Below are 287,421 nucleotides of genomic sequence, written 5' to 3' on the forward strand. Positions count from 1 at the left end.
GGAGGGGCCCCGAGTCTCTGTAGGGATTGGGAGCCCCAGGTCTCTGTGTATGTGGGGGGGATTTCCCTGGGGGGAGGGGCCCCGAGTCTCTGTAGGGATTGGGAGCCCCAGGTCTCTGTGTATGTGGGGGGGATTTCCCTAGGGGGAGGGGCCCCGAGTCTCTGTAGGGATTGGGAGCCCCAGGTCTCTGTGTATGTGGGGGGGATTTCCCTGGGGGGAGGGGCCCCGAGTCTCTGTAGGGATTGGGAGCCCCAGGTCTCTGTGTATGTGGGGGGGATTTCCCTGGGGGGAGGGGCCCCGAGTCTCTGTAGGGATTGGGGAGCCCCAGGTCGGGGGGGGAGGATTTCCTGGGGGGAGGGGCCCCGAGTCTCTGTAGGGATTGGGGAGCCCCAGGTCGGGGGGGGGAGGATTTCCTGGGGGGAGGGGCTCCCCAAGCGGGGGGAGGGGCCCCGAGTCTCTGTCGGAAGTGGGATGCCCCCATGGGGGTAGCCCGCAGGGGGGAGGGGTCCCGAGTAGGAATTGGGGCGCCCCCGCCGGGGGGAGGGGCTTTCCTCTCCCAGCCCCGCCCACTCAGGCTCCGGGCCGCCCAGCGCTTTGCCCGGAGTTCCCGCGGGGCGGGGCCCGGGGCCGGGGCCCGCGGATTGGCTCTGCGTCCGCCCGCGTGTTGGCCCCGCCCCTGCCACGTCCGTGCGGCGAGTGCGGCGCGGAGCCGGCGTTGAGGGGAGGCCGCTGGAGCCCCGCGCCCGTCGCTGCGTGAGCGCCCTGGGGGGTACGTTCTGGAGGGGGGGCACGTTCTGGAGGGGGGGGCAGGTTGGGGGGGTTGTTCGGTGGGGGGGCTGGGTTGGGGTACATTTGGTTTGGGGGCTGGGGTGGGGGGCACGTTCTGGGGGGGACCAGGTTGGGGGGTTGTTCGGTGGGGGGGCTGGGTTGGGGTACATTTGGTTTGGGGGCACGTTCTGGGGGGGACCAGGTTGGGGGGTTGTTCGGTGGGGGGGCTGGGTTGGGGTACATTTGGTTTGGGGGCTGGGGTGGGGGGCACGTTCTGGGGGGGACCAGGTTGGGGGGGTTGTTCGGTGGGGGGGCTGGGTTGGGGTACATTTGGTTTGGGGGCTGGGGTGGGGGGCACGTTCTGGGGGGGACCAGGTTGGGGGGTTGTTCGGTGGGGGGGCTGGGTTGGGGTACATTTGGTTTGGGGTGGGAGTGGGGGGCACGTTCTGTGGGGGACCAGGTTGGGGGGGTTGTTCGGTGGGGGGGCTGGGTTGGGGTACATTTGGTTTGGGGCGGGAGTGGGGGGCACGTTCTGCAGGGGACCAGGTTGGGGGGTTGTTTGGTGGGGGGGCTGGGTTGGGGTACATTTGGTTTGGGGGCGGGAGTGGGGGGCACGTTCTGCAGGGGACCAGGTTGGGGGGTAGTTTGGTGGGGGGGCTGGGTTGGGGTACATTTGGTGTGGGGGCTGGAGTGGGGGGCATGTTCGGTGGGGGACCAGGTTGGGGGAGTTGTTCGGTGGGGGGGCTGGGTTGGGGGGCACGTTCTGCAGGGGACCAGGTTGGGGGGTTGTTTGGTGTGGGGGGTATGTTCAGTGTAAGGTACGGGAGGGGAGGTCTGGGGAGATACAGTAGTTTAAGGGGGGGTGCTGGCTGGGGCGGGTACACAGTGGATGGGGGCTGGGCTGAGGGGGCACATGTTGGGAGAAGGGGGGCTGGACTGGGCATACCGGGTGGGTGGGGGGCTGGATTAGGGAATATCCAGGGGTTGGGGCTGGACTGGGCATACCGGGTGGGTGGGGGCTGGATTAGGGAATATCCAGGGGTTAGGGCTGACTGGGGGAATACATGGTTGGGAAGGAGGTTGGGGCTAGGGGGCTCCTGATGTGTGGGGACTGGGGTGAGACTGTGTGTGGGGCAGGTAGAGTGGGGGATATGGTGGCGGGGACAGGGGGATGAGAGTGTAGGGGTAAGAAGTCTCTTTCCTCCTAGCCCAAGGCTGACCCTGGGTGTACTTCATTGTAACTTTTCCATGCAGACTAAGCTAGCGTTCACCTGTGGCTGGGATCCCTGGACAGCTCTCCCTTAGGGGAGGTCTGCCTGGTCTCCTCTAAAGAGATGTTCACTCCCCTCCTAGCTTTGTTTAATTAACTATGGCGACTAATGGCTCTGTTTGTGAGAATACAAATTTTAAGTACGGTAGAACCTCAGAGTACGAACACCTCGGGAATGAAGGTTGTTCGTAACTCTGAAATGGTCATAACTGAACAAAATGTTACGGTTGTTCTTTCTAAAGTTTACAACTGAACACTGACTTCATACAACTTTGAAATGTTACTTTGCAGAAGAAAATGCTGCTTTCCCTTGATTTTTGTAGTAGTTTATGTTTAACACAGCACGGTACTATATTTACTTTTTTGTTTGTTTGTTTGTTTCTGGTGCTGCCTGATTGTATACTTCCAGTTCCAAATGAAGTGTGTGGTTAACAGGCCAGTTCGTAACCCTGGTGTGCGTAACTCTGAGATTCTACCATAGTTCTGTTGCCATCTGCCCTGGTGTGTCCTGGAGACTAGCACAGCACAGTGATGTCAGAAGGGAGTGGAAGGAGGCAGGCATCTCAGAGTTGCTACAGTGAGGACATGTTTCAGAGTAACAGCCGTGTTAGTCTGTATTTGCAAAAAGAAAAGGAGTACTTGTGGCACCTTAGCGACTAACCAATTTATTTGAGCATAAGCTTTCGTGAGCTACAGCTCACTTCATCACATGCTTTTTCCACACACCTTCAGTGTGGTTCAAACTCTTCCTGATGGTGTAGGCTCCCAGCTCACTTGACTTCCTTGGACATTGCTCACATGTACCCAACTGCAGAACGTGGTCTTAGAAGTGGAAGTTCCCTATAATTAGTTTGCAGTACACTGAAATAGTTTTTGACTGCCCCTTTCCTGCCAGGCCCCTCATCTTTGGCAAAGGAGGACAGGACTTTTTCAAAGCATATTCATGTCTGTTTAAACTGTCATGGGTGCTGATATTGAACAGGTCCTCTGCACTCCTTCCCAGTCTGAGCTGGGATTGATCCAAGCTCCTATTGGTTTCTAGAGGAAACCCAGAGACCAACCAGCCTTGTGTCTTGTAGCGTTGAATTATATAAGTCAGTTTATTACTTTATCAAAATAATACTAAATGAAAAGATGTTAATTTTCCTGGTGTTCTCTTCTCTAATATTTCTTTTCAGTGTGTGTTCTGAGCATTCTCTAACACAATACTGAAATTACTTCCAATTTTGTTCTGCATAGAATATTGTTTGAGTAGAGCTCTATTATTTTACGATCAGCCATGAGTTCTGGGTAAGCTTTTTAAAGAGAGAGGTTAATAGCAGCATAGGATGATCCAGCAACTAAAACTAGGCATGCTCGGGTTTATATAGTCCGACATAACATTAGCTATCATATGAGGTATCAGAGCTATGGCTTGAATTACAGTGGCTTAGTTCTTGTCAGCCTTAGAGTAATTCAAACACCTATTATAGCTTGAAAGTCCACTGCAGACTTTGGCATGGTCTAGTCACTAAAGCCCAGGACTGGGCATCAAAAAACCTGCATTCCCATTCCTGGCTTTCCTGAGACCTTGGGAATGTCACTTAACCTCTTGGTGCCTCAATTTCACCACCTTTTAAAATTAAGATAATACTTCGCTACCTCATAAGAGTACTAGGCTTAATTTGATTGTATAGTTCCGTGAGATCCTTCAGTAGAGGTTCAGTGTTACTTCCAATTTTTTTTTTTAAAGGTAGGTGGAGAGTTTCTGTTAGCGTTTACCCAGAAGGGATATACACTGCAGATGTTTTCATTTAAGTATATCAGTGTTTGTGAAAAGGGCGTATATGTAAAGGTCATCATATACCAGCAGGTAGAGAGAAAATATTTAGTGCTTCCTGTTGTACTCACAGTGCTGCCTTCTGATCTGACACTTCTGTGCTCTGGATTCCATTAAAATGCCTCATACGTAACACATTCTGCATTTTTCCCTAGACAGCATTACAGAGATGTTGCACTGTCTTATAATTCATGTAAAAGGCATTTTTTGAAATATAGGGATCCCAATAAAATACGTTTTACAACTTAGTTTACTTTGGCATGTCCAGTGGTATATATGAACACTGTATCTTGCATTGAAGAGCGGTGGCTTTTTGGTTCAACTGAAGATAGATAAAGAGGACTCTTTTTAAAAAAGAGAAAATCTAGCCTCAGAAGTCGCTCTTTTGCGTTCTAGTTCATTTTATATACCCCATCAGATAGTCTAGTTACAGAAGCCACACACACACAGAATGTACCTCTAAATTAAAGAAATCAGCAAAATTTCCCTTGTTTCCCATTTTTTATTCTCCTCCCCCGACCCACTGAATAACAAACATTTCCCTCATATTCTATTTTAATCATTTACAGTTGTCACACTGTAACCGTGGCAGTGCCAGCCAAGTGGTGAAACAGTCAGTGAAAACCTACGCCTTTCAGTAAAGACTGCATTCGATTTTGTAAATTTTAAACTACTACTGTGGCCTTGAATGGATAGTTGAAAAAAAAATTCTATCAGCAAAAAGTGTGTAATTTTGCTTATCCAAATTGCAGTCTCTATAGTTTTGAGGTACAGTAGCAAAGTTTGCATTTCTTCTTCTGTATTTGGAGTGCTAGATTTTTTGAACTGGGTGTAAATGCTAAGCATACTGTACAAAATCTGCTCTAGTTACCTTAATTCCATAAGAAGTTTGATTCATTAGCACAAAAATTAAATTAAATGGGCTTTACTTAACATGCATTAAGGAACTTCAAAGTATGTACTTTTATTGTTTGTTTTTAATCCCAAATCCTGGTAGGTTCTAGTTCAAACAGTACAACTGCTGATAAAGTAAATAGGAGATTAAATTTCATTAACTTCTCATTGCATCATAGAGAAAACACGTTACTGTGTAAATAGCTGGAATAAGGGTATAAACATACAATCATATTACTATGTAGCTACCAGGATTACTGGGTATAAACATTAACTCAATCTCAAATGTTTTTTATAGAATGCATCTATGTTTTGATTTCAGTACACCTCCTGCAACCCCTGCTGCCATGATGCCTGATGACATACCAATGTTTGACCCACGTCTCCTTCAGGAACTTGACTGGAGCCAGAACATAGCAACATTTTCTCCTGCCATCTCGCCTTTAGACCCAGGGGGTGGTTTAGTTCTGAGACCCCTTTGCACTGCTGATATAAATAGAGGTGAAGTCCAGTTCTATTTCCTATTGTGTAATGAATATTTTGGATCAGAATTGTACACAGTGCAACCTGCACTCAACCATTTCCAGTAGGTTGCCCTCACTTCATTATTAACCATTTTGAAATCATTCTGAGATTTACAATCCAATCCAATCTAATCTGTACTTTAGGTGAGAACCACCTCTTATATCTCATCTAGGTCCGTATAGGGCCCCATTGTGGTAGCTGAGTGCTTAGGCGTTTGATACTTGCTTGTGGTCACTTAAAACAGATTTTCCCGATATTTAGAATGCACTAAAAACAAATCTTAAAGCTCAAATCTTTCAAGTAATCCACATGTTCCTGTTCATCACAATCTCTTGTAGAGGTAACATACATTTCTTTTTAAAAACAGTATACTGATTCGTATTCATTTGAATGTTAGAAAATTCAACTAATTCTTTAGCTGTGGAACTTGGGAAAACTTGTTTTGAAAATACAGTTCAACATTCAAATTATTTCTCTGAGGATCCATGAAAATGTAAACCTGATAGGGTATGTCTACACTGCAATTAAACACCTGTGACTGGCCTTGTCAGCTGACTTTGGGCTCATAGGGCTCAGGCTATGGGGCTGTTTAATTGCAGGGTAGAGGTTCAGGCTTGGGCTGGATCCCAGGCTCTGAGAACCTGCAAGGCTTTAGGGTCGTACCCATAGTTTCTTAGCATTCTGCCTTTGCTTTGATTCACGTCTCTTGTCTGCTTTCAAAACACTTCATTGTTACAGCATTAGACAATCATTTAACATTGCTTATGGCGTGAGTTCAAAATTAATGTTGAATTCACTTTCAGGATATAGAATTCTGTCAGTATACGTATGGAGTATGTGGAGTTCTTTACATGTAACTAAACTAGACGGTAGGTGGTATATGGAGAAGTCGATTCCCTTCACATCATGAATCTCAACGTACTTAAAAACTTCACTTTACTTGGAACACGTCATTGTTGCTTTTGTGTGGTATGTGTTACATATCTTGAGGGAATACAAGGGGGCGTTCTGTTTCAGTAATCATTCAGGTGTCACATTGTCTCCTCTGCGTGGGTACAACTATATGGTGTAAAGTGCTGTTTTTGCTTGCACAATTATGTGCATAGACTTACAGATTAGAATTTGTACCTGAAATGCTGGAACCATATTCTTTGGGCTTCTAGTTAATTGCTGATCTTTATCTGGTATTAAACTTTTTTGTTGTTGTACTTTTCTGCAACAGGCTTTTTTAAGGTTCTGGGTCAGCTGACAGAAGCTGGAGTTGTCAGCCCTGAACAGTTTATCAGTGAGTACATTATTTGTTATTTTGGCATTTGAAAAGGGGAAGGGTGGGAACAGGAAGTTATTAATGTTGACAGCAAATCTGATCATGAATGAACCTCTTGACTTCTGTAGCTGGATGATGCCACAGGAGAGTTTGTTAGCCCAGGCCTCTCCAGGCAGATTTCAGCATTTTGAGGTGGTTTAGGATCTCATGGTCACTGTGACATTCATTCGCCTGTCCCAGGTGACTTCAGAGTTCACGCGCACAAATGGGGCAAATTCTAGTTCTTTGTGTCCAGGTAGAGTTTTAGAGAGAACGTGTCTTGTTATGGTCTGTCCATCACCACTTGCAGTTTGAAGTTGGGGCTTGTCTTCGCTCCTGTTGAGGCAGTGAGCTTGTTTCACAGATTCCAAGGCCAGAAGGAACCATTGTGATCTCCTAGTCTGACCTCCTGTGTGACTAGGGCCCTACCAAATTCATTGTCCATTTTAGTCAATTTCACAGTCATAGGATTTTTTAAATTGTCAATTTCATGGTTTCAGATATTTACATCTGAAATTTCACAGTGTTATAACCATGAGGGTCCTGGCCCAAAAGAGGGTTGTGGGGGGGTCATGGTATTGTCACCCTTACTCCTGTGCTGTTGCTGATGGAGGTGCTGCCTTCAGAGCTGGGCAGCTGGAAGCGCAAACATGAGGGTCTCATGGTATGGGGGGATGTCATCACTTTCTGAGCAGGGGTAGGGCCAGCCTTACAGTGAATGACCACCCAGGGCCCCATGGTCGGGGGGCACTGTGGTTCCACACACACCTGCCCCCCGCTTCCCCCCCAGCCCAAGGCCTCTTTAACCTCCAAACACTGGGCCTGGAGCCGGGGATGGGCAGGGGTGGGGCAAGGTGACAGAACCTTTGTAGAAGTGCGGGGGGGAGGAGGGGGCACTGGATTCAGGGGCATGGAGCCACACACCCTCACTTTTTAACATGGGCGTAGTTTGAGGGGCCAGGAGGCGGTACTGTTTCATGGTGTGGGAGCTGATAACCGTGATCAGGTCCCCCACCGTGAAGTGCAGCTCTTACCCAAGGCTTGCAGTCTGTGAGGGAAAGTCTACCTCCTAGCCCCCCAAACTATGCCCTTGTTAAAAAGTCAGAGGGACATGGCCTCCTGAGTCCCCTGGTTCCAATGCTGTCCTGGTGGGGCTGGGGAGGGACAGAACGGGATTTCCTCTTCTCCTACAGAGGCCGCTACCGGGGCTGGGTTAGATCCACCTCTGGGAACTTCCCCCTGGCTGCAAGAAGCACTGCAGCTGATCCCTGCGCAATGAGCCCTCCCCCCGTGGTTGGGAAGTGATGGGGGCAGGAAGCAGTGTGGGGATGCGGAGCTTTCTGCAGCTGGAGGAGGTTCCCGGAGGTGGGTCTCACCTGGCCAGCCTCCATCACGACCCTTGGTGAGTTGTTCCAATGGTTAATTACACTCACCATTATTTCCAGTCAGAATTTGTCTAACTTCAACTGCCAGCCATTGGACCGTGTTATACCTTTCTCTGCTAGACTGAGGAGTCCATTATTAAATATTTATTTCCCACATACTATAGATATTTTTAGACTAATCATTGTTAAGCTAATTCTCTAATTATTAGCTAATTATTAGCTAATCCTTCTCTTTGTTAAGCTAATTAGGTCAAGCTCTTTGAGTCTATCACCATAAGGCATGTTTTCTAATCCATTAATTATTCTTGTGGCTCTTTTCTAAACCCTCTCCAATTTATCAACATCCTTCTTGAATTTTGGGTACCAGAACACACTATTCCAGCAGCAGTCGCATCAGTTCCAAATACAGAGGTAAAATAACCTCTTTGCTTCTACTCGAGTTCCCATTTATGCATCCCGGGATTGGCTCTTTTGGCCACAGCATCACACTGGGAGCTCATGTTCCACTGATTATCCACCGTGACCCCCCAAAACTTTTTCAGAGTCACTGCTTCCTAGGATAGAGTCCCCCATCCTGGAAGTATGACCTACATTCTTTGGTATACATTTACATTTAGCTGTATTAGAATGTATATCATTTGCTTGAGTCCAGCCTACCGAGTGATCCAGATTGCTCTGAATCAGTGACCTGTCCTCTTCATTGTTTACCACTTCCAATTTTTGTGTCATCTTGAAACTTTATCAGGTCACTGATAAAAATGTTAACTAGTGTAGGGCCAAGAACCCAGCCCAAATCACATTCTGAGACTTATCAGTTAGCCTGTGTTTAATCCATTTAATATCTGAGTATATTATGTCAACACAATTACCTTTATCTACCGAACTTGTAATCTCATTAAAAGAGAGACCAAGAAAGGGTATGTCTACACTGGCAAGTTTCTGCGCAACAAGTTTATCCACTTTTATTAAAGCGCTGGAATTAAACTGCCGTTGCATGTCCACACTGTGCTCCTTGTGACGCTGGAGCGCATCCACGTTAGCCGCTCTTGCAGTGGCAAAGAGAGCAGTGCACTGTGGTAGCTATCCCACTGTGCAACTGGCCGCAGGGTGCCTCGGGAAGGGCTTGCAATGCCTCACGGGGAAGGCACAGCGTCCCATGATGCCGATTTCTCAATCCCATTGTTCCGTGGGCATCCTACTAGATTCCCAGCTGCTTTTCAACTGAAGCGGAGGGTGGGGCAGAGTGTATGACAGGGAATGTGTGTGTATGGAGAGAGAGAGAGTGTGTGTGTTTTGGGGAACAGAGTGTGTGTCACACACCCACCCTCAACAGCACAAGCATTCCACATTAATGGTTTGCTTTGTGTCCCGGAGCAGATCAGCACAGGACGCAAGGGCTGTCAGCTTTGAAAGGGGCAGGGCAGCCAGCCATGGTTCAAAACCATGAGCAGACCGGCCACTTGAGGGGTAATGGGACCCTTCCGGAGGCCAGCTGATTGCTTTCTGCGCTGTAATGTGTTTACACTGCCAATACGGCGCTGGAGCCTCTGCACTGTAAGGCTTCCGACTCTCGTCGAGGTGGGATTTTTTTGCAGCGCTGCAACTGAGGAGTTTCTGCACCCAAAGCGGCTTGGCAGGGTGTACACCTTGGGAGTTACACTGCAGAAAGCGGCTTTACTGCGCAGAAACTTGCCAGTCTAGACAAGGCCTGAATTAGGATCTGTTTTCCATAAACCTGTGTTGATTTGCATTAATTACATTACCCTCCTTTAATTCTTCACTGAGTCTCATACCAGCTGTTCCATTATCTTGCCTGTGATCAGTGTCAGGCTGACAGGCCTATAATTACCCAGGTCATCCTGTTACCCTTTTTTCATTGGTCTGCTTACAAAAACTAATAGGGCTTCAAGCTAAAGTCTGTCACTGTGAGGAAGAGTGATCTACCTTGATCTTAGCGGGTCTGTGATGCTAGCAGCAAGGGAAGGGTCTTCTCCCTGCATCTCAGAACACAAGAATTTGTATTTTCTACTCTTTTTTAGCCATTTGCATCCTAATTTGAAACAGATCCTTTTTGACTGTTGAGTTTTGTCCGTTTCTAATTTCTTGATCGCCTCTTGGGTTGTGGCGTTGAATTCTTCAGTGCTATGAATTAGAATTTATCCTTCGAAATAAGTTCATGTGGCTGTTAGTTCTAATCCATTAATAAAATGTGTCTATCTTACTATTCTCCTGTTCCCACAGAAACCTTCGAACACATGAAGAGATCCGGTGATTACTATGTGACTGTTGTGGAAGATACAAATCTGGGACAGATTGTTGCTACAGCAACACTGGTTATAGAACATAAATTTACTCATTCATGTGCAAAGGTGTGTTTGTGCATTCCAGACTGTAATTATAGAGAAAAAAATTACATTAAACTAATTGTTTTTCAAAAATAGTAAATACAGTTTACTGTCAAACTGAATAAGATTAGTATACTCTTAATGTAAGCTACAAAGACATTTTAAGATCTGTAAAAAGAAAAGGGGGACTTGTGGCACCTTAGAGACTTACAAATTTATTTGAGCATAAGCTTTCCTGAGCTACAGCTCCGATGAAGTGAGCTGTAGCTCACGAAAGCTCATGCTCAAATAAATTGGTTAGTCTCTAAGGTGCCACAAGTCCTCCTTTTCTTTTTGCAGATACAGACTAACACGGCTGCTACTCTGAAACCTGTTATTTTAAGATCTGTTTTCCTTGCCTGTCAAAATATGATGCAATGGTAGAGATTCACTTGTTAATTTAACTGAAAAATGACTTAAAGGTGCTATAGTAAACTGAACACACACGCATATATTTCCTCAGAGAGGAAGGGTAGAAGATGTTGTAGTAAGTGACGAATGCAGAGGAAAGCAGCTTGGCAAACTGTAAGTATTTCTTCACAGTCTTTACCTTGTAACACCATACAGGTCAGGAACCCCGTATATCCCATCCAGTTTCTAGCATCTGTTAACACACATGCTATAGTTGCTTCGATGAACATGTACGGATCAATAACTAGGCTCAAGCCGTAACAAATCACTCCTCTGCGTGTGCATGCGGACATGGGCACACCCCTCAAGTCACATTGTGCTCGAGGGCATGTTTGACTAATGAATTGCAAGTACCTACCTAACAGCTGAAATGAACTGCCCTTTAATAGATGCTTCTGCATTCTCCATGGGAAGTTAGCTAATCTGTTTTAATTCATGTGAATCATTTTACACAATGGCATTTCATGATCTACTGTAAGAAAGGGTGCTATGCTTCCTTCATGCCGCTGCAACAAACTCAAAATGAATTTTTTTCTCCAAGTAAAAGTTGAAGTAATATTTCAGGTAGAAAACTGAACGGCCTCTATCACTGCAGTTTAAGCTTCTACTGCACAGAGAGGTATCATCTAATAGTAGTAATGAAATGTTTGCATTCATGCTGAAGAATTGAACTTTAATTGATCCAATGCCATTTTATATAACCATTCATGTTCTCTGTCTCTTTCAGATTAATGTCTACGCTTACGTTGCTAAGTAAGAGACTGAACTGTTATAAAATTACTCTCGAGTGTCTGCCCAAAAATGTGGCTTTCTATAAAAAGTTTGGATATTCAGTATCTGAAGAAAACTACATGTGTCAAAAATTCTTTAATTAAGAACTTCCAGCTTTTATTTTGTAAAGACTATTGGTGGAGGACATTGTGATACAAACTCATTCTCTTCATGGAAAATTTAAATAGTTTGTTGCTGCAACTGTAATGAGCCCTGTAGATACCGGACAACAGATGTGTAAAAATTGCAATTTGAATGACATTTTCAAAGGTCTCGGGGGGTGATGAGTTGTTGGTACTAATTTTACTACTGTTCAGCCTAAGTGAAGCTTTTTTTTGTTTTGTTTTTTTGTTCTTAGCTGGGTTATAAAGGGTATGGTTTTTAACAAAAGGTATATATTTTTAATCACAAAATTTTTCTTGCCTTGTATTTTTCTAAAGTTCTGCGCTTCTTGGTAGCCAAAGGGCAGGTAATGTGGGGGTTGAGCTTCTCTCTGTACTTCATTGAAGGAAAATGTAATCTGTGTGGGGAACACACCCTATTACGCAGCAGTAGTAAGGCAGAAAAGGAACTTGTTTTATTTCTAACCTTAAAATGTAGACTTCAGTGCTATTGACATTAATGTACCTAAAAGTTTCATAGCCATTAGCTTCCAAAAATTAGATTGAACAGATTATAGTTGGAGGGTATAATGTGGCTATAGTAGACATTTATTGGCCATACTTCATTTATATTTTAAAATATCAACTGAATACAGACTACATATTCAGGACCTGCACTTTAGCTGATATATTGGAAAGATTCAAAGCAGTCACTTACAAACTTGTGGCTTGTGCACAGAGCAAGGAAATTCTAAACTTGTTTAAAGTGCAAAATATTTCTCTCATCTTGAGTAAGGCTTTCCGTATTTCTGTTCTATTTAGATTAATGTCATTTGAGAACAAGAGTTAACACCTTCTGTATCAGTGATGTGCTCCAAGTTAGTGAACACATTTGACTTATTACTTGCCACACTTGATTCTACTGGGCCAGATATACATTCTTCTTTGATGGTAACTGCTTACACAAATTGAATTGCTGATTAGCAAAGAAATCCCAAATCCTGGTACCAAAAGCTTGAAGCTGCTTTGGATTGTCCTGTCTGCTCTTAACATTGGGTAAATGATTTTAGCAATTCTTGCCACTGATGGCAATAAAACCCTTGTTTCAATGGTAACATATGGTAGGAGAGTGACAAAAACTACAGTTATGAATAGGGTATTGTGAGTAATGAAGGTTACTACAGAACAATCTCTTCTTGTTTTTGAACAATTAGGCCTTAGAAACTGTTCTCTTTTCAGCTGAGGACTACTTTAAGTTGTGGTGAGGGTTCTGTTTAATGTAATCGATAGTACTCTAATGTATTGTTTTCTTGGTGATGTCTAGGTTTTATTTATTTTTTTTAAAAAAGCATTGTTTAATCTAAAATAAACAGACTGCCATATTTTCCTTGTCCTTAATGTGTTTCACATTGAGGTTTATACCAGCTGTGTGTGTACTTCCTTAAAATTGTCTAGATCCAACCTGATCGTTTTTGCCTTCCCTCATCTGGAGATCACCTTTTTAAAATATCTGTTAAAGATCATGGTCTCTTTTCTCCGAGTGATTTAAATAAGGATATTGGATGCAGACCAAACTTTCTTCAGAACGACCATTCCTGAGCTCTGTAAGGAGAGACTACAAAATAAAGAAGCCCAGTAATACTAATAGTAGCTAATTGGAGACTATCAATCACTTGAACTTTACCAGTCCTGGAGCTGGAGAACTCCTGTTTATTCCACCTGGGGGTCCTAAACCTGAGCTAAACAGTCCAACCCTTTGCTGAATGTGACAGAAGCACACCTAACTGTTGGGAGATGGTACAGTATGTAAATGTATTTTTGCTACCAGCCAAGTTTAAAATGAATACGTTATTGCTGAGAAAGCTAGCAGCAGTGCAAAAACACACAGCCTCTCTCTTCCTTGCTTTAACCGTATGAAGTTCAGAAAGTGCTAGTGGACATTTAAATAATGAAGTGACTTTCAAGCCTTTGTGATTAAGACTCCAGCTTCCTATCAGAAGTGACAGCTGGTTTATGCGACACCAGGTTAATGTGGATTTTCCTGTTCTTCACAACTTTAATCAGATGTTGAACTTTATCTAGTTTAAAGTACATTACAGTATGCAGTGGTCTTCCAGGGGGTACATCATCTCATCTAGAGATGTGCCTAGTTGTATAACAGGCTACATAAAAAGCACTAGCGAAATCAGTACAAACTAAAATTTTGTACAATGACTTGTTCATACTGCTCTATAGACTATACACAGGAATGTAAGTACAGTATTTCTATTCCAATTGATCAGTTTTATAATTTTATATGGTAAAAATGTATGTCAGCCATTGTTCAGGAATAGTGCGCTGTGACACTTCTGTATTTTTATGTCTGATTTTTGTAAGCAAGTTGTTTTTAAGTGAATTGAAACTCGGGGCTACACAAGACAAATCAACCTTTCCAAATGACTGTACCCCTTCAAGAGTCTTGAGAGCCACTGATCTACGGGACCTAGTCCATTCAGGTCCTTATTAGAGTGAGATGGTTCCTGGCCTCATTGCTTCCCAATTAAAAATAACTGGTAAGTTCGTAAGAAAACTTGTACAACATGTAGAGAGCTGTTATAGGCCTACCTTATATCGATTTAAGACAGTTCAAGGCTTTGGTCTATTACATGTTGGATAATGCATTTACTGGGAGAAATCCAGCTCACGCATCTTGCGCTGACGGGTACGAGCTTTCCAAAGTACTGTTCGCTCTGTATCAGAGGCTACATTCTGAACCCTGGCAGACTGATGGTAGCAAAACCAGCAGTTGTTGAAGTTACCTCTTCCTATTAAGCAGGGTGGCTACTGCACCTTTAGCTGTGCCAGTCATCTATGACTTGATAACTTAAGGTTAAACACAGTTAAACTGTATGGAGTTAACTTAGACTACATCTACACTACTGTAGTAAGTCAACCTACGCTGTGCAACTCCAGCTACGTGAATAACAACTGGAGCCAACGTACCTTAGGTCTAGTTACTGCAGGGTCTACACAGCAGGGTGTCGACAGGAGAGAGTCTCCCATCGACTTACTTTGCTCGCCCTTTGACCCCTGTACTCTACCCCTGACAAGAAGAGTAATCTGCTGTTGATTTGGTGGGTCTTCTCTAGACTTGCTAAATCGACCGCCAGTGGGAAATATTACCTTCTGCCTGTAGCCTTGATCTACTGAACTGGGGAAGCATACCTTTAGCGTTTGAAGGTGTGGCCAAATTGGCTCACAGTCCAGCTGACTAAAGAGCCACTAGTAGTCAATCACACCGTTGAACTTGGATGACCATGAAAAGTTTAAGGAGCGGGGTGCTGCAGGACTCCATGTTTAACCGTAGCTGAACTGCTTTAAAACAAAGTGTCCTGTTTTTTCATCAAAATTGATAACATGTACATTGATTTTACTACCACTTCTTCCACAGAGCTGGGGATGGCTGAAGTTTGAGAGTATATAAAACTTTCAGGCAACACTAATTTAAGAAGAGCAGAGAAATGCAAAAGATTTACAGTGTTAAATGCTTTATCCATACAACCAACCAAGAGAAAAATACTTAGTGACATCAGAGGCAAATAGGGGATCGCAGTCACTTTATTTGGCAACTGAGTACCTCTAGAGCAGTGGTTCTCAACTGCGGGTCTGGTCCCCAGGTGGCCCCACAGCTGAAGCCCTGATCCTGGGCACGCTGCCCTCCCATCTGCAGGGCTGAAGCCCTGAGCACATGGGCAGAGTTAGGGACATGGAGGGCATTGCCCGCAACCTGCAGTACAAGAACACAGTGGTCCTGGGGACAGCTCCACCCCCCACATCTCCTCTCCCCACCCCAGCTCAGAGGCAGGAAGCTGAAACCAGGCAGTGCAGCTGGTGCCATGGAGCGGGCAGGGGCAGCATTCCTTCCTCTCCACAACCCATCCCAGCATTAAAATAGCCCAAAATGATCAGTTCATTACACGGGACCGACCTGCTACCTATCAAGGGTTTAATAGACATCATCCTTATCCTCTGCTGGATGGATCGCTGTCAGTGCATGTGTCCCAATGCCAGAAGTATAACATATGTTAGCTAGGTTAATGAGGAGCACAAGGCTGGTATTGGGTGGCACCTTAAAGCCTAACATTTATTTGGGCTTCTGGTGCAGTTGCAGAAGTGTTTTTTTTACCCATGAAAGCTTACGCCCAAATAAATCTGTTAGGCTTTAGAGGTGCCACTGGATTCCTGGTTGTTTTTGTGGATACAGACTAACACGGCTACCCCCCCATACTTGAAGTCTGGCATTAACGTACTTTGGCAGTGTCTCAAGTTTGCAAGCAAAGAGGAGAGCATCTGGGTTCATCCTCAGATTTGCCATTCCAGTAAAAAGCGTAACCAGCATTTTCTTCTTCTCGCTGCAATTTGCCAGAAAGTCTCATCTCACTGAGTACAGCAATATCCATACTGTACCATGCCAATGTACTGTGAGTATAGCGGCCCCTTGCTCAGGTCTCCCGCCTCTGTCCAGGAGGGCGTGAACAGTCTGAGTTGCAAAATTTATCTGGGTTTTCCCTGTATTTAAACAGCAGAAGAACTGGATAGGCACAGCACTCCAGCAGGTTTGAGTAGAGTAAGCATTTTTTCCAGGGATCTTCTTCCCTTCCCTCTACGAAGAAAGCAGTGCTGTCCCCTCGACAAGGCTGCTCTGACACCAAGGCAGAATACAAGCAGGACCCCTGCTTTAGTCTACAACAAATGGCCATCCCGCCCAGGCTGTCTGCATGCAGGATTGTGACTAAGGACTTCCAATCCCCATTGCCACAAGATGCTGATTTAACAGGCTGCAGTGGGTACTGTGTTGCTGACTCACCTGTATTGTGACTGGACTATATTGAGAAAAGTGTGTGCAGTTCCAGGCCCACTCTTTCATCCCCACAACCCACATGCAATAAACAGGGCAGCAAATGTGGAAGTAGGTTTAAGTGTAGGGTTCCTTCTCCTAGCAAAGGCCACTGACCCCTTGTGTTACTTATGGAAAGGCAATTGTATGCCCCTCTAGGTTGTAACTGGCTGCAGCTTATTTGATAGCAGCCTACATTTGCCATGTCCAGATCTGTCTTCGTTGGTATTTTCTAGGGGCAGCATCATCATTCTGCTTCTCCACCCCTCACTGTTGGTACTGCCTTCACATTGTGCGTAACTGCTTATTCGACAGGTTTCTCTGCTTATATTGCAGCTACCTCCCTTTTCTGGAAGACACTCCATGAGCTGAGAACATGCTGGGTGGCAGATGCCACTGCCCATAAGTTGCATAGTAACATTATGGGATGAGTAATAAAGCATGCAGAATACTGAGAATATGGCTCCCAGCATTTAAAAAAAAAGAAAAGAAAAGATGTATTATAAGCATTAGGAGAACTTCGTTACACTGGATTACAGCTGCTGGTAGCGCTCTTGTCAATTTTTGGAGTGACTGACAATGGATATAATGGAAACACTCACCTTGGAGGCTGAAAACTTCCTCCAGCTGATATTTACGTTCAAGATTTAAAAAAATTAAACAGTTCAGCCATTACCAAAACCAGCCACACAAATGTATCACCAGAATGGGTAGGAGTAGAAAGTGCAGGTGGCTGGAAAACAGTGACCCAGCGAAGTGCCTTTGAATTCTGTTGATTTGACCATGTTAGGAAGATACGAAGGTCTCACGGTGCATACTCAGGGGTATAGTTATGATTTAACAGCATTTAATCCATGTTCTAAGCAAAAGAATATTGCAGTGTGCAAGTCCAGCTATCTTAGCAGTATAGGGAACATGCACATCAAATGAGGCAATGCTCCGATGCAAAAACCCTGACTCTGACCTGATTATCTAGTGTGTGCAAGAGTCATGACTCACTCAATGCACATTGACTGGAACAATATACAGTCATTGAGTTTAAGGTAAAAAATGACCATTAGATCATGTAGTTTGACCTTTATAATTTCATCCCATTATTATATTAATCCTAGTAACTTGCTTGACTAAAGTAAAAGTTGAAATTTATGTGCATAGAATATATAGTTTATAAGGTTGTAGAAACTTGCAATAGGACAGGATGGCCATATAAAGGAAAACCAGGCGGAGGTTGGATTCTTAAATACCCAAGTCAGGAATGCCAGTATATTAAATCTTCACTCCACTCCACCTGTGGTTCTGAAGAAGGACACAGTCTAATTACCTGAACATCTAGTTATTTTTCTACCACCTTTATGGTGCTCAGTAAGGCAGGGCTCTAAAGGAACTATTTTTTCATTCACATCTTTTGTTTCATGGATCTGGCTGACATACAAGCAGATGGCACACAGAGTTGCAGAAAATGGAGAGGTGTCACTGATGAAATAAGCGGATAGGCGTTAAGATTGTGTGAAAAACCTTGGCAATTCTTGACTCGAATGCTTGAGAAAAATCAAGGTTGCACAGCTAAGTGTTTTTTAAACAGAATTTATTAATTTTAACCTTTTTGGAGGTGCATAGATCTTATCCTCAATGGCAGAGACACTCGCTGGTGTTTGAGTGAAACATCAGTGTTCCTCCATTCGGTCGACCAGGCTACAGTCTTGTAGTATGCTTTCACCACTACTTGTCCGAAGGTTCCCTTGTTTGATACAATACACGGGAAAGGCGTTGGAAATGAGTTGGAAGGCAATGGTTCTATTTTTAATTTTGTTACATCCACTATTGGCTGACTTAACTAAGTTTGCCAAAACCTTATACTGATTCCTGCTCGCTAACAGAAAGATTTCAGTCCTAGTATACATCAAGTTGAGATGGTGGTTTCCCCTTTGCTTAGTTTAATACATGACCCTTTTAATTTAATAATTTACTCTAACCAGATACCGTTATTAGATTAGCTTGCATTATACTAATGGAGGTTTTTAGATCAGTATTTCCCCTTCTCAAAGACTAACAAGAGGGCAGTCAGTGTATTCAAAGATAAATTGGTACCCAGTGGGGTTTTATCGTGAGGATAAAAAGTCAATGCTGTTCAGATAATTGAGGAGGTTTCAACTGCTAACAGCAGAAGGTATATAGAAGTTTGTAAAAACAGGATACATTTCCACTTTTTGTAGGTTTCTAAAAGTGGAGTAACTAAGCTGCAATATATACTTAGAACACAGTGAATTTTAGCAAACTTTTCTTTACTAAAGTCTCTTGTTATAAATTACACAAATAACTTTATAAACAAATCCCCCCAGCTTGCATTTTGTTTAAAGTAATAACTTTATATCATACAAATAAAGAAATTTCAAGTATGAAAAGTGCATTATTGCAATAATACCTCTTTGCAAGTCCAAAAATCTTGGTATAGAATAAAACTGTAAAGTGTAAAAAAGGAATAAAACAATCAGTGCCATCTATTCATTCAAGAAGTCCAACATATTAAAATGTTGCTGTGTGTGTGTTGCAGAGGCAGATTTACATCTGGAAGCAACATGTATTTGAAAAGAAGCTCTGGGTGTGTTCATTGTTTTGTGTTAATTTATCTTTTCTAGTTTTCTTCACTTCCACGTGCAGGGTTTCACAATCTCTAGGAATAGTGGTGCTCTACGTCACCCATTCTGTGCTGCTGCCACTTGCATATTTCCAAATTCTTCCTCATCCTCATGTGTTCGCTTCAAACTTCCTAAAAAAAAAATTCGAGAACATGCTTTAAGAAGTCAGTTATTATAAGCACCTATCATCATCAAGATCACAAGACAGTTTGCATTAGAAACTCAAATCTGCACACACTCAACCTTCCAAAACTTTCACCTTGTGGGGTGAAGCTTTCCTTTCTTGGTCTCTGACTAGTCTTCCTCCAACAAAGGCAACACTTTTCCCACCGTGAAACGTTCAAGTGCACTTTGTTACCGGACATGGCTACAGCAAACAGCTCAAATTCAGTTTTTGATAAAGTTAAAGAATTAAGCAACTGAAAAATCATATCTGAATACGTGCAGTGGGTGTGGGCTATTAAAGCCTCACTCTTCTGTCATCACGGCATGTGCTCCCTGCCTGGCCTGATCAGAGGCCACTGTTGGGACGTGAGGGAGGGAGACTAAAGGTAACATTTTAAAAGTGCCCAGTTCTCTCAATTGAAACACAGCAAAATCCTCCCTCCCAAGCAAAGCTGCCTTAGCTTTAGGCATGGAATATGCTCTGATTATTGGCTGCCCTCCCATCTGGATCTCCACGTAGCTCAGGGCTTTCAGCAGGTTCTGGGGATGCATGCCACAAAGCTACCCTTTCTCCAGTATATCGGGGAAGTGGAGCATTTTCAGTACTCCATCCTAAACATAAGATTGCAAGTAACTCCTATATACCAATTGAAGTCATTTTTCACCCAGAGAAACAGATGCACTGCACAGGTAAGCCTGACCATTGTTGCCAGTGGAAATCACTTCACAAAACCAAGCCACATAACTGTCCTTAGGAGACAAGAGAGTAGTTACAAAGAACAGAAGAGACTTCTTACCTGTAGTACCAGGTGGAACAGAGAGTGATCTCTCCAGCTGCAGTGGTGACATCGTCTGGATAGTTAATTTTGCTAGATAGATGGCTTCATATTCCTAAAAAAATAAGGACATATTGCTACTAGGTACACATGGACCTTTGCAAAGTAAGGAGACACTGGACTGTAAGTTAGAGAGAAAGCTGCTTAGGACAAAGGTTAGAGGAGGGTTTATGGGAATGAAAACGTTTAGTAAACGAGTTATGCTTATTGGAACACATCCATCTTGTTAGCCCCATTTTTCTTTCTTGTGGCAGTTAGTGTTCAAACTGAGACAGTCGGGGCAGGGTGGAGGAAAGAGATGGCATCCACCTAACAGTAGCTGCACGAAGTGGGTATTCACCCACGAAAGCTCATGCTCCAATACGCCTGTTAGTCTATAAGGTGCCACAGGACTCTTTGCCGCTTTTACAGATCCAGACTAACAAGGCTACCCCTCTGATGCTCGCACTCAAAGAGGAGAAAAAGATTGCATAAACACAGGTTCTCAAGGAAGGATGTTTCGGGAAAAGGAGGCAGTGTTGCTCCAGGGAGGGGACTGGACTATAAAGCAACTGAACTGTCAATATAGGACAACTGCAGTGATTTTAGACAGGGGCGCAATTGCATAGGGCTGTGAAGATGAAGACAAGGTATTATTTTACTGCAAACAAATGCCACAAATTTAGAAATAAGATGACTGCACAAGGAGAGGCTTCCTATAAATAAGATACTGTAAAAATAAAACTAAATAAATTGTCTCACCACCAGGCAGCCAAGTGGATGACTGACAACTATTACAAGCCCATTTCAGCAGATCACCCCAGGCTTCCCAGCCATTTACGCAAAAGACCTATTTAAAGCTGGTGGTAAATCTATTTAAAGCTGGTGGTATAGGGATGTCAAACCTTACTACTGAGCTATTTTCTGTTCTCCGATATGATGCCAATAAATGGAGTGATTGTGGACCACGGTATCTGCTTTGAAGTTCTCCCGTCTGCCGACTAACCAGTAGTTAAGAAGCCCTAAGATGATGTATGAAATAACAGATTTTCATTTCTTACTGATGTCTGAAGTTGCTTTTTTCAAAGTTTGATTCTGGTAACTGATTAAAGTGACAGCTCTCTTCTCCCCCACCCTCCATAATTCCAGATAAACAAGTGTCAGAGTATGCTAACAAACATTCTAATTAGATTAATTTTAAACCACTTGAGAAACACTGATTTTTAGTTGCATAAGAATATACATAACTGGCAGGAAAGGAAGCCATGTGATTTAAGTTATAACCAGGAAAAAATGTTACCTGAAGTTGATGGACAAATCCAGCATTAGGATTAATACAGAATCTTCTTTCTTGAACATAAGTAAATGCATCCCTTAACGAGAAAAAAGATCTCTGCACTCATCTCTTTGGACTGACAAAATAAATACAGCTAGACCAGTCTATTGCTACTGGCTCTAAATTCTTAGGGGGAAACACTTTTCTTTAAAAGACCATTAGAACTAGCCCTTCTGTACCTGGACTAGCTTGGGGGTGTAGGAGAAGGTGGCTTTAGGCTCCCCCTTGCCTAAGGCCACAAGGTTGGTCTCAAGGCACAGCGTTAGGACATCTCTAAACTGCACTGGGTGGCAGAGGCCCCAAGGGACTATTACAGCTGGTAAGAACATGGGCATTGCCACACTGGAACAGACTAGTGATCCATCTAGTCCAGTATCCTGTCTCCACCCGCTTCAGAGAAAGCTGAAAGCAACCCTGAAGCAGGCAATTGGGATAATCTGCCCAAAGGGAAAAGTCTCCTCTCAACCCCCAAGAGTTAAAGGTTGACTTCAGCCCTAAAGCCACAGAGTGTATGTCTCTTTGAAAATTCTTTATAATACTACTAAGTTAAATCATTACTTTACATTTACAATTAAGTACTTGGTTGGGAAGGCAGCAGTTATCTTAAACTGCAAATGGACCAATGTCCCATAAGTATATTTTAAATTAAACTTTTAATTTCTACGGATAACTTAAGACAACTAAATTCCAAATCAGTTTAAATGTACTTTTCTTACCTGTACTTCACCCCAAATGTTTCCATAATGTATGCAATAACTAAGGCAGCACTGAAAAGAAACAAACTATTTAGAAAAAAAAACATATTGCATATAAAAAACAAAAGAAAAAAGGGAAAGGTTCCTACCTTCTAGAAATCCCTGCATTTCCATGGACAAGAACTTTTCCTGAGAGGACAGAGAATACCTTGTATAGATGTTTGTGTGTGTGTGTGTATATATATATATATATATATATACACACACACACACACACACACACACACATATATATACACACACTTGTATAAAAATTATTCTCTCCCAAGTTTACCAGCTTTTCACCTTAAACACATCTATGCAACAGCAAGGTATTTGCTTAAGAATAATAGGTTAGTGTCTTACAAATGTTGTTTTACTTCACTCTAGATCACTAATTGGGATCCTGTTAGCACGGATCCTTGTAGAGGAGCAAGGCCCTATATTTAAAAACAAAAATCCAAGCACATGAATCTGTATTAATTTCCAGAACACAATCAAATCTGCAGTGGACACACTGCTCTAGGAATAGATTGGTTAACCAAGTTTGGGTGGAAGGGAGGGAGAATAGTTTGTATTGGGCCTATATTAAAATGCAGTGTTAAGACTAATTCCACTACCAGGTTCATGAGCACGCAAAATGACAAGCGCCAGTCAGCCAAAAAACCCAAACATTTGGGAAATCCCCACTTTGGTACTTGTCAGTTACAAGTATTTAAGCCCAGATACACACAACTAAACAAGTGGATTTTTAAAGCTTCGTAACAAACTATTAGGATATTAGGTAAATCAAAGAAAAAGTGAATCCAAGCTTACCTCCAGTTTGTAAACTTCCATCAATAAATTCTTTAGTCTATAGGGAAAAGAGTGAGCTGGTTATATGAAGACATGCAGTTCCAACTAGAGCTGTAAATACTAACACCGTTTTTACATTTAAAAACTGAAGAGTTTTCACACCAAACATCATTAGTCAATATGTAAAGATTCACGATTTTACATGCTAAATATGTCACTTAACTGTTCTACATACAAATTAGGGGTTTTTTTTTAATGAGAATTTTGAAATACAAAGAAAAGTTTTGGTGGACAGTTATTTGAGAGCTACCTGAAGAGATTTAATTAATTATCAGAAATTAAACACATTTTAGTTAAGCATTACCATGAACAAAGTTTGTTATTTATAATCCCACCATGATCCCAAGATACTTCATGACAATTCGATGCAAACAGCCTATGCTATCTGGAAGTGAACAGATGAAAAGCAAAATACCCAACAGAAATATAATCTGGGTCAAAATAAAGTACTTATGAAGAATTACATTGATGTCGGTATATCTACTGTAAAAAGCCACCTTTTAAAATCTCTTGTGTAGGTTTCTATTAATCAACCAACAACATGGGATTTGTGGTCTAAAGAGCTCTCTGGACCAACACCAATATGAGATGGTCAAATAGTGCTGGCTCTTCCTTGTTTCCAGCTGCTGCTCAAGCCCCCAGTCTCTTAACTGCATAGAAGAGCCCAGTAACCTTCAAAAGCAGCTGGAAATGAGACATCTCTTTTTTGGGTCATAGCTACATAGGAGAGCAAACAAGAGCCATCCTGAATGTCTACAGCCATATCCAGAGTAAAACAGTTACAAGGAACAGGGCAGAAAAGAGGACAAGGCAGCAGAGCAGCACGTGCAGGGGAATGGGGAGAAGGCAAGTAGCTGCAAAGTAGTACATTGGATTAATGATTAGGAAGGGGGTGGCTATTATGTGGTCCACACTATGAAAACACTAGGACTACTGTAAGATGCAAGACCAGATGTGATTTCGCTCCCTCACAATTTAATTTGGGGGGAATTCCCATACAATGCTTCAATTCTCTCAAAAACAAACAATCCAAAGTGTACAAATTGAGATTCAGCATTTCTGTAACCACATTTTTCTGTTTAATGTTCCAGAGTGTAACTAGATATTTAAATGATTGATTTTTTTATTATGAATATTGCATTTTAAGTCCTTTAAAGTAGTTTAAGATATGCTACCAGAAAATGAATTTAAATTTTGCACCATTCAGTTTCCTTTCATTTTTTAAGCTGACCTGTACTAACATTTGCTGTAAGGAAAAAAATATAGGGTTGATTCTTAGAAACCGAGCTTTTCCAAAATATCTAGTAATTCTGGGTACACATCTTAGGATACTTTAAATGGGCCTGCTTTTCCGAAAGAGATGAGCACCCACTGAAAATCAAGCGCTAATAATAAAATAATAATAATAATACCACCACCACCACCTCTCTCTTATATAGTACTATTCATCAGCAGATCTTAAAGGTCAGTATCATTGTCCCAGTTCCGCAGATGGGGAAACTGAGGCACAGAGAGGCAAACTGACCTGATCAAGGTCAATAAGGAGGACAGTGGCAGAGCCAGGAATAGAATCCATTATAAGATGTTTCAAGTTAAGCACTGAAAAACTGCAACACCCAAAATTACTAGTCACTTTGGAAAATCTGACTATGAACTGCTCCATCCACAATCCACTCAAACTGACAGACCAAGATACTTACCGTAGGGAAAAATCGTATTATATTTTCAACTGGATTATCTGCAATATCCAAGACTAAATACCTGAAATTAAAACAGTTACTGTAAGCATAAAACAGTCTTACATATTGCCTTTTCTTTAATGGGTACAGTAAATCTGGAAGGTAGCTTTGCTGCAATGTCATTCAGAAAACTGCATAAGATGTTGTACAATGCCATATAAAAGAGCTAGCCTCATTTTCCTGTCTCAATTCCAGGACTACAGAGAATGCAGCACCCTTGTAGGCCGTTAAAAGGTTCTGACTGAATCTGAAGGATCCTATCCAGTTCTCAGCTGGAAGGATGAGATCCAAAATGCAGTGCAAAACCGCTAAGGAATCAGAGATGCAGAGGACCACGCTGGGTATGAATTTATATATAATGGAACTGAACCACTATTCCATATTTCCAGTATTATCAAGATGTTAAATTGTACTGAACTCTCTTCTGGGGGCCTGTGTGCCACAAGTAGGCTGCATATATTGTCTTTGAATCTGTTATTGCAACAGTGTTTCAACTTACTAAAACAAACTATAACCAGAACTGACAGATCAGTAATTGGAAGACAGTTGGAGACTATTTGTGTATTTGTTTGGTATACCACAAAGTACTTTGTGGCATGGTGAGACAAATACACATTTTAGAGAATATCTGACACACCCTTGTTTATTTTAGTGTGACATTTTTCAAACAATTAATATGAACATAACACGATTACTTGAGAGGACCATGCTAGCAATAAGGAAAACACCTTTAAAAATCCCATTAAATATAATTAAAGCATAGCTTTTCAAAATAAGATCTTCAATATTGTTTTATTTTTCAGAATGCTGCTATGTTAATTGCTTACCTAAATAATTGTTGGAAGTTTGGTTTAATAAAATTTGCTTCAATATTTTGCCGTATGCATATCACATGGGTTATTCCATGTTTTTGAAGTATAGGTAGCTGCAAAAGATAAGAATTTAGGTAAACTTTTTAAAGAACACGTATGTTTTTTATTGTAGCATATTAAGAGTTATAATGAAAAATGACATGCTATCCTTAAAATATGATCTATGTGAAATGTTAGATTGGGGTTATCAGGCAAGTATATAAAAAGTTAATACATTTAAGACTAGACCTCCAATAGTCAGATAAAGAGAAGAACTGTTTTATCAAATGTAGGGTTATATGGAGAATGCTCCTGGCAGCAGGGATAAAAAAGCATCAAGCAGAGAGGGGGTTTAAAAAAATGGTTTCCCCACCCCCAACACACCCTTCAACTTCTTGAAATCTCTCTCAAGTTCATGTGCCATGTGGTAATATTATTGCTAACACTGAATCTTGATGGAACCAGTCCATAACAGGCGAGAAATTATATTTCTAAACTATATGATGTAATTTTGCAAACTTTTTTTCTGCCTCTGGGATATGTTAAAATTGAACCACTTAGTTCACACTACATAAATATTATATTGACTGATCTGATTTATGGTTTAACACTAACAGAGAAATAACTCTCAGTGGCACAATATCCATTGTCTGAACAAAGTACAGAGGAGCATTCACAGAAATATCTGCTTGCCACAATCTATGTAAAGTTCTTTTAAAAGAAGTCAATCTATAAATTCAGATTTTGTTAATTATGGTGAAATCACTAATAAATTCTCATCACCTTCAGGGGAAGTCACTGAAAAATTGTTTATACAATCTAGTATTACAGATTCTTTTATCTGGAGTGAGTAGCGTAGTTGTATACGGCAGAGGCAAGTGAATAAATCACTGTAGCTGAGTTCAGGGTCTGACTTCAGGAGTTAACATCGTAGGCATGTGATTTCATGAGACTCAGCTTTCATTTGTTTAAAAATAAGTTTTGTGCTCTCCTGATTGTCAAGAAAAGCTCAAAAATATGAACTGGGTGCAACAGATACAAAGATGTCTACCTGAGTCCGCAGACAGCTTGAAATAACAGCTGAGAGGTGTGAACTGAACTGCCCCACGTATCAGAATGGGGTGCCAATTCCAAGACTCACTGCTCTGGGAGGAGTGGGGCCACAGCACAGGGGCACAGGCCAAGGAACCTCATGTCATAATGTGCCTGTAACCCCAGATTACCTTCATCCTGCCCGAGTTAACACATTTTTTTGAGTTTGCAAATCTGACAAACCATAGCAGGTAATATAAGAAACTCCTTGCCTGAGGAGGTTGTGAAGGCTAGGACTATAACAGGGTTTAAAAAAAGAACTGGATAAATTCATGGAGGTTAAGTCCATTAATGGCTATTAGCCAGGACGGGCAAGGAATGGTGTCCCTAGCCGCTGTTTGTCAGAGGGTGGAGATGGATGGCAGGAGAGAGATCACTAGGTCACTACCTGTTAGGTTCACTCCTTCTGGGGCACCTGGCATTGGCCACTGTTGGTAGACAGGATACTGGGCTGGATGGACCTTTGGTCTGACCCAGTATGGCCTTTCTTATGACAATACGTTATTCATACTGAGTTGTTGTAGCTGTACTGGTCCCAGGGTATTAGAAAGACAAGCTGGGTGAGGTAATATCTTATTGGACCAACTTCTGTTGATGAGAGAGACAAGCTTTCAAACTACACAGGCTCTTCCTTGGGTCTAGGAAAGGTAGTCAGTGTCAGCTAAATACAAGGTGGAACAGACAGTTTATCATAAGTAGTTAGCACATATTCTAAAAGGGATGATTAACAGTCCACTCCACCTTGAACGGTCCCTTGGAATATATGCTAACTTCTTATGCTACACTATCTGTTCGACCATGTATTTAGCTGTGAGACAGGGTATACCTACACAGCAAAGAAACACCTGCAGCTGGGCCGTGAGGGGCTGTTTCATTGCTGTGTAGAGTTTTGGGCTCAGGCTGAATTGTGTGGTGGGAGGGTTCCAGAGCTCAAGCTTCAGCCTGAGCCAAGAAGTCTACACAGCAATGAAGCAGCCAGAGCCCCGCAAGCCTGAGTCAGATGGCATGGGCTAGCCACAGGGTTTTCTTTGCTGTGTAGGCGTATCCCCTGAGTACTTTCCCCAGACCTGAGGAAGAGCTCTGTGTAGCTCGAAAGTAGAAGATGGTCCAATAAAAGATAATTACCTCATTTATCTTGCCTCATTTATACTGAGCTCATATATGAAAGACTTCAGAGAGTTGTGTAAACATTAACTATATGCAATTTACTTTTTCACAATAACTACGTTAAAGTGACAGGTTTCAGAGTAACAGCCATGTTAGTCTGTATTCGCAAAAAGAAAAGGAGTACTTGTGGCACCTTAGAGACTAACCAAGCTCACGAAAGCTTATGCTCAAATAAATTGGTTAGTCTCTAAGGTGCCACAAGTACTCCTTTTTTCTTTATGTTAAAGTGCAAAAAGCAATTTTGCTAGAACTTTACTTAGAAGAGAATATTCTGAAAAACGTACCTTGCTTTTCATAGCTGAAGAATATGGGCCTAAAAATAAACCAGGTAAAATTTCCTACGGGGGAAAAAAAAACATTAAACATCAACTCAAAAAACTTAGTTAAAAATGCATTGGGCTCTCAACTCCAACTGTGGCCATGGAAACAAGTAATTTATCATGTTGTGAGGGACATGTTATCAAGTGTCATTTATAACAGGACTAGGAAAAAAAGTTTTGTAAAGTAAAAGAAATGTGATCCATAAAAAGAGACTCTTATTTTTGAAAGAGAAATCAAATCCTTTATATGGACAAAGTTCAAGTTAGATTGCCGCACCTTATCTAGCCCTCATTTAATTAGTGGGTTTCAGTGGAATTGTGAGCTGGCATGAAGGCAAGTCATCTTAGGTATTCCAAAAGCTCACTTATGTTCAGTTTACATAAATTATTTCACTTTATATGATAGTTAGGAACAAATGATTAATTTGTATCCAGTTATCCTCCCTCCATTCAATCTCACTTTCAGGCATGTCCAAAGAGCTTTATTTTATGCAAGGATTTGGCTGAAAGGTCATGGTACTAACACTTAAATTCCCCAAACGCTGCTATTTGAGAACACCTGCTTCTGAATGAATTTAAGTCAGAAGCAAAGTTCTAGTCTATTTGTAGTTCCCATGCTCTAAAACATACATGAAGACAGAAAACTGTATATTTCAGGCGTTGAGAGAGAGAGAACAAGATTCCCAATTAATAGTGTTTTTTAAATTTACATTTGCAATACTGATCCCAGACACCCTTCATTCTAGACTGTCCTCTCCTCATTCCTCTTCCCCCATTAAAAAAATCCCTAGCTTCATACTTAAACCTCCAATAGAACACAGCACATGTCCAGCAAAAGAGATTGCTAGCATCCTCCTGCTATATATTGTAACTACTCTATGCTAGCCACTAGGGGTGGGGAATTCAAGAACAATGTAGCATGCACCCTCCCCAGGAGGCATATCTGCTGCAAAACTGCCAGCCTGCTATCTAAGAGCCTGAGGTTAGTTTTGAACTCAAGTCTTTCATTTGGCAACTCCACGTACTTACTGAATGAGCCACTGGGCTTTGGCTCAAACGAACAAATTAGGGTGTCATACCTGCATCTCTCTTCTCATGGGATAGGTCCAATCCTTTAAAAAATAAAATAAAATATATATATACATACACACACACACACAATAGGGAATGTGCAAAAAAAGCTAGCAACCAAAACAAACAAGCACATTGTGAAATAGTCTGTTTGCTGGAAAATGGATTTTCTAAATTAAGCCAGCTGCCTGCCATTTCATAATCTTCTACTAAACGCATCTTGGGTCAAAATAAACTGCCAGAGCAAAGAAAGTTGGACTAATTAGCAGAATTCCAACCAAAGGGAAGAGTGAAATTAAAACTTTTCATGATGAGTGGATCAAGCCTAACCTGTGTCTAAACAGTTTTCTGCATTAGCCCTGGGGGATACAAAATTCTGGTAAAGGCGATGTTTCTATGGCTATAACATAGGCAAAGGTACACATCAACAGGAATCTTGCAGGTAACACCATATAATCCATCACTTGATATTAGCTTTGCCAATTCCAGAAACTTACTCCATATTAACACAGTTTGCCAATTCCACTGCAGAGTAAGCCACAAAAAAGTCATTTCCATTTTTCTTTATCCTAGACAATTGTACGGGTTTGTATGCACACCTCCTTGCATCAAGCCAGAAGGACCTGAATATTCCTTTTAGTTAGTGTGTATCAGATTCCTGCACCATCACAACCCCTTCCAAGTTGTTGTGGGGATGCATTTCTGCCAGTGCAAGGTCACTACAGCCTGCCTTGGCTCATTTTGTACCATCCCCTCAATCCACCTGCACATTCCAGATGCTGGAACCAGCATTCCAATCTCCCCCCACCCCGTTTTTTTTGTGCCTTACAGAACAACTGCCAGAGCTGAGTTTTAAAACCTATCAACACAGTCTGTCCAACTCCTATTCTTTTCCTCCCTGACAATCCAATATCCCTTCCTGCTGTTCACTCATTCATTCCCTATCCCATGTGAATTATCTCCTGCTCTCCAATACTTTAGGGGTTAATCAGGATCAGGCCCCGCCCCCCATGGTAGGTATTCTACCAACACAAAGAATTTACAATCTAAAAAGGCAATGGGGGGGGGGAGGGCAAATGAATAAAACATATATGCAAAGAGAACAGGGTGATAAGCACACCTGCTTAGTTTGCCACAGTGTGTGTATATTTACATAAGCTTTCCTCAATCCGCCTTCCATGGAGGCGCTAATAGTTCCTTTGTTAAAATTTATACAAACTCTTCCCATTTGCCCTTCCAGGGCTCTGCCAATATCCCTTTTCCCCTTCCCACCACCCCTTTGGAAAATTAATAGGTTATATAAAAAGACATACTTATTGGACAACTGCTGACCATGCCTTTAATGTGTCAGGGTTACAGTAGCAGTTTATATTGCAAGGAAAGAATTACGGAATGTAACCCCTAGATTTCAGAAGTGGGAGCAGTAGCTTCAGGTCCCAAAATCGCAGTATGGCCAATTCAAGGAATTTGGGGGAGCCATAAATACTGTTAACAACGTAATATATCGCTTCCCTCACTTAGATACATGTCTTAAAACAAAAATAGGTACTCAGTGAGGCTTTACAGACTAAATGATATTTAGTAGGGATTATATGGGATTTGGGTATCAGAGTAAAAAATTTTCCCTAAGCCCCTGGATTGCGGAATTGAATCTGAGACAGCATTTGAGGAAAGTTCAATTCAAATTAAAATATGGAACCACATTTTAAGAAAAATTCTCCCTATTACTGTGTGAAAAGACTACACAAACAAGGAAAATGGATTGCAGTGAAACTGATTACACAGAAAACACTGCCAAATGCACAAAGTAAATACATTAGTCAACTTTTAAAAAGTTATCTTCCATTTACACTAATCATGTGTTACTTGTAATAGAAGGTACATTCTATGAGATAAATGTGATTTTTAGTTGATTGTGTCCTTTGTTTTGAATGTCTGGTGATCATCTTAAGGATTTCTTCTTATTTACACAAAAAGGTGGGTTTTGTCCACGGAAAAAGAAAATCAGTCCTACTGCTTTGAAAGTCTGCCTGAATATAACTGATTGTACTAGTCTTATATTTGTTTGGAAATGAAATCTGAAGAGAGTTTATTATAGTACTTTGGATAGTTAGAAGCGTGTGACAAAGTGTGGACATATTGATAGCCAGTATCTTTCCTTTGATACCTAGGCAGATTGAAAAGAACCTCCCCTTTTAAAAATGTGTCTACACACACATTTGCACTAGTTTCATTAAACCAGTGAAAGCCCTGTGTGTATTCTTATCTCAGTTTAATTTAAACATGGTTGTAATCAATTTAAGCTAATCTGAAATAAACCTGATTGAAACCAAAATGAGAACATCCACAAAGGCTTTCATTTTGATCTAATTATCCATATAGACAAGGCCTATGATTTATGTATGCTTTTGGTGTCCTGTACCTGTTGTACAAACACACTTGTGTGTTTTGATAAACAGTGTTTAGTTGCTTTGTATTGTTAAATTTAGAAGACACAGTCTTAACCTAAAATATGGTGAAAATGCACACAGAGTGCATAATCTTGTTCGAAGTTTGGTCTGAAGGATTACAGCATTAAATATACAATCAATTATATTCAGGCAAGACTGAGTCCTACTGCTTTCTCATTTTCTTTTCCTAGGGACAACACACACCTTTTTGTGTAAATACTTAAACAGAGCATAAACAAGAAAGCTGGCACAAATCATAATAGGGGCCAAATGCTGCAGCAGAAAATGTAGTTGTGCAAGAAAAGCAGGCAGCAATTAGCAATACACAGTCCAGGGAAAGAAAAATAGGGATGACCTGAAGGTATTCCGAATGAAGAAAAATGTCACAGTGTGCTCTCCAGACATCAGTCTCCAATGTCTCTGGGAAGTCTTAAGGGTACAAAAGCCATTCTCTACTGGGATCTCTTTTGGACAGTAGGTATCAGAAAGATGCTCTCTCAGATTAAGTGCCTTCTTTACCCGAAAGCACACGATTAGTTACTAAAAGATTCTAACATAAAGTGCAAGAATTATTCTGGTGGTTTCATGATAGCTCTCCAGCGCTTTTGCACTCAACAACACAAGATTATTCCGTTACCGTACAGAAAGTATATGAAAAAATCCTTGTCTGTAGATTAAGCCCTGGCAGATGTCTCACACCAAAGAATTCATCCCACCATCACTATTTTCTCCAGAGTGACAATGCTCTGTGCATATTGCCTGAGATACACAGCAGACAAACAATAGTAAGCATCTCCTTACAGATCAGACAGAACGTGGGAATTTTGTTACGAAAACAAACTCTACTAAGACATGCCAACTGGATACAGTAATACGGCTAAGCTTTGTTAACCATTTTGTAGATTATATCCACGCAGTGAATGTAACTCAGCAGCAGATTAAATGGTTCCTATGGTCTGTAAATCACCAAGCTGAAGAGTGCCATGTAAAAGGTGATCAAGAAAAGCCTTACAAAGCGGTATTGTTCATCTATAACCAGCTATCCCAAACTGGATTGTGGCTCAGAGGCACAGCTGTTCAGAGAGAATGTAGGGGGACTGCAGGAGTTGTGAAAGAACTAAAAGGAATACACAGCATAAATCCTGCACTTGTGTGTCCCCAAGAACCCCAACTAATGGCTCAGTGTAGAGTGCAGAATGTGAGGGAGTTTTAAACAGTGTGTGGTGTTTGCCTGCATTTACCTTCTATGAAACAGCACATACTCCATTACAAAAATCACGTATGACAAAGTGCAAATACTCACATGCGCGCACACACCATGACAATGCGTCACTGAAATGGTACATGTTTGCTTTGATAGCTAAGGCCTATGAGTGCATACAACCACACTGCACGTGATTCAGTCTTTACTGGAGCTCAGCTCTGGCTGAGGAGCAAGCAATCCATGAAGATTAATCTTTTCTGGTCCTGTTGAGGTCAAAAAATTGTGCCTGCTCATGATTATGGTCAGTAGCATAGGTGGCCTGTGAAACACTTTGTATTCTGGATGAGAGGCACAAGCTCCAAAAAGTGGTGGAAAACCTGGTGTTTCATGTAATAAGCCAACCTTGTATTTAAGCATTAACTACGAGAGAGAATGTGTGTTCTGAAGCAAGGGATGGCTATTAACACACAAGCTGGGACACTGACTTCTATATTTAATATTAATAACCGGAGAACTGTTGGACAAACTCCCTTTGCCTGTGTGAGGAACAAGTTTGGCCAAGTTGTAGGCGAGGGGTCCGGGGACAGTCAGGGACAGGGAACGAGTGGATAGGGAAGGAGTCCCGGGGGGGCCGTCAGGGGCCGAGAAGCAGGGGTGATCGGATATGGGTCGGGCCACACCTGGCTGTTTGGGGAAGCACAGCCTCCCCTAACCAGCACTCCATACCATTTCAGAAACCCGATGTAGCCCTCAGGCCAAAAAGTTTGACTACCCCTGCTATACAGTAACCTCCTACTACTGGATCAATGGAGACTAAATAAGTGTCCTGAGGTCCATCTAGGACTATAACTACAACCAAGTCAGAAAATCTGGTTATATTACAGTTGTCCCCCTGATTAGGTTACAGTTTGCAGTGTGGATGGGTCTGTTACAACCAGATGGGAGCCTTGGGCATGTCAAAGGCTTTAGTCCAATTATAGGAGAGAGTTAAGTCTTATCCTGTCCACATTCTAAAATGTAACAAGTCTTATTTTGACTATATTTATGGTGGGTATGGGCCATTAGGGGAAAGTCCCCTGCTCCACAACAGTCTGACTTCATTGCTACTATCTCAATTTATCCTTGATATCATGGTCTAGGGATCCACAAAAGTACATAAGTCATTGCAATGCTCCCTATACAACACATGGGGGAAATAGATGCCTAAGAAAGGGATCCACACAAGCCAGGATGCTAGGCAGTTGCCTACCTAAGCTAGCCAATGGGAGATGCCAATGAGACAGGGATGTGTCCTAAGCCTCACTTCTCTCTCAGACTTAGGTGCTTAAGTCCATGCTGCAAGCGAGACACCTCTCTCTTCTTGCAATTCACAGCCACGAAACCTGTCCTGCAGTCTGGTGCCTACACCATTTCTTTCCAGAGCAGCTGCGGCACAAGCCTAACTCCACACAAAATGGTTGGGGAAAGGAGGTGGCAGACTCCCTTTTAACCTTTAGCTCACTGGTTAGGGTACTCACCCAATATGTGGGAGATGCCAGTTTACTTCCTCTCTCTACCTGACGAGTGGGGTTTGAACTTTCAGGGACATGCCCTACCTACTGGACTGTGGAGTCATTCTCACTCTCTCTCTTTGGCCCTATGAATAATTATTTAATACAAAATGGACAGCTTCAAGAAGAGAGATAGAGAGCCACATCAGAATATCCCACAATCCAGTGGTTAGGGAACAGTTCTCAATTTCCTATCTCCCTCCAAATTCAATGAATTTGAACAGCAGGAGGGAAACCTGATTTACTTTGCCCTAATTCCCTCATTTCATTTTCTACTATTAGTTTGTTCTGACAGTTTTAGCATCTTGTCCTCACACCACAACTCTCCATGGTTGTGGGTTTGTTCTTTCACTTACATCCTCTAATTCTTTCCCCCTGTACTTATCTTGAAATCTTTCTTCTCTCATTAGCTAATCACTTTTTCCATAAAACATTGTGATATCGTGCATTAAGGGCCATATATAAAACTTAAATTGGTTGTGCTGATGGCACTTCTAAATAGGAGTGCAAAATACAACTGCCAAAAGGCCATAAAACGCATTAATAAAGTGATGATTGAACATCCAATTATATGAATTTCATCTAGTCTGATTCTTAGTTTTGCCATTAATCAGATATACATAGTTAGGCTGCTGAAAATATATTCAAGAGAAAGGTCTGAATATTACTGACAACCACCTTTTCTGTCACTGTAAAATGTGCTACTTTAATCTCCATTTCCTACCAGGGATTGAAATTCTTAGTAGCCACAAAAAGGAGCTGCCCTAGGGTAGTACCAAGCAGGTACAAATAGGCTTTCTATAAGGAATGGAGCTGGGCAAGAGAAGGTGTCGAACACAACTTCCACACAGATCTTTCTAAGGATGGTTAAACAGGATTTGACTCTAGTGCATCCATGCGCTGCTCAGAGGCACATCCACAGAAGCAGCATTTGACAATAAGCTTCTAACAGTTTGTTTTCTGTAGATAAATCAACTATTTTTGCAGAGTACTTCTCCAGTGCAGCATATAAACTGCCATACAAATATTTTAACCTTTGAAAATACAGAGTGAATGCCAAAGCAGAGGTGGGAAGCAAGTTAATTGACTACGAAGACAATGGGGAATGGATAGGAAAATAAGGCTAAACAACAGGGAAATTCATGGGGCAGGAAGCAGACAGAACAGAAACAGGTAAAGATAACTGAAGAGAAAGAGGGAACACACAGAGGAAAGAGAAAGTGTGCTAGTGGGCTAGCACGTCCTTTCAAGAAACAGGAAAAGAGTAAACAAAGAAAATTAAGACAAGGGAAACTAGAAAGAAAATGGAAAAATGTCCATAAGGGAAGGAGAGATGGCAAGAACAAATACTTTGTTTTGTGTGCTATTTTCTCCACCTTGTTGCATTAGTCTGGAAGAAATCCCATAACAATTTACAAACACTAACTTGGAACCATTAGATTACATCAATGCAATATTCTATTAACAACAGATGATGGAGGGTGAAGGCAGAGCGCTGCCTCTCACTGTTAGGCACGATCAGAGTAGAATTTTTGTTTTTTTCAACAGGATGAAAATAGGGGTCTTGCCTACTCTATTGTCTGGATGACTTTGAGAACCCATGAACATCTAGTAGGATAACACCACAAATATTAAGGAAGTGAACACATTTGCAACTGGCACCGGGGAAGGGATTTTTTTACTAAGATTGTTTAAAACTGTTTTTATTTACATCTAATTAGGAAAAAGGTTGAGTTTTTACTGGACTGTAGTTAGAAAATGCACCTCTTGTAAACGGAGCACATTGATTTGGACAGTGATGAGACAATAAACATGGAGCCTCACAATGTCATTTTTACAATTACTTTTCAGATTAGGCCATGCTCCTGGAAGCTGCTGCATGCAAGTAAACCTCTGTGGCTGTTGGGATTCCCACTGACTTCAATAGAGCTCCACAGAGGTGCAGGGTCTAAACCAGTGGTCCCCAATCGGTCGATTGCAATCTCTGGTTTCGCAGCGTGGCTGCCACTAAGGCAGGCTCCCTGCCTACCCCAGCCCCACACCACTCCCGGAGGTGGCCAGCATGGCCCTCGGGGCAGGGATCTCCCTCTGCACTCTGCTCCTGCCTGCAAGCACCGCCCCCACAGCTCCCATTGGCTGGGGGAGCTGCGGGGGCGGTGCTTGCAGAGAGGGGCAGTGCACAGAGCCACATGCCCCCCCGGCCTTTCCCCCGGGGCAGCAGCAGCAGCAGCAAACTGGCCCCTTCCAAGACTCGTATGGGGCCGGTGTAGGCAGGGAGCCTGCCTCAGTCTTGCTGTGCCCGCTGCCGACTGGGAGCCGCTGGAGGTCAGTGCTACCCAGCAAGAGGCCGTACCCCAAACCGCACCCTGAGCCCCCTCCCAGAGCCAACACCCCAAACCCCACCTGTACCCCAACCCCCAGCCCTGAGCCCCGCCTGGAGCCAGCACCCCATACCCCCTCCTGCACCCCAGCTCTGACCTCCCCGAGCCACTCTGCCCCAGCCCTGACCCCCCCAGAGCCAGCACCCTGTACCCCAATACATTGCCCCAGCCCAGAGCCCCCTCCTGCACCCAAATTCCTTCCTAGAGCTTGCACCCGTCACCATCTCCTGCACCCCAAACCCCTGCCCCAGGCTCAGCCCAGAGCCCCCTCCCACACTGCAAACTGCTCGGCCCCAGCCCCAACCCCAGCCTGCTGAAAGTGAGTGAGGGTGGGGGAGAGCAAGTGACAGGGGGAGATGAGTAAGCAGGGTGAGCATAAAGTTTGTATTAAGAGGGGTTTTGCTGGGTTTCATTTTACAGTAATCTATAGCTCATGTAAAAGTGAAAGCTTAAGAAAATGTTCCCAGTTTTTCTTATATTTTTAAATGTTTATACAGAATAGTTGTAATCCATCTGGGCAAAACACACAGATTACAAAGTTTTAAACCACAGACAACTGACACAAAATTAGTGTTGCTATGAATGTTTACCACTGTCAAACACTTGTTTGCCAAACAAAATGAGTCCTCCCAATTATTTTTATATGGAATAATATAATAGACGAAAGCAATAACTAGTATGCAAAATACACCAAGACAGTGGTTCTCATCCAGGGTACATGGGGGTATGCACAGGTCTTCCAGGGGTACATCAATTCATCTAGATATTTGCCTACTTTTACAACAGCCTACATAAAAAGCACTAACGAAGTCAGTACAAACTAAAATTTCATACAATGACTTGTTTATATTGCTCTATATACTATACACTGAAATGTAAGCACAATATTTATATTCCAATTGATTTATTATATAGTTATATGGTAAAAATGAGAAAGTAAGCAATTTTTCAGTACTAGTGTGCTTTTGTACTTTGACGTCTGATTTTGTAAGCAAGTAGTTTTTAAGTCAGGTGAAACTTGGGGGTACACAAGACAAATCAGACTCCTGAAATGGATACAGTAGTCTGGAAAGGTTGAGAGCCACTGCACCAAGAGACTGAACTCCGCATTAAGAATGTTTACTTTAGGCACCTGCATCCAAATACTGAACTATAATCCAAACTCTAAAAATTACGACTACAAAATGGAAATTTTAAATCCTTAGCTCTTTTTTTCTTCAAACTAAAATATTTTAGCACTAATTACCACTGCAAGTATGTTTAAGGGTCTCCAATTACATAAATCCTGCTTTTTTCTACATTTCTGGCAAACACCGATTATCTTTGTCTCTCGAAATTACGATTTTTCTTTATTTATTCCTTCCTTTATTCACCATCAGTTATTACACCTGGGTTCTGGGGAACAGTGTATTAACTACTGCTGTAGAACCAGCAGAGGAAACATGTGTACAAAACATAGCTCCTAAATGAGTGTTTTTTATTTTAATTTCTCAGCATCTGAGCAGAGGGTTTTCTCCAAAAGGTTTTAAGAATTTAAAGCAGTAATAATCAAATTGTTAAAGCGGGATGAACTTTGGATCTAGGGTACTTGACAATGTGCCTTTAAGGTACAGGAATGTAGAAAAAGTTATACCAATTTTTCCCCTTGTGTAGCTTCTGCAGTTTTTCATGGAATTTGGCAAGCAATAATTAGAAGATGTAGGCTAATTATTTGAGGTTTTGGGGGGTGGGGTTTGAAAGAGAATGAGAAATTAAGGTTTAAAATGATTTTGGAGCATGTAAAATCATTATTCAGAAGGCTTTGACATGTTCAATATTACTGATCCATAATAAAACAAATGCTTATAATTGTTAATACACATTCACAGCATCTACCAGATGCGCTTTGCCAGAACTGTGATATATTTCTAGTATGTATCAAGATGCACAAAATATAGATAAAGACATTCTCCATAGGAATCTCGATGGCTCTGTGAGCTGGAAATATGGGTTCAATTTCTAATCAGATTACAAGTGGAAAACAGTAAAGAAGTGGTCTCATCCAAGACCTTATTGGCTCATGTCACAAAATTGCACAATTTAGCATTACTGCAGTCCGTGCATCAGCATGGAACAGTGGAGATAATGCAAGTCAGGACTGATGTGTGCTGGCAGAGATGTGTGGCAAAAGCTTGATGACAGCACCTGCCTGCCTTCATTATGTCTACCTGGAGACGTGACTGAGCTCCTCCTTTGCATGAGCACTAAATTCATTCAATTAAAGTAAATACAAAGAAAAATTAGAAAACGTGAGCCACCCCAGTAATGGCTCTGTGTGTTCATATGGGAGAGCCAATAATTATTTCCAGTCCCTGAGAAGGTAGCAGACTACAAATGCTGCTGAGGCATGATGAACTTAACCTCACCCCAGCAGGTAAGGGTAAATGCTGCCTTGGGTTTCTTAATGCAAGCCTTCAAGCTCAGTGGTTCTCAACCAAAGGAGCAGCGAGCAGATTTCAGGGAGTCCGCCAAGCAGGGCCAGCATTAGACTCACTAGGCCAGGGCAGAAAGCCGAAGCCCCACTACATGGGACTGAAATCCCTGGGGCTGCAGCTGAAGCCTGAGCAATGTACCTTTACGGGGCCCCCTGTTTCATGGGGACCCAGGCAATTGCCCTGCTTGCTACCCCTGAACGCTGGCCCTGGCTTTTATATGCAGAAAACCAGTTCTTGGGCACAATTGGGCTATGGAGTTTTTATTGCATGTTGGGGGCAGGCCTCAGAAAGAAAAAGATTGAGAACCCCTGTTCTAGCTAATTGAAGGGTGGCACTGATGAGCTCTGAAAGGCATCTTTATCCAAGGCTAGTAGCTGCAATATGCAGCCTGAAAAGGTCGTCCCAAATAAATCAACTGGCCTGTTGATTTTTACTCTTGGATATTATGCAGAGAGAAATGAACTCGAATAGGAAATTTTACATTACAGAAAGTAGTACCCACTGTGACTTAGGGTGAAGATACTGATGCTCCTATCAGATGACATTCCCAACATTCTTGATCATTTTTAAACTGTGATATTTTATGACAGGTTTCAGAGTAACAACCGTGTTAGTCTGTATTCGCAAAAAGAAAAGGAGTACTTGTGGCACCTTAGAGACTAACCAATTTATTTGAGCATGAGCTTTCGTGAGCTACAGCTCACTTCATCGGATGAAGTGAGCTGTAGCTCACGAAAGCTCATGCTCAAATAAATTGGTTAGTCTCTAAGGTGCCACAAGTACTCCTTTTCTTTTTGATATTTTATGGTTACTTAATCTACCACACTAGTCTTAGGTATTACAGGAGTCTCAACAGTTGTGTATTGTTATACTACTTGTACTAATCTACCTTCTTGTGGCAGTGTATAAGAGACGAAGTTTCAGCTTTCACTGATTTTATTTTATTTTTGTGGATTGGACAATTTTAATTTACTTCATTTGCTTCTCCAAAGCACATTTTAAGCACTGGACTTTATAGCATCATAAGTGATTTTAGGTTTCTCCTTGTCAGTTTGCTTTAGTTTTATAAAGATATTTTCTAACATCAGTGGTATTACAATCTTTACGCCTCCCTACAAATGGGGATTGAAGGGATGCAAGTTAGACACAATTTACATTTTGTAAAAACATTTACAAGACCTGTGATCAATAGAAGTGTTTTCACAGTTTAAAAAAATATTTCCAACTTTTTTCCTGTCACATTTACAGCCCTAATATTATGGTATTATGTTAATGTCTGAGAACTATGAGGGATTAGTCTGTTTTCATTATCTGCACTGAAAAATGCGAACAGTGAGAAGTAAAATAGATTTATAATTTCAGTTTTAAGGAACTAAAATCGCTGTAACATTAACAATGATATTTATTTTCAAAATAGGTTTACCCCAGTGTCCTTTTAAACTATGCTAGCTAAAACTGAAGTTTAAAATGTCATCAACCACAATTCTGGTTAACTACTTCTGGACACAGCTGTAGGTAGCATGCATGAGTGCTCCGAAGTGGGCAGATATTTTGTTTAAACAAACAGATATACTACTGACTACCCTGCAGGGGTTGTGAACACAACTTTTAACTTGAGTTCAGATACAAACCATATTATAACTGTGTTTGAGAACGTGTCTAAAATTTTAGAGAGTTACCAGACCTAGTAGGGAAAGTACATTAAAGAAATAGTACCAAAACAAGAAAACAGATATAGTAAATTAGGTATTGCAAATAGCTTACCATAATACAAAACAAGCAAGCAACAATAATTCCCATCAATATGGATGTAATAATTGAAAGCATCTGTGAAGTATGCAGCAATTTATAAAACTGTCAAGATTTTGGACACTGTCAACATCCAACCATAAATGCAGTGGCATTTTGTGTTCCCCATATGTCGGGCCCTAAAAATTTCATGGCGTGAAAAACGCATCGCGACAGTGAAATCTGGTCTTTTGTGTACTTTTACCCTGTACTATACAGATTTCACAGGTGAGACAAGTGTTTCTCAAACTGGGGGTCCTGATCCAAAAGAGGGTTGTGAGAGGAGGAGTCGCAAGGTTATTATAGGGGGGTTGTGATATTGCCACCCTTACTTCTGCTCTGTCTTCAGAGCTGGATGGCCAGAGAGGGGTAGCTGCTAACCCAGCGACCACGCAGCACCCTGACTTTCGTGCTGCGGCTGGTGGTGGTGCCTTCAGTGCTGGGCTCCTGGCCAGCAGGTGCCACTCTCCTGTCACCCAGATTTGAAAGCAACATCGTCACCAGCACAGAAGTAATAGTGACACTATCACAAACCCCCTACAATAATCATACAACACCCCCTGCCCCCAAACAACCCCCTTTTGGGTCAGGACTCCTACAGTTGCAACACCAGGAAATTTCAGATTTAAATATCTGAAGTCATGAAATTTATGATTTTTAAAATCCCATGACTGTAAAAATGGCCAAAATGGACTGTGAATTTGGTAGGGCCCTATCCATACGACACTATCAAAAGGGGCACACTTGTGCCTGTTTGAAACATATGAAAACACATTACCCCTAGCCAAGACTGGCACTATAGATTTAAGCGAAGTTCAGAAATCAAACACCAAACTGATCTCGCTCTTTTGACACCACACCAGGAGTAGTTTTGTCTTAGCCGATATTGCCACCTGTCTTAAACTGCAGGGCAGTCACAGCTCTTGAACACTAGAAGTATTTCCTCAACAAAGGATCACCCAGTGCTCCAAACTGTTTCTACTATATCTCAGTTAGTAACCACCACATATCTGGAGAGGGGGATTTCCAGGTGACCCAGCCCCCTTCAATTTCTAAGAAGTGAGGTAGCAGTCAACTGTCCTGCAGCCCACGCTATCAAATCAGGGGCAACCTTACAGGCAGGTGGAGACAGCAGCTGGTGGAAAGTCCCTCGTGAATCCCACAGAGGAGAGAAGGCGTTAGAGTCAGTGGCAGGCTGGGGTGCCAGGCGGGTGCCTGGGGGGGGGCGGGGGGCCAGGCGGGTGCCGGGGGGGGGGGGCCAGGCGGGTGCCGGGGGGGGGGGGCCAGGCGGGTGCCGGGGGGGGGGGGCCAGGCGGGTGCCGGGGGGGGGGGGCCAGGCGGGTGCCGGGGGGGGGGGGCCAGGCGGGTGCCGGGGGGGGGGGGCCAGGCGGGTGCCGGGGGGGGGGGGCCAGGCGGGTGCCGGGGGGGGGGGGCCAGGCGGGTGCCGGGGGGGGGGGGCCAGGCGGGTGCCGGGGGGGGGGGGCCAGGCGGGTGCCGGGGGGGGGGGGCCAGGCGGGTGCCGGGGGGGGGGGGCCAGGCGGGTGCCGGGGGGGGGGGGCCAGGCGGGTGCCGGGGGGGGGGCCGGGGGGCAGGTCGGACCTTGGGGGCAGGTCTATTCAGTAGCAAGCGGCAGAGGGCTCAGCAGCGACCCTCACAGAAGTTACTCATCAGGAGGCACGGGAGGGAGGGTCCCTAGGCACCCTGTGGGGACCTGGGGGCTGCCCCACCCGCTGGCTTGAAAGGGGTTCAATGGTCCAGCGCCCCCGTAGGGGGAAGGGGGGCCTGAGCGGAGACGCCAGGGGCAGGCAGAGGATGGGGGTGACGGGGCCCCCCGGGGGGGCAGGAGGCCCCCGTGAGGAAGCGGGGGAGGGGGGCTGTCCCGGAGGCGGTAGGGCCGCGTGGGACCGTGGCGGGGCAGGCCGGGGCACACAAGGCCTATGCCGGGGCCGGGAAGGGGGGCGCCGATCCGGCGGCGCTCGGGCCCCTCAGGCGGAGCGGGAGCGGGGCCGGGGCGGGGGGAGGGGACGCCCCAGGCCTGAGCGCGCGGCCGGGCCGCTCACCTCGGAGTCCTCCTTGGCCTGCGGCAGCGCCGGGAAGGCCGGCCGGGCGAGCTCCATGGCCGGGCGCACTGCGGGCGGCGCGGCGCGGCTACTCGGGCACCGGGCCCGCGGGCCCCGCCACGGCAGGAGGGGAAGGCGGCGGCGGCGGCGCGCTCAGCGGCTCGCACCCGGCCGCCATGCTGCTTCCCTCCCGCGGCCGCCGCTCCCCGCCAGCCCCCCGGGCGCCGCTCCAGCAGCGCCCTCGCCCCGCCCCCCGCCCCCCCGCGAGCCCGAGGGGCGGGGTCCGGGCGCGTCAGAGCCTGGGGGCGGGGCCCAGCCGCCTCAGAACCCGGGGGCGGGGTCTCGCTCGCTAAAAGCTAGGGGGCGGGGCCTCACTTAGTCAGAACTCGGGGGCGGGGCCTCTCTCGGCAAGAAGAGGTCGGGGGCGGGGCCTTGGCCGGAGCCCGGGGGCGGGGCCGCCCTTGGTCAGAACTCGGGGGCGGGGCCTCTCTCGGTAAGAAGAGGTGGGGGCGGGGCCTTGGCCGGAGCCCGGGGGCGGGCCCCGCGAGCTCCGGTTCCGCGCCGCGCCCTCTGCTGGCTCGGTCCAGCCCCTTGCGCTTCGCAGGTGCGCGGGGCTCAGGCGGGCACCGGCCGCGCCCCGGGAAGAGGCTGGGCTGGGCGGTCCCTGGTTGTGCCCAGCGCCCGGGGATGGGGGGGAAGCGCTTACGCCAGGCCCAGGAGGACCCGGCTTGGCTTGGCCTCTCCTCCCGCCCCTGGGCGCTGCAGCCTCCTGCTGCACCGGGACCGGGCTCTGTCCCTCCACCCTGCAGCCCCTGCGAGGACCCGCTCCGGTGCAGCCTGGCTTGCTGAGAGCTAGGGGTGCTGCACAGATGTCGCTGATCCTCCTTCCGCCCCGACACCCGGCCCCAGGTAACCTACACTGCCCTCTCGGGCCAGCTTTCACCTCCCCTCCTGTCCTGCTGCTCTAACCTGCCACTTGCTGCGGTGACTTTCTCTCTTGATCTCCCTCCTGCCCCCTCTCGTCCCCTCCCTCATCCCACGCTCTCGCAATACAAATGTGCGTTAGGTTCTCCCAGCTTAAAGAGCCCACTTGCCTCTCCAACTCCTGTCCCTCCTGCCTGTCATCTCTAACCTCATTGATCAAACTGTCTAGAGGGCTGGCTGCCTGGACTTTCTCCACTCCAAGCCGGCTTCCACCCCTGGCAGTCCATTGAAACTTTAATGACTTCTTTCCCCTGCTAAAGCTCAGAGCTGCCCTCTCTCATTATTTATGTTGCAGTAGCACCTAGGAGCCCTAGTCATGGGCCATAACACCATGGGGCCAGGCGCTGTAGAAGTGGAACAAAAAGTTAGATTGTAAACTTTTTGGAGCAGGGACTAAGTATAAGACAAAAGATGGATACAGGCAGGTGGGGGGGATTCAAGGCAGTATGTGCTACCATCCTTATCCTCCTTGACCTGCCAGCTGCCTTCGATGCTCTTGACCAGTGGTTCTCAACCTGTGCCACAGTGGGGGTCAGGGTCCAGAGTCAGGGCTGCCACCTGGCCCCACACAGCAGGGTATGGGTCAGGGCTGTTGCACAGCTGGATGTAGGGTTAAGGCTGCCACACGTCAGGGTCTAGGCTGATGGCCAGCCCCGCACAACAGGATCTGGGGTCAGGGCTGCCCCATGCTGGGGTCTGGGCTGCCTCATGGTCCCACACAGCAGGGTCCAGGGTCAGGGCTGCCCTGGCACTTGGCCCCACTCTGTGGAGCTGTCTCTGGCCAGGGGGTGCTAGGCATAAGGGTCTGCAGGGGTTGGGCACTATGGTTCTCAACCTGCGGCCTAGGTAACACATTAAGGACTGGGTATGCGATCCACAATGATAAATAGGTTGAGAACTACTGCACTTGACTATGCTCTTCTAGATATCTCATCCTATCTTGGTTTCAGTGACTGCTCTCACGCTGATCACTCCTTCAACAGATCTTCCTCATCCCCCTCCAACTTTCTGATGGTTCCCCAGGATTCCTGTCTCTTCTTCCTCTACACCGTGTCTCTGGATAATCTCACTTCAACTATCATATCTGGGGAGACAACTCACAGATTATCCACACCTCTACTCCAACCTGTTTCCTTCTGCCCACACTAAAATCTGACCTCTCTGATCTCTAGCCATCATCTTCAACTCAACATGCCAAAAACAGAACTCCTAACATTCCACTGCCAGCCTACTTCAATCACCGTGGAGAATACCATCATCCTATCCTTCAGGCCTGTAAACTGGATGTCATCTTTGACTTGGTCCTCTCTCTAGGTCCTCACATCCAGGCTGTCTCTAAATCTCACCAATTCCTTCCGCATAGTGTGTCCAAGACACAGCCTTCCTTACCTATCCATCCACACAGCTAAAACTCACATCCAGGCTCCCACTATCTCACTGTCCTCTGACCTTGATAAATGCAATCTTGCCTCACAAATCTGTTCAAAATGTTGCTGAAAAGACCTAGCTGATTTCTTTTTACCATTACCCCTCTCTGGGTACTACCACTGGCTTTCCTTTCTCCAGTGTATCATTCATACACCTACTTCTCTTCACTTTCACAGCCCATCGCTACCTACCTGTCATTTCATATGCTATAAAGATATCAACTCCTGCTCTGATCAGCCAATGATACCAGCCTGAATAACCCATTTGTTAAATTTTCCCCTTTGTACTTTCCCCAATGCTGCCTCATCTGAGAGAGGAGCTCCCTATAAATATCCACAAAGCTATCTCATTGTCCTCCTTCAAACTTCTACTAATATGCCTACAAATAAATAAATAGGCAAATGGTGGGCTGTGATCCCTGCCTATCATACTGACCAACATGGGCTCATCCCAGCTGTCTGTGTCCACCTATTTTCTCATCTTTTACTTAGATTGCAAGCTCTTTGGGGCAGGAATTGTCTCTTTGTTCACTGCATGTACAGCACCTAGCCCAGAAGTGTCCTGGTCCATGACTAGACTTCTTGGGGTATGTTTACATTGCAACTAACTTGACTCAGGCTGGTGGGGCTCAGACTGCAGGGCTGTAAAACTGCCATGTAGGCATTTGGGAATGAGTGGGGAGGGTCCCAGAGCCTGGGCTCCAGCCCCAGCTCGTTTGACAGCCCCGCAGTCTGACCCCACAAGCCAAAGTCAGCTGACACAGGCCAGCTGCAAGTGTTTAGTTGCAGCAAAGACATACCCTTTGGCACTACCCCTCAAAAGGAAATAACTACAGCAGAACCCATTTATCCAATCTAATTGGGACCAGGGCCAGATCAGAATCAAAAATCCAGATAAACTGGAGAATGGGAACGTGCGATGCTGCAGCGCCCTCTAGCAGCCACAGGAGAGATCACCCACTCTGGCTCTGGAGTCCTGGTTGTTTGGTTAGTGCGGAGAGCCAGAATATGGAGGGTCAGATAAATGGGGTTTTACTGTATTCTGCTCTTGCCACCTCATTTGAACAAATCTTGCCTATTTGCTTTCCTTCACAGCCAGGAACCAAATATGTCTACTGACCTCACTGCTGAAGAGCGGTTTGCTCTCAGTGAAGTGACCAAAACAACTTAGATATTAGCAAAACAGCAGTTAAACATTCAGTTGTATGCACCACAGATATATGGATCTTTGTAACATGCTATGTTTTAGCTTGAGCTTAATAAGATGGTTTTAGTTAGATTGTATGATATAGGAATCGGTTTCTCTACCTATTGTATTCATCCTTTCCAAACTCATTTATCAAATTTGTATATATTATAAGATGGCTGTAGAGCTATTCAATTTTTATTAAACTTTTGTCTAATTGGTTCTGAATACATTTAGACTTTCTGTAACAGCAGCATTTAACCATGCATATGGACATCTAGCCCAATTTGGAGTGGTTTCATGATGGAAATAAACTGACACCGATTTTATACCACTGACACTATAGACAAGGTAACGTTATACAAGCCTGTTTTACTATTACATTGAGATAAACATGCATGCTCTTTCATATGTAATGATCATCATTAGCTTGTTTTATCCACTTATCAAAATACTGTTGCCTGTGCATTGTAGTCGTTTCAGTTCTGTATTCTAAACTAGTTTATTAAAAGCTCTTTCGTGGTTTTAACAAGGATAGTACTACAGTTCATTCTGTACTCGCACATAAGGCAAACTGAAATGGCATGACTTTAGAAAATTTGTAGAACTAATCTAACAGTTGTTTCTGAGTTGGGTAGGCACAGAATAATCCAGTTGGGGTAGTCAGAAGTGGCCAAAAAATGGAGTCTTAATACATACAGAAGCATCACTCTTGGGATGTTTGTAAAATTTACCTAAAAGTTGAAGTAAAATACAAGCACTATGGAAAACATTTCCCTACACACATCAAAAGTAGAATGAAAAAATCCACACTGATGCAATGTGCTGGATTGTGTGAACAAAGCACTCCTTGGCTTCTGAGCTAAAGCCATTTTATCATGCTTGAATGATTACTCAAATTAGCAGCTGCAATAATCAGTTCCCAGTATATGTGGAGGTATTAGGCAGTAGGCCAAATTCTGGCCCATTACACCTGTACAATCCACAGCAGAACAATACTTAGCCCTCTCTGTATTCCATACATCTCCCTGCCCCTCCCAAAACAGTGTAGTTTAGATGCTACACTTTTACTAGTTTATGGAGGATAGTCTCAGTTGTTATGACAGCTAGGAAGGTGGAGTGGGGAGTGAGATGTATTTAAAAGAGTGACTAAGATCACCTAGTGGGAGGAGAGCTGTTTTTACAAAGCAAAATAAATTAAGCCTCACCTGCTTGACAGTTTGTCGTTCTAGAGTGAGGCCCTGATACGGTTACTCTTTAAACACTAAGTTAAGTGGTTTTTATAAAATCAAAATGCTATTTGGCTGTGTAGGTTACCTACAAACATTTAGGAGTGTGGCACTTTCAGAGAAGTATATATGACCCTTTTTGAAAAGAATTGTGCTAACCGAAATCAGGCTATAACAAATATTGTTTAGTTAATGCATTTTGAGCAATGATCATTTAAATTGTAGTTCCAATTGAATCCCTTCCCCAGGTTTCAACAGTGGAATCTTGAAACAAAAATAGTACCTTATCTTCTTCCACATGGACAGGCAACATGAAATTGTTACACACTATTAAGAGCTCATTAGATTACATTTCCTAATGTGTGTTTTAGGTACATTGTATCTGACACCAGTTTTACCAATAGAGAATTTTGTATAGATTGTTTATCAAAATACATGCCTAAATCAAACATGATCATTAATATAAGAGATTAGTAGCACTTTAAGTACCTAAAGAACTATAATGAATGCTCTTATCTAAAGAGGTAGAGAGGAGGTACATACGAAAGACTTAAACAGGTTTTATTCAACTGTTTAAAGGAAAATGATATAAAATGCCAGGAAATGCACTGACTGTCTTAAAATTTGCTAAATTCAACCATTTGGGTATGTTTATAAATTCACACAGTAATTGTTATGAGAACACACCTCACTCCTTAACTTGGGCTGCAATGAATGCCACATTTTCAGAACTGTACAGAACACACTTCTGTAGCTGACTTGTAACTAGCATCAATTACTTGCTTATGGTGTTATACATACACTTGTAATAAGATCATAGCCAAGAGGTACATTATTTCTGTTCTTCTATACATTAATCCAATATCTCCTGTGCAGTCGATCATTAACTATGTGGTTAATTTAAACAGGTTTGTAGTCCAGCTTAGACTCCAGCTTCTTAGAATCAGCTACTTTTCTAACAGCTTTCATGAAGTCTTCCTGAACTACGAAGTCATGATCAGCACGAATTGCAAACATACCTGTGAAGAACAATTTGAGAAACTGCTAGATATTTACAGAATTAGTGATACTAGCAGCAATAATATAGATCTGAGACATTCCATTAAGTCTATCACTTTGTAATTAAAACATTGAAAGGATCAAAGTTAAAAGTTACATACTCCACATGGTGACAGCTTTTAGAGTGGTAGCGGTGTTAGTCTAGATCAGCAAAAACAACGAGGAGTCCTTGTGGCACCTTAGCCACAAAACCCACTTCATTGGGTTTTAGCCCACGAAAGCTTATTCCCAAATAAATTTATTAGTCTCTAAGGTGCCACAAGGACTCCTTGTTGTTTATACTCCATAGGGAGATTCAGTGAGTAACTTTAATCAGTTTTCTATTCTTTTCATGCACCACAGACATGTTTGGAAGCAGAGTAATTATTCTGGAATAAAGTCACTTTTATTCAGGCAAGGAGCATCCACACAGGGCTGTTGTATCAGCTTAGCTATAGAGGTATAATTATTCCATTACAGCTATACCAGTTACCTTCCCAGTGTAGACAAGCCCTGACAATATTTTCTCAAGTAGAGTAAGGCAGGAATATATAAGACTCATTTTCTGTACTACTTAAATAATGGTATAAGCCATAAAGAAATATTTGTAAAAAGCAAATTTTTGTCCAAGTTGGGTAGACATGTTTCACCCAATTTCAGGGAACTTCATTTTACTATTTCTCCCCACACTTACGGTGTACGGGCATATATATAGATCCTTTCCAGTGTGCATTTGACCACAATGCCAGTGTTTCAAGAGATTCATTTTTATAGCGCTTTGAAACTTACCAGTGAAACTCACTATTATGTTAACCTAAGTTTCCAGCCACTGATGTAAAAAACGTAAATGCTAGCTGATCCTCAAGAATGGGTACCTCATTCTAGGGTATTTAAAACAATGAAATGTTTATGAACCTCATGTTCATCTATCATACTAAGAACAGATCAGAGAAACCAGTAGTGAGTATTTAATGTTTATAGCAAGATTCAGCACATCAAAATTAAGAACTGAGCAAACGAATACAAGTGAGTGAGGAGCCTCTTACCGGCTTCAGTACAGACATTTCTCAGATCCGCTCCATTAAAGCCATCTGAAAGCTTCACAATTGCTTCATAATCTAGTAACAAAACAAGAATGCCAGTTAACTAGAAGTACAAAGTAGTTTGTACCATTGCAGTGCAGCAGCAGCTATAAAAAGACCCATGAATATTCTACTTTCATTCTCAGTGGAAGTGAAAACGTTCGCTACCTTGATGATTGTATTTACCAGCTGTTATTCCCCCATTAACATATAAATCTAGATAAAATAAATCCAGATTATATTTAAAAATTACTAAATTTGAAAATACATACACCAGAATTAAATAAAAAAAGATGTTAAATCAATGTTATAGTTGAGATTTAGATGCATCTGAATAAAAACAATTTCAACATTTATTATTCCCACAATAACCATAACTTGGCCCCCTAGCACAATGGGCTTTAAAAAAAAAGTGTTAAAAGCTCTATCATTACACATCCACAAAGTGTGTAGCTGGGTTACAGTTTCTAGGGTATAAGTTCACAAGTTCTGTGCATTTCAGATTTCCAGCAAATTTTTGACCGCATATTTAATTTTGAGTTGGGGGTACAAAATACTGTGTGTCTGAATTAGCAAATCCATTTTTTCCATAACTTTTAAATTCAAATATATTAAACCACAAATCTGATTTTTACCAAAAACTTTTCAAAATAGTTTCCCTTTTCATTATGGCCACCACAAGACACACTAGCTGAAAGGTTATTTTTATTTTATGTTAAGAATCTGAAAACTTAGAACTAATATGGCCACCTGAGCCATAGCTATCATTACTGTAATTAAGTGGCATTCTAGTGTAACAAATCTACAGACATTTGTAAGATCACAAAAATGGAAACAGTTTGCAGATTACTTATCTTCAAGCCAAGGCTTACTTACAGCCAAGGCTTGAGAAGTCTGACACCCACTGACCAGACACAAACAAAAAACAGGTGTCCCTCACAGTGGGTCCAAGAACTAGACAGAACTGCTAAAGAGCTTAGTACTGCTCAGGCTCCTATCTGGTTTCTTGAAAAGGGTATGCTGTGGTTCCTTTCAGGGTGCTATCTGGATTTAACTTCACAGTTCTCTTTTGTATCAGCTTTAGGTAGTAGGTGTCAAACTGAGCTCCTCTCTCTTCTTCCTGTGAGGGAGGAGACTCTTCTTCTTCTTCCCATCTCACATCTCTTGGAAACAACAGGCAGGGAAAATGCCCTCCATCAGCAGTGAAGAGGTGTGCTATTCTCAGTCTCTCGTCTTTCCTGTTTTCATTTCCTCTTCTCTACCCCACCCCCAAGTTCCTGATAACTTCACAGTGTCTCAGCTGCTTCTCACAGATTTCCTCAAGGCAATCTCAGGGGGAAGCCAACAAGATTCTGGTAGGCCTGCAGTCATGTAACTGACCAGAATCTTGTCAGTTTCAGTGTACAGCTGCCTCTCCCACCAATGTCCCAGATGAAATTTGCCCTACTCCTTAATGGCAAGTGCATTCTTTTCCAAATTACAGTTACAGCACAACCTAACAGCAATATTACTGCAATTAAAAAGATTTCCATGTAAAACCAACTTTTCAGTTGCTCATAACTTTCAAAGTTTTCCTTTTGGACAGAAGTACCCTTGTTTGTTCTCAGACCCATATATGGTTCTAAGATTTAATTTTTTTTGACAAATGGGAATGTTTGCTTACAGCAAGGTGTTCCATTATACAATGGAAAGAGTCCAACCTGACGTAAATCAGACAGTTTCTCTGATTTGTAGCCAAATTTAGGAGGGTTACTATATCCCTAACCCTCAGATTTTTACAAAGTGCGGTTAAGCAATGGTTCAATATGGATCTATTTAAAAAATACTGAGGAACATTTTTGGGAAGGTGGGTGTTACGGTAACCAGTAACCAATTCACCTTCCCCTCACTTTTACACTTGGGAGAAATATTTAAGCAGTTCACGTACTTACCTATTTCACCATGTTTAGTGATAGGACCTGCATGAATCTTCAATATATCTAATCTGGCTTGTTCATTTGGTAAATCAATATCTAAAAAGAGAGGGTTGTTGTTTTTTTTAATTAAAATGGGTGAACAAGGGTAATGTACGGAATTATACACACGCTTAAGAATACAGATGTCAACTCACGGATTTTTCTATCCAGTCTTCCAGGACGCAGCAATGCAGGATCTAAAGTGTCTGGTCTATTTGTAGCCATGATCATTTTAACTCTGTGCAGAGTGTCAAATCCATCCATTTGATTCAATAACTAGAGGAAATGGATTTTTTTTTTAAAACAAGGAATTTTTTTTTAATTTGTTCATAAATCTAATAGCTCACACCATTTTCCACACACTTCATTTTCATTAGTGATCATTACAGAAAAAGGATTGGTGGAAACAATAGTCCTAAAGCAATGCTACCCGATTCTTAACTGTAATGATCCAAGAATACCACCGCTCCCCACATATTCCATAAAGGAAAGTTGAAAAAAAAAAAAAAAGATAAAAAGTCAGAACAAAACAGCTCAAAGATGGAAGATTGCAACATTCTAGTCACCTTGCATTCTCTCTTTTTCCCTCCAAATACTAAAAGCCAGTGATTGGCAGTTATACTTTCAATATATTGCATTAAGGATGATTCACACAAACTGTGTTTGCAGAACAGCCCCTAGAACATTCAATCACCCCTGAAGACATTTCATTAGATATATCCAGTTCTGCTATGGAAAACTCAAACCTCTATCCTTTGTGATTATTTTATACTACAAGTGAGGTAGATATATTTGCTTAATATGCATTCCTTTTAGGCTGGGAAAACTGATAAACCAGACCAGTGGGATCACACACACCAATCAGACCTAGAATTCTTACAGAGAATTGTGTTGCTGATTGAGGGTTTTTTTAAAAAATTCTCTTTAACATGACTGACTGTTCCATTTCCAATTACCTTAGTTCACCATTGTATTTAATATCCCAAATTGATGACAATGTGTTTTTAACTTTAGATGTTAGATATTTTTTGAACAGAAAGCCTCTATCCTGCAGAGAGGTTCTGCAGGGAGGTTTTTCCCTTGAAAGAGTTAATGCCCTCCAACATCTAAACAAGATGCGTTAAGTGTTGGTGTAGTCAGTTCTTGTGGACGAAGCACAGAAGCCTGAGCTCAAGACTTTGCAGATAAAGGCTCTCAAATCACTTTTGAAATTAATTACATACAAATACGTGGCTTATGCATTTTGGATCTCAAACTGTTTTAACTGCTTTTTTTTAAGTGAAGTATCTCAGTTCACTTTTAACAACACTAGTGCAGCAACAGTTCTAACAATCTGAATATATGGATTTGCACATCTATTTTTCGCTTTACTATAAAAGATTACGTATTAGCCATTTACCTCCATTAGGGTTCTCTGAATTTCTCTATCAGCTGAAGTTCCCTCAGAGAAACGACGGCCACCTATAATATATATTAAATTTGAAAGTTACCTGTACGTTTTTTTTAAGGATCAAAATGGTTTCTGAGCTAAATAAATGTTAAAGTACTAAAAATCAAATTATGTATTAGGTAAAGTTAAATGCATGCTTAGGAGTGTATCTTGATCCAGGCCAAATGCAATATCTGATTTTAAGTTAGCTGTAATGGGCTCCAGAAGCAAGTTGAAAGGAGAGGTATCCTCTACCCTGTTCATTCCGCACAAAAAGGTTCCCTGACAATCAACTTTGTATTAATTCTTTTTAAGAAAAGAGAGACTATTACTTCAGAGCTGGCTTAAATAATCACAAGAGACTTTAGCCATCGTACAGTCCATTAGCCTTACCAATAGCATCTATTTCATCCATGAAAATGATACATGGCTGATGATCTCTGGCATAGTTGAACATTTCTCTGATCAACCGAGCGCTTTCACCAATGTACTTGTCTACAATAGAACTAGACACGACCTGTTGAAAATGAACGGGTAACATGAGCAAACAGACTGAAGTACAACCAGAGGGACTGTCACTATTTGAAAAGAATGCTGTTATTTTTACCTTTAAGAAATTGCAGTCCAGTTGGCTTGCAACAGCTCTGGCTAGTAGTGTTTTCCCAGTACCTGGACAGACAGAGACTGAAGTTGTTCAAATTGTAGACCAATCGGTAAAGTTACCGACTGAAATATATTTCAAGGGTACAGAAGTATAACAGAATACAGCAACAGGTTTCCAAGGGGGCAGCTCAGCACTAATTACATTGTAAGGCAGAGGCCCCCAAACTGTGGGACGGACGAATGTTTGGGGGTGGGCAGCTGGAGCCCAGGCCAGCCCCCCAGGGAGGGAGCGCCACCCAGCTCTGTCCCTGTTCCCCAGCTGCTGGCCCCACCCCCAGCTGTTGCCGCCTTGTCCCTGTCTGCACCCCCCACTCTCAGAGCTGCATCCCCGCTCCCAGCTCCAGGGGGGGCACGGATATGGTAAGGGGGGGATGCAAGGTAAAAAGTTTTGAGACCACTGTTGTAAGGAGAACTGAAATTCAGATGCCTAGATGATAGGTTTTTGGACACGAAGTCTCATTCTGCCTTAATTATGGACAGAACTCAAAACTGGAAATGAAAGGCATCTACAGACGTGTACTCACCTGGTGGGCCATACAGCAAGCAGCCTTTTGGAGGTATAATTCCCACACGCTGAAATAATTCTGGATTTGTAAGTGGTAACTCTATTACCTGAGAAAAGAGGCAGGTAAGTAGTGTTTTGTTTTAAAGAGATCCTTGACTATATTACTCTATGCTTAGATGCTATGGTATATACATTTATGGTACAATATATAGGTATGGATTTCCCCATAACTTCTTCTTTCTTTTCACTACTAATCCCAGCAAGCACAATCTCTTTATACAGGATCAGAAAGAGTTAGCTATAGAAATGCTGTCAGGGAAATTTTCTTCACCTGTTTTATGGATTAAATCTGAGGATCTGCACAACTCTGCTCTTATTCCAATCTCTCCAACATCTTGTCTAAACCTTCTTGTAACTTGCTCCTTTGGACAAAGTTCCGCCCCCAGTCATACACATGAATATCCACAGTAACCCATTTCAATAGTTACTCCAGTCCAAAGACTAGAATTTGGCCCTTTGTCATTCTCTTCCACTGTGCTTTGCACTTTTACTTTGACACCCCCTCAACTTGGAAGCATCCTTCAAACCCATCTATTTTAGTATAGCCTCCCAATGTTAATCTCATTTGCATCTCCACACCCTCTTGTACCCGAACTGTTGATGTGCACATTATATTCCTCCGAGCCAGATTACCTGCAATCTGGTATAGGCCCCTGTTCTTTCAGAGCCTATGTTACGCACTATGTACATTTATGGAGATCAAAAAGTATTTTTAAATAGTGTCCCTAAAAGCTCTCCTTCCTACATGAAGTTAATAAGGTGCAAATAATGCTATTCTTTAATACCCGGTCTCATGATTGTTTAAGATAAAAAAACATGATATAACATGGTTATCTACATGCTTATGACACAGAAAGGAAAACCCTCCCCTATCAGTATAAAACCCTTTCCTGAACATCTTTAAATAGCATGTGTTAGACTTTTTAGACCTTTCAATCCACCCGGCACAACACAGAAATACATACTGAATAGAGGTAATTAAACATTCAGTACCTCTCTTAGCTCCCTGATTTGTTCCGATAACCCTCCAATCTCAGAATAAGAAACATTCCCAGGATCTTCATGAGACATATTGTAAACTAATGGATCCACTTCCCTTGGCAAGTATCTGTAGCATTTGAGTATTAATAAAACAGATGTTATCTTTTCATTCTGCACACACTGTATACTCATCAGTCATATAATAAATCTTAGTGCTGGTTGGCAAATGCTTGTTTCCCCTGTGAAAAATTGACAAAAAAAGTTTCCCTCAAAATTTTGTAATAAACATTTTTTCATCTTTGCAGTAAAACTTTTCAAAGATGAAACATTTTTTGGGGAGGGAGGGATTCACCAACATGCCCCCAACTGACAAAAAACAGACCTTTCCCACAGAGGGTTTGTTTTGATTAAAAAGTAATTTCAAACAAAAAACATTTTGATCCACTCTAATAAAGCTGTAAGACCACCCTGAAAGTATTTGCCCATATAATGTATATATATGTATTTAGAAGAATTTGTAAAGCACTACAAGATTTATTATTCATACCTAATATCTGCAACATATTTAGACCAACTCTATCCTTCACATAAAGGGAAAAAAAATTTTTTGGTGGCAAAAGCTTACCTCATAATAGTTAGTGTGGTCATGTCCAAAGCAACTCTTGTCCCAGGCTTCAGCTTACTTTTGTCAAGCTAGTTTCACAAGAGATTTTTCTATTAGAAATTGACTCAAAACAGCAAAGTGATGGAATTCTATATTTCTACAGTAATTGTTCTTGTTTGGTATGACAGAAAAAGCATTTAGTCTCAACAAGGATTCAGATGGTGACCTTCCCCTTCTTCAGACACAAGCGAAGAGAGCTGATCAAGGGGAATCTAGTGGTTTCCACTACCCCTGCAATTCGGGCAGGCAGTTTTGCTGACCATGTCTTCCTACAACAGGGGTGGGCAAACTTTTTGGCCCAAGGGCCACATCAGGGAATATAAAATTGTATGGCGGGCCATGAATGCTCACAAAATTGGGGTTGGGGTGTGGGAGGGGGTGAGGGCTCTGGGGTGGGGCTGGGAATGAGGAGTTTGGGGTGTAGGAGGGTGCTCTGGGCTGGGACCGAGGGGTTTGGAGGGGGCTCATGGCTGGTGCAGGGGGAAGAGGCTCAGGGATGCAGGCTCTGAGCAGCGCTTACCTCAAGCAGCTCCCAGAAGCAGTGGGCATGTCCCTTCTCCGGCTCCTACACGGAGGCGCAGATAGGCAGTTCTGCATGCTGCCCCATCCACAGGCAACGCCTCTGCAGCTCCCATTAGAGTGCAGAGGAGCTGGAGCAGGGCCATGCCGCAGCTTCTGGGAGCTACGTGGTGCGGCCCCTGACCCAGTGCCCTGGCCAAAGCAGGACTGAGCCGTGTGGTGCGGCCTGCGACCATGCGGCCTGCGACCCAGCACCCTGGCTGGAGCGCCGAAGTGGCCCCCGAACCAGCGCCCCGGTCAGAGTGCCGGTGAGGGGCCGAGCCGTGTGGTGCAGCCCCAACCCCATGCTCCAGAGGGAGCTTGTGGGCCATAATTTGCCCACCCCGTCCTTCACTCTGCTTCCTGTTGCTAGACCATTCCTGACCTATGATGGTACTTTACCTCTCACACAAGATCAACTTGCAACGTAATTACAAATTTTACAAAAAAGGACAAATTAAAGCATTATATCCTGCCTTAATCAGAACCCTGCCACTCTCCATACCAGGCAGACCCACTTGCACCAAGTGAATTAGCACTCATCGGCACCTGTACCTTACACAAGGAAATTATTTCCCTTAATATTTCATCGCTTTGGGAACAGTGATTGGTAAATATATGTTGATTGTTTGGCATCATGCTTCGCCTCTGGGCATTTTACAAGAAGTTTTTTTATTCAAGAGTTACAACTTTTATTATCCAGACAATAGCTAGCACATCAACCCCTCCATGCCCAAATAAGGTATATTTATTGTCATAGGCCCTTAGAAAATGAATTGTTCATCCTGCTGCACTATTTACAAGAAGCGGGCCTGTGCTGTATAGAACTGTGTAGGGAATGATAGTTAAAAACTATGCAGTTACTTTAGTGTTTTGATTTTTTTTTTTTTAAATTGCAGTGATCCAAACAGGCCATTCCCAGATGTATTTTTGTACAAATCTAGCCGCAGTGTTTGTCAAGATATATGAAAAACAATCACGAACACTTGTGTCTACCTACGCAGATGATAATAAATGTAGGTGATTGTAGTTTTGAAGTTTTCCAGAACTGAGAAGCCAAAGCATATCTATGCAGCAAAATTTACAGAGTTATGGGACTATGTCTATTGCACTGTTAACACTCTTGTGACACTTATACCACAACCCTGAGTTTTGCCAGGTAGATGGGCACATAGAGAAATTCCACAAGGATGATAGGCAGACTCTTTGATCTATTCTTTACTCTCTGTAATTAGGTGTTTTCCCAATAAGTGCTCCAATACCTCTTCGTTCCCCCAAACACCATTAGAAGCCCAGCACTTATATGCACCACATGACAAACAGCATGAGCACGTAGCAGAGATTAAAAAAAAAATTGGTAAAGCAGCATTTGAATGTCAAGGTCTAGGCAGTCTTTTTAAACAAGTCTGTAAGTTGTAAATCTGTCTAGGTAAAAAGAATTTACATCATCCAAATGGATACTTCAATTTACTTTACCATTTATAGATTTGTTAATGTTTTTATTAAACCATAGTCTACAAGACTGTTCAGCTTACACTTTGTACATGACAAGTTGAAGAACCCAGAGAATATATCGGTATTGTAGAACACTTGCAACTTTAATCAGTCTATCAAATAGTTTGTACTTAAAAAAAAAAAAAAGTTAATATCTATAATGAGGTTTGGTTTCTTTCCTTTCTAGTGGAGATCAACTCAGATACTAATATTAAGGTCACATTGTTTCCTTTACAGAAAAAGCGTCTTTCTTCTGGTTTAGATTTTTCTAAATATGGGAGAATATGTTCTGATGATATGTCAGAAGTCTCAATAATGGCTGCCTCCTTCCAAGAATATTAAAAACATTATATTAGACAGCATATTTTATATATTCAGAAGTTATTGGCAGACTTGATTAAAAAAGTCTAAAGTGTAATATTGTTTATACCTTCTTGAAAACCTGACTTTTCACCTCTACCAATTTTGTCATTCTCTATTTAGAAGATACATTTGAAACTAGAAATTTAAGGGTATTTCTCTTCACTTGCTGTTTTCTACATAAATAAAGTATGTACCAACATCACCAAGTAGGCGGGAGGAATAGCTCAGTGGTTTGAGCATTGGCCTGCTAAACCCAGGGTTGTGAGTTCAATCCTTGAGGGGGCCATTTAGGGATCTGGGGCAAAAATTGGGGATTGGCCCTGCTTTGAGCAGGGGGTTAGACTAGATGCCCTCCTGAGGTCCCTTCCAATCCTGATATTCTATGTACAGTTGTGCTAACTAGGGATTAATTTGTGCTCCTTCTGCTGATCCTACAGTTGCAGAACATTTTCAGTAAAAAATGGCTTAAAAGACATCTTGGAAAGTAGATTTAAAACAAAAAACCCAACATTGGATGGCTATTCCCTGCTAAACATAAAAAATGGACTACATTTTCAGTCCATGAGGCTGGGTAGTCACAGCAACAGCACTGCTGTAAAAAAAATCAACTCCCATGAGGGAAGTAGCTCCCATCATTGGTACACTGTCTACACACTGCCACTTTACAGCGCTGAAACTTGCAGCGCTTCGGGGGGGGGGGGGGTGTTTTCACACCCCTGAGCAAGAAAGTTGCAGAGCTGTAAAGTGTCAGTGTAAACAAGGCCTTATTGTTTTCTTTCCAATGCCAGCTGCCTAAAATGTCGTATCATTGGCTATGGCAATAGCACCATCCCTCATTCATTTTCATTTTGATAGAAGTAGATGAGGTAGCAGGAAAAAGGTGGAGAATGACACTAGAGAAAGACAACCATTTCCTGCAATAACCCTCTGAAATCAGCATCTCACACTTTTATACAAAAATCCCAAGAGTAACTTGAAGTTTATTCCTGCTGGCAAGGCTGGTAGAGGGATTATTTTGTGTGAAATATACTGAGATCTCATGAGCAATGAACCACCTTATAAAATCTAGGCAGACAGACACCAGACCCTTGGACAGAAAGCACAAAGGTTCTGCAAGGTCATTTAGAGAGAAAGCTAGTCATGTCCTGTAGTAGAGTTGTAGCTGCTTTTTGATGGTCACAAAAAGTAGTCAGTGGGGTGGATTGTGAGGATACCAAGGGGAAAAAGAGTTTCATGAAGTTAGGCCTAATGCACCAGACTATGAATTCAGTTTTCAACTAGGATGGAGATGGGAAAGTCACAAAGGAAGCCAAAGGGAGGTTATGCAGACCCTGTGGTCAACAATGGAGGTGAAACCTTTCTAAACACTCCAAGCTTCTAAGACCTTATCCGGAATACTGTGGACAATTCTGCTCATCCACATTCAAGAAAGATGAATTCAAACTGGAACAAGTACAGAGAAGTCCTACTAGGAGGATAAGGGGACTGGAGAGTCTGTCTTACGGGAGGAGACAAAAAGAGCTTGGCGAGTAGAGCTTGGCAAAACAAAGGCTGAGAGGAACAAGGATTGCTCTTTCTAAACACAGCAAATGGGTAAACACCAGGGAGGGAGAAGAGCTATTTAAGATAAAGGACAACTTTGGCAGAAAAACAAATGGGGATAAACTGGCCTTGAGTAGATTTAATATAGAAATTAGAAGGTTTCTAAACATTTAAGGAATGAGGTTCTGGAATAGACTTAATAGCTTATACTTAACTTTATAAGAAGGATCAAGCTGAAAAACTAAAAAAACCCAAAAAACACGTAACATCTTGGACTGTGGGCGCTTCGCTTTATTATTCCCAAGAATCCATTCCAGCATTCCTCGCATATCACTACCTATCACCAGGGTGCAGAGAGCACCATATCTATATGTTGTTAGCCAAGCGCAGCTTACAAAGTGAAGTACGAACTTGCTAACTTTAAAAGTGAAACAAGAAAAATGACTATAATACTTAATATTAGATAAGCTATTTAAAAATATCCAAGCAAAGCAGAGTTACCTGACGACGACAGCCAACCACATATCTTGGTCCATTTGTAGCTTTCACAATGACTAGAGAGAGAAAATGACAGAGAAAATAAGATCATACTCTTTTTAACCCCCCTAATTGCTAGTGCGAAATAAGTAGCAATTATACAGTATTTTCAGAGTGATGTCTACTTAGTAATGCTCTATTTCATTCTTTTAAGAAAATCATAATTTAATTGGCTTATTTTAAAAACCAGAGGTTTCAAAAAAGTAAAAAAAATCACCTAGGGAACTTACATTTCTCTTCTGTTAACTGTTTAAGAACCTCACCAACAATCTATGAAAAAAACGGAAACAAGTATTAGCTACATCTATGCATAAAAGTGGCAATTTCCACTTTTATGCATCAGATGAAGTGAGCTGTAGCTCACAAAAGCTTATGCTCAAATAAATTGGTTAGTCTCCAAGGTGCCACAAGTCCTCCTTTTCTTTTTGCCAATACAGACTAACATGGCTGCTACTCTGAAAGCTACATCTATGAAGTTGTATTAGTATATAGAATAGTTAACATAAATTCACAGCTCCATCCCTGCTCCTTTTCCTGCTCCATAGGAGAAGCTTACAATTCTATTTCTTTCTCATTGCCCCATACACCAGGAACTGTTAAAAAATACACCTACTCTGTGTACTTACCACCTGTAAAGACCACCCCATGGCACACATTTGCTCTGATGGTATCATATCCCATTTTAATTTTAAATCAATTTTAAATCCATCTGTGGTAATAACTTGCTAAGCACAGCTCATCTACCCCACGGGGCCACATACAGTTGTGACGTTATGTATATTGCATACCTGTCCAACACTTTGCAAAGCCTTGAGGTCATTTTCAGATTTTTCATACTGCTTGGTAAGCTCTTTCAGTTGTTCCCTTACTAAAAAAGAAAAGAAAGGGATTTGCTACGCCTTTAATCCACTAGAAACCAAGTGCAAGGGCTGGCCACTTTGCAGAGCAGATATAACCGCATTTAACAGTTTCTGGGTAAAGTCAATACAGGAGAATCGGCAATTAGCTATCCTTGCTAGTAGCAGTAACTATCCCAGAACAGATACCCAGACATTAACTCTGGCTTGCGGACCAGGTATCCTGGGTTAAGCCCGGCACAAAACCTAGGAGAATGCGAATGGGAGAAGCAAGGGTCTTTAATCGCTTGTCAATAGGCATATATCCCTGCCCCTGGGTGAACAGCGTTAGCTCCGCTGGTCCTACCCACTCCCTGCCTAATAACCAGTGGGGGGGGGGGGGCGGCTAGGACACTTGGACCCGGACATGTCCCCCCAGGATGGGCGGGGATTAACCCTCCCCTGACTGGATCAGGGCCAGAGCCCCCAGCCCAGCCTCTGCGGACACCCAGGGGCAGCAACCCAGGAGCCCCCGCACCGGGTAAAGAGCTTCCCCCTTGGGAACCGCTCCCCGCTCCCCCCTCCAGAGGGCCCGGGCCGCTTCCCTCCCACAGGGGGCCCGGGCCGCTCCCCGTCCCTGGCGGCCCCGGCCCCCGACCCAGCGCTGTGGCCGGGCGGCGGCTCCCGGCGGCGCTCACACTCCTTGAGGCGCCCGTCGATCTCCTTGTGCTCCAGCAGCTTCTTGCGGTAATCCTGCAGCGCCTTGTCTCTCGGGTCCGCCATGATGAGCAGGCGCCGCTCATAGGGAATGCCGGGAAGGGCCATGGCCGCCGGGGGCAGGGCCGCGCGCCGCCAGCTGCCCCCGCCCGCCGCCCGGGCGGGCAGCGCCCCCTGCCGCCGCGGAGGGCAACGGCGCCTCCAGCGCTGCGCCGCGAGGCCCGCCGCCAGCCGCGCACACACCCCCCCCCCCCTCCCTCCGGGTCCTAGCGCCGTCCGCGCCAAGGCAGGAAAGGGAGGCAAAGCGCAGGGCTTCTGCCGGGAGGAGTGCAGGGCATGGGGGCGGGTGTGTGGCCAGATGTCCCGATTTTATAGGGACAGTCCCGATATTTGGGGCTTTTTCTTCTATAGGCTCCTGTTACCCCCCAGCCTCTGTCCCGATTTTTCACACTTATTGTCTGCTCACGTGTGTGTGTGTTAGGGTGACCAGATGTCCCGATTTTATAAGGACAGTCCTGATATTTGGGGCTTTTTCTTATATAGGCTCCGATTATCCCCCCACCGCCACCCTCTGTCCCGATTTTTCACACTTGGTATCTGGTTGTGTGTGTGTGTGTGTGCAAAAAAGCATTACCTTGCAACATTGTAAAAATGATTCAAAGTAAAAGTTGTACAAATATATCTATTTTTAAAAGAGCCACGCATCAGCAGTACTCACCCCAGGAGCTCCGATCCCGCCACCATCTATGCAAACTGCTAAGCTTTGTGCACATGAGTTGCTCGCAAGCATAAAGTTAAGCCTCGATCCTGCAAAGGTTTACACATGTGCCTAATTGTAGGAGGAACACTCTGCAAAGATCCTTTCTCAGTGTTTATCCTTCCATAGTTTCTATAGCAGGCTGGATCTTCCCTACCACCTGTGATGGACATAACAATATCCTGGACAAACCTTACTGAATTGAGTTTAATACCTTTGAGGTCCATTGTGTTAAAAATGCAATTGTTTATGTGTTATTGTGAGTTTGTATGTAGCTTCTCTAGGAGGAGTGGATATGCTGATGTAATTCCTCTGGTTCTCAGCCCTTTGAAGCCACCCCCCAGAGAGGATCGCAAATACTAGTTCAGACAGAATTCTCCCGGGACCAGAAACAGAAAGGAGTTTTGGAGAAATAGCCTGGTTTTAAACTGCCTCTGGGTTTTTTGTTCTGATCCAGCAAACGGACGGGACCTCTGTTCCACAGAGGGCCCCAAATCCTTACGGAAGGGTTGGAAGGACTAACACAGACGAGGAGGAGACAATCTCTCCTTAGATTGTGTGTAGGTGCTTGTATGTTTTTAATATGTTTTTTCTGTAGTGCTTTTACCGTAAGTATAAAATAGGCTTGCTTATATAACCCAAGCGGCAGCGTGTTTCAGCAGTAGTAGTGGGAACTACAAGTTGTGAACTACAAACTGTGGCATGCTGGGAGAATGTCCTGGTTCCTGCCAGGACGCACCCTCTGCCCTCCAGGTAGGAAGCTGACTGACGCTGGGAGCACCAGGCAAGCAAGCAAAGAGGAGGCTGCTGGATTGTCATCCTGTTCTATGTTTCTTTAACGACTAAAACCTTGTTCCTGGTGGTTTGTCTGAGTGGGTCTGGTCTGAGGTGAACTCACACTGACACATAACGCAGAGCACACAGAGGAGCCGCTGGGCCAGTTTCCCAAAGTGATGTAAAAAGCCCCAAAGCCAACTTACCCTAGCTTGGACAACCTCATACTGGGCCAGTGAACCGGGGCAGGGTTAGACTTAGAAAGAGTTGTGTGGTAACTTTATAACTGTGGGCAGTTACATTATTAGTCTCTGAAGAGCAAGAAAGTCAGCCTGCTTCTGCAGATTATCTTTTGCCAGGAATAACACAATGAAGGCAGGGAACTGTTCAGTCTGGAAATACCCCAGGCAGGAAGGAGAGAGACATGGTGTCCTTCCAAGAAAGGTGATGACTGAGGGCTGGAAGCCTGAGCGTGGGTGCCTTTGCCAGACCAGTAAGGGTTAAATATAGGTGCAGCTACCCTGAACTGTGACAACACCACCAAACCCTGTGGGTCCCCTAGGATCTACAGACACGGGCCATCTGGTTGGAGGCTCCTCTCCTGGCCAGTGGCTACAACCCTTTCCCTGCTTCCTGGCACTGAAGGCCATGATTCCCACTGGCCACAGCTGCTTCAGAAGCCATTAAAATGGCAGATGGAGCGCTGTGGACATGGTCTTAAAGTCACAAGTAACTTCCACTGCATTTGGTGGTAGGGCCATCCAGTTGTCATGCCATCCCACTGTGTTGATGCCAACCTAACGGAGCACCTTCCCATTGGAGGTGGACTGGGAGGACAATGCAAAATAGGAGGCTGATTTCCACCCCTTTTCCTCGTGGGATGGTGAAATCCAGGCATGGAGGGTCTGATTTGTGCACTGATCTTGCAAGCACAGTCTGGACCACAGAAACCAATTTATGCAAATAATATAACTTTCCAGAGTAGGGCCCGGGATGCCAGGGTCAACCTCCAGCTGGAATTCCCAGAGACCCAGGAAGACAATGAGGAGACTTCAAATACAAGAAATGTGAGCAGCAAAATGGTGAGAAAATAGACCTGTGGATCAAGCACAGGACTGTGAGTGAGAAGACCTGAGTTCTATGGCTACAGATTGTTTGTCTAATCCTTGGCAAGTTACACGGACAAAAATGATCATACACGGGTTCCTAACTTTAGGCATCTAACTCCATATTTGGGCATTTAGACCCAGATCCTCAAAGGTATATGGGCACTTCAGGCACCTGAATACCTCGGAGGATCTGGGCCCTAGGCCCCGATCTTCCACTGCTGTCCATATGGCCAGGCTGCTGCACTCACCACAGAGCCCCAGTGAAGTTACTGGGGTTCTGTATGGGCATAGCAGTCCATCCACATGCTGTCAGTTACAGGAAAGCGGCCTTAAATAGAAGTGGTTTGATTTTCAGATGTGTGGCATTGCACTGGAGGATGTCAATGGGAGCTGTGAGGGATCAGACCACTTTTATCCGGGTGTCTAAACATTGAGCTAGGTGACTAACTTTAGGTGCCCAGGTTTGAAAATGCAGGCCTTAATCTTCAGTGCCTTAACTTCCCTTTTCGTAATGCAAAGGCTATTTTTATTTCCCAATTTTACTGGGAAGTTGTGAGGTGCTTTGAGTCCTCAGATGGTGGATGTGGTAAAGTACATAGTATAGTTTTATAAAATAATGAACAATTAAATGAATAATCAAATGACTCAGATGTTGTAATTGCATAGTGAAGAGTCAATTGCTGCTAAACCAACAAATTCTTTAACTACAGTGCACTCAGGTAGCATCAGAGTTGCACTAAGGTTTCAGTTGCAACAGCTGAGTGACCTTTGCTGAGTGACCTGAGTGACCTCATTTTGTACATTATCACATTGAACCTGCTGCTCTCCAGAGAATGATTGAGGTCAGGGTTCTGCCTGTTGATGATGCGCACAGGGAGAAATCTAGGTCATTATAAAGAAAGAATGTATTGCTTTACTTAGTAGTTTATAGATAAACAGTAAACATTTTTGACTCTTATTGGACCAGTCCACACGAAGACATGTAACAATTTTTGAAACTAGTTTCAAACAGTGAGGTGCCCACACTTGGGTTGTATCCATCCTCACCATGTTTACAATACAAACCATTGGTCCAATCCTGCAAATTCTTTATCCATGAGTTCAATAGGATGTGAGTAAACTTCCATATATGTGTAAGTATTTGCAGGATCAGGGCCTAGGTTAAGCCATGATCAAAAGCCATAATATAACCTTGCTGGGTAGAAATTGTCTTGAGCATGTTTTGTGAAGCATGGTTATTTTCAACAGCATGGTTGAAGTCTTTCAGTCATGGTCATAATGCATACAGGGCCCAATCCTCAGAGATGCTGAGTGCCATCAGCTGAAGTCAGTCACATGGTTCTTGTGTGGTACGGTTGTACACTTGCATGGTTTTGCGTGTGACTGGGCTTTGTATAGTTCAGTGCATGGTGCCGCTGTACATTGGCATAATTTGTGTGCAGATGGTAATTCAGTGCATAGTACTACTGTAGTCTGGCGTGTGGTGTGGCTGTTCTGTAGCAAAGTTGGATGTGTGGTTGAATCACTCGCACAAGATGAAGGCAGAAGTGGTCTACATGACATGGTTTGGTGTAGGGCTATATGCTGGTACAGTTTGGAGCACTGGTGCCCATCAGATTCCTGTGTTATTTGATGGATAGCACAGTAGTTAACAACAGTTTGGTGGATTGACATTGTCTGGTGCATGGCAGATTCCAGTGCCATTTAGTGCATTGGCATGGCTTGGTGTTGGTTTGGTTTTGGATGCCTACCCATTCTGGCTAATAGCCATTGATGGACCTATCTTCCATTCCAGTTCTTTTTTGAACCTTGTTATGGTCTTGACCTTCACAACATCCTCTGGCAAGGAATTCCACAGGTTGGCTGTGTGTTGTGTGAAGAAATACTTCCTTTTGTATGTTTTAAACTTTTTGCCAATTAATTTCATTTGGTTACCCCTAGATCTTGTGTTATGAGGAGTAAAGAACACTTCCTTATTTACTTTCTCCACACTAGTCATGATTTTATAGACCTCTTTCATATCTCCCCTTAGTCGTCTCTTTTCCAAGCTGAAAAGTTCCAGTTTTATTAATCTCTCCTCATATGGAAGCTGTTCCATACCCCTAATACTTTTTGTTGCCCTTCTCTGTACCTTTTCTAATTCCAATATATCTTTTTTTAGATGGGGCGACCACATCTGCATGCAGTTTTCAAGATGTGGGTGTACCATGGATTTATATAAAGGCAATATGATATTTTCTATCTTATTATCTATCCCTTTCCTAATGATTCCAAACATTCTGTTCGCTTTTTTGACTACCGCTGCACATTGAGTGAATGTTTTCTGAGAATTATCCACAATGACTCCAAGAACTCTTTCTTGAGAGGCAACAGCTTATGTAGACCCCATCATTATATAGTTGGGATTATGTTTTCCAATGTGTATTACTTCGCAATTGTCAACATTGAATTTCACCTGCTACTTTGTTGCCCAGTCCCCCATTTTGTGAGATCCCTTTGTAGCTCTTTGCAGCCTGCCTGGGACTTAACTTTCTTGAGTAGTTTTGTATCATCTGCAAATTTTGCCACCTCACTGTTCACCCCTTTTTCCAGATCATTTCTGAATATGTTGAATAGAACTGGTCCCAGTACAGACCTCTGGGGGACACCACTATTTACCTCTCTCCACTCTGAGAACCGACCATTTACTCCTACCCTTCGTTTCCTATCTTTTAACCAGTTACTGATCCATGAGCGGAGCTTCCCACTTGTCCCATGACAGCTTATGGTGTTGCCACGGCCTGGTGCATGGCACACTTTGGTGCATCAGCATGGCTCGGTGTTGCAACAGGTGCATGGCAGATGCCAGTGTAGCCTGGTGCATTGGCATGGCTGGGTGTTGCCATGGTTTGGTGCATGGCACTGGTGTTGCTAGGGCAGAGGTTCTCAAACTGTGGGTCGAGACCCCTCGGGGGGTTGCAAGCTGTCAGCCTCCACCCCAAACCCTGCTTTGCCTCCAACATTTATAATGGTGTTAAATATATAAAAAAGTGTTTTTAATTTGGGGTAGGGGGTCGCATTCAGAGGGGCTTGCAATGTGAAAGGGGTCACCAGCAGGGCCGGCTTGGAACGCGGGGACCTGGAGCCCGGCCCTGGTCACCAGCAAAAAAGGTTGAGAACCACTGTGCTAGGGCCTGATGCACTGGCAAATACGAGTGTAGCCAGGTACATTGGCATGTCTGGGTGTTGCAATGGTTGGGTGCATGGCACACGTTGGTGCATTGACCCGGCTGGGTGTTGCCAGGGCCTGGTGCATGGCACACTGGGTGCACTGGCCCGGCTGGGCGTTGCCAGGGCTGGGTGCATGGCACACTGGGTGCACTGGCCCGGCGTTGCCAGGGCCGGGTGCATGGCACACTGGGTGCGCTGGCCCGGCGTTGCCAGGGCCGGGTGCATGGCACACTGGGTGCGCTGACCCGGCCGGGCGTTGCCAGGGCCGGGTGCATGGCACACTGGGTGCGCTGGCCCGGCCGGGCGTTGCCAGGGCCGGGTGCATGGCACACTGGGTGCGCTGGCCCGGCCGGGCGTTGCCAGGGCCGGGTGCATGGCACATTGGGTGCGCTGGCCCGGCCGGGCGTTGCCAGGGCCGGGTGCATGGCACATTGGGTGCGCTGGCCCGGCCGGGCGTTGCCAGGGCCGGGTGCATGGCACACTGGGTGCGCTGGCCCGGCCGGGCGTTGCCAGGGCCGGGTGCATGGCACACTGGGTGCACTGGCCCGGCGTTGCCAGGGCCGGGTGCATGGCACACTGGGTGCGCTGGCCCGGCGTTGCCAGGGCTGGGTGCATGGCACACTGGGTGCGCTGACCCGGCCGGGCGTTGCCAGGGCCGGGTGCATGGCACACTGGGTGCGCTGGCCCGGCCGGGCGTTGCCAGGGCCGGGTGCATGGCACACTGGGTGCGCTGGCCCGGCCGGGCGTTGCCAGGGCCGGGTGCATGGCACACTGGGTGCGCTGGCCCGGCCGGGCGTTGCCAGGGCCGGGTGCATGGCACACTGGGTGCGCTGGCCCGGCCGGGCGTTGCCAGGGCCGGGTGCATGGCACACTGGGTGCGCTGGCCCGGATGGGCTTTGCGAGGGCCGGGTGCATGGCACACTGGGTGCGCTGGCCCGGCCGGGCGTTGCGAGGGCCGGGTGCATGGCACACTGGGTGCGCTGGCCCGGCCGGGCGTTGCCAGGGCCGGGTGCATGGCACACTGGGTGCGCTGGCCCGGCCGGGCGTTGCCAGGGCCGGGTGCATGGCACACTGGGTGCCCTGGCCCGGCCGGGCGTTGCCAGGGCCGGGTGCATGGCACATTGGGTGCGCTGGCCCGGCCGGGCGTTGCCAGGGCCGGGTGCATGGCACACTGGGTGCACTGGCCCGGCGTTGCCAGGGCCGGGTGCATGGCACACTGGGTGCGCTGGCCCGGCGTTGCCAGGGCCGGGTGCATGGCACACTGGGTGCGCTGACCCGGCCGGGCGTTGCCAGGGCCGGGTGCATGGCACACTGGGTGCGCTCGCCCGGCCGGGCGTTGCCAGGGCCGGGTGCATGGCACACTGGGTGCGCTGGCCCGGCCGGGCGTTGCCAGGGCCGGGTGCATGGCACACTGGGTGCGCTGGCCCGGCCGGGCGTTGCCAGGGCCGGGTGCATGGCACACTGGGTGCGCTGGCCCGGATGGGCGTTGCCAGGGCCGGGTGCATGGCACACTGGGTGCACTGGCCCGGCGTTGCCAGGGCTGGGTGCATGGCACACTGGGTGCGCTGGCCCGGCGTTGCCAGGGCCGGGTGCATGGCACACTGGGTGCGCTGACCCGGCCGGGCGTTGCCAGGGCCGGGTGCATGGCACACTGGGTGCGCTGGCCCGGCCGGGCGTTGCCAGGGCCGGGTGCATGGCACACTGGGTGCGCTGGCCTGGCCGGGCGTTGCCAGGGCCGGGTGCATGGCACACTGGGTGCGCTGGCCCGGCCGGGCGTTGCCAGGGCCGGGTGCATGGCACACTGGGTGCGCTGGCCCGGATGGGCTTTGCGAGGGCCGGGTGCATGGCACACTGGGTGCGCTGGCCCGGCCGGGCGTTGCCAGGGTCGGGTGCATGGCACACTGGGTGCGCTGGCCCGGCCGGGCGTTGCGAGGGCCGGGTGCATGGCACACTGGGTGCGCTGGCCCGGCCGGGCGTTGCCAGGGCCGGGTGCATGGCACACTGGGTGCGCTGGCCCGGCCGGGCGTTGCCAGGGCCGGGTGCATGGCACACTGGGTGCCCTGGCCCGGCCGGGCGTTGCCAGGGCCGGGTGCGTGGCACACTGGGTGCGCTGGCCCGGCCGGGCGTTGCCAGGGCCGGCTGCGTGGCACACTGGGTGCGCTGGCCCGGCCGGGCGTTGCCAGGGCCGGCTGCGTGGCACACTGGGTGCGCTGGCCCGGCCGGGGGTTGCCAGGGCCGGCTGCGTGGCACACTGGGTGCGCTGGCCCGGCCGGGGGTTGCCAGGGCCGGCTGCGTGGCACACTGGGTGCGCTGGCCCGGCCGGGGGTTGCCAGGGCCGGCTGCGTGGCACACTGGGTGCGCTGGCCCGGCTGGGCGTTGCGAGGGCCGGGTGCGTGGCACACTGGGTGCGCTGGCCCGGCTGGGCGTTGCCAGGGCCGGGTGCATGGCACACTGGGTGCGCTGGCCCGGCTGGGGGTTGCGAGGGCCGGGTGCATGGCACAGTGGGTGCGCTGGCCCGGCTGGGTGTTGCCAGGGCCGGGTGCATGGCACACTGGGTGCGCTGGCCCGGTTGGGGGTTGCGAGGGCCGGGTGCATGGCACACTGGGTGCGCTGGCCCGGCCGGGCGTTGCCAGGGCCGGGTGCATGGCACACTGGGTGCGCTGGCCCGGCCGGGCGTTGCCAGGGCCGGGTGCATGGCACACTGGGTGCGCTGGCCCGGCTGGGGGTTGCGAGGGCCGGGTGCATGGCACAGTGGGTGCGCTGGCCCGGCTGGGTGTTGCCAGGGCCGGCTGCGTGGCACACTGGGTGCGCTGGCCCGGCCGGGGGTTGCCAGGGCCGGCTGCGTGGCACACTGGGTGCGCTGGCCCGGCTGGGCGTTGCGAGGGCCGGGTGCGTGGCACACTGGGTGCGCTGGCCCGGCTGGGCGTTGCCAGGGCCGGGTGCATGGCACACTGGGTGCGCTGGCCCGGCTGGGGGTTGCGAGGGCCGGGTGCATGGCACAGTGGGTGCGCTGGCCCGGCTGGGTGTTGCCAGGGCCGGGTGCATGGCACACTGGGTGCGCTGGCCCGGTTGGGGGTTGCGAGGGCCGGGTGCATGGCACACTGGGTGCGCTGGCCCGGCCGGGCGTTGCCAGGGCCGGGTGCATGGCACACTGGGTGCGCTGGCCCGGCTGGGCGTTGCCAGGGCCGGGTGCATGGCACACTGGGTGCGCTGGCCCGGCTGGGGGTTGCGAGGGCCGGGTGCATGGCACACTGGGTGCGCTGGCCCGGCTGGGCGTTGCCAGGGCCGGGTGCATGGCACACTGGGTGCGCTGGCCCGGCCGGGGGTTGCCAGGGCCGGTTGCAGGGCACACTGGGTGCGCTGGCCCGGCTGGGCGTTGCGAGGGCCGGGTGCATGGCACACTGGGTGCGCTGGCCCGGCTGGGCGTTGCCAGGGCCGGGTGCATGGCAGACTGGGTGCGCTGGCCCGGCCGGGCGTTGCCAGGGCCGGGTGCATGGCACACTGGGTGCACTGGCCCGGCGTTGCCAGGGCTGGGTGCATGGCACACTGGGTGCGCTGGCCCGGCGTTGCCAGGGCCGGGTGCATGGCACACTGGGTGCGCTGACCCGGCCGGGCGTTGCCAGGGCCGGGTGCATGGCACACTGGGTGCGCTGGCCCGGCCGGGCGTTGCCAGGGCCGGGTGCATGGCACACTGGGTGCGCTGGCCCGGCCGGGCGTTGCCAGGGCCGGGTGCATGGCACACTGGGTGCGCTGGCCCGGCCGGGCGTTGCCAGGGCCGGGTGCATGGCACACTGGGTGCGCTGGCCCGGATGGGCTTTGCGAGGGCCGGGTGCATGGCACACTGGGTGCGCTGGCCCGGCCGGGCGTTGCCAGGGTCGGGTGCATGGCACACTGGGTGCGCTGGCCCGGCCGGGCGTTGCGAGGGCCGGGTGCATGGCACACTGGGTGCGCTGGCCCGGCCGGGCGTTGCCAGGGCCGGGTGCATGGCACACTGGGTGCGCTGGCCCGGCCGGGCGTTGCCAGGGCCGGGTGCATGGCACACTGGGTGCCCTGGCCCGGCGTTGCCAGGGCCGGGTGCATGGCACACTGGGTGCGCTGGCCCGGCCGGGCGTTGCCAGGGCCGGCTGCGTGGCACACTGGGTGCGCTGGCCCGGCCGGGGGTTGCCAGGGCCGGCTGCGTGGCACACTGGGTGCGCTGGCCCGGCCGGGGGTTGCCAGGGCCGGCTGCGTGGCACACTGGGTGCGCTGGCCCGGCCGGGGGTTGCCAGGGCCGGCTGCGTGGCACACTGGGTGCGCTGGCCCGGCTGGGCGTTGCGAGGGCCGGGTGCGTGGCACACTGGGTGCGCTGGCCCGGCTGGGCGTTGCCAGGGCCGGGTGCATGGCACACTGGGTGCGCTGGCCCGGCCGGGGGTTGCGAGGGCCGGGTGCATGGCACAGTGGGTGCGCTGGCCCGGCCGGGGGTTGCCAGGGCCGGCTGCGTGGCACACTGGGTGCGCTGGCCCGGCCGGGGGTTGCCAGGGCCGGCTGCGTGGCACACTGGGTGCGCTGGCCCGGCCGGGGGTTGCCAGGGCCGGCTGCGTGGCACACTGGGTGCGCTGGCCCGGCTGGGCGTTGCGAGGGCCGGGTTCGTGGCACACTGGGTGCGCTGGCCCGGCTGGGCGTTGCCAGGGCCGGGTGCATGGCACACTGGGTGCGCTGGCCCGGCTGGGGGTTGCGAGGGCCGGGTGCATGGCACAGTGGGTGCGCTGGCCCGGCTGGGTGTTGCCAGGGCCGGGTGCATGGCACACTGGGTGCGCTGGCCCGGTTGGGGGTTGCGAGGGCCGGGTGCATGGCACACTGGGTGCGCTGGCCCGGCCGGGCGTTGCCAGGGCCGGGTGCATGGCACACTGGGTGCGCTGGCCCGGCTGGGCGTTGCCAGGGCCGGGTGCATGGCACACTGGGTGCGCTGGCCCGGCTGGGGGTTGCGAGGGCCGGGTGCATGGCACAGTGGGTGCGCTGGCCCGGCTGGGTGTTGCCAGGGCCGGCTGCGTGGCACACTGGGTGCGCTGGCCCGGCCGGGGGTTGCCAGGGCCGGCTGCGTGGCACACTGGGTGCGCTGGCCCGGCTGGGCGTTGCGAGGGCTGGGTGCGTGGCACACTGGGTGCGCTGGCCCGGCTGGGCGTTGCCAGGGACGGGTGCATGGCACACTGGGTGCGCTGGCCCGGCTGGGGGTTGCGAGGGCCGGGTGCATGGCACAGTGGGTGCGCTGGCCCGGCCGGGCGTTGCCAGGGCCGGGTGCATGGCACACTGGTGCGCTGGCCCGGCTGGGGGTTGCGAGGGCCGGGTGCATGGCACACTGGGTGCGCTGGCCCGGCCGGGCGTTGCCAGGGCCGGGTGCATGGCACACTGGGTGCGCTGGCCCGGCCGGGCGTTGCCAGGGCCGGCTGCATGGCACACTGGGTGCGCTGGCCCGGCCGGGCGTTGCCTGGGCCGGCTGCATGGCACACTGGGTGCGCTGGCCCGGCCGGGCGTTGCCTGGGCCGGCTGCATGGCACACTGGGTGCGCTGGCCCGGCCGGGCGTTGCCAGGGCCGGCTGCATGGCACACTGGGTGCGCTGGCCCGGCCGGGGGTTGCCAGGGCCGGGTGCATGGCACACTGGGTGCGCTGGCCCGGCCGGGCGTTGCCAGGGCCGGGTGCATGGCACACTGGGTGCGCTGGCCCGGCCGGGCGTTGCCAGGGCCGGGTGCATGGCACACTGGGTGCGCTGGCCCGGCCGGGCGTTGCCAGGGCCGGGTGCATGGCACACTGGGTGCGCTGGCCCGGCCGGGCGTTGCCAGGGCCGGGTGCATGGCACACTGGGTGCGCTGGCCCGGCCGGGGGCTGCGAGGGCCGGGTGCATGGCACACTGGGTGTGCTGGCCCGGCCGGGGGTTGCCAGGGCCGGGTGCATGGCACACTGGGTGCGCTGGCCCGGCCGGGCGTTGCCAGGGCCGGGTGCATGGCACACTGGGTGCGCTGGCCCGGCCGGGCGTTGCCAGGGCCGGGTGCATGGCACACTGGGTGCGCTGGCCCGGCCGGGCGTTGCCAGGGCCGGGTGCATGGCACACTGGGTGCGCTGGCCCGGATGGGCTTTGCGAGGGCCGGGTGCATGGCACACTGGGTGCGCTGGCCCGGCCGGGCGTTGCCAGGGCCGGGTGCATGGCACACTGGGTGCGCTGGCCCGGCCGGGCGTTGCGAGGGCCGGGTGCATGGCACACTGGGTGCGCTGGCCCGGCCGGGCGTTGCCAGGGCCGGGTGCATGGCACACTGGGTGCGCTGGCCCGGATGGGCTTTGCGAGGGCCGGGTGCATGGCACACTGGGTGCGCTGGCCCGGCCGGGCGTTGCCAGGGCCGGGTGCATGGCACACTGGGTGCGCTGGCCCGGCCGGGCGTTGCGAGGGCCGGGTGCATGGCACACTGGGTGCGCTGGCCCGGCCGGGCGTTGCCAGGGCCGGGTGCATGGCACACTGGGTGCGCTGGCCCGGCCGGGCGTTGCCAGGGCCGGGTGCATGGCACACTGGGTGCCCTGGCCCGGCCGGGCGTTGCCAGGGCCGGGTGCATGGCACACTGGGTGCGCTGGCCCGGCCGGGCGTTGCCAGGGCCGGCTGCGTGGCACACTGGGTGCGCTGGCCCGGCCGGGGGTTGCCAGGGCCGGCTGCGTGGCACACTGGGTGCGCTGGCCCGGCCGGGGGTTGCCAGGGCCGGCTGCGTGGCACACTGGGTGCGCTGGCCCGGCTGGGCGTTGCGAGGGCCGGGTGCGTGGCACACTGGGTGCGCTGGCCCGGCTGGGCGTTGCCAGGGCCGGGTGCGTGGCACACTGGGTGCGCTGGCCCGGCTGGGGGTTGCGAGGGCCGGGTGCATGGCACAGTGGGTGCGCTGGCCCGGCTGGGTGTTGCCAGGGCCGGGTGCATGGCACACTGGGTGCGCTGGCCCGGTTGGGGGTTGCGAGGGCCGGGTGCATGGCACACTGGGTGCGCTGGCCCGGCCGGGCGTTGCCAGGGCCGGGTGCATGGCACACTGGGTGCGCTGGCCCGGCTGGGCGTTGCCAGGGCCGGGTGCATGGCACACTGGGTGCGCTGGCCCGGCTGGGGGTTGCGAGGGCCGGGTGCATGGCACACTGGGTGCGCTGGCCCGGCTGGGCGTTGCCAGGGCCGGGTGCATGGCACACTGGGTGCGCTGGCCCGGCCGGGCGTTGCCAGGGCCGGGTGCATGGCACACTGGGTGCGCTGGCCCGGCCGGGGGTTGCCAGGGCCGGTTGCAGGGCACACTGGGTGCGCTGGCCCGGCTGGGCGTTGCGAGGGCCGGGTGCATGGCACACTGGGTGCGCTGGCCCGGCTGGGCGTTGCCAGGGCCGGGTGCATGGCACACTGGGTGCGCTGGCCCGGCAGGGGGTTGCGAGGGCCGGGTGCATGGCACACTGGGTGCGCTGGCCCGGCTGGGTGTTGCCAGGGCCGGGTGCATGGCACACTGGGTGCGCTGGCCCGGCCGGGCGTTGCCAGGGCCGGGTGCATGGCACACTGGGTGCGCTGGCCCGGCCGGGCATTGCGAGGGCCGGGTGCATGGCACACTGGGTGCGCTGGCCCGGCTGGGCGTTGCGAGGGCCGGGTGCATGGCACACTGGGTGCGCTGGCCCGGCTGGGTGTTGCCAGGGCCGGGTGCATGGCACACTGGGTGCGCTGGCCCGGCCGGGGGTTGCGAGGGCCGGGTGCATGGCACACTGGGTGCGCTGGCCCGGCCGGGCGTTGCCAGGGCCGGGTGCATGGCACACTGGGTGCGCTGGCCCGGCCGGGCGTTGCCAGGGCCGGGTGCATGGCACAGTGGGTGCGCTGGCCCGGCTGGGTGTTGCCAGGGCCGGGTGCGTGGCACACTGGGTGCCCTGGCCCGGCCGGGCGTTGCCAGGGCCGGGTGCATGGCACACTGGGTGCGCTGGCCCGGCTGGGTGTTGCCAGGGCCGGGTGCATGGCACACTGGGTGCGCTGGCCCGGCTGGGCGTTGCCAGGGCCGGGTGCATGGCACACTGGGTGCGCTGGCCCGGCCGGGCGTTGCCAGGGCCGGGTGCGTGGCACACTGGGTGCGCTGGCCCGGCTGGGTGTTGCCAGGGCCGGGTGCGTGGCACACTGGGTGCGCTGGCCCGGCTGGGCGTTGCCAGGGCCGGGTGCATGGCACACTGGGTGCCCTGGCCCGGCCGGGCGTTGCGAGGGCCGGGTGCACTGGCAGATCGATGGCCGCCTGGTGCGCGGGCCGGCTCGGCCCGCGGGCTGTTGCCGGGCTCGGCTGGGGGCGCTGGCGCGACTCGGGGCGTGGCGGGTGCCGGGCGCGGAGCCCTGGGGACGCGTCACCGCTGCCCGCGCGCACCCGGCTCCTCCAATGGGGCAGGGCCAGGTCAGGCCGGGGCCGGGCGCGGGGCGCGTCGCACGTCCGCAGCCGGGCGGGCGGGAAATCCCAGCCGCGCCTCGCGGGGCGGGGCCGCCGGCCGGGTCTAGGCCCGCGCGCGCCGGGCGGCCCCGCAGAGACCCGCGCCATGGGCCGCTGCCACCTGCGCCGGCTGCTGCTGCTGCTGCTGGGGCTGCTCGGGGCGGCCGCTGCGGGGCCGCCGCTGCCGGGCTCCGCGGAGCAGAGGTGCTTCTGCCAGGTGAGAGAGCCTCCGGCCCGGGCCGTGCGCGCCGCGGTGCCCGTCCGTCCTCTCCCTCCCGCTGCCCCTCCCCGCGGGGTCCGTCCCTCTGTCCGTCCGTCCGTCCTCCCCGCCTCCCTGCGGTGCCCTCCGTCCGTCCTCTCCCTCCCGCTGCCCCTCCCCGCGGGGTCCGTCCCTCTGTCCGTCTGTCTGTCCGTCCTCCCCGCCTCCCTGCGGTGCCCGTCCGTCTGTCCTCTCCCTCCCGCTGCCCCTCCCCGCGGTGCCCGTCCGTCTGTCCGTCTGTCCGTCCGTCCTCCCCGCCTCCCTGCGGTGCCCTCCGTCCGTCCTCTTCCTCCCGCTGCCCCTCCCCGCGGGGTCCGTCCCTCTGTCCGTCTGTCCGTCCGTCCTCCCCGCCTCCCTGCGGTGCCCGTCCGTCCGTCCTCTCCCTCCCGCTGCCCCTCCCCGCGGGGTCCGTCCCTCTGTCCGTCCGTCCTCCCCGCCTCCCTGCGGTGCCCGTCCGTCTGTCCTCTCCCTCCCGCTGCCCCTCCCCGCGGTGCCCGTCCGTCCGTCCTCTCCCTCCCGCTGCCCCTCCCCGCGGGGTCTGTCCCTCTGTCCGTCCGTCCTCCCCGCCTCCCTGCGGGGTCTGTCTGTCCGTCCTGTCCCCCCCCCCCGCTCCTGCCCCTGCGATGTCTGTCCGTCTGTCCTCTCCCTCCATCTGCGCCTCCCCCAGGTGCCTGCCTGTCTGTCTGTCCGTCCGTCCTCTCCCCTGCTGTCTGCGCCTCCCCCAGGTGTCTGCCTGTCCGTCCGTCCATCCTCTCGCCCCATCTGGGCCTCCGCTTGGTGTCTGTCACAGCCTCCCTGTTCTATTCCCCATCCCCATGTTACCTGCATGTTTCTCTCTCCTGTGGGGTCCCCACACCTGTCACAGCCTCCCCTACCTGTCTCCTCTCTGTATCTGGGGTGACCGGATGTCCCAATTTCATAGGGACAGTTCTGATATTTGGGGCTTTGTTTTATATAGGCACCTATTACCCCCTAACCCATACCGATTTTTCACACTTGCTATCTGGTTACTTTACCTGCCCCGTCTGAACACTCACTAATCCTCTCCTTAATCCAGGTTGTGAAGGGTGGGTCTCCAGACCTGTGTGAGGGTTAGGGCTGGCTTGGCAGTGCTGGAGTTTGAAGGTCTCTGCTAACTCTTCCAACAATTGACCAAGGGTCGTGGTGGATTCTCCATCACAGAGAATTTTTTCAGTCAAGGCAGGATTGTGTTTCTAAAAGCTCTGTTCTAGGAATTATTTTGGGGCATTCTCTGGCCTGAACTATGTAGGAGGTCAGACTAGGTCAGGGGTTCTCAAACTTCATTGCACTGCGACCCCCTTCTGACAACAAAAATTACTACAGGACCCCAGAAGCCTGAGCCCACCCAAGCCCCGCCATCCAAGGAGGGGGGCCAATCCAAAGCCCCACTTCCCCAGGCCGGGGGGCTGCTCGGGGGCCAAAGGCTTCAGCCCCAGGCAGGGGGCCTGTAACCTGAGCCCTGCCGCCCAGAGCTGAAGCCCTCGGGCTTGGGCTTTGGCCCCGGGTCCCAGCAAGACTCAACCAGCCCTGGCGACCCCATTGAAATGGGGTCATGACCCACTTTGGGGTCCCAACCCACAGTCTGCGAACTGCTGGGTTAGGTGATCACAATGGTCCCTTCTGGCCTTGGAATCTATGAAACCCTAGGCACAGCACAGACAGCAGCAGTACATGCTGTCCCGTACAGCCCTGCTGCCAGCCCTGCTGAGCTGGAGGGACCCATCATCAAGGGGTGAGAGACAGTATACTTTGCAGGCATATTTATAGTCCTTAGGCCAGGGGGAGTCAAAAGGGGGACTGAGGGCCAAATCTTGACCACCAGATGCTTTTGAACAGACCCCAAAATCTTTTTATTTACTGCTACTACTACTTCTTGTTTTTTACTATTTTCTCTGAAGTCTGGATCTTGACTATACCTTGACCAAGAAATTTGGACATTTGCAAAAAAATAGACTATCCCTGGTCTAAGGTATTTTAAAGATGTGCATCACTATAGTATCTGAGGGTGAAATCTTCCGATCTGTCCTATTTCTCACTTGTCACATTCCCAGGAGTCAGGACTATTCCTTATGCTTCTGACATTCAGGAGAGAGAGGAGAGCAAGAGAGAGATTTTGACAGGTATTGAGATTTGTCCTGTGTACAAGCCTCTCTTGTAGAAGAGATTAAAATATAAAATCCAGTGTTAAGACTGTAATGTATAATAAAGTTTTTGTTGCAATGTTAACTCTTCCATATTGCATATGCTGGCTCTTATTCTCAGCCGGTGTAAAGCAGCATAGCTCCATTAACTTACACCAGCTGAGAATCTGTTCTGCTATGTATGACTAAACAACAGCCATGTATGTGCAAGGTAAGGACCAGATCTTGCAATTATATGAACGAACCCCATGCAGAATCCCCAACTTCAGGGCCTAGATGAGTTAAAATCCCCCAATCTGGGGTCTAGATGAGTTAAAATTGCAATGAAGTATTTAACACTTTCATTTTCTGACCCATGTTTAAACCTTGTAACCTCAATGTGACAATAATAGATTTTGCATTAACTTCCTCTTTCTTTTCCATCTATAAAAAAGGAAGTGGGAAATGGGAACTATGGAGTTGCACAACTGGCTTGGGTTAATAATCATTTTCATGTACATAGCCTCTTCCAGTTGTGGATCTCAATGCCCACAGATTTGATATTCAGATGTCAGACATAAACTGCTGATAAAGAATAAAAAATGTTCAGTTCTTTAAAGGTGTTTTGACTCTATATAACCATAGAGACTGAATAGAAATTGGGAGAAAGAGGCATTAATTAACACAAGTACAAGTCTAATGAAAAGCAAGTACCACTGTATAAAGCAGTATGGGACAGACATAGAATAGTGCTTTGCATATGCACACTGAAAAGGTTAAGGAGTACTTGTGGCACCTTAGAGACTAACCAATTTATTTGAGCATGAGCTTTCGTGAGCTACAGCTCACTTTATCGGATGCATACCGTGGAAACTGCAGCAGATATTATATACACACAGAGATCATGAAACAATACCTCCTCCCACCCCACTGTCCTGCTGGTAATAGCTTATCTAAAGTGATCATCAAGTTGGGCCATTTCCAGCACAAATCCAGGTTTTCTCACCCTCCACCCCCCTACACACAAACTCACTCTTCTGCTGGTAATAGCCCATCCAAAGTGACAACTCTCTTCACAATGTGCATGATAATCAAGGTGGGCCATTTCCTGCACAAATCCAGGTTCTCTCACCCCCTCCAAAAACCACACACACAAACTCACTCTCCTGCTGGTAAAAGCTCATCCAAAGTGACCACTCTCCCTACAATGTGCATGGTAATCAAGGTGGGCCATGTCCAGCACAAATCCAGGCTCTCTCACCCCCCCCTTCCCCCCCCGGGACACACACACACAAACTCACTCTCCTGCTGGCAATAGCTCATCCAAACTGACCACTCTCCAAGTTTAAATCCAAGTTTAACCAGAACGTCTGGGGGGAGGGGTAGGAAAAAACAAGGGGAAATAGGTTACCTTGCATAATGACTTAGCCACTCCCAGTCTCTATTTAAGCCTGAATTAATAGTGTCCAATTTGCAAATGAATTCCAATTCAGCAGTTTCTCGCTGGAGTCTGGATTTGAAGTTTTTTTAAGATAGCGACCTTCATGTCTGTGATTGCGTGACCAGAGAGATTGAAGTGTTCTCCGACTGGTTTATGAATGTTATAATTCTTGACATCTGATTTGTGTCCATTTATTCTTTTACGTAGAGACTGTCCAGTTTGACCAATGTAAATGGCAGAGGGGCATTGCTGGCACATGATGGCATATATCACATTGGTGGATGTGCAGGTGAACGAGCTTCTGATAGTGTGGCTGATGTTATTAGGCCCTGTGATGGTGTCCCCTGAATAGATATGTGGGCACAATTGGCAACGGGCTTTGTTGCAAGGATAAGTTCCTGGGTTAGTGGTTCTGTTGTGTGGTATGTGATCTCTGTGTGTATATAATATCTGCTGCAGTTTCCACGGTATGCATCCGATGAAGTGAGCTGTAGCTCATGAAAGCTCATGCTCAAATAAATTGGTTAGTCTCTAAGGTGCCACAAGTACTCCTTTTCTTTTTGCGAATACAGACTAACACGGCTGTTACTCTGAAACTGAAAAGGTTGTTCTTTTTTCTTTTTCCTTTGGGTGGGGATGTTTGGCACTATAACTTGTGCATCTGAGCTCTCTAAAGCCAGATTTTTTTTTTCTGCTGCCTTTTCTTTTAGAATATAATTTGTTTTGTTAATAGCATTTTTCATAATCGCGGTATCCCAAACTTTGTCACCTATACAATACAGGGGTTTGGGTATGTGCTGACAGTGTAAGGAACGAGAATAGCTTGTATGTCCTCATTAGCTCAGACATGGCACAGGACGACACTGGGGATGTTAGTACAGACTTAAGATAAAACTAGTGCTTACAACATTTCAGATGCTGGACCAAATAGGTCCTGATTCTGCAATGAGCTCCACATGGGCTGGTTTCACTGAGGCTCCCCATGGGGGAGATTGGGGCCTAACTTTTTTGACAGTTACGTTACAGTTCCTTTACATTAAGGCCACTACCCAGTTCCGAAACTTTATCAGAAACGGCAGTGTATAACTAAAAACAACTTAACAATTTCACATAATGTTGCTGCTTTACCATCTGTTTCATTAGCACTAAATATCATTTCAATATCCCCGTTCCAATAACTTTACAAACAGCTCATCCTCCACTCAGATATTCTTGTTTATGATGCATTATATGCTTTAATCAATCATTAAAGTCTCCCTGTGGACTCCCAGCAACTTATTGCACATATGTTGTTTACAGACCTGTGTAGTTCCTTTGTGGAAACACTGCAGCTGTTTGGTGATGGGCAGTCTGGATTTTGGTCAAACATTGTGCAGTTAGGCAAATGAAGGTTATTCAAATAACACAAGGGTGGGGTTTTTTTTGGTTTTTTTTTTTTTTTGGTCAGTTTGGTACCTGGCCATAATAGAAAACATGAAAAGTTGGGCCTCAAGAATATCTGATCCTTTGCTCCTTGAACAGATTTTTAACTCATGTTCCTTTTATTTTTATTATTTATTTGTAATTATGACAGTGCCTAGGAGCCCTCGTCACCGTCACCCTTCTGATCAAGAACTCCGCATGTGTTAGGTGCTGTACAGAGACAGAACAAAAAGATGGTTCCCAGAGAGCTTACAATCTAAGTATAAGACAAGAGACAACAGATGGATACAGACAGAAAGGGGAAGTCAAGGAAACAGTGAGACAATATTGATCAGTGTGCTCGGGCGTGGTATCAGCACACTAATGGCTGTCAAGTTTTTGGTAGGCAACATGGCAAAGGAGAGTTTTTTTGGAAGGATTTAAAGGGGGAGAATGACAGGGCTTTGCGGATGTCTTTGGGGAGTTCCTCCCAAGCAGTAGGGGCAGCAAGGTTCCTGTTTGAAAATTTAATGAGTGGGTGGTGGAGGCTGACATCATGGTCTAACCGAAGGTGTGAACAGACGTTTCGGTAGCGAGTAAGAGATGATGGGTAGGGTGGGAATAGGCTGTGAAGGGCCTTGCAAGTGAAGACAAGTAGCTTGTGTTTAAAGAGACAGAGAAGGGGGAACGAGTGGAGGAAGGCAAAGAAGGGGCGGCATGGTCAAAGCAACGGGCTAGGAGAATGATCTCCTTAAGTTTGTGTCTTCAAGCCCTGCCCTGACCACTGAGGCATGAATTCATACCTGCCGACACGCAAAATGTCTCCATAGCGCCATCTGGGGAGCAAAACTGGGATGCATCTTCTAACTTAGAGGTTCCCAAACTTGGTTCATGACTTTTTCAAGATAAGCCCCTGGCGGGCCGTGAGACGCTTTGTTTACCTGAGTGTCCGCAGGTACGGCCACTCGCAGCTCCCATTGGCTGGGAACGGTGAACTGCGGCCACTAGGAGCTGTGAACGGCTGTACCTGCGGACCCTCAGGTAAACAAAGTGTCTCGCGGCCCGCCAGGGGCTTACCCCGAATAAGTCGCAAACCAAGTTTGGGAACCCCTGTTCTAACTCTATTGGCAGCTGCAACTGCCTGCTGCAAACACACACTCTGAAATGTCACCTGATGCAACTTCAGTCTCCACAGTGTGAGATGTGGCCAGGGAACTCAATAGGTGAGATGCCGATGAACGCACAGCTCTGCACCTTGCTCCTGGAGCTACCAGTGAGGCTAACGTGAGAGCCCTGGAAGCCCAGTCTTGGCCCTCATGTCATACAGGAATCACCTGGATGAGGTGTGGGAGGGGAAGGACTAACTGGATCCCAGTGTACAGCCACTGTGGCAGAAACTGGGCTTAGGAGCCTCCTTAACTGAAGATCCCTCTCTGGCCATGAGCTGCCAACTCACAAAAAATTAATGAGTTGATCCCGAATTTGAGTGGAGTACCACAAGCAGGGAGAGCTGGGAACTAGGGTGGCTGCTGATACAGGCTAAAAGATGCTCCTCGTTCCATCCACAGAGATGATCCCACTTCCTGTTCTGACTGCAGGTGGGGATGGCAGGGTAATGTGTCACCATCTTCCCCACTCTCGACAGCTGGGCTGGGGACAGGTGGCAGCGGGGGGAGGAAGATGCACACACCATGGTAGTGAAATCAGGGAAGCTTGTGGGAGTCATTGCACTGACTTAAATGGGAACTGGACTGGGCAATGAAAAGGAAGGGGGCGACGGAGAGAAAGCGAGGGAGGAGGGAGCAAACCAGAAATGGGGGAAGAAAGTAGAGGGGATAGAGTGGAGAGGACAACTGCAGAACAGAGTGGAGAACTAGACGAGGGAACGACCCCAAGGTATGCTGCAGAGGGGAAGGAGGGAGATGAAGTGAAGGAGGAAGAACCAAAGCAAGGGAAATATAGTCAGATTTTTATCTGATGGGGTTTAGTACCAAAATATTGCAGTGATCTAATGGTTGTGTTAGGTACCCACGCCATGCCGATACATTAGCATTAGAGAGTTAATTAGACATGCATACTGAATTCCAGTTGCATTCCTTCATGAGAAGACCCAAACTCCCTCAAGAATCTGGGCCACTCATATTGTCTGGGATGTTTGTATCTGCCACCTGCAACTGCATGATGGCTTTAGTGTTGCTATCTTTTGTTTGGGCAAAACCAGCCCTGCCCTCTTGCCTCATGTCCCACTTACACACTCCTTCCATCTCTGGCTCCACCATAGCTTTAGTGTTGCCTCCTTTCGCTTGGGCAAAACCAGCCCTAGCCCCTGGGCTCAGGGAAACCCAACTGTTCAGGTCAGCGAGTCCTGTGAACAATGAAGCACATGGCACATGTTTGTGAGTATATCAGCTTGTGTGTTTCATCTTAAACAACTGTTCCAGATAAATATGTATTTTTTAAAGATGTCCTGTAGTGTGTGGCATATGTTGTCAACATATTTATAATTAAGATGTCGCTGCCATGACAGTAGGTGCTGTAGATACCCAAATAAATAACATTACGGCTTCAGCTAAGGGGCCTAAAGCAGCAGGGAAAGACACTGATACAGTGATGTATGTCCATATAAGAACCTATAAGGAACTCTGGAATTACACTAGACCAGAGGTGGATTCTTGTGTTTCCTGGCTGGACTTTGCATTTTGATCTTGGCTATTTCTAGACTTTCTAGGGCAGGTCAGCTTAGCCAGGGCAAAAGTGAAATGGAAGCCTTATTAGTCTTATTGGGACCTTTCTCCTTGCACAAGTAGCATTGCTTCGGTCCTCTAGGAGACTTGGATCACACAAACTGACTTTCAGTGCCCGGTAGCTCTTTTCTATGGGACCTCTGGTGTCTCAGGCTTCAGCATCTTTGAGGCTTCCTGGCTTCATTGGCTCCTGGTCTGTCTCCCTTTACATTGTCTCCAGCCTTTGGCTCCTCAGGAAGGGAGGCAGTGGTAGGTAAGCAGGCCACTAGTGCCTGTTAGACCATGTGTCTGCTTGAGAACTGAACCATTCCTAACTGGTAGGCTAGAACTGGGTGGAGCACAAAGGGTGAATTCCTGAGTGTATTAAGTCAGTGGGAATTGTCAGTGGAGCGAGGAGTTCCATGTACCTACACTAGTCATGCTGAATTGTTCTGAACCCTCCGTGTGGCCTATCTTTTCCCTTTTGCTGTTCTAAACCCAGTTGCAAGGCTTGCTGGCTCCCTATACTGCAGCTCCGGGAAGCAGCGGACTCTGGGCTGTTTCAAAAGACAGTCCGTGCCCAGGAGAACTGTCTGCACAGTGGTAGTGTCCTCGATCCATGCTGGTATTATTGCCATCCACGCTGCAGGCCAAAACAGCTCAGGTTGAATCAGTGAAAGCAAATACAATCCTGGCAGTGTTTGGCATGGATGCCATTTGAAGCACTTCTGTATGCAGGTGTTCCATGTTTTTCAAGGGTGCCAGCAGGACCATGTTCTCAAAATGGAACATTTTTCTAGAGTAGATGAATCATTAGCTGCCTAGATTTACACCACAGTAGCTCTGAACAGCCAGCTGGATTACAGTCAGCGGCGTTCCTTGGCTTAACTGAAGAATGCAATATTTCCAGAAAGTAGCAATGAGAATTTTGAAACAGAAATGAGAGTAGACTAGGGATTAGTCAGTTAATTTTTTTTAACTGGGTGGCTTAACCTGGTGATAAACTTAATTGCTGAGCTCTTAATTTTACAGCCATTGCAATACAAAACCCCATCAGTTTCCCAATTACAGAATTGTAGAAATGTAGGGCTGGAAATGTCAATGTTTCTACTGAAAACATGAGGTCAGGTGTAGGAAATAGTACTAGGTTTGCTTTGTAAAACAGGAGGCTCCAAAACCAAACATAGAACCATAGTTTTGTAACAAAAACATATTGTTTATGGGGAAGAAGGAGTGCTAGCGTGGTAATGTAGACTTCCTTTCCATTGGGTTCAGCAAGCCTCGATTGTGGTCCACGTTGCCCAAATGATTTCTTTAAAGGAGTTGATTCCACAGTACTGACGCACAATACAAATGATTCAAGTTTGAAGACGGGGCTCCTTATTCCTCAGCCAGCAGACTAGGCCATTGCAAAGTCAGTCATCTGGTGCTTTTTGCGAAGGATGCTAATTGTTCCATCCATCCATTCTCTCCTCCATGATAGTGTTTAAACAAGGAAAGAAAGTGTTCCATTGCCATTGCCCCTTGCCCCCTTTGGGGGTGAGGGAAGGGAGCAAGAAGGTGTTTAATTGCCCCAGTTATCAGAGTGCCTTACAGAAGTCTTCAAGTGAGGTGACTAGCATCTCTTGCCTGGTTCATTCTTTCATTCTTCCCTTTCCCAACAATAATTTTTAAATGTATATTTTTAAAAATAATTTAATAGGTGTCCATGCTGCTCTGTGCTTGTCCCAGAGAAGGCAGGTCAAAGAAGTGTGCCTTCCCTGGGAGTGGAGTATACAAAGGTTTGTGGTGCTACTTTGGTCCTGTGGGATTTCATTCCGCAGTCTGGGACTGGCCCCTGAGAAAGCTCGGTCCCCCAGACAGATGAGATTTACCCTCCTTTGCACAGTTCTTTTGGGCCTGAGGAGCAGACCTATTTCTGTGGCCCTCATCCCGGATCTTTAGGTATACTGGGCCCAAACTGATGAGTGCCTTAAAAATAAGGACCAAGACTGTGAATTACGTGCAAGTGAGAGAAGAGAATTAACAAGAAGTCCTTGAAAACAACAACAACAAAAATTCTGCTGTCTATATACCTCCATATTTACTTTGCTCCTTGCTTCTCTTTGAGTATTATTCCCGTCACCCCCGGCAATCACTAGAACAGTACCATGAGAAGTTTTCACTTCGCTGTCACTGACCATGATGCCTGTAAGGAGCCTCTGTTTTCCATTATCCTCTCCTTCTGCCTTTGCCTGTAGCTTTGCTTCCAGTGCAATGAAGAGGGAGCTGAGATTTGACAAGATCAGATATTTTGGAGACTGAACTAATATTGTGTCTGCGTATAAGTGGTTATGTGCTATAGATTTCTACTGTTTTTGATAGGTATTGAAGGATGGGGTCAAGGGAACATATTATAATCTGTAATAAAATTCCTGTGGATATTCACTTCCTAAACTAATATATATATTTAAATAAAGTCCTTCTTGGTCTTAAGTCCTTGAATTTCCAAAACTGTAATATTACTCGACACTGGATAATGCCACATTGCTATATGTTGGACTGATGTGTCAAAATCCAGTATAAGTCACCAACATAATGTAAAGGGTTGAGTGCTGAGAGTACTTTAGTGTTTGAACACTGAATTGGTCACTTCCTACTCTGTCTACTTATTTGACATTGTGCAACTTCCTCTTTGAGCCAGCAATCTGTGTGCAGTAAGACCACAAATGAATCTGTCTTCTCATGCGGTCTTAAAAAAGCACTGAACAACAACACAGCCCACTGAGTTGCTTTCGAATGATGCAAGAAATGTTGGCTTTTTAAACTAGATTTAACGTGAATGCTTTCTTGGATCTCTGTAACTGATGCCTGAAGAGATTCCATCATATTTTGTCCAGTTCTGATTAAATCAACTAAATGGCATCAACACAATTGCCTAAAAACAGTTTATTAAAGTGGTTTAATAGGACTTTATTTTGGCCGTTGTGAGTTCTGATGGTGGTATTGTTATTGCTTAATTGGTCGTGATGCAGGGGACTGGCACTTCTTACGACCCTGAGATGCTACAGGGATTGTTGTCCGATAAGAACCTAGGTAGGCAATTGCCATTGGTATAGTTCTGTTAAAGTTCAGGGCATTCAGCTGGATCAGGCCCTAAAATTGTACCTATACAATTATGTGGCCAAAGGAGTGTATTTATGTGTGCTTTGTAGACAGGACAAGAGTGTTTACGTGTAATGCTACAACTTAGTCAAATGTTTCAGTCAGAATCTAATATTTTTTAAAAAGAGTGAAGTATTCATGAAATATCAGTTCTTCAGCAATATGCCAACTATGAATAAGTTTTGGAGAAAGGGCATTCCTCCACAGAGATTTACAGACACCAAGATATATTGCAAAAGGCACAAGACAGTTCTCAAAACTGTATCTTAAAAGGGAAAAAAAAAAAACCCGACCCCCTCGCCCCCGGCAAGCCAGTACAGCAGGATTGAATGCTTGTTAATTCTAATTAACCTCCTTATCTGGTAGCCTCTTAGGAAAAGTCTGGGAAGACATTTTGTATTAAATACTCACTGTGCACTGTACTTAAAAATAGATCCTATATTTTGTTCATATTAACTGTCATATTTTATTTTTTATTCAACAGGTCACTGGTTACTTAGATGACTGCACCTGTGATGTGGAAACCATAGATACATTTAACAACAACAAACTTTTCCCTAGATTAAATAAGCTTCTGGAAAGTGACTACTTTAGACATTACAAGGTATTTTCATCTTCAAAAATTATATTCATTGCCAAAAATACGTCGGGACTAGATAAGTAGTGTGGTTTTTGTTAAGTCTCCATATAAGTTACCAATTATCTTTTAATTCATGTATTCTTGTTTTAGGAGCATGATCATAACAATTCAGGCTTTCATACTATCCGGAGAATCTTAATTTGAGGCAACATATTCTTCAGATAAATTATATAAAGTTTTTTTAAGAATTGCTTCTGAAGCATTTTTTTCCCCCTTTAAAGGCTTTAGTGGTAGAGCAAGGAAGTGGTTTTTATGCCAGGTGAAGTATGGAAAACATTTACTGGGGCAAAAACTGTGCAGTGAGAACAGTGTTTTGTTTCCTGTACTGCATTTTGTACGCATGAAGAGGCATTTAACAAGACTGAGCGAATTGGTCATTATAACTTCTATCCAGTTTTTATTAAACTGGTCCTTTACCGGCCAAATTCTGCCCGCAGTTACACCCATAATAATGTCTCTGGAGTTGCATGAATATAAGCAGTGCTTAATTTGTGCCAGGGCAAAGCCCTGGCACTTCTAGGCTTGGCAGCTCATAGCCCCAGCACCTCTGGGCTTGCTACATGAGTTACGAATGTAAAAAAATTCCTTGAACCCTGGCACCTCTTTCATTACAAATTAAGCACTGGATATAAGTGAGTTTAGAATTTGGCTATTTGTGCTTTAAAAAAGCTTTCTATCTGGGGAGTCAAACATGAGGCCGTGTTTGAGTATTTGGCTGTAGTTTTGTCTACTGCTGTTTAAAAAAAAAATCATTACATGTTAGGGTTGTTTAGAAGAGCACTACTTGGATGTTGATATTTTGAGGCAGATAAGGGGGCAATTCAGAATCTGCTCTAGGCCCAGGAGCACCTAAGGAATGCCCTACCAAACGTCTGAAATCTTTAATTAATGTCACCACATTTAATGTCATATGTAAGGTCACCGCAACTGAAAACATTTTTCCTGTGAGAGAGAAATACAAAAGTTTATCCCGAGTCTTTTCACCAATGGTGAAGTTCACTCCTGTGTAGAAAGCCAGAGCATGAGCCCTGCGTCACTTAAGCCCTTATAAAAGGGTGGATTGCTGTGTGCTGAGTTACACCCTAAATGAGAATTATTACAAAAGTTATGGATTAGGTAACAAGTGTTATTACATTAGGCTGTGGTTCATGTAATTGGCTTGGTTATGTGGATTTGTATAATATGTAATTAATTTTTATGTATAATTCTTTACAGGTAAACCTAAAGAAACCTTGCCCTTTTTGGAATGACAGCAGTCACTGTGGGATAAGAGACTGTGCAGTAAAGCCTTGTGCACCTGTAAGTACACAAATCTATTCAGGTCCAGATTTGTAAAGGTATTTCAGCATTGTTGCTGTGCCCAGCACCATAACACCGAAGTCTCATTTTCAAAAGGGATTCAGGCATTTAGGAGCCAAAATCCTGTTGATAGTCAATGAAAATGAGACTTAGCTCTTAAATAGGTTAAGTGTTGCAAGGCTGTGCAATACCTAAATACCTTTACAAATCTGGGCTACAGTAACTTGTTTCTTCTCTAGCCAATCTTTATAGAGGACGAGCAGAGGACAGCAATCCACGCTTTTGCTTACTGTAGCTAACACAGTTGTAGCTCTCTGATCAGGCTTATGTAGAAAAAAATGGGAGGAAACTACTAAAGGGGCTAAACTATTAAATATTTAAGGTATTGTTTGAAAAAATAGTTTGGATTACACCAGATTTGATTAGAGAATCATTTGCTGACAGTACAAAAAAGCTTTGCAGTCATACAATCCTGTATTTACCATGAGTCTTAATTTTTCCCATTTTAAAAGGGACATTATGTCTGAAAATTGTTCATTTACTAGTGTTACAAGAAACACCTAAAATCACTATAAATATAATGTGTGTGTGTGCAAAATTTTATATATAAATCACATTTTAAAATTACCAAGATTGGACACTTAGAGTGTAACCTCAGATCTCTCCATAGTGAACTGACTTACTCATTTGCAGATTCACAAGCAGTTTCTTGTATATGAAACAATTTTTTCTCTGACTTCCCTGCTTCCCAAGTACAAAAGCAAAGGCTCTTGTCCTTACATCTGACATTTGGACAGAGTACTGGAAAAGAGCTAAGGAAAAATGTCATCTCAGCTGGAGGCAACTTCAAGGAGTCTGTCAGAAGAGAAGGGATAGAGAGGAAGTGAGGGTGTTGATTTGGTTGTTAGATTGACAGACACGATCATAAACCACATGATCACAGCAGAGGACTCAGAGAATGTTTCCAGTTTTAAACCTGTTTTTTTAAATACCATAGCATTTTTTATGTTAATGGTCCATTTCTGTGTGTTGTGCTGATGAAAGCAGTCAAAAGAATATAGTACTCTAAAGGTAGAAGGCTGCCTGGTATGAGCTGATCCTATTTAGATTATATTTTCTGTGTCACTATAGTTAATTTTCTTAAAAAGCATGGTGCACATTTCAGTAATCTTGCCTAGGAAAAGAATTGGCTTTTCTTCCCTGGATAGCCATGTTGTAACACCTCAAATATAGAGGTAGGGAGGCCTGATTAACAGGAAATATACCAGCTGATGTAACCCTTTAAAACAGTCTAGTTCAGGAAGAATTACCACTCACTCACACGTACTGTGTATTCTGTTACATTTGGCTAATTTCATCTTCCTTCTTCCCACTCCTCCCAAAAAGTCAACATGAATATGAATTACTTATTGGCTTTTCTGTGGCACTCCCCTCCATAATATGAGTGGCTCACAAATGTTAACGAATTAGCCTCCCAGCACCCCATGGGATAAGAAAGCAAGCATTCTTGTACCCTTTTGGGGGAATAGGGAAACTGAGGTACAGAGACTTGGGGCCTGATTCTGATGTACGCTAAGCCCCCTTACACCACTATGGCAGTATAGAGGAGCCTAAATGTAAATGAGAATAAGGCCCTACAGGAAATGCCTAAGATTAAAAAGGATGTTGACAAATTGGAGAGGGTCTAGAGAAGAGCCACGAGAATGATTAAAGGAATCGAAAACATGACTTACAGTGATAGACTCAAAGAGCTCAATATGTTTAGCTTAACAAAGAGAAAGTTAAGAGGTGACTTCATTATAGTCTATACCTACCTACATGGGGAACAAATATTTAATAATGAGTACTTCAATGTAGTGGAGAAACATATAACACAACCCAAAGGCTGGAAGTTGAAGCTAGATAAATTGAGACTGGAAATCAGATGTACATTTTTAACCTTGAGAGTAATTAACCTTTGGAACAATTGACCAAGGGTCATGGTGGATCCTCTGTCCCTGACAATTTTTCAATCAAGGTGGGATGTTTTTCTAAGAGCTCTGCCCTAGGAATTATTTAGGGGAAGTTCTATGGCCTAGTCGACAGGAGGTCAGACTAGATGATCACAATGGTCCTTTCTGGCTGTGGAATCTATGAATCACACAGGAAGTCTAGGGAGGGGTCAGGAATTGAACCCAGATCTCCTGTATCCCAGTCCAGTGCTTTAATCCCAAGACCACATTGCCCTTCTAACTAATTTTATTGAAAGCTTTTTGGTCAATTTCCTAATGTTTCCTAAAATTAGCTTAGACGACCACATCAGCATGATGGATAAAATGTGTCTGTTTTCTATCTTGCATTTCAGAATGAAGTCCCTGGTGGGACTGAATCTGCAAGCTTTAAGGTATGTGTGTCTGTATGAATGGTTTGACTTGTGACTGTTATATTTCACTACAGCAGTTAAAAACCTCTCTAATCAGATTAACATCAAGTATACCACAAATAACCTCTGTTCCTCCTGACAATTGCTGTTTAGAATATTGCCTCTTTTTAATGTCATAATGCTCATAAAGCTACTTCCCATTCAAAACAACTAAGCTCTTGGAGTTTCAGAAGTTGCCAGTGGGGACTTCTGAGGTGAAATCCAAAATGATCACCACAATCGCATGGGCCTCTAAACATCTTCAAATACCCTGCTCCTTTTGTAGAAATACATGTTAAGATGAAATATTGACAGATAATTGTGAGCTTTAGGTGCTCAGCACCTTTGAAAATCAGACCAAATACTTTAATGGATTTGGGGAAGGATTTTACATGCAGTAAATCAGCTATTTCCTCTTTGCCTTCTAGTATTCAGAAGAAGCCAGTAAACATGCTGGAGAATGTGAGGAGGCTAAGAGACTTGGAGCCGTTAATGAATCTTTGAGGTATAATTTCATTCAATAAATCATTACATTTGTCATAAAGAAAAATTAATACTGACTCTCAAACTGTCTCTCTTTATTCTCTGTAGCGAGGAAACCCAGCGAGCCATGCTTCAGTGGACCCAGCATGAAGATTCTTCAGACAACTTTTGCGAAGCTGATGGTATGAGGCTTTGTCTAGTGTGAATGATTTTGAGACAATATTTAAACAAAGGCTGATTGCGCAGTCTGAAAACTTTGTAAAAATGTAAGCTGTGAAATAATATACTAGTAAGTCTGAATTCTGTGTGTTTAATCTTTATTTGTACTTTTTTGAAGAGATGCAAGAACGACCCCTTATAAAATTTGCTGGAGTGGTAAATGTGATTGTCCATATTCCTTAACTATGCAATAGTTCAGACAAAGGCCACGTTTACACTGTGGGTGTTTCAACGGCACAGAAATGGTACCGTGGCTATAGTGCCGTTGTATAGATGTTTCCCATGCCCACGGAAGGGGTTTTTTCTGTTACTGCAGGAACTCAACCTCCATAGGTGACAGTAGCTAGAGTGATAGAAGCATTCTACACCAGTGGTTCTCAGACTAGGGCCGCTGCTCGTTCAGGGAAAGCCCCTGGCGGGCTGGGCCGGTTTGTTTACCAGCCGCGTCCACAGGTTCGGCCGATCGCGGCTCCCACTGGCCGCGGTTCGCTGCTCCAGGCCTATGGGGGCTGCAGGAAGCGGCGCGGGCCGAGGGATGTGCTGGCTGCCCTTCCTGCAGCCTCCATTGGCCTGGAGCGGCGAACCACAGCCAGTGGGAGCCGCAATCAGCTGAACCTGCGGACACGGCAAGTAAACAAACCAGCCTGGCCCGCCAGAGGCTTTCTCAGAACAAGCAGCGACCCTAGTTTGAGAACCACTGTTCTATACTGTCTACACTGGGGGTTAGATTTTCTTAGCTACGGTTCTCAAGGGTGCAGATTTTTCACCCCTCTGAGTCCCATGCTATGTCAGCCTAACTTTTAAGTGTAGACCAGACCAAAGTGAAATACTCTGACTGGCATTCCAGCTGGCAATACTGAGTGCTGGAAAACTGTCCCCCTGTAACAGGGTGTATGCAAGTACACGCGCTGTGTAATGCAGGCTCCTTTCTGAAAAAATACGTCAGCTGATCTTGGCAGTTTCATTAAAGTGGCAACTATCTATCTTTGGAACAAAAAAATGTTTCACATTTCTGAGCAGGCATACAGGTTTTAACTTTCATTTTTCAGGGTTTTCAGTGGATTCATTGTGGCTCAAACTTGAAACTAGAAGACAGGTAAGGGTGTGTCTATGCTGCAAATGAAGGTGTGATTGTAACACAGGTAGACGCACCTGTGCTAGGCCGTGTCACAATAGCAGTGCAGATGCAGCAGCGTAGGTTAACGTTCCCCAGCGGGCTTGTGCCCTGGTTCTGGGTTCATGCTCTGGCGGCTCGCATGCGCTGAAGACCATGCTTGCCTCATCTATGCCGCTATTGTTACCTATGCTAGCTAGATGAAAGCTACCCTGGGTGTACCTAGCTATTTTACAGTCACAGCTTCTCTTGTGTGTAGATATAGCCTATACACTGGTTGTTAAGGGCCAGATTCTGAAACCCTTACTCATTTAATACTCCTCTTTCAATATATTCCCACTGCTTTCGGTGGGGTTACTAGGGTGACTAGACATCTTGATATTCGGGGCTTTGTCTTATATATGCAACTTTACCCCACCTTCCCCCCCCAAAAAGTGTCCTGATTTTTCACACTTGCTCTCTGCTTACCATAGGGGCTATTCAAAGAAGATGGTATTACTCAGTGTGAGTCAAGGTGGCAGAATCTGGCCCTGAGTATGTAGTTTTTCTTCATTTCCTTTTATCCTCAACTAAGGCCTTCCTTTCACAGATGTACAGTCTCCTGATGCAGAGTATGTGGATTTACTTCTGAATCCGGAACGCTACACGGGTTACAAAGGACCAGAGGCTTGGAAGATCTGGAACAGCATTTATGAGGAGAACTGTTTCAAGTATGTGGTTTGACAGTCTCTCTCTCCCTGTGAGCTTTGGTTACTACTCATTGCGCACAAATACATCTGATCAGATGAAAACTTCCCCCACAAATTCTAAGACAATTGTTTAAGTAGGGGGGGTTTCTGTGAAGGTTGTTGGAAAATGTCCATAGACAGGGCTTTTACTGACATTCTTGTCTTCAGGATTTGTGTATAATATTTTTAGCTATCTTTTTCCTGGTCACACCAATAAATATTGTTGCTGATTAAAGGCATGGCAGCTGCTACAATGCCATATGGTAGGATCTGAGCATCACCCCTTGGTCCCAGGCTGGCTAAGAACTCTGCACAGACAGGATCTTCAACTGCAGAAGAACAGGATTCCTTCAGATTGCTCTCCACTAATCCTGGTTGACTCACTGGGTGGTACTGATGGGTCTTAAAGGAGCCTTGCCCAAGCTGCATCTGCTGGGAGGTGGATTGCTACAGAGTGGGGAATATCCGGGGATCATTGAAACCCTGAGAAGATTTGGGGCAATCTTTTCAGTGGCGTTGCATCACCATTAACTACAGCGGTGACTCATCCCCAGAGTAATTAAATCTGTGTTTGTTGGACTTGTACAGTGGGGAGGTAATGACTTTATTGAAGATTCGTCACCCCTCCCTTCTAGTGAAAGGCTGAGAGAGCCCTGTAGGCATGTCTGAGTCCTCCAGCAAACATTCCTGGTTTTCAAAGGTGTGTTTATGTCTGCGTGTTTGTGTTGCCGTCCTGCTTATTGCATGCTGTTCCTGTTAGCTTCCTGTATTCTGAACTCAGTGTTCCAGTTTTAGTGTGAGTGTGTGCGTACGCACACACATAGCATTGGATATGTGAAGTTACTCAGGGCTTGCTGCTACATACCTTCCGTTTGGACTGTTCTGTCTTGTTCAGAATGTTGCTCACTTAACTGGTCCATGGTTATTACATGTCCTGATTGGCCACCTACCTGTGTGTCTTGCTTCGATTTCCCTGTGGTTTGGGATTGCTGTTCTGTGGTATATAGGAGTATAACATTATGGCCACAAGTGCTTCTATTCTTCAGCCCATGCTGCCTACACATTCTTCACCTGTTAACTGGTGATACTCTGTTTGGAAGTTTCGGAACTACGTGCAGACCCTGCAATACTCCGATGTGGCTAGATTACCCGTGCTGCAGGACTGCTTAGTGCCGTGATGGCATTGATATATATGATGCACTCCTGGAGCCCAAGTCCTTCTCTGACGTGGCTGTGCAGCACCTCAGTGAGTATTTTGGGACTGGGGATTCCATTCTGCTAAAGAGGAAAATGTTTTTTCAAGCTTTTTGCCAGCAGCCCAACAAAACCATACGTGAGTGTGTATGTTGTTTGCAGCAGGTGGCCCGGGATTGTGAATTTGGGGATGTTATGATTGGTGTAGCCAATGATCTCCTGGGTGAATGGTTTTTGGCCAAAGATGCTAGAACTCTTAGCTTTTGATGCCACAGTTGCTAAGAGTGAAGCATTTGAGAGGGCTCAGGCTGAAAAGGTTCTGTGTCTACGACTGCTGCTACCCTTGAGTCTACACTTAAACTGTCAGCTGTCCCTTCTACTTCCGTCGCTCAGAGTCGTACAGCGCTACCTACTCCCACACCCGGGTCTCAGCCATGAAAGTTTCCAGCTCCTCACTGTTTCTGCTGTGGTATTGCAGGTCACTTGGCCAGTTTCCCTGCTTGCCTGGCTAGAACTGCTAAGTGCTGGGCTTGTGGGAAGGAGGGACACTTTCAGTTAGTGCGCCATGGTACACTGGTTCACAATGTCGGGAGGCCTGTGGTACATACTGTACGTGTGGAGCTGCAGGAGACCGCCTTTACCAGGGGATCTTGAAGTTTTCTTTGATACGGTCTTCTCCTGTGGCAAGGTGCTGGAGCGGGTATCCCTTATTGCAGACATTAATGGTTCACTGCTGAAGTGCATGGTGAAGATGGTAAAGTTTTCTCCCCTCTGGATTAGTTTCTAATCTGGCCATTTGTTGGACTACAGTGGTGATAAAAGCTTGGAATTTGTATGCTTTGCAGACAGTGGGTGGTGCTGTGTGTTCTACACACGCATAGCCTGTCCTGCGAAGTTTTACACTGATAAAAGCACTGCTGCGAATGCCGTTCCATTGTTGTCCTGTGATCTGTACTTACAGCTTGGTATTCTGCATGAATTCGCACAGGACACCTTGGTGGTGTTATGTTGGCTAGAATAGAAGTGGATACCCAATGTACCATTCAGAGACACCATGATTTATTTAATGGGGGTGATGTTCTCTCAATGGGATATGTGTACTCTCTGCAGCTGGATTCAAATGCCAAGCCCTTTGCATCACCTGCATGTCATGTACCTCTGCATTTGTGGACAAGATCCAAGCAGAATGGCAGCGCATGGAAGATAATGGTATCATGCGGGAGGTGGAAGGGCCTATGGAAATGGAGCCCCCCCCCAAGGTGATCATATACAAAAAGAATGGTGACATTTGACTGTGCACAGATTTTAGGGCACTTAATAAGTATATGAAACGTGAGCAGTTTCAATTGCCAACCTTCAAAGAGGTGACCTGAGTAAATCCTGGATTTTCTCTGTGTTGGATAACTTATCTGGTTATTAGCAAATACCTGTGGCTGAAAGTTTGCAGTTGTTACTGACTTTCAGCATGTCATTTGGGGAGGTACAGCTATCAACAACTCCCTTTTGGGTGAGTCTCTGCTCCTGAGGTATTTCAGAGACTGGTGCCTCACCTCCTTGCTAATATCTAGATTGCATGTTGATATTTGGATGGCATTTTCATCGTTGCTAAGAGTCCTCCTGAGCGTAATGCTGTTCTGGACCAGGGCTGGAGCAACTCCAACAAGTTGGCATAAAGTTGAATGCGGCCAAGTGCAGTTTTGCAAAAGATGGTGTAGATTTTCTAGGGCATTCGCTGTTGGCCGATGGTGTGAAACTGGCACCTGAATGGCTACAAGCTGTTGCTTTGCTACCATTACCCACAGATAGTAGTAGTTTAAGTTCGATCCTTGGCCTACCTTGAAACATAGGTGGTCATGTTCTGTCCCATTTTTAGTACCTTTGCCAAGTCACTGTGGGGTTTAACCCAGGTCCGGTTCGTTTGGACTGAAGAGGTAAAACAGGCTTTTGAAATCTTGAGTCAAGCCCTCTGTCATATCCAATCATATGCATACTTTGATCCAAAGAAGTCGGTAGTGATTCAGTCGGATGCATGCAATTGGGGACTGGGCCTTGTTCTGCTCCAGGAGGGATGGCTGGTTATATTTGCCTCCCATATCCTCATCCCAATGGAAACAAAATATTCCTAGATGGGAGCGAGAATTCTTGGCATGGTTTTTGCTATTGTACACTTCAAAGTCTACTTAGTGGGGAGACAGTTTACATTAGAAACTGATCGTTTGCCTCTTTGGGCCTCTGTCATAAAGCCATTGACCTGCTGCAGCTTCACACTCAGCAGTGGTTTCTTCAGTTGCAGTAGTATGGCTTGAATTTGGTGCATTACCAAAGGAAATCGTCATTTGCTTGCTGATGCTCTTCTGAGAAATTCTGCTGTGATGGTGCCCTTGTGTGCAGAAACAGCAAAGTACACCAGATGCTTTTTATTGGAAGATCTACCCGTTGACTTAGGGCAAACTGATGCTAAACTGTGCAAGATGGTACATGCTGTACAGGCAGATTGGATGGACCCAATCCTTAAGAGAACTTGGTCTACATTCTACAAAATTTGTTCTGAGCTCATGGTGAAGACATGTGCTGCTCAACGTATCTTATGCAGAGAAGCCCGGGTGATTGTTCTAGCAGCGTTGTGACAAACAATCCTAGATGTGGCCTATGAAGGACATTTGGGAGTTAAAACAAATGAAGGAACAAATGCATATTGATGCAGGGTGGTCAGGGCTGCACTGGGACATAGAGCATCAGATGAAGGCAGGCTCAGCATGCACAATGCATAGAATAACTGCTCTTCCAGCCCCTTTGAAACCAATAGTCATAGACAGACCATGGCAGAGAATTGCAGTGGATATTCTTGGCCCCTCAGTTGCACTGTGTGGCTACACGGTGTTGATGGTTATGGAATATTACTGACATTACCCCTTTGCATTCATAAATTCAGAAGGCACCTCAAGGAGCTCATTTCTTGCCTAAGCAGTTAATTTGCAATGTTTGGCCTACCAGGGAGCCTTGTTTCCGATCATGGGACACTTTGTCTGGAGAGTTTGTGAAGGCTTTCTGGCGAGGTTTGGTACAGTACATTATAAATTTGCTGTCTACCCTCCCCAAGGAAATGGGATAGTGGAGAGACTGCATCGGACTCTGAAGAACCGTGTAGCTCACATACTTTTGAGTCATGGTTTATAGGATATTTGGAGTACACCTCATGCATGGACTGTAGAAACCCCTTTCTATCATCTCTTCAGCTGACCTATGAGGACCAACTTGTCTATGCTGACAGAAAAGGTTGATCCCACCTCTTTGCCATCCTCAAAGCCGATGTGACTAGGAAATATGCGAGTTTCAGAAAGTGTATCCATGCATGAATCTATGCATTCTATCCTGGACACGTGGTGTATGTTAGGCAAGGGTCTGGAAGCGTTTTTGATACTCGTGACGTGATCTTGCGGGTTGCAGGGTACAGACTGTGGCGAGTGCGTTTATCACATGGAGAATGTCTCGTTAACCAGCGAGAGAGATCCTGCCTACTGACAGGGGAACGGAGAGGGAGGAGGACACTCCTTTCTGTGTGTGCCGATGTCACGTGGCCAGTTGGGGAAGTTGAGCTGAATCCAAGGTATAACCTACAGGATCACCTGGTGCTTTTGGCAAGGTACTGCTGACCTTCTGGGGAGAAGAGAAGGAAACTGTATGTGTGGGGGGGGCATTTTGCCTTCCTGCTTATTGCTTCCTGAATTCAGTGTTCTGGTTCCTGATCCTGGATGTGAGTAGCGTTGGGTGTGTGCAGGGTTACTCAAAGCCTGCTGCTACATACCTTGTTCTTTGGACTGTTTCTTTGTTTTGTTCAGACTGTTGCTGACTTAACCGGTTCATGGTTATTATATGTGCTGATTGACAACCGGCCTGTGTGTCTTGCTTCGATTTCCTTGTGTTCTGGGATTGCTGTTGTGGGGCACATCAGAGTGTAACAAAAAATTTTTTTTGGTAATGCATAAAGAAAATCCACATGGGGCACAATTCCTCTTCTTTTTTGTGTTGCCACCACCTTGAAATCTGCATGGGCAGAGGAAACAGTTCTACGCCAGTCTGGGTTGTTTGACTTTCATGAACTTGTAAAATGTTTTTGCAGAGCCAAGTGACTGTTCCATACATAGTGATATTACATATTTAAATTATTTTGTCTCTTAGGCCTCGGACCATAGAAAGACCTTTAAATCCCTTGGCTTCTGGCAGAGGTGAGTCATTTATTCATCCCACTAAGCTATTTGGCAGCCCATGAGTTTTAGTGGCCTTAATGATAAAAGCTATTTATGCTGGCTCTCTGAATTAAAAAGAAAAATGATTTAGATCAAGCCTAGAACTGTGTGTGTACCATAAAGGACATTGCAGAGGGATGATGTTTTGTTGTGTAACAGCCCAGGAAAAACAGTCTGAGTCAGCACCATTGAAATCAACGTGAGCTTTGACGTTGACTGGGAACAGGATTGGTATATGGGCACTCACTTTTTATACTTGAAGATGCTAAGGGCATTTAAGAATGTCCCTATGAAATAAGGCCTCCATTGTATTAGCCTCTTTACAAACATCTAGTAAGAGATGGACCCTGCCCTAGGGGTTATGATCTAAATAGTCAAGATGAACAAAGGGTGGCAAGGAGAACAGAGTCAGAGAGGTGAAGTGACCCAGGACACGCAGCTACTCAGTTGCAGAGTTGGGAATAGAACCGGGGTCTCCTGACACCCAGTCTAATACCCTATTCACTCGACCACACTGCCTCTCTCCTCTTCATTTGAAATCTAACCCTATTGTTCATGCTAGCTCTTATGTATGAAAGCCGGAAAAAACATTTGTCCAATTGCAGCAGTCCAGGCATCTGTGTTGACACCTAATTTTAACCATGGGCGTTAGCAAAAGAGAAGTCTGGGGACTGGGTTTTCACTTGATTTAAAAGAATCTGAATTCTGTCCGCAAAAGCTCCTGCAGTTCATTCTTTAACACATGAAGAAAATGAGAGTATGCTCAAAGAGCAATGTAGCTGGACAAAATAGACAAAGGAAAATAAAATAAGAGTGCCGCCTTCTGATGATCTCATTGTACTGTGTGTGTAACTTCAGCTTTGTCTTGTCCACATGAGAAGGTAAGTGGAGAAATCCCCATTTTGCAGATGAGGTACACAAAGATTGACCCATTGAGGTCAATGTGAGTCTTCCCTTAGCCGTGAATGAGCTTTGGATAGGTCCCTAAATAACTTACCCAAGTCACGTGGGAAGTCTGTGGCAGAGGTGGAAAGAGGAAAGCAGGTCACCTACCTTCCAGTCCTGTGTTTACTAATCCTGTGATCATTTTTCTTCCCCCAAAGCCCTTGGGAGTGATCTTAATACCTTGTAGCAGTTACTTCCGTGCTAGTCAGTCTCTCAAAGCACTCTGCTTATCTCGTACCTTTACTGCACCAGCTTGAGATAATCTAACGTGCACGTATACAATGCTTTTAAACACTGGTAACACTACTTATTCTCTTGTCTGAGCCGATTTAACAACAATATCTGGATAGTCTTTACACTTTGGAATTAATTCTAGTGATGTAATTTTTGTTGTTGTTTTTCCCCCTCCCCCTAGGAGATGATGATGGTGAGTGACTTGTGTTGATTTCTGTTGTGGTCAGGAAAAAAAAAATGGATACAGAACTTTTTGCCTCTGCCTCTTCCACAATCTGAAGAGTTAGCATAGTCAGCAAGGCAAGCAAAAATGGGAATAGTTTTGAAATCTTCCTTTGTTCAGTTTCTCTTGCATGGATCTATTTAGCTTTACAGCTACAATCCGCTTAGCGTAACAAAGAGAAAGTTAAGGGGTGACTGGACCACTCTAAGTTCCTACATACGGAACAAATCTATAATAACGGGCTCTTCAACCTAGCAGAGAAAGGTATAACACAATCCAATGGCTGGAAGTTGAAGCTACACAAAATCAGACTGGAAATAAGGTGTAAACTTTTAACTCTGAGAATAATTAACCATGGGAACAACTAATTTAAGAGTCCTGGTGGATTCTGCACTACTGACCATTTTTAAATGAAGATTGGATGTTTTTCTAAAAGATCTGCTGTAGGAATTTTTTTGGGGGGGAAAGTTCTCTGACTTGTGTTATACAGGAGATCAGACTAGATGTTTACAATGGTCCTTTCTGGCCTTGGAATCTAGGAATCTCTGCGACTCCTGAAGAGAACATGCCCCATACTTGAGGCTAACAGCCTTTGAGTGGGGTTTTCAAAAGAGCCAAAGGGTTTTAGGTGCACAGGTTCCTGGATCAGCTGAGGGCTTGCACTGTGGGGCTAAAAATAGCAGGTTAGCTGCTCAGGCCGGAGCCCAGACTCTGGGAGTCTTCCCCCCTGCTGGATTTCAGAGCCTGGGCTCCAGCGAGAGCCTGAACATAGGCATAGCTATTCTTCACTCCGCAGCCTGAGCCCGAGGGAGTTGACCTAGGCTCAGAGACTTGCTGCCTTGGGTCTGGTTTGTTTGTTTGTTGACTGTGTAGACAAGCCCCCCGGTGCTTTTCAAAACCCCATCCCATAAGACCTGGACGGGGCTTGCTTGTTTTGGTGTGGCGGTGGTGTGTTTTATAACTCTGTTAATGCTAGTTCATTTGTGGCAGAGGGAGCTGCTTTTATGTAAAGCAATGCCATAAGACTGGGGCTTTTCACAGGAACCTAAACACCCAGCATCACTGAAAGTCAATAGCAGCTGGCACCTATCTCACGCTTTCAAGGGCTTGCTCCTGTGAGATGCCAAAATGTCCTCAACTCCTATTACCTTCAAAGCTGAGGGCGCTGTATACATCGTAGGAGTATTTAGTGCCTTGCAGGACTGAGCCCTGTGCACATGCTCTGCCTGTTCCCAGTTCTTTGTTCCCTGTGGCTTGTTTCTTTCTGCTTGTGTTCTTTCTCTGCATTTTCTTCCATCACGCAGCCGTGAGCAAATACAAAGTCCCGGTTTATGAGATGGCTGTAGATCACACTGACCTTCGTATTGTTTTTATTTCTCTGTTATAATGTTGTGTCTTCTGTCAACAATAAAAACCATTTGTTCCCTCTTCCCCTCCCAAAAAGGGATGCAAGCTGTTGCCCACCACTTCCCCTGGGGTTGTGTATTCTGCAGTGCAGTGCTCCCAGCTCCTGCTGATATGGGTGGAAAAGACTCTAAACTTTGCTTTGCTACAGTGTCAGTATTCTGTCTTTAGCTGCTAGCAAATGTCGAGTCTGACATTGGTGCCAGTCAGCTGGGAGGCTCTTTCAGCGGGGTTTTGTGTGTTCTCTCTTGGAAAAACTTGCAAAACGCAGCTAGGCCCCAACCCTGCAATCAAATTGGTATGGGCAAACTTTTCTGCCTGTGTAATCTCACCCCAGTCTTTGCAGCTCTGCATTGATTGGTTCAGAGGTCTGGCTGTGGTGTTCTGATTGGCAGATCATCACCTTACCATGTACATTCCTACTGTGACACCAAAACCAACTGTGATGTTACGACAAGAATGACCTCATAGGAACGGAGATACATGGATTCTCTCTTAGCCTGTAACTTTTTCCTAATTGTTTTGTGTGCTCTGAGAACAGCATTGAACAAATTTGTACCATGTTTTAGGTGATTTATTTTGGTGAATGTGCAAAATTTTCCTTGTCAAAGCTCTCGTGACTGTTTGTTTCTTCATTTCCAGGGAATTCCTTTTACAGTTGGCTGGAAGGTAATGGTTTGTTTTTGTTTTTTGTGAGTGATACAAAGTGGACTTTCTGTGGTGGTGGGGGAGCGGGGCATTAATTGCCAAAGCAAACTATGATTAAATTAGATCTCTGATAACACCAAGGGAAGGAAATTCAAACATCCGCTTTATTATTTTATATTTCGACTCGTTTTCCTTTCAGGCCTCTGCGTAGAGAAGAGAGCTTTCTACAAACTGATTTCTGGCCTACATGCAAGCATCAACATCCATTTGAGCGCCAGGTACCTCTTGCAAGGTGAGTGTGACTTTCTGCCTTATTTCGCTAAGAGCCAGGCTGCTTCTGCAGTCAGCTCAGATGGGAATTGACTTCCACTGCTTCGTAAAATACTAGCTGGTAGCCCATTTCAGCAGGGTTTGGGTCCAGCTTCGCTCTCCTTCTCTTCTCACTTCGTTCTTCTCATACTTCCCTTATACACAGATGACAGCTGGGTGTGGAAATAAGACGCACGAGGTTGGGTATACAATTATCCAAATGCCTTTAGAAGTCTTAAATTTTTAAAAAATTAATTGGAAACCAAAGCCAAAAATTCCAACCATAAATTTAGGCTCCTGAATCCAAATTTGGGCACCTGAATCAAAACCGGCACATGCTCAGAAGTGCTGAGCATCCACATATCTCATTGCTACTGAATGGAGCTGCCGGCATTCCGCACCTCGTACTGAACTGCTGGAATGTGGCTCACGTTAGGCACTCTGGGTTGAAAATGGCTGGCCTTTGCCCCTTATGCTCCTCCAGAGTCTCCTCACAGCTCATTTTGGAGTAACTTTGTGCTTTGCTCGTTACAGTAAGTTTAGCAGTAATTTCTCGCAGGCATTCTGATCTCTTCAGTTAAGCTTTTCCAAGATTCTTTAACTTTTCCCAGAACATGTACACTGCTTCTCTTGAGGTACCTAAATATGGACTAGATGCCTGAATTTAGACACCCAGCTTTGAAAATTTTGGTCCACACTTCTCAGTAGCATGATTTAAATGACCTCTCATTCCTCAGAATTGGCCAAGAATTGTAATACACTGCTTGTACAGACAGACAACTGCACATATTACAGGATTCCTTAAGACTTCTTAGTACAGCAGTTCTTGTTTAACAGACTCGCTGGTTAAGTATCTGTAACCTGCGCCAAAGGTGTCTCTTTATCCAACACTGCGTGTCAGTTAGTCACCGGATGGTGGTTACATCTCTTACGTTTGTATGTAGTTTCTCTCGTTTACAGAATTTTTTTTTTTTTTTGGAGCTTGAACACTAAAAATATTTTCACTAGTCCTCATTTGGACAAATCACTTTTTATTTTGCTGCACGTCTAGTTAAAAAGGCAGCACACCACCTCTCAGTGCAAGGACATCACTCATTTCATCCGGGGGTGCCTGAAGCTCTGGGTCCAGCATTAATTCTTGTTGCAATAAAACAGGGGAGCTGTTTTCCCTGTCTGTCTTCCTGCACAGGAAATCGTCCCATAACAAAGATGCCTCTCTCTGAATTTTGCAATGAGTTAATGGTTTTTGAGGGTAGGAATGAAGAGACAAAGGAAATTGGGGCATCAATCAATGTATGCTGAACTAAGAGATCAGTGGATTGGATACTGCTAAGGCCTCGTGTTCATGCAAATTACACCAGCTTAACTAAAAGTTTGTTTTTAAAACAGATTTAATTACCAAGGGGGTTGCATCAGTTTAGACCTGCATAGATCAGTTTAAAACTGGTTAACTTGATTTAGGTTGTACCTGTAAATTTACCAATATAAGCCAGTAAGATGATTTAAGAATGTCCACACAGGGTTTTAAATCTGTATAGAAAGCTAGTGCAACTTTGTGTGTGGACCAGGCTTGAGTTTTGTAAACATTAAATTCTAAAAATTAACTTTAACCACATGCATGGCATAGTGGGAAAGAAGTTTACTGCCCAATTTTCAAAGCCACCCTTTCCCCTTTTTTCTTCTCTCTCAGATACGTGGTTGGGGACGACGTGGGGACACAACATTACTGAGTTTCAGCACAGATTTGATGAAGTCCTTACTCAAGGAGAAGGTTCTAAGAGGCTCAAGAACCTGTATTTCCTCTACCTAATTGAATTACGGGCGATGTCAAAAGTTCTGCCATTCTTTGAGCGCCCAGGATTCCAGTTATTCACGGGGAATAAAAACAGAGACACAGAAACCAAAAACCAACTGCTGGAAATCCTTCACCTAACCAAGTAAATAATGCTGGAAAGGGAATAGTGTGCAGCTATGAATCTTATATTCTCCTTCTTAAAATGTTTTAGAAAATAAGATTTTTTTCTGTAGTGGGATGGTATGGGTCAGCTAATTATTTTAATTATTATTATTCCAGTGTGCTCTGAGTAGTGATAATACCTAGCTCTCAGAGCTTTTCATCAGTAGATCTCAAAGCGCTTCACATTCTTGTAATGTATTTAACTTAACACCCCGATGGCACAGGGCAGTGTGTTATCCCTATTGTACAATGGAGAACTGGGGCAAAGAGAGGCTAAGTGACTTGCCCCGGTATCTGAATTCAAACGGTCAAACCAGGTACTAAACCCCCTGTTTAATAGTTTAGGTTGTCTTTAAGCTTTTGCAGAACTGAGTTTAATAATGGCAGGTTTCAGAGTAGCAGCTGTGTTAGTCTGTATCCGCAAAAAGAACAGGAGTACTTGTGGCACCTTAGAGACTAACAAATTTATTAGAACATAAGCTTTCATGGGCTACAGCCCACTTCATCAGATGCATAGAATGGAACACACACACAATGAATAAGTTGGAATATGAACATCTTCATCATCTGGACCCATGGAAAAGAAGCCCTTGAGGAATTCCACCATGATTTCAACAATTTCCATCCCACTATCAACCTCAGCCTGGACCAATTCACTCAAATGGTCCATTTCCTGGACACTACTGTGCTAATAAGCGATGGCCACATAAACACCCCCTATACCGGAAACCTACTGACCGCTATGCTTACCTACATGCCTCCAGCTTTCATCCAGACCACACCACATGATCCATTGTCTACAGCCAAGCTCTGAGATACAGCTGCATTTGCTCCAGTCCCTTGGACAGAGATGGACACCTGCGGGATCTCTCTCAAGCATTCTTACAACTACAATACCCACCTGCTGAAGTGAAAAAACAGATTGGCAGAGCCCGAGGAGTACCCAGAGGTCACCTACTGCAGGACAGGCCCAACAAAGAAAATAACAGAACGCCACTAGCTGTCACCTTCAGCCCCCAACTAAAATCTCTCCAGCGCATCATCAAAGATTTACAACCTGTCCTGAAAAATGGTCCCTTACTCTCACAGATCTTGGGAGACAGACCGGTCCTCGCTCGCAGACAGCCCCCCAGCCTGAAGCAAATACTTACCAGCAACCACACAACAAAAATCACTGGCCCAGGAACCTATCTTTGCCAACCTATCCTTGCCAGGGCCCGATGCCAACTCTGTTGACATTTATTCAGATGGCACCATCATGGGACCTAGTTGCATTGGCCTTGCCATCAGGGACTCGTTCACCTGCACAATCGACCAGTGTGATATGTGCCAGCAGTGCCCCTCTGCCATGGACATTGGCCAAACCGGACCGTCTCTACGCAGAAGAGTGGGGACAGGTCTGACCTTGGGAATCATAACCTTTGAGGACCAGTGGGAGGGCACGTCAACCTCTCTGGCCACTCAGCAAAAGATTTGGGGGTGGCAATTTTGCAGCAGAGGAGCTTCCAACACAGACTCCGGCGAGAAACTGCTGAGCTTGAATTGGTGTGCAGGCTTGATGCCATTGACTTGGGTTTGGGTGGAGACTGGGAGTGGCTGGGTCATTACACGTATTGAATCTGTTTCCTTAAGTATCCCCACACCTTGTCGTCAAGTGTCTAAATGGGCCGTCTTGATTATCACTACACAAGTTTTTTTTCTCCTGCTGATAATAGCTCATCTTAACTAATTAGCCTCTCACAGTTTCTGTGGTAACTTCCAACTTGTGGGTGGGTGGGTGGGTGGGTGGGTGTGTGTTATATATATATATTATCTCTTACTATATGTTCCATTCTATGCATCCAATGAAGTGGGCTGTAGCCCACGAAAGCTTATGCTCGAATAAATTTGTTAGTCTAAGGTGCCACAAGTCCTCCTGTTCTTTTTGAGTTTAATAACTGTTTGTTTAGCTGTCACTTCTGAAACTTACTTTCTATCTGACTGATCTGCGGAACTCTAGTACTAGCTTTACACTGCAGTCCAAAATAACTTTAAACATCTAAAAAGCGATGGTCTTGGATATAGGGCGAGACTCTATTATAGGATGTATGGGGCATGTCAGTTAACTAAGATTAGAATCTGGCCCTCTGCCTCAGAGGGAGATGCTGTAGTTCGTCAGTTTCCCATGCCTGGTCGCCTATTGTTCGTGACTGAGACATGGATAACTCTTATTATAAAAATTAGAGAATTTTTATGTGTATGCAATAGATTTAAATGATACTGTAAAGTAGAGATTCAGAGCCCAAATGACTTTTGAAAATGGAAATTAGACTAAGTGACTTAGCTGTTTAATTGCCTTTGACTTTCAATGAGACTTAGGAGCCAAAGTGCCTAAATCACTTAAACAGGATGTAAGCTCCTGTCACTTAAGGATTTTTGGAAATTTCACTCTTTTTTCTTGCTTCAGGTCTTTCCCTTTGCACTTCGATGAAAACTCATTTTTTGCTGGAAATAAAAAGGAAGCTGCTAAATTAAAGGTAATTGTTCACCTTGTGTCCCCCTTCCTGAAACTACTTGCTGACAAAATAAAGGACTTCTCAAACTGGGTTATCAGACTGAATAGGATATCGTAAGACATTGATATGCTTAAGTTACTAGACCAGAAATATCCAACTGGAGTAAACATATTCACTAGTTTTCTTAGCATGTCTGATAATGTAGAAAGCTCAGATGCACCACAACACCTGTCTGGTAAGTGTAGGGTACAGCCTGCCTGATAGAGCCCCCAATACCTGAAAGCATTTCTTTAGGCACTAACTAATCAACATGTGATTTTTAAATCTCTTAACCATGTAACAACGATGTTCTGTATTTAAAAGTCCTATTTTTTTTTTAAAGGAAGAATTTAGGCTCCATTTTAGGAATATTTCTAGAATTATGGACTGCGTTGGGTGTTTAAAATGTCGTCTTTGGGGAAAGTTGCAAGTAAGTCCAATAAGCAATTTATTCCATTTTTACAGTCTAGCACAGGGGTGGGCAAACTCTTTCTGGCCTGAGGGCCACATTGGGGTGGGGAAATTGCATGCAGGCCCATGAATGTAGGGCTTGGGCAGGGGGTTGGGGTGCGGGATGGAGTGCGGTGTGTGTGTGGGGGGGGGGCAGGGGTGCAGAGTGCGGGAGGTGGCTCCGGCCTGGCACTGCTTACCTTGAGTGGCTCTGGGGTGGCAGCAGCATGCACTGGGGCTAAGGCGGGCTCCCTGCCTGCCCTGGCCCCGTGCCAGTCCCAGAAGCGGCCGACACCATGTTCCCGCAGCCCCTAGGGGAGGGTGGGATGGCCAGAGGAGACTGCATGCTTCCCTTGCTGGCAGGTACCTCCCCCAAAGTTGCCATTGGCTGTGGTTCCCTATTCCTGGCCAATGGGCGCGGTGCCTGGAGGTGAGGGCAGCGGGCAGAGCCCTCTGCCCCCTCCCCCAGGGGCTACAGGGACGTGGTGCCAGCCACTTCTGGGAGTGACATGGGGCCAGGGCAGGCAGGGAACCTGCCTTAATCCCTGTGCCACAGGGCTGGCAATCCCACAGACCGGATCCAAAGCCCTGATGGGCCGAATCCAGCCCATAGTTTGCCCACCTCTGGCCTAGTGCAAGGGGTCCTGGTGCATGTCTGGGGCTCCTAGGTACTACTGAAATACACATGCCTAATAAATGAACCCACTCAAAAATGACTGTTTGTATTAATCTGTTCAAATAAAGTGATGGGAAATGAAGTTAATTTGCTAATCAAATGGCACACTTCCTACTGTTATATTTATACTGCACAGACTCAGGGCTTGGGTACAGCTTTGAAGATCCTCTTTTCACAAAAACTGATAGAAAACATGCCAGAAAGTGGTCCCTCTTCTGGATTCCAGCTAACGAGACAAGAAATAGTCTCCTTCTTTAATGCCTTTGGAAGGTTAGTTTAAAATTTTGTGTTTTGCTTTTTTCCAATCTAAATAAAATGTAAGGTGGTGCATACCAATAAAGTATACTGTGATTAGTAACTGCAGCATTAACTCTTTAAAAGATGAGCAGACTTCCTGATGATTACAGTTCTAAATTTCAGTTGATTGTTTTGATATAGTTTAAAGTAGGAGTAAGCAATAACGTTCTGTTTCATTTTCTATGATTTAAAGATAATGCTTAAGGCTCTCATATGAAGAATTCAGAAGTCTGTAAGAAATTGCATGTATCTGTTTTAGGAACACATTGTCCAACAAAGGTACCCATTTTTAGGTCTCTGTTTAATGTGGAGGCTGACCTTTAAAGCTTCGAAGTTGTATCAGTTTACTTTTAAAACATTTATTTGCAAGAGTTCTGTTTAACAGACATCCATCAATCAGGCTCTTTGGGAGCTGGGGAGGTTTGTTTGGCAGTAACTGTGGAAAAAAACCTTTCAAAAGAAAGACGTTATTGAAAGATGTTTTGGTTACACGCCATACCTTTGTTCCGTTAACAGGTCTGGAGTTCTTAGTTAGCTCACAGGGGTTTTCTGTGAGATTCTTTGCACCAAGTTACTGGCTTTTAAAGTTTCGTAGTCCTGGTTTATAGCTAAATTAATTTCAAACCAAGCCTCTGAGTTTTATCCTCTAACGCCAGTTGGTAGCACATGGCGGGGGAAAACTCCAGGGTAGATAAGTTGGTCTGGAAAACATTAAGCACTTTCTTCAGCAGGTTGACATTTTTCAGCTTATGCAGAGAGGCAAAAACACAAACCAAAAGCTCCCATCCTTTTAAAAAAAAGATTTCTGGCTCCTGAGATTCGCTTTTTAATGTGCTGATTTAGTGGTACCTTAGAAAACAGCTTGTATGAAATTGGGAGCATGCCACAGGTGAATATTTCCAAAGGAAGCTGATTAGTGACACAAATTCCCCCCCCCATCCCCCCCAAGTCCTTTTATGTGCTAAAGTACTGTGCAGGAGTCAACTCCAATCTGAAGCTGTATCCAGCAATCAGGGCTTTCATTCCACTTTATCTTCCTATCTATATGGGCTGGAAGTGCTTTGTAAAACAAACATTTAACTACATCAAGACAAACTGAAATGTTCATTTCTTCATCATATGTTTGTAAATGACTTTCAAATCAGCTAGTCAGTATCCTCTGTTAAGGAAAAAAGAATACAATGAAGGAGTATAGATTGCTGTTATTATATGGGAAGTTAAACAAGGGACTTGCCCTGGTGGTTCTCTCACTGATGCCAAACCTCCTGTAGCAAAGTGCATTTTGCAATAAAATGACTTGGGGTGTGCAATTCAGAAACTTTTAAAACAAACCAGTTTATCTGTAAGTTGTTTCGACAGCCCTTCTGAATGGCTGTTTTAATTTTATAGATGGCTTCATGACAACCTCTGTTGAGCAACCGTATTTGACCACACCTTAGCTAACGTTCTATTTATGAAGGGCCCACTTCTGTTATCACGATTAAGAATGTATAATTTACATATGGCTTTAAAATGAGTCAGTAAAACTTGTTTCAGTTCCATAATTCCTTTTAACATGCAAAAATCCTTAGCTGCAAGAACGGTTTTCTAATGTTATTTGCATTTATATAAAAACATTTAAAATGAGTCCTTGTGTATTTTAGATTTCTCTTACCTTTTTTCCTCCTTTCTCTTGCATACAGGATTTCAACTAGCATTAGAGAGCTGGAAAACTTCAAGAACTTGTTACGAAATATGTAGTGAATTTGTCTCTCAGAAAGACTTAAATTACCTTTTTTATTCTGTTTTCTATAAAACAGAGGAAAAATCAGGTTTCCTTCACACTTCAGACAACCAATAGGGAAAAGACACTGGAAGAACTCTTCACTTTACAGAATGATTGCAGCAGTAACCTGCTGAGACCAAATCTTTTGTACAAAGCAGCTGCTTTTTGTAAAGGGGGTGGGGGAAAAATTTGATTGTGTAAAGTAAAATGATCAGTTTTTATTTTTTGAAGATAATTTTGAATGATTGACTAATTAAATATGTGCTGCACTCCTTCCTTTGATAAAACTTATGTTTGTTTACCTTCAGAAATTGTCAGTCTTGGTGAAAATGACACTGGACAAATGCAGAAATACAAAATACAACTACAGTAACTCACTAGGGGTTGTCTGTGTTCAATAGTTTTTTCCAGACCCCACCATTTAAGTTGTTTTAAAGGCAACATTTTGAGAGAGTGTAAAATAGAAACACTCTTCACTTGGTACAGTCCTGGGGCATACTACAGCGTAGCTTGGAGGAGCCACCTAAACTTCATGGTTGATGATATAAAGGACAACTGCTCTCTGTTGCTCTAGGTTTGTCTATAGGGGAAAGCTGCACCAATTGAAATAAAGGTGTGATTCTAAACCAGTGCAAATCCCTGCTTGGATGCACTTTATTTCAGTTTTAAACCAGGCTTCTTTCAGTTTAGCTTAAGTCAGTTAGGAATCAGTTTGAGCTTATGCTCAAACTGCTTATGCAAAAGCTTATGCTCAGATAAACTGGTTAGTCTCTAAGGTGCCATTAGTACTCCTTTTCTTACTGCTGTAAGTGATCACACAGAGGTTTGCATCAATTTAAATCATTTAAAAATCCAGTTAAAGTGAAACTGGTGAAACCTTGTGTAGACAAAGCCTAAAACAGTATTTGCTCTGACTACACTTTTCCCTTAACCCTATTTTAGAAAGGTAGTTGAGTACAATATGCGAGTTGGATACTTCTAGTCAAATCAAGAATGGTTCTATACAAATGAATCTCAGTGCATCAGCAATCACAGCAGGTCTTAAAGGTTGCCAGACATTTCTTCCCCAGAGGCTGAGATGAGACTGGCACATCTCCCTCAGCAGGTGAGAAACTTCTCACACCAGTCAGCTTAACTTCCGTACCTGAAAAGATAATGGAGCAAATAATTAAGCCATCAGTTTGCAAATATCTAGAAGATAAGGTGATAATTAACAGTCAGCATGGATTTGTCAAGAACAAATAGTCAAACCAACCTTTCTTTGACAGGGTAACAAGCCTTGTGGATGGGGGGGGGAAGCAGTAGATTGATATACCTTGACTTTAGTAAAGCTTTTGATATGGTCTCGCATGACCACCTCAAACAAACTAGGGAAGTGCAACCTAGATGGAGCTACTATAAGGTGGGTGCAAAACTGGTTGGAAAACTGTTCCCAGAGGGTAGTTCTCAGTGGTTCAGTGTCATGCTGGAAGGGCATCACGAGTGGAGTCCCACAGGGATCAGTTCTGGGGCTGATTCTGTTCAATATATTCATCAGTGATTTAGATAATGCCATACAGAGCACACTTAAGGTTTGTGGACAATACCAAGTTGAGAGGGGTTGCAAGTGCTTTGGAGGATAGGATTATAATTCAAAATGATCTGGACAAACTGGAGAAATGGTCTGATGTAAATATTGAATTTCATCCTAAGGACAAACACAAAGTACTCCACTTAAGGAGGAACAATCAGTTGCACACATACAAAAGGGAAATGACTGCCGAGGAAGGAGTCCTGTGGAAAGGGATCTGGGGGGCATAGGGGACCATAAGCTAAATATGAGTCAGTGTAAGACTGGTGTGTGGTGTTTTTTTTTGCTTGCAACACAAAACAAAAAAAATACCACCCACAAACATTCTGGGATGTATTGGCAGGAGTATTGTAAGTAAAACTAGTAATTATTCTGCTCTACTCTGCTGATTAGGCCTCAACTGGAGTATTGTGGCCAGTTCTGGATGCCACATTTCAGGAAAAATGTGGACAAATTGGAGAAAGTCCAGAGAACAAAAAAAAAAAATTAAAGGTCTAGAAAACATGACCTACAAAGGAAGATTGAAAAAACTAGGTTTGTTTAGTCTGGAAAAGAAGACTGAGAGGGGACATAGTTTTCCAAGTACATAAAAGGTTGTTACAAGGAGGAGGGAGAAAAGTTGTTCTTAATCTGAGGATAGGACAAGAATCAATGGTCTTAAATTGCAGCAAGGGAGGTTTAGGTTGGACATTAACCACCCTGACAGTTAGGAAGTTTTTCCTAAACACTGGAATAAATTGCTTAGGGAGGTTGTGGAATCGCCATCATTGGAGATTAAGAGTAGGTTAGACAAACACCTGTCAGGAATGGTCTAGATAATACTTAGTCCTGCCATGAGTGCAGGGGACTGGACCTCTTGAGGTCCCTTCCAGTCCTATGATTCTACACATGCACAAGGTGCAGGGAAAATGAATGCCAGGGTTTCCCCCTCCTCCCCCAAGAGGGCTATTTCTGGGCCCTGGTCCTGGCTTTCATTCTCAATATGCCTTACCTTGGCTAGTATGGATTTCCCACAAGCTGCTCTCAGGATGGGGGGACATTGTTCTTCCCTGCTCCACCAGCCTGGCATGTACAGGGAAGAAGTGTGCATGAGCACGTCTCTTCTCTTCCTCATAGCCTGGCCAACAGCCTTGTGTCGTTCAAGATCCTTTTGTATTAGTTCCTAGCTCTCCAATAACTATCCCAGCTGCAACAGGTCAGGCACTATGTTCCACTCTGGAAAAGTGGGCAACAAATGTAGGGACTCGGTCCTCCATCATTGTTGGTTGGAAAGAGCAATTCCTTCCCCCATGCAGCAGCACACAGAGAAGATCTTTGTCAAGTGCAGAGCCCCTGCTCTCGCTCACCACTTTTTCCTGAGCAGCAGCAGCAAAATTGGGGAGAACCTGTTGGTTCCCCTCCTCTGCTGCCAGCCCTCAGTTTCCTGCTCGTGCCAGCCACATGTATTATTTCCCCACCCCAAGCCCTGGCTTTTAACTAACCATCACATCTGGCAACATCCACCATGAGGTTTCATTGTTCAATACAACCCCACCCTAGTTAAACACAGTTTCTGGAAGGCAATCACCTCAGACTTTTGCTGTTTGATGACTGATGGCAGCAGTGGCTAGGGTCACGTGCTCCCTTAGGGAAATGGGTGGATTTTTTAAGTTGACAGCAGAAAACTTGATGGTAAGCTAGTGACTGAGCATACAAGTTCTGCTCTACCACTGAGAGTGGGTGTGTGTCATGAGGAGGGCAGGCTGCCTCTATGCAAGAGCCACAAGTCATTTGGTTTTCGGTCACTGGGCACTGCAGAGAAGGGTGGACATGGAATGCCCTTTGAGCCGAGAGCTAGGCCCAGCCTGTGTTATATTGACCACGTTTAGCAGGGTAGTGCCATGGGGGTAGGTGCTGTACAGGCGCAAGTGGCAACAGGCCCTGCTCTGAAGAGCTTAGGATTGAAATAGGATGATGGGTGGGGTGGGGAAGGGGAAAACACACGAGCAGTGGGAGGGTGGCCACTGGCAAGGCCTGGTCCATTACTCCACCTCCCTCAGCACTGTGCCATGCAAAGGGAGGGGGGCAGGTAGTAACAGGCCTAGCACTGGCAGGGGTTGAGGTTTCCTGGTACAGAGGAGATGGGCAAGCCAGGGTACTAGGGAAGTGGAGGAAATAATGGCCCATGTGGTCATCCCCAGGAGCTGCTGGCCAAGGTAGAGGGCAAGAACCAGGAAGTCTCACACAGCTGCAGGCCTGGAACCATGTGAAATCAGGCCAGAGGGAAGTGAAGAGATGTGGGGGGCTAGGCCCACAGCCTCTCATCACTGTAATGGCCCCCTCTCCCCACACCACCTGACACACATACCTAGGGTGCCTTGTCCACTCTCCCTTTGTGCGTGTTACTGGCTGCGTAGGTGCTGCCCCCATAGCCTTTACTGGCTGTGTGCATGTGCCTAGTGCCTGGTGTGTTGTCTCCCCCCCCAAAAAAAGTTTAAGTATATCCTCCCCCAGGGCCCAGAGCTTCAACCCACTCAGCTGCCTTGTTACAGCAGAGGGTGGGCTCTGAGCTTGCCACATGCCCCCGGGGGCACCTGGCTAGAATCAAGGCTGGGTGCACAGGCCAGAAGTGTGTCCCCCCATAAAGGGAAACTCTGTTCAAGCATGGCAGCTGCTCCAACCGCACAGCTTGTGTTTACGAAGTAGGGAGAGGAGTGCCAGAACCCTTTCCTTCTACATTCCCAGGAACAGAGATGGAGGGTTGCAGAACAGAATGAAGAGGTGTGGGCAGGAGGGGTGAGAGGCTATGTCAAGGGTAGCTTGCACCTCCCCTTGAGGAAAGCTAGGCCCTCACCCCTCCTGCCCACACCTCTTCATTCTGTTCCAAGCTGCAGACAGACACACACGCACACTTACTGCTCGTTACAGATACAGAGAGTCACTAAGATGCCCCAAGTCACCTCGTGGATTGGCAAGTTGCAGACCGGGCTCTTATGCTTGTGGTTTTCCTGCATCAAAAAAGTCACTGGACCTTTCCAGCTGATCCACATTTGGACAGTAATCCTACAAGATGTGCCACGGGGAATGCTTGTTAGGGAGCACAAGACCCAAACAGTAGTATCACTTTCCCCAGTTTGTTCAAGCCAGAAGATTCCTCTTAGACTTACGCACTCAGTCTCTTTAGATGTGTCCCTTTAGCAAGTGTGTGGAAGCTGGCTCTCCGTGCAGGAATGCAGCAATTGGGGGTGGGGTGGGGGGGGCGAAAGAGAGAAGGAGGAGGAGAAGAGAAGTCACATGGCTTTAAAATAATTTCAAACTTGGGTAGAGTCCACTGACCAGTGGACAAGTGATGCAGAGACCCTAGTTGCCTAACTGAAGGCAGCACCGGGAACAGAATTCAGCCCAGATGCCCATAAATAGCACAGGAGAATTTATTCCACATAGTGCTTGGTTACAGTTTAGTGAACAACAACAAATAGGTACATTCATTGGCCACAGCTTCCTGTTGCAACCAGCTCTCGACTGGTTCTGAAGCTGAGAAACGGTTAAACCATTACAAAAAAAATATGGAATGAAAGGCAACTATGCATATAAAAGTCATTGTACACGTCAGCTATAAATTACTTCAGTAAAACACAACACCGGCCCCAATCTGAGCTGTCGGAGTTCTGAAATTGACGGCCATCCATACAAAGTAATAAAAACCAAAACGTTTGCTAGTCACTCACTAGTACACACTTAAGCAACAAGACTCACTGCCCTGATCGGTGATCCTAATGAGAGGAAGATCATATTGTCGTTCTGTGCGTCAGTGCAATATGAACAATGAGTCTGTAGCCCTTTTTTTTTTTTTTGCACAACACTCCCTTCCCTCCAAAGGAAACTTAAAGTGCTCCTAGTGCTTTGGACTTTTAAGCAAAAACAGGGGCCAGTGGCTGAACTTCATGTCTTTGGTGACTTATGGGAGGGGGAAAGAGAAGGGCTGCGGCTGGAGTTCAGGTCCCTAACTAGTTTCACCATAAGTCAAGCAGCGATCGAGACAGAGCAACTGGTTTCTGAATCCCAACCTAGGCAACGAGACGGGTCTTACAATGGTAGCTAAAATAAAAGTAGCTGGGAGAACGGTTTTCCTAAGTCCTTTCTGGCTCGAGCAAGAAGGATCCAGTGATCTGCCAAAAATAGTCTCCGAGCCTTTAGAGGAAGGAGTACAGGTTGCCTTTGTTTTGGACCAGGGAGCGAAAGAGGAAAGTGAGGACATTAGAGTACCCCTACACCTCAAGCCAGCTGCTCAGTTTCTGGGTGGGGGTTATACAGAGAGAGGGGGTCCCTGGTCTGCCAGCTAACTGGTTCAGAACTAGCTCAGTAACAGCAAGGATTTAGATCTGCTCACTATACACTCAAATGTTCTTTCCCCACACACATCCTAGGCCTGCCCCCCAGTCGCCACTATCTTCTTTGAGAACCAAGAGTTTATTCTTGGAAAACGTGGGTCACACCCACCATATAGCTGCAAGCCTGGGAATCAGCATTAAGGCTAGACAGTCACTTCAGTCATGTTCCATGTGCCAGCGGTATCCCCACTTGTCTAGTGGGGCCATTTCCCCACTGTCCTACAGACATGGTCTTGTTCAGTCCCTCAGTGAAGTTCTACTTTAACATCAAACCTTAATTCAAGTTTAAAAACGAAGCACGCCCTTGGAAAGTGCATGCAGTTGATCGGCAGGACCAGCTCCTGCCATCAGCAACATATGCCAACTGTTTAAGCTTCTAAAGGAATGTAAGGTGGAGAGATCCTGGGGATGCTGGAGAGAGCGGCTGCCCTACACTAGCCATAGCAGCTTTGCCATAGAAGCATGCTTTTCCTTGTAGGAGCTACTAATCTGTGTAGACCAACAGTGTATTTAACAGCTCACTTTAGAGCCTATCTAAACACCTGTGCATCCTCACAGCCACGTCTTGCTTTCCTATTTTAAATAGGGTGCTTTTGGACACAGTTAAAAAAGTGATTTAAAGACCAACTTCCTGCCAGAATATAATCCTGGACGTTAAAAAAACCTACACATTCCATTAAATGCTACTCACTCATTAGACCCACCCACCCTCCAGTGCACATGCTGCAACGAGATGCCAAAATTTATCCAATACTTCAACAGGGGGTCCCCCTTGTTCAGGTCATGTTGCACTACTTTTACATTACATTCAGTGGAATGTCATGGGACACTCATTCCTCAGACACAGTACGAAGAGACAGGAGAACTAGAAGTTTTGAGGCAGTCCCAAATAGTGGCACAGATACCACACTGTAGGCTTCCCGATTTCTGTCAGAAAAAGCTGCCATGAAAGTGAAGAGAAGTTTTCATGTTTTAAGAAGGACCTCTAGTTTATATTCAGCCAGGTTAAATATAAAATTGCTATTATCCCCCAAGGCAGATTAAGCACCAATTCCACTAGGGAATGCAGTGAACAGATCCTAGTATGAAAGAAGCCATGTTATGTATTGGTTTCGGCCAAAATAAAATGCTCGCGCCACTTATCCAGACTCACTGCTAGGTTTGCTTGAAGAAACCACCTGGCAAGGAGCATGCCTCATTGACACATGCTCTCTCCACAAGCTTAACAGTAACTACTCATTCTGCTTGCTCTAGGTGGCATTTTTCTGTTTAAAAGAGCAGAGATGGTTACTTTTCAGTGACCTTCATGCTAGAAACAGCCATTGAGCTCAAGCCTTTAAAGACCTTCGCACACCCATGCTTTAAGGTTTGCTTTAACCCACAGTCCAGCTAAGAGTATTTTAGTAGTCTGCTGACATGAGGACCAAGTTAGAGTAAGACCACATCCCCAGCAAAGAGACACTAAATTTGTATTGTGAATATGGCACATTATACATTAGGTAACTTTCTTCATTAGTATAAATCCCACACAGTTTCTCTGAAGAGAGAGAGATTGTGTCCTTGGAGTGGATCAGGACACCGAGCACAGCACGGTCTACATATTGACGCGCCCGTCTTCACGGGATGACCTCTCCCCAGTCATGGATGTGCAATTAAAAGTAACATGGAACAGACGCAGGCTGTTCCAAAGGGAAGTCGGAGCGTGACGTGTTCCTTCAGAACATGCAGATAAAAAAAGTGCAAATATGCATCTGATGTTGGTCTAGTGAGTCAGCTCTGGGGCTTCTAGCTGCCAACGAGCATCTTGAGAAGACTTGACCTCCCTCCCAAAAAGCTCCCAGAGATTTTTCACTTTCCCTTTGCTACACAGTACCATGAGTAACAGTTTTACATACCACACACAGCCTAAGTCTCCAGGTCCTGGTTTACAGCTGCAAGAGAGAATGGAATGTTTGTGCAGATGGAGTTAGATGTTTGGAAAATGATCGGACTCCCACGAAAGCCGCCCCAAGAGAAGCGAATCTTGGTGGGGTTCTTCAGTTCTGTGGCGTGGAGTATAAGCTGTGGTGATTGTTAGTTTCCAAATCACTACACGTGAAGAGCAGTGGGGCGGTGTCTGGCTTAGGTCCACTCAGACAGGGAATAACCGCACAGCTATCGCTCTCAGGCAGAGTGCCATACCAGCCGGAGCACTGAGGGGTAGCCAAGCTTTGGAGAGAAGAAATGGGAAATATTGGTTAGAGATGAGAGTCTAGAGTTATTCCAGGATTGTGCTGTCTAGTGCTGGAGTTCTAATGCAAAAAAAGTTGAAAGTGGCTTCAGGTAGGAATCTTTGTCCAACGCTTCAACTTTTCAGAGGTGACCAGTGATTTTGGGTGCTCAACTTGACATCTCAAAGGGCCCTTAGTTTTCAGAGAGTGGGCGTCCAGCACCTAAGAGGCCAGGACCTTTCTGATGGGCATCCTAAGCGGAGCATCCAAATAAATAAATAAAAAGTACGGCTGTCAAGCGATTAAAAAAAAAAATCACATGATTAATCATGCTGTTAAAGAGAATACCATTTTAAAATATTTTTGGATGTTTGCTACATTTTAAAAGATTGTAATTTCAATTACACAGAATAGAAAGTATACAGTGCTCACTTTATATTAATTTTGACTACAAATATTTGCACTGTAAAAAATTTTTCAACTCACCTCATACAAGTCCTGTAGTGCAATCTCTATCATGAAAGTTGATCTTACAAATGTAGACTCATGTACAAAAAAAGTGCATTCAAAAATAAAAATGTAGAACTTTAAGAGCCTACCAGTCCACTCAGTCCTACTTCTTGGCCAGCGAATCACTCAGACAAACAAGGTTGGTTACAATTTTCAGGCGATAATGCTGCCTGCTTCTTGTTTATGTCACTGGAAAGTGACAACAGGCGTTTGCATGGCACTGTTGTAATTGGCGTTGCAAGGTATTTACATGCCAGATGGGGCATACGAATGTTTGGCATATCTGGCATGTAAATGCCTTGCAACGCTGGCTACAGAAGTGCCATGTGCACGCCTGTTCTCACTTTCAGGTAACATTGTATGTAAGAAGCAGGCAGCATCTCCTATCAATGTAAACAAACCTATTTGTCTTAGTGATTGGCAGAAGGAGGACCAAATGGACTTGTAGGCTCTAAAGTTTTACACTGTTTTGTCGAGTGCAGTTATGTAACCAAAATGCAGATTTTCATTTTCATGATAAAGAGATTGAACTTCAGAATTTGTAGGAGGTGAACTGAAAAATACTCTTGTTTAACAGATTTGAGCATAAGCTTTCTTGAGCTACAGCTCATGAAAGTTTATGCTCAAATAAATGGGTTAGTCTCTAAAGGTGCCACAAGTACTCCTTTTCTTTTTGCGGATACAGACTAACACTGCTGCTACTCTGAAACCAGTTCTAGAAATAGCTCCTAGAAGTGATGAGTGAACTTGTGTATATTTGTCTTTATTTTAGGGCTGTTGATCGCAGCTAACTCACAGGATTAATTCAAACAAATTAATCACATTTATAACTATCCAAAAATATTTAATATTTTTTTAGTTACAACACAGAATACAAAGTGCAGTGATCACTCTATTTTTTGTTACAAATATATGTACTGTAAAAATGATAGGTTTCAGAGTAGCAGCCGTGTTAGTCTGTATCCGCAAAAAGAAAAGGAGTACTTGTGGCACCTTTAGAGACTAACCCATTTATTTGAGCATAAACTTTCATGAGCTGTAGCTCAAGAAAGCTTATGCTCAAATCTGTTAAACAAGAGTATTTTTCAGTTCACCTCCTGTTTAACAGATTTGAGCATAAGCTTTCTTGAGCTACAGCTCATGAAAGTTTATGCTCAAATAAATGGGTTAGTCTCTAAAGGTGCCACAAGTACTCCTTTTCTTTTTGCGGATACAGACTAACACGGCTGCTACTCTGAAACCTATCATTTTTACAGTACATATATTTGTAACAAAAAATAGAGTGATCACTGCACTTTGTATTCTGTGTTGTAACTAAAAAAATATTAAATATTTTTGGATAGTTATAAATGTGATTAATTTGTTTGAATTAATCCTGTGAGTTAGCTGCGATCAACAGCCCTAAAATAAAGACAAATATACACAAGTTCACTCATCACTTCTAGGAGCTATTTCTAGAACTGGTTTCAGAGTAGCAGCAGTGTTAGTCTGCATTTGCAAAAAGAAAAGGAGGATTTGTGGCACCTTAGAGACTAACAAATTTATTTGAGCATAAGCTTTCGTGAACTGTAGCTCACTTCATCGGATGCATCTAGAACACCTGTCATGCCAAGATGCACTCAGAAAAGCCTGGATCTCAGTCTGATGAGAACACTACAGCCCCGCTAAGTTTTCATACATCTTTTGGCTCAAGATTGTTATACAGCAATAATGGTTACTCCAGGGGGAAAAAAAAAAAAAACCAAAAACAAAAACACACCACACTTTACCCAGGACTTTCTGCAGCTTGCAAGTCTTCACCAGGAATTCAGCAGTTTTTAGTTTAGAGGTACACATGCCTGTAAACCTCTATGCATTTTAACAAAGACTTTTTCTCTGACTTTAAGCACCCAAGAGTGACCTGATTTTCAACAGTGGTTAGCACCTGTGGCCAAAGTCCATAACATAACTGGAATATGCTTCATGCAAAAGGTCTCTTGAAAGGTATTACAAAGTTTATAATCTGAATGTGATCATCCTATTTGTATAAATGTATCACTCTTGTATCTGAAGCTAGAAATATAAAATATAACTGAGTGCCTATTGTAAGTATGCAAAATGGGGGCCATTAATGGTAGTTTGGAATCTTGATGGCTCCCATTAACCAGGACAATTGTCTGTAGATAGGTTTCAGAGTAACAGCAGTGTTAGTCTGTATTCGCAAAAAGAAAGGAGTACTTGTGGCACCTTAGAGACTAACCAATTTATTTGAGCATGAGCTTTCATGAGCTACAGCTCACTTCATTGGATGTTTCACTTGTTAGTCTTTCTGTATACGTGTGTGCTGGCAAGTGGGTAATGAAGTCTTACAGTGACATGTGATCATGTCATCTGAACTAGAATCCATCTTTAACCTGATGCTTTTTCATTGAGAAGGAGGGATGGGAACCCAGAGAGGGACAAAGGATTTCAGCCTTGTGCAAAAAAGGTATATAAGTGGGTGGAATAGAAAAAAGGGAGGCAGCCATCATGAGAGCGCCCCTAGCTATCACCTGAGCTGTAACAAGGGCTGTACCAGGGGAAAGGATTGTGCCCAGACTAGGAAGGTGTCTGGTCTGTGAAAAACTTATTGAAATATCCCTAAGGGTGAGATTTTATCTGTATTCAGTTCTTATTACTGTACTAGACTTACAAGTTTTATTCTATTTTGCTTGTTAATACACCTTGTTCTGTCTGTTACTACTTGGAGCCACTTAAATCCTACTTGCGGTATTTAATAAAATCATTTTACTTATTAATTAACCCAATTAATACATACCGGGGGGCAAACAGCTGTGCATCTCTTTATCAGTGTTATAGAGGGCAAACAGCTTTATAAAGGGTAAAATGGATTTATTTAGGGTTTGGATCCCATTGGGAGTTGGGCATTTGAGTGTCAAGGACAGGAACACTTAAGTTGCTATCAATCAAGCCTGCAGCGTTGGGACACGTGGTTCAGACCCTGGGTCTGCGCTGGAGCAGACTGGCGTGTCTGGCTCAGCGAGACAGGGTGCTGGAGTCCCAAGCTGGCAGGGAAAGCAGGGGCCGTAGTAGTCTTGGTACCTCAGGTGGCAGCTCCCAGGGGGTTTCTGTGATCCAGCCCATCTCACTCAGGTCCTTAGTGTAAGCCACAGCTTATGTTATGAACTGCCTCATTTATTTGGTCTACCGGTTCGAGGCCCCTTTGCTAGGAAAGATTCTTTGGCTTAAAAGAAGAGCAGGAGTTGGGTGCTCTGTAGACACTGTTTGCTGCTCACAGGTGAGAGTCGAATGGTGATTCTGAATATCTGAACAGCTCCCCACCTACCTGCCTCCTTCTCTGGCACCAAGTCTTGGCAAGTCCTCGTCACTGTCATATCGCCTTGGATTGTCAAAGAAGTACGCTCTGGAGCTATAACTGTGACTGTTGATCATGCCAGCTGGTGTCTGTTGATAAAGGTAAAAAAAGCACCCAGTTGTTTCTAGAGATTACGTAGTGGAAAAAAAAAGCAGCTATTTAGCTTGAGTAAATCAGACAAGTTTCATGTGCAACGAGCAACTTGAAAAAGATCTTAACCCCAGAGCAATTAGTTCATAGCCTACCAAGTTCTGAGTGAGCCTCTGAGCCCGGAAGAACAGCACCACAAAACTGGTCGGCACAAGCTCCCAGAGGAAGAGGACCACTCCAAACACCACATATTCTTCACCACTGACTTCCTCCGTATGCATCTGGAAACGGAGAGGTTATGGTTAAGCCTGGAGAGTTGGGTCTTTAAAAGAGCACTCTTGGGGCGGCGGGGGGGGAGAGGAGAAATATGAGTGCGCGCATACACACAGATTTTCCCCAAAGTGATGGGATTCCAAGAAAGACTAGGATGCAGTGCACAAACTCTTCTGGATTTCAAATCTGGAAAGAGTTCGGATTAGTGTTGCACACTGCAATTGCCAGACTGGCTCAGATCAGTGGTCCAGCTAGGGCAGTGTCCTGTCACTAAGTGGCCAGTACCAGCTGCGACAGATTTCAGCTGAGAGCTTCCACATCAAGCCTACTCAGTTTTCGGGGTGGGGTGGGGGGATGGGCTAGTTCCTTAGTGTAGAAAGTGGACCCCTCACCAATCAGAGCAAGTGTTTCATGTCAACTCAGGCATCTTATAGAAGGTTTCTAGATTATAGGGTGGTACATTGGAGGCTTACACCCCCCTATATACAGTGATGTGGCAGCTAGTATCCCACCACCACCGCCTCTAGGGCGGAGGGTATGAGGCCAGACAGATGTGATCTCCACACCTCCACCATGGTTTCAGTCAATCCTGGCTGGCCACAGATGCTCAGGACCTAGACTGACCTACCGAACGGTCTATACTGCAGCACCGTACCTAGTGCCATTACACCAGCTCTACAGGTGGGCACTCGCCATTAAGAGGGTGCAGTTTGGTGTCCAATTAAGATCTCGCTGAGGTTTAATCTTGTGCACTTGGTCAGTACTTAGATGCTTGGCAAGCAAATCCCATTCAATGCATCTTACTGTTATGGCTAGAAACAGGCTAGCAGCAGTGACCTGGAGTAGTCGTCACCACAGAGATCTAACATTTGGAAGCATTTGTGACAAGTAACCCCCGCAGGTTAAAGGAGGAGCCTAAGAAAGTAGCGGCAGGGTGACAGTCATATTTCCCCTTAGACTCAAATAGCTTGGAAGGCAGCTTTTAATGGATTAGCGTCAGGCGCTAGTTGCCGGGGCTGCTCTTGGAATCTTCGGGGTCAAGCTCCTCTAGAGAGGTGTCTAGTTGTAGACAGCAGGTGTGTCACATTAAGCCTCACATTCCTCTTAGGACGGACTGTTTACAGGGAGTCTCAGGAACTGGACTATGAGAGCTTTTTAAGAACACTACAACAACATCCTTAGCGAGATCCCACGCACCCAGAACATTGATTTTTCTCCTCATTAGCCATTTTCGGGCTTAGAGACACCCCCCACACCACCTGCCAACACCCACTTGTTGATATTACTAGTTACCTTATCTGAAAAGTTGTCCCAGCCATAATTAAATGGACTAGGAACATTCTCTGGAGATATGGCCACTGCTACCAGATTATAGCAAGCCCTTGAAGAGTACAGAAGAACAACTACTGAACCGACGAGGATAGCCTGGCAGACGGATGTGCCCTAAGAACCGGGGGAGGAAGCAAAATACGTTAAAAATCTAATAGGTTGTTACACAAATCTTCCCATAAAATTGTAATTTTATGCACGGCAAGTCATGCATGCATGATTGGACCCAGAACATCTACTCATCACACTAGCTTTAAATATTCTAGTGACAGCATGGTTAAGAACCCTCTTCTGGGCCAGCGGGGAGTTGATTGCAATTGTCCAGTTCCACATGACTGTTTCTTACCGACCTTTAGGAAGAGAAGTGGAACCTTGCAAACCACTGGGAGGATTATTCTAGTATTAGGTCCCAGTTGCATAGTGGTTATTTTTGCAAGCAAACAATTATACAGATGACCTGGCTAGACAGGTGTAGCTTAGTTATACCAAAACGCAGGTTGAGTTTGGTCTTCATTTATGGCGCTTTGTTGCCACTAACTTGAGGTGTGAAACCCCATTACATTGGTTGGCAAGTACAGCGCACACACTGCAGAGAGGGCTGGAGTACTGATGTAGCAACAGCCTTTTAGGAAGTTTTTTTGTCAAATAAGAGAAGCCTTGGTGTACTACTGATTAGGAGCAATCCCCACAGCACGGCTGCTGCTGGGGAGAGGAGGCAAGAGGAGAGAATAGGAAGGTCAGTGGAGGACACTGAAATTCTACTTCCAGAAGTAGTGACTTCAGATTTCAGAACATGCTCACAGATCTTGTCTCAGGGCAAAGGAAACCAATTCTGAGCAGAGGAAGTCAGTACCTCTCTGAAGGCGATTTAAATTCCAATTCATGCAACTGTGACTCCTGCCTGATCATGCTGCAGAGCCACAACCAGCAGCACAGAGCCCTTATGGTCAGATATTGCAACTTGCTGAAACACCTGTCTGTTTCCCCCACATACAAAAGTGACTTGCCAAATGTGCCTTTGAGACCCAGAATGTTCAACCAGAAGATAGAGTTTAGTTCCACTTTTTCCTTGTTTTGCAGCACAAGGCTGTGTTTGAGAACTGGAGCAACTGCTGGCAGTTTAACTGATCCCAAATAAACTTGGGCTCTTTAGCTCCTGCCTCCTTGACAGTTCGCTCATCTCAGGAAAATACAGAAGGGAAGTTTTGGGGGGAGAAGATGGGAAGCCATCAGGATCTACATCTGCTCCCTAAGATAAACTATGCCAGGCTAGACTATCCAGTCTATGAAGTGCCTTCAGTATGCTGAGTCCGTTAGACAAATATGGGGCAAGGTCCCCTGAATCATGGACTCTGCAGGTGGGAGGGCGGGGAGGGGGAGAAGGAATCTCTTACTTGCTGACCCCTTCTCCTATGCAAGTTCAGATCAAGCAGCAGAAACGCCTAAGGCAGAGGAGACAGGCTGGCATTTCATAGGGGTAGTCGTTTAAAGCCTGTTAGCTCACTGGCTGCCACACAGCAGACCATGTGCAAGAAAAAGCTCCAGTAGTCACTGTCCATAGTTCCAAGGAGAGGGGAAGCGTCGCCTACCAGCCGATGATGTAGGCATGGGTCTAGCGAAGTGACTCAGACATAGGAGTCATTGCCTTGGGCAGAGGAGCCTTGTTGAGCTACAGGAGCCCAGGCTCCCAATTTGGCCACACACAGGAGCTGCTAATTCCTGATCACCAGTAATCAGACCTAGCAACATCCTCATCCCTTCTTTGATGAGGAGGTGAATGCTGCCCAGCCTTGTTTGAGTCCGTCTCCACTGACAGGGGCTTTGCAGACCCTGGACAGAGCATGGTCACCATGGGAGAAAGTCATCTAGCCCCATCTCCAGCAGAGGCAATGCTGCCTTTCATCAGGCCATCAGCCCAGGTTTAGAATTCTGGCTCCAGTAGTAACAAGAGTCCAGGGCTCCTGCAATGGAGAGAGACCGTGTGATGGTGCACCCCATAAAGCTCTATGGAAATATGCTTGTGTGTGTGTGTGATAACTGGAATATGTTTTATGCTACATATGCCATGTAACATCTCTGTAAAGGTTATGATCTACTGAATCTATTCCTCCTATTTGTATGCCTGTATCATTTTTGTAGTTGAAGTTATGAATATTGGCCACGTACTGGCTTGATTTCTAGATAACTTTGCGAATTCCCTTCTCCAGGAACTGACCAAATGCTCTACTAAGGTTAAGTGCCCAATTAAGAAGCACTTAAGGAACAATGCATCTTGGAAAGCTCCAATCCACATAAGAATGTCTCCAGGAAGACTTCAAGATACCATGTGGAGCTGGACTTTGCATAGGAGAGAGGAGGGGGTCTCCACCCACAAGAGAAAGTCTGTTTAAGCCTGTGGGAGACCCCTTCATTTGGTCTTCAGCCGGCTAAGAAGATGTATCCTTGGGGGTGGAGAGGCTCTCTCTCCTTAGCCAGCTGAAGACAAAATGGAGAGGTCTCCCACAGGCTTAAACAGACTCTCTCTCTCCTATGCAAAGTCCAGCGCCAAGATGGAGTTCTGGAGTGACTTGCCCAGGTGACATGTCCATGCATGACTCCCAGTTTTTACAGGCAGAAGCCATTTCCCACATGGTATCTTGAATGTCTCCAGGAAGACTTGTGTGGATTGGTGCTCAGTGCTCCCAGTTGATAGAATGCGGTTGTGTCTATACATCCTTTGGTCAAGTCTGGAAACCTGGGGAGGTAAGGAAAGGCATTGAGAGGGGGAACCCCAAGCCAGGTGCAGTTAGCCCATAAGGAGGAGATGCTACATGTAATGGAGCGGGATACTGCTTCTGACACAAGTCATGTAAGCTGGCTTTCTTCTACAACAGGCCACCAGAGTTTTATTACTAGACTGGGTTGCTAGTGGATCTGGTTTATGGGTGTCACATTAGCAGAGGATTGCAGTTACTACCAAATGCCTCGACATTAAGTGTCAGATAGCAACACACCATCAGTACCAGATCTTGACTCTGTACTGAAACAAGTGATTTAAGAAACTCAAGGAAAAAAAAAAAGTCCAGTATTGACAGTTATAGTGATCTTCTGTTGCACCAACAGATCTCCTGCAAGCACAAACACAAATTGAAGACCCCAAACTGAAAAGAGTTTGACTAGTTCCAGGCTGGAACTCTTTTTGTTCTGTGTTTGCAGAGCATCTAGCATGATGGGGTCATGGTCTTGGACTTGCACCCCTATGGACTGAAGTAAATAATTCAGCACAGCTTAGACAGCATTTACCTACCTTTGACTCGAGGTAGACGTTTGCCGATGACATTTTTGCAAGTTTGCACATACAACAAGCTAATGAAATGGCACAAAGAATGAAGAGACTGTCATTGACTAGTGCCCGAACAAATACTGTCCATCTCAGCCGACTCTCTGGGACATCTTCATGGATAAGCATTGCACAAGTTAAATTCACAACGAGAAAGAGAAGGCTGGTAAATATGGAGCCCAGATACAACAGGACCCTGGAAAAAGAAAAACTGATTGAGCAAAACAGTCTGAAGAAGTCTCTACTGCCGCATCATCTCCCTTGTTCTCTATTAGTTCATTTTACTCCCAGCATTGTTCTTCATTTGCTATAACTCAGCAAGCTAGCAAGTGTGAAAGGTCAGTTATGTAGACAAGGAATTAGGGAAGCCATTTAGAAGTCAGTTTAAATTGTTTAGTCAGCATAGTGTGTAGAGCACGGGTATTTAAAAATCACTCAGTTGGTAGAAGCTTGCAAGAAATCAGGAGTTACAAGATTCCTGTCTTTCTATCTTAAAGTTGCAAGATAAGAACTTAACTACTGGTTTAACTTACATTCATGTAAGTTAGAGGCTCTGAGAGTCAGCCCAACCACCATCAGCCTTGGTGAAAATAAGTGGCTGCAAACACAGTCGAATCTACACTCTCCATTGAGAGTTGGTCTCCTGATGCAGGTCCATTAGTTCTTGGCCTATGGGTCTAACAGACACAATCTGAAGTCCTGCCTTCCATACAGAAGGATGTCCTACTAAAATGACTTAACACGCAGGCTTGAGCCACAGGCGTGGTTGGTGTGTTGCGAAGCCACAGCATGGGTTCACAAAGGTCCACAGAAGACAAGACTCCCTCATTGGCTTATGGCTAGATAGTGAATCCCAGAAGTGTTCTACCATGGTTCTCAGCCTTTTCATGGGTCACCCTAACCTGCTGGAGCACCAATACCCTCCCATGAATTACAGAAACATGTGCTGTCTAATGCAGTGCTCATTCTAGAGCCTTAGGCTAGGTCTACACAGCAGCTAAGCCACCTGCAGCTGGCCCATGCCAGATGACTCAGGCTCGTGGGGCTGTTTCACTGCTGGAGCCCAGGCTCTAGGATTCTGTGAGGTAGGAGGGTCCCAGAGCTTTGGCTCCAGCCTGAGCCTGGAAGTCCACACAGCAATGAAGCAAGCTTGCAGGGTTCAGGTTGTGGGGCTGAGCCAGCTGGCACTGGCCAGACATGGGTTTTTTCATTGCTATGTAGACGTACCCTTTGAGAGTTGCAGGGAAGCTCTCACTGGTGCTGTGTGTGTTAGTAAAGAGGGGCAAACCAGGAGCTATAGCATCTCCCTTTTGGGTACAATCGAGTCCTTCACCCCCAGACCCACATAGGCACCCCAATCCGATGATCAGGCTGCCCAGTGACTAGCCCACAACTTCTTCAGGGCTTTGCTTTCCACCCTGTACTCTGAGGTAACTGAATTAATCTTTGTTAAACATCTGGGTAAGAGACAAAAACAAAGCTATGGCTATGAAGTTTGAATGTAGCGTTTGGTAGATTTCAGACACCGACTATCTTTCAGGTACGCTGTACTGTTAATACACCCAATGAGAGCATGTTTGGGGTAGGCAAGAAGAGGAGTCACTTACTTGTACTTATTGAATTCTGCTGCACATTTGACTTTGAATATAACCTACAAAGGAAGAGTGTGGAAAGTTATTCTAACATGCTCATAGTATGTGTTACAGTTCATGTTGTAGTCACATTAGAAGGGATTCTGCTCAGCAAAGAGGGCAGAAAAGGGTGGGGTTTCTAGTTCTCCATACTCTTAATACTGTTTGTAGCCTGCAACCATTTGCCACATAGAAAATTAACCTGTTCTGCTAGGTGGACTGAATAGGTCATGAGAGTTTAGTCTAAACAACTGTTTTAGTAGCTAAGCAAGTAATTTATGAATCCAGTTATTCGTTGGGCAATAACTGCGAATCCTGTCTTGCTCTGAAGGACTTTACAAGGAGAGTGGGATTTGGTCTTCAGTAGCTGAATGTGAGCTACATTGTTCAGCAAAATAAAGTTGTGACAAGCTTTTCATATTGAATATTGTAGGACCTCAGTCATGTTTAATTTCTTTATTAAAGAAAGGGCTTTAGCTGCTATTCTTAAATTAGACATTAGGGGGCTATTTCTGGTTAGCCTTTTATATTTGATTACGTTAGAACTCATGGCAAACTATATTGCAATAGAGTACGTGCACATTCGCTTCTGGGTTTCTTCACCCTGGCAGAAGCTCAGCTGGCTATATTTGCTTAATGATTCACCATATATTTGAAGAAATTCTTCAGAAGGCTGAAGTCCCAGACGTGCTGAATTCTGCAGAGTAGAGGATAGATTTACAATTTCATATGTCTAGAAATGTGATGAAAGTTAGCAGCTCATGTGATGTGTCAATCTTTGGAGCAGCTCTTCAACTGGGAAGGGAGCAGTATGGGCAAGTTGAGGCTATAAGCACCTCTCCTTCTTAAAAAGGGTGTTGGGTACACGTGACATAAAAGGGTACAATCCAGACTAATGAGCAGATGTCACCCCTGCCCTGTAACCTTGAGTACCTTACAATGCCTTGCTGAAGTAGTTCCCATCTGGACTGCTCACAAGTGGCTTTCCAGCATGCAAGCCACACCTTGAGCGTCTGCATCCGATGAAGTGAGCTGTAGCTCACGAAAGCTCATGCTCAAATAAATTGGTTAGTCTCTAAGGTGCCACAAGTGCTCCTTTTCTTTTTGTAACTGCAACCTGTCAGTTACACCCTGCTTCTCACCAGCCTTGGTAATACTGCAGGAGGACCCCAGCATACCCTGCAGGTCATGTATGTCCTGTATTGCCCAGGCCCCTTTGACAGTACAAAATGTTTTAAGTTTGTTATTCCTTTGAGTGAATAATATGCACATAACTTGTTACCCAAAACAGAATTACCCAGACACTTCAATTTAAACACTCTGGATTAGATAAAACAGTAAAACAAGATTACCTACAAACATTGAGTAAGAGTAATGATGCACAGAGTCAGAAACTGTTACAAGAAATACAAATACCTAACAAACAAACTAGATCAGAGTCAAGCAAAGTTTCTTAACACATGCTTTCAGCAGTCTTACTGAAGAACCCCTGTGTCATAGTGTGGGGGACTCAGGGCCCTGCATGCCCCCCCCCCACTTCCTGCAATTCACCAGGACTCTCAGCCAGACTGTAAAACAGAAGGTTTATTAGAAGACAGGAATAGTCCAAAACAGAGCTTGAAGGTACAGGAAACAGGACCCTTCAGTCAGATCCATCTTGGGGCTGACCCTGATGCTGGACCTCCCTCTATTTTCCCCAGCCAGCTTCATACTGAAACCCCCCCTCCAGCAGTCTCACCCAACCACACCCCCTGCTTCTCCTCCAGCCTTTGTCCAGTTTTCTGGACAGAAGGTGTCACCTAGCCCCAACCCCCTCCTGGGCTCAGGTTATGTGCTCATGTATCAACCCTCAAGTGAAATCCCACCCTGATATCCCACCACCAATGCAGACTCTATCAGTAAATACCCCCCACTGTCACACCCTGTCAGAGTTCAGGGCTTGCTTTCTTTGTCACTTCAGGTGCACTAATGCGATGGGCAGGGAGAAGAGATGGTGCCCTGGGGTGTTTCAATCCCTCTCTAGAAAAAAAAACAAACCAAAAACAAAACATTTCCAGCTGGGAAGTACGAGACAAAAGTCTATGTGGAAGGATGTTCCCTTCTGGATTTCTTGCTCCTGTTTCAGCTTTCTTTGTTTCCCTCCAGGTTTGATTATTCTGTTTACTGCTTAAAATGCAAATTAAGCAGAATACACATTGCTTTGTTTAGGACAAACTTATTTCCCCACCTCAGTTTCGGCAGGGTTGTGGGGTTTGGAACATGTGTTAATATCATACATGCATAATTTTATAGTTTCACATACAACGTTGCCACATATTTTATCAGGATGATCCTGACCAGCAGGTGAGTTTTCAGAGGATGCCTTAGAAGACATACTATTGTAGTATCTTTTAGACAAGATGCGTAGGATGACCACCTGTCCTAATTGGGTGGGACAATCCTGAAATGCAGTGTTCAAGTCCCAGTCAAAATCACGCCAGGACGGCATTTGACCTGGGTTCCCTGCGGCATTGCTTCACATCTGTCTGAGGTTCCGGGGTGGCACCAGCTTCTTCCCAAGGGGTGAGGTGGGCCTTCACCCCCCCCCCCAAAGGGCCCCACCCCCTGGCCAGGCCGGAAGCCGAGCCATGGTAAGAACCCTCATAGGCAGTCTGCTGTGGGGAGCCCCGGACCCTCCTCCTGCCCTAGGCAGAGGGCCAGTGTGCCCAAGAGCAGCCCCTGACAATGTCCTAAAACAGAAGCTAATGAGGCTCTCATATTTTGAGACCAATCAGAGCATCAGTATAAGACTTTGTCCTTTAGAACATGCCTGCACACCTCCGGAGAAGGCAGATTCCTAACCTCTTTGAGCAAGTGGTAGCAAGGCAGGAGGGAGTCACTCCATCTAGATCAAGTGTCTATTGCTTTTCAAACTGCAGTGAGTCATCATCATATGGTGCTGACTAATGCTTCCAGTGTCTTCACCAAGGACTTAGGCAGGGTTTGAACTTCAGTGAAACTGGCACCTAGACCCTGTAGGCTCCTTTGAAAGATTCTAAGGGTACAGGAACCAGACAGACAAGTCTCCGGCTACTGAGATGCACGAGACAAGAATGTCGTGACCTTCCTATCTCCTAATCCTAACTCAGTAAAGAGCCCTATTTTTCAGTGGAAGTTAGCTGGCAACAGCCTCAACGCAGCTAGCAAGTAGAATGGCCGCTACTTGCATTCAGGCTGTGAGGGTTTGTAACACATCACCACTACTTTCAGCGTACGAATAATGAAAGTACTTACGCAGGAGGAGGAGAAGAAACATGATTTTAGTCTTTGGAGAGCATTGGCTGTTGCTTACAAGGATATGAGTATTTACTGGGCTAGTCTGGCAAGGAAGAGTTTTGAAAGAGTCACACTCATATGGTCTCAAGATTTCTGAAGCCAAGGTGGCAAGTTTGATGGGGTAGCACAGCTTTGAAGGAAGCTTGGCATGGTTTTGCTGAAGGATTGGGAGTAAGAGACTTTACCAGTTCTAGCAGACACTTGCCCTTGGATATTAAAACAGTTGTATGATCATTGCTCAAGAGCACCCACTGCTGCAGGAAGCTATACTGAAAGGCTAAGCTCCTACAGCTTCCACATCATGGGTGTTTTGTGGCTAATGAACCGCAGTTTGCTGCTGACTAACTGGGCAACATTCTGACCCGACATCTCCCTCTGCCTTCATGTCTGAGCCATCAAAGCTGCCAATTCACATTATGACAGGCTTCAGAATACAAAGTTTCAGCAACTACAGATGGCAAAAGGCTTCTAGGAAACCTTTGCCACAATGAAATGGCCACTAGCACTCATGACTGAACATGTGTCCAATCCAATATGGCAGGTCTGTACAGTACAGTATCCCATCTGACAGTGGCCAGTACCAGACTCTCCAGAGGTGAAGAATGCCACATAGACAGATGTAGGATAATCTGACCCCCCAAGCCTGTTAGGCCTAGTAGCTAGAGACTGGCTTAAGATCATCAAAAGCTCAACTTATTTCTGAGACTAGATATTTTGCCTCTCAATTCATCCTGAAGAGCTATTTCTCCACCATGATATTGACAGTGCAAGGGCTTTTTCCATATTCCTCCAAGCTGTGACTATTGCTGGCATATCAGCGGGACATGGGCCGGCTATGCTGGGGATTTTCTGGTTTTGAAACCAGCAAGAGGGACATCAAGATGAGTCAACTGGAGAAGTCCGTGGTTAGCGAGTGTTTGTGTATCCTGGACATCTGTGTGTCAATTAAGAGGTTTGTATCATCATCCTGAGTGACGATTCTGAAAGGCACAAGTCAGAGCTCAGACCTGGCTTTTAAGAGATTAAAGTAGAACAGAGTGTTTGGCTTGTGCTTTCTTCCCCCAGCACTCTTTGCTACACTAAAATCCCCTGCACTCCCAGTGGGACTGAGCCATTGATGGGAGGTCAGAGAGAAAGTCTTGTTTATCTTGATCTAAAGAGTCTATTTCTTAGTACTTAATTGGCTGTACTAGGCAGCAGGTTCCCTGTCCATGACCGTTAGACACTGATGCAAGCATTGAAGCGGCCTTGTAAAGAGTTTCTAGAGCATCCCAAAGCTCCGGGATCCTTGTTCAGCTGCTGCCATGAAGAGTTGAGGATGAGCATGCAGGACCAGTACTTACAAATATTTCAGGGTGAGCAAAATTTGAATGATCTATAAGCCTTGGCAGGAGATAGACTTTAATAAACGCCATCGTCGTGTGTTAGGTCTCACCTCCTCAACGCCAATTTTAACAGTTTAGGCAGGCCATAGCTTACTGCTACTAAAGGCTTTATACTATTTGCAAACCCATGACAAGTTATCCAGTAGGTTGCCATCTAGAAGAGGGTCTTATTTGCTAACAGGGTACATCAGGATTTAGCTGTAGCCCCCAGAATTAGGAGTTTTACCCCTCAAGATTAAAGGGTGGAATTCCAGACCTCTCAACACTGGCCTAACTCTGCTGCCCTTGTATTCAATGGTAAAAATTCCATCAATTTGGATGGGAGCAAAGTCAGGCCAGTGTCAAGAGCTTTTGAGGGTGCGGGGGGGGGGGGGGAAGAGAACAAACCCTAGCAGGCCAAGACAGAATGATCAGCCTCTTGAGATGAATGGGGAACCCCACCTCATGGTGCAAATTCACTGCACAGCAAGTCAGGGACTGGGGAATTCAGGGGTTCCTTGATGCTGCGATGCAACAGTGATGGAGCTGGTGGATCTGCTGCTCATTTGATTCACTGGTCAGATGCCCAGTGTTCCTACCCCATCCAGTGGGGCAAGCAGTGTAGCAGCTACTCCCTGCATTTGGAACAGCAGCCCTATGGGAGAGGGGCAAGAACATTTTCACAACCTCCCCTAAGTGCCAGCAGAATCCTTCAGAGCAGCTAGCCTGTCCACCAGCTGTGCTCTGGGGGCTGGGGAAGGAACACATGAGATCTGGGCCTTAGACAGTTCACACCTGTCCTTCCACAGACTGCAGGCTCAGGAAGAAAGCTACACATTTGGAAGGGTCTTGGGGTTGCAGAGGACTCCAGTTATGTAATGAAAGCAGCCAAAATTGACAGGTGAACTTCCAATTTGCCAGAGAACATTTCCCCACTTTCCCTTGGCAAGTGGATTTGTCAAGCCTTTGACAGGTGGATGCTCGTAGACTTTAGATGATCATGATGGTCCCATCTGGCCTCCTGCACATTGCAGGCCATAGAACCTCACCCACCCATCCACTCCTCTAATAGTGCCCTAAACTCAGGCTGAGTTACTCAAGTCCTCAAATCATGGTTTAAAAGACTTCAAGTTACAGATAATCCATTTACACTACATTAATCTTGTAAGTGACCCATGCCCCAGGCTGCAGAGGCAGGTTAAAAAAAACCCCAGGGTCTCTGCAAACCAACCCAGAGGAAGAGTCCTTTTCAACCTCAAACATGGTGATCAGTTAGACCCTGAGCCTGTGGGCAAAACCCACCATCCAGACACCTGGGAAAGAATTCTCTGTAGTAATTCAATGTCTTGTCTCCAGCAGTTGGGGATTTTTGATACTGGCAGTCACCAGTGGGCCACATGCCATCATAGGCAGTCCTGTCATACCGTCCCCTCCATAAATTTATCAAGCTCAGTCTTGAAGCCAGTTAGGTTTTCTACCCCCACTGCTCCCCTTGGGAGGCTGTTCCAGAACTTCAGTCCTCTGATGGTTAAAAAAAGTCGCCTAATTTTTGAGTCTAAGCTTGTTTATGGCCAGTTTATATCCATTTGTTCTGAGGTCCACATTGGTGTATAACGTAAATAACTCCTCTCTCCCCCTCCCTGGTATTTATCTCTCTGATGTATTTATAGGGAGAGGTCATCTCCCCTCAACCTTCTCTTGGTTAGGCCAAACAAGCCAAGCTCTTTTGAGTCTCCTCTCATAAGACAGGTTTTCTGTTTCTCAGATCATGCGAGTAGCCCTTCTCTGCACCAGTTCCAGTTTGAAGTCATCTTTCTTAAACATGGGAGACCAGAACTCCCCACACTACTCCAGGTGAGGTCTCACCAGTGCCTTGTATAATGGTACTAACACTTCCCTGTCTCTACTGGAAATACCTCACCTGATCCAACCTAGACATTAGTCTTTCATGGCCGCATCACATTGACAGCTCATAGTCATCCTGTGATCAACCACTACACCCAGGTCTTTCTATTCCTCTGTCACTTCCAACTGACAAGTCTCCAGTGTATAGGAAAAATTCTTGTTAGTTCCTAAATGCATGACCTGGCACTTTGCATTATTAAATTTCACTCTGTTTCTATTGCCCCCAGTTCTTGTATGATATTATGATCCTTCTCCATAGTGGCAATAAACTCCCAACTTTGGGTCATCTGTAAATTTTATTAGTACACACCCACTTTTATGCTAAGATCAGTAATAAAAAAAAATGGGACCAGTCTTATTTAAGAACACTGAACCCTGAGAAACTCCACTAGTAGCCTCCCTCTAGCCTGAGAGTTCACTTTTCAGTATGACCTGTTGTAGCCTCCCCTTTAACCAGTTTGGTTCCACCTTTCCATTCCCACATGGAGCCCCATCTTCTTCAATTTAACTAATAATTTCTCATGTGGAACGGTCTCAAATGCCTTACTGACATCCAGGTTGATTAGACTGACTACATTTCCCTTTAAAAACAAACACACACAATTATCTTCTCACAGAAGATGATCAGGTTGGTCTGGCACAATCTACCTTTTATAAAACCATGTTGTATTTTATCCCAATTACCATCCACCTCTAGGTCTTTAACTATTTTCCCTTTCAAAATTTAAGACCTTGCATACAATTGAGGTCAAACTAACAGGCCTGTAGCTTTTTAAAAATAGGAACTAGATTAGCAATTGCAGTCAGTGTACAACCTGAGTTCACAGATTCATTAAAAATCCTTGCAATTGGGTTTGCAATTCCATGTGCCAGTTCTTTTAATGTTCTTGGATGGAGATTATCCAGGCCCCCCAGTTTAGTCTCACTGAACTGTTGGAGTTTGACTCCCACTTTGGATGAGGTAATTTCTACCTCCATATCCCCATTACCATTAGCCACCGTCCCACTATCCCTAAAATCTTCATTGCCTTAGTTTTTAAATGAGAGTAAAGTATTTGTTGAGGTGTTGGGCCATGACTAAATCTTTAATCTCCACCCCATCCCTCGGTGTTTAGCAGTCCCACATCTTTTCCTCATTTTTTCTTATTTATAGGACTACAGAACCTTTTACTATTAGTGTTAATTCCCTTTGGAAGGGCCAACTCTGCTAGGCTTTGGGCAGTTCTCACTTCATCCTCACACTTGGATGTCCAAGAGGTAGCTTTCCTTGCTGATCCATCCCATCTTCCATTTCTTATATGCTTTCTCTTAATCACTTGTTTGAGATGCTTGCTCATCCAGCTTGGTCTGCAACCCTTCCCTAGGAATTTTTTCCCCTTGCTCAGGATGCAGGCTTCAGATCGCTTCTGCAACGTTGACAAAGTAATTCCAAGCCTCTTCCACATTCAGAGCCTTGAGTTCTTTGGTTCAGTCCACTTCCCTCACTAATTCCCTAATTTTTTTAAACTTGCTCTTTTGAAATCAAGGACCCTCATTGCAGACCTATTTTTGTTCATCTTTCCATTTAGTTTAATTGGAATTAGGTCCTGATTACTAGAACCAAGGTTGTCCTCTACATCCAGTTCTACTACCAAATCTAAAATGGCATCACCTTTTGTTGGTTCATCAACTGTTTGGTGAAGAAATCGGTCAGCTATCACATACAGGAGAATCTGTGCCCTTCTATTATCAGTAGAACTTGTCCTCCAATCTATATCTGGGAAGTTAAAGTCTCCCATAATCACACAATTCCCAGTAGTATTTATTTCTTTAAAACCATTAAAGAAGTCTCTATCCATATCCAAACTGGATCCCGGTGGTTTGTAGCACACCCCAAACACTATCAGGGGAACATCTAGCAGCTTTCTTCCCTAACAGACTTTATCCATTCCATCACCTATAATTTCTTTAGAGTCCACCTCATCATAAATATACAATGCTACTCCACCACCCAAGCAGTTAGTATGTATAAGAGCATAGATTTCTAGCTACAAAGTTTTAATATGGCCACATGTCTTTGAATCAAGTTGGAAATTAACAGGAAGGGACAAGAAAAAGGAAGGGGCAGAGGAAAAAAAAAGCCCTAGCAGGCTGAGCCATATTGGCCTGGCAGACCTGTACAGGTCCCTTGGTCAAGCAGAGCTTCTTTGTGCCAGCCTGACATACAGAGGGACTGTTCAGTGCTGTACCAAGACTGGATGGCAGTACTGGAGTTGTAAAGGAGAAGTCTCTCTAGGAAGGAAGGAAGGAGCTAAGAGCTGTAAGTACTCCACATAAACACTCGGCACAGGCAGTTACCTCCAAAGTCCCCCATTCGAACAGTCAGAGCACAGGGATGTACCTCTAACCACTGCTTTCAGTTGGCCAGAAGGGATTCTATATTACTCCTTAGAACGATCTTGGTTCGCCTGAAGTTGTTGGAAGTCCCTCTCTCCGAGCATAAAGATAAGAGACCGAACGTGGTTGCCTAATTTAAAAGGAGAGATTATGGAGACATCTGGGTGTGTTGTTACCATGAACCAGTCACATTTGGATATGCTCTTTTGTCATTAAGAACCATCTACACTCAAGAGTTAGGTTGACGTTGTCACATCCTGACAAAATCTTAGTGTCGATGCAGCGATGTCATCGAAGAATGCTTTCATTGATGTAGCTACTATTGCTTGAGGTAGAGGTATTCCTACAGGAATGGGAAGACCTCTTCCATTGGCACGAGCTGCCTCTACACTACAGAATTATGCCAGCTATAGCTATGTGGCCATATGGTCTCTGTATAAGGTACATCTTTGCTACAATCACACACAGTTCAAGCCCCTGCAGTGTAATAGTACAGGCTCTTCTAGGACCACACCCCAGAAGTGCCCAAAGTTTGCACCAAAATCAAACAACAAAAAATCTTTCAGTCTAACCAAGAGAGGAAACCAAGAACAGAAACTGTGGAAGGTTAGTTTCTTCCCTCCCAGAATGTTAGTGCCCTGATCATAAGGTCACTGACAAATCACAAGGGCTTGCTGGGATGCACTCTGCATTTCCCAGCACAGAAAGGTGGCAGCAGGTCTACTATGTCACATGGTGGTGGGCACTTCCAATTTCTGGAGACTCCTTAGCTGGTGAACCAGGCAGTTTTAACACTGTCCAAGATTCCCACCACCCAGTGAACCCATCCTTAGAGTCATACTGTTGAAGAAATATAGGAGAACCAGATAAAGCTAATGAGGAAAGGTTTAAGGGTACAAGAATGAATGTGGAGCATCTTGGGAGCTCACCGATTAGTGACAGAACTGTTCAGTTTCCTTATCTAGCTTGGATATTTTTGGGATACAAGAACTCCCAGGCTGGGTATGATTTAATTACACTGGAGCAGATGTGCATGTACAGAAGGGGAAGTGGTCTAGTCAGTTCAAGAATTACAAAAAGAGAAACCCAGACAGGTTGGAGGTCATGGATAAGCCAACCTTAGGGATGCAGCCTGCCAGAGGACCTCTTCGCCTCCTGCAAGGCAGAGCCCTGAGTCATATTGCTATACACGATAGGGAGTGATGAGGGCAACACTTGCAAGCAGGCTTTTGTAGAAGGGGAAGCAAGTGGTTGCTGTGGCTGAAGTTACTCACAAGGGGCCTCTCCAGATGATCAAGGCAGGGAGTGACTGGCAGTAGAGGGAGAAGACTTCTTTCAGAACTAGCCTACTAGGAAGATGCCAAGATGGCCACTGGCAGTGGGGTGCAGGTGGAGAAGCTATTTTAGGTTTCATCTGGAGTATCATTGACAGTTCAGTCTCCAAGCTAACTCTTAGATTTATAATTTGGAGATACACCTCTTTGGAGGCATGATTGGGGGGAAAAAAGTGTCCCATTTGAGTCAAATTGCTGACTTGGACATCTCCAAGGAAACCAGATCTCAGACTAAGCCTGATGAAGTTAAGATGAAAGCAGAACCTCATGAGTTGAGATGGAGTAAGGAGAGATGTGGGTTATGTATCAAACTGCTTGTTCATTAGGAGCATCAAAGTACGTAACTAGCTAGCAACAGAAGGAAAACCACAACTGCTACTGCTAAAGCAGCAGGTCTCTGGCGACCAAGAATAAGACTCTCAAAATGAGCGTTGACAAGTTGAACAAGAAAATTACACAGTGGGGCTGGAAGCCCAGAGAGAATCCTAGTCTGTTTTTATTCTGCACTTTGTTGGGGAGGTGGGGGGCATGGAATTGTGTTTTTCAAACAGGTAATTCATACAGAAATAATGTGATTTGTCAGTAGGGGTTTGTGAATTAGAAGCCTAGTACAGTTTACCCTCACACCCCAGCACCACTTTCATCTTTTAGCTCACAAACAATTCAAGCATGAGTTTGATACACCCAGGTCAGCTGGGAGCCACAGTGACATGAGATATAAAAGCATTGAGAGGGGGGAGAAAAAAAAAAGCCATGTTTCTACAGGGTCCTAAAGGCCTTGATTATTCAGTCTTCTCTAAGAAAGCCAATGGGTAGCCAGCCTAATCTTCTGCTTTAAAAGAGGTGCTTACCACCAGCTTGCAAGTCAGGTATTTGAATCATGGTGTACTACTTCTACAGCTCCAAAGATGTTACTAGGTGGACAAGGAGGACTTGTGGCACGTTATAGACTAACAAATTTGTTTGAGCATAAGCTTTCGTGGGCTAAAACCCACTTCATCGGAACCATGGAGTGGAAAATACAGTAGAAAGATATATAGTTCCATACCACCCATTCACAGATTATCAAGAACTGAAGGACAGTGTCACCTAGTTTGTTTTAAGTGTCACCATTTAGCAAGTTGTAATTCTATACTAAAGGCCTTGTCAATGCAAGAGTTGCACCCACTTTCTAATTCCATTTAGGAACAGTTTTTAGATTGGAGTGGCCCCCTTGTGGTGGCACCTCTTGTTTCAGATTAAGAGTCCCCTGTATGACTTTAGCTGGGTCATCATGAGCTAAATCAAGGCAGTTCCTTACTGATTAGTTAACAATCTAGGACAATCTTACAGCCAAAGAAAGAAGTGTAAACACAAGGGGGTTGTTCCAGTCTAACCTTGCCAGTTTCATCTGTAGAGCTCTTGGGTCTCAGCTCAATTCTTCTGGAGGGCAGGTGAACAAATGGTTTAGACCAGGGGTTCCCAAATTGGGGGGTGGGGGGTGTCAAAAGGTTATGACCAGGGTCACAAGCTGTCAGCCTCCACCCCAAACCCCATTTCACCTTCAGCATTTAGAATAGTGTTTATATATGTGTTTCTAATTGATAAGGGGGGGGTCCACACTCAGAGGCTTGCTTTGTGAAACAGATCACCACTACAAAAATTTGAGCACCACTGGCTTAGACATTGCAGGCACTCTCTACCCCTGCCTTCTCAGAAACACCATGGGCCCAGTTGTCCACCACCTTGCACCGAGTGCAGTTGCTCACACTTGTGCAAGCAAATGCTGCTATTCTGACCCACAAGGATTTTACACCCACTTTGTACGACTTTCAGCCTGTGGTCCATGGACCAATGGGGATCTGCAGACTAGGCCTAAAATTTCCAAAGGGATCCACACCCCCACATGAATTTTTTAAATTTTTTTTTTTAAAGAGGGTCCACAAATAAAAAAGGTTGCAAACCAGTGCTCTAGTGTATGTGACTCCAGAGGCTAGTTGAGGCTCCAGCCCCCCAACCAAATATGTGAACATAATTTTTAACAAAGAGACAAGCTATTCTAGATTTCCCCCTCCTCAATTCAAATTCCATAGCTACTGACATTTAGATTAATATTTGTCTTGATGCTAGAACTAGGCAAGGAAAAAAATCAACACCCCTCCTCAAACCCATCTCCCCCGCCCCCCAATCAGTTCTCCTTGCAAAATAAAGTTTGTCCTTCCCTTTATCTCACCCATTTGAATTTAGTTTGCAATTTCATAAACAGAATTAGCTTTGAAGAAAGCCCGATGCACATAAAACATATTGCAGTATTTAAGTAATTTACACATGTAACAAAAATCTAGGCACATTGTTACCAATACGAGCCCAATTATCCCCTCTTCCCTTTGCCTTTTGGGGACATATTGAATACCTACTAGTAGGTAAATTCGAATTTGGCAGAGAAGACAGCTGTCAAACAACAAATGTTGCATAACCACCTATTTTATTACCCTATGTGTTTATAGCTTTGACAGTTTTTAAAAATTGACAGCTTCACCAGTCTTCAGGGTTTTTGTTTTTTGTTTTGGGGGGGGGGGGGGAGAAGAAAAGGGAAGAAATGTAGAAGAAACTGTACTGCTCATCTTGTGTGCTATCATGTGAATGCCAATGTCCTAGGGAAAATGAAATCAATTCCCCTGTGACTGAAGGATTTCAGTGGGTTGGAGATTCCTTTGTGAGGGTGTTAAACAGCTGAGAGCTGCAGAGTAAGGCAATCTCAACGATAATAATACAGCTAGCCGGAAAGTATTGCCAGATTAGTTTGTGACTTGCTTCATCAGAGTCCATGCAAAGGGGGAGCCGTTCATCAGAGGCCGGGCTAAGGATAAATATCGGGGGGAATTTGAGCGGGGGTGGATTAGACACACACAAATAAGCTCTGGAGGGAGAGACACGAAAGCCAAGTGACAAACAACAACAAAAGCCACCCAAACGGCCTCGCAGATGTCCCAGTAAATAGTGGCCCATTGTGTTAGGGGCTGAGCAGCGACTCTAGCCCTGAGCCTCGGGTTTGAGGGGTGAGCGCGGGGTCCCTGGAACCTCAGCACAACAAGGGGCAGAAGAATAAACCTGCTAATAATAAAAAAAAAGAGGGGGGGGGGTGAGAGAGGGGAAGACGCAGCAACAATAGCAAAAGAGGCTCTAGCTGGTGACGTAATGGTTGGCGACCGTCCAGCCCCTGCTATCACCACTTTATCTAGTCCCCCTTAAAACCTCCCCCACAACACAACACAACACAACACAGCCCAGTTGAGCAACGCGGAGGTTATTTGTCTTCCCAAGTGACACTTTGTGTGTGTGTGGGGGGGGGGGAAGGAAATCGAGGCAAATCCCCGCAGCCTCCCCCCTCCCCAGTTCGCTGAATTTGGTAAACACACACACACACACCAAACCACAACAACAACACAGCCCAGTTGAGCAACGCGGAGGTTATTGGTCTTCCCAAGTGACACTGTGTGCGTAGGGGGGGGGGGAAACAAGGAAATCGAGGCAAATCCCCGCAGCCTCCCCCCTCCCCAGCCCCAAGTTTGCAGAATTTGGTAAACACCCTCCCCCCCCAACCACAAACAACAACACCACCACAGCCCAGTGGAGCAACCCGGAGGTCATTTGTCTTCCCAAGTGACACTGTGGGGGGCGTGTGTGTGTGTGTCTCTCTCTCTCTCTGTGGGCAAGAGAATCGGGGCAAATCCCCGCAGCCTCTCCCCAGATGTGCAGAATTTGGTGTGTGTGTGTGTCCCCCCCCCACACACACACACACAGCGCCGCGAGCGGGACCCCCCCCCGCCCCGCCCCGCCCCGCACCTACCTCGGCGAAGTAGAGGTGGAGGAGGCAGAGGCTGGCGAAGAGCAGGCAGCCCGGCGAGCAGTGGAGCAGCCAGCGGGCGAAGGGCGGGCGCGGCAGCGGGGCGGCCGGCGGGGCGGCCGGCAGGGAGCCGGCGAAGAGCACGGTGCGCAGCGCCGCCCACAGCAGGCAGAGGAAGAGGCAGAGCGTGCGGTAGCTCAGCCGCTTCTCCCCGGAGCAGAGGAGCAGCCAGAGCTGCAGGTAGGCGAAGAGGAAGAGGGAGCCGTACAGGGCGGTGTGCAGCACCGTCAGCCCCAGCGCCACCGGGTAGGGGACGGCGGGCATCGCCCCGGCGGGGGGGGCAGAGACGGTCCCGCTCATGGGGCGGGGGAGCGGCGACGGGATAAAAGGGGGGGGTGTAAAAACCGGGGGCGGGGAAAGTCCCCCCCCCCTCACAGCAGCGGCTAAAAACCCATGCAACAAAAGAGCCCGCCCGCCCGCGCCCGGCTGCAGCGCTCCCTCGCTTCGAAAACAACTCTCGGCTGGAGCCGATCAGCTGAGCCAGATTATTTGAGGCGCTCGCTCCGGACGGCGGACTCTTCTCATTGGCTCCCGCCGGGCCCGCCCGCGCCGCTCCCTTCCGCCCTTGCCGGTGGCGGCTGGGCCTGCCAGTCAGAGCCGGCCCGCCCTCCGCGGGCTCTCCGGGCTCCGTTTTGTTCTTGGGTTGCCGTCGCCGCCCGACTCGGTTTCCGACCTCCCTCACTTTGTTCGCCTCTCGCCGCCTGGCTTGTTCTCCCGGCTCAGCGAGCCGCCGCTGTGCGGTGCGCCCTCCCGAGCCGCAGCCGCGCGCTGCCTGGGACTGGGATCAGCTGCGCGGAGACAGGCCTGTGCGGGCGGGCGGGTCTGTGCGGGGGACAGGAGCGGCTCAAGGTCTGCGGGGAGGCAGCGCAGAGATCCCCATTGCGATAGCGGACCCCACAGATCCCCATTATTATAGAGCGTTTGCTGGTGAGATCGCTATAGGGAAGGTCAGCGATCCCCACAGCTGTAGGGGTAGCTCAGAGATCCCCACTGCTATAGGGGAAGCTCAGAGATCCCCACAGCTATAGGGGAAGCTCAGAGATCCCCACTGCTATAGGGGAAGCTCAGAGATCCCCACTGCTATAGGGGTAGCTCAGAGATCCCCACTGCTATAGGGGTAGCTCAGAGATTCCCACTGCTATAGGGAAGGTCAGCGATCCCCACTGCTATAGGGGTAGCTCAGAGATCCCCACAGCTGTAGGGGTAGCTCAGGGATCCCCACTGCTATAGGGGAAGCTCAGAGATCCCCACAGCTATAGGGAAGGTCAGCGATCCCCACTGCTATAGGGGTAGCTCAGAGATCCCCACTGCTATAGGGGAAGCTCAGAGATCCCCACTGCTATAGGGAAGCTCAGAGATCCCCACTGCTATAGGGGAAGCTCAGAGATCCCCACAGCTGTAGGGGTAGCTCAGGGATCCCCACTGCTATAGGGGAAGCTCAGAGATCCCCACTGCTATAGGGGAAGCTCAGAGATCCCCATTGCTATAGGGGTAGCTCAGAGATCCCCATTGCTATAGGGGTAGCTCAGAGATCCCCACTGCTATAGGGGAAGCTCAGAGATCCCCACTGCTATAGGGAAGCTCAGAGATCCCCACTGCTATAGGGGTAGCTCAGAGATCCCCATTGCTATAGGGGTAGCTCAGAGATCCCCACTGCTATAGGTAATACCTAGATCTCCAGCACAGTAAGGTTTAGCTTGGCCTGGGTCTTTCAGCCCTAACTGTGGAGCAGCACCTGTGTCCTCCTGCTATCAAGAGTGAGCCCTGTTACCTGCGCGCTGGAGGCATCCAGTGCCACCACTCTCGGCAAGAAAGGCCCAGAGACACACAGGAGCGGAGGTAACGCGGGGCTGATGTGATCCCATCCCACCCGTGCCAGAGGAGGGAAGGATGGAGAACTTCACGCCACTGTCCTCGGGGCAAAAAATGGTGTCTGAAACACGCAATAGCGCCTGCCAGGTGAGTGAGGCCCCGAAGCCATCCTGGGGCATGCTCCATTTGATCTATTCACAGTGCAGGGCTTTTCACAGACTCCAGTGGGAGGGTCCCTAAGGCCAGGCCGGACAAGCAGACAGAGGGCAGGAGGCAATGTGTAGACAAGCCAGCTTCAGTCCCTGACCAGGAGCAGAAATTGTTTCCATCCAAAAACATGCATCAGTGAACAGGGGCTTTGCACTTGACTGTAATCAGATGGGACAACATTGGCTCCTGCAGCCTTTGCAACCCAAACCATGCTGCAGGGAGCTGACTTGAGAAGTGAGAACCAGAAAGTGAAAGTGAAACCTAAGTGAAAGTGTCCTGAGGGATATTTCCTTTGTTCCAGCTGCCAGGGAGATGCAAACAGCACTGGGGGTGAGAAGTAAATTAGCTTTTAAACAATTCTAGTCATTTAAAGTGGGGTTGGTAACAGAGGAGAGGGTATAGGATACCCCCTAGAGATTCCCCTACACAAAGGGACAAGTTCAGCTGGCTTTAGGGCTTATGTGCACCCTGGAAATGATCAAAGCAGCTGGAGTGCTTGTATATCTTCTAATTCCCTGTGTGTGTATTTTTGCTTTTCCATTGATTTAAAACCAGTAAGAGGTTAAACAGGAAATGGCATGGGACACACAGATTCCTGGAAAGAGTTGATGTAGAACCCTAGTGTAAATGTCTAACATTAATAATAATAATATTGTGTAGCTCTTATAGAGTGCTTTATGGGCCTGATTCTCCAGCTCCTTAGGTGTAAAGCACATCCATGCAAAGTGTCAGCCTTCTGATTGGGTAGCATTTCACACCCATTCCTACGGAGCTGTATATTCAAAGGGCTGTATACGCATAATCTCATAACTCCCCCATGAAGGAGACAAATGAGTATTTTACAAATGGGGAAACTGAGACAGTGAAATGAAAGGACATGCGTAAGGCTGTGCAGGGGGTCAGTGGCAGATCCAAGACTAAAACTTGGAGCTTCCTCACTCTCACTCAATGCTCTTTCCACTAAACTCTGCAATGTTGGGACACAACCAGTTAACTGAGTGATGCAAACAAACTGGCAAGGACTTTGGTATATTTGTATTTATATTTAACAAAGAGAAACAATTCTGCACCAGCTCTTAACTGCATAAATCTCACAAAAGTGGCTGAAGTCTTTCCTCCTTTAACTCCTCCTCCCTGTTGATGAGTCCCTCCCCCATCCTCTGAGAATGGGGAGCTCTTTGGGGCTTGGTTTTTGGATCTGAACTGGGAGGTGCCTAGCTCAGTGGTGGGAGCTCAGTCAGAGTGAGTACATGTACGCTGTCTACCTTTCTGTTACCAGACTTAATTTACTGTGACAACGTTGTCTTATTACTCCCGCTCCTTGAAAGGGCGGCATGCAAGTTCAATTGCTGGCCAAAGCATCAATGATTTATTCCTTCAGATATAGTTTAGGTAAGACAATATTACCTTCAGCTCTGTTTTGAGCATGGACTGTAAAGGGACTGCTCACCCTGAGCAGGAGTTGAATATCTGTAAAGGCGATAGAATAATTACAGATACCACAATGAAACTACATGGCCAATGCATTTACCAGAGTGCTTGCATTCCCTGTTTCAAAGCGGATGAAATATTAATAAACACTATGTACAAATAGTCTTCTTTAGCCAGAGCATTTTAAGAACTATACATTGTAACCAAAAACCAGCCAGTGAAGAGCTCGGAAGGCAGTGTGTTCTAACGGACAGAGCATTGGTTAAACGTCCGAGACCTGGGTTCTAATCCTGACCGTGGAGAAATTATTTCACCTCTGTGTGTTCCTCTTCCCACCCTTTGTTTTGGGAGCTCTGTGGGGGTGGGGGCCAGGGCTGTTTTACTATGTACAACGCCTTGTGCAATGGGGCCCTCGTCTTAGTTGAAGCATGGGGGATCTACTGTAATACAAATAATAAAGTAACAAATCAGCATGTTGCAGACAGCGTACGTAGGCCCCATTTTCCACTATGGCTAGTGGTCACTGGTTTTGGGTGTCCAACTGGAGACACCCTCGGGGCCTGATTTTCAGGGGGTAGGTGTCTTAAGCTTGATCAACCCGTCCCAAACCACTAATCGCTTTTGGAAAATCACACTGACTAAATCAATCACAGCCAAAGCTGGAGCCAGGACTGGAACCTGCTTGGAAAACATGGTCGTTCCAGTCTGAGCGAAAGGAAAATTGTAAATTGCATTTCTGGTGGAGGCACAACCCGTTGGCTCTTGCCAGCTCTTGTTTATCTTTGGTTTATCTCAGATTCCACCCTGAGCTGAACACACAAGCCCCACTGAAATCAGCAATGTACAAGTGTTGGTACCAGAACATAAGAATGGCCAGACTGGGTGTAACCATGCTGGTTCTGGTGGGACCCAACGGAGAGTGCCAATTCAGGACAAATTGCTTCAAGCAGGGCAGTTACAGCCCCAGGCTGGGGTTTTTCCACCTCTAAGGTAGGGTGACCATATTTGAACATTCAAAAAAGAGGACACTCTATGGGGGGGAGGGGAGGGGTATTTGCTCGCGCCCCCCACCCCAACCCTACCCCTTCCCTGCCCCCATTCTAACCCCTTCCCCAAAGTCCCCTCCCCAATTTTGCCCCCTCCCTGCCCCATTGGACCCCTTCCCCAAATCCCCACCCTGGCCCTGCCTCCTCACCACAGTGCGCCGTGTCCCCCCCGCCCCCCCCCAGCCACGCAAAACAGCTGTTTCATGGTGCAAGCGCTGGGGGAAAAAGCGGGCACTTTCTCAAATGATCAGCGTTCACTCTCTTGAATAATCAACTCTTCTTTGTGGAAAAATAATAATGGCAAAATCCTGGACATTTTTAGATATTTAAAAATTCCTCCCGGATGGCGATTTAAGAACCAAAAAGCCGGACATGTCCGGGAAAATACGGACATATGGTAACCCTACTCTAAGGCAAACCAAACCAGCCAGACAGAGAGGACTTTGGTTTTACCCCCCTGGCTAACCACAAGTCACACAAGCAATTTCCTTAGATACTTCAGTTTCCCAGTATCACCATCAGTGCCACTCGTTATGGGGATGAATGGTTATGAAAACCAATACCCCAAGAAAAGCAAAAAGGTTCTCTCGATCCCAAAGGACCAAGCCCCAGACTCAGGTCAATATACAAATCAGATCTTACTCACAAATCACGCTGTTGCCAGTCCTTTAGAATCTAAAATCTAAAGGTTTATTCATAAAAGGGAAAAGATGCAGATGAGAGCTAGAACTGGTTAAATGGAATCAGTTACATACAGTCATGGCAAAGTTCTTGGTTCAGGCTTGTAGCAGTGATGGGATAAACTGCAGGTTCAAATCAAGTCTCTGGAGAACATCCACAGCTGGGATGGGTCTTTCAGTCCTTTGTTCAGAGCTTCAGCGTAGCAAAGTTCCTCCAGAGGTATGAAGCAGGATTAAAGACAAGATGGAGATGAGGCATCAGCCTTTTATAAGTGTAAGAACACCTCTTTGTTCTTACTGTGGAAAATTACAGCAAAATGGAGTTTGGAGTCACATGGGCAAGTCCCTGCATAGTTTGCTGAGTCACAAGGCCTGTCTGCCTTCTCTCAATGGGTCAATTGTGTAGCTGATGGTCCTTAATGGGCCATCAGGCAGGCTAGGCAGAGCTGACACCAACTTGTCTGGGGTATCACGCAGAAGCATAGTATAAGTTTGAAATACAGACAGTAGAGAGCCACTATTCATAACTTTAACTACGAAAATTATACACACATATAGACAGCATAATCATAACCAGCAAACCATAACCTTGTCCTAGACAACTTATTTGACTCCCCTTATACAAGTTTTGTTGCCACTACAGGAGCTTGGTTGAAACAATAATCTATGCGGTCCCAGATTATGTCAACATCATCACACTGGGTCAAACCAAAGGTCCATCTAGCCCAGTATCCTGTATTCCGACAGTGGCCAATGCCAGGTGCCCTAGAGGGAATGAACAGAACAGGTAATGATCAAGTGATCCATCCCGTTGCCCATTCCCTGCTTCTGGCAAACAGAGGCTAGGGACACCATTCCTGCCCATCCCGGCTAATAGTCATTGATGGACCTATCCTCCATGAATTTATCTAGTTTTTCTGAACCCTGTTATAGTCTTGGCCTTCACAACATCCCCTGGCAAGGAGTTCCACAGGTTGACTGTGCATTGTGTGAAAAAATACTTCCTTTTGTTTTAAACCTGCTGCCTATTAATTTCATTGGGTGACCCCTAGTTCTTGTGGTATGAGAAGGAGTAAATTACACGTCCTTATTTACTTTCTCCACACCAGTCATGATTTTATAGACCTCTGTCATATCCCCCCTTAGTAGTCTCTTTTCCAAGCTGAAAAGTTCCAGTCTTACTAATCTCTCCTTATACGGAAGCTGTTCCATACCCTAATCATTTTTGTTGCCCTTTTCTGAATCTTTTCCAATTCCTATATATCTTTTTTGAGATGGGGCGACCACATCTGCACATAGCTCCAAGGTCAAAACACAGTATGTAGTATCTGGACCTGTTCTGCAGGACAGTTGACAGAAAGGAACAGATTCATACTCATAACTGTGCCCTCCAAATATATAATAATTACCCCTTTGGACTCAAGTGAATAATCAATATTCTGGGTCTTGTGGGTTATTTCTGTTAGGAGGAGAAATTGATGTAGTCTGGTATGTCCATGATGCAATCCTGTTTATTTACAAGAATGTACAAAGTCCTATTCCCCTGAATACACTGGGAATCAAACTGTCTCCAGCTGTTTGATTCCATTTGCTTATAGTCCCAAGCCTCTTTCCAGCCAGTACTGTGCCCACAAAGCTCTCTTGTTCTTTGCTTTTTCCTAGGTTCACACTACAAAGTGCTTCTGTCTGTCTGTCTCTGGGGCTTCCTTGCTGCCATCTGTATACGTCTGTGGTGTTTCTGCTCCTTCTCTCACACACAGATCTCCCTCCAAGAATACCTCGCCCCCTGCATTTGCATTCAAACTCCTCCACCCATATAGTGCAGATTCCTGACCAGCTTTGGGCGTGGCCTGTCTTTTGAGTGGCGGCTTCTATTGCTTCAGCTATCTATTGTAGAAAGAAGCTTGATTGTTTTTACACTTATCCTCAATGAAGAGGCAGCTCTTCTACCTTCAGTGAGGTTTCACTCAGCCCCCCAAAAAACAAACATTACTTACACACACACAAATATTAAAGGAACATTATTAAGGTTGCAAAGTCAAGTACTCAAAAGTTAGGAAATGCCAGAACTAAGGTTGCCTGGGCAATCTCAATTTGACCTGCTTGTGCATATGCATTACGAGATAGTCTTTAGTTACAGGATCACATTCTGTTTTTTCCACAGGACCTCTGCCTCATTCAGTGCACAGGATGGACGGTGCTCAGTCAATCAGTAGCTATTCAGTACTTTGTTTTCTCCTTGCTGCTCAATGTGTGGCTCCTAGTCTTTTTTAACTGACCACTATTCAATCCTTGCTTTTTGAAGGCAGAATTATATATTTCCTCATGGGATTTTCTAGGATGTCACTACTCTAGTATCCGAGTGTTTCACAAACATTAATCTATCTTCACAAAACCCTGTGAGGTGCGGGGGTATTAAACCCATTTTACAAACGGAGAACAGAGATATTCAGGTCAAAAGTGTTCGCTAATTTTGGGTGCTCAGTTTGAGACTCCTAGGACCTGATTTTTTCAGAGTACCTAACATTAGCTCTGTAATGCTCTAAGTAGGGCTGTCAAGCAATTAAAATCACAATTAATCACATGATTAAAAAATTAATTGCGAGTAATAGCACTGTTAAACAATAGAATATCATGTGTTTACATATTTTTGAATGTTTTCTACATTTTCAAATATATTGATTTCAATTACAACAGAAAATAAAGTGTGCAGTGCTCATTTTATATTTATTTTTGGTTACAAGTATTTGCACTGTAAAAAAACAAGAGATAGTATTTTTCAGTTCACCTAATACAAGTACTGTAGTGCAATCTCTTTATCATGAAAGTTGAACTTAAATGTAGGATTACGTACAAAAAAACTGCCTTCAAAAATAAAACAATGTAAAATTTTAGAGCCTGCAAGTCCGCTCAGTCCTACTCCTTGTTCAGCCAATCACTCAGGCAAACAAGTTTGTTTACATTTGCAGGAGATAATGCTGCCCCCTTCTTGTTTACAATATCCCCTGAAAGTGAGAATAGGCGTTCGCATGGCACTGTTGTAGCCAGCGTCGCAAGATATTTATGTGCCAGATGTGCTAAAGATTCATATGTCCCTTCATGCTTCAGCCACCATTCCAGAGGACATGTGCCCATACTGATGACGGATTCTGCTTGATAACAATCCAAAGCAGTGCAGACTGATGCATGTTCATTTTCACCATCTGAGTCAGATGCCACCAGCAGAAGGTTGATTTTCTTTTTTGGTGGTTTGGGTTCTGTAGTTTCCGTATCAGTGTTGCTCTTTTAAGACCTGAAAGCACGCTTCACACCTCATCCCTCTCAGATTTTGGAAGGCACTTCAGATTCTTAAACCTTTGGTCGAGTGCTGTAGCTATCTTTAGAAATCTCACATTGGTGCCCTCTTTGCATTTTGTCAAATCTGTAGTGAAAGTGTTCTTAAAATGAACAACATGTGCTGTGTCATCATCCGAGACTGCTAGAACATGAAATATATGTCAGAATGTGGATAAAACAGAGCAGGGGACATGCAATTCTCCCCCAAGGGGTTCAGTCACAAATTTAATTAACGTATTATTTTTTTAACGAGCGTCATTGGCATGGAAACATGTCCTGTGGAATGGTGGTAAAGCATGAAGGGGCATACGAATATTTAGCCTATCTTGCATGTAAATACCTTGCAATGCCAGCTACAAAAGTGCCAGGCAAATGTCTGTTCTCACTTTCTGGTAACATAAAGAAGAGGGCAGCATTACCTCCTGCAAATGTAAACAAACTTGTTTGACTGAGCGACTGGCTGAACAAGAACTAGGTCTGAGTGGACTTGTAGGATCTAAAGTTTTACATTGTTTTGTTTGAGTGTAGTTATGTAACAAAAAAATCTACATTTGTAAGTTCAACTTTCATGACAAAGATTACACTACAGTACTTGTATGAGGTGAATTGAAAAATACAATTTCTTCTGTTTATCATTTTTACAGTGCAAATATTTGTAATAAAAAATACACACTTTGTATTCTGTGTTGTAATTGAAATCAATATATATGAAAACGTAGAAAAACATCCAAAATATTTAATAAATTTCAATTGGTATTCTGTTTAACAGTGTGATTAAAACTGCAATTAATCACAATTAATTTTTTGGAGTTAATTGCGTGAGTTAACTGCGATTAATCAACAGCCCTAGTTCAAAGCACATCTTCCATTGACTTCAGTTGTAGCTGAGTGCTCAGCACTTCTGCAAATCATACCCCAGGGCCTCAAGTCAAGCACTCAGAAAATGAGGAACACGCAGTGAGGGAGGGTCCTTCAGACAACAGCCTCCTTCACTGCAGATCCTGATTCATCCCCAGAGCAGGTCCAGCCTATGCACTGAGTGAGGCGAGGGTCCTGTAGAAACAAATAGAATGTGGTCATGTAATTAAAGATCGTATCAAAATGCACAGGGGGAGGAGAATAAGGTTGCCCTGGCAACCTAAATTCTGGCATATTCTAACTTTTGCGCACACAACTCTGCAACCTTACTAATGTTTTTAACAAGTTTTGTGTGTGTCATTTCTCAGGTTTTTCTAAAAAAAATAAAAATCCCAGAAATTCCATCACGTGGCATCACATTGAAATGTGCATGGTCGGAACCTTTAGCTCTACTGTACAGATCCATGCCACTTGAGCTAAAGTAGTAAGTGACAGCAGTAGTAGGTTGTCATCCTCTATGTGGACCAGCTCTCGCTGGGGATTGAACACTTTGCCAGTGAGGTTTGCAGATATTTGCTGACAGCAGAGGAATGGTGAGAAGAAGGAATCTTCCATTCCAGGCTCTGGAAAGGTGTGTTCTTCAGTGGGTACAGACTCTTCTGCCCATTCCCCTCAAGCTTGGCCCCTTCTGCCTGGTCCTGGTCCTAGAGTCACCCTTTTGGACTCCCCATCCCATTCTCAGTCTCCCTCTGGCCTCTGCTCTTACTTCCACTCCTTGCCCAACCAGCCCCAGTTCCACCCTTCCCCCACTCACTCTGCCCCCCCCACAACATTGCGCAACCCAAAGGCTCCCTCAGTCTCCCTTCCCGGGCTCCTCATCCAAACTCAGTGCTTTCCTCCCCCCCCTTCCAGCTCCTTCTCCTAATCTCCTCCTCCCCCTCACCTCCTTCCCTTGTCCTACTGGTTCCCAGACCCACACTCCATGCTCAGCTAGGTCCAATCCCCTCCCCAGCTCCTTATCTGATCTCAGTCTCCCCACACCCATTGGCTCCCAGTTCCCACTCTTTTCCTCCTTGGCTCCCAGTCCCAGTCTGTCCCTTGCTCCCATTACCGGTCTCCTTACCCAGCCATTCCCAGTCCTCCTGCCCTCTTGTCCCCGCTCTCCTTGCCCAACCAGTCCCAGTTCAACACCCTGATTTGTCTCTGTCCCCATCCTAGCACCCAGTTGTCCTCCTCTGACAATTTGCGACTCACCACTGCAATGTCTCCTACTGGCTTGTCCTGGGGGTTAGCTCTGCTAGCCAGTGTGCCTTCTTCTGGTGAGGTCTCACCGCCGCCACTTCTGCTCCTGGACCTGTGTCATTCCCAGGACCACAATGCCCTCTCCAGGACACAGCCCTTCAGCTCTGCCACACTCAGTGCTCCCCCCTTCCAGGGGAACTGCAGTCCACTGTCCAGCCACTTCCCCAAGTGGCAACTGCAGCCCAATGTTTGGCCACTTCCTCCACGGCACCCCAGTACTCCAGGCCCCGGCCCACAGACCCTGTAGATAGCCATCACTTGCTGCATCCCCTCTGACTCCTCAGTAGATTTCCCTGGGCCACTTCCCCGTGGCCTCAGCCTGCAGATCCCTGCAGCCCGCCAGGAGCTGCCTTTAGCTCCCTGGGTCTCTGCCTGCAGCACTGGTCGGTCCAGGGTGCTTTCTGCCTTCAGCCTGCAAGGTAGCCAGTTCTCCCCCCTCAAGCTACAGGGAGCAACTGAAGCTGCTCTCTCGTCTGCAGCCCTTCTTATATGGGCCAGCCCAGCCCTGACAGGCTGCTCCTCACAGCCCCTCTCCGATTGGCCGCCTGCTGCGCAATCTCCCTAGGTCTCTATTAACCCCTTATGGGCCAGTGTGGGGCAGATGCCCCATCACACCTCCCCACACACATTTTACACCCCGCTGGTTCTCAGTCCCAGCCTTTCTCTCTGGACTCATCCAATCTCAGTGCCCCCCTCAGCTTTTTGTCCCAGTCCCTTTGCCCTGCCAGTCCCAATTCTCCTCCCACATCCCAGCTCCTCCTCAGACCTGTCTCCCTTCTCCCTTCTTCCCACTGGTTCCAGTCTCCCCCCAGCTCCTCATCTTATCTCAGTCTCCCTGCCCACCCATGGCTCCCAGCCATCACCCTCCATTTCCCTCCCTGGTTCCCAGCCTTGTCTTCTTGCCCAGCTTGTCTCTGGCTCCCATTTGGCTCCCACTCCCATCCTTACCCAGGCCCAGTCTCCCCCCGACTCAACTCCCAGTATCAGTTTCTCCCTCCCTCCCCCTGCCATCTTTGGAGCGCGGCGGAAGCTCCCGAGAAGTGGGGGGGCCACAGGCATGCGGACCGGGGCCCCGCCCATGCTCCACCCCTGCTCTGCTCTGAGGCCCTGCTCCCCTTGGCTTCTTCCCCCGGGGTTCTGCCCATGCTGCACCGCGTCTGTCCCCCACTCCGCCTGTTTCCCTGAGGCCCCCCTGCCTGCCGCTCGCTCCTTTCCAGCTCAGGGGACGGGGCGGAGAGGCACAAGCGGCAGCTGGAGGGGTTTGGGGGGAGGGAATGGAGAGGTGCAAGCAGCAGGCGGGGGGGGCCCTCTGGGGAAGAGGCCAAGTGGGGCCTTGGGGCACAGTGGGGGTGGAGTGCGGGGGGGGGAGCTTTTGGGGAGGAGGCCGAGCTGGGGCTGACATGGCGATATAAGAACTTGAGCCCTTTCTATACCAGCTCTTCCACTCTTGCTGCACCATGTTCCCCTGATGCAAGTCCCAAATTATCCTTCAGGTAAAATCCCCCATCCAAAGCCCATCCCCGGCCAGGGCAATATCCGAGTGCTGTCATACGCAGGGGCTTCCCGTGTTTGCTCTTATCTTGGCTTGCTGTGGGTGACTGCTCTCTGCTCACATTTACAGGAAACCACTCCTGCCGCATCTCAGGGCCTGTTCTGTCTTTGTCACGGTCAGATTTGCACCCACGTAAATGGGGGGAGAACTGATTCCAGCAACTTTACAGAAGTAACCCGGCTTCCTCTCTTACATCTTCTGTACAAAGTCCAGTTCTTATTTACCTAACTACAACGTTAGAAGTGCCCCACATCTAAGCATTTCTCCACTCTCCATTTGTATCTGGCTGTCCAGTTTATCTACCTGCATGTCGAAAGTGCCTGTCACTGAAGGCTCTGGCTCCATTTGGGAATAGCTCAGACTCATCTATCTGTGCAGCCAAACTGGTGCTGACCCCTCAGGCTGGACAAAGGCAAACTATAGAGACAAGGTGGGCGAAGTAATAACGACATCGTGCATCCACTGTGGGAAAGGGACTGAGAGGCTTTTTCCATTGGACCGTATGAACTGGAACCATAAACTCAATGAACATTAAATCCCACCAAAGGAGGGTAGATCCATCCCCATCATTGTATCTGCTCATTCTACTCCACACCTGAACATAGCCACTGTATGGACAACATACCCCCATATCTCAATGTCTGTGCTTTGACCGGTTAAACTTTTACCCCCAATCAGGGAGATTGCAGATTATGTATTCCTTATGCCACCCGCTCCTAACCGAATTTCGCACCCCTTGATAATCTGTACCTTATTCCCTGATAACCAGAAACTTCTGTGCTTGAACTCTGTACCGTTTCCTTTTTATTTCAACATTATCTTAATGTAACCCTTCTGCCCATCAGAGTTGGCAGCAACAAGGGCCGGGTTCAATATCTAGGGGGTCCATTGCAATAGCACAATGCAAACCGGCTCGAGCCCCCACCCCACCTGGGACAAATATATACCACCCCCGCTGGGCGCCTCCAAGAGGCAATACTTCCCCTCTCGCAAGCGCATAGTCTGAGTGTAGCAAAAAGCCTTTTAATAACAGAGAGAAACAATGTGCCATTATGTTGGGGAAATGCCACCAACAGGATTCATAACACAACCCATGAGCAAAAAACCCACTCCAAGCAAATTGGGGCATGCCCCTTTCCCTTTGGTTCTTGAGTCCAGCAACCCAAAATCACCCAAAGTCCCAAAAGTCCAATGACCCAAAAGTCTCTGTCCCTGGTCAGGGCAGCCCCAGAGTTCAAAAGTTTATCTACAGAGCTTTGCCTCCCAACCTGGCTGGAGATGGGGGCAGAGGTAAGAGGCACCTTACCTGATCTGAAGCTGACCGCCCCACAGCTCCATAGGCCTTCGCTCTGCTCCGCTCCGCCAGCCGCCCCACAAACTGCTTTGCTCAGCTCCGCTCCACGGCCCACATGCAGCTCCCGCCGTCCAGCCATCCACGAACCGCTCCGCGCCCCACCAGCTGCTCCCGCTGTCCTATGAACTGCTCTACCAGCCTGTCCACAAGGCACTCCAGCCATCCCGCAAACTGCTCCACAATAGATCTTCAGGCTCCCCCACTACTTAACACAACGCTCAGTGATTTCAGCTCTTAGTCAGTTCAGCTGTTTGGTGAATTCAGCTTGTAGTAGGGAAGCCTCAGTGCTGGTGCCCAAAGTGAGCTCAGCAGCCTGTAACTAGATTTCTAATGAAATCAAAATTAGCTCTGATATTCCACAGTGGAGAGAGGAGGAAGTGCAATTAGCATGTAAGACCCTCACTAAGGGGCCCATGCCACCAAGTATTAATACTTGTCCCCAGCCTCTCTCCATTCACAGAGTTTTGGAACCCATGACCCTTGCCTAGCGAGTGCTATTCAGTTGATGGTGAGTCCCTCCATCATAACAAAAGGCCAAGTACAGTTCCAAGCACAGTTCCCATAATCAGGGTAATAACAATTTATTCTTCCTGCCCCAATAACAGAGACACTGAGGATCCCGCAGCAGCCAAAGTGACCATTTGGGCAGCTATGGCCTCATTCTAGGCAGGGTGGGTGTGCCTATGCAAATGAGATCGTCCCCTGAAGTTCTTTTCCACAACTTGCCAAACCTCACCACCAGATGTCAGGGTGGAGCTCATCCTGACACTGCTTACATTAATAAAATTATTAAATCTTTTCTTGGACAAACTTTTGTTCTAGAACACTGGATTTATGGCTTGTTACAGCCGTCTGTAACCCATTGACCCCCTTTTGTCCTATGACTGAAGAGGTGTTAACGGGCCACGCTATGCTGAATGGTCCCTGACAATATGTGCTAACGACTTACCCTAAACAATCTGTTCCACCTTGCATTCTGCTCTGAGGCTGGGAATTCCTTTCCCAGACCCGACAAAGAGCTCTGTGGGGCTGGAAAGCTGGTCTCTCTCTCACCAGCTGAAGTTGGTCCAATAAAAGATATGACCTCACCCACCTTGTCTCCGTAATATCCTGCCCCCGACAGGGCTACAATTACACCGCATAAAGGCAAAGTGTGTTAATTAAGGGTTTCAGAGTAACAGCCGTGTTAGTCTGTATCCACAAAAAGAACAGGAGGACTAGTGGCACCTTAGAGACTAATCAATTTGTTTGAGCATAAGCCTTCGAATGCATCCGATGAAGTGGGCTGTAGCTCACGAAAGCTTATGCTCAAATAAATTGGTTAGTCTCTAAGGTGCCACTAGTCCTCCTGTTCTTTTGTGTTAATTAAAAGCGGCAAAGAGTCCTGTGGCACCTTAGAGACTAACCGATGTATTGGAGCATGAGCTTTCGTGGGTGAATCCCCACTTGTGCCACTACCAGGCACTAATGGCTGAGTTAGGGCTCTTGCTGAATGTGGACAAGGCTTGGACTCTAGCTAGCTCTTGCTTTGGCCGTGTGGGTTGATTCTCCAGTGCCTTGCACCCTGATTGATGATTAATACTACGGCTGAGTGGATGTGAAATGCTACCAGATTACAAAGGAACACGATATAATTGTTTGTTCCTAGCACAATGGCGTTCTTGTCTATGATTGGGGCTCCTGGGAGCTGCAGGAATTCAATAATAATAATACAATCGTCTTGCAAAGGTGTAAATGATGACGCAAGGTGCAAGACTGTGGAGAATAAGGCCTGGTGTCCGTTTCCCTATTCATTCCCACTCTTATTTACTTCTAGGCCTCCTTTCAGGATACTTCATTACGAAGCAGCAGGAATTGACCCAAAGGTAAAGCCGAACTTAGACTTCCCCCCTGTAAATCTGACTTTTTAAAATACTCCCCTCCACGTCCCAGCTTTCTCAAAAAAGACACAGAGCCCCCCAGCATTCCACCTGCCACATCTCATCCCTGGGATGGGAATTTTTGGGAAGTTTGGTGAAATTCAGAGAGAGATTTGAAAGTTACAGTGTCTCAAAAGTGTCTCTGTCACTGGAAAATGCCCTAATTCTTTCTTTTTTGAGGGGGAGGCGAACTCATCCTGTCTCCAGAAGGGTTTGGTGTCCAGCCTCCCTGTTTGTTTTATTGGCCTTGCTGGGGGAGAGGTGCCTTTGAGTTGATTTTGGGGTGGGGTGGTATTTGGGGAATTCCCAAGTTATAAAGAGCTGGTTTGACATGCACAGAGAGCACTATTTACAGTAGAAATAACGTAAACATTTATAATTTAAACTGACCTTCTGCTGACTCCAGCCTTTGCTGCAGTCACTGTTGGAGTGAGCCAGCGCTGGGGGTCATGGACAGGGGGAAGGTAAGCAGGGGCGGATCCAGGGGGCAGGAGTCCAGAAGGAGGGCATGGGGGGAGAGGGAGGGGATTGGAAAGGCAGTCGACTGGAGGTAAGGGGCACATCAAGCATTAGCATGGAGTTGGGCTCTCTGATCTTGGACTGTGGGGCTCTGCAGAAGGGGCAAGTGGAGGGGGATGCAGGACACTGGTGGGCCATGGAGGGTGATGCAGGAGACCCCGTGGGCATAGGGTTGCCAGGTGCCCAGTTTTCGACTGGAAAGTCCGGTCGAAAAGGGAACCTTGAAGTGTCCAGTCAGGTATACTGACTGGACCCAAAAGTCCGGTTAGCCAGATTATTAACCCACACCAGCCCCTGCTCAGCCGGGGCTGCCTCCTCACTGCAAGCAGGCTCCTTGTCAGGCTGCAGTAGCTCCCGTCCCAGCCCCAAAGCAGAGGGAGCCCAGTTGGGGGGTGGGGGTGGGAGAGGGAGGTGGAGACAATCCAGGGAGTGACAGGGATGGGGCGGAGAGGAGTAAGTGATGGGGGCGGGGTCTTGGGGTCCGGTTACCAACAAATTGAAAGGGGGTAGAGAGTGTGAAATGTGGGCAAATGAGAGTGGGCATGGGGGACATGTAATGGATTGAAGGGGTCTGGGGAGCCATAGAGGGAATGTGTGTGTGTGTGTGCGGGACAGATGTGTGCAGGTAGGGACTAGAAGAGATGTGGGTGGGATCAAGCAGACAGCTGGAGGAGCAGATAGAGAGGAGGGAAGAATAATGGGGGAGATGGAGGGATGCTTGGAAGAAGGCCAAGGGCCTGAACGAGATGGCAGCTACTGGGGAGCATGAGGAGTGGCAGAGAACAGGTGCCTGGGAGATCTTGCCAGGCCACAGGAAGGCCTGGAAAGGCTGGTCATTGCTGAGGGTGGGTAGGGTCCCAGGGTGGGGTGTGCAGGATCACAGTAGACGTGGCCAAGCAGTGCGTGGGACGATGGGACTGGACATAACAGGGAAAGAGCACTGGGGGGTTGAGAGAGGGTGGGGTCTTGTAAACATCTTAAAAATGTCAAACGCTTAAAATCTTCTAGGTATAAAACTTTAAGCATGTAATGTCTCCCCTCGGCGGCTCCCATAGTGCCCTGGCTGGTGGAGCCCCTGATCTGTCACACTCTGCTTCCTCCAAACCACGGAGAGAAGGACGCTGCTCTCTTTTCCCCGCGACCAAACAATGATGCTGCCTTGCAAATGCTCTTCCTGATCAACAAGCCGTCCCTGATGCAGGGGAACAAACAAGACAGCAGAGCAAAGTTAACTCCAGTTACTTTACAAACAGGGAGGAGATCATCAGAGCCTCTCAAATGAGAACGAAATTCTTCTGCTCTGTCTAAGGGGTTTCCAGAGCCGTCAGTCTCTGTACTTTATTAGGGCCTGATTCAAAGCCCATGGAGGCCAGTAGAAATCCTTCTGTTGATTGCAGTGAGTTTTGGGTCAGATTCTGTGTGCTTCCTAGCTGCTTCTCTAGGCACCACAGTGACAGAAATAATAATAATAAAGAATTATACTAATTTGAAAAAAATGTTGGAACGTGTTTAAAACTGCAGCCTGTGTTTTTCAGGCAGTATTAAAAACAATGTCTGTTTTTAGGAGACAAGTTTAAGTAGCTGGTGGAGAGTGCATTCTTTTTTACTCCTGTGGGAATTCTGCACCACTGCGCAATGCAGAATTTGTGCAGAAATTAATGTTGTGTGTGCAGACTTTCCTTTTCCCCCCTTCAGAAATGGGCTGCAGAGCTGCTGACTGCCACTATGGGCCGCTGGACCCAGCAGAGCCCAGCTCACAAATAGAAGACACTGCCGGGGGCGGGAGAGGGAAGGAGCTGGAGGGTTCCTGGCAGCAGCAGTTCCCCGCAGTCCCTGAAGGAAAGAGGAGGTGTGCAGGGAACTCCCCATGAACCCAGGACCCAGCATCAGGCTGTTTCTCCCTCTGGATCCTTGGGCGTCCATGGTAGGTCTCTGGGGCGGAGGGCGCAGAGAAACAGGAACTGGTTGTCATAGGGGTTTTTTTAACTCTCTACTTCTGGAGGAATTTTTTTGTCTGTACTATGACAGGTTTCAGAGTAGCAGCCGTGTTAGTCTGTATCCGCAAAAAGAAAAGGAGGACTTGTGGCAGCTCAGGAAAGCTTATGCTCAAATAAATTGGTTAGTCTCTAAGGTGCCACAAGTCCTCCTTTTCTTTTTGTCTGTACTGTTACAGACATACTTACTGACAGGTATTTTGAAATAAATTACCAAAATAATTGAAACTGGCATGATTATATAGTGTTGTTTTGACAAATAAAATATGCAGAATTTTAAAATATTGTGCACAGAATTTCTCATTTTTTGGTACAGAATTTTAATTTTTTTGGTGCAGAATTCTCCCAGGAGTACTTCTTATGCCCCTGGATATTAAGCATCACTCAACAAGGAGCAGACAGATACAATGGCATGTACTGATGGCGGTGCTTATTATTCAGCTTGGTCGAATTAGATTTTTATAATTTTGATGGATAATATCAACATATTTTTAAGCATTTTTTCTCTTTGTATCAATTTACATTTTCATTTACAATTTACATTTACATTTACAATTTACATTTACAGTTGCATGAAATGCTGGGGAAGGGTCAGACAATTATTTAGACATTGAGATTCAACAGTTAAGGCTTTATAAACCATGTAAATAAATTGTCAATATCACGTATCAAACTATACAAAGGAAATATCCTTAATTCAACAAATCATACCTGTTTTTACTGTTCATTTGCTAGTCTCTTTGTAACCAGCCTAATTCAAAAGTCTAAATCACTCAGTTTTGACTCTTAAGTTCTCAAACAGCATTTTGCTTACTTCACCTACCTGTACATTTAGATTATTATAGAAGGAAATATATTTTCATGGGTTAGTGTGTGTGCGGTGCAATCAATGTTTATTGACGTTTACCAATAAAAATCTAATCCTTCGAAGCCTACTTACTATAAAGTGGAATTTGTGTGTACGTGTTTTTTAAAGTGTCCTGTTTTCCATGCAGAGAGCAGGAAAGGCAGAGTACTTGAACACAGAGCGAGAACCTGAAGATTAGGTGGCTCTGTCTCTTTGCTAACTATCTCTGCTGTTGGAGGGTGGCCGGATTTTTTGTTTGTTTTTGAGCACTACTGCTATAACAGCCTCAGTTTGTTGGGGTTGCCAACCTTCCAGGATTGTTCTGGAGTCTCCAGGATTCAAAGATTAATCTTTAATTAAAGATTATGTCATGTGATGAAACCTCCAGAAATGCGTCCAACCAAAATTGGCAGCCCTAATAGCTGGGAGCACAGATGTCACAATATACGGTCTCATGGTCTGTCCTAAACAAGAGGTGTTGAGTAAAGAAATCATCTGCAGCTATAGTGCAAAACAAAGGGGCTTCTATGCAGCTTGAATCCCAGCTTTGTCTCCCTTGTTTGCCAGGGGACCACACCTAGTTTGGAACACTATACAGCGAGCAGTGACATCTAGTGGCTGAATCGTATATTGCAAACAAACATTACAAACCCTAGGACAAAATACAACATGGTTTTACAAAAGGTAGATCTTGCCAAACCAACCTGATCTCCTTCTTTGAGAAAGTAACAGATTTATTAGACAAAAGAAACGCAGTGGATCTAATTTACCTAAATTTCAGTAAGGCGTTTGATACGGTGCCACATGGGGAATTGTTAGTTAAATTGGAAAAGATGGGGATCAATATAAAAATTGAAAGGTGGATAAGGAATTGGTTAAAAGGGAGACTACAGGGGATCATACTGAAAGGTGAACTGTCAGACTGGAGAGAGGTTACCAGTGGAGTTCCTCAGGGATCGGTTTTGGGACCAATCTTATTTAATCTTTTTATTACTGACCTCGGCACAAAAGGTGGGAGTGTGCTAATAAAGTTTGCGGATGATACAAAGCTGGGAGGTATTGCCAATTTAGAGAGAGACCGGGATATCCTACAGGAGGATCTGGATGACCTTGTAAACTGGAGTAATAGTAATAGAATGAAATTTAATAGTGAGAAGTGCAAGGTCATGCATTTAGGGATTAATAACAAGAATTTTAGTTATAAGCTGGGGACGCATCAATTAGAAGTAACAGAGGAGGAGAAGGACCTTGGAGTATTGGTTGTCCACAGGATGACTATGAGCCACCAATGTGATGTGGCCAGTGAAAAAAGCTAATGTGGTCTTGGGATGCATCAGGTGAGGTATTTCCAGTAGAGATAAGGAGGTTTTAGTACTGTTATACAAGGCACTGGTGAGACCTCACCTGGAATACTGTGTGCAGTTCTGGTCTCCCATGTTTAAGAAGGATGAATTCAAACTGGAACAGGTACAGAGAAGGGCTACTAGGATGATCTGAGGAATGGAAAACCTGTCTTATGAAAGGAGACTCAAGGAGCTTGGCTTGTTTAGCCTAACCAAAAGAAGGTTGAGGGGAGATATGATTGCTCTCTCTAAATATATCAGAGGGATAAATACCGGATAGGGAGAGGAATTATTTAAGCTCAGTACCAATGTGGACACAAGAACAAATGGATATAAACTGGCCATCGGGAAGTTTAGACTAGAAATTAGATGAAGGTTTCTAACCATCAGAGGAGTGAAGTTCTGGAATAGCCTTCCAAGGGAAGCAGTGGGGGCAAAAGACCTATCTGGCTTCAAGATTAAACTCGATAAGTTTATGGAGGAGATGGTATGATGGGATAACATGATTTTGGCAATTAATTGATCTTTAACTATTCATAGTAAATAGGCCCAATGGCCTGTGATGGGATGTTAGATGGGGTGGAATCTGAGTTACTACAGAGAATTCTTTCCTGGGTATCTGGCTGGTGAATCTTGCCCACATGCTCAGGGTTCAGCTGATCGCTATATTTGGGGTCGGGAAGGAATTTTCCTCCAGGCCAGATTGGAAGAGGCCCTGCGGGTTTTTCACCTTCCTCTGTAGCATGGGGCACGGGCCACTTGCTGGAGGATTCTCTGCACCTTGACGTCTTTAAACCATGATTTGAGGACTTCAATAGCCCAGACATAGGTGAGATGTTTATTGCAGGAGTGGATGGGTCAGATTCTGTGGCCTGCATTGTGCAGGAATTCAAACTAAATGATCATAATGGTCCCTTCTGACCTTAATATCTATGAATCTATGAATCTATTACACAGGAGAATCAAATATGGGTGACATTTTCTAATCCTGCAATGTTCTTGCAAAGATTCCTTATTATATGTGTTGGTTCTGGATAGAAGAACAGCACTCCGTAGCTTTGGGAGGTTTGATGAACTGGATGCATGATTTTTGCTGGGTCGAGCTCACCCAAAGGCCAAGGGTCTGTGGGAGGCTCCCCAACAGAGCCACGTTGCAGCGTTGCTAGTGTGTGTGTGTGTGTGGGGGGGCAGCCATGGAGAGAGCAACCCATTAAGATTCAGGGGGTTCTGTATCAGCTCCTCAGCAAGCAGCATGGCGGGGCGGAGAGGGGGAGCCACTACTGGTTACACAGATCCTGCTGCAGGAGCTCTGGCCCCTGTGCCGGTCCAGGGATGGCAATTGCAACTGCAGGGCTGGCCTACATCCTGCGCAAAAAAGTTGGAGGCTAGATCCAGCTCCCAAAGTTTCATAGAGGTCCCCACTCCAGCTTTGCCTCAAGGAGAAGAGGGTGTGACTTTCACCTTCTGTGCGTGGATGAGGGGGAAATGCAATAAATATCTCACGTGTCTGTTCTCTTCTTAAACAATTTGTGCCCAGTAAAAAGGCTTGGCTGGCCCTTGTGTTACCGTGATTTCACTCTAATGGAACTGGTGTAAAACTGGAGTAAAGAAACAGCTAATCAGGCCTTTTGGGAAGCTCTTTGTTCATGCAAGTCATGATCAGTAGAGTGTGTGAAGCTAGTTTGATCCTAATCAGTTACTAACAAGAAACTGGGGAGGGGGAGTTGTGATCTGAAATATCTGTATGTAGGTGGGCACTGTTTTCATTGCTGGACACTTGACTTTCTCTAACCATCTCAAAAAAACCAAAACCAAACCAACTAAACAAAAATCCCCAGCCCCAAACCACAACCACAGAGGGTTTTGCAGTTGCAAATGTAATTAATAAGAAACAGGAACGGCCTGCAATTGTAATCAACATTAGCTTTGCTGTAACTGAATCCATCTGCTATTTTTACAGTTAGATAAACTCGCATTTTAATCGTTGGTGTTTATTGGCCTCGTCACATTTGTAAATTACAGTCACAGATCTGGAAATCTATGTAAACAGCAAGCACATTTTTTTTTTTCCAGACGTGGCTTCTGCAGTGACTTTAACTGAGGAAATCATGCTCCCCCAAATGAACGGAAGGCTTTCTTGCTGCTCTCTCCTCCTGTTATGTACTTGTTACATGTCTGCGGCAAGAAATGCAAATACACTGCAAGAGCTGAGCCCCCAGGAGTATTTTGGTAGCTTGCAGCCGGGAAGAGCATCCCTAGTTTATTTTAGTCGAGACGGTATGTATTTTAAATGCGTGGGGGTTCTCATTATCCTGGCTTCGCAGGAGAAATAAGCAACTCGAGGGGAATGTTTCACGTGCTTGTGAGAGGGAATAACATTGTAGCTGTGGAAAAGGCCTCTTTGGCAATGGCGCAAATCAAATGGTCACAGTTCTTGGAAAAGTTGAAACCCTAAATAGTTTGACAGAACACCTCTTAGAGCAGGAATTTACCAAACCCCCTGCATATTCCCGGTGATCACAGAAATGTGAGGAGGGGAGCACTTTCCTATTGTTGTTCCTGTTGGAGGCATCCAACCTGTAGGTTGAGCGGCCTGGGAAGATCCCTGTGTCTTTGTCAGACCCTGTTGCCTTCATCGGCGCTCTGTGTGCGCATAAGGAACTCCTCTTGTGGACTAGCTTGCTGAAAGGGGGTTGTATTTCTCTCCAAAAGTGCCTCCTTGGGGGAAGAGGAAGTAACACTGCCCCTCTCTGTAAAATGGGAAACTGAGGCAAATAAGGCCAGCTTGTCATACCTGTATCTGTGTTGACGAGTAGCTTATGCCACAAGTAGCCCTGCTGAAATCAGTGGGGAAACTTGTGGAGCAAGATACTACTCAGTGCGAGTAAGGGTAACTCAGTCTGGTCCAGAGAGATTAGGTGACATTAGGTTTTGTTCTAGCTACTCTACCTGGTAATCAAGAGGACCAGAGATACAGAGAAACCAGCTCTTATTGCCTTGCACAATGACAGGTTTCAGAGTAGCAGCCGTGTTAGTCTGTATCCGCAAAAAGAACAGGAGTACTTGTGGCATCTTAGAGACTAACCAATTTATTAGAGCATAAGCTTTCGTGAGCTACAGCTCACTTCATCGGATGCATACAGTGGAAAAAGAGACTGCTGAATTGGAATTAATTTGCAAACTGGATACAATTAACTTAGGCTTGAATAAAGACTGGGAGTGGATGCGTCATTACACAAAGTAAAACTATTTCCCCATGTTTATTTCCCCTCCAACTGTTCTGGTAAAGTGCTGGAAATGGCCCACCTTGATTATCACTACAAAAGGTCCCATGTTGTGTGTCATCTGTCCCTCTCCCCCCCCCCCCCCGCCTGCTGGTAATAGCTCACCTTTCCTGGTCACTCTTGTTACAGTGTGTCTGGTAATACCCATTGTCTCATGTTCTCTGTGTATATAAAATCTCCCCACTGTATTTTCCACTGAATGCATCCGATGAAGTGAGCTGTAGCTCACAAAAGCTTATGCTCTAATAAATTGGTTAGTCTCTAAGGTGCCACAAGTCCTCCTTTTCTTTTTACAGCTCTTATTGGTGTTTCAGTTTCTCCAGGTGCCCGTCTGTTTCTGGAACAGCTAGAGAACTCAGTTGGAGCGCTCCAGGACTATGGGATTTCAGTGGTGAAGGTAAATGAACATGTCATTTATTTTCCTAGCTGAGAAATGTAGACGTCTGTTATCTGGTGGGGCCGTAATTCTGATCACATGGGCACATGGGACAGTTCTCCATACAGGTGGTTATGCTGTCACTGTCTGCGTAACAGATGTATTAATGTGTTGACAGCAGATAATTCTCTCTATACTCCAGCACTAGCATTGCGAGGCTGCTCGCTGGGAAGGTGCTGCTGTCATCTGCCCGATCCTGCAGTTGGCTCTCTGCTGGCAAACCCCCGGCTTGCATGGAACTCCATTAAACTCAGTTGGATTCCATGTGAGTGCAGGAGTCTCCCTACATGGATCATGGCCAGGGACTCCCATGATACATCCCCTCCCATCTCCAGTAGGGGAGGTCATGGTGCATCATGGGCGATGTAGTCCGAGCCCTGCCCACAGAGGACAATGGGAGGCACTATGGCAGCATTTCTAAACGGTTATATTTTCAATATTCAAATTTTGGCTGGAAAAAAAATCTACATTTACTGTGGGGGGGACGGACATTTTTCAACGAGCTGAACCTTTAATCCTTATCCTGAGGCAGGTTCAGAGATGACCTTTTGGCTGAAATTTCACATGCTTGCTTTCAGTTTGAGGAGAAGCATAAAGAAATTTTCCTCAGCCTTTTCTATTAAGACATAAATGTTATCCTACTATGCAGATTAGTACATTGCTATCCAAACATAGTTTGGGCTTCCTATAGGAGTAACTGGGTGAAACTGAATGAAGGTAGCTAAATTATGTTTGTTTGAGAACCGTGACTTGGAATTTCCTGACTTCTGTGCTTGTAAAATCTTATCTGTAACACTGGATCCCATTCACATTATCACTTAATTGCATTTTTGCATATACAGTAGGTTTTAAAAGTTCTCTTTCATACAGTTGGACCATAAAATGCTTCCAACTTTATATATTTGTAGGTATCTGTGCATTGAGATTTATAACGACTTGTTTTACGTACCCAGGTTAATTGTCTCAAAGAAGAGGTATCAAGATACTGTGGGAAAGAAAATGCCTTAATGAAAGCATACCTATTCAGGTGAATGGAGTTTTATTGCGTTCTAGTGACTAAATAAAATACTGTGGATTGTTTTTTGAAAGCTTCTCTGTTGCAAGGATTTAAGGAAACCACGTCAGCAAGCTGACATGTCAGGCACTGGAAGGATGTAGCAATGAAGGAGACTCTTTCCATCATGATCCTTTGAAACTAGTGGAAAGAGCTCCATTTTTAGATCAGGCCCGTAAGTAGTAGACAAGCTGTCTGCCAGTCCTAGAAGCCTCTCAGATTATCCAGGAAGTACAGGGAGGAACCTTTATCTTTCAATGATGAATCAGCATGGAAGATTCAATTTAAAATTGTGATTTAGGTGAATAGATGGAATGGATACCACAAGTCACTCTTATAGAGTCCTGGAAATGTAAGGCTGGAAGGGACCTCAAGAGGTCATCTGGTCCCCGCCCTCCCCTTCCCATGCCCAGGTAGGATTAGGTATCCCTAGATAGATCATTGCCCTGTAATAGTACTAGACGGGAATGGGAGGAAGGGGTTAGACCATACAAGAGGTGCCTGGGTGAATTTAGTGTGATTTTCTTGACTTTGTTGGAGATAAGTTGCTTGGTGTTATTTTGGAGGAAACAAATATTTATACAAGGCAACTGCAGTCATTTTACACCAAGAACTGGTGTATAAGCGAACACTTTTTTGGTTTCTTTTTTAACAAACCAGGAGGCTGAAGTTACAAGGAATAGAGACGAGAGTCTGCTAGACTGCAGGATTTCATTTGGGGGAAAAAAACTGGACTGCATCTCCCATGGTTATATGACTCCCTTGATGCACTGTAGAGGTTCAGCCAGAGGGCGGACCATGATGCATCATGGGAAATGTAGTCCAGCCAGGGAGCCTGGCCCATGGAGGAGAATGGGGGCATGAGGCACCCAAATTACAACTCCCACGAGGCACTGCATGGCTCAGGAGCTATTGACCTGATCAAAAATGAAATATTTCATTTAGATTTTCATGGTGGAAAACTGAAAATATTTGGCAAAAATATTTTGTGAAAATTGGATTTTCAGTTGAAAAACACTTTGATGAAAAATTCCCAGTCAGCTCTACCCTGTGTGGCCCAGCCACCACTAGAGGGGGTCAGAGCACCACTCGGAGTAAGCATGGGTTACATTTGCTCACCACTGATCAGACTCCATACCTGACAAAGGATCTGATCCAAAGTGCACTGAAGTTAATGCAAAGTGGGCTAATTAAACGATTCGTTCTGGATCTCTTGCAGGCTTGTTACATTGAAGACACCACCAAAAGCACCTAAGTGAGTTAGGTGCTCAACTCCCATTGACGTTCACATCCCTTGCACAAGCGCTTTCCTTTTAACTGACCTGCCCCATTTAAGAGGATTCTCTTGTCTCCTCTCAGATGAGCATTTTGGGCGATGTCTGTCTAAAAGATAAATGCACTAGTTCAGCCAAAGGCATTGAGCTCAGTGCAGGAATTATATGGCCTGTTATGCTGGAGGTCAGACTGCATGATCAGAATGGTCCCTTCTGGGCTTAGAATCTGCAAAAAGAATCAGGAAATCATCTACAAGGACGAATAACCTCTATCTTGATTTATGACCTGGTGGTTTGTTCTCTTTCCCAGAGGTAACGTGTTGCTCAGAGAATTCCCCACAGATGCCCTGTTCGATGTGAATGCCATTGTAGCCAATATCCTGTTGTAAGTAGAACGAACATTCAGTGTGAAATCATTTGTTTTGTCTTTTCACTTGTTGCCTGAAGCTTTGCGTAAACATGAACTCAGTACATCCTGGGGGACTATTTTCAACTGAGCTGAAGCTGGCCTCTTTGTTGGTGTAATTTAGCCCTGCAAAATGAATTACGGAGCAAATCAGAGCAGTTGCATCTGCTGCTTCCTGAGGCAGGGAGCCAGAGGTGCACCTGCTCTGGTTTTTGCCTGCAATTGTGGGTGAAAACTCTCTGGTTTCTTTTGAAGAACGCTGTAAATGAAATTTTTATGTCTTCTCAGTGCCCTCCTCTTTAACGAAGTTAAATATATTACAACGCTGGTGGAGCTTCAGAGTCTAGAAAATTCTCTGAAGCGAAGATCAAATGTCGTTTTTGCCTATGTGCCAGCAATTGGAACACCAGGTAGTAAAATCAACCTTCCATCTTAATATCCCTTCAAGAGCTTTTTCTGTTTTTTGAGAAGATCGTGCAGAACTGAGTTTCTGACCTAGATCTCCAAACATCTTGGTTTCTTTTACAAAACGATGCAGACTCTACTGAAATGCATGCAAATTAGTCAGGCATATATTTTTCTTGACGCCGATTCCTAAAATCTGGCCCATAATATTTAGCACGGGTGAGGGAGTGGACTAAGAATGTATTAACTGGATCAATTCCTTTTTTTTTTAGAGCACAGAGCAGTAATGGAAGCTGCTTTTGTACATGGGACTGCTCACCAGTTTGTTTTAACCACAGAAGTGGCGCTGTTGAAGACCATTGGGTGGGTATAACCCTCTGAGAAAGGGTCTCATCTGAACTGCTTATGCTGTTGGGTTGGTTTGGTCACAGCCCCCCCGGTGGGAAGAAGTGCAGACCCGGGTTTTGAGTGATCCATAAGTAGCCCCGTTGAAACGAACGAGACTACTCTTGGAGGAGAGAACTCTTTGCTGTAAATGTAGCAGAATCTGGTTGTTTGCGGTCGGAGGAGCAGACGTGGGTGAACCAGGTTAGTTTCAGTAGAGCTAGCACAAGCTTTTGCCCTTACGTTGAACTGAAAGTGCAGCTGTGCTCCGAAGACTGAAAAAAGCATCTGGGATGGCACATTGGCAGCTTCTCACTGATTTCCCTAGCAAATGAAGTCACTTTACCAATGAAGAGCTGGTTTTTCTGACTGCCAGTCCCGCAGTCATCCCGGTGTCTGAGAGCCAAACTTTGTTCTTCATGACTTATGTCTTTTCCTCCTCAACTGGCTGTGGTGCTGTCAAGGTTCCTCCCCCACTCTGAACTCTAGGGTACAGATGTGGGGACCTGCATGAAAAACCTCCTAAGCTTATCTTTACCAGCTTAGGTCAAAACTTCCCCAAGGTACAAAATATTCCACCCTTTGTCCTTGGATTGGCCGCTACCACCACCAAACTAATACTGGTTACTGGGGAAGAGCTGTTTGGATGCGTCTTTCCCCCCAAAATACTTCCCAAAACCTTGCACCCCACTTCCTGGACAAGGTTTGGTAAAAAGCCTCACCAATTTGCCTAGGTGACTACAGACCCAGACCCTTGGATCTTAAGAACAATGAACAATCCTCCCAACACTTGCACCCCCCCCTTTCCTGGGAAATGTTGGATAAAAAGCCTCACCAATTTGCATAGGTGACCACAGACCCAAACCCTTGGATCTGAGAACAATGAAAAAGCATTCAGTTTTCTTACAAGAAGACTTTTAATAAAAATAGAAGTAAATAGAAATGAAGAAATCCCACCTGTAAAATCAGGATGGTAGATACCTTACAGGTACAGGAATTAGATTCAAAAACATAGAGAACCCCTCTAGGCAAAACCTTAAGTTACAAAAAAGATACACAGACAGAAATAGTTATTCTATTAAGCACAGTTCTTTTCTCAGCCATTTAAAGAAATCATAATCTAACACGTACCTAGCTAGATTACTTACTAAAAGTTCTAAGACTCCATTCCTGGTCTATCCCCGGCAAAGACAGAATATAGACAGACACACAGACCCTTTGTTTCTCTCCCTCCTCCCAGCTTTTGAAAGTATCTTGTCTCCTCATTGGTCATTTTGGTCAGGTGCCAGAGAGGTTACCTTTAGCTTCTTAACCCTTTACAGGTGAGAGGAGCTTTCCCCTGGCCAGGAGGGATTTCAAAGGGATTTACCCTTCCCTTTATATTTATGACAGGTGCCCATCTCTCAACCTGGATGTTTTAAACCCCCAAATTTACAACATTAAACAACCCCTGAAAAGTCAGAGCAGGGAGAGCTGGTGGCTCTGTCAGTCACACATGGAACCAGAGGTCAGGATTCTGGGGCGGAGGCGGGAGAGACAGAGCTCTAAAGTGAGGAAGCTGACGTTTTTGGGTGGAAGATCAGACAAATCTGTGCACCCGATTCTGTGAAGCATTAAGCCCTATAAACCCAGCATTGAGCTCCCTGGAAAAATCATGGAGCAGGTCCTCAAGGAATCAATTCTGAAGCACTTAGAGGAGAGGAAAGTGATCAGAAACAGTCAGCATGGATTCATCAGGGCAAGTCATAACGGACTAATCTAATTGCCTTCTATGGCGAGATAACTGGCTCTGTGGATGAGGGGAAAGCAGTGAACGTGTTGTTCCTTGACTTTAGCAAAGCTTTTGACACGGTCTCCCACAGTATTCTTGCCAGCAAGTTAAAGAAGTATGGGCTGGATGAATGGACTATAAGGTGGATAGAAAGTTGGCTAGATTGTCGGGCTCAACAGGTAGTGATCAATGGCTCCATGTCTAGTTGGCAGCCAGTATCAAGTGGAGTGCCCCAAGAGTCGGTCCTCAGGCCGGTTTTGTTCAATATCTTCATAAATGATCTGGAGGATGGTGTGGATTGCACCCTCAGCAAGTTTGCAGATGACATTAAAGTGGGAGGAGAGGTAGATACGCTGGAGGGTAGGGATAGGATACAGAGGGACCTAGACAAATTAGAGGATTGGGCCAAAACAAATCTGATGAGGTTCAACAAGGACAAGTACAGAGTCCTGCACTTAGGACAGAAGAATCCCATGCACCGCTGCAGACTAGGGACTGAGTGGCTCGGCAGCAGTTCTGCAGAAAAGGACCTAGAGGTGACAGTGCACGAGAAGCTGGATATGAGTCAGCAGTGTGCCCTTGTTGCCAAGAAGGCCAACGGCATTTTGGGATGTATAAGTAGGGGCATTGCCAGCAGATTGAGGGACGTGATCGTTCCTCTCTATTCGACTTTGGTGAGGCCTCATCTGGAGTACTGTGTCCAGTTTTGGGCCCCACTCTACAAGAAGGATGTGGAAAAATTGGAAAACGTCCAGCAGAGGACAACAAAAATGATTAGGGGACTGGAATACATGAGTTATGAGGAGAGGCTGAGGGAACTGGATTGTTTAGTCTGCGGAAGAGAAGAATGTGTGGGGATTTGATAGCTGCTTTCAACTACCTGAAAGGGGGTTCCAAAGAGGATGGATCTAGACTGTTCTCAGTGGTACCAGATGACAGAACAAGGAGTAATGGTCTCAAGTTGCAGTGGGGGAGGTTTAGGTTGGATATTAGGAAAAACTTTTTCACTAGGAGGGTGGCGAAACACTGGAATGCGTTACCTAGGGAGGTGGTGGAATCTCCTTCCTTAGAAGTTTTTAAGGTCAAGCTTGACAAAGCCCTGGCTGGGATGATTTAGTTGGGGATTGGTCCTGCTTTGAGCAGGGGGTAGGACTAGATGACCTCCTGAGGTCCCTTCCAACCCTGATATTCTATGTTTCTGTGATCGAAGTGTTCTCCGACTGGTTTTTGAATGTTGTAATTCTTGACGTCTGATATGTGTCCATTTATTCTTTTATGTAGAGACTATCCGGTTTGGCCAATGTACATGGCAGAGGGGCATTGCTGACACATGATGGCATATATCACATTGGTAGATGTGCAGGTGAACGAGCCTCTGATAGTGTGGCTGATGTGATTAGGCCCTATGATGGTGTCCCCTGAATAGATATGTGGACACAGTCGGCAACGGGCTTTGTTGCAAGGATAGTTTCCTGGGTTAGATAGTTTCCTGGTGTGGTGTGTGGTTGCTGGTGAGTATTTGCTTCAGGTTGGGGGGCTGTCTGTAAGCAAGGAATCTAATTAGCTAACAAAGAGAAAGTTAAGAGGTGACTTGATTACAGTCTATAAGTTCCTACATAAGGAAGAAATGTTCATAATGGGCTCTTTAGTCTAGCAGACAAAGGTCTAAGATGATCCAATGGCTGGAAATTGAAGCTCGACAAATTCAGACTAGAATTTGGTGTATATTAAGGTGTATATTAATGGTGAGAGTAATTAACTACTGGAACAATTTACCAAGGGCTGTAGTAGATTTTCCATCAGTGACAATTTTTAAATCAAGATTAGATGTTTTTTCTAAAAGTTCCGTTCTAGGAATTAGTTTGGGAAGTTCTCTGGCCCGTGTGGTGCAGGAGATCAGACAACATAGTCCCAGTGGTCCCAGTCTGGCCTTGGAATCTATGAATCTATGAGCTTTTATCAGACATGTCTGCCAAAGGACATTTATGTTTACCCTTTCACCAACTAATATCTCACAAAGAAAATCATTCTGGTCAGATCCTACAGTGAGAATTGACTTTGCTAAATAGGGTAACTTTTGCTTTGCACATTGCAATAGCGTAAAACAGGGGTTCTCAAACTGGAGGTCGGGACCCCTCAGGGGGTCACGAGGTTATTAAATGGGGGTCACGAGCTGTCAGCCTCCACCTAAACCCCGCTTTGCCTCCAGCATTTATAATGGTGTTAAATATTTAAAAGGTATTTTTAATTTATAAGCTGGGGGTCGCACTCAGAGGTTTGTTATGTGAACAGGGTCACCAGTACAAAAGTTTGATAACCACTGAAAAACATGACATGGTAACGAGGAAACTTGATCAAAGATAAAGTTATCTGGCTGTCCACTAGGTGGCATGGTTGCAATTTTTTTAGAACATTGATGTAGGCTTGTAGTAGTTAAAGAAGAACATAGATTCATAGATATTAAGGTCAGAAGGGACCATTATGATCATCTAGTCTGACCTCCTGCACATCGCAGGCCACAGAATCTCACCCACCCACTCCTGCGAAAAACCTCTCACCTATATTATCAGAACAGGATCCGCAGCTGGTGTAAACCAGAGTAGCTCCATTGATCTCAGAGGCACTACACCAATTATTATCAAGTAAGCATCCAGCCCACTGAGTCCATCCTGCTGCAAGAGCAGGAACTATCATGTATTAATAGAATAATACTTATTTAGCTGTCCTATAGCACTTGTCATCAGTAGATCTTAAAGTGCTTTGCAAAGGAGGTCAATGTCATTAGCTCAATTTTACAGATGGGGAAACTGAGGAACAGCGTAGGGAAGTGACTTGCCCAAAGTCACCCAGCAGGCCAGTGGCAGAGACAGGAAAGAACCCAGGTCTCCTGAGTCCTAGTCTAATGCTCTATCTGCTAGGCAATGCTGCCTTTCTTAAACTGAAGCTACTCTTGATTTTAGTTTAAAGGTCAAGAAATTGTTCATACAGGGTTGCAAATGTAAATAATGAATCCCAAGTTGTCAGATGTAAACACCATGAGCCCAGCCCTATAAACCCTTACTCCTGTGAGTAATCTTTTCTCACATGAGGATTCCCACTGTAGCCAATAACAGAGTAGATCCCATGGCATTTTTCATTATGAGAAAGACTGAAATAGCCTTGAAGTCTGACTTCCACCACCATTGAAATCAGTGGGGCCAGCTACCCAGCTCTGGCTTCAATGGAGCGAGGCCATTTGACTCTGGTAGAGGGTAATTTGGTAATATGCATAGGTTTTTAAGACTATTTTGGCACAATACTGCATCTTAATGCTAGGATTGGTTGAATAGACCCCAGAGTCTTGAACACCCACCGGTGTTAGCTTTGGATTTGAGGGTTGTCTGTTCTTGCTAACTTTAAAATCTTGTTGCAGATTTTGGTTCTCCTTTCTCTGTTGCATCAAACACAAGCTTGTCTTCACTTTCAGGGCCCTTCATGGTCTCCGCCCACCCCAGCCCTCATCTCTTATTCTCTATCAAGCTGTTGATGCTCATCTCTGCTCAGCCCGTCATGCCAGCCTCACTCCTCCGCTTGTCAAATTTTCAAACAACCTCTTTCGTGTTTTCTGCCACGCTGCCCCACACGTTGGGAGCACTCCCTGTCATCATCCACAAAGCCATCTCCTTAGCCTCCAGATCCCTTCTCAAAACTCTCCTTTGCCATGACGCCTACAAAAACCCTGACCACCGTTAGGCTCTTGGTCTGTGTGTTGACCGGTATGTCTCATCATTGTTTCCCGGTACTCCTGTCTCCTTCAGCTGTCTCTTGTCTTACACTTAATGTCCTTGGGGCAGGGACTGTGTTTGTTCTGTGTATGTACAATGACTTGCCCAATGGGGTCCTGCTCCGTGACAGGGACTCGTAGGCACTACAGTAATTCCCACAATAATAATAATTTTGGGATGTCTTAAATACAGTAGTGAACTCTGTGACAGACTGACAATGTCCTGCCATATCCTGGACAGACCTCATGGAATTAAGATAAACTTTAATGAGTTACGGCAAACCTTATTGAATTAGGGTTAATATCTTTGGACGCCAGTGTATTAACAATGCCACTGTGTGTGTGTTATGGTGGAGTTGTATGTACCTTCTCTAGTATGAGGTGGAGGCTAGTGTAATTCCTCCGGTTATCAGCCCTGTGAAGCCACCCCCTGGAGAGGTGTGCCTATATTTGTTCAAAGTGGATCCTCCAGGGATCAATAGACAAAGAGGATTTTTGGATAAATATTCTGGTATTAAACTGGCTCAGGGCCTTCTTCCTGATCCGGCAAAGGAACAGGATGCTGGTCCCTGGAGGGCCCCACTCCTTAGGGAAAGGAAGGACTGGGCCTGTAAGCCTGAGTGCTTGTTCTGAGCGGAAGCTGTGATGAACTTGAAACCACAAGGAATTGCCCTGGGGTGGGGAGCTGAAGGACTGCTCCTGCCGGAGCCCAGATTAGGGTTGGGGTGAGCCCCGATAAGCTTATTAGCGGGCATGTAGGCTCTTTTATTGATTTTAACATGGTTTCTCTAGAACGCTTTGTACCTTGCAAATACAGCAAGCTTGGATTGGCAGTGTTGTGTGGGACCTTGTCACTGTGGCAATGATACCTCTTACCTGTTTCGGAAGGGAAAGCTAGCAGGTGTGCTTGGGCAGCCCATCTCTGCTGGGAAATACACAGGGAAGGCAGGGGACTGTGCAGTCAGAAGGGAGAGAAACTCCTGTCTCCACCCAGAAACGCCGGGGTTGGGGAGCCGGAAGCCAAGAGTGGCTGCCCTGGCTGGATCACTGAGCGGAGACGCAGGGGTATGTACCCGTCTCAGTGTATTGTTTTTCTCCTCTAGCTGTGAAGATTCTGATGCATTGTCTGCTCGTCTCTTCTTCTGCCATTGTCAGCGGGTCCCGGATCTGACCCAGCCATGCAGGAGGACTCCCATGGAGCAGTCACTGACCACGCTGAACATCCACACGTATCTCAAACTGATGGCAGAACCCCTTGTGGTATGGGTTGAAATGATACTCGCCATAATCTGCACTGCATTAAAGCACTCGAGGCTTGCCTGGAGCCCAGAGCAACTCCATGCGCAAGACCTGGGGTGAAATCTTGACCCCACTGAAGTCAATGGCAAAACTCCCATTGATTTCAGTGGGGCCTGGGTTGGATCCCTGGGTGTTAGTATGTTGGTTGGGAGCACTGTAGAGGGTATTGTACCCTCCAGGGGGACAGGGGGGAGAGAGAACTCCGGAGCCTGCCTCAGAGCTCTGCAGAGGGTGTTTGTGTCCCTGCAGACATTTCAGGGCGGATGCTCTGGTTGTGTAAATTGACTTCCATGGGTTCACACCAGCAGAGACTGCCCCCAACCTCTGTGGCTGCCAGGTGCCTGGGGCAGTATCCCCTCCGCTGAGCTAGACGTGGAGAAATGGGTCAGAACGAGACTCCCAGGGTGCACGGGACACTCTTCATTGGGGTGTACTGTGTCCTGGCACAGTCATGCAGAAGATCAGTCATGCCTGGGTCTGTCATGCAGAAGATCAGTGGTCATGTGTTAGCTGCAGCAGCTTGATGAAAAGGGGGAGGGAAAAAGAATCCAGGTCGTACTGCTCATTCCTGGTGGGATTTCTAAGCCATCGTAGGGATTAGGGTGCTGGGGGTCAATGGTCTCAGATAATAAGGTGTAGATTTTTAATAGTGAAGGTAATTAACCATTGGAGCAACTGACGTCGGGGTCTGGTGGCAATTTTAAAATCCGGATTGGATGTTTTCCTCAAAACATCTGCTCCAGTTTAACCACACCGCTTGGACTTGAAGCAGGAATCAACTGAGGGAAGACCCATGGCCTGGGTTATGCAGGAGGCTGGACTAGATGATCACAATGGTCTCTTCTGGTCTTAAAATCTATGAACATTTCAGCCTAAATTGTCACAAGATGCTCCTCCATTTAAATATCAACCCTAATGGGCGTATTCAGATGGCAACGATCCAGATTTTGGTTTTGGGGTGATTGGATCCTGTTTATTTAGGATAAACTAAGATATTATCTCATTACCTACTTCGCATAATTATCTAAAATCTAAGCTTGTTGATCACCTGTGTGTGGTCGCTAGCATAGACTGTGAAGATATTTAACCATTTAATTGTATCTCTTCTCTAGACTGAAGTTGCTGAAGATCCAGAAAAGGTTTCAACTGTCCACCTACAGCTCGGCCTGCCGCTGGTATTTATTCTCAGTCAGAAGGAGACCTATGAAGTTGATAAGAGAACTGCTGAGTTTGTTGCATGGCAGCTGCTGGGGAAAGCAGGAGTTGCCCTCTTATCAAGGTATTTAAGCTCAGTAATATTAACATCTTGTATAAGCAATCCTTCTTTTGAAGGCGACTTATATCTTTGTGTTGTATTCAGGCCAACTAACAAGTGCTACACTTTCTGTTCTGTTACACCGGTATACATTCAAAATAACTTTAGTGAAATTACACTGGACTTATACAAGAGTAAATCAGAACAGAACAGAGCCCTTGACAAGTTGTCAAGTTATTGGTCCCGGCATGCAGAACTGTTTTGCTGACTCATCTTGGCAGTCAGACCAGGCTGGCCTCATTAGCATCAGCCCAGGAGTATAAAAGAGGGGGCGTGTGGTAACACAGGAAAGAGAAATGGACAATTTGGGAAGAAGCTCAGACAAAGGATTGTGTTTTGTTCTTAAATTATGAGTAAAGGAAAACCCAGGAAGGGACAGGAGTTGTGGATGCTAACCCAGAGTATGTGCTGGACTGAACTGGGCTCTCTGCATGACAGAACTCCAAGTAGGGTCTGATTGCTGTTTGTGATACTATTATCAGTGAGCAGGCCGCTTGGAAGATCCTGTGCTTTTGCTGCCTGGTAACTCTGAACTCTAAGGCATCTCATGGCAATGTGCTTGCACTCTGTGAGGAGGGGGAACAGGGTGATGGCTGTGCACTTTGCAAAAGCCCTGTCCGCTGCCCTCTCAGAAGTTGCACTGTGGCAGCTTGTGCAGAGCCTTTCCTTCTGGGTTTGGCTTTGGTCATCCATCAGATTGCTCTCTGATGCCTGCTGGAATTACCTCCGGCGCTCCTGGCAGCCGCAGTAGCCGCTAGTCTAACTCTGCTCTCCCTGCAGCCAGCGGTAAAACTCCCTCTGACTTCAGTGGGAGCAGAGTCAGGCCAATACCACGTAAGAAACCCATGCCCTTCAAAACAGCACCGCGAGAATTCACACGCTTCTCTGCTTTACTTTGAAAGAAATATACAAGACACACTGACCTAGATCCAAGGCTATGGCTGAGCAGCTCACAGCACAGCTGAGGGGGTGGGCAAAGGTAGCCTGGTATCTCCCCCTGATTAGGGGGTCAGATGCTGACAGCACCCCTTTGCTGCTAGAGAACCACCAGTACCCATGAGTTAGGCAGTAGCCAGGGCAGACTGTTACTTTATCCATGACACCGTTTAACATCTGATTCGTATTTTGAAAGGGATTCTGTAGATCTGAACTTTCTTCTCCGGTCTAACGTGGCCCTCAAGACAGCAGAAGAGGTTAGTTGTTGTATTTATTCATGACACGATTGGTTCACGTTTAATCTGATTGCTTGAACATAGTGCAGTTCCCGGTAGAAGTTCGAGGTGTTATTTTTCATAATTGTTTTCCTCGCTATTCTTTAACAAATCGCCTTGGATGCGTAAAACTGACATTTCTTCCCTTATCGATGCGTTTAACAGCATGGGTTCATTAGCGTAGGGCTGCTCATGGCTGCTGACACTGAGCTACTGGCCAGGTCTACACTGTAAACGTACATCGGTATAAGTATGTCGCTCAGGGGTGTGAAAAATCCACCACCCTGAGCGACACGGTTCTACCGAGCTAACACCCCTGTGCAGACAGCATTATGTCGATGGGAGAGCTCCTCCTGCCCACAAAGTTACCGCCTCTCGCGGAGGTGGATTCGTTATGCCAAAGGGAGATGCTGTCCCGTCACTGTAGGAGCGTCTTCATGGAAGTGCTGCAGCATTGTAAGCGTAGACCTGCCCTCTGTGAGTTAAGAGAAAGCAAGTGTTATAACAAGGCTGTAACAAGGTGGCTCACCCCTTAAGGGCCAACCTTGGTCATAGACCGAGTCACACCTGGGCGAGACCAGGGTGGTGGCCTTATAAGGAGGATGCAGTGAAGGGGGTGGAGGGAGTTCAGGAGAGGGTGAAGACTCTGAGACACCGAGAGAGCTGCAACAGAGGAATGCAGGGGAGCAGGAGGATCGTATGGGGAAACCCCAATGGAATTTGGGCCTAGAAGCTTGGGGTGAGAAGTTTGAGCTCCAGCAAGGGACAGCTGGGAGGATGGGCTGGGAGAGGAGCCTGGAGCAGAAGCAGAGCTCTGGCTGTGAGAGGAAGCCCCAGAGCTAAGTGTGGCTTGCTGGGTGGTGATGGACTTTCTTTTGGCACCCTGAGGATTGCTAAGAACGGCTTTTGTTATTAAAGCAGCCCCAAGCAGGGGGTGTTACCCACTTGAAAGCCTGCATGTGTATGGGGCTAAACAGGACAGGGTGACTGCAGAGCGACCCCTGGCCATGAGAGGGTGCTCAGTAAACAGCCTCCCCACTACAGAGTCCCTGGCTTTAAGATGGAGCTTCATAAATGTATGAACGGGATGGTATGCCGAGGTCACCTGTGATAGCTGGGACTGGAGTCGATAATTCAGCTGAGCCCTTCCATTCCTATGTTCATGTGTGTTTTGGGGGCAAAACAGATACGGTGAAATTCACCCTGTGCAGAAAGCCAGCATGAGGCCTATGAACCATTTAAGACTCCCGAAGCCTCCAAGGATTTGAACTTCACAGAGGCCTTTGACAACGTGCCTCCCAAAAGGCTAGTAAGGAAGCTATGTTGGGGTGGCGTGAGAGGTAAAGTACCTTCGGAGGGACCTGCCCATGCTAGGGATCAGGCAGGTGGGATGCTGGATGAAGTTCAGTGTTGATAAATGCCAGGTAATGCACATTGGAATGAATACACTGAATTTCTCACGTGTGTGCAAAGCACGCAGGATTGGACCTGAATCTAACTTCATCCTTGGGTTTTCCACTTGTCAAGTGAGTGACACACACGTTCCAGCTCTGCTGTCTGAGACAATAGGACGAGCCCCTAGCTTGTTCACTGTATTTCTGCTGTAATGAATTTCCTTTTAATCCATTTTGTTGAAATTACACCAGATAAGCCTTTGCCTGCACTGGTAGGTCTTTTACATACAGAAGGTGAAAGCAGCCATCTAGCCTTATGAGCCCGTAGCCACAGAAACAAGGGAATGGAAAGGTAACAAGGGCAGAATGAGAATACATATCAATTCAGTTTGTTCTTCTGGTTTCATGTAAACACAATCCAGTTACACCCAGGATTCTGTTCTTCATCAAGGCCCTGTTTTCCTCAGAACGATAATTTGTGAGAGGTTCCCAGACAGAGGTGAAATGGTCAGGTTTGAGTGACACACAGAGCACACAGGAACCAAGGGTACGGCTGTACTGCAATAAAAGACCTGCCTCTGGCCTGGGTCAGCTGACTCGGCCTGGCAGGGCTTAGCTTCTGGGGCTATAAAATTTCAGCGTAAATGTTCAGGCTCAGGCTGGAGCCCAAACTCTGAGACCCTGCTAGGTGGGAGGGTCTCCACCGATGCCCAAATGTCTACACTGCAATTTTTAACCCAGCAGCCCGAGCCCTGTGAGCCGGCGTCGGCTGACCAGGCTCTCAGACTAGGTGCTGCAGGTGTTTAATCACAGTGTAGACAGATCCTTAATCTGCCCTTTGCCTCAGTCTCCCATCTGTACAATGGGGAGGATGTTTCCCTATCTCTCAGGGCTGTTGTGAGGATAAAATCCGTAATGATCCTGAGCTGCTCAGATGCTCTGGGCATCAAGGCCAGATAAGTACCTAGTTAGACAGCTGGGAAGTAGTGGCAGACCATGTAGAATCCAGTCCAGTAAGAGACATTTTCTGATAACAAATAGCGGTATGGAGTGAAATCCTTTGGTATAAAAGTAAAACCCATCAATGGGAGCTCATCCCAAAAGCCGACAGCAGCTCCTTGCTCAGAAAGGGCCTGATCCTGCAGTCGGACCCCTTGCCAGTGTGGGAGCCCTGCTGGAAACGAGGGGGCAGGAACAGGGCCCAGATTTGTTCAAAAGTTCATCACCGAAGAAGGATCATCCAATGGTGAAGGCGCTAACCTACAGCTCTGGGTGCAAGTCCCTGCCCTGCCACAGATTTCCTCTGTGACCATGGGCAAGTCACGTAGCCGCTCGGCGCCTGAGCTCCCCACCTGTGAAATGGGGGTAATAGGACTGCCCTGCCTCACAGGGGTGTTTTGAAGAAAAAGTAGGTTACAAGATTGTGAGGTGCCCAGGTGGTCCCTAGGTGGGGACTGTTTGATTGCCTTAGGTATGTAAAACAGAAAGCTGTCAAGATTGTAGTCATGGTTCCAATTCCTCTCAAATAGATTTCAGTCTTATTTTGATTGCAAGTTGCGATGGCAGGGGCTGTCTATTGTTTGTCTTGTACAGCACAAACACATCAATAAAAGTTAATAAGGGTATTTCGTGGTGCTGCACAAAATATCCTCTTAGCGGCAGCGTAGATGTTCATAAAGCAAAGGTCTGCTTTGCGTAACATGGTTTGTAACAGAGGAAGAAGGTGGAATCCAGGCACGAATCTAAGTTTGGGAAAGGAAAGGTTCTTGGACTTCTATCTGAATGGGAGACCTTTCTGTGCTAGAATCCTTCTCTGTGTCAGGATTATGGTTACTCCGCTGCAAACGGTAGTTAGAATTCTTATTTTCTGGGAAGACCAATAACGCATCAGCATTTCATTAACGTTCTTGATCGTCTCAGGGGACCTGCTCGTGGCCCCAGTAGCTTGTCTGAAATGGGCGACGGCATCCACTTGCAGAGCAGAGTTTCGAGTGGACGTGTTGCATAATTTGTAGACATCTGCAAAAGCAGGCGTTAGCCGCTAGGCAGCTTTTGGCGGCTCACGTGACGCTAATGTAGCCGCCTGGTGGAGGCCGGCAGCCAAGCGCGCACAGTTCTGTCGCTGGAGGGAAACCAGACGCTCTCTCCTGAGAGGTGTGGCAACAACCAGGTGTGTTTTGAGTAAGATCCACGTGAAAAAGACACTTGCTCCTGTTCTCCTTTTTTCACCAGTGCCGGTGGCTGGACCACATTAACTGCAAAACACAAGGCTGGGAACCCGCTAGATTAGTATAAATATGGGGTTTTAAAGCTACTGCTCAGAGACAGTAGGAACTGCCTGGTCCCAAGACTGAACCCTGCAGGGCAGCTCCCACTGGGGAAGGGGTGTGGGAGGGTAGTTCTGGCGGCAGCATTGTCTCCCCAGTTTGCTGCTGCGGTTCCCAGTTCTTGCCAGCTGCCCTGTGCTGACCGTAAGTGTGCCAGGGAATAGGAGAGGGGAAGAGAGGAGAGTCACCCAGCAGACACCACAGCGACCCTCTGGGCAGGAGGAGGAACTGCAGAGTCGTCTCGACTTGGATGCCTGATGTTCCAGCTGCCGAATGTGAGAGTCTGGAGCCACACGCAGCAGCCCTAGAAGTCTACTGACATGTCCAAAACCAAACCAAAAGTGGCCACATGGTGCCGTTGAGTGCCCTCTTGACTCCACTTTATATTGCAGTGACTCCAGCCATTGCAGGGCACAGGTGCACATAAATGCCCTTGTGTCCCAGCTGGTGTTTTTCTCTTCCCCAGGGTGCGCCGATCAAATACCTGGTTTTGGAAGATACTGATGAAATAATAGCCCTTGTGGAAGACAAGATAAAGGGCGAACAGATCCAGGAAGATGAGGATGAAAGTGACAATAATGACCAGGGTAACGCTGGTGTTTGGAATTCTCCTTTTCACGCTTAGTCACGTGCTCGTTAATTACTAAGGAGAGTTACTCATACAACGAGGGCCTCCTTGCTGGAGACATTCTGAAGCATATAGAAGTACTGTAGTCGCACTGGCCTATGTGATCCAAAATGGCTTGGGTGCCTTAATTTTTAAGGCTCCAACTCGAGACACCTGCTTTTCAGAGGGCGGGTGTTCATCGCTGTCAGAAAACCAGGCCTCTTTGAGGTATTTCAGGTCAGGCCCCCAAAATCCAGAGCCACTTTTGAAAATCTAGGCTGCCCTCTTTTGAGTGCCCATGGGTGCTGTGCTCAAATTCCATTTGCGTTAGAGAGCACGTGCCCGGGCAAGTCTTCCTTTAAAATACATTCCTAGAAAGTTGCTCATGTGAATGGGATTCCTAGATAAAAGTGTTCTGTACTCCAGGGGTCACATCCTCAGCTGGCATAACTCTGCATCATTCCAGTCACTTCGGTGAAGCTCAGAGTTCCTAGCAGAACGGTGCTAAAGAGTATATCAGTAGCAAGCCCTGACTGCTGCTTATTACACTGATCAGAACAGTCTCCCGTCTTATTCCCCATCTGCCTGTCCTATCCACTTCTTGTCTCTCATCTCTCTTAACTCTTTGGGCCGTGGACTGTCTTTGTTGTATGTATGTACAGCATCTAGCGGAATGGGGCCCTGATCTTGACTGACGCCTCTAGGTGCTACTGGAATATATATCTGCATCCTAATAAATTGCTTGGTTTCTTCGGTCTTTTCAAACCCTGGCAAATGCTGAGTTCCTGCTGCATCTGTCTGCTCCTGTTTATGTGTACGTTGATTTGCTGTAGAAATTCAAGATGATCAGGTGATGGAAGCGGTTTACAGAGACAGGAAGCGAGAACTCCCTTTGGAACTCATCCGTACCCTGACAGAAGAAACTTTTAGTGCTGCTCTGACGGAGACCGCCCACGTGGTGGTGCTATTCTACGCCAGTTGTGAGTACAATACACATATCCATAGCACCGTGGGTGCACATTTCTTGTATAGTTTAGTATATTGTTACAGTCCCTGTATTTATTTTGTTCTTTCTATTTAAATAATAGCTGAAAAGATGCCAGTGGGAGGCTCCAGGTGTCCTCACGCACCCTGAACAATACAATTAAATCGACTTCTGTAATAGATTAATACTGAACAGAGACAAGCTTTTTGTTTTTGAAGGTCTCTATATCAAATACTTAGGTATTTCTTTTGCAGTGACATATAAATTCAGTGTAATTCTACCTTCCGCATAGCAAGCCTAGTGCCAGAACAATTCACCACGTTAAATTGGAAAGCTACCATCGCTGTCTATAGTGATGGCAAAGCTTGAGACACTGAAGACGCATGATATATGGAGAGTAACCCATCCTGTCGACCATGAGTGACCCCGCTGCCGACAGACAGGCCGTGTGTGATGTACCGCTGTTGACAGTGTCTCTTGTATGTTGCAGGGGAAGCGGTGTCCCTGGCGATGTTGCAATCGTATGTAGAGGTGGCCATTGCATTAAAAGGTACAGTGCCAAAGCTCCATTGCATGGTTAAAAAGCAGGCGGTGTTCATACCCTGTACCATGTCCTCCTTTTACAAGAGAGGAAGTTTAACTGATGTGTATATATATAGGCACCGATTCCGTGGGTGCTCCGGGGCTGGAGCACCCATGGAGAAAAAAAAAGAGTGGGTGCCGAGCACCCACCAGCAGCCTCCCATATCAGCTCCTCCCCCTCCCCACAGCACCTCCCACCCGCTAGTGGGCCCAGCCGATCAGCACCTCCCGCTCCCTCCCAGCGCCTCCCACCCACTGCAATCAGCAGGTCTGCAGCGTGCAGGATGCGTTGGGAGGGAGGAGGAGGAGCGAGAATGGGGCGTGCTCAGGGGAGGGGTGGAATGGGGTGAGAAGTGGTGGGAAGAGGCGGGTGGGGGTGGGCCTTGGGGGAAGGGGTGGAGTGGGGGCAGGGCCTGGGGCAGAGCGGGGGTCAAGCACCCCCGGCACGTTACAAAGTTGGTGCCTCTGTGTATATATACTGTGGGTGAATCCTGGCCAAACTCCCATTGAGTGCTATGGGGAGAGGATTTCATCCAATATATATACACGCACATACAGACACCCGCGGGCTGCTCTAATTTCTGCAGGCTTGTAATAGCTCCTGAGAGTACATCTACACTGCAATAAAAGACCTGGCCCGGGTCAGCTGATTCAGGCTTGCAGGTCTCGGGCCGTGGTGGTATAAAATTGCAGTGTAGACATTTGGGCTTGGTCTGGAGCCTGGGCTCAGAGACTCCGTGAGGGGGGAGGATCTCAGAGCCTGGGCTCTCCCCCGAACCTGAACGTCTACACTGCAATTTTATAGTCCCACGAGCCTAATTCAGTGGACCCGGGCTCTGAGACTCGGTGCCATGGGTTTTTTATTGCCGTGGGGATAAAACTCCATCGGGGCCGTTCTATGGTGAGGATCACTGGAGCTCAGCATTATCCAGCCCTGCCCCCAGAATGCCCCCTCCTGTTCCTGATACGCCCTCCCTGTACTGGGAGAGCATCCCCGGAGGGACTAGCATAGAGCCAGGCTGGAGGGAATCCCCCGCTGCTGACCCAGGGAGGTGTTAAGTCCTTTTGTGCCACTCTGACCACGTATTAAAAGGGACCTTCACAGGACTGAGGATCTGGCCCATAGAGTCAAATTCTGTTTTCCGTTACATTGGGTGTAAATCCATTGACTGCACTGGGGTTATTCCGGACCAGTGTAAACAAGAGCAGAAATGGGTTGCAAGTGGGCATGAATGTGGACAAGTCCAGTCTGAAATATAAAGAGCAGCAGGTGTCAAAATACGGTCGTAAGAGCAAGGAACGTGCTAACATCAGGGACAACTCTTATTCGGTATTTGCATTATAGACGCTCTGAGCCCCACCCAGGGATCAGGGCTCGGTGTGGTACAGACGTGTAACAAAACGACAGTTCCTGGGCCAAGGAGCACGAGGCTTGTGTGTGAGTTGCTTGTAATGCGAGGGATAAACGAATAACACCTTGGAAACAAGAACGAGAGCCATTTACCTACTCCACTACATGGGGAAAGTCACCCTTAGGCACTAACAGTCGGTAGCTACAGTAAAGGAGCAGTTACAGCAAGCATGAGGACAGTGGCAGAAGGTGAAATAACTCTTGGACACAAAGAGGCAAGAACCTGCCATAGCAGGATGCCCGTGTGACACTCCCAGGGGTACCCAGGCTTGGGAGTTACCTCACCACTACCCGCCCTTAGTGTGAAGCAATCTTGTCTTCACTTGCTGTGGGTCAGCTCCCTGAAAACACCAGCCTCTGGCACAAGCACTGCCTTCCAGGCCTCTGCAAGCTTCGCTCTCCCTGGACAGGAAGCAATAGGTACATCCCTACAGCTGAGTCCTCAGAGCCTCCCCTGCAGTGTCCAGCCCCTTCTCCATGGGACACTCACAGAATCACCAGGCCTGCTGTTGCCAAAGGAACAGTACACACCAGCTTGTCAGATTCACCTCTTGCCCAGCACTTTGTTCAACACCACAGCACTGAGATATATTTCCAGTGAAAACAAGAACGGGTTTCCTGTCAAAGAGTAGAGATTCAAATAATAGTGGGTCTGAATATTGGAAACCAGTGGTTACATATAATACAAAATCATAACACGCTTTCTAGAGACTAAACTTAACAAACAAGTCACTCTCTTGTCTAAAGAAGTTTCTCGCACCCAAAGTTCTCTCCAGTGGTTTCAGCCAAGCCTGAACTTGTGATGTAAACCTCCGGATAGGGTTCACTCCCCTTAACTCTTCCTGTTAGATTTTGTTTTCCCTCTGATGTCCTCTCAGTCCTTCATTTGCTTTCAGCTCAGACTCGTGGTAGGTGACTCGTGAAGGAGAGAGTGCTCAATTGACATGTAAACAATAGATGATACAGACTTTAAGGTCTTATTTTCAGTGTCTAGACACATAACTCCATACACAGTATCTGTACATACATTTCACGATACTAATGACCAGCGTGACACTGGCTCTCGTTTGAGAACTCATGCGACATTCTTTGGTGAACCCAAATGTACATACCAGAATCAGGAGATTCCTGTAAGCCCCTTGACAGCTGGCAGTACGAGATTCTTGGGTCATAGTCCCCAAATCAAGGAATGTAAAATGATGGTGCCCTTGGGGGATGGACACTGTCCTAATTACCTGTAAAGCCTCATAGAATCATAGCAATGTAGAGCTGGAAGGGACCTCAAGAAGTCATCAGGTCCAGCCCCCTGCACGGTGGCAGGGCCAAGTAAACCAAGACCATGCCTGACAGCTGTTTGTCCAACTTGTTTTTAAAATCTGCCAATGATGGGGATTTCATGACCACCCTTGGAAGCCTATTCCAGAGCTTAACGACCCTGACAGTTAGAAATTTTTTCCTAATATCTAACCTAGATCTCTCTTGCTGCAGATTAAGCCCATGACTTCTTGTCCTACCTTCAGTGGACAAGAAGAACAGTTGATCACCTCTTATAACAGCCCTTAACATATTGGAAGACTGTTATCAGGTTCCCCCTCAGTCGTTTTTTCTTAAAAAAACAGGGCCTGTTTAGTCTTAGCCTTTCTTGACAGCTCAGGTTTTCTAAACCTTTGATCATTTTTGTTGCTCTCCTCTGGGCTCTTTCCAGTTAGTCCACATCTTTCCTAAATTGTGGTAACCAGAACTGGACACAGTCCTCCAGCTGAGCCCTCACCAATTCTGAGTAGAGTGGGACAATTCCCTCCTGTGTCTTACAAACAATAGTCCTGTTATTACACCCCCAGAATCATATTAGCCTTTTTTGTAGCTGCATCCTGCATATTCAGTTTGTGGTCCACTGTAACCCCAAGATCCTTTTCAGCAGTATTTCTGCCTAGCCAGTTATTCCCCATTTTGTAGCTGTGTATTTGATTTTTCCTTCCTAAGTGAAGTACTTTGCACTTGTCGTTATTGAATTTCATCTTGTTGAATTTAGACCAATTCTCCAATTGTCAAGGTCATTTTGAATTTTAAACCTGTCCTCCAAAGTGCTTGCAACCCCTCCCAGCTTGGTGTCATCTGCAAATTTCATAAACAGACTCTCTACTCTGTTATCCAAGTCATTAATGAAAATATTGAATAATACCAGACCCAGGACAGACCTCTGGGAGGGCTTATCTAATGGAGTCCTGTAATTTGACAGCAAGCCATTGATAACTACTCTTTGAGTATGGTCTTTCCACCGATTGTGCACCCACCTTATAAAAATTTGATTTAGACCACATTTCCCTAGTTTGCTTATGAGAATGTCATGCAGAACTGTGTCAAAAGCCTTACTAAAATCAAGGTCTACTGCTTCCCCCCTTTCCACTAGGTCAGTAATCCTATCAAAGAAGGAAATAAGGCTGGTTTGGCATGATTTGTTGTTGACAAACTCATGGTGTCTATTCCGTATAACCCTATTATCCTCCAGATGCTTACAAATTGATTGTTTAATAATTACTATCTTTCCAGGTATTGAAATTAGGCTCACTGGTCTATAATTTCCGAGGTCCTCCTTGTTCCCCTTTTTAAAGATAGGTACTATGTTTGCCCTTTTCCAGTCTTCAGGGCTTTCTCCCATCTTCAGGAGTTCTCAAAGATAATTGCTAATGGTTCTGAGATCGCTTCAGCTAGTTCCCCAAGTATCCTAGGATGAATTTCATCAAGCCCTGCTGACTTGTATACATCTAACTTATCGAAATATTTTTTAACCTGTTCTTCCCTGTTTTGGCTTGCATGCCTTCCCCAATTGTTAATATTAATTTGTGTTGAGTATCTGGTCATTAATCTTTTTAGTGAAGACTGAAGCAAAATAGACATTAAGCACCTCAGCTTTCCTGATGTCCTCAGTTGTTATCTCTCCTTCCCTGCTAAGTAGAGGACCTACACTTTCCTTCCTCTTTCTCTTGCTCCTAATGTATGTCAATCACCTCTTCTTACTGCTTTTTATGTCTCTTGCCAGGTGTAACTCATGTACATCTATGGCACTACATAAATTATACACAGCAATAACAATGATGAGGGTTATCTTAAAAGACAATACACGCATATCATCAGGTGATCTGTGAGTAGAGAAGGATGGGTGGAATTGATCCTTAGAGGAAGTCTGCACTACTTTCTGAGTCACATGGGCTCAGTATCCCTCATTCCCCTTTGGAAAATAACCTGTCACTGCTGTTGCTGGTGATTCTCCTGGCTCACACCTGTTGCTGGCAGCAGTGATCTGCCATGACTGGGGTTTCTTGCTTTGGTCACCTTCTGCCCAGAGTGTCCAACGTACAGTAAGCAGATGTCCTAGCAAGCCTGAACCACAGCAGTGCTGTGCAGAGCCTTGACAAGGAACAGAGTGTGGGGCTTGTGGACAAGAACCCAGGAGAGGGAGCTCTGGAGATATAATTTGTGATTTGCTTTGGTTTGATACTGTTCAACACTTCTGGCCTTTTAAACCCCATGAAGGGAATCTGGCCAGAAGCTTTGCTAGCTGCTGCTGTTTGGTTAAATAAAGTCCTGAAAATAAACAGGAAATCTCAGAGAGGGTTGCTGCTGTTGTTGTTATAACAATATTTTTTTACTTAACCGGTGAACTTCCCTCCAGCTGTTCAGACCCTGCTGCTGTCATGCTTACTACATGGGTTTGCAACAGCAATCCTTGCTCTGGGGGAAGGTGGGTGAAGTCCTGGCCCCTCTAAAGTCAATGGCAAAACTCCCATTGACTTCAGTGAGGCCAAGATTTCACCACATGTGTGGTAACACGTCTCCACTGGGAGTCATTACATCTTCTACCTCCTCACCAGTGGCACCATATTGAGCGAGGAAGGAAGCTGTCCGGCTCCTCCATGCCATAGCGTGATCTGGTCCGGTCTGAGAGGGCAACTCCATTATCCTGCAGCTAGTTGTGGGCATGTCAGAAAGAGCCTGTGGGATCCTTAGGTAGAAATAAAAAAAAGGAAGGGAAGGCAGCAGGCATTTGTGAGTGTGGCTGTTATGAAACGAGGCTCCGACCAAGCATCTGTCTGATCCTCTTAATGGGAGCCAACAGCGTCCCTGGTGGGAAACCTAATTAAAATGAAAACAAGAGCTGAGCTCGAGTGTTCAGGTATGTCACAAGTGTCAGATCAAGGCTCTCCTTGCTCCCCCCTTACTCCCTTCTCCCCATGCCACAGGCCTGTCCAAATACATGTCTGTTCCATTGGAACCTTGCTGACCAGAGTGAAGGAAGGTTGCGGCTGTGCTGAGAAAGGAAGATAATGAGTAGAGCTGCTTGGACATTTTTCCTTGAAAAGGTTTTTTGATGAAAAATGCCCTTTTTACGCAAATCAGAACACTCAACTCTTTCTTCTGCCCCTGCCCCCTTGAAACAAAGTGTTTCGATAGTGCTGAAACGTCCTTTTTTTGACACTTTCGGAACAGGACATTTTGATTTTTTTCGCCTTTTGAAATGAAATTAATTGGTTTTCAGTACATTAAAAAAGTTTTAAAAGTTCAAAATTGGAATGAAATCCTTCAGTTTTATCAAAATGTTTGTCGACCCCAAAACCACTTTTTCCCTTGGAATTTCATTTCCTGGAAAATGTTGACACTTTTTGGTTACGTCCCGTTTTGGAACAGAAAACATTTCAAGATTATGGAATTTCCCCATGAAACACAAAAACCCAGTTCCCGTTGAGATCTGATAATTAGCAACAGGAAATGGAGCTGTCTGTGAATGATCTTGTGACCACTAGGTGGCGCCAAACAATTGAAGATCAATAACAGCATCTCATGCCATTAAACCAGTGGGAAATGGAGGAAACAGGATGCCACGGGTGGATTTCTCTTCCTGGGGTGGGGGTTTGCCTGGTAAGTTACCTAGAATCACAACACTGGGAGGGTAAAGTGTGGCAAGCAGGGCATGGGCTTAAATCTGCCATCTCTGGGTATTGGGTCTAGCCAAGGCAGGGAGTTAGTGGGACAAAAGGGAGCAGGGTGCTCTGGCTTTCCAAAAGAGAACTGAATCCTTGTGGTGTGTGTCACGTCTCTGGGCAAAGCAGCCACAGGGTTGTGTCAGGTGTGGTGTGAGATCCTTCCTCTTCCCTGAAGGATCGGTGATCTTGAGCTAAGGGGGAGACTGGAGGCCAGTGTCTTCAGGCTGGAATTTTCTGATGAGCCAATACGTTATCCAGGGAAAGTATGCTGTCCCGCAGGGCACTGAAATGATGTGCGCACGCTCCCAGGTGCCCTTACAATGAGCAGTACAGCAATCCGAAAGGCTGGCATTGCCCTGTGCGGGAAGGACCCTATGGCGACCTCAGGCCAGGCGAGAGAGCCAGGAAAAGTGTGAGATAAGCTCTTCCCCCTCCAAACAATGGTGGAGAATCCTTCCTAAAAGTTGGCGAGCCCTTTGCCCCCCCTTATGGCCCCGCCCCACCCCTTCCGCCTGTGGCCTCTTCCACCTGAGGCCCTACCATGGCCAAGCCAGAGTGAGCAGGGAGCCATGGACCCTTCACCTGGCCTGGGGGGGGGAGAGAAGGACAAGAGCAGCCCCCTGCCCATGTCCCTGCCCCACGGACTCCGCCCAAGGCAGGGGGAGGGCTTGTGACTCCCCACAGCTGCCCACTATGGCTCTCCCTGACCCAGCTGTGGCCAGGGGATGGGGCCTCAGAGCTGCGCAGCCCGAACATGGTAAGAGCTGCGTGGCCGGGCAGCTGTGGGGATCCGCGAACCCTCCACCTGCCCTGGGGGGGGGGCCTGGGGAGCGGGGACATGGGCTGGGAGTTGCTCTTGCCCCCACCTCAGGCAGGCGGAGGGTCGCGGTACCCCATGCTGCCTGGCCTCCCGGGCTGGGCTCCAGCTGCCGGCCTGGCCTGGGGGGCAGGGCCTCGGGAGGAAGAGGAGGAGCAGGGGCGGGGAGGCCCGTGGCAGAAAGTGGGAGGGCCATGGCCCCCTGACCCTCCCAGTTCCAGCACCCTTGCCTCCAAAGCTGGCCATGTTCTCTGCTCTGGCTCCGTCCCCTCCACGGCCTGTTACAAAAGCCGGATGATACTATTGCATGGTTTATCCCGGGCAAGGAGTGGCACTGACTGTCTCCAGCGTGGTCTAGGGCTTGGAGAGAGACTCTCCCTGAGTTGCTGGCTAAGGATCTGTGAATCAGGTTAGTCCTCTGTGGATGGCGGCTCTGCCAGCCACGGCTGGCTTTGAAGGTTGTCAGTTTGGATCCGGTCCCAAGTCTTGAGGCTGTGCCCTGGGCCGTATTCTCTGTGGAGTTTTCACACAGGGAAATTCTTCCTTCCTCTCTGGAGACCTCGGCCATTATAGTTTTATGGAGGCGAGCGCTCCCCTTAACAATCTGACCTTGTTCATAACTACCTGGAGTGGGGGGAGGGGGGTCATATTCTAATCACTCCTCACCTCTGGCCCTGGACTCTTTCACCCTTTGTCTGTTTGGGTCCGGGGTTTTGTGGCCATTTGGATAATTAGCTCTCTGTTGGCTCAGTAGGTTGGTTTTTTCACCTCCATTTTGGAGCATTAGAAGTTAGGTTTGAGGATGATGGGGATTCAAGCCCATTGCTGCTTAAGCATTGCGTGACTTCATCTTTTGATGCCAAAATCCAGATAACTGCATTCAAAGGTCTTTTTAACGTTCCTTTTGTTCTGCATCCAGGAAGAGCAGCAATCCATCCCATTGCTAAAATTCTCTCTGGGTGAAAAGTGCCTGAGAATTAACAGAACCAGTGATGTAGGATTGCAGCTGGCTTTGCCAGAGGCTTGAACGTCCATTTGAGAAGACATCAGCCAAAGGCCACACATGGGTTGCACAGAGGAGTTCAGAAAAATGGCATTTTGGACTAAGTGGAGGATCTCAATAACCAACTTAAGCAAGAGTTTAATTGAGTTCTTGAGATTCCCCAAAAAGAATGGAGTCTGGTGACTGGGGGAATGTATTTTGCTGCGAGAATAGTAGAGGTTTTAGGAATGACAGCTGTATCAGGGCCTCAGTTCCCCTGATCCAGCTGAGTTTCGATTGGCATGATGTCTACTCTCTGTGAAACAAGAAGGAGTTCTGCTGTGAGAATACACATGGGTGGACGCGATGGGCTATACAAACCTACACGGGCCAGAGTCTAATGAGGCTCCGAAGCATGGGATTTTCAAAAGCACCTAAGTGACTTAGGAGCACAAGTCCTTTGGCTCAGCTCCTCAAAGGTATTGAGATACCTGACTCCTACTGAAATCCAATGAGATTTAGGAGCCTAAATGCCTTGGAGGATCTGGGCCATTGTGCCTTTATGCAGAGGTAGAAGCCAAAAATTAGGCTCCTGTTTTTGAAAACTTTGGCTGTGGGGAATTTAATCTTTGGAAAGACTGAACACAATGAGAGTGGGGAGTGAATTCCTGGGATCCAGAGCTTTTAGGGAGATGGGTATCTCTGATGGTTGGCAGTTGGACACCAGGGGAAGGGTCCCTACTAGTTTGGAAGTGGTGTATTGTGTGTGTGACTGCTGTGGGTTGCAGATGAGGAATCTAAAATTCCCGGCAGCTTGACTAACCCCAGTGACCCTGCACTGGCTCTGTGACATAGCACATGTGTAGCTGAACCCTGGATATTGTTTGACTCGAAAGCTTTGTTTATTTTATTTTTTTTACATAAGAGTTCAGCCAGAAGTTCTGCAGTGGATATGACAGTACGTCAGAGGGGTTGAATGCTTATTACTTGTTTGTGCTCTGGGCCCAATCCTGGACGGAGCTGAGCACCTGCTGAGAAGAGCTGAATCTGAATATGACGACTGTATTATTAAAGGTTGCCAGGAGCTGCCTTACAGCGGTGACTCTAAACCTTTCCAGACGACTGTACCCCTTTCAGGAGTCTGATTTGCCTTGTGTACCCCCTAGTTTCACCTCCCTTAAAAATCTACCCGCTTACAAAATCAGACATAAAAATACAAAAGGGTCCCAGCACACTAGTACTGAACAACGGCTGACTTTCTCAGTTTTACCACATAATTCTTAAATAATTCGGCTGGAATAGAAATATTGTACTTACATAGAGCAGTATAAACAAGTCATTGTCCGTATGAAATTTTTGTTTGTGCTGACTTTGCTAGTGCTTTTTATGTAGCCTGTTGTAAAAGCAGGCAGATCTCTAGATGAGTTGATGAACCCCCTGGAAGACCTCTGCGTACCCCTACTTCCACTGCCTTGAAGAACATGCTGGCTGCTGGTAAATAAACATGGACTGTAATATCTGTAGCTGCTGCATGAATGTTTCTCTTCACGTTGCAGATTGCTGACAAAATGGCTCCATTGCGATCCGGGAGCCCAGTTCTAATCTGATGCCACGTCCTCCCTTTTCTTTTAGCACTGAAATGATTTTGGGGCGGGAGAGGAGTACCAGAAGATATCCAAGATTAGAGCTATTAAATAAGACAACTGGCCAGTTCTGACGTTGAGGGGGACGTACTTGCATCTTGCAGCTCCAACAGCTACACAAGCCATTTGTCCTTTGCTGTAATGTTTTGACGTCACCTTACTGTCTTAATGGCATTATAACCCCATGGTTCAGAGCTGACTGTCATGTCTTCTGTACGTACAGTGTACACGGTGCAGAAAAAGCCGCAAGTTAACACTCCACTGAACGTGAAACTGCTACCGGCGTTTCACTGAGTGGCATAATGAGCCACACAGAGGAACCAAAAATGAACCAAACATGCTGTGCTAATTAATACATTGGCAGACAGGGGAACAATAGTTAAACTGAATTTTAATAAGTTCCATTGCAATTAATTTATTATTGGGATGATGGATGGGGTTCATTTAGGGCCAGATTCTGATACACTTGCTCACACAGACTGGTATCTTACTATGCGAGGAGTCCCACTGATTTCAATGGCAGTACTCCAGGACTAAGGCACGGCTCTGCATGAGGAAGTATATCAGAATCTGGCCCTCAACACTGCAGTTACGGTAGGTCCAAAACCAAAAGGATTTCTAACAGTTAAATACCGACAAATGCAGTAATATCCAAGGACTCATTTGGAAAGCGCTCTGCTAAATAATTCATCTTTGACTTCTCAAACTTTATTGTAAATATTTTTGTTTTCCGTCACAGGAACCCAAGGAATTTCGCTTGCCAAAGTAAATTGCTGGGACTGGCCTGATGTCTGCATGAAGCAGAATGTCACTCAATTTCCCATTACCAAGATGTATGAGAAGGGAGCAAGACCACTGACTTACACTGGCATGCTTGGAACAGCGGAGCTGCTCAGATTCCTCAGGCTGTGAGTGTCTTGTTGATGCCAGTGTCATTAGTATTTCAGCTTGACATTTCTGAAGGCTCTTTAGTGTCGCAGAACCGTAATCCATTTACATAGTAATAGTTTGGAACCTAATTTTAGTTTCAACACCAGGCTTAGAGTTTAGCTGGTAGGTCTGGAATGAGCTTAACAACCTTCCACACCTTTTCAGTGTCAGGAAACAACTTTTTTTAAAGGTTACGTCCATCCACTGGTTTGACTCTCCCTGTCACAATAGAGAGACACCTTATGTTTGTTTATTGTTTGGAGAGTCATGACCTACGGGCCTCCAAACTCAGGTCCACAGGAGCAGTCATGCTCCAACCCTCCACTTGGCAACCTGCTGACAGCTCCTTACCCAGGACCCGTGAAGCCTATGCCCAGTTTGAGGCTCTGCCCCTGAGCTCCTATTGGCAGAATTCCTGAGCAGCTGATTGGTCTGCTGGCCCTACTTAAGCCAGCAGCAGTAACAGGAAACTGTCCAAACAACTGGGATCCATCCCGCTCCCCCAGTTTGACTTCCCGGCATCTGACTTGTGGTTCTGATATCCATTTTATCTTGTGCCTCTGACCCCCTGGTATCCTGATCCAGCCTGACCCGACTTGTGGTTCTGATCTAAAGTTTGTTTTCTGCTTCTGATCTACTGGTATCCTTGACTCTTGTCTCATGACTGTGGACTCCTGCTCTGACCACTAGGTCTGGCTGCCCACAACCCAGCCGTGACCACTTGTTTGGACCACAGTAACTGCAGGGCCAAGCCCGGTGCCCACGACCCAGCCGCACTGCCACAGCCACTGGAAGCATAGGACTCCCCTGAATGGGACCTCCTCTTCCAGGTGGATACTCAGGCACTGCATGTTGCTCAGATGATCAGGGACAACCAGAAGCTGCAGGAGCAACTGAGGCAGCTCAGCACCGCCAGTGCCACCTGCCATACCCTGGCATGAATGGTTCAACGGGAACCGCAGGCAGTTCCAGGGTTTCATGAACCGATGCCGCCTTCTGTTTCTGATGTGTCCCAGAATCTATGCCTCTGACCAGGCCAAGGTGGCCCTGGTAATCAGCCTGCTGATACGAGAAGTGTTAGACTGGGCCTCCCCCGTGCTAGAAGATCATAGGCTGGTGCTGTCGAACTGGGTTGCCTTTCTCCAGCTAATATCAATCATCTTCAATGACCCACCCTGAGCTCAAATGGCCGAGGCCACCCTGAGGAGACTTCGGCAGGGGCACAAGGCACAGCGGCCTCCTATGTGGCACACGTCCGGATACAGAGTGCAACTAAACAGTGCAGCTGTACCAGTTCCAGTGGGGGCTTGCAGGAAGAAATCAAAGACAAACTGGCCTGGGTAGAGATGCCTGCGGGCCTAGACACCCTTGTGGACCTTGCCAACTGCATAGATGAGCAGCTGTGAGAATGAAGAAAGGAGAAAAGATGTTCCCTGCAGTTCCTCTACAGGCCTACTGGGACGTCACCTTCTGTATCGCCCACCAAAGCTGTGCAAGCCAACCTGCCTCATCAGCGCCTCACTCTTGAAGAAAAAGAACGGCGCCGTCAGTGCCACCTGTGCTTCTACTGCAGCGACCCTGGCCATGTCATCTCGACCTGCCCAGTACGAGTGCCAAGCAGCTTGGGGAAACAAGTCAGTCCAGACACAGTGAAGAGAACCGGCCTGGTCCTTGAGGGAAGAGAATTTCCCTGTACCCTAGTCTTCACTGAGACCCACCCTGAGCCCCATCCAGGGGCTTCCAATTTGCAGGTACCCCCTATCCAGCTGCGCATCCTGAGAGATCTCCAGCAGATCCCCCTCCAAGAGACCCTCATCGATTCGGGAGCAGCAGACAATTTTGTGGATCCAGCTACAGCTCAGACCCTACAGATTCCCCTGCGACATGAGGCCACACCGGAGATGATTGGAACTGTTGATGGCTCTCCACTGTCTTTGGGTCCTGATGTGGAGGAGACTGTCCCCCTGGAGGCCGTTATTCAGGGACACAGAGATAATTAGATCTGGAATGATCCATTCTGCACATTTTCCCCTGATAGTTGGCGTCTCCTGGCTAACCCTTCATGATCCCCTCATTCATTGGTGAGAACAGAAGGTCACGTTCCCATCAGAATTCTGCTGATGGTGCGGCCAGGGACCAGGAAGGGTTGCATCCAGGCCCAAGAAGGTTCAAATAGGTATAGTTGCCCACACTGAAACACCTACTCGGGGAACTGTGGAATTCTCCCGCCCCCCAGTACTGCAGCTATGCTGATGTCTTTAAAAAAAGAATGCAGAAAGCCTCCCCCCACATTGGGACTATGATTGTCCCGCAGAACTCCAGCCAGTGGTGAAAATATCGTTTGGGCGGATCTACGCAATGTCAGAGCCTGAACTGGTAGCGTTACGAGGACACCTCCAAGAGAACCTGGCCTGGGGGTTCATCTGCAGGTCAACCTCACCAGCCAGTCCTTTAATAAAAAAGGACGGCAGCCTCCGCCTCTGTGTTGATTACCGATCCCTAAATCAAATAACAGTCCAGAACCACTAAGCACTATCCCTTATCTCTGAGTTGTTGGACCATGTGGATGCTACCCACATATACACTAAACTGGATCTCCAATGAGCTTACAATCTCATCCATATCCAAGAGGGGGACTGTCTTTCAGACCTGCTATGGACAGTTTGAATATTTGGTCATGCCATTTGGATTGACTAATGCCCCAGCAACATTTCAGCACTTCGTTAATGGTGTGCAACAAGACCTCCTGGGCCAGTTTGTAGTTGTATACTCAGATGATATATTGGTCTTCTCAGATGATCTGAACCAACACACCATTCACATCTGTACAGTCCTGGAGAGAATCTGATATCACGGTCTATACGGTAAACTCGAAAAGTGCGCATTTGATCAGACCTCAACTGAGTTCCTAGGTTTCATCCCATCCCCAGCAGGAATCAAGATGGATCCACTCAAGGTCCAGGCTGTCTGCTACTTGGCAGCCCCCCCCACAACGTGTACAGCCTATAACGTTTTCTAGGCTTTGCAAACTTTTACTGGAGGTTCATCTCAAATTTTTCTAAACAAGCCAAGCCCCTCACTCCCCTGCTCTGGAAGAATGCCCAGTTTCACTGGTCGCCTGAGTGCCAGCACACATTCAAATAACTAAAGCTTGCATTCACCACTGCTCCACTATTGGCCCACCCAGACATGGCACAAGTTTTCATTGTGGAAGCCTGTCTCTAGCACACCGATTGGGGCAGTCCTCTCCCAGAGGCACAGACCCAAACAAATATGGCATCCTATTGCCTACTACTAGACAAAGCTTACCCCATGCTGGGCAAAACTCTGGGATCTTGGACAAAGAGTTCATGGCAACTAAGGCTGCCTTTGAAGAGTGACACTACTTGGAAGGGGCCTGTTGTCTAGTCCAAGTATTTACTGATCACAGGAACCTGGAGCACCTGTGCAGGGCTAATGCCCTAAACCATTAACAGCTCTGGTGGGCCCTAGTCTTCTCCTGGTTCAACTTTACCTTGATCTACCATCCAGGAAGTAGAAATGGCAAGGCTGAAGCCTTGTCCCAAAGGTATGGCTCTGACCCATGATGCTCCTGTCCACAGCCAGCCAATGTTCTCAGTCCCATAATGTCCTTAATGCAACCCACTGCCAGGACTTGCTGATTCTCATCCACCCTGCCTCTGTCTCTGGAATTCCACCTGATGATGTGGCCATTATTGACCAAGAACCACACAACACCCAGGAGGGGATCATGTTCATAAGGGACTGCATCTATTTCTCCCTTCCTCTTCCCTCCCTCCAGACTGGCGAGAGTGGCAGTTCTTCAACTGTGCCCACAACTCCACCCTGCCAGAATACTTGGGGTGATATAAAACCCAACGATTAACATCCTAGTACTTCTGGTGGCCCGGTATGTGCTCCACAATAGAGACCTTTGTTGCCTCCTGCCAGGTGTTTACCTGCACCAAAGTACCACACCAGAAACCTCTGGACACCCCATTTCAGCCCTGGGAGGCAATTTCCTTGAACTTTGTGGTAGAACTACCAGAATCCAGCGGTTTCACAACCATCCTGACAGGGGTGGATCAATTTTCAAAAATGGCCCACATCATTCCCTGCACGGGTTTAGCCTCTGCAGGGGAAAATGCCCGGCTCTGGATAAACAACGTAGTCATCTTCATGGCCTCCTGGATCACATCACCTCCGACCGGGGGCCCCAGTTCACTGCCTGCTTCTGGTACAAGGCCCTACATCTATTAGGGGTCTACGTGCACCTGTCCTCTGCCTACCATCCTCAGTTGAGTGGCCAAATGGAAAGAATCAACCAAATCCTAGAGCAATACCTATGATGCTACACTAATCACCACCAGAATAACTGGTTTACACTATCCCATTTTCCAAATTATCATATAATAATACAGAATATGTATGCATAGGCCAGAGCCCCTTCCTTGTCAACTATGGGTACCACCCCTGATTTCACCCACAACTATCAACATCCTGCCCCAACCTCTTGGCCTTTGACCTAGGTCAACATGTCCATCACATCCAAGAAGAGGTGAAGGGACACCTTGAGAAGGCAAAGGAGGACTACAAAAAGTATGTAGATAAGCATAGGCAACAAGGACCCACCTACTCTGTAGGACAAAAGGTATGGCTTTCTACAGAATTAACAGACCCTCTCGGAAGCTATACCACCAGTTCCTTGGCCTGTACCAGAGTCAACAACAAATCAACCCATCACCGTTGAGTTCCAGCTCCCTAAGTCCCTTAAAGACCACCCTATATTCCATGTCTCACCTCTAAAACCCTACACTGAGAACTCATTTCCCCAACAGACCCCAATCACTACCTCTACCAGTGCAAGTACACGGTCAGGAGGAATACGTTGTCCATGAAGTCCTTAATTTCAAGGTCAAGTGGAGTAAGTTATGGTACCTGATTGACTGGGAAGGTTGCGGGCCCAGAGATATGCACTTGGAAGCCAGCTGAGAATGTTAATGCTCCTGGCCTGGTTTGAGCCTTCCATAGGAGTCACCCGGAGAAACCTGAACCCATGTTGCCTAGAGAGCGCCCCTAGGGGTGGGGGAGATGTCATGACTCACAGGCCTCAAATCCAGTTCTGTTGGAGCAGCCATACTCCAACCCGTCACTTGGCAGCCTGCTGACAGCCCCTTACCCAGGACTGACAAAGCCCAGCCCCAGTGTGAGGCTCCACCCCTGAGGTCCTATTGGCGCAGTCCCAGAACAGCGGATTGGCCCGCTGTCCCTATTTAACCCAGCAGCAGGAACAGGAAGCTATCTGACCAACTGGGATCCACCCTGCTGTGAACTGTGTGCCTTGTGCTCCGGCTCCTCTTTCCCTGGCTTGGCTTCCTGACATCCCAACCTGGCTTGACTCCTGGCGTCTGACTTGTGGTTCTGCTCTCCATTTTCTCTCCTGCCTCTGACCCCCTGGTATCCCGACCCAGCTGACTCTTGACTCCAGTCTCGTGACTGTGGACTCCGGGTCTGACCACTAGTTCTGACTCCTCACGACCCGGATGTGACAACAAGCCACAATCTTCTGCTGTTAGTTACCTGGGCCGTGATCCAGGAGGGCACTTTGGGTGAAATCCTGTCTCCATTGATGTCAGTGGCAAACTCCCATTGATTTCCATGGAGCCTGTAGGTCACCCAGTGTTTACACACACACACGTGCACATGCCTGTGGGCTGCTCTAAGTTTTGCAGGCTCAGGGCCCACTGTGCTGTAAGGATCACTGGTGTGCAGCGTTATCCAGCCCTGCCCCCAGAATACCCCTCCTGCTCCTAGAGCAGACCCAGGAGGACTGGCATAGAGCCATGCTGCAGGAATCCCATTGTCTTCACTGGGGTCAGGTTTTCACCTGTTATTTTAACCAGGGAGCAGCTCCATGGACTTCAGTGGGCACTGGATGAAGTCCCCGGTGCAGATTGGAAGCTTCCAGGATCCTAACTCTCAGAAAAGACGATGCAGTGTGAATCTGACCCATGCCCTTCCTGGCTTGTGGAACAGAGCCATGAACAACTGTTGCCACTCCTGAAATAGCTGACACCTCATTCAGAGCAGGAATTTATCCTTCCTCCTCCAAACACAAGAGTCCACCCAGCACTAAAGAATCCCAACTTGGATATTTTAATCCTAGCCAGCTACCGCCCAGGATCAAACTTGGTGGGCAGAGGAAATTATTTTGGGGCGTTTTCAGCCATGATGCTGTCTGCTTTGATTTGAAGGTTCACACTCACAATTGGTTGATCAGTCCGTAGTCTAGGCATACTCTTGGATTCCTCGCTGACGCTGAGCTCTGACACTACAATGGCTGTGAGTAACCCTTCCTACCATCTCCGGTTGGCTTGGAGACTCCATCCCATCCTGGTGGATGAAGACCTGGCCTCCCTTATTCATGCCTTCATCACCTCTTGGCTGGACTACAGCAGTTTGCTGTACCTGGGCATGAAACCTTCAGCTCTTAGGAAACTCCAGTTAGTACAAAACACTGCAGCGCATCTTCTCAGCAACACAGGCTGCCGTGAGCCCATCAGACCTGTTCTCTGCTCTCTATGCTAGACTCCTGCAGAATTTCAAATCCAGTTCATGGTTTCAGTCCTTATCTTTAAAGCGCTTCATGGCCTGGGCCCAGGTTACCTAAAAGACTTAGGTTACCTTAAAAGACTGTTTAAAGCTCTGGGATGAAGAGCAGAATTGCCAACCATGGTCTTATGGCCCAATGGTGCTCTCAGCAATCAAAGTCAAGGCTCATCTGTGCAGGAGACAGAACTTTCTCTGGGGCAGGTCCGAGCCTGTGGAATGAACTCCCATGGGAACTAAAGACCATCACAAGCCTCCCCACTTTCTGCTCCAAGTGCAAGGTGCATTTCTTGACCTTGCCCTCTCTAATATAAACACAGAGCAACAGGTATGTTTAACGAACAAAAACCCACCCTACCGAAACAAGATGCTCCACTCCACATGCTTCTCCCTCTGGGGAGAGGGTAAGAGAGCAAACCCATGACATGCGTAGTCATGATACAGATCAGCTGTCCCTTCCCAGAAGCCAGTTGGGATTTTCCCTGGTGCCTCTGTCTTCCGTTGCTCTCTCTCTGTTGTGGTTTTTGCTTCTTTAACAAAGCTGCATGTTTTGTTTTTTTTAAAATCATGTTGAACAAAGCAATCCCCCCTGGCTTTCATTCATTTCTCTAGAAGCAGCATTTCCTGCCCTGTGAAGCTGACCACGATTGAAGAAGTGGACGATTATTTAAGTGGGGAAGTTTATGCCGACTCGTCATCATACCACAGCACATCAGTTCTGGGAGTATTTCACCCTAGCATGAAAGAAGGTAAACATGGCACTTTGTGAGAGAGAATACAAGGTTAGCAGGATTAGGAGCTCCTATCTGGTACCTAAAGATGAGGATTTCTGCCATTTGAGAGGAACTCATTGGTTCCTTGTTTGTTAAATGATGTAACTGGACATATGTGTTCACATTGATTATTTGCAGTACGGTAGTGTCTAAATGAGAGCACAGACCCACTGTACTATTGCCCGTACAACTAGTGGGAGACAGTCCCTGCCCTGGAAAGCTTACAGTCTAAATAGACAAGATGCATAAAGGGTGAGAGAACAAACAGAGGTGAAAGTGACTCATCCAAGAAGCTGAGAACAGACTCCAGATATCCTGAGTCCTAGTTTAGTGCTTTGTCTACTGGACCAGTCTAACTCTCTGTTGGTGTGCTCCTTCAGTTGATCTCCAGTCCCAACAAAGGCTGTTCCAGAGAACGAAGCCCTACACCCCAGTTCTGCAAGCAGGTACATGTCGGATGACTCTTGTGCCCTGGCATTGACTTCAGTGGCTCTCCACACTGGGACACAGGTCCATTCACATGGCTCCCCTCTGCAGGATCGGGGCCCTCCCTTTAGAAGTTTTCTAGTGATCTTTTTCCTGTAGGTTCTGGAGCGAACCTGTTAATGATGGTCTGTTGCTTGTACTCCAAAGGAAGCGATTTCCACACGCAGGCAATAACTCATTTCCTCTCTCAGAGCAAAGATATTGAACTAAATTACGGCCCTCCAGAGAGAGAGAGCATGGCTGCAGAGGTGGAAGATGTACATGCAGTGGACCGCATGTATTCCTCATGTAGCAGAGCTCTGCGAGACAGGATATCCAGCCAGAAAGGAGTAGCCAAGGTAGCACCGCAGTGGGGGTATTGTAGGTAAAATGGAGATGGCACTTTCCTTATCAGCCCTGTGTCCCACAGCTCTTAATATCCCCAAGACATGCACCTTCTGGGATTGAATATTCTCCTGCTTAATGGTTTTTTCCAGCCTGCTTCAGAATAAAGGCTGTATGTGCTGAATAGGGTTAAACCACGCTTGTTTCTTGGGGATTGGCTTGATTGAAAGTCATTCACTATAATACCCCCCTGTATTCCAGCCCATGCCTCCTCTCCTAGCTTGGCTACCCTTAGGGCTTCTTCTGTGGGGCCTTTGTCTTGGTACCTGGCACACTCTTTCAGGCTTTCACACTCTCTTTAGCACTGTGTAGGCTAGTGGCTAGAGCACGGGCCTGGGACTCAAAAAATCTGGGTTCAATTCCTAGCTTAGCCACTGGCCTACTGGGTGAGCATGGGCAAGTCACTTCCCCTCTTTGTATCTACATTTCCCCATCTATCTAATGATGCAGTCCTCCTTTGTGAAGTGCTTTTAGTTCTACTGATGAGAAGCACGATGTAAGAGCTAGGTGTTTTATTATCATTACCTGGAGGACCTCTCTTTGTATGCAGGGTGGCGTTACATGGGATTGGAAGGGATGTCCTGGCTCATTGGGTCCAGGCTCCAGCTGTCGCAGGCAGCCCCAGCAAATAATCTCATTAATAAACGTATCAAGTTCCTCCTTGAAACCTGTTAGATGGTTTGTTTGCCCACCAGATAATCTCTTGGTGGGTCTGAGTTACCCGAGGATGAGAGAGATGTTTGCACTGTTAACACAGTGTTGTTTGGATTCTTGTTGTTATTTGCATGTGGGTAACTCAAGATCAGTCTTAGGGGTTTGTGGTTTTTTTAACTCTGCCCTTTGTCAGTCCACTGTCCTGAGAGGAGAATGCATGATTTCCTTGTGAACTCAAGTACCGGTGGTTTAAAAATAACAGAGTGCTCAGTTACTATGGCCACAAGTAACCACCTAGATTATTTTCCTTCCCTTCCAAATGTCATACTGAGCTATGATACACCAACTCGGTACGCGAGACAAGGAAGATGGGTTTGATTGGGTGATAAGTAAGAAGGAGCCTTGGAGATCAAACCACAACTGTAGATTGTGCGTGTCAAGTTTTGGTGTGAACTCTGCATCATGCTCAGCTTTACAAACAACCACCCTCCTTATCTTTCCAAGCCCTGCAACAAGTGGTAAACCATTAATGCTCATGGCAGAACAATCTCTCATTATGTGGCTGCAGCTGGGTACGCGCCTCGTGGAATGAGTAAGTTATGAGAGATGCAGTAACCTGCAGCTGTAGGGCTAGCAGAAAGAAGTGAGCATACAAGTGCATATCAGGCCCATCTTCCTGTCCCACACCGGCTCCCGGTCAGCTTTTGGTGCCAGTTTAAAGCCTTGTCCTAATCTTCAGCTCAATTAATGGGTAAAGCCCCAGCTAGATTGAAGAGTTTCTCTGGGACAATGCAGACCACAAATATAATGACAATGTGCGTGAGAGCCAAGGACAAAGCATTCTCCGTTGAGGGGATCTAGCTATGGAACAAATTTCCAGGGAAAACCAAGGTCCGGCCAGTCCAAAGACTGATGATCTCAAGGAAACGCTACACACCCTTCCTCTCCAAAAAGGCCTTCCAACTGTGAGAATGCCATTCCCCGCTTCTGCCAAGCAAATCTCAACCAACCCACAATCCGCCCAACTCCTGGAACAAATGAAACCAAAAGTACGTTAATAAATTTTTAAAAAATCAAAACCAAAACCTACCCCAAGCAGAGCTTCTACCCCATGAAGGGAGACATGCCAGTGGCTCTGTGAAATCCACAGGGACTTCACTGTTGCTATTAACTTTACATGGAAGGTGTCCAGACACTGTACTTGTGGACAGTGATATTAAACCTTAAGCTAAATAGATAGGACAACTGAAAATTCCTGGTGGTCATCTTACTTTACAAGCTAAGCAGGCTTGGAAGTGGGTAGTGCTTGGACCCACTGAAAATCTTCGGTGAGGTGTCGGTGGTTACTCTTAATAATTGTATATGCTGAGGGCTCAGGGTCAAGAGGAGGGGTAGTGAATCCGGTGGCTATGACTGCACACGCAAATGAGTGGGATCCACTGGCTAGTTAGGCATCTTACAAGCCATTGGCCCCCCAGTCACCCCATTTGTGTGTGCAGGCAGTGGGTGCACAATTGCACATGCATTCTTTAGCATGGACCTCCAGCATCTGCCTTTAAACATGTGATCCTCTCTCCCGGCCGATGGGAAATAATACTCTGCGCTGACGTTTCCGCAGGTTGAGTTCTGCTTCCGTTTTCTCACTTGGTTCCCATGAACCCCATCCTACCCCTTCCCCTCCTCCATAACCTGATCTCTGCAGAGGGGCTTCCAGGAAGTCTGAAGAAAGGATGGGTCTGCTGGCACAAGTGGTATCCTCCTCTCGCACCTTCCCAAGCCCCACGGCAGGATCCATTGGGTTTCCATCCTCTCCGTCTGCTGATGGAGAGGAGGCCATCTGGTCCATGATGTTTCTAAATGGAACCAGCCCTGACTTTAATGTGAGAGACTAAAATGACTATATATCAACCCGGAGAGGGGAAATGGGCAGGCATAGTTCCCTCAAAAACAGCTCAAGAAATAGCCAGGCTCGCCATGCCCCAGTCAAAGCCAAGCTGAACATCACATCCTGTCAGTTACCTTCACCCAGCTTGGAAACCTGCGAGCCTCTGCCCGTGGTTGGAAAGCAGAAAGAGAGAAGCTTTGCGGCTGGGAAGGGATTCTGGGAGGCAGATTGGTTACATCTTGCTCCATAGCACTCGTTTCTGTACTGCACCTCCAGCTGGCTTCAGTTACGCACCCGCACAAGCCACGCTCTGACAGAAGGGGGTGAAAATGTGTCGAGGGCACAACGTGAGTGTAACGGAATTAAAGACATAGGGCTGATCGGCAATAGTTAAGGCACAGTAGGGTAAATAATAATGGTATTTAGCACCGCTATGAAGCCTGATCCAAAGCCCACTAAAGTTAAAGGAAAGGCACCTATTGACTCCCAGGGGTTCTGGATCAATTTCATCAGTAGAAACTAAAGCATTTTTTATAATGGCGGTGGGCGCTGCCATCTCCATGTTAGAAACGGAGCACAAGGCCCAGCTTTCCAAAAGCCGCTTCTAGCTTTGAGGGCATCGGGGCGGGGCCCACAAATCGAGGCCTTCAAAATGAATGGCTGCCTGCAAAAAATGTGGGATGGGCCCGACATTGCGGAGCAAGTCAGAAACAGAGCAGGGGACAGATCCCAGGTCTCCTGACTTGGGGGAAAGCTCGTTTCTTTGCTTACCAGAAGGAGGACGTTTTTCTCATGACACTTTTACTCCAGAAAAGCTTGGCTTTTCCAGGACCTGAAGTTAGACTAACAGGATGTCCAGCTATAAACAAAAGAACAATCAATGCACTTTCAATGAAATTGTATTATTAGATTACCATTCAAGCGACCAAATAAGTGTTTTCCTAAGGGCTTGTCTACAGGGGGAAATGTACCAAAATAGTTATAGTTATTTTGCTCTAAATTTCTGTGTGAATGGTCTTATTCCAGAATAATTATTCCAGTATAACTATTTTGGCAAATTTCCCCATGCAGACAAGCCCATCGGGACATCTCTAAAGAACAGGGACAGAGAAGTTTCCTGGAAAAATTGGGGGCAATCACATAGAAGATTAACTTGGTTTGATACCAAAAGTTGGTTGATTCTTTAAAGATACTGGAAATAAAATGCTCTCTTAAATACTGGCTTCATTGTGTAATTAGGAAGCACCTGTAAGACTCCTAGCAGTGTTTGACAAAGTTCCTGGCTCACTGACGGCTAGTTAAAACACTGCCTGACTGCAGGGTTTTCAGCGGGCCTATGGGAAGGGGATGAAGGGCTTATCGGCCTGCATGCAGCATTGAATCTGAGGCCAGTTAATGGCAGTCTTTCCATTGACTGCATTGGGTTTAAGATCAGGCTACTTGTGAGGACTGAAGTCTGAAGGGAGCTAGAATAGAGGCTGAGAATGCACCTCAACATGTGTGCTTACGGGGTGTGTCTACACTGCAATAAAACACTGTGGCTGGCTCGTGTCAGCTGACTGAGGCTCACGGGGCTCAGACTGTGGGGCTATAACATTACAGTGTAGACGTTCGGGCTTGGGCTGCAGCTGGAGCTCTGGGAACCTTCCCCCTTGCAGGGTGTCAGAGCTCAGGCTCCAGTCCAAGTCTGGACGTCTAAACTGCAACTTTAGAGCTCCGCAGTCCGAGCCCTGTAATCCTGAGTCATCTGACACAGGTCAGTCGCGGGTGTTTTATTGCAGTGTAGACGTACCGAAAGGGGTCTGCAGACACTGGAGTCCTGGCTTGCACAAATGCCATCCCTGGAGTCCTGCTTAGTGTTGTCAGGCCCAGGAGTTCAAAAAACATCAGTCAGGTCCCCAGAATCATAAGGTTGGCTTAAAAAAATCAAGAGCTTTCTAAAAAACCCAATACATGTTGAGTTCTCTTGATTTCCTGTCTGGTGTTTGAGCTTGGAGGGGGGGGTGTCACCTTTTCCAGCTTTTCTCTGCACCCCTGAGGACTAGGGTTTTTATTAAAAAGTCAGTGCTTTGCTGAATTAAATGATACTTCTCTTGTCGCAGCCTTGGTCTGTCTTGTCAGTTTAGCGACTGTAGGCTCTTTGGGGCAGGAGCTCTTTTGCTATGTCTTTGCACAGCATGGAGCCCCAATCTCCGTAATTCTTCGACCACTGTTGTTATTATTTATGGTTATTGTGGGAAAGCCCAGGAGCCCCAGACAAAGGCCATGACCTCATTGCAGTAGGGCACAGACCAAACGCAGAACACAATGATGGTTCCTGCCCCATTGATTCTGGGCTGCAGCCATAGGCATAGAGGGGATTTCTGGGTGAGGTCCTATGAACTGTAGTTGCAACCCTGCAGCCCTGATCTTTCTTGGTTGGAACCTCTAGGTGTTACTGTAATACAAATAATGTGGAGTTATCCGTTGCTTTGGATATCACCCATCGCCTTGGAAATGACTGCTGCGTCTGATGCCGTGTTTTAACCGCATTGCGTGATCACAGAGTAGGCGTTGGCTGGGCAGTGGTAAAATGTTTGTTTAAGCTGAAACCTCATGAATCGCAAAACCAGTAAGGAGAGTTACAGACAAAATCTGAGGGTTGCACAGATTTGAAAGAGGAGCCTGGCATGCGTCCTGATTGGCGCAGAGCCATGAAGTGGGGTATAGAACAAAACACTTGTTACAGCTACAACTCGTCTTTGTTTCTCAGGATAATGTTTTAAGCTATGTTTGATATTTGAGCCAACAGCGAATAACAATCACAAATCTGCAGTGAGGTGTAATTGATGCCAGTGCAGTTTATTGTGCCATGTCTCTCTTACAATACATTCACCTCCCGTTTATGATCTTTCAGGAGACTTACAAATATAGCACCCATAAAACCTACGGGGTTGGTCGTGGAACTTTTCCATTGCTGTAGTGAAGAGTCACGACAGTATTTTGAATTTACAAACAGCTGACTGATGTCTAGAGGTCACTGCAACCCTCATCGAGAGGCTAGACATACTGCGTTCTGAGTTACTGCTGGATAGAGTATGATTTCATAAGACACGGCTGATATTTGGGAACTTTCACTACTGGATCATGCTCAAGGTTTCTTTTTCCAGTGAAACTTTTTGTAGGACACAGAGCTCTCTCCCTTGGCAGTTACCGGTACTCTCCCTGTTGTTCCAATGTACTTTTATTCTAGACAAGCATCAAAGCGTTATCGAGGGCCGTAGGTGTGAAGAGTTGATCAGATTCTGGGGGAATTAAAGCAAAACCCAGTTTAACATTTGCTGAATCTAGACCATGATTTTTTGGGTAGGGTTCATTATCTCATGGAGGAGCCATGTTAATTTCAAGGCTTCTGGTTCCTACAGAAAACTCAGCGGTTGCCACAGTGATCACTTCAAAAGGGAACTCCAGCAGTGGGATAGGCAGACAGCTCTGGCTTCGCCTCAGACAGCCCCCAAAAGGCTGAGGCTCAACAGAGGCACACGAAAGAGGGGGACGATCCAGGCCACAATGTGGAATTCATTGAAAATCTGGTTCAGCTGAGCGCAGTCCCAATTCAAGAAAGTATACTCCTTGCCCCTGCCTATGTAGGACAGCACTTAAGCATATGCTCAAGTCTCAAGCACCTGCTTAAATGCTGTTCTGAATAGGGTTAGATTTAAGCACCTGCCTAGGTACTTTCCTGAATTGGACTATATGTTGTGACAAAGTTCCTCCTCTACCTTGGTGGGTCTTGCGCTTATTGGTGGATTTGCTCGCCTCAGAGATTCATGGCAGCCCTCAGTTTGGCTGTTTTCATGAACCCACAGTCCAGGTCGACTCTTCCTGTGTCTGACCAGGAGTTAGGAGGTTTGGGGGGAACCCAGGCCCGCCCTCTACTCCGGGTTCCAGCCCAGGCCCTGTGGAATGCAGCTGTCTAGAGCGCCTCCTGGAACAGCTGTACGACAGCTACAACTCCCTGGGCTACTTCCCCATGGCCCCCTCCCAACGCCTTCTTTATCCTCCCCATAGGACCTTCCTCCTGGTGTCTGATAATGCTTGTACTCCTCAGTCCTCCAACAGTCCGCGTTCTCACTCTCAGCTCCTCTTGCTCCCAGCTCCTCACACGCACACCACAAACTGAAGTGAGCTCCTTTTTAAACCCAGGTGCCCTGATTAGCCTGCCTTAATTGATTCTAGCACTTTCTTGATTGGCTGCGGGTGTTCTAATCAGCCAGTCTGTCTTAATTGTTTCCAGAAGGTTCCTGATTGTTCTGGAACCTTCACTGTTACCTTACCCAGGGAAAAGGGACCTACTTAACCTGGGGCTAATATATCTGCCTTCTATCACTCTCCTGTAGCCATCTGGCCCAACCCTGTCACAATGTCTTATGTCCGCCTGGACACTTCCTAGAAAATCTTCCTTACACATCCATCCCACTAACATGTCTCTGTTGGTTTATGCACTTTTGTGGTAGCCGTGCTGGTCCCAGGATATTAGAGAGACAAGGTGGATGAAGGATATCACCTCACCCACCTAGTCCCTGTATTTCGTTTATATTATTTGACAAAAAAAAAGGGAGGGGGCAGTTCAGCTCCCTTTGCTGCTGATTTTTTTTGCCCTCCTCTTTTTAAGCAGCTCTTCCTTTAGGGCTTATTTTGGTTTTGCCCCACCACCAGTGCTTTGGTAAAGTTGTTCGATCAAGCAGCCAAAGATGAGAAAATTCCAAAAATCAAAGGTAGCACCTATCACTTTCATTCATCCATGTTGTGCATGCTATATATATTACAGCACAACCAGGTCTCACAATTTTATCATGAGGCTTGTGGTATCTGGTGGCTTTACTTTAAGCCCCAACTCCTGGAGTCATGTGATTTATGTGAGCATCTCAGCTTTCCTTTAAAGAAAAATAAGAGCATTTCTAGCTCTTGTGATTGAAGAGAAGAGCATGAAAATGTGACCTGAGTGTTCCCTAAAAGCTCATAAACAGAAGGCAAAGAAAGAGAACCCCACATGTATTCTTTTCGACCCAATCCCATGGTTTATCAGAGCCTGACTCACGGTTTTTGAATGCTTAAATGTGGCTATGCTGCTTTTGTGGTATACATTCAAACCAAAAACCAATATTTTGAGTCTTAACATTTAATAAGGATTATGAAAAGCTACATATGTGTGACTTGGCTGGGTTAAAGTTGCAGCCTTAAGTTTTGGAAATTCCTGGCTTCTCCTAAGTGTAGGAATTCTCTCCTTTAATCAAGAAAGAATGCTGGATTTTTGCATTTAGCTGTCATGCTTGGAGGGTTTTTTTAAGTGTGTGGGTGGGGGAGATAGAAAAATGGGAACTACTCAGTCTGCAGAGATTCCAGACTGTGCTGGGTTGAGCAATAGAGCCTTAAAGACTTGGATCTGTAGCTGCTAGACCAGTAGTTTACGAGGTTCGCCCCCAAGTGTAACTTGCATGTTCTAATTAGATAAGCAGCCGCCCTGAACGGAGGCCTCCTGAGTTCTGCGTTAGTGGCCTAGAACATCTTTGCAGCAGCTACAGTTTAGGGCAATGTCAAGATAGAAATTGCAACACCGCCCCTCTTTTGATTAGACGGTGACCTGTTCCTGAGATTTTAAACATTTTGGGGCAGAGACCAGCTTTCTGATCAGTGTTTGTACAGCGCCTAGCACAGTGCGGTCTTGGTCCATGACCGGGGCTCTTTGGTGCTATGGAAGTCCACATAAATAATAATCATTAATAATTAATTCGGAAGGGTCTCGCCAAGTTTTAAAAGTCAAGCCAAGTTTGAAGGAATTAGTTTGCTGGATTTAAAGGTGTGTAAGCGTAAAATCAGTAAGACAGTGTGCTTGTATTGGCCTTCCATCAGGATGTAGATACTATATATTATTGGTCATTGTTTGTATCATCGTAGTGCCTAGGAGTCACAGTCAGAGAGCAGGACCTCACGGTGCTAGGCGCTGTACAAACACAGAACAAAAAAACAGCCCATGCCCCAGGCTTTGCTATTGCTGCCAACAGTGTCTGATCGTAGAAATGCAGGGCTGGAAGGGAACTCAGGAGGTCAGAGACAACACCAAGTAAACCTAGACCATCCCTGGCAGGTGTTTGTCCAACCTGTTCTTAACAATCGCCAAAGACGGGGATTCCACCACCTCCCCTGGAAACCTGTTCCAGCACTCAGTTGCCCTCTCGGATTTGCAAAGGGAAAAAATGCACTTTTCTTTGGGATGTTTATTTACTTATTTATGTATTTTTACAGCAAGGGAAGCTTTTGTCAAAGCAGGAAACATGCTCCGGGGATATGTAACAATAGGACTGTATGCTGAAGATGATGCGTTGGTTCTGTAAGTGTTTGTTTTTTTCCTTTTTGGCAAGAATATGAACTGATCTGCACCTGAGTGAATTCCGTTGTATTTTAAGGACAATGTTCCAACTGTCTGGGCATTACCATAACTGTTTAAATACAGCTACAAGCCATAGTGTAGAGAGGGCCATAAGGCCTGCACTGCCCTGTAAACAGAGATGGGCGACAGGGCGTGGATCACTTGATGACCTGTTCTGTTCATTCCCTCTGGGGCACCTGGCACTGGCCACTGTCGGAAGACTGGATGCTTGGCTAGATGGACCTTTGGTCTGACCCAGTATGGCCGTTCTTATGTTAGCTAACTATGAGAGGACCCTGGGCAGGAATGCAGGAGAACTGGATTCTCTCCTGGCTCTGCCACTGACCTCCTGGATAAGCTTGGATAAGTCACTTTATGTCTCTGTTGAAGGATTCTTTTTCCCAGTCTCAGTTGCTAAGTTTTCGCTTTCTTGTCATCTCACAACCTTGCTAGTTCTCTACCCACAGAATTGGCCGGGGCAGGCAAGATCAAACTTATAATGTAAAAAAAAAAAAAAAAAAAAGGCAGAGTAGTGTGGGGGTGTGGAGAAAATGTTCATCCCTCCTTCACCCATCAGAAAGAAGCAAAAGAAAAAGTCTCCCCCTCAGTTTTTCCCCCCTTTGTTGGTTACTTTTAGCTGCTTATTTCTCCTCGGCTTCCTGTGCAGAGTGGGCCTGATCCAAATCCCATTGAAGTCCATGGCTGTCTCTCCAGACCCCATTCCTTCAGCCTTCAAAAGGGCATCAATCTCAGTTTATACCCTGGGCCCCAAGAGTTTCTTTGTGCTATAAAGCCATGTGGCTGGGAACCAACAGAAGGGAAGCCCCTTTCTAGAATTTTAAAGCCAATGCAAAACTTTGCCCAAGTCCTTGTTGACTCTGCTATATTGCAGCGAGCGGCTGCTGGCCATTTCAATGTTCAGACACACGGCGCTAGGTGCTTCCTCTGTGCTGGGCATCTACAGTTTTCCCACTGAGGCCGGTGAACATAGACCCCCATTTAGGCCGTGATTCAGCCCACCACCTCATCACATGCTCAACATAAAAGCGAATCAGGGCCTTTGAGCTCACTCCTGCGAGGGGCCGAGCAGCCGGGGCCAGATTTTTAAGGGTGTTTGGTTATCTGAAGAAGCAGATCGACACGTAGTAGGATTCTCAATTCACCGAAGTGCCAGACTCCCATTAACATCGGTGTTTGCAGCCTAGGGACCTATCTGCATCTTTTGGTGCCTAAGTACCTCTACAAATCGGGTTCTCCATGCTCAATCCAGCAGACCGTGTAAGCACATGCCTGACTTGAAGCATGTGAGGAACCCCACTGAAGTCAGGGCCAGACTGGAGGATCACGGTGGTCCTTTCTGACCTTAAAGGTCTGTGAGTCAAGCACAGAGTTCAAATGCTTTGCTGGATCCTAGAGTGCTCAGGACCTTACAGGATTGAGACCCTGATGACTTCAAGTCTCTCTCCCTCCCCTGCCTTTCCCCACAGTGTACTTACTCCAGCCCCTAAGGACATAAACAATGCGTTGTGCGTAAGATGTTGCATTCAATTGTTGTAATAAACCATTTTCCTGTAGGGCCCGTAAATATGCTGTTCCTCTTCCAGCGCTGCTTCTAGCTAGGCATGAAGATCACAGACTAGATAGCATCCCGCTATCAAAACAGAGTGCACCGGACATAGTTCAGACAATCAGGTCCCAATTACTGGAAACATTTGTAAGTATAATTGCTGTGTACGATAAAAATAAATGCACTTTCTCAGTTACACGGGGAGTTCACGAGATACTGCATGACCATCTGCGATGTGTTCATAGATGTGTTTAAACAATTGCTGGGAGGGTGGGGTTATATCTAAGTGGTGCCTAGGCTTTGCACCATTCCACTGGAGAGGGGTGAGTTTCACACCCACATGCGTTGTTAAGCCCGCTGGATTCATGTGTCTGCGTTCCAGGCGTTTTAAACACGTCCATAATCTGAGCAGCTTCCACCCAACATATAAATGGCACCACTCCGTAAAATTAGCCCCTGCATTCTTCTGGCCTTGATCCTTTCACCCTAAAACCCATCTCACTTTGTTCTCTTGCAGCCAGAAATCACAGTGGAAAATCTCCCCCACTACTTGAGCCTGGAAAAACCCTTACTCATTTTGTTCAGCGATGGAGGCCTAAATCAAAGAGTGAGAATGGAAATGTTGAGTTTGGCGAATGGAAAAGGCCACGAGGCATTTCTCGCTTGCTGGATGAACCTGTGAGCATGAAAAAACATGTTTGCTTCTTTCCAGGACCCTAGCTCACAGCATTCTGAGGGATGCTAAAGCTGGTTCTGCAGTTACTGAAAACACCATCTAGCTGTTTTTTAAACCAGTTATTCAGTGTGAACTCACTGGGAATCATGGCAAGGTTGCCTGGAGATGCAGGAGGTCCATACCAGTCCTATGTCCATATTCCTATGCTGATGCTGAGTTATTTAGCAGTGATTAAAGTCTTTAATAATGTAGGCACGTACAACAGCGAAACAGTGACCCAAAGAGCCAAGTGCAGTCAGAGTTGAATGATGACTATCCAGGTTCAAGGAAAACTACTAAACTGTCAACTACTAAACTATCAATAGCCTTGTTCTTGTAACTGATGCCATTTATTTTTCATCCATAGGAGAACAGGGTCAATTAATTCTTGCTGAAGGAGCTCATTTGATTGATTTTACTTTCTTAGTAACTAAGGTGAAAATACTCATGAACAGTGCAATGAAGGGCTGGGTGTGGGAGAGAAAGGAAAGTTTTCAAAAGAAGGAGCGAAAGAATTAGAGCAAAAGAAGGGACCGGCCCGCCCCGCCCAGCCCCAAGCAACCGACTTGCACAACAGAGCAAAGATGACAGCCAAGAAACACAAAGTTGCAGGAGGGAAGATTTTTATCCCTTCCCCCACATGTATTTTTAATTATTCCATCTCTTAATTTTTTTCTCTTCCCCGAGGCACCTCAATAAATTAATCAGAAAGTGCTCTGCCTACAAGAACTGTACTGCGGGGTGGGGAATAATTTAGCTGATGGGGAAGGCACCTTCTTTCTTTTTTTAAGAGAAAACAACCTGGTTGCCAGTAATGTGTGGGATATAAGCACCCGGTGAACTTTTGGCCTTCTCAAATTCTCCCTTCCCGCCCCTGTCCTCCACTCTTCTTTATTTAAAAAGGAAAATCACCTTTTTGGAAGGAAGAAGTCTAGTTTCAAAGAGGAAAAGGTTGTGTCGTTTAAATGGCTAGACTGGGAAGGAGATGCCTGTTTGCTTTGTAGCTAGTAAAATGCACCCTCCTCTTCTAGGGTGAAATTCACGACTGTGCAGAAAACCAGCCACACGCCTCGGCAGCGCTCATCGCAGGACTTAAGTGGTTCATAAGGCTGATGCTAATCATCTTCACATGAGTGAAGTCACCCCCGCCCCCGTGCCCCTACACAGTGGGCCACACTTCCTCCCTATTAAATGGTCGCTCTCACACAGATACATTAGGTCTGATCCAGCTGAAGCACATTTACCGAGAAGCACATGGGTAATCTTATTGACCTCCATGCAACTGGCCACATGCTTGAAGTTAAGCACGGGCTTAAGTGCTTTGCTGGATCAGGGCAGAGCGCTCAGCACCTCACAGGATCTGGCCTTTGCTGCTCATCCCTGTCGAGGGTGACCAGATAGAAAGAGTGAAATATCAGGACAGGGGGTGGGGGTAATAGGCACCTATATAAGAAAAAGCCTCCAATATCGGGATTGTTCCTATGAAATCGGGACATCCTGTTCCTGTCTCATTGCTAAAGTGTTCGTGAACAAGTTCAATCTGATCTGTTCCACAGGAAAACCACTCCTGTAGGCAGAGGAGTCCTAAAGGCATATTTCAGCATTCCACCTCCTCTGCCACTTCTTGCTTGGGTGAACCTTCATTCCGGCGGGGAAGTATTTGCATTTCCTTCGGACCAATCTGTCACCGAAACGAACATTTTGTCTTGGCTCGAGAAATTAATAGCCGGGCTCGAGATTCCCAGCAGTAAGTATGCATGTTTGTGTGATGTTTCTAAGCACTGTGCTCAATTGTCTGTCATGGTTATTTAATGATGGGAAAGTACAGTTATTCTGTGCTTGAGCCAAAGCACAAATAGTCCAGCCAGAAAAGACCACTCGGATTCTGCAGTCTGAGGTGCGGCGCTTTGCGGGACTGCTTATTTTCCAGAGCCGGGTAGGAATTGTTCTGAACTGCCATCAGTTTTCTGCAATAATCCACAAACCTGTATTTGACCCCCATTACTGAGAACTGGGCTTTCTCAATGCTGACTGCTCATGAAAAGCCTCCTGAGTCTGCCCCAATTCTCATACTAGGAACTTCCAGTGCTAGGCATGCAGCCTTCCTGTGCATTTACTGGCAAAGTGCGGTATCGGTGGAAGTGCAGTATCGGTGGAAGTGTGGTATCGGTGGAAGGGGATCTGGTGCTTCGCACCGTAAATTCTTTGAAGATGGAGTATTGTTGTTATTAGTAACTGTGCAGTGGCTTGTGTGACTCGGGAATTGAGGTGGAAAAAGCCAAAAAGCTTTTCATAATTCGTCCCTACAACAATTTCAGACTCACGATCACTAAACTAACACTCAACTTTGGAACAATGTGAAATATAAACCTGGTGTATTGTTAAGGACACTGGGGCAAGACCAGGTGTTTTTCTGAGGCGATAACCTAGGGCCTGATCCAGACCCCATTAAAGTCAATGGAAAGACTCCAGTGGGTTTTGGGTTAGCTTCCTAGTGGCCAATAACAAGATTGTGGACATCCCTTTTTAACATAGTATCTACCAGCTGTTGTCCCCAAATCTCTTTTCCTCCACAGCTAAAGACATCTCTACATGCCCATGTACTCTGGGTAGTTTCTGGTAAGTGGAGTCTTTTTCTCCACTGGAATAATTCCTCAGAGATCCTAATTTCCAAACCATTTCCAGTCAATGCCTACAGAACCAACAGCTATATTCTTTATAGTACTGTTGAGCTCAGGATAGCACCTGGATCCTATGGCGACAGGTGTAGTGGTAGGGCTGATCGATAGCGGGGATGGCACAGGCGAACAGGAGATGGAGCCTGAGTGCTAACATCTAGCACCCTTCCCGAACGACTCTTTCCAAACTAAAATCTGGATAAGCTGGTTCGACTGGATTCTAGAGTGCTTGTTTAAAGCCGACTTATCTAAACACACCAGATGTTGGCAATGTCAGTGCGACTCACATACAGCAGCTTGGACAAGGGGACACGCTTTTTGCCAATGTTCTTGTTGAAATACGCGTCCCTTTCTTCCGTCGAAAAATTTCAGAATTTGAGACGTTTTGAGAAGCGCTAAACCCCTGGAGACGGTTTGGCGATTTGTCCCCCTCTAGTGGCAGGGCCACATATTAGGTTTATGAGTCTGCTACTGCTTCCTAGTAATAGACTGGTTGGTGGTGGAGACTGAACTCAGGACCTAGTGACCTAAAAACATGGCTTCTACTTCCTGAGCTAAGAAGTGTGTGCACCGTGAGGCAGCGGCACCCTCATAAACCTGTTACGTGGTCTGGCAACTAGAGGGAGACAAAGCTCCGCACGGTAGTAATATGTGGCGCTTTTGTGGTAATAAAAGGCCCTCAACAGCTGTATCGAATTTTAGTTTGGAAAGAGTTGCAAGACTAATTTATCTCATGCTTTAATGCCCACAAATTGTAGAATTACCAGTAAAAATATACGTAAGAACCTTTCTTATCTAATGGAAACAGTCTACCTCCCTTCCTTTCAGTAGTTTTCTTGAACAAGATAACGATCTCCTACTTCCTGTTATCAGCAGAGTAATGCTCAATTTCTCGCCTTTCTGTCCAATCTCCCAATCTTGGTGGGCCCGAAATGACACCAACATCGTTCAGTCTCTGGTGTTTCCCCAGAGTCTGTGCGAACGATCTGAATGTGCTCACCTTATATTGAAGGAATCATTTTCTCTATCGTGTGGGCTTTTCATTTGTGCCCATGTCCCGTTCATGGCAGGACTGGGGCCTTTGTGTAGAATTCACCCATGGGCAGAGTCAGGACAGTGCCCCAGTGATGTCCCACATAAGCCCTTTTCAGCCTTTAAGTCCCAATTTCAGCTTTTGTGCATATGTTTATGCCTTGCATGCTATATTTCTGTTAGGGCATTTTCCTTTTGTAGAAACCTAATTCAGCAGTACACTGAATTGTTTCTTAATTCAGGCTCCAGTTCAACAGAGCATTTAAGCACATGCTTAAGTCCCCACTGAAATCTTTTTTTTTAAATATTATTGTCAGAGTTGTCCCAACTACTTCATATGGCAGATGTGATCTCCACCTCCTCCCTGTTCAGCTGTGACATACTAATGCATTGGAAGGAGATTTCCTTTGTACTTAGAACAAAGGATTTGTCTTAATACTAGTCCTCTCTTCTAAAGTCAGAACAATAGACAAGACATCCACTGTCCACCTTTTTCAACATACTTAATACTTTTTCATGGTGGGTGGGTCCAGTTTGGTTCTAGTCAAATAAGGTCAGCGTGGTTCCCTTGTGCAGCAATTCTAGAGGAGCGAAAATAACTTTTAAACAATGAGCTTTATTTGCACACATAAGAACATAATGCACAATACATAATACACATCAAACATAATACACATAACACACGATAACCAAAGCCTGTTGGTTTGCATTAAATCTTTCTGGGGACAAAATGGTTTGAAGGAAGGGGATAAATGTGATGCAAAGCTTGAATTTTTTTTTTAAAAATCCACAACTTTGGGGGGAAATGGAGATGTTTTGAAAAAACACCAGTTTCTCATGTGCAAAACAAGAATATGGTATTTCGAGTCCTGTCCCTTTAAAACTCCTCTAGCCCTTTGGGAACTTTTTACAGGTGCTCACAGTCTTACGCACTGGACTTCACCTTGGAGGGCAAGAGATCTCCTCTACTACAGGAGGAATTTTAAAGGGCCAGGACTGCATATTGTATTTATTAAATTTACTGTATTATTGTCCTCAAATTGAAGGCCCTGTTTAAAGACGAAATCCATTTTCAAAAATACAAATTCTTTGCAGCCATGAGAAAAACAAATGTCCTGAGTAGCTCATGGAAACTGCAGTTAAATTGTGATTTTCATAGCTGACTGAAACTGCTCTGGCCAAAGAGAAATGATAGGCCCTGGCCTGCACTGAGAATCGCACGGTGAGGGATCTACAGGACTGTGCAGTTCTCAGTGCAGGATCTGGGCCTACCTGCCATCCATTGTGCCCCAACCCTCGGTCATTAACTTCTGATTGTATCCTCTTCTCAGCTACTTTGTCTGATGAAGCCTGGAAGCCTCCTCTTCCTGCTTACAATTTCTTACACATGATGAAGGCCACCCTCCCTGAATTCACAGTGCACACAGTTTATAGTCGTGGTGGCACCGATGAGCTGCAGCAGGCAGAGGAGGTCTCTGAGGAGAAGCCGACTGTCCGAGAGGAGCAGGTGGAAGAACCGGGGCTGGAAGCAGAGAAAGGCCAGTCGCCAGGGAGAGACTTGCGTGGCACGGCCCCAAGGCTGGCAGGAAGAGAGAAGCCACCCAAGCGACACACGGAGCTGTGATGGCCAACGATCAGCCTACAGGTGCTAATGAAGGCCGTTAGAAGGGTGACCAGGATGTTCCTCCCATGCTGATCCAGCATTTAAAATGGTCACAGCAATTCTTTAAACCCAAAAGGGATGAGGTTGTGTGAGAAACTGGCCATGGAGTGAAGGCCGCAGCAGGATTACTATTTAAAGCCCCATTTCCAAGCTGATCAAGCGCAGGTCATTCTGTCTAGCACTACGATCTGTGTTACCACTGCCAGTCTCTGAGAATGTTCCTGCGGGTGCATCCCAATGGCCAGATGGTCAGGTCACTGCATAAATCTCACCCGTTGTATTGTGTTTCATGGCAAATCAGGAAAGGAAATAGCTTGGCATTCTGCTTTTTGCAAGCTGATCAGGATGTGAACAAGCTAATTCCTATGGCTGAGGGCTCTGTCCACACACCGAACTCACCCAGTCTAGTTAAAGCCATAGTGTACGTGCAGTTATACTGGTATAAATGTGATTACACCAGCATAAGGCACCTTTATACCAGTATAAGTGCATCCACACTAGGAGCTGTACTGGTATAACTATGTCGGTAGAAAAATCACACCCCTCATGGAAATAGTGACATCGGTACAAAAGCCGCGTGTGGCGCTGGCCTTAGAAAAGGGGAGCGGAGTGCGGAAGACAAACACACTGGACTTCCCAGGTCTTGTCTTTCCCCTGACTGCTTGGGTAGGCCTAGCTCTGCTCAGCTGAGTCCATCACTCTGCTGTTTCGGAGCAGGGATGGGCCCGGACATACAAACTGGCTGGCTCCCTGCAGGCTGATTGCAGGCAGCCGTCATCAATCATCTCACAGTTCCTCCCGTGGTGACTAGTCAGGGGGCTGCGACGTGAGCAGACTAGGAAGGGAGAGCGCGGAAGGACAGCCGTTCAGAGCTGGGCAGAAGGCATCAGGGTTTAAAAGGAAGATTTAAAAAGATTTAAAAAGAGAGCCAAGGCTGATGGGAGATCTGTTTCACATCCTCTTCCAGATTGGGAGACTTACCACCCCGGAAAAAGGCAGCATCCCTTCGGCGCTTGCTTCCCTTTTACAATCAAGGGTGGTGGTAATCCACGTTCCCTCTATGGTGCACGGCGAGGCTGCACAGTTAATTAGCAGAGCCGCACTGCACTCGGATGTGGCCACGGGTGGGCCTGGAAGATGGCAGTGGGGTGAGGTGGGGGCTGGTGGTGGGATGGGGTGTGCGGGGCTACGCTGTGGAGAGACGCCTCTCCCTCCCAGCCCTGGGGCTGCAGCGATGGGGCGAGAGGCCTCTCCCTCCCAGCTCTGGGGCTGCAGCGGGGGAGCAAGGCACCTCTCCCTCCCAGCCCTGGGGCTGCAGTGGGGGGAGAGACGCTCTCCCCCAGCCCAAGTGCTGCTGAGGGGAGAGAGGGCTCGGGGGAGTCCTCTCTCCACGCCCCAGCCCCGGGGCAGCCTACACCCCAAACCCCTCATCCCCCGGCACCACCCCAGAGACCACACCCCCAGCTGGAGCCCTCCCCCCTCCCCCCTGCACCCCAACCCTCTGCCCCAACTCTGAGCCCCCTCCCAAACTCCAAACCCTTCAGCCCCACCTCCACCACACATCACCTCCATATTGGTGCACATAACAAGAAATCATTCTGCACAGGGGTGGGAAAAATTAGCGGGAACACTGATGGTAACGTATTCATTTGTGGGGCCTAATCCACAGGGGCTACTCACGGGGGCCTGGGCTGCAGGATCAGGCACCTGCTAGGAAGGGAAGAAGGCCTGGTCAAGATCCGTTGAAGGCCGCGGGAATGTTTGTGCACAGGATCAGCTGGCATCCGCTCATTTCAACAAACTGCCCTTGGAACGAGCCCTTCACACCACTGGGCTCAATTGCCCAGACTCCTTTATAGTGTTAACACACGCACAAAAATGCTAATCAATTGCTCAGAGCATTGTAAAATGCTGTGTTTTCCCAGACCTGCATGCTGCTTAGGTACCCCAGTGATGGGAGTTATTTGGAATGCCTGGTTGGATAGAAATAGACGTAGAGCTGTTTGGTTTTCCCGAGGTCCCTGACTGAAACAGACCATTTCTTGACCTAGTTTTGAAGGCAGGCTTCAAAGCAGACGTTTCTTTTTTTTCTTCAAGGTTGTATTATGAATCTAACACAGGCCTATCGGTTAATCGCAGTTAACTCATGAGATTAACTCCAAAAAATGAATCGCGATTAATCACAGTTTTCATCACACTGTTAAGCAATAGAATACCGGTTGAAATGTATTAAATATTTTTGGATGATTTTCTACATTTTCAAATATATTGATTTCTATGACAACACAGAGTAAAAAGGGTACAGCGCTCCCTTTACAGTATTATTTTTATTACAAATATTTGCACTGTAAAAATGATAAACAAAAGAAACAGTATTTTTCAATTCACCTCATACAAGTACTGTCATGCAATCTCTTTATCATGAAAGTGCAACTGACAAATGTAGATTTTTTTTGTTACGTAACTGTACTCAAAAACAAAACAATGTAAAACTTTAGAGCCTGCAAGTCCACTCAGTCCTACTTCTTATTCAGCCAATCGCTAAGACAAACAAGTTTGTTTACATTTACGGGAAATACTGCTGCCAGCTTCTTATTTACAATGTCACCTGAAAGTGAGAACAGGCGTTTGCACGGCACTTTTGTAGCTGGCGTTGCAAGGTATTTACGTGCCAGATATAAAAATTTTATTAAAGCTAATGTAAAAATTATATAATGCACAGGTTGAGAAAAAAGAAAAGGAGTACTTGTGGCACCTTAGAGACTAACCAATTTATTTGAGCATGAGCTTTCGTGAGCTACAGCTCACTTAATCGGATGCATCACGAAAGCTCATGCTCAAATAAACTGGTTAGTCTCTAAGGTGCCACAAGTACTCCTTTTCTTTTTGCGAATACAGACTAACACGGCTGTTACTCTGAAACCTGTCATTATGCAAGGTTGAGAAAAGTGTGTCTGTACATCTGGATATAGTGTTTAGATTATCCACAGATACAAAGTTTGTTTAAAAACTCATAAGATAACATCTAGTACATAATCTGCAATAACCCAAATTCAGATGAATAAATTTAATGATACAGCTTAAATATTTGAATCCGAATACTCAGGTACCTCACTCAAGAAAAGTTATACAGAGAGTTAGTTGTAGAAGCTATAGGAAGGAGTGTAGATTGTCCCTCAGTAATTGAGCATTTAGGATGTGCTGTCCCTTAATAGATATAATCAATCAGAGAAGTTTTTCAGTTACTTTCTGATTTCGCTTCTCTTCAGCACTCCAGCTCATCTCTCCTGGTATTGCCGATGTCCGGTTCTAGATAGATGTCCCTTGAAAATGTAGAAAACATCCAAAAATATTTAAACAAATTGTATTCTATTATTGTTTAACAGTGCGATTTAATTTTTTTAAACGCTTGACAGCCCATACCTAATATAAAAAGAGCAGGAGCCTGTAGTGCTGTGAACTATTCCCAAGGGAAATAAAGGGAACAAAGTGAACTGGATCCTCAGCTGGTGTCGATCCATTCTAGTCTACAGAGGTTCTGATGCTACGCTCTTCACTAGTAGCTGAGCGCCTTCTAGTAGTGACTGAAGCAATATGACCAACATCTGGGACATGCTCTTTGCTCTCTCATCCTATCCCCAGGAGGAGAAGCGTGCGCAGGGGTGTGCTTTCTTTTGGAATTTTTTATAACCTATACCCAGGGTCTGCGGAGCGCCATTGGCTTCGGTGTGATGACTGACAATCGAGGATCTGGCCCGGTGTGTTTCATTAGTAAGGCCCTACCAAAGTCACCCTCCACTTTGGTCAATTTCACAGCCGTGGTATTTTAAAAATCATAAATGTCATGAGTTCAGCTATTTAGATCTGAAATTTCCTGGTGTTGTAATTGCAGGGGTCCTGACCCAAAAAGGAGTTGGGGGGGGGGCGGGTCGCAAGGTTATTGTAGGGGGATTTGGGGGTACGGCCACCCTTACTTCTGGGCTGCTGCTGGTGGCAACGCTGCCTTCAGAGCTGGGCACCCGGCCAGCAGCCGCTGCTCTGCAGCCGCCCAGCTCTGCAGGCAGCGCAGAAGCAAGGGTGGCAATAGCGCGACCCCCCTAAAATAACCTTGTGACCCCCCTGCAACGCCCTTTCGGTCAGGACCCCCAATTTGAGAAATGCTGTCTGCCCCAGGAAATATGTGTCGTATTGGGTAAAAGCACACAAAAGACCAGATTTTGTGGGAGGAGACCAGATTTCAGTCCGTGACACATTTTTCATGGCCTCGAATTTGGTAGGGCCCTATTCATTAGTGTAAGTGTGCTCACCGGAAGGTGTGATCTCTCTCTCGGCCCACTGAATGCTTACTTGTCAGAGGACCTGCTGATCTGAAATGGAGTTTGTGCCAAGGGAAGGGTGTTCAGATATCCCTGCTCTTCCTGACTGTTCCCTCTGTAATTTGGCTGCGTGGCAGGGATGCTGTTACCAGGTAGGAGTGCGAGAGCCTCACCTTTGTTCCTGGCACTACAGGCCGCCCTTGTGTGGAAGGCGGGTGGGGAGGGATCGTTTTTAAAATGCGAACGGCCCCGTGAGAATTGAACCCACAAACTAGACCTTTGTGCTCGCTGCAGCCCGCTGCTCTCACCTGCAACGTCCCCCTTGGAAGGAGCGCACAGGGAGGGAGGCTTTGAAAGGCAGATGATTGTGCTAACAGCTGAATCGCTGGTCATGAACACACGTGGAGTTCTCTGCTAGCAGCAGGGAGAGCTTGCTGGCATTAGCCACTCTACACCGAGTTACACTCCAATAATTGTCGCGTTGGGCCTGATCCTGTTGAAATCTAAGTGTGTTTTACTGTTGACGTTAGTGGGAGCAGGAGTGGACCCTTCACTGCCCCCGGAACAAGGCCCTATACGCTGCTCAAGACCCACAGGCTGATGGAGGCTTTAAATGATGCCCAGTTTAGGCTCTCTTTGCTGTCGTGAACTTCACTTTTGGTTCATAGGCACAACCACTAAGGGAAATTCCATCCACTGTTCACAGCTCTTGGAGAAAAAGAAGCAAGGGATTATTAAGGTGTCTATGCCAGAAATCTTTAAATGGAGCCAAAGGGAATGAAGACGATTAATATCCCCCTCTTTGTCTAATGCACGTTTAATAGCAATGCAGCCTTTGTGTGTGAGCAGGGAAAAGTTGACATGACAGCAAATGCCCCAGTACAGGTATGTTGCTGTCTTTTATCTACACCAAATCAAATCTAAATACTAAGGTCTTAGGCTGGCACTATTCATTTTGAGCCAGATCCAGGAAATGTCCATGTGTTAAATGTTAAATCGAGATTGGATGGCTTGTTCTGAAGTTATTGGCTTGGTTCGGAAATCACTGTGTGGAATGCAATGGCCTGTGTTATGCAGGGGATCAGTCTGAATGAAAGCCCTAAAATCTATGAATAACTTTGCTCGGGTGAGTAGCCGTGCAGTGGGACTATTCACCCAAGTAAAGCTAACCATGTGCAGAAGGGTTTGCAGGATCAGAGCCCTGAGTAGTCCCATTGAAGTCAGTAGCAGTTTTGCCTGAGTGAGGAGCACAGTATCGGGTCCTAAAACATGTTGGATTATTCAGGTTTAGTCTGGGATTTTTAGCTGAGAAGCTGTACTGAATTTTCCGACACCAGCAGAAAACGTAAGACCAGACCGATCCGTGCATATAGGAGAGAACTCATCAGATGTCCGAGGTATACTGCTGCAGTGTTTGGTTATCATCAGAATGCCCACAGTTCTCTTCATCAGCTGAGAAAAGGGCTCTGGGTTACACTGATGTATTTGCTTTGGGTCCGAAGCAATCCCGGGGAAGGATAATGGATGGACACAGTAGCAAGAGGGAAAAAATCATCGACAAACCTAATCCATTCAGGTGGTTTTGAGTGGGAAAAAAAACACTGTGTTTGTAGGAAGAGGTCTTGAATCCTTAGGGTACGTCTACACTGCAGTGTAAGCCCAGGGTTCAGACTCAGGCTCAAGGCTAATGCCCTTTCTGTCTAAACACAAATCACGCTAGTCCAAGGCTTGGACCCAGAGTCCCAGGACTCCACAGGGATGCAGGGTCTGAGCCTGAGTCAAGCCGGGACCCAGGGTTCAAGCCGTATTGCTTTGCAACATAGACACAGCCCCACTCGATGCGTGCTCTGGGAGTCTGCCAAAAGTATCACACAAGCCAACTTTCTTTGTTCTCTGGACAGTCAAGTTTGGTGGACGATCAAGTTTTCCCATACTACACCCTGAACAAAGGGGTAGAATGGCCCCACATTTACGGAGGATGCTAGGAATTCTGAGATATGGGTGGTTGGACTTGGGCACACATAATACAGGGAAGACGAAGGAGCCCAAGGTGAGACCCAGGGTTCAAGAATTCCTAATCGGGGTTACAAATGAGTGGAGATGCTCAAGCTTTTAACAAACCCAGCATGGGCTAGCTCAAGTTCTGCTATTCCTGGGCTTACATTGCAGTAGAATAGCATTAAGATACAGAATGAATCCATGTCGTGCTTCAAAACAGAAGTCCTTTTCAGTGCACGGTATGTGTCAAGGGACTGGAATGAGGCCAATGATCTTTGTGTGACTGTGTGTATTGATGCATTTAAGTTAAATGAAGCACAACTACAGTGAGCATCAATTATATCCATTTCCTTCTCGGACATTGAGTATTAAAGTGTCATTTCATCTGTTTAAGCCGCAGATCTGTATTTCCCAGGACGTTGTGTTTGAGAATTGCATGTGTAGGGCATGGTGACTCGATGTTATGTGCACCTTAGACACGTGGTATTGACCTTTCCGGTCTTTTCACTGAACACTTTTTTCTTTTTTTGACTGTGTGCAGCTGACTGGTCTGTTTGAGTCTCTGGGATCAAACACCATGTTGAGCCCATTTGTTAGGCATTTGAAAAGGCCTCCGCTTGCTTGTACAATTCGGTGGGGATTTCTTTTCCAGAGACAGGCAGGGGACAGCAGTTGCAGAGGCACTTGTTCCAGGAAGGAGTGATAATACTTAGCACTTGCATTGTGCTCTCCATGTTTAAAGAGCTTTCCAGGAGACATTGGTTGGATAGGCATGGAAAGCATCAGCAGCCCCAGGTTTCCTTTACTCTGGCATACGGTGGCTGGTTTGGCCTTGTGGAAAGAGACAGGGAAGCTTGGAGTGCTACTGATCACCTCTTCATGTGCATTTTCATCTTTTCTCTCGTAAACGGGCTGGACATTACCGGTGAGTTAGACCTGCTGGTTCAGCCTCAGTGGAGGGAATGTAAGCTATTTTATGTCCTCCTTTGAGTTCAGACTCCCCCTGCTGGTTTACTGTAGCACTGCACTCTGATCCCAGTTGGCTCTTGGAGACCATCTTCCCTCACAAGAACAAATCGTGTCAAACCAACCTGATAGCTTTCTTTGACAGGGTAGCAAGACGTGTGGATAGGGGGGAAGTGGTAGATATGGTATATCTTGACTCTAGGAAGGCTTTTCATACTGTCTCGCATGACCGTCTCATAAACAAACTAGGAAAATACAACCTGGATGGAATTACTACAAGGTGGGTGCAGAACTGGTTGGAAAACCATTCCCAGAGAGTAGTTATCAGTGGTTCACAGTCAAGCTGGAAGGGCATAATGAGTGGAGTCCCGCAGGGATCAGTTCTGGGTCCGGTTCTGTTCCATATCTTCATCAGTGATTTAGATAAAGCCATAGAGAGTACACTTATAAAGTTTGCGGACAGTACCAAGCTGGGAGGGGTTGCAAGTGCTTTGGAGAATAGGATTAAAATTCAAAATGATCTGGACAAACTGGAGAAAGAGTCTGAAGCAAATAGGGTGAAATTCAATAAGTACAAATGCAAAGTACTCCACTTAGGAAGGAACAACCAGTTGCACACATACAAAATGGGAAATGACTGCCTAGGAAGGAGTACTGGGAAAAAGGATCTGGGGGTCACAGAGGATCAAAAGCTAAATATGAGTCAATAATCTTGCAAAAAAAGCAAACATCATTCTGGGATATATTAGCAGGAGTTTTGTAAGCAAGACATGAGAAGTAATTCTTCCGCTCTACTCCGCGCTGATTAGGCCTCAACTGGAATAGTGTGTCCAGTTCTGGGTGCCACATTTCAGGAAAGATGTGGACAAATTGGAGAAAGTCCACAGAAGAGCGACAAGAATGATTAAAGGTCTAGAAAACATGACCTATGAGGAAAGATTGAAAAAAATTGATTTGTTTAGTCTGGAGAAGAGAAGACTGAGAGGGGACATGATAACAGTTTTCAAGTACATGAAAGGTTGTTACAAGTAGGAGGAAAAAAATTGTTCTTCTTAACCTCTGAGGGTAGGACAAGAAGCAGTGGGCTTAAATAGCAGCAAGGGAGATTTAGGTTGGACATTAGGAAAAATTTCATAGATTCATAGATATTTAGGTCAGAAGGGACCATTATGATCATCTAGTCTGACCTCCTGCACAACGCAGGCCTCAGAATTTCACCCACCACTCCTGCAAAAAAAACCTCACACCTATATCTGTGCTATTGAAGTCCTCAAATTGTAGTTTAAAGACTTCAAGGAGCAGAGAATCCTCCAGCAAGTGACCCGTGCCCCATGCTACAGAGGAAGGCAAGAAACCTCCAGGGCCTCTTCCAATCTGCCCTGGAGGAAAATTCCTTCCCGACCCCAAATATGGCGATCAGCTAAACCCTGAGCATGTGGGCAAGATTCATCAGCCACATACTACAGAAAATTGGAGAAGGGATACTGTTAAGGGGGCAGTGAATGGGAAGACTGCCTGGGACAGTGGGGTCCTGAGAGACTGATCCATGCACTCCCCCGGGAGGGGAAAACTACAGTGACCTGGCCGGAGAGCCAAGTGACGAAGCAGGAGCAGTTGAGGCCTGAGTGAGCAAGACACAAGAGAATGATGGAGTACAACCGCATCAACCTGGCAGAGCTAAACCCCAGACACGGCCCAAAGGAGGTGCTGCAGTGAGTACACAGGTAACAAACACAATCTCTGGCAATATTGTTCCCACGCCATCAATTGCTATCACCAAACCGGCAAAGCAAGCACAAGGTTGGAAATCAGTGTTCTTGGGAAGGGTAGATTTGAAAATCAACTTGTAGTGACAGAGGACTTGTGAGGGGGTGGGGGGCATTTGGGAGGGTAGGGAGGGTTAATATCCACAGAACCACACAGGTCCATCAGGGGAAAGAAACTGGTTTTTATTTCTGTCCTCGCCATGACTGCACCGCAATGGCCAGAGGTGAGAAGCTCTAGCCCATTGACTGGTATCAGCTGGTCTTTCTTTCATTTGCTGGCCTAGGTTGATAATGTAGGCCATCCCATCCAAGCATCCCAAAGTGCCTTGTACAGAAACAGGAAAATGCATCTGCTCTCTTTTCCTTTGGTGATTTTTGTTTGTTGCCTAACCCTTTTTAAGGTTGCTAATGTTTAGCTTAACGGCCAATTGATCTGACTGTGATACTGTTCTTCCCCAGGATCAGGCTACCCAGAATTCACACTATGGAGTTCAATATCTTGCGGGGAGTCTTGGGGTAGATGACAGGAACACTCACACTGAGGGCAAAGTAAAACCTTAAATACCTTTAGTACAATAATGGATAAAGCTAGAATAGACCCAAGCCACATAACAAGATAGAGATAATACAGGTTCAGGGGATATGAGTCAACAGTGGATATGAGTCAACAGTGTGCCCTTGTTGGCAAGAAGGCTAATGGCATTTTGGGCTGTATAAGTAGGAGCATTGCCAGCAGATCGAGGGACGTGATCATTCCCCTCTATTCTGCATAGCTGAGGCCTCATCTGGAGTACTGTGTCCAGTTTTGGGCCCTACACTATAAGAAGGACATGGAAAAAAATTGGAAAGAGTCCAGCGGAGGGCAACAAAAATGATTAGGGGGCTGGGACACATGACTAATGAGGAGAGGCTGAGGGAACTGGGCTTATTTAGTTTGCAGAAGAGAAGAATAAGGGGGATTTGATAGCTGCTTTCAACTACCTGAAAGGGGGTTCCAAAGAGGATGGATCTAGACTGTTCTCAGTGGTACCAGATGACAGAACAAGGAGTAATGGTCTCAAGTTGCAGCGGGGGAAGTTTAGGTTGGATATTAGGAAAAACCTTTTCACTAGGAGGGTGGTATAGCACAGGAATGGGTTACCTAGGGAGATGGTGGAATCTCCTTCCTTTGAGGTTTTTAAGGTTAGGCTTGACAAAGCCCTGGCTGGGATGATTTAGTTGGGGATTAGGTCCTGCTTTGAGCAGGGGGTTGGACTAGATGACCTCCTGAGGTTCCTTCCAATCCTGATATTCTATGATTCTATGATAGGGTAATCTGTGGTAGCATTCTATGCATAAGCTCTTAGAATTGCACACTCACACCCTTAGTTGAAGACCTTATGATAGGAGACAAAGGGATCAGCCCTGTCTCTGGCATGCCACAGTGTCCAATGGTCCAAGTTCCTCAATGAGTTTGAAGGGCCAGGCAGTAGAGAAACAGACAGCAATGGAAGAAGCCCAGGAAAGAACAGACCCAGACCCAGACCACATGGTGACTGCCCTGTTATAGGACCAGAGCATCATCTCCTCATGCTCAATCCTCTATGCCCATATTTAGCCTTTTCACCAATGTAATACTGAGGTGTACTTAGTCTATAGGTGAACATACTGATACACCTGACTGCTACTTCAGCACATGATACTACCCATCACCCCTCGCTTAAGCGGATTTGTGGTTATTACTTCCATGTCCCTTGCGGTCACACTGACTGGAACATTCTAACTCCTACCATCGAGCCAGCTCTCCTTAGTTCCCGAAATCTAAAGGTGACCATTGATCTGTGTCAAGGGTTATGGCCTTCTTAACCCGCTTATGCTAACCTATACTCCAGCTAATATCTTACAGGATACAGGCCTGTAGGGTTCTAGCGTTACAACGAATATAACAGAAGCAACTAAATATCATAAAGGCAAGCCAGTAAATATAATGGGCCCAGTGAATATAATGGGCAAGCTTACCCTATGGGCTACATGTTTTTAACCTTGGGGATTATTGTTCAGTTTCCCAGTTAAGAAGCTGGCAAAGATGAACGCCAAAGTCAGTTTTATTTTGTTTCATCCACAACTTACTCATGCTCGTTGGATGGTTGCTGTATAAGTTTCCTCCAACTGTCCTGAGAGTGACCTAAGAGCTGAGCTGCAGAGATGGTGGCTGCTTTTAGGGACAAGAGACGGCTGAGTGTCCAGCCCTGCTTGGTCCAGGAGCTTTGGAACCTGGTTGTGATGCTCTGTGTTGTTCTGCCACATAGTGGCATCTGTGTAGAGCAGGGAGTTTGCAGAGCCTGTATTTGATGGGGGCTGGATGGGCTGTTAATAAACTTATTCTGGTCATGTTCGATAGTCTGGCCCCTGCACTTGTTTAGGAGGCCCTGGCTGGGGCTTAAGTGGAGGTGGGAAGGAGTCCCCCTTGTCGCCCCATGTCACGGTTCCTCCCCCACTCTGAACTCTAGGGTACAGATGTGGGGACCTGCATGAAAAACCTCCTAAGCTTATCTTTACCAGCTTAGGTCAAAACTTCCCCAAGGTACAAAATATTACCCCCGTTATCCTTGGACTGGCCGCTACCACCACCAAACTAATACTGGTTACTGGGGAAGAGCTGTTTGGACGCGTCCTTCCCCCCAAAATACTTCCCAAAACCTTGCACCCCACTTCCTGGACAAGGTTTGGTAAAAAGCCTCACCAATTTGCTTAGGTGACTACAGATCCAGACCCTTGGATCTTAAGAACACTGAACAATCCTCCCAACACTTGCACCCCCCTTTTCCTGGGAAATGTTGGATAAAAAGCCTCACCAATTTGCATAGGTGACCACAGACCCAAACCCTTGGATCTGAGAACAATGAAAAAGCATTCAGTGTTTTACAAGAAGACTTTTAATAAAAAATAGAAGTAAATAGAAATAAAGAAATCCCCCCTGTAAAATCAGGATGGTAGATATCTTACAGGGTAATTAGATTCAAAACATAGAGAACCCCTCTAGGCAAAACCTTAAGTTACAAAAAGGATACACAGACAGAAATAGTTATTCTATTCAGCACAATTCTTTTCTCAGCCATTTAAAGAAATCATAATATAACACATACCTAGCTAGATTACTTACTACAAGTTCTAAGACTCCATTCCTGTTCTGTCCCCGGCCAAGACGACTACAGACAGACACAGACCCTTTGTTTCTCTCCCTCCTCCCAGCTTTTGAAAGTATCTTGTCTCCTCATTGGTCATTTTGGTCAGGTGCCAGCGAGGTTACCTTTAGCTTCTTAACCCTTTACAGGTGAGAGGAGCTTTCCCCTGGCCAGGAGGGATTTCAAAGGGGTTTACCCTTCCCTTTATATTTATGACACCCCAGCATTAAGAGGGATGCAAGTTGTGGTCCAGGGAGGGCCGAGGAAAGCATTGTTTAGCTTAGGTCTGGCCCAGACCCCGTTGAGGCCTGCATTAACATGGTAAAATGCTGTTTACATGGGGAGAGCAAAAGAGCTTCTGATCTGTGTCAATAGGGTAAAAGAACAAGATGCACCACATTGTTGGCTCATATTCAATTTGTGATCCACTATACCCCCCAGATCCTTTTCAGCAGTATCTCCCCAAGCCTGTTATTCCCCATGTTGTAACCCTGCCTTTGATTTTTTTCCCCCTTCCTAAGTGAAATACTTTGCTCTTGTCTTTATTGAATTTCATCTCGTTGATTGCAGACCAATTCTCCAATTTATCAAAGTCATTCTGAATTTTCAGCCTGTCCTCCAAAGTGCTTGTGACTCCTCCCAGCTTGGTGTCATCCCGAAATTTCACAAGCACACTCCCCGCACCATTATCCAAATCATCAATAAAACCATTGAGTAGTACTGGACCCGGGACAGACCCATGTGGGACCCCATTAAATACACCCTCCCAGTGGGACAGCGAACCATTGAGAATTACTCTTTGAGTACAGTTTTTCAGCCAGTGGTGCATGCGCTTTATAGTAATTTCATCTAGACCACATTTCCCTAGTTTGCGTATGAGAAAACCATGTGGCATTGTGTCAAATCCTTGCTAAAATCAAGGAGAGAGACAACACCCTCCTGCTCCCAAACCTCTACCCACAAAAAAACACAGTGGGGGGTGGGGAAATCCCTTCGTGACCTCTGGCTAAAGCCCTGAAGCATGAGATTTTAGGGACATAAGACAGGCTTTGGGGGAGCTACTTACATATCCCTGATTCTCTGCCCAGCCCTGTCCTTGGCTGAGTTTGCAACTTACAAGGTTCTCAAACTTATGCCACGTGGCAACAGACCCCAGGGGACAGCTAGCTGGGTATAGCCACAGTGCAGCATGCTGTGACCAGGGCATCTCACTGTCTCTCTACACTCCGTGTGGGAGGGCCCCAAGGGGGCCTGGCACAGGTTACACATGTTTTGGGTTCAGCGTCACTGCTCAGGGTCGCTGTGAGGATATTTGGTGGTTTTATGGATGTGGCAGCCAGAGGTAAATTGTACTGTTACGAATTATACCTGATAGGACACGCATAAAACTGCTGCGAATTATACCTGATAGGACACGCACAGTTCGAATCTAGGCTGAGGCACATGAACAAAGTCCACAACTGCAGAGTTCCCAAAAAACACTAAGTTTATTACGCTCGAGCGTGGTGCCCCCCTGCTAGCCAGGAGGGGACCCTGAATGCAGATTATACAAAGGTTATATACCTCTTAGCAAAGCATGTTGCCCTCGTGCATCGGAAACCTTAGCCAACAAACAAACCCTTTTCTTATCTACCACCTATCCCTGCTTGGTGCATTCCTTGTGCTAAACTAGTATGTTAATTACACAGCATGGTCCTAAAGCAATGCATCAGTAACTTTTATTATCAGGATGGGAGGCCTCACATCAAAGGCCAGGAGATAGGGAGTTAGGGACAGACAAAGAAAAGATACCGGGAGTCAAGGCAGGCTGGAGACAAGGGGGAGGATTTTCACAGGAATGCAGTATATAAGGAACACTCCTCCTGGTGCATGATGTGCTTGCTTTTAGACAATGGTGGGCCCCAAACCAAAATGGAGTCATATGTGCTAACTTTTCCTTAACAGTACCAGTTCTGGAGACTGGAGATGGGCCTGATGAATCTCAGAGTTCTGACCCAGAAGTAGATCCGAAGTTTGGAGATGCTAGGATCCCAGGTTTTGGTTCAGACCTATCTTTTGGGGAAACAGATGCTCTTTCAGCTGATGTGTAGTGAATCAAGGTCTGTAGTTAAGTGATGATGACTCATTATGCCTTGATAATACATTCCACTTGTAACAGGAAGGCCACTTACATGACTCCCCGGTTGAGCTTTAAGGGAGAGCTTGGAAAGACAGCCAGCTGGGTCACCCATCCTGCCCTCAGAGACCCTCAGTCTCCCTGAGAAACAGAAACAGCTCATAGCTGAGGTTAGTCAACTACCATGTGGCTTTCACTCTACTTCCTCTGGTCAGCATTGGAGCTGCCCTGGTTTGTTGAGTCCTCTGGCTCAGGCTGACGTGAGGAAGTGACCGTAGCTGGGAGTTATTTTCTAGGTGATACGCCCTTGTTCACAAAACTGTTTGATGGTGAACCATGGTCCCCTGGTGGTATCTATCTCTGTTCGGCGGCTAGCTTGTGAATGCCAGGTATGGTGTGGTGCTATGGACCAGCGCCTCATGGACTTGGTGGAGCCAGGCCCATCGCCACTTTTTGACCTACCTCCTCTCCTCTCAACCACTGCAGCGTGCACCAGGCGGCCAGCTGGCTGGGCTCCCTGCTGCGTCCTCTCACCCTCATCCTTCTCCCAGCCCCACCTCCTCTTCAGCTTTCCCCTGCCTCTCCCTCCCTTGTTGTTCTTTGCTTACCCCTGCCTCTTGCCCCTGACATTCCAGCTCTCCCACCTTGACTGTGCTGAGCACTTGCTCCCCAATCCCACGAGCCCTCTACTGCCCTTAATCCTTCATAAGAACGGCCATACTGGGTCAGACCAAAGTCCATCAAGCCCGTATCTGTCTTCCGACAGTGGCCAATGGCAGATGCCCCAAAGGGAATGAACAGACAGGTTATCATCAGTGATCTATGCCCTGTCACCCAATCCCAGCTTCTGGCAAACAGAGGCTAGGGACACCATTCCTGCCCATCCTGGCTAATAGCCATTGATGGACCTATCTTCCATGAATTTATCTAGCTTCCTTTTGAACCCCGTTATAGTACTGGCCTTCACAACACCCTCTGGGAAGGAGTTCCAGAGGTTGATAGTGCGTTGCATGAAAAAATACTTTCTTGTGTTTGTTTTAAACCTGCTACCTATTAATTTCATTTGGTGGCCCCTTGTTCTTGTATTATGAGTAGGAGTAAATAACACTTCCTTATTTACTTTCTCTACACCAGTCATGATTTTATAGACCTCAATCATATCCCCCCTTAGTTGCCTCTTTTCCAAGCTGAAAAGTCCCAGTTTTATTAATCTCTCCTCATACAGAAGCTGTTCCATACCCCTAATCATTTTTGTTGCCCTTTTCTGGACCTTTTCCAAATCCAATATATCTTTTTTGAGATAGGGTGACCACATCTGCACACAGTATTCAAGATGTGGGTGTACCATGGATTTATAGAGAGGCAAGATGATATTTTCTGTTTTATTATCGATCCCTTTCTTGATGACTCCCAACATTCTGTTCGCTTTTTTTTGACAGCCACTGCACATTGAGTGGATGATTTCAGAGAACTACCCACAATGACTCCAAGATCTCTTTCTTGAGTGGTAACAGCTAATTTAGACCCCATCATTGTATATGTACGGTTGGGATTATGTTTTCCAATGTGCATCACTTTGCATTTATCAACATTAAATTTCATCTGCCATTTTGTTGCCCAGTCCCCCAGTTTGGTGAGATCCTTTTGTAACTCCTTGCAGTCTGCCTGGGACTTAACTGTCTTGAGTAGTTTTGTACCATCTGCAAATTTTGCCATCTCACCGTTTACCCCTTTTCCCAGATCATTTATGCTTATGTTAAATAGGACTGGGCCCTGTACAGATCCCTGGGGGCCCAGTATGGATTCAGGCACCCTGCTCCCTCCCCATTTACCTGCCTCTCCCAAGGTAGGCCCCCACTACTGCTATGGGACCGCTGTTGAACCGAGGCACCTGTGACCCTAGGCCCCCCTGCATTCACACCCTGCACATTACTGCAATGCTGTCTGTACAGAATAAGCCTTGTGAGGTATCCTAGGAAAACTAACACCCTGGTCAATGACACCATTGTAATAAATACGGAACACTCTTATGTGTAAAGTTAGGAATTCTCTCTGTGTGATGCTACTAGAGCACATTTAAGACCCGATGGCCTGGCCATTTCCTTGGGTGCCTGGTGTAAGCCAGCTAAGAATCTCCCCCTTGCTCCTCAGCCTTCAAGCAGAACTTTTTTGGTTTTGCTGTTCTTCCCTCTTGCTTAAAATATAAATCATACCTCCCTCCCCTGCCAAAAAATAAAAAAATTCAAGTCTTTCTCCAGGGGGAAAAACCCAAACGTCAAAAAAGGAAAACTATTTTGAAACCTAGGTCATGATGTGTTTTAGTGAGATGAGACGATTGCACTAATGAGCTCCAATGTGGGGGAGAATAACAGATCTGGCCCTGCTCATGGACAGAGCGCAGAACAATCACTATGGTCAATGGACAGATTTATTGCTCTGACTAGCCTCAAATCAGATTCATCCTTGCAGTTCTGGCTTAGTTTTTTTCAGTCTCAGAGACATACACTTTTATCCTTTGGGGCAGGCAGCCATATGTGAATTTTGCACAGGGGATGAGGCACCCTCAGTTTCCTGGCAGGCAGAGGTGACAGATCTGTGGTTTCTTAAGTGCTAAAATCCACCCCTTTCTCCAAGGGACCTATCTCTTCAACGCACACTCTGAAGAACCTACCGGGAAAGTGAGTAATGAGGTCACAGCAGCAGTGACCTTCATAAACAAACAGGAGGCTAGAGGGGCATTTTAGTCAGTGTTCATCTCGGCAGGTTGCCCCCCGCCATGTGGTAAATGATGTACTGGAAAAAATTAACTTTACGATCTACTAATGTGTCTGGCATTTGTTGGCTGTAAGAATATGTTCAGTTCACCAGAAGGTGTGGCATTAGAGGAAGGAAAAGGCCACCAAAAATCCCAGTTGTTTGCATTCCACAGGTTTTAGAAAGGAACCAATTTCTGTTCATTCCAAATTTTTTGTGAACATTACCGACAATTTCTGTGGTTTTCCCTTTTCTTATTAGGATACTGGCATAGGACATGGGAGACCTGGGTTCAGTTCCCTTCTTTGCCACAGAGAATAACCTTGGGCGAATCACTGAGCTGCTCTCTGCCTCAGTTTCCCCATCTGTACAATGGGGTAAAAACACTGCCCACTTCAGAGGAGGGGTTGTGAGGATAAATGTACTAAAGAGTGTGACCTGAAGGAGAGCTCTGTGGAAGCTCAAAAGCTTGTCTTTTTCTCCCCTACAGAAGTTGGTCCAATAAAAGTTTGCCTCACCCACCTTATGTCTCTAGGGCTTGTGAAGTGCTTTGAGATCTACTGCTGAAAAGTACTATGTAAGAGCTAGATGTTATTATTATTGTCCATTTTGCCACTGAAGGAAGGGGGGGAGAGGAAAACACAAAAAAAACCCCTAAAATTTTCCAGATTTGTCAGCAAAAAATGAGAAATTAATTTTTTTTCCCACAAAAGATTCTGAGTTTGAAAACAGGCCCCTTTGCACTGGGAAAACATTGCATTTGAAATACTTCCCTCAGATATGCTCACTCTTAAGAGCTTCAAGGATGCAATCGCAGCTAAATGCGACATGGGCTGGGGAGTTTCATTTCTTGGGTCCCCACAGCTCCCCTGCAGACTGTTCAGCTGGCCAGCTGGAAGGAAGAGACTGAGCTGCCAAGTTTGCATCCAGAATTGAACTCCCCAAGGCTCAGGGCTGCTTGGGATCCATCCCGCTACAGAGATAAGCACCAGCTGCAATGTTTAGACATGAACTTCCCCACCCTTAACTTCAGAGGCTTGGCGCAGGGATTCTGTTGCTGGCCCATCTCGAATAGAGCAAGACAGGGACAGTGAGCCTGATTCTGATCTCATATATGCCGGTGTCGCTCCGGAATGGCACAGCAACTGGAGGAATTACACCAGTCTAAGTGAGATCAGAACTTGCCAGGCAAGGACCAAGGAAGCTGCAGTTAGAAACTGCAGCAGGGACTTGACAAGGATCAGAAAAGCATAGGGCTAATGTTAATAGGGGAAAATTAGGGCTAAGAGAGTGATTAATCAAGGGCATATAGTGGCTTCCAGACTTCAACATGAAGAATAAATGGGCCAGAGCCTTATCTGGTGTGAATCAGTGTCGCTCCACAGACTTCAATGGAGCTACACCAAATTACACAAGCTGAGGATCCGGCCCATCTGTTAGCACAATTTCATTTAAAAGCCTCTTTTGCCCTAACCCAGCGCTAGCCTCCAGCACTGTCAGGTAACTGGTTCTGCTACCCGTTTGGAATCTCAGCTTTTAGCTTGGGATGCACGATTTCCATTGCAGTCAATATTCACTGGTAGAAGCCTAATGACAGTGACTGCTCTTAGTTGAATTCACTCACTCAATACTTCCTGTGTCTGATGGGATGTCTATGCTGCTGGCACCGGGTGTGATTGCAGCTTGAGAGACAGACCCAAGTTCAGGTACCAGAGGAATGAAGCCATGGCACCAAGTGGTTCAGCCCAAGCTGCCATGCCTTCACTGCTCCAGTACCTGAGGCAGCCAGATCAAAGAGAACAAGGGTATGTCAGTGCCTGGAGATGGCAGTGGAGGCCTACCCTGGGGTTGACGGCTGCCATCTAGTTTCAATTGAAAGTTGGAGGAATTAAATGGTAGTGATGAACCTTGTCCTGCAGTTGTCTACCAAAAAGGCCAACATAGTGTAGAGCTCGTTCAGCAAAGGAATGTTTTAGTTTTAAAACAAGAAGCTGTATTGGTCCAATATACGTACTTTGCAATAAAAAAAATAAAAAATTTAAAAGCTGTATCTCACCTTTCCAAAAATAAAACCCTGAGGCCAGACCCCCAATTGGTATAGCTTTACTAAAATCAATGCCAACTTATTTGAGATGTGGATCTGGCTCTTAGGTTTTTTCCGTCAGCAATTTACTCATAAACTACAAGGAAAATCTATTTCCCAAGACCAGATCTGTGACACTCCTCTGCCATACAAATATTTTCTTAAGATAAGTCTTTGGATGTGTCAGCTACTTGAAATGGTGGTGGTTTCAAATGATTGTATTGGGTCTGATAGCTAATATGAAAATCAGACCCTTTCTCCATTCATTATAGTTTAAAAGTTCACTTGGTGGTTCTGGCCAGCTTATGACAAATTTAGTTCTTGGAATCATCCCATGGGAACTACGCAATCCATCCAACATTAGCTTGGCATTTGTTCATCGGCAGAAATTGAAAGTCTTTAATTATTTCGACTGCCATCGAGTTGTACCCTATCATGGTTGATGTAGCTTCTGCAAGAATATAGTTTGCGACAGGCTTCCTGCTTGTTTTAGTCCAACACTGAATATGCTGGAGAATACAATGTGCAAAGACTTCCCCTAGATTGTTTACACTCAATTCTTCCAAGGCCCAATGCAATGTCCATTAAAATCAATAGAGAGCTCCCCACTGATTCTTAAGGCATTGGATCAGGCAGTTACGTGGGCACAGATCGTCAAAGATATTTCAGCACCTCTCTCCACTGAAATCGATGGGAGTTAGGCGCTGAAGTACCCTTGGGGATCTGACCCTTGGGGCCTGATTTTCAGACATGCTGAGCACCCATGACTGCAACTGAAGTCAATGGAAGCTCTGGGTGATCAGCCCTGCTGAGAATCGGGCCCTATCCTGTCAGGAAGCATTGGCAGTCCTTTATCCTGTCCTGACGGTGCCACATCTGAGCAGGACGGGCGATTGGAACAAGTAGGTCCGTGATTGACGCAGGGGTGGGCGTGATTCGAAACCTTTAGCCAGATTGAATTTCGGGGCATGGGTGAGGCCCAATCAGCTGAGCCTTAATGCCGGCAGGACTGGGATGAGATTGAGTGTGGCGGGGAATCAGCTGGGAGAGCTGGCAGAATTTGTGGTGGCACCCGCCCTTCCCCCACAGGCACTGAGAAGAGAGTGCAGCTGCCCTTTGCAGAACGGCAGTGCAGCGTGGGCATGCTAGAGCCTGGCTGCCCAGGTAGCAGCTGTGGCCATGCGGGCTTCATTGCATATGTGCCTGAGAGATCTGTCCTCTCTCAGACAGGGCTGGCCCCAGTCATCTGTGCCCTTGTTGCCTGGAGGTTAGATTGCTGTCATGGGCTCCACTCACTAAACAGCAGGTTGCTTCGGGATCCCATTATGCTAGCGCTCTGCAGTCTGCACTGGCTCCCAGTAAGCTCCTGGGTGGAATTCAAGGCATTAGGGTTAGGCTGGTTACCTGACCGACCGCTTCTCTCCCTGGGCCATAGTGCCTCAGCAGAGAACTGACGTTGCAGGGGGCAGCATGCCTCAGGCATGGAAGTCGTTTGGCCTGGGCCCAGAGTTGTTCAAAGTCCAGGCAGCAAAGCCCATCTTGTCCCCAGGCTGTTGGGGAAGGGATAAGGGTGAGGGATGTCTGTGGGTATCTATATCTATAGAAAGACAAGGTGGGCAAGGTAATACCTTTTGCTGGATCAGCTGCTGTTGGTGACAGAGACAAGCTTTCGAGTCACGCACAGCTTTTCTTCAGGTCTGGGAAAGGTACACAGGGTAGATCTACATGACAGGGCAGATGCACCACGGTAGCGCTTCTGGTGAAGATGCTCTAAGCAGACGGGCGAGACCTCTCCTGTCAGGTTAATAACTCTGCGAGAGGCAGTAGCTATGTCAGCGGGAGCAGCTTCCCTGCCGCCACAGCCGCTGTCTACATTGGGGGTGAAGCTCGCTATAACTACGTCACTCAGGAGTGTGGATTTTTCACATCTCTGAGCGAGGTAGTTATACTGAAGTAGTGTAGAGCAGTGGTTCTCAAAGCCGGTCTGCCGCTTGTTCAGGGAAAGCCCCTGGCGCGCTGGACCGGTTTGTTTACCTGCCGTGTCCGCAGGTTTGGCCGATCCTGTGGATGCGGCAGGTAGACAAACCGGTCCGGCGTGCCAGGGGCTTTCCCTGAAAAAGAGGCGGACCGGCTTTGAGAACCACTGGTGTAGAGGAGTCATCACAGTTAAACACAAGGTGGAACAGGTTCTTTTGCAAAAGCAGTTAACACATATTGTGAGATGCAATTCAAGGCAGAGGGGCCTGTTAACACCCCTGCAGTCATAGGGCAAGAAGGTGGAGGTTAGTGCATTGCAGTGTGTTGTAATAAGCCATAAATCCAGTGTCTTTATTCACTCCAAGATTTTTAGCGTCCAGCAAAGTTACGAATTTAAGCTCCCAGGCTCGTCTTTTGAAGGAGCTTTGCAGGAGTCCTTTGAGGATGAGGACTGAGAGCTCAAATTTGGGGTGATGGCTTTGTGACAATTGTTTGCCCACATGTGATAAGGTTGTTTGGTCTTTTATCACTTTTCTTAGTGAGCTCATCTGAGAGCACAGTTGTTTCACCCACATAGTTATTGGGGCATTTAGCCCACTGGATGTGTGCACCGCATGTTGTGACAGGCATATGTAGGAGCCAAGGGTCCTGAAAGGGGCATTGGGAGAGTACTGATCATCCCATCAGTGGAGATATGGCTGCAGGTTTTGCATCTGTTCTGGCAGGGTCTGGTGCTGCTTTGAGTTGGTGGCTCCTGGTCTGTGGGGGGCTTAATAAAAATAAGAGATTATTATCTTACCCCATCTTGTCTCTTTAATATCCTGGGACCAACATGGCTACAATACCAATGCAAACAACAGGATCTATATCGATATCTACAAGAAGTAATTCTTCTGCTCTACTCCGTGCTGATTAGGCCTCAACTGGAGTACTGTCCAGTTCCGGGCACCACATTTCAGGAAAGATGTGGACAAACTGGAGAAAGTCCAGAGGAGAGCAACAAAAATGATTCTTCTTAGAATATGCACAACGTGCTTGAGGTGGCATGTGACCAGGATTCATCACTGAATTTGGTCCGCTGGTTGGATCATTAGCTTTCCTGGCCCGGGAAGTATGACATGAACACTGATCCATGACCCCCCAAAAATGATTAAAGGTCTAGAAAACATGACCTATGAGGAAAGATTGAAAAAATTGGGTTTGTTTAGTCTGGAGAAGAGAAAGCCGAGAGGGGACATGATAATAGTTTTCAAGTACATAAAAGGTTGTTACAAGGAGGAGGGAGAAAAATTGTTCTCCTTAACCTCTGAGGATAGGACAAGAAGCAATGGGCTTAAATTGCAGCAAGGGTGGATTAGGTTGGACATTAGGAAAAACTTCCTACCTGTCAGGGTGGTTATGCACTGGAATAAATTGCCTAGGGAGGTTGTGGGATCTCCATCGTTTGAAGTTTTAAGAGCAGGTTAGTCAAACACCTGTCAGTGATGGCCTAGATAATATAGTCCTGCCACGAGTGCAAGGGACTGGACTAGATGACCTCTCGAGGTCCCTTCCACTCCTACGATTCTATGATGGCCTCAGAGGGAATGAGCTGTCCTAGCTATTGTATTTTGCATAGTGTATTGGAAGTCCTGAGCAGAATGCAGGGCAGGCGCCTACAGAATTGTGTATAAATCAAAACCTTGGCTTGGATTCTTGGCAAGCATATAGCCCACCAGCTGGCTTGAATATGTGCTTCATCTGCTCCCTGCACTGATGCATCACTGAAACAGATGCCCAGTAGAGGGGGATAGTGCTTTGCAGCAGGGATCACTGGAGGCCCCAAGACACTATCTGGCTTAAAATGAACTTTCCTCTGTCTTGCATCTCAGGAGAAAGACTCCTGGGAAGAAAGCCTCCCGGGAAGAAAGCCTCCCAAGTGGCTTTTCAGCCTGACCCGTCTTTAACATGCGGGATGTGAGCAGATGGTTGCTATCTCACTCCCACTGTAGGGACGCATATTGTTATAAACAGGGCCGGATTAATCTTTTGTGGGCCCAATGCCAAACTTATTTGTGGGGCCCCCATAGGGGCAATGGAGCTGGTGCGGGGGGGGAGGGGTTTGGTCCCCAGAGTGAGGGGCCAGCCAGGGGCAATATGGCATGGCAGGGGTGGCCGCGCTCCGCCCAGCCCAGTCGGGAATAGCAAGGGAACTATTTATACAAACTGGTAGTTGCCAGACGCACAATGGATTGCCTGGCCCTGTGCTGCCAGCATGCCCCTTCCCCTCGGGGGTGGGCCCATTCTGTACCACACCGCCCCCCTGCCCAACACCGGAAACCCTTCCCCCCACCGATTCCCTTTGGCCAAAGCCCCCCCGGACCCGCTATGCCCAGCGCCCCTCCCCAGACCCTGCCAGAAAGGCACAGAACCCTGCAAAACACCACAACTGCCCAGCACCCCACACAGAACCCCCACTCCCTAGTGCCCCAACACACAGAGATCTTCCCCACCCCGTCACAGCCCAGCACCCACCCCTGGCCCTCCTGAGACCCACTCCTCAGCGCCCTGCCTCCCAGCCCCACCCACCGGCCCTGCTGGGAGGCGACTGTGTCTGCCGGGCTGAGCTGTCGTCGCAGCCAGGGCTGGTCCCAGGGTGGGGGAAATCACTCTGGCCCCTCAGAAGTGGTGTGATCGGCCAGGGCCTGCCCCGCCCGGGCTCTGTCAGGACCCACTTGCCTGGAGGGGCCCAGCCAAGCCCCCCCACTGCCCTCCCTAACTGGCCGAAACTGGCCAGGCTTCTGCACCAGTCCCAGACGGCTCAGCTCCGGGGAGACAGGTGGGGAGAAGCAGAGACTGCCCGGAGCCAGAGGTGCACTGGGGTCCGGCCAGGGGGCAGAGAGGAGCCCTTGGCCGGCCGGCGGGCAGGCCGAGAGGAGCAAGTGGTGGGCAGGGAGCCAGTGGGCTGGCGGGGTCTCAGGGCACAGGGCAAGGAGAGCAGGTCGGGCCCCTTCTGAGCATGGGCCAGGTCCACGGCGCCATTGTAAACCCGGCACTGGTTATAAACAGCAGAATCTGGAGCAGCTGCCTCGGGCTGAGCCTTTGCTTCAGCATTAGGCCATGCCGGTCTGCATTCACCTCTGAGCAGTGGTGAGCTGGAGCTGGTTGCTAAATTTAGTCCCTCACACTCAGGTCGAGGATGGCGGAGCTGAGCTGGGGTGGGGAGCGGTTCTCCTGCGGGGGCCCCCCCACCCCCCGGCTTCCCGCGAATCAGCTGTTCGCGCGGGAAGCTGGGGCAGGCTGAGAAGCAGGCCCAGGGAGGCGGAGGTGAGCTGCGGCCGGGGGGGGGGGGGGGGCGCGAAGAGGGCTGCCCGCACCGCAGCAGGTAACCCCAGGGGGGGGGGGAGTGCAGGAGAACCGCTCCCCACCCCAGCTCAGCTCCGCCATCCTCGACCTGAATGTGAGGGACCTGCCAGATGCTTCCTGGGAGCTGCCCCAGGTAAGCACCTCCGGGACTCCCCACCTCGCCCCCCCAGCAGGTGCCCCTGGCTCTTAGGGGTGGGGTGGGCACCCACTATGGTGGCCCACAAGACCGTCCTGCCCAGTTCTGGGGGCAGTCAGGGGACAGGGGAGGGGGTTGGATGGGGCAGGGGTCCTGGGAGAGGGCATCAAGAAACATGGGGGGTTGGATGGGACAGGAGTCCCGGGGGGGCGGGGGTGGGCAACAACCCCCTCGTGGGGTGAGGAGGGAACCCGTTGTTAAGATTTTGGCAGCACATCACTGCCTCTGAGCCCTCTTGCCAAGAATCCAGGCCTGGGGGCCAGCTGGTAATAAAGTCAATGCCACACCACCTGCCTCCTTCCCCAGCCACCAGCAGAACTGGGGCTCCTGACTGCCCTATACACTTATAAAATGGTGTGTGAGATGGGGCGCCCCTGGCAGCAATAGCAATTGGGATGTGTGGCGAAACAAGAGATAGCACCATGGGTACATCGGAGCAGTCAATTCCCAGGCCGTTTGGTGTTTTCCGTTCAGGCACCAGCTCCTGGAGTCCTGTGATGTACACCAGACTCTTGGTTTTCATTTGAAAAAAGAAAAGGAAATTTCTAGCCTTGTGGTTGCAGAGAAAAGCTGGAAAACGTTACCCTCCCCTACAGGCTAAAACCCCCAGAGGCAAATCAAAAGACCCCCCCAACTTTACATATTTATTTATTTTCAAATCTCACGATTTGTCAGGGGGGCAACTCATGCTCTGTGAATGTCTGGGGCTGGCGATAACAGCTGCTGCTTCTCTTTTAACAGGACTTCCCGGATCCTGCCAGGAGCTTAGGCTGCCCCGGGAGGGCATCCAGCTGTTAGCACTGGCAGGCAGCAGGACATCCCGGGGGCTGCTACCAAGTGTGTCTGAACAGTTGTGGCTGATTTTTCCATTTGCAGTAACTCCAGCCTTTCATCCTGTAACTGGGGCTCTTGTCCCCCACCCACAAGTACCCCTCTCTCGGGTGGGGGGAAACAGATGGTCCTTGAAACCTCACCCCCCCAGAAATCCCTGCTGATCTATGGACTAGGCTGAGAGGACCCTACTCCCTAGCTGCCCAAAGAGGCATCTGGTCCTTGTCCCTCCCCTCAGCTACCTCCTGCTGCTGCCATGATGGGGACCTAAGTCCTCCCTCAGACATCAGTTACAGAAGGCAGAACATATTCCCATCAGATGTAGGAGCCTGTCATTCCCAGGCCCCCGATTCCAGTCTTGCCCCTACCGCCTTACAGCCAATCAGGAGTCACTCCACGCTTACAGACCCCCCCATGTTCGCTTCTGCATGTGGCCAGAGCAGCAGACCAATGAATTGACTTTGGTGTGTGTGATGGGGTGCTAGGATGGCTTCCCACCCCATTCCATCCTCTGCCCCCTGAACACCACGCCCTCGCTCTTCCCCCTCCCTCCCCCTCCCAAAGCCTCCTGCACACCGCAAAACAGCTGATCGCGGCAGGGGGAGGCGCGTGGAGGGAGGGGGAGGTTCTGATCCACAGGGCCTGCCGGCAGGTGGCAAACCCTAAGGGGCAGGGGGGGGCTGATATGGGGGGCAGCCGCTGGGTGCTCAGCATCCATCATTTTTTCCCCGTGGGTGCTCCAGCCCCAAAGCACCTATGGAATCAGCCCTTATTGCCTAAACCCTTTCAGGGCAAGGGTGGTGTGAACACCCCATCACAGAGTGGCTGAAAACCAGACCTAAAGTTGGCTGGGTTGGAGGGGAAAGGCATTGATGCCTGTTAACTGCCAGAGAGCTGGAAAGATGAGTGGGCAAGAGAGAGAGCCTGGAAGAATGACGTCCCCACAGCTGTCACAGGGCAGACAGACATTTCGCTGAACATCCGATGAGAACCTCCACTCAGAGTGCAATTAAGAGGCAATCTGCCCAGCCAGAAATGGCTAACGGGACTGTTTGCTGACTCTCAAAAAATGCTTAGTAGAAACAGAGCTGGGAGGTTACTGCAGAAAAATTCCCTAAAGGTAGCCAGGCTGAGAGTGTAAAGCAAGGGGAGACTGGCAGATAGCTGATATGAAAATCAAGGGAAGATCTGGGTCAGAGAAGCCCAGGTAAAGTCTGCTTTTCAAAATGAATCTTACTCCTTTCTTTATGTTAACTTCAGGGAATGCTCTAGTGAATCAATATTTGCCTTGGCAATAGAAGGCTGAAATGTTTATTCAGTAAGGGAAGGGGGACAATAGTATGTGACATCTTCCCCTTTCCCTCCCCCCCTCCTGGTGTCCAATGAAAGCTTGAATTTTGGATATTGTGTATTCACGATACAATGCTCGTGGTAAAGCTGCAAGCCAAAAACCAGTTGCCAAATTATCTGAGCGTTTGCGGGGGAAATCACAAGTTACTCACGGACAATTTGCAAACAGAAAAATAGGCAAAACTCTCTTAATGGGCAAAAAAATAGGAAGAAATTACTTGCTGCAAATGGGCTGCTCATTTCTAACTGGAAGTATGCAAACAAATGGCAGCGGTGACCATTACACATCAATCAAACCATAATAAAGAGGGGAAATCTAATCTACTTTCATGGAAGCCAGGAAGGTAAAACAGGGTGGAGCTCTTCAAATTGCCCTGTTCTATACCTCTTGGGCTGCTGCCCAGTCCTGGTGCTTCCTGCAGCTGCAGGAGGTACCTGGAGGTGGGTCTGATCTCCCTCCAAACGTGGCTATGCCAAGGAAGAGCAAGTCCTGTCTCGCCTCAGCCTGGCCAGGACTTGCAGCTAGGAGCCCCTGGCTGGGGTGCTCCTAGCAGCATAGAGGAGATCAGACCCACCTCCAGCAACTTCCTGCAGCCGGGTAGGTTCCAAGAGGTGGGTTTGATCTCCTTCCCAGAGCTGCTGTGCAGGGGAAGAATATGTCCCATCCTTCCCCAGCCCAGAGGGGACGAGCAGCTGGAGTAGGAGCCCCCACCTTGCATGTCCCCAGCCCTGCCCCACCTCTACAATAGCTAGATTTCGTGGAAAGGTCAGATTTCATGATCCATGACATGTTTTTCACAGCCATAAATTTGGCAGGGCCCTAGCAGTGTGACTAGATAGGAAAAGAGTGAGATGTCATCTGCTCAGGAGTTTAACAAGTTGTGAAATTCCTCTCTTACCCAACCAGCCAAGAAAAGGTCACAGCAGCCAGCACTCTGAAAATACTATCCCTTTGATGCAACAGGGCAGAGCTGACCAAAAATAATACAAAGGTTGTGGGGACGGGAACCACTATGGCTCTTGTGAAACAGTGGTTTGTTGCCACAGCTAGATCCTCCTGGCACAGCACTGCCTTGAGGGGAACCTGGCACTCGTCGTTGGCAAACTGGGTTATTTCAGTCCACACAGCAGAGTAAGCCAGAGGCACAAAGAGGTGTGTGGTGGTGGGGAGGTAGGTGTGGGATGACTGAGATGCTGTTATAACAGAGCCTGCTGATTTCTATAATTGCACCGTCATGATCTTCACAATAGCCGGAGGTGGTTGTTTGGCTTTGAACTATGCTGTTGGCATGGCCAGTGTATCCCCAAAATACACCACTACCTTCCCTGTACTGTTTATTTTAGCCCCTTCTTCAGCTGCTTGTATTTGATCTGCTGGCACTCAAGCAAAAACGCCTCTCTTGTCTTTATAGGCTTCCTGATTAGTGAAGGTTAATGTCCTGAACATGCATCTCCTGCTGCCAGTGCTGTTTAATCTCCTTAGCCCTCTGCCCCACCTGGCTCTGGCTTCACCCCTGCGTCCTGTCTTACAGCTCCCGCTTGCTGGGATGCGATGGGGGCGGAGGATGACTCACCCCACCTTCCAAGTGACATAGGCATGAGGCATCCAGCCACAAAACAAAACAATTATTCTGAGGTTGGGTGTGTCCTATGTGACAACACCACCACCAGCAGCAGCGTGGAATGCACTGAGTGAGGCCTTGTGCGTGTCCTGCAAATGAGTCCTTCACCCACACGTATGGCCCTCTCGTGCCTTATTAGGGTTGCAGCTGCTGGGATTTGCAGCTGTTTCATGGCCTAATTCATTTGGCTTTCCCACACAGGATGCTTCTGCTTGCCATTACATTTGCCAGATGCCTGGGGTGAAATCCCAGCTCCATTGATATCACTGGGAAAACGCCCACTGACTTCAGGAAGGCCCAGGATTTCATGCCTAGCAGCCAGAGAGCTGAACTATAGGCTAATATCACCCAGGGCTCTGTAGGCAGTGCCCTGGTGAGAACCCCAGCACCTATCCCTGCTGCTGGGCTGGGTGTTGGGATCTGTACCCAAATGCTCTCCCTGGACATTGCTAGGGGGCTCCATCTGTTGTGAGCAGCTGCTGCGTCAGTGTGTGTCTGGAAATATGTGAAGATCCGCTAATGTGGTTACTGGAAAATTAAAAGGAGTTTTGCTCTAATACTGAAACCCAGCACTTCCTTTCTGCTGAATGAGGAAAGGAGATTGTGACCAGCTCCATTGTCTGTCTCAGGGGCTGTTCATGGCTTTCTGTTAGAAGGTCTCTGGGGAAAGTAGCTCAGAAGTGAAACTGGTGACGGGATTCATGGCAATTCACCACTGCCCATAGTGTTGTGAATAAGCGGCTGTGAACCTGGCTTGGTTCTTGTTAATTTCATGCTGCAACTTCTTGGAAGAGGCAGCTAATCTGGGTCTGTCTACACTACACTGTAAACCTGGCCTCTGACCACTCCCCTGCCACCCACACACACAGTGGTCTGAGTCAGGCCAGAGCGTCCACAAGATTCGGGCCTGCAGGCCAGTGATATGGACCCAAGCCATAGTCCTGCTAGAATGTGGGTCCAGTGCAGATGCAGCTCAAGTCCAGGTAGCCAGACTCAGCCAGACTCAGCAAGTACTGTCTTACAATCCCCTAAGCCTGGGTTTCCCAGCTTGTCCATCCCAAAATGTCTCACTTGATTCCCAGGAACTGGAAGCACCCCACATTAGTATCCGTGAATTTGCATCTGTGGTTGACCGGGCCTGCATAATGATGGAGTAGCTCTCTTTGCAGTTGATGTATTCATGTGCTCCTTGCAGAGGGCAAACTGTCACAGTTCAGGGCAACTGCACCTGTTGTGGTCCAGCAAGGGCAACTACACTAGACTCCAACCTCCTCAGCCATCACCTCTCTTGGGGAGAGACCTGCATCTCTTTCCCTCCTGACCAGGGTTTTTCCAGGCTGCACAGTTCCCTGCCTGCATTGTGCAATCTCCAGAAAGTCAGACTGCCTAAGCAGGCCTGCTTTGTCTTCTCCTCAGAGGCTATAAACAGCGTAATTACCCACAACGGTGTTACCCCTGAGCTCTTTCTAAGCAAGCACATTTATTCTTAAGGTGAAAGCATTACAGAGAAAACATTCAAACAATAAAAAAACCTACTTGCATGCTAATAAACTTACCAGAGATCGCCCCCAACTCCAGCAAGGGCTCTGGTAGGAGTCAGTTCTTCCAACCCCACACAGGGTTTTTTCTGACGTCACAAGATCATAACAGCTCAGTACAAGCACCCCCATGGGGGAGGGGGCACAGAGGAGATAGTGACGAGTGGGGGGGCAGGCCTTGGGGGAAGAGGGGGAGCAGGGGCAGGAAGAGATGGTAGAAGGGTGGGGCCATGGGGGAAGAGGTGCAGCGCGGGCAGGGCCATGGGGGAAGAGGCCGAGTGGGGGCAGGGCCTCGGGGTGGAGCATGGGTGAGGCCAGGGTCTGGGCACCGGTGGTGCTTCCACTTCTCGGGAGCATCCGGCAGTGGGATTCTGAAGGTGGCAGGCCTCCGAAGGGAGGTGCACCACATTTGGCATTTCTTGTCCCATTTGGGGAGGCTTATCCTCCCCAAACCTCTTATACCTGCTGCCCATGCTCTGGAGCAACTGCTGGTTATCCCAGGTCTGCAGGACGATGTGGTCCCCCCAGCCTATGCTTGAGGCCTGCCCCAGAGGCACTGGTCTACCTATGGGGAAAGTACAGCTATGGCCGCAAGCAGGAGCCGTATCAGGGGGGTCCTGGCTGGCATGCCAATGCCCCCCTCTGAGCGGGGCCTTTAGCAGATCAGATACCACTGTCCACCAGCATCTCAGAGGTGCTCAGCCTGACCCCCAAAATCGGACTGACAATGTGGGTTGAAGAAGTTCTTCCACCAAGTTGGGATCCATGTTGCTGTCTCCAGCCACTGGGAGCGTGTGGTCCAGAAATGGCTCGGCTGGATATGCTGGCAGGTTCAAACCATGGGCTTGGAAACACTGAGTCAGCAGGTGTGAGTCCCACCGCCCTAGGCTTACTATGCAGTGTAGACATGGCTTAAATTAAATGTCCTGGTGTAGAGGGAAGTTTCTTCCGATATACAGGTTGTTCAATAATGGTTCATTACAGGCAGGGCCGGCTGTAGGATTTTTGCCACCCCAAGCAAAAACATTTTTTGGCTGCCCCCGCTTTTTTTCCATGCCCCCCCCTGCCACCGGCTCCATCCCCAACTCCACCCCTTCCCAACCCCTTCCCCAAATCCCTAGCCCCGCCTCCTCCCCCGGGCGTGCCGCATTCCCCCCCCCTTGCCTCCTGCAGCTCTCCCCCCACTCCCCAGCTCACCTCCGCTCCACCACCGCCGCCTCCCTCGAGCGCGCCGCCGCTCGGCTTCCCCCCCCTTCCTCCCTCCCTCCCAGGCTTGCCGCGCGGCAAACCTGGGAGGGAGGGGGGAGAAGCGGAGCAGCAGCGGCGCGCTCAGGGGAGCAGGCGGAGGCGAGCTGGGGCGCCGGGGCAACATTTCTAGGGGCGGGATGGCCGGCGCCGGAATGCCGCCCCTAGAAATGTACAGCCCCGAGCACCTGCTTGTTTTGCTGGTGCCTAGAGCCAGCCCTGATTACAGGGTTCCTCGTGCCTTACTCAGAAACAGCTGACACTGGCCGCTGTTGCAGGCAGGATACTGAGCTAAATGGAGCATAGAGAATGGATCTGACCTGGCAATTTCCTCCGGCATAACTTCCCTTTAAAGAAAACCAGAGATTTGTGTATAATGCTGTCTAGTTTCTCAATAGTGGCCACAACATGCTGAGGTTTGATAGAGCTGATAACACAGGAGTGAGCTGTAATGGAAATTGAGCTGAAAAAAATCTTGTATTGTTTGTTTTCAGTAATTGCTCTTTGGCAAGGTCTTTGCTTTCACTGTTCTTTCTCTTCCCCTGTCACCACACTCTCTGAAGAAGACCATTCACCCTCTGCTGGTCTACAGCCACGGATTTCACTCCAGGGCAAACCTTTCTTAAGTGCTAAAGTGAACGAAATAGCTTGTTGTAATGTATCTGCAACACTTAGCAAGCTGCTTGGGTTATCTTTTGTATAGCATCAATTAAAAATCACTTAGGGCTGTTTAGCCAATTCAGCTAACCTTATTACACACCTGTAGTAGGACCTCTAAATGGCTTGTTCTGAAATTGCAGAGCAGCAAACCTTTCAGAAGGATGCTGATAAATTCGAGAGGGTCCAGAGAAGAGCCATGAGAATGATTAAAGGATAGAAAAACATGCCTTGTAGTGAAGGACTGAAAGAGCTCAATCTATTCTGTTTAACAAAGAGACGTTAAGGGGTGTGTTGATTACAGTCTATAAGTATCTACATGGGGAAGAAATATTTAATAATGGGCTCTTCAAGCTAGCAGAGAAAAGTCTAACACCACCCAATGGCTGGAAGGTGACGCTAGACAAATTCAGACTGGAAATAAGGCATACATTTTTAATGATGAGAGTAATTAACCATTGGGACAATTTACCAAGGGTCGTGGTGGCTTCTCGATCACTGACAATTTTTAAATTGGGATTGGATGTTTTTTCTAAAAGCTCGTCTCTAGGAATTATTTGGGGCAGTTCTCTGGCCTGTGTGATACAGGAGGTCAGATTAGAATAGGGGTTCTCAAACTGGGGGCCGTGACCTCTCAGGGGGTCGCGAGGTTATTACGTGGGGGGGGTGTCATGATCTGTTGGCCTCTGCCCCCAAACCCTGCTTTGCCTCCAGCATTTATAAGAGTGTTAAACATTAAAAAATGTGGTTTTAATTCATAAGGGGGGGGGTCGCACAGAGAGGCTTGCTGTCTGAAAGGGGACACCCGTACAAAAGTTTGAGAACCACTGGACTAGAATGATTGCAGAGGTCCCTTCCAGCATCGGAATCTAGGAATCATTTACCTTTCAGGCTGAATTTTTCTATGCTTGGTAGGGTGACCAGACAGCAAGTGTGAAAGATCGGGACAGGGGGTGGGGGGTAATAGGAGCCTATATAAGACAAAGCCCCAAATATCGGGACTGTCCCTATAAAATTGGGACATCTGGTCACCCTAATGCTTGGTGTCTTCTGGAGAGTGGATTTTTCTGCTAAGGATGAGCAAAATTCCTTCTGAGATTTTTGGGTTTGGAGAGGGTAGACTCTTTTCTTTCTTCCCCAAACACTTTTTCTTTAAATTCCGCCCCCCCCCCCCGGCTATTTAGACAGGGTTACAGCAAAAAGCAACAGGCATGTGTCTGTAAGCAGGCATGGACAGCTCCCTCTTTGAGGACTAGCGTGTTTGCCTGGTTTGTTTTGAAAGTTCACTTTACCGAAACGATGTCTATCGGTTCATTAGGGCGAGCGTGCGTGGGAAGACAGGTGAGTGCTTAAAATGACACTGTCAACTGGACATTGAGTCCACTTCAAAACATGACTGAGGGGGGCAGTTTCCAGAAACCTGTTGTGACTGATGGCTGTGCCTGGTTCCTTGGGTGTGTCTGAAAATCTCTGCTCGTAGACCCAGGGAACACAACTGCCCTGAGTGGCCCTAACAATTCTCGTACTGCAACTGCTGTTCTCGATCGTTTTGAGGGTCCAGTTCACTGGAAGACAAGCAGGCCCTTTATCCCTGCTCTGCTGGCACAGAGGCCAGAAAGGTCCAGTCATTGGGGACTCCCCTCCTGCCCCTCCCCCCCATGACACCCCTTCAAAGCAGGAGCTGAATAGAGAAGAGGCCTGGGGAAAAATCTAGCAGCCTTTTTGGCAGGGAAGGTGTCTGAGCTCCCTTGGTCTGGCTCTCATCCTGGCAAGAGCTGTTGGAGCTGTCTGGCTTTTGTCTGCAATGCTAGCTGCTTCCTCTGCTGATGGGAAAGGGAATTGTAGCCTGCCCCAGCTAGATACTACTGACAACATGGGTTTTCTCCCTCCGCCCGTAGCGTGTCACTGAAAGTCAACTATTTCCCTGATGCAGCAACAGCGCGTGACCGTTTCTGGTTATGTGATCCAAAAACAGCCAATGGGATCTCTGTAAAAAAAAAAAAAAATCCCTAAGGTTGGTGTGGTCAGATATTTATTAATAGCTTATAAAGCACTGTGGGAAGAAGGGTGCTCTGATGCAACGTGATTTAGTAACTCAGAACCCTCTGGGTTCAGATCATTTTGTGGCAGATTCCAAATGTCTTGCTTCCTTTTTGTCATGCCAAAAAAGGCAGTCTGCTTGATGGCATGGCAGAAGTTATGCCATACCTGTCCGGAGCAAGTACCTCTCTGGCCTCCATCAGTGGAGGGTTGGAGCACCTCACAGTCTTTAACATTTGGCCCCACAGCACCCCGTGAGGTAAGGCGGTGCTATTATCCCCATTGTACATATGGGGAAACTGAGGCACAAAGAGACCGAGGGCATGGCTACACTTGCAGATGTAGAGCGCTTTGAGTTAAACCAGCCTTCAGAGAGCACAGTAGGGAAAGCGCTGCAATCTGTCCACACTGACAGCTACAAGCACACTGGTGTGGCCACATTAGCAGCTCTTGCAATGGCTACAGAGAGCAGTGCATTGTGGAAGCTGTCCCAGCATGCAAGTGGCTGCAAAGTTCTTTTCAAATGGGGGTGGGGTGGGGTGGAGTGTGACAGGGAGTGTGTTGTATGTATGTGGGGGGAGAGAGAGTGGGTTTTTGGAGGGATGAAAGCATGTCAGCATGCTATCTTGTAAGTTCAGACTGCAGCAGACCCCCGCAACCCCCCACCTCTCTTTCTCCCACACAGCATTCCACACTAATGGTTGCTTTGTCTCGGAGCAGCTAAGCAGCCGGCTGTCAGAAACAGAGCTTTCAAAGGGCATATCTGCATTCCTGCAGCGATTCCAAAACAATGACAAGAGCGGCCACTTGACTTAAGGGGATTATGGGACATTTCCAGAGGCTGATCAGAGCGCAGTAATGCAACACCTTGTTCACACTGACGCCTGGGCGTTTCAGCCAAGGCGCAACAAGCGTTAATCCTCTCACCGAGGTGGAGTACCAGGAGCGCTCTAGCCGTAGAGTCAGTGTGGATGGGGAGCGAGCTAGGGCGCCCGGGGCTGCTTTAATGCGCTCTAACTCGCAAGTGTAGCCAAGCCCTAAATGACTTGTTCAAGATCATACAGGCAGCATGGAGCAGAGCAGGGAACTGAACCCAGGTCTCTTACAGCCCAGTGTAGCCCGCTAACCACTGGACCATTCTTCCTAGCTTGTGCGACTATCACTATACCACATTATAAAGACACATCTCATACATGCTGGGAGGAAATCTGTAAAGACTGGGGCCATTCCAGATTCCTCCTCCTCTGTTAAAAAAATAAGTAGGATGCATCAATATCAAACAGGGCTTAACTGGAAAGAGTACAAGGATCCTTTGTTTCTAACTTGTGAGGGGGACAGTAAGCAGCATGGACCTGCGCTATTGGGCTTTTAAGAGAGGACATCTCTGTGCATCAAGACCCAACAGCACTAGTCAGACACGAGGGCATCTGCCTCTCTAATCCTCACCATCATATGGTCAAAGCAGGTGTTACACAAGAACAAAAGTCTGAGAATGAAACCCCCAGAGACCTGCAGCTGCGAGATGTCTTGGCCAAGCCAATCCAGCCTGAATAGCAAGAGACTTGGAAACTGGGAAAGCTGGAGTGAGGACAGAGAACTTGTTTACTTGAACCTTGGGAGTGACCCCTTGGCTGCTGTTTGGGAGCGAGCAGGCCTGCATGCTGCTGCTTTGGCTATTAAATACTCATCCCTGCTCAGGGCCATGCTAACAGGAATAAACAGAGGCAGGCGAAAATCATGAGCTAATCCTGCCTGGGGGCCCATAGATCTCGCTTACCCGGGAAAGAAGCCACTTACCCCAGCATGAGTGCAAACACATAGGGCTTGAATACCCCCCATGTAAGCACTGGGTGGTGAAAGCCACACACCGTTGTGGGAACAGCCACAAATCTCTGCACCCTAGCAGTGATTCATCCCCAGGACCACGGCACGGCCACAGCCCTGTGAGACGAGGGCAGCTTTAACTCCAGCCAGGATTCCACACCACAGGAGCCAGGCTGTCTCAGGCACCTTTGGAGATGGGCTAAATCAGCTCATTTCCTGGGGGCTCTCCCCGTGCCCCTTCCCTGGCCAGCCGCACCCGCGCCTTGGGCTCCCACAATGAGCTCCCCAGCAGGGTGGGAGTTGCAGGTGGCTGGCACGGCTGCACCTTCCGCTCCAGCTGGATTGTCATTTCTGGGAGCCTCCAGTTTTCCACGGACAGAACCCAGGTGGGTGAATCTGGCCTTTCGTTTATAAACCTGTGTCCCGCCAGGGGAAGGGAGCCTCGAGCACTATGCTGCCATTAGCAGACCTCAGAGGCTATTACAAGGCCCAGTGGAGGCAGCTTAGGGTCTGCACAGTGTTGTAAGGAGGCTGAAGGAGAGAACGAAGCAGCGCGACAAGTGTGGGAAGTAGTGTGAAAGCAGCGAGAGGTCAGGAGGGTGTAACGGCAAGGGGATGAGCTGATATTAAGGCCAGAAAATTATGCAAGGCTGCTCCATATTTCAACCACCTCTCTCTGCTGCAGAGCCAGGATCTGTGAATATGGGGCTTTTCTATTTTTATCCAAGCTGACGTGTAACTTCCATTCTCTTGAATGCAAACTTGCCGTGGTTTTCTTCAAAGAGCTAGACTCCGCGAAACCTTGCCTCTGGGGCCGACAGTGCTGAATGAAAGCCCTTCAGAAGTGGGGTACATCTGAACCGATGCATTGGGGAGGGGGAGTCAGTTTGAGACGCACTTCCTAAGAGGAGAGAGCGGGCCTTGTTTTTCTGAAAAGGACCGTTGGCAAGAACCAAGTTTGATTACTGTCGCTGTGACACGACACTGCTGGGGGCAGCAGGACCTGAACCGGCGACCTGAAAGCAGGAACTTCGAGTATCTGAGCTGAAAGACGTAGCTCTGTAAGCCTTGGTGGGAACAGGCTCATCAACTGCTTTGTGACTCAGTCCTCCCGTAGAAGGGGACAGAGCAACACACAGGGTTACAGTGTCATCAGTCAGACATCTCGGTGAAGCCTGTTCCCTCGATGCGTAGCCTTGGGCAGGACCCAGGGACAGTCTCCAAGGTGATGTAGTCCAGAAGGATTGCTGGGTCTGTCTGGATCCAAACTCTTCAGTAAAGAGTATCCTCATATCCAGCCAGGTCCTCCCTGTCCTGTACCAGCAGGGACATCCTGGGTGCCACGGTCGTAGCAGAGAGCTTCACAGAGGTGGTGCTGTATCCAAGTGTTTTCAGATACAGTGCCTATGTATGGGAGAGCTCAGGAGGACGCTGAGTACCTTCTGGAGTGACATGGAGAGTGAAGGTGGAGAAAGGGAAAAAGCAGTAGAAAAGATTTTCATGGAGCTGCAGAAGCAGCTGGTGTGAGGTCCTACTGCAGAGAATGGGAAAGGAAGTTTGGACCTACATGGGGAACAACTATTTAATGATGAGCTCTTCAGTCTAGCAGAGAAAGGAATACCACTACCCAGTGGCTGGAAGTTGAAGCTAGACCAATTCAGGCTGGAAATTAGGCATAAATGTTTAATTGTGAGAGTAATTAACCATTCAAACGATTTACCAAGGGTTGTGGTGGATTCTCCGTCACCGACCATTTTACAATGATGATCGGATGTTTTTCTAAGAGCTCTGCTCTAGGAATTATTTGGGGGCAGGTCTCTGGCCTGTGTGATACAGGAGGTCAGACTAGATGATCACAATGGTCTCTTCAGGCCTTGGAGTCTATGCTACTTACAAGACTCTAGCCCAGAGGCGCCGACTTCCAGAGTTCCCGGGGGGTGCTTGACCACCACCTCCACCCCGCCTCTTCCCACCCCACCCTGCCCCTTCCCCACCCCATTCTGCTGCCTTCCCCCACCTCTTCCTGCCCCTCCACTCCTCCCCCTCCGCCCCAGCGTCTCCTGCATGTCACTGAACAGCTGATTGTAGTGGGCGGGAGGCAATGCGGGGGGGGGGGGCAGGAGCTGATCCGTGGGGATGTCGGTGGGTCCTGAGCACCCACTATTATTTTTTTGTGGGTGCTCCAGACCCAGAGCACCTATGCCTATGCTCTAGCCCAGGGGTTCTCAAACTTCATTGTACCGTGACCCCCTTCTGACAACAAAAATTACTAAAGGACACCAAGAGGGGGACCGAAGCCTGAGCCTGCCCAAGCCCTGCCACCCAGGGTGGGGCCGGGGGGGGGGGAAGCCTCAGCACCACTGCCCATAGCTGGCGGGCCAAAGCCAACGCACAAGGGCTTCAGCCCCAGGCAGGGGACCTGTTAACGCGAACCCCATCACCCAGGGCTGAACCCCTCAGGCTACAGCTTCGACCCCAGGCGGTGGAGCTCGGGCTTTGGTTTCAGCCCCGGGTGGTGGGGCTCGGGCTTTGGCTTTGGGCCTCAGGAAGTCTAAGCCAGCCCTGGTGACCACATTAAAATGGGGTCATGACCCCCAGTTTGAGAACAGCTGCTCGAGCCAAAAATGAGTGCTGAGGAAGGAATTGCAAAAATGCTGCCTGACCGAGCCAGCTGTGAGAGCTACCATTATTCCAGGGGAATGTAAGAGGATGATAAGGAAGACCATACAACACAGGCTATTAAATCATTTAGGCACCTTTTGAAAATGTTGTCCCTTAACTATTAATCTTGCCTTCCAAAGGGCTTGCAAACCCTCCCAGCTTGATGTCATCCAAAAATGGTATAAGTACACCCTCCACTCCCTTATTCAAATCATTCATGAAAACATGGACAAGGAGTGGAACCAGATAGTAGTGGACCTTTACAGGACCCCACTAGATACACCCTTGCAGTCTGACAGTGAACCATTGATCACTGCTCTGCAAGGATGGTCTTTCAACCACTAGTGCACCCACCTTATAGCAAGTAATTTCACTTAGACCACATTTCTCTAGTTTGCTCAGGAGAATGTCACGTGAGACTGTCATGGGGGTGTTACGAATTACACCTGGTAGGACACGCACACAACTGCTGCGAATTACACCTGGTAGGACACGCGCACAAGTGCTATGAATTACACCTGGTAGGACACGCACAGTTCGAATCTAGGCTGAGGCACAGAAATAAAGTCCACAACTGCAGAGTTCCCAAAAAACACTAAATTTATTACGCTCAAGCGTGGTGCCCCCCTGCTAGCCAGGAGGGGACCCTGAATGCAGATTATACAAAGGTTATATACCTTTTAACAAAGCATGTTGCCCTCGTGCATCGGAAACCTTAGCCAATAAACAAACCCTTGTCTTATCTACCACCTATCCCTGCTTGGTGCATTCCTCGTGCTATACCAGTATGTTAATTACACAGCATGGTCCTAAAGCCATGCATCAGTAACTTTTATTATCAGGATGGGAGGCCTCACATCAAGGCCAAGAGACAGGGAGTTAGAGACTGACAAAAACCAGATACTGGGAGTCAAGGCAGGCTGGAGACAAGGAGGAGGATTTTCACAGGGATTCAATATTTAAGGATTACTCCTCCTGGTGTATGATGTGCTGGCATTTAAACAATGGTGGGCCCCAAACCAAAATGGAGTCACATGTGCTAACTTTTCCTTAACAGGGGAGTATGTACCCCACACTGATCCAGCAACCAAAGGGTTATCACAGGCACTGCTGATTGGCAGCCTCACCACAGCTGAGAGGATAAAAGGGCTGAGAACCAGCTGGGCAGGGCAGCCACCAGAGGAGTGAGCGGGCTGGAGAAGGGACCTCCTGCCAGGAAGCTGTTGAAGGAGCCACCCAGGGACAACACCCTGGAAAGAGATGACCAGACCGCCAGGCTGAAGAGCCGGCAGAGACCCGGGGGAAGGCAGGAAGGAGCTCAGAGCACACCTGGAGTTGACGCACCCTGATCCAGCTTATCTAGCTTGAGCATGGGTGGCGGGTGAAGCTTCCCCTCGCGGAGGCTAGCTCACTGTCCTGCCTCTTAAGAACATAAGAACAGCCATACTGGGTCAGACCAAAGGTCCACCCAGCCCAGTATTCTGTCTGCCGACAGTGGCCAATGCCAGGTGCCCCAGAGGGAGCGAACCTAACAGGTAATGATCTAGTGATCTCTCTCCTGCCATCCATCTCCACCCTCTGACAAACAGAGGCTAGGGACACCATTCCTTACCCATCCTAATAGCCATTAATGGACTTAACCTCCATGAATTTATCCAGTTCTCTTTTAAACCCTGTTATAGTCCTAGCCTTCACAACCTCCTCAGGCAAGGAGTTCCACAGGTTGACTTTGCGCTGTGTGAAAAAGAACTTCCTTTGATTTGTTTTCAACCTGCTGCCCATTAATTTCATTTGGTGGCCCCTAGTTCTCTTCTGACAGCAGCCCCACCCCCTGGCCCGCCCTGCTCCAGGCCCCGCTGGTGGTGTGCATCCCTCCTCTCCTTCCCCCCTCCTCCCAGCTCAGCCCCCCTGCCACCACTCGCTACGTGCATTCCTCCTCTCCTTCCCCCTCCCCGCTTGGCCCCCCTGCCGTCGCTCACCATGTCCGTCCCTCCTCTCCTCCCACCGCCTGCCTGCTCGTGCGGCGGCGAGGGGGGGCTGAGCAGGGAGGGGGAGAGGAAGGATGTGGTGAGTGCTGGCGGGGGTGTAAGGAGTTTTACGTTATGCGGTATAAAAAAGCGAGAAGACCACTGGGTCTAAGGTCCCAGGGTACGGCTGAGGGATAGAATAGACAAGGGGAGGACACGCCTGAAGTGGGGCTGTCCTTCTGAGCGGCAGCCCGCGAGATGCGCACGTCGAGAGGCAACGTCCCAGCAAACGAGCTTCCCTGCTCTCCCTCCAGGTGCTCCGTAGCCGTGGTTCATCCAAATTCTGTTTTCCTCTTGCCGACCGTCATCTAGGTGGCAGGCAGGCCGGGATCCGACATTGCAGTCACGGAGCTTGTCCCGTGTCCGGAGGTCCATCTCCAAATATAGTATCACCGCTGTTAGTCACCCATCTTTGTAAGGGGTAGTGGGGCCCGGGCTCAACGCCCGAAGTTCCAAGTTCAACCTCTGAGTTATGTGTTGTACTATCGTTTGTTTAATAAATCTTTCTTCAGTTTCATTTCCCCAGAGATCAGGCATCCTTCCAGTGATTCGGAGGCGGGAGGGTCTTACAGGTGATCGATACGAAGTTGGGTCGAGTCATTACCATATGTGGCATACCTTTAACGTTGCAACTTCTAGCCATGCAATGGGGGGGGGCTGAGCAGGGAGGGGGCGAGGAGAAGAGGGATGCGGGAGTGGGGGCGCTGAGCAGGGAGGGGATGAGGAGAGGAAGGATGTGGTGAGTGGTGGGGAGGGCGAGCGAAGGGGTGAGCAGAGGAGGGATGTGGTGAGCAGTGGTGGGGGGGCTGATCAGGGAGGGGGTGAGAAGAGGAGGGATGTGGGGGCTGAGTGGGGAAGGGGTGAGGAGAGGAGGGATGTGGTGAGTGGGGGGCAAGCGGGGAGGGGGCAAGGAGAGGAGAGATGTGACAGTGGGGGGGGTGAGTGGGGAGGGGGTGAGGAGAGTTGCGAGAGTGGGGGGGCTGAGAGGGAAGGGGGGGAGGAGAGGAGGGATGTGGTGAGCAGAGGTGGGGGGGCCGAGCAGAGAGGGGGTGAGGAGAGGAGGAACAGCCGAACGATGGCAGAGATCTCCGGAGAGGAGGGTGGGGTGCTGAAGGGGAGCAGCCAGGCAGCAGCAGACTCAGAACGCCGGGCTTTTATATGCGCCATGCAGGTTCCCGGGTGGCTGAGGAGGCGATATCTCCCTGGGTAATCACCCTCGGGAGTCCAAGGGACCCGGGAAGCTGAGCAGCAGATACCGTTTCTTCAGCAACCCAGGAACCTGCATGGTGCATAATAAATAAGCAAAAACTTCCACTGGAAGCCCACTCCCAGCAGGCCGGGGAAGAGGCAGGACCACCGTGGCCCACGCGTCCGGCTGCTGCAGAGTTGTCGGTAGCTGTGCCAGCAGAGGCTTAGCCTCCCCGGTCTATTATACTCACTGCCCATGAGCTTGAGGTTCCTGAGCTGGAACCCAGTGGAGTGGGTGGGCCGCAGTTCCTCTACTAATTTACTGATGGACTTAAGAGCAGAGGGAGGTTTCAGATTCCTGGGTACCAAGAATAGACTAACAGCCCTACCAGGTTGTGATCACTCAAGTGATATGCCCCCACCAGGCCAGAGGGGATGCCATTGCACCGACTCACAAGGACCGTGTCCAAAGCCTTACTAAAATCGAGATATATCACATATAGTGCTTCCCCCCTCAATCCACCATCCCAGTAACCCTGTCAAAGAAGGAAATGCCATAGGTTTGGCATGATTTGTTCTTGACAAATCCAGGCTGGCTATTTCTTATAACCCTATTATCCTCCAGGTGTTTGTTGGATCGTATTCAAGAAGTTCTGTATTAAAATCACAAATGAATTTGATTCCCCATAGTTTAAATTCCAGGATATTACTAATTAAGAGGTCTCTTGGTTTTTGGTGCTGTTTCTCTCCCGCTCTGTGTGAAACTTGCAAGCTGCTAATTGCGTTAGTACATTCTAAGACAGAGTCTGTTCTCAAAGCAATTCACACAGAGAGAGACTCAAAGCAATACTCTGTAACAACAGAAACAGCACCCAGAGACTCCCCGCCCTTTTGTTGTATTAACAATTGTGATTAAAATAGAGCTAGAGGATGTATGTGGATGGATGCTTGGTGTGGATAAGAACTGAATGATCAGGGAGGTGCCAGCCTAAGAATCCAGTGTCCGTCGGCTGAAGAAGGCGTCAAGTGGAAATAACCAGAGGATCCCCCGGAGGGCAGACTGGAATCCACCCAACAGCCTCAAGGATGGGAGAACCAAAGAACAAGATAACATCTGGCAGCACGGAGCTCTCAGGAATGTGCTATCTGCTGATTGATTCAGCAACAGCATGATGAAGCAATTCCCATAGACTGGCATAGGAAGAAATTCCTATAAAAATGGACTCTAGAAAGTGAGAACTTTGGGGTCTGATTCTGCAAACCAACTTCCAGGAGCATCAGATGTGCATCTGACAAGGCCCTGCTCCCTCCTCATGTCCAGGCCACCTGGCCAGTGGCTTGGCATGAGCAACTCTAAGGCTGGTAACTATGATAACAACCTTGCAGAACCTGTGTGAATGAATGAATGTGTGAATAAATATGAAATTGAATGGAATGTTATAGCTATAACTAACTGCTTACCATGATTCTTTCTGTATTCACAATAAATGTGGTATTTTGCCTTTTCCCCTTTAATAAGATCCTGCTGGTTTTCATTTTATTGGTATAACATGTTTACACATTGATTGTTTAATAATTTGTTCCAGTATCTTGGTTGCAATCTTTGTAGAAATCAAACAGGTTGAGAAACGTTGACTTTTCTTCTGATCAAAGCCAAGAATAAAGAGTGATTCATCACAATGACTACAAAGAACAGAATCACTTGGTCATAAATTCTGTGCTGTCCATCATGCCCTCAGAGCAGAGCAGATGAATACTCTAGTGTCTGGGGAGAGGAAGCTGTATGGTATCTTTCTAAAGCAGATAATCGGGCACTATCTACACCTGAAAGTTGCTAATAGCAAGTCCTGGAAGCAGCGCTCTGATGTAGGGCTTGATCGTAGGCACCTGAAATCAATGAGAAGTGGGTCAGGTCCATAGGCCAGAATTTCTACAAAAACTGAGCACGTGCAACCGGAGCCGGATTTTTCCAGAGATCAGCCAGACTTTCACAAATACCCAGCATCCCCCTTTGGGAGCAATGGGAGATGTTGGGTGTTGAGCTATTTTGAAAATCCGGCCACCTGTGGGTAAGACTGGGGTTCTCCAACCTTTCCATGACACAGACAACATCTTAATAAAAAATATCTGATAGACACTCCCATTCACGATCACACAGACCCCACCTCTCTCCCATCTGGGATGGTGACAATTGCAGCAATTGTTCGCATGGAAAAATATTATTAGGAAAGTATCGGAGATACCGTTTAACTTCTTTAAATGTGGTTTAGCCACTGGAAACAAGGAAGAGGAGCCTGCATAATCAGCAACTTTCCACATTCCACCACCAATGTCAGAGTGGATCACTGGTGGTCCACGTCCTGGGAATAATGGCTGTAAAAAGCAGGACTTTAATCTCAGTGCACAAATGTTCCTGCACTCACCGAATAGGTGTAATAATAATAATAATAATAAAAAGGTTAACATTGACTCCTGCTGATTTTATTGTTTATTTGCTCTATGAACCAATAGTCCTCACAGTTACTGCTCTTCACAGGAACAGCTGCAGCAATAATGAGCAACTGATTTATGTCAGATTTTTCTCGACTGGGACTGATTTAATAAAGTTTTGCTAAAGCAGCTGGAAGGAGCCATTGTTGCCATAGGAACCTGGCAGGAGGCAACATGTAGGGTGTGGGTTTTCTTTGCAAACTCTTCTATGAATGATCTGCGTTGTCCAGACTTCTCTCTAAGAGAGGTTCGCCCCAAAGAGTCTGATTTCCTCCCTGTGACGTGCTGCTGCACTGTGGGGCTTTCCATAGAAGGAAAAGTCTGCCTAACCAGCCTGCCCTAAAATCCTGGGATGGTGGCAGCCATCTTGAATCTCCTCAATTGCTAGCCTAGGCCTCGATCCTGCATTCCTTGTGCACTTAAAAGTCCCTCTTGACTTCAGAACCCCTCAGTGATTGGTTTGGGGTGGATTGGACCTATACACCATCAACTATAACTGCAAGCAGCCTGGCTTCATCTTTCAAACTGGGGTGTCATGGGTTGGCCTGAACCATATCGACTTCAGCGGAATTATTCCTAATTCATTCTGGTGTAGAGGAGAGCAGAATCAGGGCCCACAGATCTAGAACGCCAGAATGGGCTAGCAGAACCACTGGGCTGGAACCTCAGCTGGTATAAACCATCACAGCTCCATTGACTTCATCCATTGTCTTCAGTGGAGCTGTGCTGCCATCCGAGGATCTGCTCCCAGGAGTCAGCCGGGCTTTGGTGAGTTCTATATTTAGCAGCACCTTCTTCCACTCCAGTTAGCAGATAATTCTTTATTTTCTCTTGGCTTCGTCATTTTAAGTGCAGAATTATTTATTTTCAAGGAAGCAATTAATATACATTTGCAAGAGTCTCAAGCCTATAGCTTGGATTCCTCCTGAACTCATTCCCAGGCAGTCGGTGAGGGCAAAGTAATGAGTAGCCAGATGCCAGATTTGGAGACTGTGATGATACATCTCATCTGATGGCTGAACTTCAAGCCTTCCCCCAGAATTAAATGAAAACCATTTCCTGCAATAACAAAGGAGCATGGACAGATGTTTTCACTTGTTGGCTTTTTCCTGGCTGTCCTTGTGCGGGGTATGGAATGCTACTGAGAAATGAATGATGTTTTATAAATGCCTTCAAAAAGAAAAAAATCACACATCAGGGCTCATTCCACTGTTCATATTCCCTTCTCACAATGAATCCCTGTCTTCTGAACTCCTGGAATGTCTTGGCAGATGAAAGGTTTCAGAGTAACAGCCGTGTTAGTCTGTATTCGCAAAAAGAAAAGGAGTACTTGTGGCACCTTAGAGAATAACCAATTTATTAGAGCATAAGCTTTCGTGAGATGAACTAACTTCCGTGCGGTTTTCTGCACATATGCTGCAATCAGCTCTTCTGTAGGCAAGACCATGGAAATGTTATAAAGGTGTCACTTCCCACATGCTGTTGGCATAACAAGGGAAGAGTTCAATTAACCTCTCTTTGGTCTATTATTACCTACATTGCCTGTCACTCTCTGTCTCTGTTTTGATTTGGGTGGCTGCTCTGAGAAGTCATTCTGGTATGTAGGTCATCTTTTTTGATGTAAGAGAAAGCTCTGGGCCAGATCCTCAGCTGGTGTAAATTGGTGTGGCTCCATTGAAGTGATGCTGGTTTACACCAGCATAGCTCCATGGACTGCAGATTTACACAGCTGAGGATCTGGCCCAGCCAGAGAATAAAATACAAATCACATGTGTACTACTCAAAGGAGAAGTCTTAGGGTATGTCTACACTACGGAATAAGGTCAAATTTATAGAAGTCGTTTTTTTAGAAATCGGTTTTATATATTCAAGTTTGTGTGTCCCCACAGAAAATGCTCTAAGTGCATTAACTCGGCGGAGTGCTTCCACAGTGCCGAAGCAAGTGTCGACTTCTGGAGCGTTGCACTGTGGGTAGCTATACCACAGTTCCCGCAGTCTCCGCTGCCCATTGGAATTCTGGGTTGAGATCCCAATGCCTGATGGGGCTAAAACATTGTCGCGGGTGGCTCTGGGTACATATCGTCAGGCCCCCCTTCCCTCCCTCCCTCCGTGAAAGCAAGGGCACACAATCGTTTCGCGCCTTTTTTCTTGAGTTACCTGTGCAGATGCCATACCACGGCAAGCATGGAGCCCGCTCAGCTCACTGTCACCGTATGTCTCCTGGGTGCTGGCAGACGCGGTACGGCATTGCTACACAGCAGCAGCAACCCGTTGCCTTGTGGCAGCAGATGGTGCAATAGGACTGGTAGCTGTCATCGTCATGTCCGAGGTGCTCCTGGTCGCCTCTGTGAGGTCGATCAGGAGCGCCTGGGCAGACATGGGCGCAGGAACTAAATTTGGAGTGACTTGATCAAGTCATTCTCTTTAGTCCTGCAGTCAGTCCTATTGAACCATCTTATGGTGAGCAGGCAGGCGATACGGATTGCTAGCAGTCGTATTGCACCATCTTCTGCCGAGCAGCCAAGAGATGAGGATGGCTAGCAGTCGTATTGCACCATCTTCTGCCGAGCAGCCAAGAGATGAGGATGGCTAGCAGTCCTTCTGCACCGTCTGCTGCCAGCCAAAGATGTAAAAGATAGATGGAGTGGATCAAAACAAGAAATAGACCAGATCTGTTTTGTACTCATTTGCCTCCTCCCCCCTCTAGGGGACTCATTCCTCTAGGTCACACTGCAGTCACTCACAGAGAAGGTGCAGCAAGGTAGATCTAGCCATGTATCAATCAGAGGCCAGACTAACCTCCTTGTTCCAATAAGAACAATAACTTAGGTGCACCATTTCTTATTGGAACCCTCTGTGAAGTCCTGCCTGAAATACTCCTTGATGTAAAGCCACCCCTTAGCTCCCTGAAGCCAACCCTGTAAGCCGTGTCCTCAGTCGCCCCTCCCTCCATCAGAGCAATGGCAGACAATCGTTCCACGCCTTTTTCTGTGCGGATGCCATACCAAGGCAAGCATGGAGGCCGCTCAGCTCACTTTGGCAATTAGGAGCACATTAAACACCACACACATTATCCAGCAGTATATGCAGCACCAGAACCTGGCAAAGCAATACCGGGCGAGGAGGCGATGTCAGCGCGGTCACATGAATGATCAGGACATGGACAGAGATTTCTCTGAAAGCATGGGCCCTGCGAATGCATGCATCATGGTGCTGTGGAACAGCGATTCTGGGCTCAGGAAACAAGCACAGACTGGTGGGACCGCATAGTGTTGCAGGTCTGGGACGATTCCCAGTGGCTGCGAAACTTTCGCATGCGTAAGGGCACTTTCATGGAACTTTGTGACTTGCTTTCCCCTGCCCTGAAGCTCATGAATACCAAGATGAGAGCAGCCCTCACAGTTGAGAAGCGAGTGGCGATAGCCCTGTGGAAGCTTGCAACGCCAGACAGCTACCGGTCAGTTGGGAATCAATTTGGAGTGGGCAAATCTACTGTTGGGGCTGCTGTGATGCCAGTAGCCCACGCAATCAAAGATCTGCTGATATCAAGGGTAGTGACCCTGGGAAATGTGCAGGTCATAGTGGATGGCTTTGCTGCAATGGGATTCCCTAACTGTGGTGGGGCCATAGACGGACCCCATATCCCTATCTTGGCACCAGAGCACCAAGCCGCCGAGTACGTAAGCCGCAAGAGGTACTTTTCAATAGTGCTGCAAGCTCTGGTGGATCACAAGGGACGTTTCACCAACATCAGCATGGGATGGCTGGGAAAGGTACATGACGCTCGCATCTTCAGGAACTCTGGTCTGTTTCAAAAGCTTCAGGAAGGGACTTTATTCCCAGACCAGAAAATAACTGTTGGGGATGTTGAAATGCCTATATGTATCCTTGGGGACCCAGCCTACCCCTTAATGCCATGGCTCATGAAGCCGTACACAGGCAGCCTGGACAGTAGTCAGGAGCTGTTCAACTACAGGCTGAGCAAGTGCAGAATGGTGGTAGAATGTGCATTTGGACGTTTAAAGGCGCGCTGGCGCAGTTTACTGACTCGCTTAGACCTCAGCGAAACCAATATTCCCACTGTTATTACTGCTTGCTGTGTGCTCCACAATATCTGTGAGAGTAAGGGGGAGACGTTTATGGTGGGGTGGGAGGTTGAGGCAAATCGCCTGGCTGCTGGTTGCGAGCAGTCAGACACCAGGACGGTTAGAAGAGCACAGGAGGGCGCGGTACACATCAGAGAAGCTTTGAAAACCAGTTTCATGACTGGCCAGGCTACGGTGTGAAAGTTCTGTTTTGTTTCTCCTTGCTGAAACTCCCCGCCCCTTGGTTCACTCTACTTCCCTGTAAGCTAACCACCCTCCTCTCCTCCCTTTGATCACAGCTTTCAGAGGCAATAAAGTCATTGTTGCTTCAGATTCATGCATTCTTTATTCATTCATCACACAAATAGGGGGATGACTACCAAGGTAGCCCAGGAGGGGTGGTGGAGGAAGGAAGGAAAATGCCACACAGCACTTTAAAAGTTTAAAACTTATTGAATGCCAGCCTTCCGTTGCTTGGGCAATCCTCTGTGGTGGAGTGGCTGGTTGGCCAGTGGCCCCCCCGCCGCATTCTTGGGCGTCTGGGTGTGGAGGCTATGGAACTTGGGGAGGAGGGCGGTTGGTTACACAGCGGCTGTAGTGGCAGTCTGTGCTCCAGCTGCCTTTTCTGCAGCTCAACCATACACTGGAGCATACTGGTTTGGTCCTCCAGCAGCCTCAGCATTGAATCCTGCCTCCTCTCATCATGCTGCCGCCACATTTGAGCTTCAGCCCTGTCTTCAGCCCGCCACTTACTCTCTTCAGCCCGCCACCTCTCCTCCCGGTCATTTTGTGCTTTCCTGCACTCTGACATTATTTGCCTCCACGCATTCGTCTGTGCTCTGTCAGTGTGGGAGGACAGCATGAGCTCGGAGAACATTTCATCTCGAGTGAGTTTTTTTTTCTTTCTAATCTTCACAAGCCTCTGGGAAGGAGAAGATCCTGTGATCATTGAAACACATGCAGCTGGTGGAGAAAAAAAAGGGACAGCGGTGATGGATGATGATGAGCGGTATTTAAAAAGACACATTTTATAAAACAGTGGCTACACTCTTTCAGGGTAAACCTTGCTGTTAACATTACATACATAGCACATGTGCTTTCGTTACAAGGTCACATTTTGCCTCCCCCCACCGCGTGGCTGCCCCCTCAACCCTCCCCCCTTCCCGTGGCTAACAGCAGGGAACATTTCTGTTTAGCCACAGGCAAACAGCCCAGTAGGAATGGGCTCCTCTGAGTGTCCCCTGAAGAAAAGCATCCTATTTGAACCAGGTGACGATGAATTATATCTCACTCTCCTGAGGATAACACAGAGAGATAAAGAACGGGTGTTGTTTGAACACCAGCAAACATACACTGCAATGCTTTGTTGTACAATGATCCCCGAGTAAGTGTTACTGGCCTGGAGTGGTAAAGTGTCCTATCATGAAGGACGCAATAAGGCTGCCCTCCCCAGAAACCTTTTGCAAAGGCTTTGGGAGTACATCCAGGAGAGCCGCGAATGCCAGGGCAAAGTAATCCTTTCACATGCTTGCTTTTAAACCATGTATAGTATTTTAAAAGGTACACTCACCGGAGGTCCCTTCTCCGCCTGCCGGGTCCAGGAAGCAGCCTTGGGTGAGTTCAGGGGGTACTGGCTCCAGGTCCAGGGTGAGAAACAGTTCCTGGCTGTCGGGAAAACCGGTTTCTCCACTTGCTTGCTGTGAGCTATCTACAACCTCCTCCTCCTCATCATCTTCTTCGTCCCCAAAACCTGCTTCCGTGTTGCCTCCATCTCCATTGAAGGAGTCAAACAACACGGCTGGGGTAGTGGTGGCTGAACCCCCTAAAATGGCATGCAGCTCATCATAGAAGCAGCATGTTTGGGGCTCTGACCCGGAGCGGCCATTCACCTCTCTGGTTTTCTGGTAGGCTTGCCTCAGCTCCTTCAGTTTCACACGGCACTGCTTCGGGTCCCTGTTATGGCCTCTGTCCTCCATGCCCTGGGAGATTTTGACAAAGGTTTTAGCATTTCGAAAACTGGAACGGAGTTCTGATAGCACGGATTCCTCTCCCCATACAGCGATCAGATCCCGTACCTCCCGTTCGGTCCATGCTGGAGCTCTTTTGCGATTCTGGGACTCCATCATGGTCACCTCTGCTGATGAGCTCTGCATGGTCACTTGCAGCTTGCCACGCTGGCCAAACAGGAAATAAGATTCAAAAGTTCGCGTTTCTTTTCCTGTCTACCTGGCCAGTGCGTCTGAGTTGAGAGTGCTGTCCAGAGCGGTCACAATGGAGCACTCTGGAATAGCTCCCGGAGGCCAATACCGTCAAATTGTGTCCACAGTACCCCAAATTCGAGCCGGCAAGGCCGATTTAAGCGCTAATCCACTTGTCAGGGGTGGAGTAAGGAAATCAATTTTAAGAGCCCTTTAAGTCGAAATAAAGGGCTTCATAGTGTGGACGGGTGCAGGTTTACATAGATTTAATGCTGCTAAATTCGACCTAAAGTCCTAGTATAGACCAGGGCTCACTCCCACGTTCCTCCAGGCAGCAGACTGCCTGAGCAGTGACACATTTATGACATTAACAGTGGGCAGGGGATGGCCAGTATCAGAGACAAGGAACCAGTCTCTACCCTGCTTCTGTACTGGTTTAACAATTGAACTGAGGAAAAATTCAATCTCAATCTCTCTCTCTCTAACATTTTGTCAAAACAATGGCCATTCAACATGCAGTTTACTCATCCCTTTTTCCTCTTTTACACCTAGAGAATGCTCTGATTCTTCTACAGTCTTCCTGCTTCTGATGCATTTAAAGAAGGGTGTGTACTATTTGTCTTTGTATCTTTGCATCCTTAGATCAGCTATCAGCTCTTCACATTCCCTTTCTGTCTTGCTAATTGTCACTCTCCATCTTATCCTCCCACGCTAATTTTTCATGCCATTAGCACTGGAACACATGGCCTGGATGGTTATAAAAATATTGAATATAGCCATTTGACCACATTGTCCTGTTTCCTCTGCTATTTCCTTTTTGTTATTGTTCTGGGTCAGGTCATGCCTTCTTTGCCTTCAGTATGCTTTTATTAAGCAACATCCTTCCTGATTTCCATGGAATTTAACTCTAAATAGAACTGATGGGGAATTTTTTTAATTAAATGTCTTTTCATTGGAAAATGCCAATTTGGCAAAACTGAAAGTGCTCCCAGAAACACATCTATTTCGACATAACTTTTGCTGGAAAGGTTACTCAGGTCCAGGATGGAATTTCTGGCGAGGGAGAGTGAACCTAAAACTGGGTGACCCATGTTTAATGCCTTGCTCCAAATCAGGCAGCACAAGGACTCAGACATGGGTCTTCCATATCCCAGATGAATACCACTGGGCTACTGGCTGGGGGGAAATCATTCTCTCACACTTTTTTTGTGAAAATTTGCTTAAGATCTTGTGTTCATTCTGATGTGGAACAAAAGCTAATGTTGAAATTTAGAAATTCTTCACCAAACAAAATGTGTGTTTTCTGGGCAGCCCTAATTCCCACCAGAGATAGGATCCAATGGCAACACTTAGATGGGTTTTTGAAAGACCCTGTGGTCCAGGACTGGCGGATTGGTTTGGGCTATTACAAAGAGCAACTTGGATCTGACTCTGTTTGGATTTTCAGCACCCACAAAACCAAAGGTGTTTGGAGCTGAGATTTGGTGTGGACCCATCTTAGAGCTCTATCTCACCTCTTCAGGCTGATTCTAATTAACTTCCTCATATTTTTAGAATCTCTCATCTTGAAGTTGTGTCACCATCTAGGTATGATCCCTCCTTGCCCGCAAGAGTGTCAAACCAAGTAATACCACCGGGGTTATTTTTTAGTTTCAGGAGTGAGGTACTTTTCTTTTCAGTACTGACAGATAGCTACTCTTTCCCCCTATTTTATGGCACACCATGAACCTTGGAAATGTTAGGAACCATTAGGAAAGGGATAGATAATAAGACAGAAAATATCATATTGCCTTTATATAAATCCATGGTACGCTCACATCTTGAATGCTGCGTGCAGATCTGGTCTCCCCATCTAAATAAATAAATAAATACATTGGAAAAGGTACAGAGAAGGGCAACAAAAATGATTAGGTGTATGGAGCAGCTTCTGTATGAGGAGAAATTAAAAAGATGGGATTTTTCAGCTTGCAAAAGAGTTGACTCAGGGAGGATATGGTGGAGGTCTATAAAATCATGCCTGTTGTGGAAAAAGTGAATAAGGAAATGTTATTTACTCCTTCACATAATACAAGAACTAGGGGTCAAGCAATGAAATGAATAGGCAGCAGGTTTAAAACAAACATAAGGCAGTACTTCATCACACAAGGCACAGTCAACTCGTGGAACTCTGTTCCAAGAGATGTTGTGAAGGCCAAAATCATAACAGGGTTCAAAGAAGAACTAGATAAGTTAATGGAGGATAGGTCCATCAATGGCTATTAGCAGGGATGCACCTCCTAGTCTCTGTTTGCCAGAAGCTGGGAATGGGCAACAGGGGATGGATCACTTGATGATTACCTGTTCTGTTCATTCCCTCTGAGGCACCTGGCATTGACCTCTGTTGGAAGACAGGATACTGGGCTAGATGGACCATTGTCTGACCCACTATGGCCGTTCTTATTGAATTCCACTTGGTGAAGAACTCTACTGCAATTTACCAGACTTATTTCTCATTGACAGGACCCCATCACAGAAGCGACATTGACGGCACAGTCTAACTCATAGGGGGGTTACTTAGATATAAGTGGAGAGACTATGACCCGGGGGGCAGCAACTTTGCTGGCCCAAGAAAGATTGAAAAGAACATGTTAAACCATTTAGGGATTTGATTACCTTCATGTGTATGACTTTGTTGTGGCAGTTAGCTGACTATAATCGTGATAGGATCTTAAAAAAAAAATCATAATATGAGAATTGTCACTGTGCTTTCCAGTTAGGTCTTGATTCTGCTGTCATTCACATGGTGAAATCAGGAGTGACTCCCCTGAGGCCCATTGAGTTACTTTGTGAGGTCAGAATGGGGCCGTAGACTCTTTGGAGAGCCAACCCGAGCTGAGCTTTTGAAAGGAAACTATTCAAATGCTATTATTAACGTTTGCTTCTAACATGCCCCAGCTGCTGTTCTGCAGAGCCTTCCTGAATTGCTGTATGGGAAGGGTCTTGCCAACAAATGTTCCTGGCTTCTGAGTGTAGATAAACTCTCTCAGCTGGGTTTCTGGGCCCCAGTAGATAGGGAGAGTGGGGACAGGTTATGAAGGGCCTTGGAAGTGAAGACAAGCACCTTATGTTTAAAGGGGGAGCCACTGGGATGATGCAGAGTGGGGTAACACGATCAGTGATGGATTAAGAAAATGATCTTTGCAACAACATTCTGAATGGATGTGAGCCAGGCAAGACTGCATTTGTCAAGGCCAGAGACATAATACACCTATGTCTCTCTCCTCCTTTCTTGGTTCCTGCTGAAGAGCCCCAGTTTATATTCTTGTTATTAGTCTGTAAGTACATGAATTTTGTACTATTAAAGTTCATCCCATTTCTATTACTCCAAGTCTCCAGGTCATCCAGTTCTTCCTGTATAATATTCCGATCCTCCTCAGTATTGACAATGCCTCTAAAGTTTGTCATCAACAAATTTCACTCCTACTTTTTGTGCTAAGGTCATTAAAGAAAATATTAAATAAGATCAGTCCCAATCTGATCCTTGAGGAACTCCAATAGTAACCTCCCTCCAAATAAGTTTCAGCACAATCTGTTGTCATCTCCCCTTTAGCAAGTTCCACACTCATCTTACAATTCCCCATCTTCCCCAATTTAACTAACAATTTTCCTTGTGATACTGTACCAAGTGCTCAACTGAAGTCTAGATTAGACCGGCCACATTTCCCTTGTCTAAAAAATATCAATTATCTTGTCAAAGGTACCAGGTTAGTCTGGAACCATCTACCTTTGGTAAACCCTGGCTGCATTTTATCCAATTTTCCATTTACCCTACCTCATTAATTATTCTTTCCTTCAAAATTTGTCCTAAATCTATGCAGTGAAGGAGCTGAAACTCTACCATGAAACTAGAGGGACCAAACACAACAAATAATGAATAGTTGAAGGTATGATTAAACCAAATAGTTTGCAAGCCACTGTAGGCTGAAATATGTTCAAGCCTTTTGGAATAATGGAAAGCCATTTGTATAAAGAGATGTGGCAGAATTCAATTTTTTTAAAATTATTTCAATTGATAAAAATCAATACTTATTTTTAAGCTTTTTTATTTTTATCAATTTAAATTTTAACAGGTGTGGGACATAATGGGGAAGGGTCAAACAATAATTAGTTACTGATGTTGACAGTCAACAAAATTAAAGCTTTATAGTGGTTAAAACACAAACTGTCAACACCACATGTCAAAATATACAAAGTAAAGATCCTTAAATCAACCTCTAAGAAGTGCTGAAGCAGGATTTTTCTTGCTTTGCCTATCTGTAAATTTAGATGATTGTCAATGGAAATATTTTTCTGCCAGTTTGTGTGTGTACAGTGAAATCACAGTTTACCGACATTTACCGATAAAACTCTAATCCTTCCATGCCTATGTATAAACCAATTCTGTCTGTGACCAGTTCTCAAATAGGAAAAGAAAAAACTAGTTTGCCAACCACCTGTAGGCTGAAATCTGTTCAAGCCCTTTGGAATAATAACAAGCCATGTGGATAAACTAATTCACTTTGTGAATAAATCACAAACAGAAAAGGGGAGTCAATTTGTTGACTAGATTATTTGCTAGAAAAAAATTCACTGTGCTCTGATGATGACCTCAAAATACTCTAATAATTCACATTTGTAGAAGAAAGGCTGTTGTTTTTTAAAAAGCATTTACCTTAAAAGAAATGTTTTAAGTGGCTTGGCACTTAATTGTTTAAAATTTTCAAATCCTTTTTATGAAATGTTGTTCAGATATACACTTGGGCCCAGATGAACTTAGGTGCCTAAATCCCATTGACAGCAATGGGAATTAGGTGCCTCCTGCATACCTTTGGACAGCTGGCCTTGATGTTTGCACACCATCACTCTGCTTGTACGTTATTATTGTGATTTATTATTTGTATTGCAGCTGCACAGAGGAGCCCCGGTCATGGACCAACACCCCATTGTGCGGATGCTGGACAAACACAGAACACAAAGAGGGTTCCTGCCCCAAGAGCTGATCCATCCTTTTCTCCCAGCCTGTCTTAGAACACCTAGTAGAAGAATGGGTGGCTTGTGGGTGGAGTCTCTAGGCTCTGTTGCAATACAGATAACTAAGATTAATATAATAACAAGCCAAAAATCAGCAGATCATCTACAGTTGCAGGCCCAGTGATTTCAAAGGGAGTGAGGTGCCCAAATACCTCTGAGGATCTGGGCCAATGTGCCTGAGACATAAAGGTACCTGGTATTATTGCAATCATCTCTTGTTTTATTGCTTACCTCCACAATCCCCCGAAGAAGCATTTTTTAAAAAAAACGAGGTCATCCATATCTAGGGCATGTTTTTGTGAAACCTGATGTGTTTGATGTAGCTCTTGCTTACAGGAAACGCATACCGGAAGAAGACATGCCCTGGGGGAAGTTATTGCCACTGTCAGTCTCCAAGCTTACACAAGTGCGTGTAGTCAGGGGTTTTAGTTAATTCTGAGGAAGAAAATATGCAGGGGAAAGTTAAGTATTGTGCCCAAGCTAACATAAATTCTCGTGAGTGGAGGTGTCCTGGAACCTGAGCCCTCACTGTGGGGAGCCAGGACTGAACATGGATCCATTTATATCCTCAAGAAATTGACTGTTAACATAAAAAAGATCATGATGTTGTCCTCCAACTACAGCTTGACTTACCGTGAAGGTCAAACACTACAGATCTCTTCAGGAGACCAGAAAACCTCCGGATATGTGAAAACAAATCTCTCACTACTCTTGCTCTACTGTTACCCAGACGTCTTTATTCACTTGTTTCATGAAGTGTTTCAGTGTGGACTCTTAGGATTATAATTATTATTGTAGCACGTCAGATGTGGAAGAAAGGTATGGGTTTATTTGTGTATAACCCCCAAGAACATCAGCACATATCATAGAATCATAGAATATCAAGGTTGGAAGGAACCTCAGGAGGTCATCTAGTCCAACCCCCTTGCTTAAAGCAGGACCAGTCCCCAATTTTTGCCCCGATCCCTAAATGGCCCCCTCAAGGATTGAACTCACAACCCTGGGTTTAGCAGGCCAGTGCTCAAACCACTGAGCTATAGCAGAAGAAAACCGGCTTGCATATAATAATGAGAACTGGAAGAATGAGTGAAAGAGACAAAATGGGTGAGGTGATATCTTTTATTGGACCAACTTTTGTTGGTGACAGAGACAAGCTTTCAGGCTACACAGAGCTCTTCTTCTTCTTCAAGTCCACTCAGTCCTACTTCTTGTTCAGCCAATCGCTCAGACAAACAAGTTTGTTTACATTTACAGGAGATAATGCTGCCTGCTTCTTGTTTACAATGTCACCTGAAAGTGAGACCAGGCGTTTGCATGGCATTGTTGTAGCTGGCGTTGCAAGATATTTACGTGCCAGATGCGCTAAAGATTCATATGTCCCTTCAACCACCATTCCACAGGACGTGTCCATGCCGATGATGAGTTCTGCTCAGTAATGATCCAAAGCAGTGTGGACCAGCGCATGTTCATTTTCATCATCTGAGTCAGATGCCACCAGCAGGAGGTTGATTTTCCTTTTGGTGGTGGGGTGCTGAAGTTTCTGCATGGGAATGTTGCTCTTTTAAGACTCCTGAAAGCATGCTCTACACCTCGTCCCTCTCAGATTTTGGAAGGCACTTCAGATTCTTAAACCTTTGGTCCAGTGCTGTAGCGATCTTTAGAAATTTCATATTGGTACCCTCTTAGTCTTTAGAAAATCTGCAGTGAAAGTGTTCTTAAAATGAGCAACATGTGTTGGGTCACCATCCAAGACTGCTGTAACATGAAATGTATGGCAGAATGCAGGTAAAACAGAGCAGGAGGCATACAATTCTCCCCCAAGGAGTTCAGTCACAAATTTAATTAACTCATTATTTTTTAAACGAGAATCATCAGCATGGAAGGATGTCCTCTGGAATGGTGGCCAAAGCATGAAGGGGCATCCGAATGTTTAGTGTATCTGGCACCTAAATACTTTGCAATGCCGGCTACAAAAATGCCATGAAAATGCCTGTTCTCACTTTCAGGTGACATTGTAAATAAGAAGCGGGCAGCGTTATGTCCCGTAAATGTAAACAAACTTGTTTGTCTTAGCGATTGGCTGAATAAGAAGTAGTACTGAGTGGACTTTTAGGCTCTAAAGCAGAGGTGGGCAAACTACGGTCTGCAGGCCACATCCAGCCCGCGGGACTGTCCTGCCTGGCCCTTGAGCTCCCGGCCAGGGAGGCTTGCCCCCGGCCCCTCCCGTGCAGTCTCAGCTCGCCGTGCCATCAGCGCTCTGTGAGAGCCGCCAGGTGTAGTGTATTAAATTGCTCCCCATAGGAACGTGCTACTTACAGAACACCAGGACTGGCAGCCATAAGTAGTACACTGTAAGTAGCACATTCCTATGGGGAGCAATTTAATACACGACACTGGCCCTCCATACAGTTTTGGAACCCCGATGTGGCCCTCAGGCCAAAAAAGTTTGCCCACCCCTGCTCTAAAGTTTTACTTGGTTTTGTTTTTTGAGTGCAGGTATGTAACAAAAACCCTACATTTGTAAATTACACTTTCACGCTAAAGAGATTGCGCTACAGTACTTGTGTGAGGTGAACTGAAAAACGCTGTTTCTTTTGTTTTTACAGTGCAAATATTTGTAATAAAAAATAATAATATAAAGTGAGCGCTGTACCCTTTGTAGTCTGTCAATATATTTGAAAATGTAGAAAAACGTCCAAAAATATTTAATCAATTCCAATTGGTATGCTATTGCTTAACAGTGCGATTAATTTTTTTGAGTTAAGCGCGTGAGTTAACTGCGATTAATCGACAGCCCGACTTCTAAGTTGATTTTGTTGCTGAGGTTTGGAGCTGAAACCAATAAATGACTTCAGTGACGTTACTGACAAAATATTGTTTTGCTGGAGTGCACTGTTTGTTCGGTGTCAGAATAAACAGCCAACGAAAACGCTGTTCAATCGTCAGAATGGACCAATAATAATAAAACCTCGCTCTTATCGCGTGCTTTGCATCAGTAGATCTCAAGGCGCTTCACAGGGCGGGTAAGTATCATTATCAGAATGAGGCCAGAATTTAAGGGCAGGTCTAGACTTAAACCGGTGCATTGGCTCAGCTGCACCGATGCCACTTAGTGTGTAAGGGAAGACAGGAAAGTTTCTGCCATTGGGATAGTTAATGTAGCAGTGTGGACAGAGAAGCTCTCCCGTCAACATAGCGCTGTCTACACCGGGAGTTAGGTTGGTATAACTACATTGCTCCCACCCCTGAGTCCATATTCATAGAATATCAGGGTTGGAAGGGACCTCAGGAGATCATCTAGTCCAACCCCCTGCTCAAAGCAGGGCCAGTCCCCAATTTTTGCCCCAGATCCCTAAATGGCCCCCTCAAGGATTGAACTCACAACCCTGGGTTTAGCAGGCCAATGCTCAAACCACTGAGCTATCCCTCTCCCCCCCAACAGCAGCAATGACAACACACTAGTGTGGTAAACCTGGCCTGTGGTATTGGTGGAATACTAATACACTCATGTCAGGCCCCATCCTGCTCCCACTGAAGTCAAGAGGGCACGATTTTCCAGTAATCCCGCTGTTCCTCCGTTAGCTTTCATGAAGATTGGGTGAGATCAAGATGGTTCAATAAGGTGGTTAACGAAGCCGGGAACGTTTGGCCACTGATTCAGTACAAGCAGGATTGGACTCCCCATGTTTTGCAACAGCTGCGGTCACAAGCAGTGGCAGGGAAACATGTTGGCTTTCTGCCATTTGTGCATTTTCACCTCTTAAATCTGACTCTGTTGCCACTTCCCTGTCATCGCTTACAGGCCAGAGGAGTGCCGTGTATGTGGAAGCTCTGTTTTTTGGCACACAGGAATCAGTGTCCTTAGAGCCATCAAGTCACTGACCCGGCCTTCTTAAGCCCAGCAAGAATCCCTGCCTTGCCCCGAACACTTATTCACTTTCTCCAAAAGTTTTGAAAACATCACAGATATGGACTCAGCTCTCTGAATTTAACAGGCTGCAGGAAGCTATAGGCTTGTGCATATTGTGAAGCTGGCAAACCAAGTGCCAGCTCTGGCCAAGGCCATAGGCGTTACCTAAGAACTGACAAACTCATAACTGGAAACCAAACCAGCTCATCTGTAGGTTACTTTTGTTCAAAATAGGTATTAGTCATATAAGAAGGTGTAACGATGTTGGTTCTGGTGTGACCCAACTGAGAGTGCCAATTCAGGACAAATTGCTTCAAGCAGGGCAGTTACAGCCCCAGGCTGGGGTTCTTCCGCCTCTAAGGCAAACCAAACCAGCCAGACAGAGAGGACTTTGGTCTCCTGCCACTGGCTAACCACAAGTCATGCAAGCAATTCCCTTAGACACTCCAGTTTCCCAGTATCACCACCAGTGCCACTCATTATGGGGATGAATGGTTATGAAAACCAATACCCCAGTAAAAGCAAAAAGGTTCTCTCCATCCCAAAGGACCAAGCCCCAGATCCTGGTCAATATACAAATCAGATCTTACCCACAAATCATACTGTTGCCAATCCTTTAGAATCTAAAATCTAAAGGTTTACTCATAAAAGGAAAAAGATACAGATGAGAGCTAGAATTGGTTAAATGGCAGTAATGGCAAAGTTCTTGGTTCAGGCTTGTAGCAGTGATGGAATAAACTGCAGGTTCAAATCAAGTCTCTGGAGAACATCCACAGCTGGGATGGGTCATCAGTCCTTTGTGTAGAGCTTCCGTTTGTAGCAAAGTCCCTCCAGAGGTAAGAAGCAGGATTGAAGACAAGATGGAGGAGCTGCAGCAGCTTTTTATATTCTCTTGCCAGCTGGTCTCTGCTTTTTGTCCCAAAGACAAGCTGCCCATCACATGGCCTGGAAAAACCTCAGAGTTAGGCAGGTCCCTGCATGCCTTGCTGAGTCACAAGGCCTATCTGCCTTCTCTCAGTGGGTCAGTTGTGTAGCTGAGGGTCCTTAATGGGCCATCCAGCAGGCTAGGCAGAGCTGACACCAACTTGTCTGGGGTGTCACCCAGAAGCATAGCATAAGTTTGAAATACAGACAGTATAGAGCCAATACTTATAACTTTAAATACAAAAATGATACAGGCATACAGCTAGCATCTTCATAACCAGCCAGCCATAACCTTGTCTTAGACACCTTATTTGACCCCCTTTATACAAGATTTGGTGCCACTACAGGCCCTTGGTTGCAACAATGATCTATACGGTCCCAGATTATTTCAATAACGTCACAGAAGGTATTCAGTGTTTAGACTATAGGAAATGCCTTGTAAGTTGTTGCACGCATTAATTTCTGTAATATCTGTATCCCATGCTATCAAGAAATATGTCCATTTTGCTTTGTAACTTTGAAAATGTTTGCTCTGAACTTGTGAACCCAGGCATGGGAATCATCCTCTTCCCCCCCACCCCCACCCACTCAGGACTATCAAAAATATTAAGTGAGCCATTATAAGACAAAAGCCTTCTTAACTGCCCCATCCACCCACAGAGAAATATGTGCAGCAGGCCTCCTCCCGTCGGTGTGAATGCTGGTGTTGGATCATATTAAAGAAGTTCTGTATTAAAATCACAAATGAGTTTGATTCCCCATAGTTTAAATTCCAGGATATTACTAATTAAGAGGTCTCTTGGTTTTTGGTACTGTTTCTCTCCCTCTCTGTGTGAAACTTGCAAGCTGCTAATTGTGTTAGTACATTCTAAGACACAGTCTGTTCTCAAAGCAATTCTTTGTAACAACAACTACTCACATAGAGAGAGACTCAAAGCAATACTCTGTAACAACAGAAACAGCACCCAGAGACTCCCCGCCCTTTGTTGTATTCATCTCACTTTGCTAACAATTGTGATTAAAATAGAGATAGAGGATGTATGTGGATGGATGCTTGGTGTGGATAAGAACTGAATGATCAGGGAGGTGCCAGCCTAAGAATCCAGTGTCCGTTGGCTGAAGAAGGCGTCAAGTGGAAATAACCAGAGGACCCCCGGAGGGCAGACTGGAATCCACCCAACAGCCTCAAGGATAGGAGAACCAAAGAACGAGATAACATCTGGCAGCACGGAGCTGTCAGGAATGTGCTATCTGCTGATTGATTCAGCAACAGCATGATGAAGCAATTCCCATAGGCTGGCATAGGAAGAAATTCCTATAAAAATGGACTCTAGAAAGTGAGAACTTTGGGGTCTGATTCTGCAAACCAACTTCCAGGAGCATCAGATGAGCATCTGACGAGGCCCTGCCCCCTTCTTGTGTCCAGGCCACCTGGCCAGCGACTTGGCATGAGCAACTCTAAGGCTGGTAACTATGATAACAACCTTGCAGAACCTGTGTGTGTGTGTGTGAATAAATATGAAATTGAATGATATGTTATAGCTATAACTAACTGCTTACTACGATTCTTTCTGTATTCACAATAAATGTGGCATTTTGCCTTTTCCCCTTTAATAAGATCCTGCTGGTTTTTATTTTATTGGTATAACACTGGAAGAGAGAAATAAAAATAGTGGACATGAAGATTTTTCATCTGTTCTCTGTTTGAACTCTCACAGGGCCAGAGACACCAAACTGAAGCCAGAGATCCCTAGGGGTTACTCCTGGGTCCACCCTGAAAGACATTTTGGATGGACAGACCACTACAACTCAGTCACTCTTAGGATTTAGATTGCAAGTCATTTGTGTGTCTATGTTTGCTTGCTTTAACCTATAAATAACTCTTATTGTTTCCTAGTTAATAAACCTTTAGATAGTTTATGATAGGATTGGCTACAGGTGTCATCTTTTGGTGTAAGATCTAGGGTACCAGTTGATCTTGGGTAAGTGACCGGTCTCTTGGGACTGGAAGCAACTTGAACATTTTGTGATTTTTGGTGTAAGTGACCATTTATCACTCAATCCAGCTTGCCTGGGTGGCAAGATAGACTGGAGAGTCTAAGGGACTGTCTGACTCCGGGGTGACTCTTACAATGATCCGGGAGTTCACATTTGTCACTGGCTTGGTGAAATCTAATTACAGAACATACCACCGGTTTGGGGTGTTGGCCCTGTTTTTGACAGTCTGTCCTGATGTAGGCACTCATGATTGGGAGCCACTCCAGGCAGCATGATACATCTCTCTCCATGTGAGCTTGTTTGCATTGAAATCAATGGACTAGCCTGCAGCTTTGCTGTGTATGGGATGGCACATTGCTGTCTCAGCAGCCACACAGAAAAGAAATCATGCCTCAGAGGCACTATGATCTACCTTTCTCCTGGCGTAGTCACTTGTTGAGTTGGGTATTAATGACAGGATACAAGGCCGAAGAGAATCCGGCCTGGGGGTTTATCACTAGAACAAGATTCCCACACTTTAGAAGGATGATGTGGAGAGGCTTGATTTGCTGCTGCCCTTGCTTTACCGGTGTTGTGGATAAATTTAAGGTTCCAAGTCAGGGAAGCATCTCAGGATAGCACCTCAGCATGGGCTCAACTTTAAATATGTTGAACGGCTTTCCTGAATTGGGGCCAGGAACATTAAATACACTAAAGAAAAGAGCAAAGATCGCAGTTCAAAGATTATTTACGGAGTGCCATGATGTGGTCTCCATCAGTGCTCAGCATTGGGAGTCATGCCTCTGACACAGACTGCGGGGTCTCCGAGAACGGAGCACCTGCTCTCCCTGCAAACACAGAGCGTGCTTAGACAGCTAAAGGTGCAGCATCACTGTTTCAGAACCATCACTCCGCTGGCCACTAGCCTGCTTTGCTAGCCACTGTGAGTTTGGAGTTACAGTTTGTGTCAGCCACAGGTTAATTCCCGGCAAGTCCACGCTTCATGCTGGCAGACTGATCTGATTAGCTCCAACCAGGAGGTACAAGCAGTTGGCGTATCTAGCTGATGAAGAACGATCTCAAGGCTGGGAGAGAGGAGGTTCTGCTGGGAAAGGCCAGGCTTGGGGAAGTTAGTGTCATTGTTCGAGTAATCAATAAAGGGGATAAATGTGGACTATATTTAGGGTGCATATCTTTTCTCAGAGCAGTGTGGGAACGCTGCTTGCTTCCATGCTCCCTCTTACATGCCTCATCAGCACAGCAAGAGTCCCACTTCCTTGTTTATACAGGGCATTACTAACATATGGGGAGAGCAGGAGAGCCTGGAGCTGCCCGTGAGGAAAGTTCAGCCAAAGCAGAGCACTGTAACTGTGCTGATGACAGTTGCCAACATAAATGCTCTGATGAATGCAATGCAAAGCCACATACAGGTCGCTTCTGGGACATTTCAAACCGTATCTCAGAAATATACACGACTGATACCATTTCAAATAACGAATCCCTATTGTGTGTGTAACCCTTCTGCCTGTCAGAGTTGGCAGCAATAAGGGCCGGGTTCAGTATCTAGGGGATCCATTCCAATAACACAATGCAAACCTGGCTCGAGCCCCCACCCAGTGACCTGGGACAAATATATACCACCCCCACTGGGCGCCTCCAAGAGGCAATACTTCCCTTCTCGCAAGCGCAGAGGCGGAGTGTAGCAAAAAGCCTTTTAATAACAGAGAGAAACAATGTGGCATTATGCTGGGGAAACACCACCAACAGGATTCATAACACAACCCATGAGCAAAAAACCCACCCCAAGCAAATTGGGGCATGCCCCTTTCCCTTTGGTTCTTGAGTCCAGCAACCCAAAATCACCCAAAGTCCCAAGAGTCCAATGACCCAAAGGTCCCAGAGTTCGAAAGTTTATCTGCAGAGTTTTACCTCCCAACCTGGGTGGAGATAGGAGGGGGGGGGGTTAAGGGGCACCTTACGTGGTCCAAAGCTGATTGCTCCACCTCTCCATGGGGCTCCGCTCTGCCAGCTGCCCCCGTGAGCTGCTCCAGGCATCTGACAAACTGCTCTGCTCCACCAGCCACTCTGCTCTGCGTCCCACAAACTTCTCCTCCATATATCTTCAGGCTCCCCCACTACTTAACACAACCCTCAGTGATTTCAGCTCTTAGTAAGTTTAGCTTTCTTGTGATTTCACTTTGTAGTAGGGGAGCCACTTTGTAGTAGGGGAGTGCTGGTGCACCATTAGCCCAAAGTGAATTCAGCTCAGCAGCCTGTAACTAGACTCCTAATGGAATCAAAACTAGCTCTGATATTCCACAGTGGAGAGAGGAGGAAGTGCAATTAGCATGTAAGGGCCT

At 46.8% G+C, this 287,421-nt stretch overlaps 6 protein-coding genes across 11 annotated transcripts; 3 read left to right on the plus strand and 3 right to left on the minus strand.

Annotated features, from left to right (window-relative positions):
* The first annotated feature begins 634 nt into the window (after positions 1-634).
* Positions 635-13,027, plus strand: GNPNAT1 (glucosamine-phosphate N-acetyltransferase 1). 2 transcript variants are annotated; one of them, XM_084631048.1, is made up of 6 exons: positions 635-769; positions 5,074-5,252; positions 6,499-6,561; positions 10,209-10,336; positions 10,815-10,876; positions 11,490-13,027. In XM_084631048.1, the coding sequence occupies exons 2-6, from the start codon at positions 5,099-5,101 to the stop codon at positions 11,635-11,637; spliced, it is 555 nt and encodes a 184-aa protein (XP_084487174.1). In that variant the 5' UTR covers positions 635-769; positions 5,074-5,098; the 3' UTR covers positions 11,638-13,027. The 2 variants fall into 2 exon arrangements, with proteins under 2 accessions (XP_084487174.1, XP_084487175.1); XM_084631049.1 differs by having other exon boundaries at positions 676-753.
* A 5,051-nt stretch (positions 13,028-18,078) lies between these two features.
* STYX (serine/threonine/tyrosine interacting protein) lies at positions 18,079-43,412 on the minus strand. Its single transcript, XM_084630690.1, has 11 exons — positions 43,199-43,412; positions 29,300-29,332; positions 28,185-28,238; positions 25,618-25,715; positions 24,752-24,812; positions 23,013-23,049; positions 22,307-22,346; positions 22,179-22,229; positions 21,427-21,499; positions 20,109-20,202; positions 18,079-19,277 (listed from the first exon to the last, which is right to left on the minus strand). Exons 1-11 carry the CDS (start codon positions 43,253-43,255, stop codon positions 19,204-19,206), a joined length of 672 nt encoding a protein of 223 aa, XP_084486816.1. The 5' UTR covers positions 43,256-43,412; the 3' UTR covers positions 18,079-19,203.
* A 3,735-nt stretch (positions 43,413-47,147) lies between these two features.
* PSMC6 (proteasome 26S subunit, ATPase 6) lies at positions 47,148-62,572 on the minus strand. Its single transcript, XM_084632393.1, has 14 exons — positions 62,430-62,572; positions 61,684-61,763; positions 61,126-61,165; positions 60,860-60,912; positions 56,363-56,430; positions 55,750-55,864; positions 54,716-54,803; positions 54,136-54,197; positions 53,922-54,045; positions 53,499-53,560; positions 52,255-52,375; positions 52,076-52,156; positions 50,109-50,180; positions 47,148-49,043 (listed from the first exon to the last, which is right to left on the minus strand). Exons 1-14 carry the CDS (start codon positions 62,554-62,556, stop codon positions 48,925-48,927), a joined length of 1,212 nt encoding a protein of 403 aa, XP_084488519.1. The 5' UTR covers positions 62,557-62,572; the 3' UTR covers positions 47,148-48,924.
* A 14,194-nt stretch (positions 62,573-76,766) lies between these two features.
* On the plus strand, positions 76,767-111,918 carry ERO1A (endoplasmic reticulum oxidoreductase 1 alpha). The gene is made up of 15 exons (XM_084630818.1): positions 76,767-76,948; positions 88,325-88,444; positions 89,696-89,779; positions 92,124-92,162; positions 92,609-92,685; positions 92,772-92,845; positions 94,586-94,706; positions 100,098-100,144; positions 103,614-103,640; positions 103,819-103,911; positions 105,619-105,865; positions 108,332-108,401; positions 108,763-108,849; positions 109,682-109,815; positions 111,525-111,918. Exons 1-15 carry the CDS (start codon positions 76,838-76,840, stop codon positions 111,580-111,582), a joined length of 1,389 nt encoding a protein of 462 aa, XP_084486944.1. The 5' UTR covers positions 76,767-76,837; the 3' UTR covers positions 111,583-111,918.
* A 431-nt stretch (positions 111,919-112,349) lies between these two features.
* Positions 112,350-144,763, minus strand: GPR137C (G protein-coupled receptor 137C). Of its 2 annotated transcripts, XR_014712021.1 has the most exons (8): positions 144,388-144,763; positions 130,241-130,284; positions 128,601-128,829; positions 125,279-125,428; positions 123,868-123,993; positions 123,593-123,711; positions 119,443-119,755; positions 112,350-112,751 (listed from the first exon to the last, which is right to left on the minus strand). XR_014712021.1 is itself a non-coding variant. In XM_084630819.1 (7 exons), exons 1-7 carry the CDS (start codon positions 144,742-144,744, stop codon positions 119,584-119,586), a joined length of 1,197 nt encoding a protein of 398 aa, XP_084486945.1. In that variant the 5' UTR covers positions 144,745-144,763; the 3' UTR covers positions 116,570-119,583. The 2 variants fall into 2 exon arrangements, 1 of the variants encoding a protein (XP_084486945.1); XM_084630819.1 differs by lacking the exon at positions 112,350-112,751 and having other exon boundaries at positions 116,570-119,755.
* On the plus strand, positions 144,522-224,220 carry TXNDC16 (thioredoxin domain containing 16). Of its 4 annotated transcripts, none has more exons than XM_084630816.1 (21): positions 144,522-144,624; positions 146,160-146,403; positions 166,721-166,924; positions 168,228-168,328; positions 169,321-169,394; positions 171,006-171,080; positions 171,390-171,511; positions 171,779-171,869; positions 178,528-178,684; positions 179,836-180,002; positions 181,171-181,231; positions 185,437-185,557; positions 186,411-186,557; positions 187,053-187,112; positions 197,719-197,887; positions 205,131-205,267; positions 214,986-215,070; positions 216,685-216,823; positions 217,194-217,354; positions 218,948-219,138; positions 222,433-224,220. In XM_084630816.1, the coding sequence occupies exons 3-21, from the start codon at positions 166,756-166,758 to the stop codon at positions 222,723-222,725; spliced, it is 2,520 nt and encodes an 839-aa protein (XP_084486942.1). In that variant the 5' UTR covers positions 144,522-144,624; positions 146,160-146,403; positions 166,721-166,755; the 3' UTR covers positions 222,726-224,220. The 4 variants fall into 4 exon arrangements, with proteins under 4 accessions (XP_084486942.1, XP_084486941.1, XP_084486940.1 ...); XM_084630815.1 differs by lacking the exon at positions 144,522-144,624 and adding an exon at positions 159,842-159,890 and having other exon boundaries at positions 145,268-146,403; XM_084630814.1 differs by lacking the exon at positions 144,522-144,624 and having other exon boundaries at positions 145,268-146,403.
* Positions 224,221-287,421: the final 63,201 nt, after the last annotated feature.

This window comes from Lepidochelys olivacea, assembly GCF_965140295.1.
Source record: "Lepidochelys olivacea isolate rLepOli2 genome assembly, chromosome: 6".
NCBI classification, from domain to species: Eukaryota; Metazoa; Chordata; order Testudines; family Cheloniidae; genus Lepidochelys; species Lepidochelys olivacea.

Coding starts and splice junctions, on each gene's coding strand:
- PSMC6 (XM_084632393.1), bottom strand. CDS start 62,556: ATGGCCCTTCCCGGCATTCCCTATGAGCGGCGCCTGCTCATCATGGCG. Junction 60,913..61,125: donor ACAGTTAACAGAAGAGAAAT/GTAAGTTCCCTA, acceptor TTCTCTCTCTAG/TCATTGTGAAAGCTACAAAT. Junction 55,865..56,362: donor ACCACACTAACTATTATGAG/GTAAGCTTTTGC, acceptor CAAATGCTACAG/ATACTTGCCAAGGGAAGTGG.
- STYX (XM_084630690.1), bottom strand. CDS start 43,255: ATGGAGCTCGCCCGGCCGGCCTTCCCGGCGCTGCCGCAGGCCAAGGAG. Junction 29,333..43,198: donor AGGCCAAGGAGGACTCCGAG/GTGAGCGGCCCG, acceptor TATTTTTTAAAG/GATTGGACCTATCCCATGAG. Junction 21,500..22,178: donor ACATTTGGGGTGAAGTACAG/GTAAGAAAAGTA, acceptor TTTCTCGTTAAG/GGATGCATTTACTTATGTTC.
- GPR137C (XM_084630819.1), bottom strand. CDS start 144,744: ATGAGCGGGACCGTCTCTGCCCCCCCCGCCGGGGCGATGCCCGCCGTC. Junction 130,285..144,387: donor TCCACCTCTACTTCGCCGAG/GTAGGTGCGGGG, acceptor CTTCCTTTGTAG/GTTATATTCAAAGTCAAATG. Junction 128,830..130,240: donor GCAGAATTCAATAAGTACAA/GTAAGTGACTCC, acceptor TTCTTTTTCCAG/GGTCCTGTTGTATCTGGGCT.
- TXNDC16 (XM_084630816.1), top strand. CDS start 166,756: ATGCTCCCCCAAATGAACGGAAGGCTTTCTTGCTGCTCTCTCCTCCTG. Junction 171,512..171,778: donor GCCAGCAATTGGAACACCAG/GTAGTAAAATCA, acceptor TTTTTTTTTTAG/AGCACAGAGCAGTAATGGAA. Junction 217,355..218,947: donor CTCGCTTGCTGGATGAACCT/GTGAGCATGAAA, acceptor TCTGTTCCACAG/GAAAACCACTCCTGTAGGCA.
- GNPNAT1 (XM_084631048.1), top strand. CDS start 5,099: ATGATGCCTGATGACATACCAATGTTTGACCCACGTCTCCTTCAGGAA. Junction 5,253..6,498: donor CACTGCTGATATAAATAGAG/GTGAAGTCCAGT, acceptor TTTCTGCAACAG/GCTTTTTTAAGGTTCTGGGT. Junction 10,877..11,489: donor GGAAAGCAGCTTGGCAAACT/GTAAGTATTTCT, acceptor TGTCTCTTTCAG/ATTAATGTCTACGCTTACGT.
- ERO1A (XM_084630818.1), top strand. CDS start 76,838: ATGGGCCGCTGCCACCTGCGCCGGCTGCTGCTGCTGCTGCTGGGGCTG. Junction 94,707..100,097: donor TATGAGGAGAACTGTTTCAA/GTATGTGGTTTG, acceptor TTTGTCTCTTAG/GCCTCGGACCATAGAAAGAC. Junction 100,145..103,613: donor TCCCTTGGCTTCTGGCAGAG/GTGAGTCATTTA, acceptor CTTCATTTCCAG/GGAATTCCTTTTACAGTTGG.